Genomic DNA, 288,358 nt, shown 5'->3' with positions numbered 1-288,358 from the left:
CTAAAAGGTCCTCTACTGAATTTTTGCTAAGTTTCAAGCGCTGTTTGTGCTGAAGAGAGAGAGAGAGAGAAAAAGGGGGTACCCCTAGGGGGGCTAGTGAGCAGTGACAGGCAGCAGCAGAGACAATGTGAGTTTCAGTCAGTTTGATAGTTTGATTGTCCCTATAGGTGGAGCCTCCAAGATCCCTTTATTCCCCCCACTGCTACTTGAAGCTTCGTTTAGAGTTAAGTTCAATATTATAGGAATATAAATACATACCTTCATATATGTCTTTGTTTGTGTGCAGGGAAGCATTTGTATGTGAGCTTTAATGTGTTTTCGTACCTAAATTGTCATTTGTGTGTGTAGTTCAGCACTTTAGAGTCAAAATCCCCATATTAGATTAAAGGAAAAGTATACTCAAACATTCCAAAGTTTTGAGTATAAGGTTTGAGTTGAGATTTCTGGCAAAAATCGCAATTTGAAGGTATTGTAAAGATAAAACAGGGCTTGCCTTTGTTTGAGATGAACCAACCCTTGTATCACCCCCTTGCAGGCTAGTAGGGAATAACCCTCATCACCAGCTTCCAAGCTGACTGGGATTGATACATACAAGTTGGTATTCTAAAATTCTGAGGGAAAAGGAAGATTACCTGAAATTCAAAAGGATTCTAGGAAAACTAAAAGACATAAACATACGGTCTAGGTGGTTCCAATGGATAAAAAGAGGTTTCTTTTGAAGGGATGAATTAAATATTAAAGGAATTCCAACAGCACTGTAATTTGAATTTGGGACAATCTTGAGAAGTAAAGTGCAGTGTAATTTAACAGGTTACTTTGAATAACGAGGATGCTATCCAAAGATAAAGAATGTGTCGATAAACACATGGGACTTCTAATCTGGATACGAATCATTACATATGAAAAAGAGGTTGTTTTAATTTTGATAATGTAAATTACAGTTCTTAGAAAGTTTAAAATTTTGAGGTTTGGTTCTTGATAAAGTTCTCAAAAGAGAATTTTCATTTTAAAAGGTTTTTGACAACAATTGGCACTAATTCAAATGCTGCAAGCTTTTGTATTTGTAAGTCTGTTCCCAAAATGTGAAGTTAAGCTCAAGACCTTGACAAAGTTTAGCAGAAATCCAATTTTTGGCCGAATTAATGAATCTGGGATAATGTAAAAAAAAAAGTCAGACATAATTTAGTGGGTTACTTTTGAGACAATAAGATGTTGTTTGAGAAGAAGATAAGGAAGCAAAACATGTCAACGTTTGATTTCTGTTTTAAAACTGTTATGAGAATACTTTATTGGACTGTAAAGTCTCTCCAGACAACCTGAACAAGACAAGATGGTAGCTATTGCATGTGTAAAATGGTGTGAGGAATGTAGGGAAAGAGGAAATAATGCACAAACTGCTTTAAGGGAAATTAATTTGATAATCTGGCCATCAACTGAGACATTGGAACTGCACAGGGTGAGATAAGCAAAGATCTGGATACAAAGATCCCCATTGACATGGAATAGTTAATATGGCCTAAAGAGTAAGGAAACATTTTAAACGATCAAGACAATAGAGAAACTGACCTCAAGAGAATCTTAGGATGATCGTAGTCAGGAAAAAAAACTTAGAGGTAAAACTATTCGGAATATGTAGTTGAGGCAATTGAAGAGTAAGGAGAAATAATTCTTAACAACAATTTACCACAAGATGGATACAGGTAAAGGGAAAGCTGGGAAAAGACTAAATAGATGTATTACTGACTATATTAATGTGCCTGCGAACTACAAAGAGTAAAACCACAGGATTAACACCTTGATGACAGGCAGAGTTAAGCGGCTCCCTGGGAGAACTGCCGCTGGAAGTGAAGATAGTGAGCTGTTGAAAGATAGGATAAGAAAGTGCATTGTAGAGGTGTGTAGACAGCTTAAGGAATTGAGATAAAAACAAAAAGCTAAAAGCTACTGCGGATGCTCGAAGGGTCGTGAAGGCTCGAAACGTTAACTGATTTCTTCTCCACCGATGCTGCCAGACCTGCTGAGTTTTTCCAGGTAATTCTGTTTTTGTTAAGGAATTGAGGTCCGACATGAGACAGCAGCAGGAGGTAGTAAACTGGAAGGAGTGGGGGTGCCTGCCCAGATGGATTCAGATCAGGGAACTCATTTCATAGGGAGAGTCATTAAAGAAATGTGTAAACTTAAGGAGATTAAACAGAAATTCCAGATTCCTTACCACCCCCAGAGTTCAGGGATGGTGGAAAGGATGAACTGAACTTTAAAAACATCTATAGCCAAGGCAATTCAGGAGACAGGTAACAGCTGGGCCACTGTATTGCCCAGCATTCTGATGCGCCTTAGGGCACCAGATAGGACTACCAGGTTCACCCCATTGAATTGATAACAGGAGGGCCATGCAATTACCTGAAGGCATTATAGTAGGAGGAGGAGGTGTAGGGCCACTGAAAGGAAGAATACGGGACAATGTAAGGGAATTAAGTAAGCAATTATGAGTTGAGAGAGGAAGTTAGAGACTGACAGGTGATTAAGGATATGGAAACAGGCAAATCCAAAGAGCAACAACAGACCCCCCAAGTGGGGAATAAGGTGATGGTGAGCCCTGAGCAAACAGGGTTTGGCCCAGGTTGCATGAACCATACGAGGTAATTATGACAGTGCACACTTGTAGATATGAAAATGGGAAATAAATTGAGGCATTTCTCACTTTTAAAGATATATAATAAATCACCAAGCGGTAACCCGGACAACGGGAGCCAATGTTAATGTCTCCACAGGTCCGTGATTCTGGCTATGGGAGTGTCAGCGCTGGCATGGGAAGCACCAATGGTCAAAGTCAATAATGACACCTGCCTTCACCCTGGGCAGTACGTACCACTTCCCCAAGGAGGACATGGGGAATGGATAAGAAAGCCCAACACCTGGATAACGGATCAAGTCACAAAACAGACACATCAAACGAACAATTGGGAACAGGACCCCCACGTGTGATCACACAAAGAGTTGTAAGAGTACTTTACATTTAACAGCACCACAGCAGCCAGTTCGATTGACACCACTCGAGTGTAACAACGGGAACTCCGTGGCATGGTGGTACTTACCCAAGGGTAAGGACAATGATGAACATACACAGGTAATTCCAGGTAATTCTGTTTTTGTTTTGGATTTCCAGCATCCGCAGTAGCTTTTAGCTTTTTGTTTTTATATTAATGAACATACACATCCTTACAATAGAACTGGACTGGGCTGGTGGAATGGGAGACGTACCAGTTTTTCATCAACAAGCATTTGGATGTATCAAGATATTAATGTGACTGCCGGATGGACACACCTACATCCCTTTGTTTGGGAACTAGGTCCTGAGGGACAATATTGTCAAGAAACATGTAAATATGTAATGGATAGACATGATTGTTATGATACACAATGTTTTACTTTGACTATGTGTGGCTATCAAAGACCCACTCAATGTCCAGATCTAGTAAGTTCCCCCCACAGATGGGATAGTCAGGATAGGAAAGGCAAAACCACTATTACATGATGTAACTATGGTCTCTCTGGAAGTGACATACAATGGGCAGAATTTTCTGCCTACCAGGCGGGCGGGCCCGACCCAACCTCCTGTGAGCAGGGAGCCGATCCCTGCCGGAGAAGCGGGCCCCACCGCCATTTTAAGTGGGCGGGCCAATTAAGACCCGCCCAGTGTGATGTCCGCCGGGAAGCACTATGCGCTTCCAATGTGGGCGGGGGGGTTCCATAAAAGCCAGAGTGCGTTCCTTCGCGCATGCACACAAAAGATCACACATCTCCCTGAGGCTAAGTACTGCCTCAGAGAGATCGCTGACAGTTGTAAAAACATTAAAAATAGAAAAAAAAAAATTCCCTAACATCTCTCACCCATGTGACAATGTCACATGAGTTGGGACATGTTCAGAATTTACAGAATAAGTTTATTACAATTTTTAAAACCCTGCATGAAACCTCATCCCGCCGGTGGATGAGGTTTCATGTTTTCTCTATTTGCCACCAGGGCTCCTGTCCGACCCGTCAACCTTAAGGTTGGAAGGGCAGATCCTTTAATTGTTTTAATGATCCTGATTTTGCTGCGCCCCCACCTTCCTGAATATTTAAATGGGGCGGGATGACATCGGGGGTTCCTTACGACATCATCCCGCGTTATACGCATCAGGGAGCGGGCCCCGCCCCCTGCTCATCGATGGCAAAATTCAGCCCAATGTCTCAGGACTCCTGTCAGTATTGCACAGGACTTGTCACAGCCACCAGAATTCCATAAAATGGGCTAGAAGCCAACTGAAGAAGGTAATTAAGGACTATAAATTTCGAATCCTCCCAGGAATTAGATCAAAAGCACAGGCTAGGTTAAAAAGAGGTATACTAGGAGACAGCGGAGGGCTATTTGGGATAATAGACACAGCCGAATCACAAGCCACAGGGAGGGCATGCGATATGCTAGCACGAGATCTAATCGATGGGGTAAAATCCGACATTGAAGATATCAGGTTCGGGACAATTCCCAAACACATATTCGAGTCAGTTTACCAATTAAACCTCATAAATTTACTCAAGAAGCGGCAGGAATTGGTGGTTACACAACCTCAAGGTGGAGGAGAGGATGGAGTTATAAAATTTATCATGGCCATTCCCCAAGAACATCATCCAAACGGGGATTTCCTGAACAGCTATTGGTTCGAGTCCCTAGGAGTAGATAAAGGGGGGATGGTATTCCTCATAGGGCTACATGGATATATATCCTATGTAAAAGACATGGTACTGATGAGTACTAGAGACTGTTGTTCAGAATCAAGAAATTACATTGTGTGCTCATGTCAAACACTGGAGATATTTACAAACACGAGCAAAGTTACATTCACTGCTTTACCGATTCAGGAAGCATTTAGGGTGATTCAGATATCCTCAACTCAATGGTGCTTCATGACCAGCGAGGCTGAGTTCCTTTATGGGGACTTACTTAGTGCTAACAACTCGAGTTTCTGCCAACATGTGACCGATCCATTTACTATAGGAGACTTCCATTGGCCAGGCAGAACCACAGGATACTTGTTCAGCCCTTGGCGGGATGGCACATTGTTCATTGATCAAACTCCTGTCAGAATAGCATGCTTATTCATGCAGGAAGCCACAAGAATAGCTCAATCATATGTAGAAGCTTCTGGAGAACAAATCGAGAGGGGGCACCAGCAAATGGATTTAGCCACCCAATCGGCCAGGAGGTTAGCCCAATAAGCTACTTCCTATGCTACAGCCGGTAGATTGATGAATTGGTGAGAGATTGTTAGAGGAGGTATGACGATAGTCACAGGAATTATGCTCTTATGGGCTATCGGACTCTGCTGCTGCCAACATAAAGTCTGGAAAGGGACTCTCCAGGCACAGACAATAACAAACCAAAGGTGCACATCAGTTCTTCAACCGATGCATACTTCAAGGGAAAAGACAAGAGAAGGGAAGGTTATATTATACAACCAGGTGGTTTAGGATTCCTCTGGCGGTCTGGACGACTGGCCACCCGAAGGACCAGAAGAGGAATTCTCCACTTAAGGTGTGGCCAGCTTGGGCTTTGCCAAGGGCCAAGAGTGGGGCCTGTTAGGGAAAAATTAAAAATGCTAAAAGATAACACTATAAGAATTTACTGAAGAACACTTAACATCTTCAGGCAGACATGGCTGCTAAGCATACTAAGAGTTGACGATTACCAGATGAACATTGCACAGCCTTGAGAGTCAGACTAGAGATACAAGAAAGGACATAAATTAGATTAGGTGTACTCCCCTCTCACATAGGAAAGGGGCAGATGGTTTTAGCTTAGATATGGTAAGACATACAATGGACAAAGAGGGGGCTTTGATGAAACACAAACTGCCTTGAGCTGTGAGAACCAAGGTCTTTGCATATGTGTTTTAATTTTACTTGGATAATATAATTATGTATACATCCTTTAGAATAATTGGTTAGCAAAATCACATGTTTATGTACTCAATAGGATAGTGTTAACATGGGACCTGTGTGTTGGTTACCGATTGGATGTATTCAAATGTGCTCAAATGTATTATAATAAGAAAAAGTACAAAAGTAATGAAATGTACTCAATCTGGGAGCTGGATCTTCATTCTCAGGAATGATTGTGGCTCCCTTGCATATGCTTGAATAAAACCGGTTAAAGGAAGCCTGAGTCTCTGTGGTCGCTGTGTGATCGGGGATTGTAGCTTCTCCTCTTCAACTGGCCTAGGTGGTAGTTGCTGGATTGGAGGGGGTACCCTCTTCACATTATAAAGTGTACTTGTGGGAACATTGAGCAAAGACCATATGGGATGGGCTTTGATGGTCAATGAACAACAATGAACAATTTGAATTTGCAATAAATATATTTTAGATCAATGTAAATAATTTGGCTTGTCACAAATACACATTTTCCTTTAGCTTTTCATACAAAATGTAATACAAAAATACATTCCTCACTTGCATTCAAAAAAATAAATATTTCTGATATTTCATACAGAAGATAAATATTCAACAAGTATTTAATTGTTCCATTAAAAAGGTGAAGAAATGATAAGCATTTTCAGTTGACTGTGACTCAGTTGGTAGCACTCTTGTCTCTGAATCAGCAGGTTTTTGGGTTCAATTCCCGCACCAGGACTTGAGCACAAAAATCTAGGCTAACACTCTGGCGCAGCACTGAAGGAGTACTTCAATATTATAGGTGCTGTTTTTCAGATGAGACATTAAACCTGCTCTCTCAGTGAGTGTAAAATGTTCCATAGTGCTACGACGAAGAATGGCAGGAGAGTCATCCCCAGTGCCCTGGCCAATATTTATCCCTTGATCATCATCGATGAAATGAATTGATCATCTGATCATCACATTACTAATTGTAGGACCTTGTTGTGCACAAATCGGCTGTCATATTCCCTACGTTACAACAGTGGCTAAACTTGAAAAAGTACTTCATCGGTTGTAAAGTGCTTTTCAGCATCCTGAGGTCATAAAAGGCACTGTAAATGCACCTTTGTAATGCTACACAGTTCTGACAATACAACTTACATTCACAACATTTACCTCAATTTGAAACAATTCCAGCTATAATAAAAGTGCAATTTTTGACAAGGGTTAGGTTTTGACAACTGAAGCAGAAAATATTGTGGATTGCAACATTATTAAAGCAATCCTACGTTCTTGGTCTCCCACTCATTATCTTCTTAGCATCTATTTGTCCTGTCCAAAAATGCTTTTAATGCTTTCAGAAAGGCACCACTAGTCTTTTCATGCTTCTGTGATCTGCACTGTTTCTCCTGTCAATGCAATGCAAAAGTAGAGTTAGTGTTACATGCATATGTGCCTGTGTATGCATGTTTGTGCAAACATTAAGATTAAGATCATGCTTCAAACCACAATATCTCATCATGTAGGGTATTGAACATTTCTAGATCGTGGCAACATCATTTATAATCTGTGATTTACCAATGTTCCTTAGTCTCAATCTCAGAGAAGAAGCCTCACACCAAGGCTTACTTTTGTATTGTAGCAGTGTGACATTTTCTGTGTTCCCTAAAGTTCTACTTTTGAACAGAGGCTGCCAAAAGAAATAGGCTAATTAAGAGATTATCCAGGGAAACCCTATTCTAAATTCCTACAAAGGGGATATTTGCATAGATCGGGCAAAAACTGGGATCTGTAAGAGCACGTCAGCTTGAGCCAAACACCCTTATAAAGTGGGACAAAGTTTACAAGAAGCTAAAATAAACCAAAGAAAATCATTTCTTTTAGTTACCATGACCAGAGAAGGTAATCAATACTCTCCAGGATCCATCATTTAGTTTGTACCTTCAGAAGTCCGACAAGGAACTTTAAAGAGGATAAGGGGAGACCTTTCCAAAAACCCAGTTACTTCCCCCGCTGCATGCATTGCTGACATTGAGAGGGGGGGGGGAGGGGGGGGGGGAGGGGGGGAGGGGGGGGGGGGGAGGGGGGGGAGGGGGGGGGAGGGGGGGGGAGGGGGGGGGGAGGGGGGGGAGGGGGGGGAGGGGGGGAGGGGGGGGGAGGGGGGGGAGGGGGGGGTGGGGGGGGGAGGGGGGGAGGGGGGGGAGGGGGGGGAGGTGGGGGGGGTGGGGGGGGGAGGGGGGGGGTGGGGGGGGTGGGATCAAATGATCTGCCTACCCACTGCACCCCATGACCAAGATTTATCAGCCCAGTCTAAATGAAATGAAATTCCCTCACAGCAATTCACCCCACAAATGTGAGGATTTGAATTCAAATCGAAGGTTCTCAAAAGGGCTGTTTTTTTTTAAGCATGTTGTGCTATCATGGACATTAGGCTTGATGGTGCCACAGCCAGGCATCCACGGGCTTCTCCCAGTCGTTTACTATAAAACTGCAGAAACTCCAGATGTGGCACTTTTGAGAGACCAGTGGGAACACTCTCGCCACCCCAGCCACCCCTCACCAGAACCCACCCTGCAGATAGTCATCCTCTTGAACATTTATGTATTATTCATAGTCTTGAAATAAAACACATTTTGAAAATGTTCATTAAAGAAAAAGTCTTACTGGACAATTGGAAACATGCTCCTGTATTCTCTTCATGTTACTTATGGAAAGCTCAATGAAAGTTGAAAGTTCAGGAATGTTTGTGAGTTTACGCAGTTCATTGACGAAGATGGAATGTGCTTTTATTGGACAGCGTGACACCTAATCCAAGGAGTAAAAATAAACTGAATTAAACAACCTGGGTTAGACTAAATTGTTGTAAATTCAGCCTTAGACTTCCCAACCAGTGATACTACACTACTATCTACAATCTACTACACTCCACACTACTTGCAATAACACCTATTTTTATCATCAGCAAACTTAGACATATGGCTTTCCATCCCATCCTCTAAGTCGTCATAGTTTAGGCCTCAACACAGATCCTTACGGGACACCGCTCTATCTGGTCCAAGGTTTTTGGTCATAAAGTTGCAGAAAGACAGCCAGGGGGGGTCAATCCAAAATGTTAACAACCCACCTGACCTACCCATAGGGAAATTGTCACACGATGCTTGGCCAACACATTCAATATACACGAGCAAAATATAAATAAGTGAAGTACCGCCTGTACATCAAGTAAACTCACTGAACCTGATATTTTGGACAGAAACTAACTGGAAATCCTGCCACCCAAAGAATCATCAGGGACCGCATCCATTTAACATTCCATGCAGCGTTAACTGGCTGGAGGTGAGACTTTCACCTCTCACACAGGAGGAAATCCCATCCCAGAGAGTTGCCGACTAATCTTACTGGCTGGCAGCTCTGTAGCCCCAGTCCCATCAGCCTGACTGCCAGAGCCCACAGGATCAAACAAGTTTGAGGTCTCGGGGCAGGGGCAGTGACAGGAGAAAAGGACTGAGCTGTGGTGGGGGCGGGGTTAGGTGGGGGTGAGGGAGCTGATGACAAGGCCAGGCAGGAAGGCAGAACCAGGAGTGAGGGAGAGCAGATCTTGGTGGGGTGCCCGATCTGGAAAAGGAGCGATGAAGGTACCCCCCCTCCACCTCTCCTGCCTGAAGCCTGAGCCAGGTGACCTGCCGGGCTTCCCTCCCATCCGTGAACCCCTCTCACCAGCCTCAAAATTTGAGGCTGGGCAGGAAGCAGCTGATAAGTGGCCATTAATTGGCCACTTAAGGGCCTCAATTCGGACAACGGTGGGTGGGCTGCCCTAGGCCTCGCCCAATCCCAGGAATATTGTGGATAGGTTGGGGCAGACAGCAGGGTGGCAGGAAGGCCATCTGAGTTATTTTACGGGCTCCCCCCACCTGCAAGATCACCGGCAGGAGCCCATAAAATTCTGCCTAATAAAGTTAGCAACTAAAAATAAAGTTACCCCAAAGGCAATAATGAACTTGATGAATATTTCATCCCAAATTAATAATTTAATTAATCAAACGATTGACCTTACCATCAACACAGTTGGTGTATGAATCCACGTCGGGAGAGCCTTAAAGAGATGAGTTACATTGATGTTATAAATAATACAACTGACCCATTATGTCTCAAAAGCAAAACTATTGCAATATATTTAGGTGACAATTTAATGTACTTTCTTCTCAACCTTCACTGGGCCAAGTTCTATCTTCTGGAAAAAAAATAATTTCTCCCAGGATTTTTGCCAATTGACTTTGGAGCCAGATCAGAAATGATAAGTGAGAAATGACTCTCCTTCAATTATTCCTATTTCCATTCCTCTGAAGTGCTTGGTCTCTGCTTGCTAGCTCTGTGGTTAGTGGCTAAAACAAGTAGCTCATCATCTGGAGAACCTTGAATGCAAACACATACTTTGGCACGCTTTCTTTCAGAGGAATTAAAGAGGAATTAAGTATCCTACCCATACAAATTAAGAGAAGTGTTTTTTTTATTTTCGTTCATAGGATGTGGGCATCGTTGGCTAGGCTAGCATTTATTGCCCACCCCTAATAAGTGCAAGAAAAGACCATTAGTCCCATTAATGCTGTCTGTTAAGTGGTGCAATTCTGTGTCACTGTCTCCTAACCTCAACCCTAGTCACTCCTAATGAGGTAGATCAAAAAAAGTTATAAAATTATGACCAACTTCTGGAAAAGCTTTGAGAAATTCCTTCAATGATTCTGTAAGGCAATGAAACAAACTCCAAGTTTCCTCCTAAAATTTGGTCTTTTGGTACCTAGCTCTCAATTGCTTTTAGAAGAGGTTTCCCAGAACAAAAAAAAATTAAAAACTGGAAAATAAGAATACTGGTCCAAACTGGTCTTGTATGCCTTAAAATGGAACACCAGTAAAAACTGGTAAACCAGAGAAGTGTTCCGATGTGTTTTTTCCATCCGGGTTAGTAGCAAACAGGGCTACCAGCTACCAGGATTAATAATACAGGGAATTTCCATTCATGTCCCACCATGACAGCTTGAGAATTTGATTTTGTTTTAAATACTCATAGTGACCATGAATCTGTCAGATTGCTGTAAAAATGTTTATTCTCTGATACCCTTCAGCAAAGGGAACCTGTGATCCTTGACATTCTCACCAAATGTGAGTCCAATCACACACCAATGTGATTGACTTTTAACTACCCTCTGAAATCACCTAGCAAGCCAAGCATCAAACCCTGAGCAATAAATGCCAGACTTGCCAGGGCACCCAAATGAATAAATAAAGAAATACACTTCCTGGTTTATCTCAAGGACTTTTCTATTACTTTCACTACTGGCCATGCTTCTACTATAGGTAGAGCAAGCAGTTTGGCAATGGAGTGACATCCCACAAATCATTCCCATGAAAAGCTATACATTGGCTGCATAAATGTCCTAATTAAAGGTAAAATGCTTATTTCTGACCACTAACAAATCGCTAGCGCTAACTTCAAGGCGGAGACTTCACCTTCAGTTTAGGATAAATATATATTGGGATGACAATAATGCACATTTGTAGATAAGTGTGGAGTTTGTAAAGTTGTCTTCTATTTCTGTCTTGATAGTGGTCTCAAAATGTGCCACCTCCCCAACCCCACTATGGTGCCTTTAAATCTGTAACTACGATGGTTAACATTTAACTGTTCAACTTTTGCAGTGTGTTCAATCACAGATAACATCGCAGGACTATACTGTGCACATATGAGATAATTTAGTCTCCTAAACTCTTAATTACATTTCAAAAGAAAGTTAAAGCTTGGGGTGTGCACTTACCTGAACAATCTGAGTAAAATTTCCATCGATGTGACTCTGAATCTCTGCGCTAGGGATGAGGCTAGCAAGTTGCCCGGCAACACAGCTAAGAAAGAAGCAGAGGTAAAGGTTTACCATTCTGAGCTCTAAATTTACAGCAACTTTTTTCACTCCACTAAGTGCTGTATGTTAGATGCTTGTGTAAGATTTTAGACTGTTCAATTCTCTATATATATTTTCCAGAAGTGACGACTAATGAATTTAAGGAAATGCAAACGCGCTGTAGGAAAGGCCCCCCTAAGTCTCTGTTATGTCACTGTGTAGTGAGAAGTTCACACCCTCTAAAACCTAGATTGTTATCACAAAATAATCTCATGTACTCGAAAAGTGAAAAATATCATTCTTCACAAGTGTTATAGTGTAAAATCTCTTCCCAGGCAAGTTTTGACTCGATTCAACTTTTTAAGCTATAAAATGCCGAACGCTATCAAGTGGAAAACTTGACAAGCATTAACCAACAAGTGTGTTGCACTCAAGTATGAATCTTTATGGTGACAAACATGCTGCTTACATATTGGAACTGCTTAACTTCTGGCAATTTGATAGATTTCCTGTGATAGGGCTTACCAGTAAGTTCCAAATACAATTGCATATACTTAGTTCCTGTGATATGATTTACAGGGTTTCCAAATTGTGACATAAGCCATTGTATTCATAAATAGTATTGTTAGGTTTTCGATACACTCTGTCTCAATGGTAGAAGTCATCTCCTCCCAGAGTGGTATTGTCACTGGGTTAGCATTCCAGAGACCCAGGGTAGTTCTCTGGCGACCTGTGTTTGAACCCCATGGTTGGTGAAATTTGAATTCAATAAAAATCTGGAATTAAAAGTGCGATGATGACGATAAAACCATTGGTTCACTAATGCCCCTTTAGGGAAGGAAATCTGCTATCCATACCTGGTCTGACCTGGCCTACATGTGAGTCCAGACCCATAGCAACATGGTTGACTCTTAAATGCTCTCTGAATGAAGGCAATTAGGGATGAGTATAAAATTCTGACCTAGCCAGCAACACCCACACCCATAAATAAATTTAAAAATACCCAGAGTAATACTCTAGTGGATGGTGGAATTTGAATTCAATGCAATATCTGGAATTAAAAGTCTAATGATGGCCATGAAACCATGTCAATTGTTTAAACACCCACCATATGGTTCATTAATGCCCTTCCCTTTAGGGAAGGAAGCCTTCAGTCCTTACCTGGTCTGGCCTACATGTGACCCCAAGCCCACAACAATGTGGCTGACTCTTACATGCCCTCTGAAATGGCCTAGCAAGCCACTCAGTTTTATCAAACCGCTAAAAACAAGTCAGTAGGGAATGAAACCAAACGGACCAGCAGAAACGACAACCGCAAACTCAGCCCTGTCATTTCCAGTTAGTTCTCCTTGCTAACATCTGGGGGCTTGTCCAAAAATTGGGAGAGTTGTCTCACAGACAAGTCAAGCAACAGCCTGACATAGTCATCCTTATGGAATCATACCTTACAGATAATGTCCCAGGTACCATCCCTGGGTATGTACAGACACACCAAACCCAGCAGAAGTGGCAGCACAGTGGTATACAGTCAGGAGGGAGTTGCCCTGGGGGTTCTCAACATTGACTCTAGACCCCAGGAAATCTCATGGCAACAGGTCAAACATGGACAAGGAAACCTCCTACTGATTACCACGTACCATCCCCCCTCAGCTGATGAATCAGTGCTCCTCCAGGTTGAACACCGCTTGGGGGAAGCACTGAGGGTGGCAAGGGTGCAGAATGTATACTGGGTGGGGGACTTCAATGTCCAAGTGGACTCGGTTGCACCACCACAAACTGAGTTGGCTGAGTCCTAAAGGATATAGCTGATAGACTGAGTCTGTGGCAGGTGGTGAGGGGCCCAACAAGAGGGAAGAACATACTTGACCTCATCTTCACCAACCTGCCTGCTGCAGAGGCATCTGTCTATGACAGTATCAGTAGGAGTGACCACCACACAATCCTTGTGGAGAAGAAGTCCCACCTTCACAATGAGGATACCCTCCATCGTGTTGTTGGCACTACCACCATGCTAAATGGCATAGATTACGACAAGATCGAGCAACTCAAAACTGGGCAACTATGACACGCTGTAGGCCATCAGCAGCAGAAAGGTACTCAACCATAATGTGTAACCTCATGGCCTGCTATATCCCCCACTCTACCATTAATCAAGCCAGAAGATCAACCCTGGTTCAATGAAGAGTGCAGGAGGGCATGCCAGGAGCAGCACCAAGCATACTTAAAAATTAAGTGTGAACCTGGTGAAGCTACAACACAGGACTACTTGCATGCCAAGCAGCATAAGCAGCAAGCGTTAGACAGAGCTAAGCGATTCCACAACCAACGGTTCAGATCTAAGCTCTGTAGTCCTGCCACATCCATGGTAGACAATTAAACAACTCACTGGAGGAGGAGGCTCCACAAGTATTCCAAGCCTCAGTGATGGGGGAGCCTAGCAAATCAGTGCAAAAGATAAAGCTGAAAGATGGTACGTAGTAAGCATACAAGAATTTTTTTTTTTATTCATTCATGGGGCGGGGGTTCGTTGGTTGGGCCAGCATTCATTGTTCATCCCTAGTTGCCCTTGAGAAGGTGGTGGTGAGCTGCCTTCTTGAACTGCTGCAGTCCATGCGGTACACCCACAGTGCTGTTAGGAAGGGAGTTCCAGGATTTTGACCCAGCAACAGTGAAGGAATGGCGATATATTTCCAAGTCAGGCTGGTGAGTAACTTGGAGGGGAACTTCCAGGTGGTGGTGTTCCTATCTACCTGCTGCCCTTGTCCTTCTAGATGGTAGTGGTTGTGGGTTTGGAAGATGCTGTTGGAGAAGTCTGAGTGAATTCCAGCAGTGCATCTTGTAGATGGTACGCACTGCTGTTACTGTGCATCAGTAATGGAGGGAGTGAATGTTTGTGGATGTAGTGCCAATGAAGCGGGCTGCTTTGTCCTGGATGGTGTCAAGCTTCTTAATTGTTGTGGGACCTGCACTCAGCCAGGCAATTGGGGAGAATTCCATCACACTCCTGACCTCCTGACTTGTGGAATACTTCAGTCAGAAGTGCAAAGCGAATGATCCATCTCGGACTCCTCTGGAGGTCCATAACATCATAGATCCCAGTCTTTAGCCAATTTGATTCACTCCACATGATACCAAGAATTGGCTGAAGACACTGGATACTTCAAAGGCTGTGGGCCCTGACATATTCCAGCAATAGTACTGAAGGCTTGTGCTCCAGAACTTGCCACGGCCCTAGCCAAGCTGTTCCAGTACGGCTACAACACAGGCATCTACCCGGCAATGTGGAAAATTGCCCAGGTGTGTCCAGTACACAAAAAGCAGAACAAATCCAACCCAGGCAACTACGGCCCGATCAGTTTATTCTCGGTCATCAATAAAGTGACGGAAGGGGTCATCAACAGTGCTATCAAGCGGCACTTGCTTAGCAATAAACTGCTCACTGACATTCAGTTTGGTTTCCGCCAGGGTCACTCAACTCCTGACCTCATTAGAGCCTTGGTTTAAATGTGGACTAAACAGCTGAAAAGGTGAGGCGAGAGTGACTGCCCTTGACATCAAGGCCTCATTTGACAAAATGTGGCATCAAGGAGCACCAGCAAAACTGGAGTCAATGGGAATCTGGGGAAAAACTCTCCACTGGCTGGTGTCATACCTAGCACAAAGGAAGATAGTTGTGGTTGTTGGAGGTCAATTATCTCAGTTCCAGGACATCACTGCAGGTGTTCCTCAGGGTAGTGTCCAAGGCCTAGCCATCTTCAGCTGCTTCATCAATGACCTTCCTTCCATCATAAGGTCAGAAGTGGGGATGTTCGCTGATAATTGCACAATGTTCAGCACCATTCGCGACTCCTCAGATACTGAAGCAGTCCATGTCCAAATGCAGCAAGACCTGGGCAATTTCCAGGCTTGGGCTGACAAGTGGCAAGTAACATTCGCGCCACACAAGTGTCAGGCAATGACCATCTCCAACAAGAGAGAATTTAGCCATTGCCTCATGATATTCAATGGTATTACCATCGCTGAATCCCCCATTATCAACATCCTGAGGGTTACCATTGACCAGAAACTGAACTGGACTAACCATATAAATACTGTGGCTACAAGAGCAGGTTCAGAGGCTAGGAATCCTATGGTGAATAACTCACCTCCTGACTTCCCAAAGTCAATCCTCCATCTACAAGGCAAAAGTCAGGAGTGTGATGGAATACTCTCCAACAACACTCAAGAAGCTTGACACCATCCAGGACAAAGCAGCCCTCTTGTTTGGCAGCCTATCATAAACATTCAGTCCCTCCGCCATCGGCACACAGTGGCAGCAGTGTGTACCATCTACAAGGTGCTCTAAAGGAACTCACAAAGCCTCCTTTGACAGGATCTTCCAAACCCACAACCACTACCATCTAGTAGGCCAAGGGTAGCAGACACATGGTAACACCACCACCTGGAAGTTCCCCTCCAAGTCCCTCAGTATCCTGACTTGGAAATATATCGTTGTTTCTTCACTGTCGCTGGGTCAAAAGCCTGGAACTCCCTCCACACTGTGGGTGTACCAACACCACATAGACTGCAGTGGTTCAAAGAGGCAACTCACCACCACCTTATCAAGGGCAATTATGGATGGTCAATAAATGCTAGCCTAGCTGGCGATGCCTGCATCCCATGAATGAATAACAGAAACAAAAGAAAATCATTTTCAGATCCTAATGAGGGGCACCTCCAAAAAAAAGATTTGATAAAAGAGCCTGGAAGACGCTGTTAGGCAGGATTTTCTTACAAGCTTTGGAACACCAACAATGAGACCAATTGGGAATCCCGAGCCCACACTTGCTGGGCCAGAGGATCTACTTTCCCAGAGGATGCCCTCTAATTGCCTGCCTCCCCGCTAACCGTGGCATTAAGGATGGTGGCAAGCTCACAATATTTCCAACCCATTCAAAGGGCCAGCAGCTATAGAGCCTCAGCAGCATCCCTGTGAGAGGTAGGTGCTGCTAACAGGTTGGGGAACACAAAGGCCTCTCAAAACTCAAAGGCACCCTCAGTGGCATAAATTCAATCAATTAATTCAGAATGGTCAAGCAGCCAGGCCCTTGAGAGCGGAGGGGAAACCCCTCTGGCAGCAGCATTTGAGCTGCAGGTGCAGCTTTTGCTGCCATCGACTCCCTCTTTTGGGGGATAGAGCCAATGATGGTCCCAATCTCGGGGTTGGGGGGAGGTTGGGGGACGGAACTCCACCACCAGAAAAACGTTGGCAAGGGAGTACAGCACTTCAATTGGCTGCTCACCTTCATTCAACGGGCAGCCAATCCGTATCTCACCCCTAGAAACCTTTCCCCATGATGGGAATGTGTCAGGGAAGCCATCCCGATCCGGCTCCCAGCATTTTCAGAGCCCTTCCTGCCTCCAAGCCCACCGCCCTGGGGCTGGGAAAGTTACGTCTATTATTGCGGTATCAGTTCCATTTCTATTGCTATGTGCCTACAACCGAGAAGATGAACAGCTGTAACAAGTTACTTCCATGGATAACGTTTGGCAGCATGTTGATTTGCAAGAAGCATTTATGGTTGATGAGGTTTGACAATGCTCCAATCATCCTCATTCCTCCTGTGTTGGTCAAGCACATAAAGCGGTAATCAAATGATGTCATCCAATTCTATCCACAGTGTAGTACATATTGATAGGAATAATAAGAATATTTCATGGAAATTAAGTTTCTAAGCAGGGTAGAGGAAGATTGGGATCTGGGGGTACAGATGTATAAATGACTGAAATTAGTGACTCGTATTAATAAAGCCATTAAAAAAGAAAACAAAGCTATGGTGTTGATTTCCAGAGGGAGAGAATTGAGAAACAGAGAAGTTAGGTTAAACTTGCATAGAACTCCGGTTAGATTACATTTGAAGTACTGTGCATAACCCTGGTCTCCACGCAAAGCCACAAGAAATTTACCAGGCTGATACCAGAACTGAGAAGTTCTGCCCATCAGGCTGGGGTTCTTTTCTCTAGAAAAGAGAAGGCTGAGGGGTAACCTGACACAGATTTTTTAAATTAAAGAGGGTTTGATGGGGTAGACTTCAAGAAGGTGTTTCCACATGTGGGTAGTCCAAAACTGGGATCATATATATAAGATAATCACTAATAAAGTCGATAAGCAATTCAGGAGAAATTTCTTTACCCTGAGGGTAGGTAGATTGTGGAACTTGCTTCCACAAGTTTTAGATAAGATGACAAGCCTTGGTGCATTTAAGGGGAAGCTAGATAATCATATGTGAGAGAAAGGAATACAAGGTTATGTTGTTCTGGGGTTAGATGAAGAAGGATGGGAAGAGGCTTGTGTGGAACATAAATATTGGCATCGACCTTTTGGGCCAAATAGCCTGTTCCTGTGCTGTAAGCACTTTTATATAATATCTTCTGCTTTTGCCTCCAGCTTTCACCGTTGTACACACAGCTGCATCCATTGTCACTGTGTTGCAAAGTGTACCACTGGTTCTTTCCTCTCATGGTTTTCAATTCCATGCTTGCTTAGGGAACCTTGTGTCAGCATTCTTAGAATGCGACCAATGTAGGTCCATCTTCCCTCCTAGATTGTTACAGTCAGTGGTGGTATCTGTGCTCTCAGAAGTAGGCTTTCATTTGGCACCTTGCTAAAACATTTAATGTTAAGGAGCCGTTGCAGACTTCTAAACAGGACGTTATTAAACTTCCTTTCTGATTCACATCCCTGATCCATATAGAAGATCTTAAAAACTCTCAGCCTTGATTTCCAGATTGAGTGAAGCATTTGAAAAGCTCCTTAAGCTTTTCATACACAAGCTTGGCTATCTGATATACAGGGATAGAGTTTCCTCTTTGATAACAATTGGCAATTCAGGCTCTAGTTACCCTCAAAATTGAGCGATTTGTGAAAATTTGTTTTCTTTTCTTCAAGTTCCACTCAAACTCATTTGAAAACGACTGAATGTATAACAATGCAATTGAGCAGCATTTTAAAATGTAATTCTTTTCTAAAAACTCTTTGGCTTATAAAGACATTCCTTGATATATTTAAGAGTGGTATTTTGGCACATTTTGATAATATAGCTGAAAATGGATTTGTCACAAAACATAAGCATTATTATTCAAAGTAACCCAATTTTAAATAACTGAAAATGAATTTAAAAATGCCATGTTATATTGCTGCATAGTAGTCAACTTCTTAGCAAATTGAAAATAATACTCAAAATCTTTTAATGTGTGTCTCTTGCTGCCCATGTGCTAAAAGAACCAGCTTAATCTTAAAAGCCTTAATTTTGAGACACAAAGTCTCAATTGTGCTCATGACTTTCCAAGCTGACCCATGCATTTTAAAAATCTGCTGCAGTGAAATTCCATCAAATGTGTCCTGATAGTCAACAAAATTCAGCATCACTGGTAACTGCCATCCTTTGCTTTCCTCAATGATATTATTAAGAGTAAAGATCTAGTCGTTTCTTTCTTCATTACAACCATGTACCACAGGGATCAGTGCTTGGGCCCCAGCTATTCATAACACATAACAATGATTTGGATGAGGGAAACAAACGTAATATTTCCAAGTTTGCAGACAACATGAAGCTTGGTGGGAATGTGAGCGATGAGGAGGGTGTTAGAGGCTTCATGGCAATTTAGACAGGTTGAGTGAATGGTCAATACAAGGCAGGTGCAATATAATGTGGATACGTGTGAAGTTATCCACCTTGGTAGGAAAAAACAAAATGGCAGATATTAGTTAAACGGTGATTGATTGGGAAATGTTGATGTACAGAGGAGCCTGAGTGTCCTTGTACACCAATCACTGAAAGCAAGCATGCCAGTGCGGCAAGCAGTTAAGAAGGCAAATAGTATAAAAACAGAAAATGCTGGAAAAACTCAGCAGGGCTGACAGCATCTGTGGTGAGGGAAACAGAGTTAACATTTCGAGTCTCTTTGACTCTTCTTCAGAGCTAAAGAGAAGTAGAAAGTGACAGTTTAAGGACTGGACAAGGGAAGAGTGAATGGAGTCAAGATAGGAAGAAATGAGTTCCGTGGGGCAGGAACAGGTTGGCACAATTGATCTACTGGGACAGTCCTGTTTGTGGGTTTATAAGAAATGAGTTCCACGGCACTGTTCCATCACTTTCTACTTCTCTTTAGCTCTGAAGAAGGGTCATACGGACTCGGAACATTAACTCTGTTTCTCTCTCCACAGATGTTGTCAGAGCTGCTGAGCTTTTCCAGCATTTTCTGTTTTTATTTCAGATTTCCAGCATCTGCAGTATTTTGCTTTTATCTTAAGGCAAATAGCATGTTGGCCTTCATTGCGAGAGGACTTGAGTACAGGAGCTAGGATGTCTTACTGCAGTTGTATAAGGTCTTGGTGAGACCAGAATTGGAGTATTATGTGCAGTTTTGGTCTCCTTACCAAAGGAAACATATACTTGCCATAGAGGAAGTGCAGTGAAGGTTCACCCAGACTGATTTCTGGGATGGCAGGATTGTTGTATGAGGAGAGGTTTCTCCTGGAGTTTAGAAGAATGGGAGGGTATCTCATTGGAGCAAACAAAATTCTGACAGGGATGCTCAGACTGGATGCAGGGATGAAATTTCCTTTGGCTGGGGGATCTAGAACAAGGGGTCAGAGTCTCAGGATTCGGGGTGGACCATTTAGGACTGAGATGAGGAGAAACGTCTTCATAGGTGAACATATGGAATTCTCTACCACAGAAGGCTGTGGAGGCCAAGTTACTGAATATATTTAAGAAGGAAATAGATTTCTGCATTCTAAGGCATCAAGGGGTATGGGCAGAGTGGGAATATGGCGTTGAGATAGAGGATCAGCCATGATCATATTGAATGGTGGAGCAGGCTGGAAGGAATGACCTATTCCTGCGTCTTTTTTCTATGTTTCTATGTCTCCCTCTTGTTTGTCAATTTAAGTTTGTTCAACTTTACGTGCTGAGCTTAACCACCTTGTCTTATCCTGTGAATTCTTCTTTCTTCCATTTTCTAGCATCTCAGTCAGGTGTGTTGTGCTGGACCTTCCTCCGTTCAATGATTGCATGTCAAGTGTCAGTGCTAATTCACTTCTCATTTTTGCCTTTGGAATGACCCAGAACCAACTCAGCACTCTTGACTTACACTTTCTTAATGACAGCCCAGGTGTGCTTAGCATTTCTGCCAAAGTATCAAATCTGTTTGATGGCAGCAGTTTAAGTTCTGCATTGCACTTTGTGCTGCCTCTTCGTTTGGCTGATCATTGCATGCAGCCAAGTGCAACACATTCTGCTGATTGGCTGTGTGCTCATCAGGGAGCCTAAGCTGTGGCTCAGTTCATAGCACCTTCGCCTTTGAATCAGAGGGTTGTGGGTTCATGTCCCACTCCCGGAAAACCAAGAACTGTGAATGTACTCGAAAGAGTTACATGCGAACTGTTGATAACTCGAAAGAGTTAACAACATGCAAGCTCTTAAAAGCAATCTTTCCTCTTAATTGGGAGCTACACTGACACAAAGGAAGAGGAGGGAGGTCATTGACCAGGTGTAGAGGGCACATCCTTTGGATTTGGTGGCATCGTGATTATGTTTTTAGGTTAGCAATTTGGAAGCCCGGATTTATGAGGTATGAATTCAAATCCCACCTTGGTAGCTTGGAAATTTAAATAAAGCTGGAACTTTAAAAAATAAAAGGTGGCATCAGTAATGGTGATCTGGAACTGTTGTTTCAGTATTGAGTATTGTAAAAGTCCATCTGGTTCACTGATATCCTTTAGGGAAGGAAATCTGCTGTTCTTAACTGGTCTGGCCTATATGTGACTAGGGTTGCCAACTTGGGCCGGACATATTCCGAGAGATGTTAGCAGAAGTGATGTCACGGAAAGCCGGGGGCATGGTGCAGTAGGCTGTATGAAAGGAGACACATGAAGACCATTCCTTCCCAACTTCCTCTTACAGCTGTCAAATAACAGAGGTGGTGGGGGGGGGGTGTGGGTGGTGCAGGAGAGAGATACTGGAAACATCGGCAACAAGAAAATCTTAAGCCATACATAATAAAACCCTTTGCTAAGCCTTAGCCATGCTGTGAGTCAGTCCGCTTTCAATACAACTGCAGCTGCCAACTGGCAATTGACACAGGCGGAGACATTCCAAATTGGGATCCTGATACTCAAATGGAACTGGAATCAGAATGCCGCGTAACTATTCAACATTCCATTCAAGGCCAAGGCTGCCGCTACTGCCCCTGATGAATTTCATGCCATAAAAAATTGAAAATTTAAAATTTTACAGATCTATATCAACAATTTACTGCATTCAGGAATGAGATTTGAACAGTTTAAATTGTTCTCTTTCTGCTGGGGAGTTGCATTAGCAATTATGATGTCACAAAAAGAGTATTTGTGATCTAAGTATGAGCTGTAACTTTCTGCTGTGAGTTTAAAGAGCAGCTAGTGAGTAAATCCAGAATGCTCTGAAAATTAACAGGCAGGTTGAGAATGAGGTGCTGCTTATGCAGAATGGATCAAATTGCCCAGCAAGTCCTGATGATTAGCAACTCATGACATAGCTCTTTTTTGGCTGAACTTGCTGGCGGATTTGTGCATTGGTGGTGGCATGCAGCATGAGCTCATCATTATTTTCCCAGCAAGGTTTGAGATAACATGTTTAATTAATTGTAGCTAGGAAATTACTGTCCGTATAAGACCCTACGACTGCAGCAATACCCTGTGGCAGTCTGAGCTGCTACTTGCCCTCGGTCACAGCCATATCCAGCTGCTACTTTAACCTTTTACCTCAGCTTCTGGTGTTTCACCTGGGGCAAGTCATGTCACTGCCCTCCCCAACTCGCCCCCCAACAGCCGGCAGTGTCCTCTGGGAGCTGTTGTCAGGAGAGGCGGTGGTCTTGTCACTGAACTAGTAAATCCAGAGACCCAGGGTAATGCTCTGGGGGCCATGTTCAAATCCCGCTACAGCAGATGGTGAAATTTGAATTCAATAAAAATCTGGAATTAAAAGCCTGATGATGACCTTGAAACCATTGTCGATTGTTGTAAAAAACCCACCTGGTTCACTAATGTCCTTTTAGGGAAGGCAACCTGCCGTCCTTACCTGGTCTAGCCTACAATGTGATTCCAGACCTACAGCAATGTGGTTGACTCATAAAATGCCCTCTGAACAAGGGCAATTAAGGATGAGCAATAAATGCTGGCCTGGCCGGTGATGCCCACATCCAATCAATAAATAATTTTTTAAAAACTCCCCGCCCAGTTCCCTGCTCCCCACCATCCAGGGATGGGGAGAGGGCATTTCCTCTGTGTGTGAGGCCCTTCTTCCTGGTTTGGGGGTGATGATGCTTGTGGACCAAACTGGCCCAACTCACTCAATGGCATCAACATAAAATATTGTTTTAAAATCACCCAGAAGGCTTTCTTTGGCTACTGGGACATTGATGCCACTTCGAGGAGACCCCCAGCCATTCCGGGAGGGCTGGCGACCCTATATGTGACTCTAGACCCACAGCAATGTTGAGGTTGGCTCTTAACTGCCTGAGCAGCTACATTCTGGCTAAGGAGGCCTGAAGGCAGGGGGAAAGGCAGATTGTCTCAGGATGAATGCATCGTGGTGGGCATTAATTGATATTCTGGCCTGCCTGTGGTTGCACACCAACTGCACATCGATGGAATGGTAGCCCTTGCAGTTCCTATAAAAGTCCAAGTGCTTCACTGATATCCTTTAGGGGATGAAGCCTGTTATTCTTATCTAGTCTGATCTATACGTGACTCCAGACCCACAGCGATGTTGTGGTTGGCTCTTAACTGCCCCCTGAAATAGTTGAGCAAGCAGTCAATTGCATTCAAGAAGGTGGGTCACTACCATATTTTCAAAAACAATTAGGCATGAGAAATAAATGCCAGTCTTGTCAGTGATGCCCACAACCTCTGAACTTAAAAGAGTTTCTCACCATTTTCATTTCTCACACTAACTTCATGCTTTCTCATTTTCATTTCCGAATCCAGCTTTGACACTCAACTTCCCATCACAGCCAAGATATCATCTTGTGAAACTTAGCTTATTATGCCCAGAAGTGTGTTGTAGGAGATTCTGTTAACTTCATCACTGTTCAGAGCACCCTCTGATATTCATTTTAAAGTAACACACATGGAACCTTGCACATAGCAGCCTGTGGATGATCACCCCTTCCAAAACAGCATGTTTCACACTAGAGCTACTTTCTTCAACATAACCACCTCCCTATCCTGTTCACACTTGCTGCTTCTCCCTCTCAGTGTGCACCCTTAATGCAGCTATATGCAACTCTTTCCAAGAAGAACACAGCGGGTCACATCCATTCTGTCTGCAGGACCATTTGTTTCACAACATGGACCAGGGAACTATGGTTTTCAAAAGTATTGATAGAGTAGAGAGAAAGAAACCTCCTTCTATCGGTGGCGGGGGGGGCTTGGGAAATCATGAGTTCACACAACCTGAGCACCTCAATGTCCTGGGCTGCCAGTGGGCATCAGAACCCAAAGATAAATTAAAGCAGCTTTCTGCTGAATGTGGGGTTGTAATCTGTACACTGTGTAGGGGGCACAAGGCATGGGCATCTCCACAAATAAAGACGAGACACATTGCTTGAAAGTAAGAATGCAGCAAAGTCTGTAATGATCTGGAATATTCCTATCTGATCACTGGTGCTTTTGAGAAATAGTGCTGAGCTAATTAAGGAAAGATAACCATGGTGACGGATTCATTGAAAGGGATTGAAAATGACAAAACAAATTTTGGCTGTGTGCATGTATTTGTTTCACTGCAATTAATTGATTACACTGTTACCTGTATGTATCATTGCTTTGCTATAATTTATTGATAATGTACATGAAATGCAGTGATCAGAGGAGAAGATGGCACATAAGTGTGAGCAACTCAATGTATAGAGCCAATAATATCCAAATGATACAAGTCTGAATCAAGATTTGTTTCTTTTTTATTCGTTCATGGGATGTAGCCATTGCTGACTAGGCCAGCACTTATTGCCCATCCCTAATTGCCCTTGAGAAAGTGGTGGTGAGTTGCCTTTTGAACCGCTGTAGTCCATGTGGTGCAGAAGGGAATTCCAGGATTTGACTCAGAGACAATGAAGGAAAAGTGATAAAGTCCCAAGTCAGGACAATATGTGGCTTGGAGAGGAACTTGCATGTAGTGTTGTTCCCATGCACCTGCTGCCCTTGTCCTTCTAGGTTGGAGATGTCGCAAGTTCGGAAGATGCTGTTGAAGGAGCCTTTGTGAGTTGCTGCAGTGTACCTTGTAGATGATACACATTGCTGTCACTATGCGTTAGTGATGGAGGGAGTGAATGTTTAAGGTGGTGGATGGGGCGTCAATCAACGGGACTGCTTTGTCCTGGATGATGTCAAGCTCCTTAGGTGTAGTTGGAGCAGCACTCATCGAGGCAAGTGGAGGGTATTCAATCACACTCCTTGTGGCTTGTAGATGGTGAACAGGCTTTGGGGAGTCAGGAGGTGAGTTACTTGCCACAAAATTCCCAATGTCTGACCTGCTCTTGTAGCTACAGTATTTATATGGCTGGCCCAGTCCAGTTTCTGGTCAATGGTAACCCCCCAGGAAATTGATAGTGGGGGATTCAGCAATGGTAATTGGATGTCAAGGGGAAATGGTTAGATTCTCTCTTGTTGGAGGTGGTCTTTGCCTGGCACTTGTGTTTTTTTATTTTTTTTTTACCGGATGTGAGCGTCGCTAGCTAAGGCCAGCATTTATTGCCCATCTCTAATTACCCTTGAGAAGGTGGTGGTGAGCTGCCTTCTTGAACCATTGTAGTACCTGTGTTGTAAGGACACCCACAGTGCTGTTAGGAAGGGAGTTCCAGGATTTCGACCATGTGGCGCAAATGTTACTTGCCACTTATCATAAGCCTGAAAATTGTCCAGGTCTTTCTGCATATGGGTACAGACTGCTTCGGTATCTGAGGAGTCACAAATTGTGCTGAACATTGTGCAATCATCAGCGAACATGATCCTGCATTGTTACAACTGTACTAATGTAACAAGATGAATTCAAACAAAAAAGCACTCCAACAGGAAAGTTTAGATTAAGAGAACACAACCTTAAAATCAGAGTCAAGCCACCAAGAAAGAAGTTAGGAAACTGTAAGAAAAGTGTTTTTGCAGGCTTCCATTTTAGAATAAAGCTTCCATTTTAGCATCGGACTTCCATTTTAAAATAAGGAATCTATACAAAAATTGTTGTCTAATTAGACATGAAAAGATTGATATCTAGTCAAGCACACTCTTGGAGCATTTTTAGTTCAGAGGTGCCCATCCAACCTTTTCATCTTACGTTTGTTTATAGGTAGTTTTTAGCAAGGTTAGGTACTGCCTGTTAAACCAGAAGAGGTAATAGAACAGATAGCAGCTGGGCAATAGACAATGTATATTATTGATGGGAAGTGTTTGTGGGTATGTTTTTAATGTATATAAATCTGGGTTTGGAAAATAAATGTTAAAATATTTTCAGCGCAAAATGAGGCACAATCCAAGTGGTTGATATTTAGTGTTTTATATTTTAAGCTAAGGACCCTAGTGTGGATTTATTTCATCTAAACTTTCCTTGTTCAACTGTGGAAAGCACAGATCCCTTTTAAACAAAAGGTAAGAGATGCGGTTTTAAAGAATTGCAAATTACAGTTGCAAGAACGCTTGAGGTAATCAATTTGAGCTTCGTTGAAACACTGTCTTAATTGGATTTCGTCTAAAAATTTCCATTGCTTTATGCAGTTTAAACTGACGATGTATTGCCTCATTATAAAGTAAACATTTACGAAGCACTGTTTTCTTAATTTGGTTACCGTAAGTCTGAGACTTGCTATTGCAATGAATTCCTTCCCCACTCCAAAGGTTTTGATAAGTAGTAATTAATTTTGAATAAAAGAAGATTTACTGGTAAGGAAGGTAATGCAGAGGTAAGGCAGAGCTGATCCAGTGAGTTTTGGCAGAGGCTGAGCGAAGGCAACAGCCTTCAGCAGTGATCAGTGTCTGGGCCCATTCTAATAGTGTCCCCTGGGCGAGTGAGAATGGAAAACCAGATTGACTGGCTAAGTAATTTGAGATTCACCTTGAAAATGTGGGAGGCACCTTGCACAACGAGATAAACAAAGTTCCATGTGAGACATCCCCTTTAGACCTTGCAGATGTGCAGGATGGGAACCCTTAGACTTAATTCTTTTAATATTAGAATTACTCTTAGAATGGCATTGTTAATAAATCAATCCGGATGGCTATCAAAGGTGAGAGCTCAAGGCCCTGAAATGTCGTTAACATAAAGTCCAAGTTTACAGCCCAGGATAACTTGTTATTTTATCAGGGCAAATGGCTGGTGTTGCAGTCACCTCTAGTGGGCGTCAGAGGATGAGAAAAAAGGTTGTAAGATTTCAGTCCCTTTAAAAAGCCTGTGTGAATGCTTTGGTGCCACTGTTCTGTCCTCTTTTCATTTTGATGCAAGATTTTACAAAGGGTTTGTTTAACTGTGAAAGCTAACATTTTCTTCAGTTACCGTACAGTTATTGGGTAAGGCACCTTAAAGGACAAAAAAGATGGCATAATATACTCTCTTTTTTTGGAAACATACTATTTCGATAATTTTATCTATTCAGTATTGTGTTTAGTTCAAGATATTGTTCTGAATTAAAATGTATTAATTGGGGTTATTTAGCCTATTAAATTATAAAAGTAAACTTTTATTGTGGCCATGGAGAAATTCTGGTTATTTTGAATTATATGAAGGTCTGTAATTCCAGACACGAAACTATCACTTATAAAAAGTGACATTTTTGAATTTGTTAAATGGTCAATGATTTAAAATGGCTAAGGAGTTTGTGTTGACTGTAATTGCTCAGAGTTGTGTTGCAAATTGCAGAACATGAACACGTTTGTTTTCGGAGGAGGGGAGCTGGCCCAGTATTGAGCATCAATTTCAATGTGGTTTGTGCCTCAAAATGTTTGGACATTTGAGATGATTCTGCTTGTTTCATCATCTTGATTTACCTAACGGTAATCACCATTAGCAAACTGGCAACTCTGTTTAATCTTGTGATTGACTGTGATCAGACAAATGTGGCTGAAAGGAAAAAAAGGAAGATTAAAGATCTCCTATGGCAACAACCTGGGGAAAAAAGCCTTCTGAAATATAAGGGCAGAAAGGTGATGCTGAATTGTACCTTGCATTATTTGTGCTACAGCTACACACCATGCAGAGCTGCATACAGTTCTGATCACTACATTGTAGAAGGATGTGATCACTCTAAAGAGGGTACAAAGTAGTTTTACAAGAATATTGCCAGAATTGGAGAATTTTATCTATCAGGATTGGATTTTATTTTATTCACGGGATGTGGAAAGGCAATAATTTATTACTCATTCTTAATAGCCTTTGGGTGGTGGTGAGACACCTTCTCGATAACTCAATGGCTTCTTATGCAATTTCAGGGAGCAGTTGAGAGTCAATCACATTGTGTGGGTCTGGAATCATCCAAAGGTTGGATAGGCTAAGGATGGCAGATTTCCTTCCCTAAAGGACATTAGTGAAAGATATAGGTTTTTACAATAACCCACTCACAATTGCATTTTATTCCAAATTGAACTAACTGATTTTAATACTTAGATAAAAGCAAAATACTGCGGATGCTGGAAATCTGAAACAAAAACAGAAAATGCTTGAAAAATTCAGCATGTCTGACAGCATCTGTGGAGAGAGAAACAGAGTTGACATTTTGAGTCCGTATGACCCTTCTTCAGAGCTTTGTTTTTGCAACTGATTTTAATGCTAGGATAATGTCTGGGGAACATTAGGCAAGGCCTCTGGAGTGCTAGTCCAGTAACATAAAAACTGTTCTACCATTCCCACTGGCAGGTTGAGATTGTTTTCTTTGTAACAGGGTAGGCTTAGAGGTGTTTGAATTTATGAGGGGCCTAGATAGAGTGCATAGAGATCAATGACCAAGTGGCATAGATTTAAAGCAACTGGCAAAAAGATTAGAGGGGATCTGAGGAGAAATGTTGTCACCCAGAGGGTGGTGGGAGCGGGGGGTTGGAACCAACTTTCTAAAAGAGTTGCAGAGTCAGAAACAGTCGATGCAATGGATATACACCTCAGGTGTCATAACCCACAGGACTACAGACCTAGAGCTGGAAAGAGGGATCAGGCTGAATTTCATTTTTTTTTTGGCCAACAAAGGCATAATGTGTGGTAAATTTTTTATGTTTCTATGCCTCTGCTGAGAAGTTACCAGCAACTACTTTGAACCAGCAGCTGAGGTTTATCCCCTTTCTGGCATCAGATTAACTCTGCTTCAATATTCACTAATCAGCAGCTTTTACATTGCTGAATATAAACATATATCTGGGTTTTATGGTTATTTCCCCACGTTGACAAAATGAAACCATGAATTGCCGAATTAACCCCTTGGGCTTCTACATGTGCATGTATATGGCAGGATTACTGAGAGTAGTTCTTTGACATAAAAATGACTTCACAGAGCTACAAAACAACCTTTTCCAGAAAAAAATGGCAGTCCAGGAGGAGATGCAGTAGTGTTAAGAGTTTCAGATTTTATCTGCAAGCATTGTCAATGCATGGTGACAATTTTGACCAAAGACTTTGCCTTTCAGAGACTCAAATTTAACCCATTCAGGGTCATTTGTTACATCTGGAGGCAGGGTGCTACAGTAGAGAGAGAGAGAGGCAAATATACAAACATAGGAACGTACGAACATATAGAGGAATGCAGTCTAGCGAATCCTGCCCAGTGCTTTATATCGATAAATAAAATTGACTTGGATTTGGGATCATTTTGAAATGATAAAATTGATGCAGGTATAACACAGTGTGATATTTTGCAAAATAAAGGGCCGAAGAAATAATTTGGTTAAGTAAAACAAACAACAAAAATGTATAATAATTTGGAACAAGTTGAAAATATTTAGTCTACGCATTAAAGACATGTTGGGCAGGATGTAGCAGCGGTAGTGGTGGTGTAGGGATATTGTCACCAGACTCATGTTCCAGAGGGCCAGGATAATGTCCTGGGGCCCTGGGTTCAAATCCTACCATAGCAGATTGTGAAATTTGAATCCAATGAAAAAAAAATTTGGAATTAAAAATTGAAAGATGACCATGAAGCCGTTGTTGTGAAACCATCTGGTTCACTAATGTCCTTTAGGGATATGAAGGAAAGTTGGATGGGTATTTTCAGCAGAGTAGTGGGGAAAGAAAGAATGTTTCATGTGAGAAAACAGCAACTCCAATGATGTAGCACTCCTTCTGTTCTACACTAGAGTGTAGGATTGGAACCTGCCTGGAAGCTCTGGAGTAGGACTTGAATCCACTGAATTTTTGAGCCATTGAATCACAGCAGATACCAGGCACCAGTAAATGATATAAAGGAAACATCAATTTTTTTCAAATATTACTTTAAAGCAGACTTGTATGGGGACTGTGTGTGTGTGTGTCTGTATGTGTCTGTGTGTGTGTGTGTGTGCATCTAATTTTATTAAACTGTAGACAGTCAGACTGCAAGGTTGGAATCATGAAAAGGGATTAGGTGTTAAACAGGCATTTGAAATGGGGATGGGTAAGCCAGGATGAAGTCTTAGCAGATAAAGTGTGAATGGAATTTGCATTTTTAGATAAGCTGAGAGATTGTTTGATGTTCAAAGGGACATAAGGTGCTTACAGCTGGCAAGATAAATAAGGCAAAGTTATTAAGCTTATTTTCCCCGAAAGTGCTGGCCATAATGACAATATGAAAGATTTTTATATCTGGGAAAAGTAACTTCCAAAGACATATTGAAACAATGGGATTTGCCGATCAAAAGGGAGCAAATATGTTTAAAGAAAGATGGAAAGCTGTGTTGGTGTGGCTGTGTGAGATCTTGAAAGGTGCACTATGTGAAACACTCTTTTGGGAAAAAGCCTCTAGCTACCCTGTGGAAGTCTGCTGTTCCATTAACCAAGGTTTTGTTAAAAGCCTTTGGAGTTCCAGTGTTGATTGAGAGGGAGAGAGAAGCTGTGAAATACCTCCCTTGCAGCAACAGTTATGCTTGTGGTAATATTGCTTGATGTTTCACAGATTAAGAATCTATTTGGGCTGCTGCCTGGAAGGGGTGTGTAGTTGGGAGTTTAGTTAAGTAGAAATCTTGTGAGAACTGTTATAAAACTAAATATAACTGTGCAATAGTAGCCTTGTGTGTTTAAGTTTTCTTTTCTTTTGTTAACAAACATTTTAATTTAATCTTTAAAATCTCTAACAGTGGTAGTGGACTCATTACTTCCGACTTCAATGCATAAACCTTCTTGTAATAAATATAAATTGCAAAATCATTGTGGTAGCATGGCCAGGTTTCCCTTTGGGATATGGTCAGCCTGGCAAATACCACCTGTCACATCATAGCAGAGACTGGAGGAAGTAATTGATATGAGGAAGTAAACAGAGTGGGAAAGGTTTCAAAACTGTGAAGAATCTCCAGGTACATGAAAAAAGTCAGCAATGAACCATCAACCACAGGACAACTTAGCTATGAGCATTACTTCAGTGACTTCCAAAAAAGACTTAGTGCTTCAAAGCAATGACAAATGAATCATCAAGGTGTTGAAGAGTATAGAGTTACATAACATAAACAAAGAGGCAACCAATCAAACTACTTTTCCAAAATACATAGAAACATACATAGAAAAGAGGAGCAGGAGTAAACCATTTGGCCCTTCGAGCCTGCTCCGCCATTCATTATGATCATTGCTAATCATCCAACTCAATAGCCTGCTCCCGCTTTCCGCCCATATCCTTTAATCCCTTTCACCCCAAGAGCTATACCCAACTCCTTCTTGAATACATACAATGTTTTGGCCTCAACTAATTTCTGTAGTTGTGAATTCCACAGGCTCACCACTCTCTGGGTGAAGAAATTTCTCCTCATTTCAGTTTTTTCCAATCTTTTTGTGAAGTACACTATTTGAGAGCAAACTGTCATGCCTAACAGAAAGGAAGATGATTGTGGTTGTTGGAGGTCAATCATCTCAGTCCCAAGACTTCACTGCAGTAGTTCCTCAGGGTAGTGTCAGAGGCCCAACCATCTTCAGCAGCTTCATCAATGACCTTCCTTCCATCATAAGGTCAGAAGTGGAGATGTTTGCTGATGATTGTGCAACATTCAGCACCATTTGCGACTCCTCAGACACTGAAGCAGTCCATGTCCAAATGCAGCAAAACCTGGACCACATTCAGGCTTGGGCTGATAAGTGGCAATTAACATTTGCACCACATAAGTGCCAGGCAATGACCATCTCCAACAACAGTGAATCCAACTATTGTGCCTTGACATTCAATGGCATTACCATCGCTGAATGCCCTACTTTCACCAACCTGGGGGTTACCATTGACCAGAAACTGAACTGAACCAGCTTTCTAAATACTGTGTCTGAAAGAGCAGGTGAGAGACTAGGAATCCTGCAGCAGGTAACTCAACTCCTGACTCTCCAAAGCTCATCAACCATTTTAAAGGCATAAGTCAGAAGTGTGATGGAATACTCTCCACTTGCCTGGATGGGTACAGCTCCAGCAACACTCACGAAGCTTGACACCAACCAGGACAACAGCCACTTGATTGGCATCTCATCCTCCACATTAAACATTTACTACCTCCATCACCAACACTCAGTGGCAGCAGTGTGTATCATGCAGCAAATTGCCAAAACTCCTTCAATAGCACCTTCCAAACCCACAATCTCTACCACCTAGCAGGACGAGGGCGGCAGGTGCATGGGAACACCACAACATGCAAGTTCCCCTCCAAGTCACACACCATCCTGACTTGGAAATATATTGCCATTCCTTCACTATCACTGAATCAAAATCCTGGGACTCTCTTCCTAACAGCACTGTGGGTGTACCTACGCCACATGGACTACAGCGGTTCAAGAAGGCAGCTCACCACCACCTTCTCAAGGACAATTAGGGATGAGCAATAAACGCTGGCCTAGCCAGTGACACCCACATCCCATGAATGAATGAGTAAGTAAATAAATAAATAAATAAATAAAACAGCAACTTCAAGTAAAAGAAATGAGGTAAGATTGGAAGCATAAAAAGGATTAACTTCTTAATGAAGACGCAAACATTTCTAAGGAAAATGAAAGTGGACTGGCCCAATTAAGAAATGCGAGGAATTGGTGCAGAATAAGTTCAAAGGCACCAGATCAGGAATTGGAGCCCAGAGTAGATGGCCTGGCGTATGTATCAGGGATAAAAATTGATTTGGTGGAAATTTATTCAGTCCCAGTTCCAGGCCTGGAGTTGGCACTGCACAGGCTCTGACCAACACAGTAAGTGAGAAAAGGTTTTGTTGATGGAGCATTATGTGGGAAAATGTGAAATTAGCCACTTTGGCAAGAAGAATAGAAAAGCAAAATGTTATTTAAATGGAGAGAGTCTGAAGAATGCTACGGTACAAAGGCATCTTGGTGACTTCGTATGTAAATCATGTGGCGGGTGGTAACTGCCGGGCTGACCAAATCCCAAAGGGAAACTTGGCCAAGTTATCACAATGATTTACAATTTGTATTTTTATTACGAGCGTGTATGCGTACTGAACTCAGAAGTAAAGATTCCACTACCACTTTTGGAGATTTTAAACATTAAAATAATGGCATAGTGGCATTGTCACTGGGCTGGTATTCCAGAGACCCAGGGTAATGCTCTAGGGACCTGGGTTCAAATGTCACCGTGGTGGATGGTGAAATTTGAATTCAATAAAAATCTGGAATTAAAAGTCTGATGGTGACCACAAAACCATTGTCGATTGTTGTGAAAACCCATCTGGTTCACTAATGTCCTTTATGAAAGGAAATCTGCCACCCTCGCCTCGTCTGGCCTACATGTGACTCCAGACTCACAGCAATGTTGTTGATTCTTAGATGCTCTCTGAATGAGCGCAATTAGGGATGGACAATAATTGCTGGCCTAGCCAGCGATACCCATATCCCATGAACAAATAAAAAAAAACATTTATTAACAAAAAAAGAAAACAAACACGCAAGGTTACAGTTACACGGTTAAAGTTAGTCTTACAACATTTCACAAAAGTTTTCTACTTAGCTAGACTCACAAATAAACACCCTTTTCCAGACAACAGCCCCAATAGATTGTTAATCTATAAAACACCCAGTAATATTACTGCAAGGCACCCACTGTTGCTATAAGGGAGGTATTTCATGACCTTCTCTCTCCCTCTCACTCAACTATGGAAATCCAAGGCTTGTAATAAAACCTTGCTTTCTGGAACAAGCCAACATTTCTCTGGGGTGGCTAGAGGCTGCTTTTTCACAAGCCTGTCTTCGCACAGCCCATCCTTCAAGATCTCACATGGCCACCTCCTCACACAGTTTTCAATCCTTCCTTAAATATATTTTCTCCCCTTTTTTCTTTAAACCCATTGTTCCCACACCCCTTTGAAATTCAAACCCTTCTAAATATAAGATCTTTCATGTTTCCATCTTGCCTTTGCTTTTGGGTTAATAAAAATATGATATCCCCGCTATTTGTTTGCCTATGAACTCCTGCAAGGTGCAAACATTTTCATTGTCACCTTCTAATTCCCCTTTGAAATTCAAACAACCTCTCAGCTTATCTCTCTGTGGCAGGTTGCTCTAACCTACTTACTTGCACCCCAAACTTAACATCTTTAACCGTCTCATGTTTCCAAACCCCAGACACCCTGACTCCTATCAACTCTTGCCGAGATATAATTAAATCACACAAACACAGACATCCAGCCTTCTTTACAGAGTAGCACAAAATCCCCCAAAAATATTTTTTAAAAATCCATTCTCACAATCATAAAAGGTTAGCATGCAGGTACAGCAAGTAATTAGGAAGGGAAATGGAATGTTAACCTTTATTGCAAAGCAGATGGAATCAAGTATATGAAAGTCTTCCTACAACTGTACAGGGTGTTGGTGAGACCAAATCTAGAGTACTGGATACGGCCTTGATCTCCTTATACAAGGAAGGATATATTTGCATTGGAGGCAGTTGGGAGAAGGTTCACTGGACTGATTCCCGGGATGCAGAGATTGTCCTATGTGGAATTGTTGAGCATGCTTATTGGAGTTTAGAAGAATGAGAGGTGATATTATTGAAACACATAAGGTTCTAATGGGGCTTGACACATTAGATGCTAAGAAACTGTTTCCCCTAGAGGGGGAATCTACATCTAGGGTACACAGTTTCAGATTAAGGGGTCTCCCTTTTAAGACAGGGATGAGGAGGAATTCCTTCTCTCCAAAGGTCACCATGCTTTGGAATTCCCTACCCCTGAAGGCAGTGGAAGCTGGGCCCTTGAATATATTCAAGACTGAGATAGACAGGTTTTTGATTTACAAGGGAGTCAAGTGTTATTGGCAAGGTGGGGGTGGGGGGACAGCGTGGGCAGGAAAGTAGAGTTGAGGTCGATCCGCCATGATCTTATTAAACAGCAGAGCAGGCTGAAGCAGCGGAACAGCCTACTCCTGTTCCAATTTCTTAAGTTCTTATGTTCAGTCTTTTTAAATTTTAGGCCCTAAAGCACAGCCCAGAGTGGGCGTAGTAGGAAAGGGTGGCAGGAAGAGGAGATAATCGTGATAGTGTGGTGTCAGGCAGAGAATTTGTGATAGCCCCGGCTCCACAGAAATGACTTCTAAAGGTTTTTTTTAAAATACAACTTGTATCTTGTCAACAGGTGCTGTGGCCACTGACGAATTCTGAATCTCTCCCCAAAGTAATTTCTGCCAACTGGCCTAGAAAGGACATTAAGCCATTCATTTACATATGTGAGGAGCAAGTTTTAGGGTGATAGCTAAAAAATGAGTCCTGATCCAGTATTGGCCCCTGAAATCAGTTCTAGTTGCATCTGTTTTGCACATGGAAAATAGGCACAACCAGATTCAATTTGTACTCTCATGTCTATCATAGTGGGTAGAACAGAAAAAGAGAGAAGCTCCTTGATAAAATTGTAGTTGATAAAACATAGTCAAAAGAGTTTCGTTTTCTGTTTAAGGGAGATTGCAACTGCGCCTTAGGAGTGTAAAAGCAGAGGTAATGAGAATTTACACACTTTGTTTTGGTATATGCACTACTAGCGTGGGAGAAGGGCAGACTGGCTCGACTTTTCAATGAAGTTGCATTAAGCTAAATGATGGCAGGAATTGACTGGGAATTGTTAGGTTTGAATTGACTTATGAACATGGCATTACAGATGAAAAACATTAAAGAGTAAGGACCATTATGTTGATACATTTACTAAAATGCTTTATTTTTTAAATTGCCATAAATAGTATAAATAACATCCAATTGACATAAATATATTAGGTTTGAATTTTTAATGTAACAATTCATGTTTTTAAGTTATTCTTCATTAAAAATGTAAATAAATAAATACCATACAGATAATTTAGAATACTATGGTTAATATGCAATAAATATATAATTTAAAAAACATTTAACTATAAGTTATTTTGAAAAAAAATTGTCACAAATCTATATTGTTGCAATACAGCAATATCTCAAACATAGTTTGAAATTAATTTACCAATTTTCATCATTTCTACACAGTCTCTTAACTGAAAGCTAAATAACAAGCCCATCATGAAGGCTAATAGTGAGGCTAAAAACAATGAAAGAGATGGTAAATCAGTGAATTCGCTGGCACCAAGCTTGGCTTTTGAAATCCTGAAGGCTTTAAAATGGAAGTCTTCCACAGTTTTGAGGTCTTTGAGAGTTTGATTTACCATAAGAGACTGCAATAAATCTTGATTTTTAAAAGTGCAGGCACAAGCTGCATGAAGGTATCTTTGGTGTTTGGAAGGAATGGGGGGAACATTTAGAAAACCTCCAACCATTTTAATATCGATGAGATAAAAGGATGCTAAAAACATTACAATGGATTAATAGGTTATTGGAGACTTGAGTAGGGGCAAAGCCACCTGTCAGGCACCCAGCCTGCTCTTGTATCCTATTCTGCGAGAGGTGGTGGAAGATCCTTCCCAGAAATAAAAGAAGCAACAACAACAAGCACCTTAGTGTGTTTCCCTCCACTAAAGGGACTATAATAATGCAAGTTGGTGTTGGCCTTGTCCTTGTAGGGGAGCATTACTTAAATCTTACAAAACATGGGACTGAATTTGGCTCAACTATTCTTTTATGAAGGTAAAGCACCAGTTTCCTGTAAGTGCTTCATGTATGTTGGATAAAAGTAATAATTTATGCTTTAAGTAGTGAGATACACTCACAGAAGCTCCAAGCCAGGGATGGAGCTATGACTGTGCAACCTAATCTCCAACTCACTCTCAGTGTGCGCAGATCGATCCCTTTGCCCATCCGCTTGAGTTTTTTTTTACTCATTCATGGGATGTGGGCATTGCGGGCTATGGGCCAGCACTTATTGGCCATTCCTAGTTGCCCTTGAGAAGGTGTCGGTGAACTGCCTTCTTGAAGCGCTGCAGTCCATGTGGTGTAGGTACACTCACAGTGCTGTTAGGGAGGGAGTTCCAGGATTTTGAGTGACACTGATTAATCATTTTTCACCTATTGTTAGTGGTAATAGTAACCACCTCCTTACAGGTTGGAGAGTCTGTATCAGGGCACTTGATAGTTTAATTGCTTTAATTTCCAACACTAAATTGAATTCAATACTAAAAAAAACCTGGCTTATTTTCAAAGGACAAAGACTCGGTTGGAAAGTCGTCTTCAAGTTCGTCCAAACATCTAAGAGGCAACAGAGGTGCCTGCAGCCTGTACCTTCATGTAAAACTTTCAAGAAAAAGTAAAAGGGGGGGACAAATTGCGAGAACGAAATGAAAATATTCTTTGGTTTGAAAATTTAGCACATTTTCCTTTTGAGCAGAGTTCACAAGAATCCATCCGTGCTCTTCCTTGTCGGAAGATTCGTTGCCACATCCATAACCGTGGGTCAGTTCAGCACGTGCTTCGTTTCCGTTGCATTTTTTTTAAAAAGTTTTCGAAGTCACCCAGGAACTTCATCAAATTTACTTCTTTTTCTCTTGGTCGGTGTGTGCGTTCCTTGAAACGTAAGAGGGAAAAGAAAAGGGTAGAAATTTGATTCAAAACCAAAATCCAGTGGGTTTTAAAGTAAATCAAGCAAATGTTCTTGGTTGGGGGCGGGGAGGGGGTGATTTCTAAGGAAACACTTACTGGACAATTTGTGGCGAGTTTTAACTTGTGGAGATTCCCCACGGCTTTTGGAAGAAGACCACAAAGCTCGGCGATGTAATTTGCTCTCTGAATAAAGAAAGTCAAGAAATTGTCTTCAAAAAAATGCAGAGATATAGTACTTTGTGCTATATTTAATACCATGAGTCTGTACCAATGGTAATGACTGATCAGATCCAGATTCACTGGCTCCTCCTTGTGGCTGAGTTAAAGCTAACCCATGTCCCGCTCGGCTATTTTACCGAGTCTGGATGGTGACGGCCTGCTCTTGCAGTGAGATCAACAGCATTGTTTTCTTTTGTTATTTCTACACACATATATGCAACGATTCAGATCGAATGTCCTGGGCCGTTGAAGCAACTCTTGTCGCAACCCCAAGATATATGCACGAAGGCAAAGATTGAGAGCCACTTCTAGCTCTTACCTCCCGTGCTGGGCTACACCAACAGCCAATTAGAAAATGAGTTCAGCGGCTTATTGTGCATAATAGGAGAGGTAACCTATTCTGACCATTTCTCTTCTCCATCCATGCAAACTCCTGCAGACCAACCATCCCAAGCAGTCAGATAAAAGCAAAATACTGCGGATGCTGGAAATCTGAAATAAAAACGGAAAATGCTGGCAAAGTTCAGCATCTGTGGAGAGAGAAACAGAGTTAACGTTTCGAGTCCGCGTGAGCTCTGAAAAAGGGTCATATGGACTCGAAACCATAACTCGTTGACTCTGTTTCTCTCTCCACAGATGCTGTAAGCTCTGAGGAGTTTCTCCAGCATTTTCTGTTTTTGTCCCAAACATTCAACCGTATCTCGAAGGATCGCAGAGGTTTTTTTTTAAAAATCCCCTTCTCTCTTTATCTTCCTAAAGACCATTCTGAAGACCATTCCAGGGATGAATCACCGTTTGCGACAATATCAGAGCTCTATCTCACTTTTCTCGGTGCGTCATTATTACTGGGCCCTTGCACCATCACCCTGCTGTCAGTTTTATTTACTAACTGGGCACAGCTGAAAAGCAAGAGAAGCCACAAAGGCTGGGAAGCTGACACAAGAGCAGGAAGTGCTGCGAACATGCCTCTGTGGAGAGAGATGGGATGGGATGGCCTGTGGCTTGGTTTTGGCATTTTGTTTTTTCTCTCTCTCTCCTTTCAACGCTGACTTGCTGGTTGTATTTGTTAGCAGGTTCTGTTTTAATTTTAGACCGGGTTTACGGCCTTACGCTTACAATGCTGCTGATCTCACTACAAGAGCTTTACTCTCAAGGACTGAGAAACAACAGATAAGCAAGTGTTTAAATAGAAGCAGAAAGAAGGGGGCAAATGAAGAGTGATAAAGAATAATAAGTATTTGAAGCAGGGATAGGAAGTTCTTTAGAGTGTGGCCGGTACCAGCTTTGAAAGAAAGAGCCGCCGGGTCGATGAAAATTGTTTCAGTCAATCACCGTTAAAGAATTTCAAGAAAGAAGAGATTTTGTGAAAAGCTATTAAAATGGGCAGACTGAAAACACTGAAAGGCTGCAAACCCGGTCTAAAATTAACACAGGAGCTGCTAACAAACACAACCAGCACGTCAGTGTCGAAAGGAGAGAGAGAAAAAAAATGCCAAAACCAAGCCACAGGCCATCCCATCCCCCACTAGCACTGTCTTTTGACGAGGAGTCCCTATCCCAAATATTACCTCCCTTTCCAAACCCCCACCCACCCAACACCTTGGCAGCAACACAGACAAATGCATCCCCCACCACTAGTATCTCCTGCTGCAAAGAAACTGAAGGATATAGCTAAGGGTTTGAAAGTACTTGTTCAGAGTCGAGGGTTGCAGAATGAGCCAGTGGATGTTATCTTTATCAGTGTGTTATCTTTCACCCGAGGGACCTTGCACGCCCTTGCTGTACTTTCTCTTGCTTTCCCAGCATTTTCTTATTATAAATAAGTGTGTACTATTAAAAGTCCTATTGACCAAATGTTCTCATTCAGTACCTTAATACATGTTTAGAGTTTATCACTTTTCTGATATTCATTGTAATGTTTTAGCACTGAGCAATTAAAATTTCCAACGCTCTCTTTATTAATCGTGTCCCTCCGATAACTATAAATTTTCAGAAATTCCTCTGTAAATTCCCTCTCGTTACCCCCCCCCCACCCCCCCCTCCCCCCCCACCCCCACTCCACCCCCCACCTCCCAATATCAATCTAGGGACTCAAATTAAATATAATTACTGTCATCCAACTAAGATCAACAAACCAAAGTTTCTTATGCTTATTTTAACTTGTCCAGTGTTGGCTTTACGATTGTCATTCGGAACCCTCCCCTCACTGTTTCAAACTTCATAGAAAAGTAAGCAAGATTTATTTAAAAACTTACACTGTTGCAGTGATTCTCCAGCGTCTTCAATGATTTAATATATATACTGAGAAGCTCAGAGGAAGCAGTATTCTATAATTTAACAAAGAGAAATGTTAAAATATATTTAGAAATTTAATTTCATCTAGAATACTTTCTAAAAAAAAACAAATGGTAAATTTTCAATGATATCAGTTTCTGCCAACTGGATATAAAACTGGCATTGTATATCAGCTGCCCAATGAAATTCATGAAAATGAAAATTCAGCAGTTTTATGTAACAGGTGTCTGATCCACAATGCCAATGTTAAAAACCTAGTTGGCAAGATGGAAATCTACCTCAAGATATTGTACTTTTAGCATTTTTGTTCTTAACTGCACTTTCCTCATTTTAACTTTAAAAATCACCACAGGGTCTATTGATGCTAGATATGTAAAAAGAAGCTTCAGGAACATTAGTGCAGCGAAGACTACAAAACCGACAGGATTTTTGCTATTAATTTCCTTTTAAAATTTCCCCCTCCCTCTCACCTTATATTTCTTACCATCCATCACTGACAGTGGGGGTGGGGAAATGTCACAAGAAACCTCAAATGGGGGCAACTTCACAATTTTCATCAACTGTATTCTACCTTCAATGCTTACATCCGCTACCATCCCTTGAGATGGAATCAACCTTTTTTGGAATCAACCTGAGAGTTGATAGAACTCACCCCAAGACAGTGTCAGCTCGGTTGGCTGCTAGGCAGCTGTCAAACTCTGCTTGCTTGAGTATGCAGTGCTCTAGAAATGAGCCTCTTTCTTTCAAACTCATTCACAGGATGTGGGCGTTACTGGACAAGCCAGCATTTATTGTCCATCCCCAATTACCCTTGAGAAGGTGGTGGTGAGCCATCCTTTTGACAACTGAGTTTGCTAGGCCATTTCACAGGGCAGTTAAGACTCAACCACATTGCTGTGGGTCTGGAGTCACATAAAGGCTGGTCCTGCTAAGAGCAGCAGCTTTACCATCCTTTCCAGCTTTCAGAAATGTGCTTACCAGTACATATCCAGTGGTAGCAATTTTCAGTAAACTTCTCAGTTACTAATCTTACGCCAGAGTAACAATAATACATGGAAGCAGCAAACATCTCTTGAATCTCAGTCATACTTGAATGATCTAAAAAAATTGACTACGTTGGTCACTTTTCAAAAAATTAATTTTAATTGGATACCCACTGCTGCAGTTCTTAAATAGTCACCACAGACTGAATTGTTTCAAGATGACTGACTATCCATATGATCAATTCCCTGACTAACTATGGTACCCATAGATTTTATCAGTTTGATATCTCACACTGTATGTTACACCTAACCTCTACTAATTGTCTACATGAACTCAAATGAGACTGTTCAAACAGGATGTAGATGAAAAATACCTAATAAAATAATAGTGTTGTGATGTCTTGTGAAAATACATCAGTCCAATTAACTTTCTTTTCAGGTAAATGTTACTTCATCACTCTAGGGGTTATTATTGTGATTTTTTTTTTCTTATTTACAGTTTAATGAAAAACCTTGCAACATTTTTAAGTCACTCCACTGATTCTGACTCCAAATCCAGTCTACACTGTGCAATACTCTATCTAGGCATCTGGGGCTCTTGCATATTAGAGTTTCTTACCTTACTTCTGTGGTTGAACTTATCTGTTCACTTCAGACCAGTGAGTGAGAAAATATAGACAACAACATCTCAAAAAAAATTCAGATGGTTTTGAAATATCTGTGAATGTGCAGCAGCACTGAATGGACTGAGTAAACTAAATAGTACAGCCATCATAAAAATCTTAAGAAATACGTAAATTCTTGCATGTCATCTATAGATATAATCATCGACTCCTGTTAATTTTCCTACAATCCCTTTAATAACATAGAGCAATAACTGGATTTGATGCTTCTATCTTGAACACAGGTTACTTCTATTTCTGATGATACTTTACAAAGCTTAGAAATGTAGTTATTGTAAATGATACCAAAAATCAATGCTCACCTTCATGGGCACTTTAAAATAGTCGTTAAGTATCTCCTGTGAGAGAAAGGAATGCTTAGTTTTATTTATCATGTATCACTACATATATTTACTCACATTATATGCATATACATATATAAGTACTTTTATACTGCGATAAAATACACTTCATTATCTTACCGGTGGTAGCGTTAGTCGTTTGATTGCATTGAAAGTCTCATTAGTTTCCCCAATGAGATTGTTAGCAAAACTGCCCAAAACACAGCAACTGAGCAAAAGTAAGCATAAGTGCATCATCTTTCTGCAAAAGATTTTCTTTCAGCTACTTAGTACAGTTTATGGATGATCTGATTGTAATTTGTTCTGGCATTACAGGCCCTTTATATCCTTCATTGCCACAGAGGATGTGAGGTAACAGGTGGAAAATAATGGTGGGAAATGTCACCCCCAGTGGTTAGCATGGAATCCACTCTAGCGTTCAGTCATATTCTGAGTCAGAGCGTAATAGTGAATAAACGTTACAGATAAAGCAGAAGTAATTAAAAGAATGTACCAAGGTTTACTAATGTTTACAACCTGTAAATCATGAAACACTCACAGACCCATTTGCGGGTCAGAAAGTTCAATAATCTTCAAAATCAGTATCTTGAAGGGAAAAAAAACTTGCCACAATCACCTTACGCTCAAGAAAGCCCAAGTTGAGATGTGTAGAATATTCATGACCACATTTCTCACTTCGTCATTCGTAACAGTGGCACTAAAGTACTTTATTTCCCTATATCAGCTTTAGACACATAATTTTCAGTGACGCACGGAGCCGGCAGGCAACCTGCCTCGAAGATAAATGCAACTCATACAATATTTTCTGCCAATCGTATGGTCAATAGGCAGAAATATTAGGGGATCAGTTGCTATTTTTGATTACCACAGTCCATGGCACTTGAGGACCTCCAGTCATTTATCATCAGCAAAAACAGACCATATGGTCATTATTTTAATTGTCTGTGGAGTCTTGCCATATGCAAGATAGTTATTTATAATGTTTGTTGCAGAGACACTTCAGCGTATGTGAAGGACTAAAGGCTTTGTGGTGTTTCTCAGAGGTGTGATGTAGATGCTATATTATCAAGCCTTTCTAGCATTTCTTTCTAAGATCTTGGAATGTATAGTGAGAGAAATAGAACATAAGCCCTACTGAGATCCAGTAAGATATTGATTTGACCCCACCTGTTGTACAATGTACAATTCTGGTCTGGTAATACAATTATATTACAGTTGGGGCATTCTAGCTCAGACAGAGTACAGATTAAAGATTTTTAAACTTTATACTGGGAAATAAACACCAGGGTCTGAATTTTTCAGATGGCGGGATCCCGCTTCCCACCATCTGAAGAGCCGGCAGGGAACACATCCCCACCGTCTCCAAGTGCCCCGCAGCCATATTCATGCTCAAATGAGCGTTAAGTGGCTGCTGGTGGGACTTCCGCCCCTCACTCGGGAATGAGGGCGGGTGCGGAATACACAATAATTGGCTACTTAAGGGCCTCAACTGGGGCAAGGGCAGGCTTCCAATCCAAGGCCTTGCCCGCCACAGCATAAAACCTCTATGTGGCAGGGGCGGGCGGGAACCCAGAAGGAATCCTGTCCTTTCAATTTCACCCTCCGCCAATTCCCTCCCCTCCTCTCCACCTTGCCTAAAAACCCGCCGGTGGGGGAGCGTAAAATTCTAACCCTAAACTGCAATAATGAGAGACTGAGGAATTCTCTGAGAGAGATAGAAGTTTTTACATCTCTTCAAAGAAGATCAAGGAAAGCACTATCAATGTTGTCGGGACTCTTGAGCGATTCAGATGAGCTAAATTTTTAACCTAGTTCACACTGAGGGTGGTGAATGTGGGGAACCAACTGCCCAGAAAAAGAATGGAGGAATTCTCCATTTAATACCAGCAAATTCACAAAGAAGCTGGCTAGCTATTTTCAATCATTGATTGAAGATTATAAAGGACAACCATTAAGCCAAGAGAAGCACCCAAATTGACATTGCCCTTTTACCATGTCTCATTGATTGTTTACTATGGCAGTGAAAGCTGAATAAAAATAGGCCCTGGCCTTCTGTGGGACTTCTATGGATCTCGCCATTGTAATTCAACCAGGGGCTTGCAAAACCCCCAGAGAAACAACATAAAGAGCCATTTGTATCTATTCCCTTTGGATTGCCCTGAATTTATGACAGGAGACCAGCTGAATCCTCACTGAATTTCAATGTCCTGGTGTCTAATGTTACAGCACTCTAAAGTTCAGATGTACCACACCTCAGAAAGTTCTCTATCTCAACTGTACATTTCTCCAGTGCATCGAGGGAACTCTAGGGTGAGAGCTAGCCTTCCTCTGTGAGGAATCTAATCAAGGCAGCATTAGCAAGTCTAACTTAATTCCACATCTTCTGATTTGCCTTTCTAAGCTAAGCCTACTATGCCAAGTGAAGATGAAATGCTTTCTCTACAGAGAAAGCGAATCAGACGGAAGGAAGACTTGGAATTTTCCAGTTCAACATTAGTAGCCATCTAAGAAGGTGAAGAAAGTAGTTTAGAAAATGATTGGAGGGATGCACAGAAAGATGCACTGTATATTTCCTGTCTTTGACTACAAGGAAGTGCTGAAATATCTTGTGGGTTTGAATAGGTATTGAATTATATTTTATCAAAGCAATCTTTGAAAGTTGGGTTCGCAGTTTGATATAAACTTCTGCAACATACATGCCGCAATTGTTTTTAAATTGCAACCTAAGCAGTATTTTTGCATAATGTTGAAGAATGTAACTGTTAGTAAAATGACAGTGGATACACAGTCATTGATACACAAGGCCATGATGTGGCTAAAATAGAAGAATGATACAGTTTTTTAAGACGTTGATTTGCAAAAAAACATTGGAACAGGAGTAAACCATGCAGCCCCTCGCGCCTGGCCTGCAATTCAATTAGCTCATGGTTAACCTGTATCTTAACTCCATCTACGCACCTTTGTTCCATAATTGGCTTGGTCATAGAAGACAGAGGGTAGCAGTGGAAGGGTGCTTTGCTGAATGGAGAGCTGTGACTAGTGGAGTTCCGCAGGGATCAGTGCTGGGACCTCTGCTGTTTGTAGTATACATAAATGATTTGGAGGACTGGGCTAATCAGTAAGTTTGCAGATGACACTAAGGTTGGAGGAGTTGCAGATAGTGAAGAGGATTGTCAAAGGATACAACGGGATATAGATCGGTTGGAGACTTGGGCGGAGAAATGGCAGATGGAGTTCAATCCAGACAAATGCGAGGTAATGCATTTTGGAAGGTCTAATACAGGCAGGAATTATACAGTAAATGGCAGAACCCTTAAGTGCATTGATGGGCAGAGGGATCTAGGTGTACAGGTCCATAGGTCAATGAAAGTGGCAACGCAGGTGGATAAGGTAGTCAGGAAGGCATATGGCATGCTTGCCTTCACTGGCAGGGGTATTGAGTATAAAAGCTGGGAAGTCATGCTGCAGCTGTATAGAACATTGGTTAGGCCACACTTGGAATATTGCGTGCAATTCTGGTCACCATATTACCAGAAGGATATGGAGGCATTGGAGAGGGTACAGAGGAGGTTTACCAGGATGCTGCCTGCTCTGGAGGTTATTAGCTATGAGGAGAGGTTGGAGAAACTTGGATTGTTCTCACTAGAGTGACGGAGATTGAGGGGCGACTTGATAGAAGTTTACAAAATTATGAGTGGCATGGAAAGAGTAGATAGTCAGAAGCTTTTTCCCAGGAGTAAATTATTAGGGGACATAGATTTAAGGTGAGAGGAGAAAACTATAGAGGAGATGTGCGGGGCAAGTTTTTTACGCAGAGGGTAGTGAGTGTCTGGAATTCGCTGCCAGAGGAAGTGGTGGAAGCAGGTACGATAGTAGTGTTTAAGAGGCAGCTTGACAAATATATGAATAGGATGGGAATAGAGGGATAGAGGGATACGGACCCCAGAAATGCAAAATGTTTTAGTTGACAGGCAATATGATCGGCGCAGGCTTGGAGGGCCGAAGGGCCTGTTCGTGTGCTGTACTTTTCTTTGTTCTTTGTCCCTACCACAAATTCTGTTCCCACTCTACCATTTCCATTACTGGCAACTGTCTTAAACTGAGAAAGACATTTTTGCAAATTTAGTGTTGTGTATGACCCTAAGTTATTTTTCCAACTACATATCTGTGCATTCACCAGGACTGCCATCTTAGTAACATCACTTGATCCTGACCCTCCTTCAGCTTATCTGCTGTTGAAACCCTTGCCTATGTCTTTGTTACCTCTAGACTTGACTATTCCAATGCTCAACTGGCTGAGCTTACATCTTCCATAAACCTATGCTTATCTGAAACTCTTTTGCCTGTATTCCTCAAAAACCACATTCATCCATAACCTTTATGCTTGCTGACCACTGGTTCCTTATCCAACAATGTCTCAATTTTAAAATCTTCATCCTTGTTTTCAATCCCTCTATGGCCTCACACCCCCCTACCACTGTAATCCCCTCCAGCCCTACAAGCCCATGAGATGTCTGATCTCCTGGGCAGCTCTGATTTTAATCGTTCCACCATTAGCATGCTTACTTTCAGCTGCCTTGGTCCTAAGCCCTGGAATTCTCTATTAAACCTCTCTGCCTCTCTCTCCTCTTTTCAGACCCTTCCTGAAGCCTACCTCTTGTGGACATCTGCTGTGATACCACCTTCTTTGGATGGATATCAAAAATGTCATAGTTCATACTGCTCTTGTCCGTTGCATTTAGTTGTTTTATTAGGTTAAATGTGCTATGTAAATGAAAGTTGTCATTCCTTTGTCATATGGTAAGTCATGTTTGGAGACGAGGTTGGATATATAATTTACAGAGTTACATTTACAACGGGTTGACGTTTCTGAGAGTAACACTTTCCCGCCCACTTAGCTTTGCTGTAGTAGGAGGTTCACAAAACACCGACCCCTGGAATGTTAGTAATTACAGGTTTAACCTTACTGGGACTTTCACAAAAGCATTTGCTATTTGATGATTCCATATATAGTCAAGATGTACCAAAATGTTTCAGTGAGATGATAAGCTGTGGGCGGTAATTTATCTGTGGCACATCGATCCCAACAGCAGAACCGGAAGCAGGTGGCACTTCTGCTCTCTTCATTTTTGCCAGTTCCCATGCGATTCTAATTAAAGTTTGAAGAGCTGGTGGTGGGCATGGGAGACACGTACGATCACACACTAGGGAAGCTTTTCATTGGTGAAACCCGCCACCGGCTGACAATGCAGCACGTACGGGCAGGCTATAAAAGAGGTTCCTGGACAAAAAGGGAGGCACTGCAACACAGCCACAACTTTGCTGCCAAGCACCAGTACCCATCTTCTATGATGCTTTCCCTGGGTGGCTGCATCTTGACCAACTTCCGCCTCTGGTGCTGCCTGCTGTAGACGTTGTGGCCTCTTTTGTTGATGGGCAAGAGCCCTCCTTTGTCGCACCATCTTCTCCTGCTCCTGAGGTTGCAGGAATACCGGGTGTACGAGACCCGCAGGCATCCCAGCAACTGAACTCTGTGAAGAGGGCAGAAAGTGAGATAAGAATATGTGGCCCCATGGATTTCACCCATAAGCAGTGAGATTTCCAACTCCTTCCATTGTCTACAACCAAACCTCCACCCACTCCACCCTAGGCTCCTCCCACTTTGATCCCCAATCCTGGCACTGCACGTGCTTTTGGAGATATACTGAAGATGGTCATGGTAAGGTTTACAAAGATTTAGAGCCCATTTCCCTCCAACCTCCTCCTGTCACCTTCACGTTTGTCCCCATCACCCCTGATCCTTCCAACATCATGTTGCACCTTCCCTCTTTAACCTTTCAACCTCCCCAAATTACCCTGGGCCTTGTCACCCTCCAATTGGAAATGGCATCACTCCCTGCCGAGCCTTCACCGTCCCCGTCCACATTCCCCCTCTAATCCTATCTAATTCTGCATCATCCTTAGAGCACTGTGAGACATTTAATTATCCCATCCTCAGGCTAGATTGTCCCATCCTTCTGAACTGACCTCCCTCCATGATTGTGAATGTTCCCCCCTCCCAGCCAGCACCCTGAGATTGACCCACATGTGGACAGCACTGACCCCACCCCCTGCCGCTTGAGGACCTTCGTTTTATTACTTAACTGACTGACTGCATCAACGCCCCTCCCACCACACTGGAGCCTTCCCACTTCATTCCTCCATGCCCTGACTACACCTTCTGTCCTTCCTTGGACCCCTTTTCATCTCCTCCATGCCCGACTCTACTCCTCACTACCTCCTCCGCTCACCCCTGACTTGTCCTTGCCAGTCCCAAGTCTCCATGCAAGCTGCCATTCCCCTGCTCCCCTCCCTTGTGCCACAGAGTCCAACAAAGAAAACCACTAACCTCAGACACAACTGCACAAAGCCAACTGTTCCCTTTAAACAAACATGAATCGCTTGCCACAAGATTCCTGTGCACCACTGACTTAAGCTAGAAGGTAAGGCTTAGTTACAAAAGGTTTTAAGATGATGGGTATTCATGGCACGCAAATGTATTACTTATAGGAACCCTCCACAGGACACATGAGGCCCGACCTGCCACTATCACAATTCCGACTTAATCTCTGCATCTCAACCCTCTGTTGGAAAAATAAAATTTTGGCTGTCATCTAATTAAGTCACCCAGCCCACCATGTTTTCCACTCTTGCAGGCTCCATAAAACTTCCCCCCTTGTTGTAAAATGATTAGTGACTGCTGCCTGAAGTTACTTTTGCTGTATTTTTCATTGAAACCATTTGGCTAATACACACAGCTTGTTTTCAGCCTGTGATATCTTCCACGTCACTTCCTTAGCTTGAGGAGACATTCACCTTATGGAGTGTGCCGTAAGTAGCCAGTATGTTATGGCCTAACTTAAAACCATTTGCCCCCATTGGAATGGTATTTTCTAATACTTAAACTTTGCATTTCCCTTTAATTATTGCTGTCCCTACTGCATCTCACACTACATAAACTCAGTACAACAATCACCATTTTATCGTGCCCTAAGTCACAAGCTCGTAGGTTCAACGTAAATTCCAGAAACGAATTCGTAATCTAATAAAAGCAAAAAACTGCGGATGCTGGAAATCCAAAACAAAAACAGAAACAGAAATACCTGGAAAAACTCAGCAGGTCTGGCAGCATCGGCGGAGGAGAGCACAGTTGACGTTTCAAGTCCTCACAACCCTTCAACAGAACTAAGTAAAAATAGGAAAGAGGTGAAATATAAGCTGGTTTAAGTTGGGGGGGAGGGTTGTTGGGACAAGCAGCCAGTAATAGGTGGAGATAACCAAAAGCTGTCACAGACATAAGAACAAAGAGGTGTTGAAGGTGGTGATATTATCTAAAGGAATGTGCTAATTAAGAGTAGAAGACAGGACAGATAAGGTAGCTGTAGTCGAGGTGGGGGAATACTAAAAGGTAGAAATAAACAATGGGTGGAAATACATTTAAAAATAATGGAAATAGGTGGGAAAAGAAAAATCTATATAAATTATTGGAAAAAACAAAAAGAAGGGGGAAGAAACGGGAAAGGGGTGGGGATGGAGGAGAGAGTTCAAGATCTAAAATTGTTGAACTTAATATTCAGTCCGGAAGGTTGTAAAGTGCCTAGTCGGAAGATGAGGTGCTGTTCCTCCAGTTTGCATTGAGCTTCACTGGAACAATGCATCTGTTCTGATGATGCCACTTTCAAAAACAGTTCCTCTGACATGTCCTCCTTCTTCCTTAACCGAGGTTTTCCACCCACGGAGGTTGACAGGGCCCTCAACCGTGTCCGACCCATCTCACGCGCATCCGTCCTCACGCCTTCTCCTCCCTCCCAGTCTATTGCATTCGCTGCTCCCAATGCGGTTTCCTCTACATTGGAGAGACCAAACGCAGACTGGGTGACCGCTTTGCAGAATACCTTCGGTCTGTCCGCAAGCATTACCCAGACCTCCCTGTCACTTGCCATTTCAACACTCCACCCTGCTCTCTTGCCCACATGTCTGTCCTTGGCCTGCTGCATTATTCCAGTGAAGCTCAACGCAAACTGGAGGAACAGCACCTCATCTTCCGACTAGACACTTTGCAGCCTTCCGGACTGAATATTGAGTTCAATAATTTTAGATCTTGAACTCTCTCCTCCATCCCCACCCCCTTCCCGTTTCTTCCCCCTCCTTTTTGTTTTTTCCAATAATTTATATAGATTTTTTCTTTTCCCACCTATTTCCATTATTTTTAAATGTATTTCCACCCATTGTTTATTTCTACCTTTTAGCATTCCCCCATCCCCACTAGAGCTATCTGTACCTTATCTGACTTGTCTTCTACTCTTAATTAGCACATTCCTTTAGATAATATCACCACCTTCAACAACTCTTTGTTCTTTTGTCTGTGACAGCTTTTGGTTATCTCCACCTATCACTGGATGCTTGTCCCAACAAACCCCCCACCCCTTAAACCAGCTTATATTTCACCCCTTTCCTATTTTTACTTAGTTCTGTTGAAGGGTCATGAGGACTCGAAATGTCAACTGTGCTCTCCTCCGCCGATGCTGCCAGACCTGCTGAATTCGTAATCTAGGCTGACACTCCAATGCAGTACGTAAGGAACAGCTGCACTGTTGGAGGGACCATATTTCAGCTGAGACATTAAATTCTATGGGCCAATGTGTTTCCCACATTACAACAGTGACGACATATCAAAACAGCTTTGGGACATGATAAAATGTAATTTAATTGATGGCTTCCACTTTCCTTATGCCCCATCTCAACCATATAGCTTGCTAATCCTTGTACCTGTTTTCTGCATTTTCTTAAATTCTATAATCATAATGCCAATTATCACCTAATATCATTTACAGTCAGGGCTCTTCTATTGCCATGGTGGCTAAATGTACTGTGTAATGTGTTACTGAACAACAGCAACCAGGAAGATCCTAAGTTTACTCTTTGATCTATGTTTTGTTACGAGGAGACAACAAGAGGGAAAACAGCTAAGGATCCTATGCCTGAACACCATCCATTAAACATTGTTGGAAAGTGCTTGTGAATATCTGTTGTTTTGTCACAAGTGCTGCTAATGCCACTGTCTAGTTTACACCCTGACCAAATACTAGAAAGTGGCAGGAATCATACCCCAGCTTGAGTCAACACTGCTAACAGAGAAACGAAAGAAAAATAATGGAAAACAAAGGTACGTTAACAAGCTAGCACCACCTGAATAGAATCAGATAGAAAATAGTAGGAGTAATTAGGAGCCAATGGGCAGGATTTTCCATTCTGGCGACTAAGTCTGGTGGCAGGCGGGAAAGTCGGCATGATTCCCGCTGGATGGCGGGGCGGGTGAACATGTGCAATCTTCCGCTTTTCAGCTCATTAATTATGCATCCGTGAGGAACTCAGCAAATCTCGTGGCGGGATGGGCAGCAAGCCGCCGACCCCACAGTTACCTCATGGGGTCGAAGGTCCTGACACCATATTGAAACAGCACCCAGACAGACATTCACTCACTGCAGGCCAGGAGTCGGCATTACTCCTCCCTTGCGGCCGCAGCTCGCACTGGAGAAACTGGCAGATGTGAGCAACTGCATTCCCAGGACATACAAGGGTGCCTCCTACATTGCCATTTGCTCATCTCGATATAAGAGCACCACCTGCAATAGATCCATGGTTGGGCCAATGCTCTCTCATGCAGTGGTTCATGTTCACCAGCATCTTGACCTTCTAGAGGCCCCTCTGCATCTTGCTGCTCAGGCCTTTGCTCCCCCTGGCTCTGTGCCAAACTGCATTAGGCCCTCCTTCTCCTCAGCTGGATAAAAGCCATTACCAAGGCAGGGTTGCCTGCAGCCTGCATCATCAACACCTCAGTGGATGTGGGAATGAACTGAAATGACAAACTTAGTGAGCATGTCCTTTACAGGTTTCCTTCCATCTCAAAGACAGCAGGCAACCGCTAAGCCCTTCACCTGGCCTCTGTCTTGACATGGAATCCCTACCCTACCCCTTCCAGGTAAAGGACAGCCTGGACGACCAGAGATGGGTGTTCCTCCTGTTCATACATGAATGTGAATGGAGAGATTGCTCTTTGATCGGGATAATAAGAGCCATATGCAAAAAGCCTCACATGGACATTTATCCAACTTGTCTCCGCAACACTCTAGCATCTATAGAGAGACCATTGCTTTGGCAGCATAGAAAGACTAACCACATGATCCCTTGTCAGCCATGACCATTCACCCAGGAGGATAGAGGTTTAGAGTCGCAAGTTGGCTGACCTCCAAAGTCCATGCCCCTTGGAGGCATTCTACCTCCCTCCTTTCCTTCATCCCTGCCTCTGACTGCAGCCGATAGCAGATGGCACAGAGTGAACAGCAGCTCCACACCTTGCTGAGATCTCGATGTTGAGACCCATGAGGCAGGAATAAAATCGGCTGCAATGTGGGGAGGGATCTGCAGTGGGCTTAACCATAAAGAGGAGAACACAAGTGAGCATCTTTGACAACCAGTTGCCTCATAATTATTAGGGTGTCCCTTTAGTCGACCACTTGTGCTGATGTTGAACTCTACTCAACCCAAAATACTCTTTCCACCTCGAGGGGTCCCATTGGCTGACTAACTGTGTGGTCAAGGTTAGTTTGGAAAAATGGTGCGTGCCACCTTTCAAACTCAGTCCACTACCTTCTACCTCCCTCTGTCACCCACCAACTTCCCCCCATCACCATAGACTCACACAGTATCCCCATTCCTCTCCCCTGTGTCACCCTTGAACCTGCCCCCATTACCCTATACTGATCCACATCCACATGCCCTTCCTCCAATCAGAGCAAACACCTGTTACTATCCCCATACCCATGCTGACCCTGCCCCCTCCCAATATCCAAGCCACCTGCCTCATCTCCCTCTGTGACACCTGGTGAGACCTCCACCTACCAGATTCTCACCCTGGACCTGCCACCCTACCATATCTCACTACCGTCTTCCCCTCCCCACTCCCCCACTGACTGTGGCTGTTCCCTCCTATCACCAGCATCCTGAGTTCTCCCCACAGGACCTCATCGGCACCACTAACCCCACTGTCTAAGACACTACCCCCCCATTCCCCCCCAACTCCCCCAGAAACTCTCACTCCCCTTTCCCTTGGCATTCTCCGCCCCTTCTCCTAACATTGCCCCTTCCTTCCCTGGGCAATCTCCCCACCCTTCCCAATAAGCCTGCCTCCCCTGTCCAGCCTTCGTTACACCCTTCCACCCAATCCCGCCCCAGCCTTCGCCTGCATCCCTTGTCCAGCCTTGGCGCAGCGCTTGCTACTGGCACTCAATATGAGTGAAGTTACATGAGGTCCCCAAGAAGGAGAAAGCAAGATCTACGGACCTCAAAGTTGTTGATGAAGTAAATCTCGCCCAGCGCGTGCCATTTGTATACAGTTGGGAAACTGACCATGCTAATTATCCGCTGGCAGGGCACTTAATTTGGAGGGGGAGTGTAATTCTGTTGAGTTGGCCTTTTAATGAACATTCATGAGGTGCAAATGAATGCACCAATCGCCCATCCCCAGCAACAAGCAAGCTCAGCATTCAGTAGGTTCACCAACAGGCTTGCCTGCCCTTCCTACATCGCCATCCAGTCTGTTAGAATTGTCTGTTCTTCCACACTGTCAGCCGATGAAGACTTTCCATTTGGCCCATAGCCAGAGTTTAAAATCAGGGTTTCCCTTCTCCAAGAAAGGCTGCCAGCCAAGGTAGATGAGCCAGAGGAGACCAGAACTATCTGGTTTTTGAGATGCCAGGCACTCACCTGCACACACCTCTGCCCACAGCTCTAAGCAGTGGTTATCACGTGAAACCAAGAGTAGGAATTCCTTAGGCGGGGCTTTTTAAGACACTGACCATATGGGGCTTTATCTGGATAAACAGCATCTTAATTTCAGCCTAGATCCCACCCCTCCCCACCCCCACCCCCCCATCCCCAAACCGTGGGTCAAGTGCACAAAGACAGGAGTCAGCATGGATTTACGAAAGGGAAATCATAAAAACAAAAAACTACTGCGGATGCTGGAAATCCAAAGCAAAAACAGAATTACCTGGAAAAACTCAGCAGGTCTGGCAGCATCGGTGGAGAAGCAGGTAATTCTGTTTATGAAAGGGAAATCATGCTTGACAAATCCACTGGAGTTTTTCGAGGATGTAACTAGTAGAGTTGATGAGGGGGAGCCAGTGGATGTGGTTTATTTGGACTTTCAGAAGGCTTTCGACAAAGTCCCACATAAGAGATTGGCGTGTAAAATTAAAGTGCATGGGATTGGGGGTAGTGTATTGAGATGGATAGAAAACTGGTTGGCAGACAGGAAACAAAGAATAGGAATAAACGGGTCTTTTACCGAATGGCAGGCAGTGACTAGTGGGGTACCGCAGGGATCGGTGCTGGGACCCCAGTTATTCACAATATATATTAATGATTTAGATGAGGGAATTTAATGTAATATCCCCAAATTTGCAGGTGACACAAAGCTGGGTGGGAGGGTGAGCTGTGAGGAGGATGCAGAGTTGCTTCAGTGTGATTTGGACAAGCTGAGTGAGTGGGGAAATGCATGGCAGATGCAGTATAATGTGGATAAATGTGAGGTTATCCATTTTGGTAGCAAAAACAGGAAGGCAGATTATTATCTGAATGACTATAAGTTGAGAGAGGGGAATGTGCAATGAGACCTGAGTGTCCTCAAACACCAGTCACTGAAGGTAAGCATGCAGGTGCAGCAGGCGGTAAAGAAGGCAAATGGTATGTTGGTCTTCATAGCCAGAGGATTTGAGTACAGGAACAGGGATGCCTTGCTGCAATTGTACAGGGTCTTGGTGAGACCACACCTGGAATATTGTCTGCAGTTTTGGTCTCCTTATCTGAGGAAGGATGTTCTTGCTATAGAGGGAGTGCAGCGAAGGTTTACCCAAATGATTCCTGGGATGGTGGGACTGACATATGAGGAGAGATTAAGTCAATTAGGATTATATTTGCTGGAGTTCAGAAGAATTAGGGGGGAACTCATAGAAACCATAGAATTCTAACAGGACTAAACAAGGTCATTTAAACAAGGTCATGTTCCCAATGGTGGGGGAGTCCAGAACCAGGGGTCACAGTCTGAGGATATGGGGTAGACCATTTAGGACTGAGATGAGAAGAAATTTCTTCACCCAGAGAGTGGTGAGCCTGTGGAATTCGTTACCACAGAAAGTAGTTGAGACCAAAACATTGTATGTTTTCAAGAAGGAGTTAGATAGAGCTCTTGGGGCGAAAGGGATCAAAGGGTATGGGGAGAAAGCGGAAGCAGGCTATTGAGTTGGATGATCAGCCATGATCAAAATGAATGACGAAGCAGGCTCAAAGGGCCGAATGGCCTACTCCTGCTCCTAGTTTCTAAATTTCTATGTTAATTCCCGGCTCTGCGAACCTGACCTTTAAAAATGGCAACCCACAGGTTGAGTTTTCCTTCCGGGGTGGATGGCCTGAATTAGGCGTCGAGCCTGCCATCCCTGGAATAAGTGTGGAGGCTGCTGGGTGCAGAGGTGGGCTGGGTGGAAGGCCTGCCTCAGTGCTCTGGCACTGTGCTGAATTAAATTTAAAAAAAACAAAGAACAGCTCTCCAACACTCACCCCTCACCTCCCCTCACCCCCACACACTCCCCATGCCCCATCCATGTCAACCCATAACAACCCATGCCCCCAATAACTCCTGTGACCCCTCATACCCCCATGACAATCCATGCCCCTCATCTCCCCATGCCATCCCATGCCCCTCTAGCCCCCATGGCCCTTCATACCCCTTAGTACATCCACATCCCCATGGCTCTTTAGAGTCACTATGCAAACTTAGTGCCAACCCATGCTAATCCATTCCCCCGCCCACCACCCTTTGCGCTTACCTCCTCCATGCAAATTCATCTAGTATCTTTTGACAGTTCCTTGACAGCTTGACAGTTCCAATGAGTTTATGCACTTTTTACACACAATCATGTTTACTTTTAACAATCCCAAAGAGCGCCTTACCTCTCCCAAAGGTGTCCCTGGGATCCTATCCAAAGGGGTACTTTAGTTCTTCAAAGGGGTACCCTCGCTATCCAAGCACACCCACCAAGCTCAGAGCTCCACCTGATCTAATATTCACACGTCAGGTTTCACACTCCTGGCCAACCAAAATCCCACATCAGTGGAGGCAGCTGATGATTTAAATGGCCAGTTGCCTCCTCGCATCGTGCATGCATGAACTCCAGCCCGACTCCAGTTCTGCCTCATGTTCGGGGACGGGACTTGGAATTTTCTGCCATTTCCAGGATTTTCAGCACAATGGAGAGGCTCTCCGTTGCGTTGAAAATCTGGGCCATCCTTCACATCCTGGTCCTTCCTGACCTTTTGACCCCTTTTGCTTGGAGCGAAGGCAACTCACATTAACCACCGTAAAAACATACAACATCAAAGCATCATTCATAGCAACCAACTTAGTAATTTATTTACGAAATATATTTATGTGTGTAAAATTATCAACATCAACGTAGTAAACGTAGCCAATGCACCTGTGATGGTTCTCTAATAGAGCTAAACCTTTAGTCCTATTTCCCTGTCCCTCCTCCATACCTTTTAACAAAAATTCTATTAATTATTTACTTTCTGTTGAAAAATTATTATGAATTCTGCTTCTGCCACTGCTTTGACAGGGTTTTAAGAACATCCTATGCAAGAAAATGTATTTATCCATTCCCTTTTTTTTTTCCTACCAATCTCAATTTTGTTATATCTCATTATTGACTCACAGAAAGGTGGAAATACGGGGCAGAATTTTACAACTTGGAGACAGGTTCTGCTGCCTTTGGAATGGAAAAGTCTCAGAAATTGCCGTCAGATTAGGACCTCAAAGTCATTTCGTCCACTTCTGACTTTCTCTGGGGCAAGATTGACGATGTGCGGGGGACCCTCTTGGATCTGCCTGATAAGTAATTCAGAAGTGATTGAGTCATTAAGAAGGCAATTATAACAAGTTATAATTCTTAATCCTGGATTTCCAAGCCAGGGGACCTTTCTCGCAAACTATAAGCACTTCCCCAGGGTCACCGAGGCGAGTGCACAGTGGGGAGAGGATCTTCAATAGAACTGACAAGCCGGAAGGCTTTGATAAGTAACACTGAAGAACTCCAGCCATGCCATGGAGAGACCCCCATTCAAAGCACGTCTTCTCTCGGGGAGCACTTTCACTGCTTGACACATGATCACCAGCTTCTTGGTAGGCACTTCACCTTCTCCCTGCTGCCAGCCTTCACCATGGCATGGGTGCAATTTATGCAGCTCCACCTTCCACCTCTGCTGAGGCCAAATACAGAAGCAACATCACTTTCATGAGCAGCAGCAGGAGCAATGCCAGCAGCAGCAGTTGTCTTCTCCTCAGCTAATTGTCACTGCAAGGGCAGAGGGGATGGCCACCGAGATCCAGTTTGGGGAGGCAAGGCTTGCCATACAAGTCAACAAGGAAAGGATCAGCTCTCTCAACATGCCTGAGCACCAGTGCCTCAGGAGGCCCAGGATCTCACGGCAGGGTCGTTGCTGACACCTGGAACTGCCTGAGATAATATCTTCTTTCCCGTGGAGCACGTGGACATGCATTGCCAGTGACGGCCAGGATGACTGTCACTGGAGGACCATGCCCAGCCCCCACTATCCTCACCCTCTTCCAACCAGGATTCCGCCTGTCACCAAGTTGTACACTCTCTTCTCCTGCAAGGAGAGAAAGCAAGGAGGTGTGAGTATGTGTAATTGTTCGTGTGAAGAAGAGGGAAGGACAACTGTAAAAAAGGATAGCAAGAGTTTCTACAGGTATTTCAAAAGGAAAAGAGTAAATAAAGTGAATGTTGGTCCAATAGAGAATGAGAATGAGGAATTAATAGTAGATAATAAGAAAATGGTGGATGAGATGGACAAATGTTTTGCTCTGTCTTCACTTTAGAGGGTACACAAAACATTCCAGTAATAGCTGGAAATCGGGAGGCGGAAGGGAGAGAGGAACTTGGTGAAATTACAATCACTAGGGAAGCAGTACTGAGCAAACTGATGGAGCTGCGGTCTGACAAGTCTCTGGGTCCAGATGGACATCATCCTAGGGTCTTAAAAGAGGTGGCTAATGAGGCAGTAGATGTGTTGGTGTTAATTTTCCAAAATTCAGTAGATTCTGGAAAGATTCCATCAGACTGGAAAGCAGCAAATATACCCCCTATATTCAAGAAGGGAAAGAGGCAGAAAACAGGAAACTATAGGCCAGTTAGCTTAATGCCTGTCTTGGGAAAGGAGTTAGAATTGATCATCAAAGAGGTTGTAGCTGGGCACTTAGAAAAGCTCAAGGTAATTGGGAAGAGTCAACATGGTTTTGTGAAAGGGAAATCATGTTTATCCAAGAAATTGGAACCCTTTGAAGAAGTAACATGCGCTGTGGACAAAGGGGAACCTGTAGACATGCTGTACTTGGATTTCCAGAAGGCATTTGATAAGGTGCCATAAAAAAAGTTATTGCAGAAAATAAAAGCTCATGGTGTAGGGGGTAACATATCAGCATGGAAAGAAGATTGGCTGCCTGGCAGAAAACAGAGAGTATGTATAAATGGGTCTTTTTCTGATTGGCAGGATGTGACGAGTGGAGTCCCGCAGGGTTCTGTGCTGGGACCTCAACTTTTTACAATTTATATCAATGACTTATATGAAGGGAGGGAAGGCATGGTAGCTAAATTTGCAGATGACACAAAAATAGGTAGGGAAATATGTTGTGAAGAGGACATAAGGAGTTTGCAGATGGATATAGATAGGTTGAATGAGTAGGCAAAAATCTGGCAGATGAAGTATAATGTGGAAAAATGTGAAATTGTTCACTTAGGCAGGAAGAATTGAAAAGCAGAGTAATACTTAAATGGAGAACAATTGCAGAATTCCCAGGTGCAGAGGGATCTAGGCGTTCTCATGCATGAATCACAAAAAGTTAGTATGCAAGTACAGAAAGTAATTGAGAAGGCTAATGGACTATTATCCTTTATTACAAGAGGAATTGAACGTAAAAGTAAGGATGTTATGCTACAGTTATACGGGGCATTGGTAAGATCACATCTCGAATACTGTGTGCAGTTTTGGTCTCCTTTTTTAAGGAAGGATGTAAATGCATTGGACACGGTTCAGAGGAGGTTTACTAGATTGATACCTGGAATGAACGGGTTGTCTTATGAGGAAAGGTTGGATAGACTTGGCTTGTATCCACTGGAGTTTAGAAGAGTGAGGGGTGGCTTGATTGAAGTATATAAGATCATGAACGGTCTTGACAAGGTGGATGTTTCCTCTTGTGGATGAGTCCAGAACCGGGGAGCACTGTTTTAAAATTAGGAGGTCACCCTTGTAGGACAGTGATGAAGGAAATTTTTTTTCTTTCAGAGGGTCGTGTGACATTAGAACTCTCTGCCTCAAAATGCGGTGGAAGTGGGGTCATTGGATATTTTTAAAGTAGAGGTAGATAGATTCTTGTTGGGCAAGAATCAAAGGCTACTGGGGATAGTTGGGAACGTGGAATTCAAAACACAAACAGATTAGCCATAATCGTATTGAATGGCAGAGTAGGCATAAGGGGCCAAATGGCCTATTTCTGCTCCAATTTTGTATGATCATATGTATGTATGTAACATTTGTGGAGGGTCCCTGTGAGGCAGGGGTCAAGAGGGCAATCCACTGAGGGTGAGTGCGAGTGTTGGTTTTTCAGGTAGGGATGTGAAGTTCTTCAGGTTGAGGGCTGATTGGAGCTGCAAGGTGTGTTGACCTAAGGCATCCTATGCTGGAGAATGCTGGACTGTGAGACTTGCCACTCACCTATCATGCCTTCCTGAGGCCCTCGATCCTCTTGATACACTACCTCCAGCTTGGGACCACACTTCTGCCACTGATATCCTTGGCCTATTCCATCCATGCCTGCTAGATTGGAGAGAGAGTCCACTTCCGTTCATCCTTGGGAGAGTTCACTTCATTGATCCTCCAGCACGACCTCCAGGTAACAGTGAGAGGCCTGTGGGCAATCTTCCCAGGGGCTGAATTTTTCGTTCGGTGTGCGGGCATGCGCCCGACATGCTCGAGCGTAAAACAGCGCACGATGACCTCGGGTGAGCGTCCCTACATCATTGTGCACTGACACAATATTTCGCTTGGCAGCGTGTGCGGGTACCGGAGCCGTGCCCACTATTAATTAAGAGGCCAGTTAAAGCCATTAAAAAGTCAATTGACGCATATTTTCCATTGTCCGTGCAATTTCGCGCTCATCGCGTGGGCAAAATGGGCAGGCAGCCAGCCGACAATTTCAAAAGCCTCATCCTCAGGCAGGATAAAAAAGGTCAGCAGCATTGCCAGTGTGAGTAGTGAGGAGTTTGGTGGATAGTTTGCTGCTAGTGACTTATTGATATACGGCAGTTTCATCTCTGTTCGAGGCTTCATTGGTGTCTCCAAGGACCCTGGAGAATTCAAACCGTGTGGACTCTTCCAGGTATCAGACAGCCTTCTGTTACCCTGGTAATGGGGATTGTGGTGTCCCCTGGAGGCACCTCCTCTGAGGTGGATGAGAGGGGAAGAAGGGAGAGGAGGTGAGGTGTTGCTACGCAGCTTCCAAGGGAGTGACCTGTGGCAGGAGAGGCGCAGGCACAGGGGACGCAGGGCCAGCTCGTAGTCCAAGGCGGAAGGGGCCGCAGAAGACACCACTATCCTGCTGCCAGAGTTTACAGGCGGCGAAGCAGCTACCTCAATATGTCCGAGGTGCAATGCCGAAGGAGGGTCCACCTCTCAAGGGAGACAGTGACCTCCACCTGTCAGATGATTGGATCTGAGATCAGCTCTGACTGTGTGGGTGGACACCCCATGCCAGTGGCTCTGAAGGTCACATTGGCCCTCAACTTCTATGCCTCTGGCTCTTTCCAGGGGTAAGTGGGGGACCTGTGTGGAGTGTCCCAATCAGCTGTCCACAGTTGCGTCAAGCTGGTGACAGAAGCTCTGTTCAGGCGGGTATTGACTTTCATTCATTTCCGTGCGGACGAGGCCAGCCAGGCTGAGTGAGCCAGAGGGTTTGCAGTGATTGCTGGGTTCCCCCGCGTCCAGGGTGCCATCGACTGCACACATGTGGCCATCAAGGCGCCAGTGGGTGAGCCGGGTGCCTTCGTCAACAGGAAGTGGCCTTTGGATTTTTTTTGCGAAACCTCATCCACGGATGGGTTTTGATCCATCATTAAAAAAAATTTTTTAATTGTCAAATTAATTTCTGACATGTCCCTGATCATTTGACAGAGTCACATGAGCCGGGGCATGTTTTTAACATTTTTAAATTTACTCTTCTTTATTTTTCAAAACCTTCATCTCCTTGAAGCAGCTTCAGGGAGCTTTTCCTGCGCGCACTCGTGCGCATGCGTGAACTTGCGCGCTTGCCCTCTTCCCCCCACCCCCCACCCCCCAAACAAAGGCAGCGCTGAGCTCCGCAGCGTGCGTTTCATGCTGGGCGGGCCTTAATTGGCTCGCCCAGCGTGAAATAACGGTCGGGCCCTGACCGCGGGCATCGGTTGGCTTCCTGACCTCTCCTGCTCACCCCCACCCAGCCGCCCAACAAGGGCAAAATCCTGGCCCAGGTGTGCAAATCAGTGAGTCAGGCTCCCAACCCAAAATTGGTCCCATCATTCCTGGAGGGACTAAGGTGCTTCATTTTGAAAAAAGCCCCCAAAATTTTGAACACCTCTATCAGTCCCCTCCTTATACCTTCTCTGTTCAAGTCTCAGTTTCACTTATCATTTGAAAGAATATTTCATGCTAACCAGGGATAAAGTCATTTGCTGACAAAATGCTGGTGCTTTTTGACAATTGTTATGTTCAATTTGAACAATTGAAATTCTTGTCTTGCTCTCATCATTTCCTAGTCATGGTAAATAAGATGAAAGGGTGAATGTGACTAAAGATGAGAAGAAATCATGAGAAACACACTGAGGACAGACACGTTGGCTGAGTCATCAAGGTTTTTTACCACAATTTGTTGTAACAAATGATGTGGCAAAGTCTGGTATTGTCAAAGGATACAGAAAAAAGATTAAGAAATTTCTAAGATTATTCATATTCAGTAAGCAAATACGGCAAATCCAAATATCTACAAAGCTTGTAAAGAGAGACACTTCTCAAAAGTGTTTTTGACCCAGAACAATTAATCCTTGATTTTCACAAGTACTTGTTGAGGTGCCTGTAAAACAGGTGATTTATTCACCCAGTCTGCATCAGATGCCACATTGGTTAGGACATTTTTTTAATTTATCAAAGACAACTGCCTGAAACATGCTTCAGGGTTCTTGAATATACAAGTGGCATTCTATGCTAGTTATAGAACATAAAATGTGAAATGCAGCTTGCACTACACAAGCTCCTCCTAGATTGTACCCGCTCTTGAGCAGCCTAATCAGGACTGCTTGGAGTTCCTCACAAAAAGACCTAAGAAACGATTGCCTAGAAATCCAATCGTAGCCAAAGCTGAACATGCAATGACGAGACTGTTATACTGACTCAGTCAGCACACAATATTCATGCTGCCCAATCATTGTAATGGCGCAGATGTGCACCCAGCTCTATCCTCACTGCTCACTGGCTGCACACCTATCTGGGGCCGAATATGGGTCATCTGTGATGCCACTTACAATATGCGGTGCTCCTTACAGGGGAGGCGAACTCTGGCTGCAGTCACCAGGGAAAGACTTGAAAGTAGAGATATGGCTATAGCAAGCAATGAGAGAGCATCAAACTTCTTATGTACTATACCTTGGGCACAATGGTGCAGGGATTGGACAGGAAGAGGGACATTCTCCTACCCCCTTGGGGCAGGAAACTCTCCGAGCATCAATGGGAAGAGGTCAGAGGATGTCAATGCCAAGAGTCGAGCCCGGGACATGGGTGCAATGCCGGAAGAAATTCGATGACATCACTAGAGTTGTCAATGTCAACCATCTTTGCTCACACCTCCACCTACAGCTTCACTACTTTGAAAATTCACCGCACCCACAAGGCTTCCCTCCCTAATTCCTTTCTCTGCTGCCCTGGAAGCTCAGACCACTGTTATGGCAGCTCACCCTGCTGCTCTGGAAGCCAATGTTGAAAGGAACCTCCAAGGCATCAGTGCAGTTCTGCACGCTATTCTGGCCTGGAGCCATATAAGTGCAAAGGCACAGTCCCAAGAATGTAGTCTGAGCTCCATAGGCTATCCTCTCTCAGGATAATGGCATGCCAAGTCCATCCGCTCCATAAGTGACATTGTTAGTGGACCCAGACTGCTGTGGCACACGTAGGTACTTAAAACTGCAGGCTGACCCTCAAAGCCTAGAGCTGCTTGATGTCATCCACCACAGTCATTAGATGTATCCTGGATGGATGTTCGGGATTGCCTTTCACCACATTTTCAAAGTTATTTTATTTATTAATATAGCAATTTAGTAATGTGAAGTATTTCACGAACAGGGTACAATGTTTCAATGGTTCTTTTGCTTGATGAGAAAGGTCCTACAGAACCTGACTGCAGCTTTTACATTGGGTGTGGCGGGAAAAATCTGAATCCCTTAACGTTGTTTCATTTAAAGATGCACTTTTCAGGAATGCAACTACAATGTTAGCGAGGCCTCATGTGGTGACTAATTTCAAAAATAAATAAGTGGCTGTTAGACACTTCGGCAGAATCACCCGTGCCCGCTAGCGTCAGGTGTGTTCGGTGGCGTGAGTGGACAATATGGCAAGAAGGCCAGAAATCAGTTTGCGATCGTCCACTCAACCTGTCTTTGGCAGGCCAAGTTTCTCGCCAATGAATGTCGGGAATCTCATTGTAATAGATAAGTATATAAGACTAGCCTGCCAGACTACTCCCCACCCCCCCATCCACCCCGCCACTGGATTGTCCGCCTGCCGACATGTTTCACAAGAGCACATAAAAGGCCTGCACTTGGCAGGCTGCACTTTGAGGTGAACTCGGGTGTGAGTGCACATTAAAGTTGGGGAGGGTTCATGAGGGATGCCTGTTGGACTTCAACATTGAGGATTGTTGAGGGGATGGGGGGTGTGGTACAAAGGCTGCCCTGCGGCTGAGGCAACGTTGGAGGGGGTTGCAAAGACTACCATGTGGTTGAGATGCCTTTGATGGGGGGAAAGGGCAAAGGCCAACCTGCAATTGAGGCAACTTTGGTGGGTTGGGGTGGGCAAAGGCTGTCCTGCAGTTGAAGGTAGCGCATAAGCATATGTGGGGTTGGGGCGGCGGTGGACAAGGGAAGTGGCCACGCATTTGGGACACTTTGTATAAGGTGACCATTCCTCTGCAGCTGAGACAGTTCAGGTGCAGCCACGTTGATATGATTGGAGTCGGGCCTCCGGCTTATCTGCCCACTCAAGCAATGCAGAGGCATTAAATTGCCACCAAGTGCTCCAGAGCTTTTCACCCCTCAGGCACAGACTGCAAACTAATGAGTGTTTCAGTGGGTTGCAGAACAGTTGGACAGCTGGGCATGTTGTAAATCCTTGCTAAAGCAGGGCATGGAGCAGTCACTGGTGGATGCGCTCACAGCCCCTTGCAACGTCATCATCCCAGTTTGGACCAGTCACCCCCATGGTTCAAGCTAACAGTGCAGCCTTGCAGTGTGGGTTAGGAGAATGCCTGCGCCTGAGCTGAGAGCACAGCATGCAGTCCAGTGGGCAAAGCTGCCACCAATTGGTCAGGTGGCATGGGGTGGAGGAAGGTAGCGTTTCGGGCAGCCATGCAGCGCAGTAATCTCTGGCCATTCAAGAGGTGGCCAGCACTTTCCTGGATGCATTAAGGGGCCTTCAGACTTACCCAAGAGAGGTCCTTAGTACACCCATGCTAACCCATGTGTTTATCTTTCATCCTCCAGGAGGAGTACATCAGGATCATGGAGCTTGATGGGCGAGCTGTATGCCTCGTGGTGTACAGAGAATGAAGACAACGGAGAAGAGAGTGACTGAGGCACCTGGCTGCACAGAGGGAGGAGCAACACCCTCTGGAAGAAGGGGCACCTGGGGCTCCCACACATGCTGCCGAAGAGCACATCGGTCTGTAGATGCCACCCTTCATTCCTGCAGATGACCGAAAACCAGTGTTGCTGAAGACTGCGCATGTCTAGGGAACTGGTCGATCACATCTGCCAGCTACTGCTGGATTTGGCACCACGTGGACATGGAGGGTGTCCACTACCAGTGGCCGTAAAAGTGACAGCGGCATTCAATTTCTAAGCCAGTGGCTCCTTTCAGGACTCCACAGGTGACCTCTGTGGGATATCAGAAGCCTCCACCCACAAATACTTCCAGAAGGTTATGGATGCCATCTTTGTGAGGGCACACAACTTTGTGTATTTCGCCCAGGACCAGGAGAGCCAGGATGCAAAAGTGATTGGATTTGCCCAGATCTTGGGTTTCCCACAGGTGCAGGGCGCCATCGACTGCACTCATGTGGCGCTCAGATCTCCGTTGCAACACACGGTCAACTATATCAACCGCAAGAGATTCCATTCACTGAATGTGCAGCTGGTGTGCGACCACCATAAACGCATCCTGCAGGTCTGCGCACAGTTTCTAGGGAGTGTGCATGACCCCTACATTCTCAGTTGGTCACAGATCCCTGATGTCTCCCAGGATCCACAGAGGTTGCAGGGTTGGTTCCTCGAGGACAAGGGCTACCCGCAGAGGATGTGGCTGATGACACCCGTGCAGCGGCCTCAGACTGCAGCAGAGAGAAGGTATAATGACACTCATAGTGCAACTTGCAACTTGGTGGAGCAAACCATTGGGATGCTGAAAATGAGGTTCCGGTGCCTGGGCTGGTCTGGTGGAGCCCTGCAATATTGGTCACAGAGGGTGTCGCGCATCATTATCACCTGCTGTGCCCTTTACAACCTGCCGCTGCAATGGGGAGAGAAGCTGGCTGGGGAGAAGATGCAGGAGCTGGAGATCTCTTCTGATAAGGAGAACGTCAACAGTGATGAGGGTGAGGAGGTCCTTGAAGGTGAAGATGACGGTGATGAGGCCCTCGCACTGGCTAGATGAGGCAGATGTACTTGGGAGCCCTCAACGCTGCTAGGTTTGTGGAGGATGATGACAATATGCAGTGAGGAGACACCATAAATCTTCGCATTTCATCTATGATCGTTTGACTCCGGTCTGGCTTATTGCAACGCACATTTCTTCTGTGAGAATGCTCCTGTCATGGAGATGCAGTGGAGGCCCTAATAGTCCCTCAATTGCCAGAGGATGATGATGACATGCAGTGAGGACACTCTATAGATCTTCATATAGCCTCTGAGAACGTCTGACTCCTGTCTGGCCGAAGGTAGTTCGCTTGCTCTCTGTGATCAGGGTCATATCGTACAGACGCAGCCATGAAACTTTAAAAGCATCTGATCCTTTATCCACCTTCAGCCCTTGACTCCTTCAGGAGCACAGCATCAGTGGTCACAGCTGCTGAAGAGATGGGGGTCAGCCCCACCTTAAAGGTGCTGAGAGCACACAGAGAGAATGATGGAACTCTGTGACGCCTGCCCACGACATTCTGGCAGCAATGATAAGCACCATTGAGATGCAGGCATCACTAATATGTCCAGGGAGTGTGAGGCCAGACCATCATTTTGGTTTGAAGGCTGCATAAAACACTGGGAAGAGGCCTTGGACTGAGACACCTGCCTTTAACTTGTGCAGAAATCTTTCACACCCGTGTGACACAAACACTGCTCATCAAAAAAGAAGCCATTGGCAGGGAGACATTCTTGGGAGTTTATTGACAATAGTGAACATCATGTACAAGTGATTAGCACCCGTGCTCAGGCTGTGCAATTACATCTTCTTAACTTTCCTAACCCTGCCACTACGTTTTGGTCCTCCCCCGACATCCACAGTGGAGGAGGAGGCAGCCTGCTGACTGCTACGCCCTGGAGGGCTGATAGCTGGAGAGCCCCAGCCTGCTTTTGGGGACCTGCTGTGTGGTAGTGACACCTTCCTTCAGCTGTGGAGCTGGAGCTGCAGGGGTCAAAGGAAGAGGGGATTTGGATGGGCCAGACATTCCCGAAGTCACCTGGGCGGATGGCCCCAGGGTGCGTACCTGCTGATCCTCCTCCCTATGGGTGCCCAAGGGCCCCCTGGCTGATTCCTTGAGGAGAAGGGGTAGCTGGAGTGAGATCAAGGGGTGCCCCACACCCCTCTCGTGTACACACTGTTGGAGGCCAACAATGGCATCAGCGATGGAGTCAGGAATGACATCCTGCACCAAGATCTCCATGGTGGCTACCATCATGCCAGTGTTGACCTCGGCGTGTAGGCATGCTGGTGCTATCACCTCAGCCTGAAGATGGACGGACTCCTCCATCGTGCCTCGCAATCTGAGGAGTGCAGCGGACATCCCTTCCTGATGTTCCCAAGCTTTCCTTTGCAGTTCCAGCAACTGTGACATGACCAAGTTCAGAGGCTCATCATCTGACTCGGACTCAGCAACATTCTGGCCTCCAGCAGCCCTCCACACGCTGGACACCTGGGAAGTCCCTTCCGCCACTTGCTGTGGATCAGACAGTGCGATGTGCTCACCAGATTGTGACCCCGAGGCTACTCTAAAGCTAGGTCCCACTGAGGTGTGTGTCTGCACTGGTGAAAGGTGTGGGTGAGCGCTGTGACAGGACTTCAAGGAGGGCGCCTTCAGATTCCTCTTCAGAGGTTTCTTCGGGGCTTGATCAGAGGTCCTGAGTCATGGACTTTGTCGGCTGTTGGGCAGAAGTGCCTGCGAAAGCAAGGGGAGATAATTAGTGAATGGCAGTGGCCTGTGATACAGGACATATCACTTACAGCATGGTTGTCTGATGGATATTGCACTGCTGGATCCTCACTTGGTAGAGCACCACTGACCTCACCATAAGCACAGGAACAGTCCAGATACTCTCTGGCCAGCTCTGGTCATGGCTCTGTTTTCAAGGTCCCTGAGGACCTTGATTTCAGGCATTCCTCCACCAGTAAACGACCTCTCCTTGTTGCTGTGTGCCAGCTTGTCCTGCATAAATAGGGATGGAGAGAGTGTAAGCAGGATGCCTGCCAGGCCAGGTGATAAGTATGCCTAGCCTATGTGGGTGGTGAGTGGTCCCAGAGACAGGATGAGGAGAATGAAGGTGTGTGTGAGACAGTGAATGGCTGATACAAAATAAAAACAGAATTACCTGGAAAAACTCAGCAAGTCTGGCAGCATCGGCGGAGAAGAAATCAGTCAACGTTTCGAGCCCTCATGGCCCTTCAGCAGAACTGAAGCATAGTTTCAACAAGGGAGAAATATAAATTGGTTTAAGGTGGGTGGGGGGGAAGAGATACATTGAGGGTGTGGTGTGAGCAGATAATCAAAAGATGTCAGAGACAAAAGGGTCAAAGAGGTGTTGAAGGTGGTGGTCTTTGTCTGAGAAAAGTGCTAATTAAGAATGCAAGACAGGATATTCAAAGTACAGCTGTAGTGGGGGTGGGGTGGAAAGACTAAAGGTTTTAGTTTTAGATTTAAAAATAATGGAAATAGGTGGGGAAAGAAGAATCTATATAAATTATTGAAAAAAAAGGCGGGTGGGGGGGGGAAAGAAACGGGGTGGGGATGGGGGGAGGGGGGTTTAAGATCTAAAGTTGTTGAATTCAATATTCAGCCCAGAAGGCTGTAAAGTGCCTAGTCGGAAGATGAGGTGCTGTTCCTCCAGTTTGCGTTGGGCTTCACTGGAACAATGCAGCAAGCCAAGGACAGACATGTGGGCAAGAGAGCAGGGTGGAGTGTTAAAATGGCAAGCGACAGGGAGGTTTGGGTCTTTCTTGCGGACAGACCGCAGGTGTTCCGCAAAACGGTCGCCCAGTTTGCGTTTGGTCTCTCCAATGTAGAGGAGACCGCATTGGGAGCAACGAATGCAGTAGACTAAGTTAGGGGAAATGCAAGTGAAATGCTGCTTCACTTGAAAGGAGTGTTTGGGCCCTTGGACGGTGAGGAGAGAGGAAGTGAAGGGGCAGGTGTTGCATCTTCTGCGTGGGCATGGGGAGGTGCCATAAGTGGGGGTTGAGGAGTAGGGGGTGATGGAGGAGTGGACCAGGGTGTCCCGGAGGGAACGATCCCTACGGAATGCCGTCAAGAGGGGTGAAGGGAAGATGTGTTTGGTGGTGGCATCATGCTGGAGTTGGCGGAAATGGCGGAGGATGATCCTTTGAATGCGGAGGCTGGTGGGGTGATAAGTGAGGACAAGGGGGACCCTATCATGTTTCTGGGAAGGAGGAGAAGGCGTGAGGGAGGATGCACGGGATATGGGCCGGACACGGTTGAGGGCCCTGTCAACGACCGTGGATGGAAAACCTCGGTTAAGGAAGAAGGAGGACATGTCAGAGGAGCTGTTTTTGAAGGTAGCGTCATCAGAACAGATGCGACGGAGGCGAAGGAACTGAGAGAATGGGATGGAGTCTTTACAGGAAGCGGGGTGTGAGGAGCTGTAGTCGAGGTAGCTGTGGGAGTCGGTAGGCTTGTAGTGGATATTGGTGGACAGTCTATCATCAGAAATTGAGACAGAGAGATCAAGGAAGGGAAGAGAAGTGTCAGAGATGGGCCATGTGAAGATGATGGAGGGGTGGAGATTGGAAGCAAAATTAATAAATTTTTTCAGGTCCCAACGAGAGCATGAAGCAGCACCGGAGTAATCATCGATGTACCGGAGAAAGAGTTGTGGGAGGGGGCCGGAGTAGGACTGGAACAAGGAATGTTCCACATACCCCATAAAGAGACAGGCATAGCTGGGGCCCATGCAGGTACCCATAGCCACACCTTTTATTTGGAGGAAGTGAGAGGAGTTAAAGGAGAGATTGTTCAGTGTGAGAACAAGTTCAGCCAAACGGAGGAGAGTAGTGGTGGATGGGGATTGTTGGGGCCTCTGTTCAAGGAAGAAGCTAAGGGCCCTCAGACCATCCTGGTGGGGGATGGAGGTGTAGAGGGATTGGACATCCATGGTGAAGAGGAAGCGGTTGGGGCCAGGGAACTGGAAATTGTTGATGTGACGTAAGGTGTCAGAGGAATCACGGATGTAGGTGGGAAGGGACTGGACAAGGGGAGAGAGAAGGGAGTCAAGATAACGAGAAATGAGTTCCGTGGGGCAGGAACAGGCTGACACGATCGGTCTGCCAGGACAGTTCTGTTTGTGGATTTTGGGTAGGAGGTAGAAGCAGGCCGTCCGAGGTTGGGCGACTATCAAGTTGGAAGCTGTGGGAGGAAGATCTCCAGAGGAGATGAGGTCAGTGACAGTCCTGGAAACAATGGCTTGATGTTCTGTGGTGGGGTCATGGTCCAGGGAGAGGTAGGAGGAAACGTCTGCTCACACCACACCCTCAATGTGTCTCTTCCCCCCCACCCACCTTAAACCAATTTATATTTCTCCCTTGTTGAAACTATGCTTCAGTTCTGCTGAAGGGCCATGAGGGCTCGAAACGTTGACTGATTTCTTCTCCGCCGATGCTGCCAGACTTGCTGAGTTTTTCCAGGTAATTCTGTTTTTATTTTGTTTTGGATTTCCAGCATCCGCAGTAGCTTTTAGCTTTTTGTTTTTATCTTTGTGTTTGATTGACTGCCACCTCTCTTCAAAAAAATGCCTTCTTGGAAGAAGTATGGTTCTGTCCTCCGACAGGATTTCCGACTGTCTCTTCTGCCCTGCTCACCTTCATTGCTTTCCATTTCTCTCCTGGTGTTTGACAAGGTGTTTACTAAAACCCGCTTTCACAGCCATATCTCCTTTCTCAGTGACTGTCTCCGTCTCCGACTCACCCCACGTGGATTTCAACTGAAATTCCATCCCTCTTGTTTCGAACCCACCCAGGATTACAGGTATCTCCGGGACATAAAACGTTTCTCGGACTGCTGTTCCCGTCGCATTCTGAAATCCACACTCAGTGCCATGCGCCGCCATATGAACACACTCGACCTCTCCCTCCAGCAGCACCGCCGCACCCTTTTTCAAAGCTGCGCGTGCCCCCAGTTTCATTTTATTCTTCGCCTCATCCGTCGCCTCAACAAGAAACTTTTTCTCTTTCTCAAGTGCTAAGGAACGCAAGCTCCAACAACTCATCGACTCCAACACCCATCGGGGACCCTCCATCTCTGCTTGTCCCTCCGTCCTCACCCCATCTTCCAATCCCAGCCCCAGCCGCGTATTCACTATACCCCCTGACCTTCCCCTCTCCGATGCTGAACGTTCAGTGCTCAGCAAAGGACTTAGTTTCATACCCTTACGCCCTCATCTCAATGAATTTCGGGCTCGGCATGATGCTGAACTCTTCTTCCGCCGTCTTCGTCTCCGTGCTCACTTCTTTGGGCAGGAGTCCTCTCCCCGTTCAACGGATCCTTTTACCCACCTCCAATATTCTCCCTCCACTTGGACCCCTCCCTCTGGATTCTTACCTTCTCTTGATCTTTTCATTGAGAACGGTCGGCGTGACATTAGCCGTCTCAATTTCTCTGCTCCTCTCACCCATTCTAATCTGTCTCTCTCTGAACTCACTGCACTCCGTTCTCTCAGGTCCAACCCCAACATTGTCATCAAACCCGCTGACAAGGGTGGTACTGTTGTTGTCTGGCGCATTGACCTCTACCTCGCGGAGGCTGAGCGTCAACTCGCAGACGTTTCCTCCTACCTCTCCCTGGACCATGACCCCACCACAGAACATCAAGCCATTGTTTCCAGGACTGTCACTGACCTCATCTCCTCTGGAGATCTTCCTCCCACAGCTTCCAACTTGATAGTCGCCCAACCTCGGACGGCCCGCTTCTACCTCCTACCCAAAATCCACAAACAGAACTGTCCTGGCAGACCGATCGTGTCAGCCTGTTCCTGCCCCACGGAACTCATTTCTCGTTATCTTGACTCCCTTCTCTCTCCCCTTGTCCAGTCCCTTCCCACCTACATCCGTGATTCCTCTGACACCTTACGTCACATCAACAATTTCCAGTTCCCTGGCCCCAACCGCTTCCTCTTCACCATGGATGTCCAATCCCTCTACACCTCCATCCCCCACCAGGATGGTCTGAGGGCCCTTAGCTTCTTCCTTGAACAGAGGCCCCAACAATCCCCATCCACCACTACTCTCCTCCGTTTGGCTGAACTTGTTCTCACACTGAACAATCTCTCCTTTAACTCCTCTCACTTCCTCCAAATAAAAGGTGTGGCTATGGGTACCTGCATGGGCCCCAGCTATGCCTGTCTCTTTATGGGGTATGTGGAACATTCCTTGTTCCAGTCCTACTCCGGCCCCCTCCCACAACTCTTTCTCCGGTACATCGATGATTACTCCGGTGCTGCTTCATGCTCTCGTTGGGACCTGAAAAAATTTATTAATTTTGCTTCCAATCTCCACCCCTCCATCATCTTCACATGGTCCATCTCTGACACTTCTCTTCCCTTCCTTGACCTCTCTGTCTCAATTTCTGATGATAGACTGTCCACCAATATCCATTACAAGCCTACCGACTCCCACAGCTACCTCGACTACAGCTCCTCACACCCCGCTTCCTGTAAAGACTCCATCCCATTCTCTCAGTTCCTTCGCCTCCGTCGCATCTGTTCTGATGACGCTACCTTCAAAAACAGCTCCTCTGACATGTCCTCCTTCTTCCTTAACCGAGGTTTTCCATCCACGGTCGTTGACAGGGCCCTCAACCGTGTCCGGCCCATATCCCGCGCATCCTCCCTCACGCCTTCTCCTCCTTCCCAGAAACATGATAGGGTCCCCCTTGTCCTCACTTATCACCCCACCAGCCTCCGCATTCAAAGGATCATCCTCCGCCATTTCTGCCAACTCCAGCATGATGCCACCACCAAACACATCTTCCCTTCACCCCTCTTGACGGCATTCCGTAGGGATCGTTCCCTCCGGGACACCCTGGTCCACTCCTCCATCACCCCCTACTCCTCAACCCCCACTTATGGCACCTCCCCATGCCCACGCAGAAGATGCAACACCTGCCCCTTCACTTCCTCTCTCCTCACCGTCCAAGGGCCCAAACACTCCTTTCAAGTGAAGCAGCATTTCACTTGCATTTCCCCTAACTTAGTCTACTGCATTCGTTGCTCCCAATGCGGTCTCCTCTACATTGGAGAGACCAAACGCAAACTGGGCGACCGTTTTGCGGAACACCTGCGGTCTGTCCGCAAGAAAGACCCAAACCTCCCTGTCGCTTGCCATTTTAACACTCCACCCTGTTCTCTTGCCCACATGTCTGTCCTTGGCTTGCTGCATTGTTCCAGTGAAGCCCAACGCAAACTGGAGGAACAGCACCTCATCTTCCGACTAGGCACTTTACAGCCTTCTGGGCTGAATATTGAATTCAACAACTTTAGATCTTAAACCCCCCTCCCCCCATCCCCACCCCGTTTCTTTTCCCCCCCCACCCGCCTTTTTTTTCAATAATTTATATAGATTCTTCTTTCCCCACCTATTTCCATTATTTTTAAATCTAAAACTAAAACCTTTAGTCTTTCCACCCCACCCCCACTAGAGCTGTACTTTGAATATCCTGTCTTGCATTCTTAATAAGCACTTTTCTCAGACAAAGACCACCACCTTCAACACCTCTTTGACCCTTTTGTCTCTGACATCTTTTGATTATCTGCTCACACCACACCCTCAATGTGTATCTTCCCCCCCACCCACCTTAAACCAATTTATATTTCTCCCTTGTTGAAACTATGCTTCAGTTCTGCTGAAGGGCCATGAGGGCTCGAAACGTTGACTGATTTCTTCTCCGCCGATGCTGCCAGACTTGCTGAGTTTTTCCAGGTAATTCTGTTTTTATTTTGTTTTGGATTTCCAGCATCCGCAGTAGCTTTTAGCTTTTTGTTTTTATCTTAGTGAATGGCTGATGTCTCTTTAACTGGCAGTGAGCGAGGGCCCTGTCCCTGTGGATGTGTGATGGGTTTGTGAGCATGCGAGTTGAGAGTGATGAGAAGAGTGACTTACCCTGGCGGAACAGAGGAGAACATCCATCCTCTTGCAGCACTGGATGGTCTTTTGCAGGGCGTTGGCACTGACCATCGTTGCCACCGCCTCCCAAGCTGGATGAGTGAGGTTGCTGCCCGTCCTGTGGCCAGAGTCGGGGTAGAGGACATCACAAGGGGGTAGAAGACTTCCACTGCATCCAAAAGGCGCCCAAGGGATGCATCATTGAACCTGAGGGCTGTAGTCTTTTTGCCTTTCACGGCCATCCTGTCTTCCACATAGCAGTTGTGGGCTGGATGCGCTGAGAGGTGTGCACGTGGCTGGACTTTATATATGGTGCCCGGCATGATGAAGCAACGAGGTGATGGCATGGCAGGAGAGCCCATCCGCCATGGAAATGGCATGCTTCCCGGTAATACAGAATTAATGCAGTGGCTTTGGGACAATAAGGTGTGAATAGCCATCATTGCGGCCAGTGGATAATATGTCGTTGCAAATCTGGGAGATTCCGCCCACAGTGTCCAACATTAGATGTGATTCCGTGATTGGACAACATTTGCTAAATAATCCTCAATGTGCTAAGAATTACACTGATAACCAATTTAAGATTGTCATTCGGGCTCGCAATATGGTGCATTTACGTGTACTGAAAGCTACATATATTAATACACAGGGCCCTGTTCTTTGCAGACAGAAAGAACATGTACATACCTGTTTTCGCTAAACATGCCTGTTTCAGCTAAACAAAATAAGTGACAGCCTTTCGCTGGTTCATTCCCCAGGGCAATGTCTTGACCAATCAGAGTCAAGCTGCCCAGTTTAAACTTCAAACGGTTCTTGGCAGTTAACTGTCAGTCAACTTTAACAGGTGCATTCTCCAAGGCAATGCCTCCACGAATCAGAGTCCACTTGCCAACCAATCAGCACCCTCTTCTCATACAATATAAATGTGTTGTTTCCCCTGATATTGGTACTTTCTTACAAATTATCCCGATGAGTGCAAAAAGAAAAGCCTCGACAAAAGATGTCTCTTTTTTTCAGCAATTCTCAAGTTCTGTACCACCAAACGGCTACGAGCGATAGTGACCGGAGATAGGTAAGTCCCAGGCTTTTAGAGCGGAGAGGGATCAGAGAGCCTAGTGAGTAAGGAGAAAAGGGTGGGCACCAGGTTTGGAGGGCAGGCAGCGAGGAACTAAGCAGGGGGGGAGGGCGCAGTGACAACTTTGAGGGGGGGTGTGTGGGGGGGGTGGGTGTTGGGGGGTGCCCCTGATGCCCAATCCCTCCTCCCCTTTTAAAAAAATGCCTTTGCACTCTGGCCTACCTGCCACTGCCCAGAGTTTTATGATATTGGAGGTGGATTGGGTCCCACTAGGGCCGTGAAGAGCCTCAATAGGTCTTTAAGGGCAGGCAGCCTAGAGGGTGACTTACCCCCCCCACCCCCCTCCCCTGCCAGCACCCCCTGTATTAAGGGGAACAGGTTAGGGATGGGCGGGAAGGAGGTGGGTTGGGCACCTGTCATATTTTACGTGTACCCCTGCAGAAAACACGCCCGGAAAATCCAGCCCCATACTATCTCTCATCTCTGTTCTTGCCTCAGCATATCTGCTGCTGAATCCCTCATTGATCCTTCTGTTCCCTCCAGACTTGACTATTCCGTTTCATTCCTGGCCAGCCTCTCACCTTCCACTCCCCAGAAATTTCAGCGCATATAAAACTTTGCGACCTGTATCCTAATTCATGCCAAATCCTATTCACCCATCATGCCTGTGCTCACTAACCAACACTGGTTGGAATCGTCCCAGATTTGCAACTAAGTGCAGTAGCAGGCGGGAAAAAGGACATTTTACCCACTGACCGCAGTGGCGGCTTTTCACGCCGTATTGTCCCAATCCCGCCTCATTAGTGAAGCATTCCCGGGAAACATGCCATTTCAATGGCGGGGGCAGGTTCTCATTTGCCCGCCATGCCGTCACCTCACCGCTCCCTCACACCGGGCACCATATTTAAAGTGCAGCCGTGCGCATACCTCTCAGTGCTCCCAGCCCAGGACTGCTGCACAGAAGACATGGCCCCGAAAGGCAAAAAGACTGCAGCCTCCAGATTCAGTGACACGTCCCTGGAACACCTTTCAGATGCCATGGAGACCCACAGTGATGTGCTCCACCCCCACTCTGGCTGCAGACAGGGCAGCAAATCTCACCACTCTGGCTTGGTAGGCGATGGCAGGGGTGATCAGTGCCAATACTGCACAGAAGAGGTTGGCTATCCAATGCAGAAAGAGGATGATTGATCTCATCCCTGCAGCCAGGGTATGGCAACAATCCCATCACTCTAAACTCACACACTCAAGCCCATCACACAATCACTGGCATCTCACTCACTGCCAGCTCAAGGGACATCACCACTCACTGTCGCACACACCCTCATATCTCCATCTGGCCTCATCTCCTCTGGAGACTGCTGCTCAGCCCTCAACATCTTGAGGCCACTTGCACAGATCAACTTGTGCCCCCACACACACCCTGGGATAACCCTCTTCCTCAAACAAGCCCTCACCCTGCAGCTATTAGAAAGCCACCCCCACCTTACAGCTGGTCTGGTAGGTAGAGACCTGCCCATGAGCCCCCTTAAAAGTGCTGTGGTGCTGCATGTGAAGCCTGGCGCTGATGACTGCGAGTGCTGCCCGAAGCAAGGTAGGCAAACTAACCTCGAAGTCCCGAGTGAAGTGCAGCTCACCAGGTGCACGTCGCCTATGGACAGCTGTGAAACACCGACATGCTCGGGTGATCCATCGTTCGAGGATGATTCCGGCAAGCTGGGATTATTCATATGTATTACAATGAAGTTCCCCATGTCCGATGGTCGGAAACACAGCCCACCATTGACGGGCAGAGCAGAAGATTACAAACTGATTTCACGACGTTGTGAGACCGATTTTTGGCCTTCTCAGCAAATTGTCCACTCACAGCACCTAATACGCCCGCTGCCAATGGGCAGGGAAAGTTCCGCCCTTTGGCTCCTGGTCTCTCAATGGTCCTCCGGCCCCTTTGCAATTCTCATCCTCATGTTCAAAATCCGTCAATAACCTCGCGCCCCTCCCTACACCTGTAACTCCCTTTAATTCTGGCCACTAGCGCATCCTTGATTTTCATTGCCTTACCATTGGTAGTTATGCTTTCAGCTGCCTAGGCCCCCCCATTCTGGGATTCCTACCTTAAACGTCTCTGTCTCTCCTCCTCTAAGACACTCTTTAATACTTACCTGTTTAACCAAGATTTGAATGACCTATCCTACTTTCTCTTCAAGTGTCAAACTTTGATAGTGCTCCTGTGAAGCACATTAGGACATTTGCTGTGGCCAGAATTGTTGGGAATAGAAGTATCAGCATTATTTAGGTTTGAGTGCAAAACAACAAAGAGGCAGCCATTATTGAGGAGATAGCCAACTGGCTCTCTCAAGCTACAGGCAATGTGGTGGTTAGTTGAAATGCATCTAATGTGGTTTTTAGCCACCATTCTAAAAATAAACTGTAGAGAACACATTCAAAGGCAACTAATAATTGCCTTGTAGACCAGTGTGTGAGTGGCTAGCTTGATAGCAACTCATGGAGATGTTTCTATTTTTCATACAAGGAGAGGTCATCGCAGCCACCACGACTCAGGAGGGAATCGAGGAGGACCCATTGTCAAAGAACGGAATAGCCCCAAACATTACATTGCTGTAGTGTTTCCATCCCTCCCTCCTCCTCAAACCTAAAAGAAAATGAGAGAGAGGAAGAGGCAGTGCCTTCAGGAGTGCACCAGACCTGCGAGGGACACTTCTGAAAGTGGATTTTAAGGAAAAAGCAGCTGATTGGTGAGTAAATCCTGGGAGCAGACTCAGAGGGAGGAGCACCGGAGCGGTGAGTATAAATCTAGCTTACCCCGGGGATTCACGGCCTTGTCTCCAGGGAGCAGACTCGGAGGGAGGAGCACCAGAACGGTGATCTCGGGGCACAGAGTAACTGAAGCCAAAACTGAAAAAGTGACATCACAGGAAAGCTGTGACCTGATTGGTTGGTTGGTAGGAAATCTGCACCAAATTTGAAAAAAAAGCCACTGCAAAGCTAATTAATAAATTAATTATCTAAGTAGAGATGGCTGGGTAGGTGATGTGCTGTAGCTGTATGATGTGGGAGCTGGCAGATCCCATTGCGAGCCGCAGTGACCACATCTGCAGCAAGTGTTGGTTGCTGGAGGAACTCCGGCTCAGAATTGATGAGCTGGAGTCCGAGCTCTGGATGCTGTGGCACATCCGGGAGGGGGAGAATTACCTGGACACTTTGTATCAGGAGGCGGTCACACCCGGTAGATTAAATACCTCAAGTCCGGTCAGTGGTCAGGGTCAGCAGGGTGTGACTGCAAGTGAGGCAGATAGAGGGATCCTGTGTTCAGGAACAGAGGAACCTCAGCTCTTGACCTTGTCCAACAGGTAAGAGGTATTTGCTCCCTGTGTGGATAAGGAAGAGGGCTGTATGAAGGATGAGCCAGCTGACCACGGCGCTGTGGCACAGGAGGCCATTCAAGAGGGGGGAGCCAAAAGACAAGTGGTAGTTGTAGGGGATTCTATAATTAGGGGAATTGATAGCTTCCTTTGTAAGCAGGAACGAGAGTTCCGCATGGTATGTTGCCTGCCCGGTGCCAGGGTGAGGGACATGTCTGACTGGCTTGAAAGGATACTGGAGAGGGAGGAGGATCCAGTTGTTGTGGTCCACATCGGGACAAATAACATAGGTAAGACTAGGAAAGAGGAGCTGTTTGGGGATTATCAGGAACTAGGAACTAAATTAAAGAACAGGTCCTCAAGGGTTATAATCTCCGGATTACTACCCGAGCTGCGTGCAAATTGGCATAGGGACGCGAGAATAAGGGAAGTAAACACGTGGCTAAAGGAGTGGTGCGGGAAAAAGGGGTTCCATTTCGTGGGGCACTGGCATCAGTATTGGAACAGGAGGGATCTGTACCGTTGGGACGGTCTCCACCTGAACCGACCTGGGACCAATGTTCTAGCGAAAAGGGTAAATAGGGTGGTCAACAGGACTTTAAACTAGAAAGTGAGATGGGAGGGAATGGTAAAACTCCAAGAAGTATGACTAATGGGAAACAAAGCAACAGATTAGCGTGTGGGGGGGTGGATTCAACTTCATGGAAAATTATGAAAAAACCGAAAAGAAAGGAGAGCCCAGGAGAGGCTATTAAAGTCTCCAAAACACAAAATGGGACAGAGTGTTTGGAAAGGGCTAGGAATCTAACTTCAAGCACATCAGATAAAGGGACGACAATGAGAAAGGGGACAGGAAATATAGGACTGAAGGTGTTGTATCTGAATGCACGCAGTATACGAAATAAGGTAAATGAGCTTGTGGTGCAGATTGAAATTGGCAGGTATGATGTGGTGGGCATCACGGAGACATGGCTGCAAGGGGATCAGGACTAGGAGCTAAATATCCAAGGATATACATCCTATCGAAAAGATAGACAGGTTGGCAGAGGGGGTGGGGTTGCTTTGTTTGTAAGAAATGAAATTAAATCAATAGCAAGAAATGATGTAGGGTCAGATGATGTAGAATCTGTGTGGGTAGAGTTGAGGAACTGCAAAGGTAAAAAAACCATAATGGGAGTTATGTACAGGCCTCTGAACAGTAGTCAGGATGTGGGGCACAAGATACACTAGGAGTTAGAAAAGGTGTGTAAGAAAGGCAAGGTTACAGTGATCATGGGGGATTTCAATGTGCAGGTAGATTGGGAAAATCAGGTTGGTGGTGGATCCCAAGAAAAGGAATTTGTGGAATGTCAACAAGATGGCTTTTTGGAGCAGCTTGTGATGGAACCCACTAGGGAACAGGCAATTCTATATTTAGTGATGTGTAATAAGGCAGATTTGATAAGGGAGCTTAAGGTGAAGGAACCCTTAGGAAGAAGTGACCATAATATGATAGAATTTACCCTGCAATTTGAGAGGAAAAAGCTGGAATCAGATGTAATGGTATTACAGTTGAATAAAGGCAACTACAGAGGCATGAGGGAGGAGCTGGCAAGAATTGACTGGGAGATGAGCCTAGCAGGAAAGACAGTGGAACAGCAATGGCAGGAGTTTCTGGGAGTAATTTGGGAGACACAGCAAAAAATCATCCCTAGGAAGAAGCAGCATACTAAAGGGAGGACGAGGCAACCATGGCTGACAAGGGAAGTCAGGGACAGCATAAAAGCTAAAGAGAAAGCATACAATGTGGCGAAGAGCAGTGGGAAACCAGGGGATTGGAAAGCCTACAAAGACCAACAGAGGACAACTAAAAAAGCAATAAGGAGGGAGAAGATTAAATATGAGGGTAAACTAGACAGTAATATAAAAGAAGATTGCAAGAGATTTTTTAGATATATAAAGGGTAAGAGAGAGGCAAAAGTGGACATTGGGCCACTGGAAAATGATGCTGGAGAAGTAGTAGTGGGGAACAAAGAAATGGCAGAGGAACTGAACAGGTACTTTGCATCAGACTTCACAGTGGATGACACGAGTGACATCCCCAAAGTTCAAGAGAGTCGGGGGGAAGAGGTGAGTATGGTGGCCATTACCAAGGAGAAGGTGCTAGGAAAACTGAAAGGTCTGAAGGTGGATAAACCACCTGGACCAGATGGATTACACCCCAGAGTTCTGAAGGAGATAGCTGAAGAGATAGTGGAGGCGTTAGTGGTGATCTTTCAGGAATCACTGGAGTCAGGGAGGGTCCCAGAGGACTGGAAAATTGCTAATGTAACCCCCCTGTTTAAGAAGGGAGTGAGGCAAAAGACGGGAAATTACAGGCCGATTAGCCTGACCTCGGTCGTTGGTAAGATTTTAGAGGATGAGATTTCAGAATACTTGGAAGTACATGGTAAAATCAGGCAAAGTCAGCATGGTTTCATCAAGGGGAGGTCATGCCTGACAAATCTGTTAGAATTCTTTGAAGAGGTAACGAGTAGGTTAGACAAAGGAGAGCCAATGGATGATAACTACTTGGACTTTCAGAAGGCCTTTGACAAGGTGCCGCACAGGAGGCTGCTCAGTAAGATAAGAGCCCATGGTGTTAGAGGCAAAGTACTAGCATGGATAGAAGATTGGCTGTCTGGCAGGAGGCAGAAAGTGGGGATAAGGGGGTCCTTCTCATGATGGCGGCCGGTGACTAGTGGAGTTCCGCAGGGGTCAGTGTTGGGACCACAACTTTTCACTTTGTGCATTAATGATCTAGATGAAAGAACTGAGGGCATCCTGGCTAAGTTTGCAGATGATACAAAGATAGGTGGAGGGACAGGTAGTATTGAGGAGGCGGGGAGGCTGCAGAAGGATTTGGACAGGTTAGGAGAATGGGCAAAGAAGTGGCAGACGGAATACAACATGGGGAAGTGTGAGGTCATTCACTTTGGTAGGAAGAATAGAGGCATAGATTATTTTCTAAATGGGGAGAGAATTCAGAAATCTAGAGTGCAAAGGGACTTGGGAGTCCTAGTCCAGGATTCTCTTAAGGTTAACTTGCAGGTTGAGTCGGTAGTTAGGAAGGCAAATGCAATGTTGGCATTTATTTCGAGAGGACTAGAATATAAAAGCAGGGATGTGCTGCTGAGGCTTTATAAGGCTCTGGTCAGACCACATTTAGAATATTGTGAGCAATTTTGGGCCCCGTATCTCAGGAAGGATGTTCTGGCCCTGGAGAGGGTCCAGAGGAGGTTCACGAGAATGATCCCAGGAATGAAAGGCTTAACATATGAGGAACGTTTGAGGACTCTGGGTCTATACTCGATGGAGTTTAGAAGGATGAGGGGGGATCTGATTGAAACTTACAGAATACTGAAAGGCCTGGATAGAGTGGACATGGGGAAGATGTTTCCATTAGTAGGAGAGACTAGGACCCGAGGGCACAGCCTCAGAGTAAAGGGAAGACCTTTTAGAACAGAGATGAGGAGAAACTTGTTTAGCCAGAGAGTGGTGAATCTATGGAATTCATTGCCACAGAAGGCTGTGGAGGCCAGGTCACTGAGTGTATTTAATACCAAGATAGATAGGTTCTTGATTGGTAAGGGGATTAAAAGTTACAGGGAGAAGGTGGGAGAATGGGGTTGAGAAACTTATCAGCCATGATTGAATGGCGGAGCAGACTCGATGGGCCGAATGGCCTAATTTCTGCTCCTATGTCTTACAGCTTATGGTCTGATCTTGGAAGCTGAATACTTTTGCCTGTTACTAACGATTCCACTCAGTGTGAGAAATTTTACTCATTAGTTCGCTGTGTCGGATCTCAATTCAGTTGGTTATCATGAAGCTCAGTGATAAAGAAAAATAACTTTCCCGCATTGCACGTTATCTGATTTGCATTAACTACTATGAGGGCAGCAGCAGATGATGCTTATAGGAGTCTGAGTTGCTTCACTCCTCTCATGATTTGACTTTCTCCCTGTGTTACGTTTTAATTAACAGGGGCACAAAAATACAGGGTTAAGTAATATATACTGGCGCGCCGTGCGGGCTACAGAGCTGGAAGTGACCGGCATTCAGACTTCCAGGCCCATGGCCCAAAGACGCCAAATAAAGCATCGATTGGGCCAATGAAGCGTGCTGGGCGGGTCCCAGGCTGCAGACTGAGACTATACAGCAGAGTGAGATATCTGAGGTTGGATAAAAGCAAAATACTGCGGATGCTGGAAATCTAGAACAAAAACAAAAATATCTGAAAAAACTCAACAGGACCAACAGCATCTGCGGAGAGGGATACAGTTAATGTTTCTAGTCCGTATGAAACTTCATCAGAACTAAGGAAAAATAGAAAAGAGGTGAAATATAAGCTGGTTTAAGGGGGGGTGGGGGGGGGTGGTGGGTGGGACAGGCAGAGCTGGATAGAGGGCCAGTGATAGGTGGAGTTTGCCAAAAGATGTCAGACAAAAGGACAAAGGGGTGTTGACGGTGGTGATATTAGCTAAGAAATGTGCTAATGGGGACATTAAGGGTAGAAAGCAGGACAAGCAAGGGACAGATAGCCCTAGTGGAGGTGGGGTGCGGAGGGATCGAAATAGGCTAAAAGGTAGAGATAAAACAATGGATGGAAATACATTTAAAAATAATGGATATAGGTGGGAAAAGAAAAATATATATAAATTATTGGAAAAGGGGGATCGGAAAGGGGGTGGGGTTGGAGGAGAGAGTTCATGATCTAAAGTTGTTGAACTCAATATTCAGTCCAGAAGGTTGTAAAGTACCTCGTCGGAAGATGAGGTGCTGTTCCTCCAGTTTGCATTGAGCTTCACTGGAACATTGCAGCAGGCCAAGGACAGACATGTGGGCATGAGAGCAGGGTGGAGTGTTGAAATGGCAAGCGACAGGGAGGTCTGGGTCATGCTTGCGGACAGACCGAAGGTGTTCCGCAAAGCGGTCACCCAGTCTGCGTTTGGTCTCTCCAATGTAGAGAAAACCGCATTGGGAGCAGCGAATGCAGTAGACTAAATTGAGGGAAGTGCCAGTGAAATGCTGCTTCACTTGAAAGGAGTGTTTGGGCCCTTGGACGGTAAGGAGGGGGAAGTAAAGGGGTAGGTGTTGCACCTTCTGCGGTTGCATGGGAAGGTGCCGTGGGAGGGGGTTGAGGTGTAGGGGGTGATGGAGGAGTGGACCAGGGTGTCCCGGAGGGAACGATTCCTGCGGAATGCTGCCAGGGGTGGTGAAGGGAAGATGTGTTTGGTGGTGGCATCATGCTGGAAATGGCGGAGGATGATTCTTTGAATGCGAAGGCTGGTGGGGTGATAAGTCAGGACAAGGGGGACCCTATCATGGTTCTGGTAGGGAGAGGAAGGTGTGAGGGCGGAAGCGCGGGAGATGGGCAGGACACGGTTGAGGGCCCCGTAGATGGAAAACCTCAGTTAAGGAAGAAGGAAGACATGTCAGAGGAACTGTTTTTGAAAGTGGCATCATCAGAACAGATGTGGCAGAGGTGAAGGAACTGAGAGAATGGGATGGAGTCCTTACATGAAGCGGGGTGTGAGGAGCTGTAGTCGAGGTTGCTGTGGGAGTCGGTCGGCTTGTAATGAATATTGGTGGACAGTCTATCACCAGAAATTGTGACTGAGAGGTCAAAGAAGGGAAGGGAAGTGTCAGTGATGGACCATGTGAAAATGATGGAGGGGTGGAAATTGGAAGCAAAATTAATAAATTTTTCCAGGTTGAGACGAGAGCAGGAAGCAGCACCGAAGCAGTCATCGATGTACTGGAGAAAGAGTTGTGGGAGGGGGCCTGAGTAGGACTGGAACAAAGAATGTTGCACATACCCCATAAAGAGATAACTGGGGCCCATGCGGATACCCATAGCCACACCTTTTATTTGGAGGAAGTGAGACGAGTTTAAGGAGAAATTGTTCAGTGAGAGAACAAGTTCAGCCAGACGGAGGAGAGTAGTGGTGGATGGGGATTGTTTGGGCCTCTGTTCGAGGAAGAAGCGGAGAGCCCTCAGACCATCCTGGTGGGGGATGGAGGTGTAGAGGGATTGGACATCCATGGTGAAGAGGAGGCGGTTGGGGCCAGGGAACTGGAAATTGTTGATATGATGTAGGGTGTCAGAGGAATCACGGATGTAGGTGGGAAGAGACTGGACAAGGGGAGAGAGAATGGAGTCAAGATAGTAAAAAATGAGTTCCGTGGGGCAGGAACAGGCTGACACAATCGGTCTGCCGGGACAGTCCTGTTTGTGGATTTTGGGTAGGAGGTAGAAGCGGGCCGTCTGAGGTTGGGAGACTATGAGGTTGGAAGCTGTGAAGGGAAGATCGCCAGAGGAGATGAGGTCAGTGACAGTCCTGGAAACAATGGCTTGATGTTCAGTGGTGGGGTCATGGTCCAGGGGAAGGTAGGAGGAAGTGTCTGCGAGTTGACGCTCAGCCTCAACGAGGTAGAGGTCAGTGCGCCAGACAACAACAGCACCACCCTTGTCAGCAGGTTTGATGACAATGTCAGGATTGGATCTGAGAGAACGGAGTGCAGCGAGTTCAGAAAGAGACAGGTTAGAATGGGTGAGAGGAGCAGAGAAATTGAGATGACCGATGTCACGCCAACAGTTCTCAATGAAAATATCGAGAGCAGGTAAAAATCCAGAGGGAGGGGTCCAGGTGGAGGAAGAATATTGGAGGCGGGTAAAAGGATCCGTTGAACGGGGAGAGGACTCCTGCCCAAAGAAGTGAGCACGGAGACAAAGGCGGCGGAAGAAGAGTTCAGCATCGTGACGAGTCCGAAATTCATTGAGGTGAGGGCGTAAGGGTATGAAACTGAGTCCTTTGCTGAGCACTGAACATTCAGCATCAGAGAGGGGAAGGTTAGGGGGTATAGTGAATACACGGCCGGGGCTGTGATTGGAAGACGGGATGGAGACAGAGGGTTTGGCAGGGGTGGAGGGTCCTGGATGGGCGTTGGTGTCGATGAGTTGTTGGAGCTTGCGTTCCTTTGCATCTGAAAGAAAGAGACAAAATTTCTTGTTGAGGCGTCGGATGAGACGAAGAATAAAATGAAACTGGGGGCAAGGACAGCTTAGAAATAGTTGGTGCTGCTGGAGGGAGAGGTCGAGTGTGTTCATATGGCGGCGCATGGCACTGAGTGTGGATCTCAGGATGCAACGAGAACAGCAGTCCGAGGAGCGTTGTATGTCCTGGAGATACCTGTAATCCTGGGTGGGTTCGAAACATGAGGGATGGAACTTCAGTTGGAATCCACGTGGGGTAAGTTGGAGACGGAGACAGATGGAACTTGCTGGCTGTGACCTGGATCGAAGTCATGGCCAGCAATTTAATGGGCCACCATGCACGGGGCAATGTCAGGTGACCCAGCAAATGTAGCAACTGTTCACTGATCTGCTTCATTTTGGAAGCCTAGGTATCTGCAGGCCCCCAAGGTAAATGTGCACTTTTTCAAGCTTGCCAAGAAATGTGCCCTAGCTTGTCACTGTTCAGAGTTGGCATTCTTTTTAAACCTTAGAGAAATTTCCCCAGACCTCAACAAAGAGGAATTTTCAAATTGTTGCCTATTTCCTTCCTGAGGAAATGTCTGAGGTCACTGAGTGAGGTGAAGGATATGAAACAGGTAACCCTAAACTGAAGGACATGAAACATTTAACCTCAACGCATAGGGAATGAACTAACTCCTGATTGATTTAGAAATTGGACAATGACACAGGTTAACTGTAATTATGAATTACGAGCAGTTCCTGTTTTGAGACTGAAAGGAGCATTTACACCTGAATAAGCTACGAGCTAAGCGCCCCTCACCATGGGAGGGAAATCGTAACATCCTTCTGTTGCATAAACAGCAGGAGGATTGTCTATGGCCTTGCAGTTCTGCATAGCTCAGGACACAAAGCAGACCAGGGTAAAGGGGTACAAAGAGCTGGACATTCCTGCGGAATGTTAACGGAATCTATGCCTGAGGCCCAGGTGTATGATGGTGTGACTTGAACACCATAAAGAAGAGACGACAGCAAAGCTTACTACAGTCAGGAGAAGAAGGATGGGGACTGGTCATCTCCAGATTCAGGCTGTCAATCAACACCGATAGCGACCAGCTGCGTGAGTGATTGTAAACTTCAGTCAAATCGTAAAGGGGTTTGTGCTGTGGTTTTGAGGGTTCAGTAAACAGACTAAGGTTGAGTCGAACCGTGTTTGCTGTGTGCAGTTTGTTCACATAATTCCAGGATCCAAGAACCACTGTAAAGAGGAAGGGAATGGAATCCCTAACACTTCTCAGGGCACTTCTGATGGGGGCAGCTTCTCCTGCATCCATTTGCTAATGACACAGTCCTCATCCATTGCCATGGTGACAGAAGCTCTTCCTGTCCCTCTGCAGGAGTCTTTCAATGTGGCGGAACCCTCAAGGTCTCAGCCACGCAAAGGACAACTGCCAAAGTCCTCAAGGGCAAGGGGGTGTGTCACATCAGGCACCTCTGTCTAGTGTAGCTACAAGCGATGGGGGAGGACTGTGCAGGAGCACTTGGAAACATGTGAAGAAATTTCCACAGTTGTCAGCAAGTGGGTCACCTGGGAGCTCGTTCTAAGATTGTTTCATAGATTTCCCACCCACATTCTGTAAATAAACCATGTCCTTGTTGTCCCTCATGCAGAGCTTGCCTCAATATTTTATTGCTGTTGAACTTCCTTAGCATCATTGACATTTGATTAAAGGGTTTGAGGTGGGCCAGGATGCATAGATGTGACTTAAATGGACAAGGTAAATGTGTTGGTTGGACGTTGATGTGGGTCTCAGATCCCACATGCCATGACACTTGGGACAGTTGCCATGCTCACATCTGAGTCCGGGTCTTCGGAACCTATTGGACCCTTAGCCTTGTCGAAGCATCCCTTGTGACACGGCCAACCATGCGAGCATGTCCAATCCTTTGCAACGTGAACAATGGGATGCTCGATATCCTCCTCACTGCAGGATGTGTCTCCCGCAGTGACAACTAGGGGAGAATAGACAGAAAACCTTAAGCATAACAAAAACAGAATTACCTGGAAAAACTCAGCAAGTCTGGCAGCATCGGCGGAGAAGAAATCAGTTAACGTTTCGAGCCTTCATGGCCCTTCGGCAGAACTGGAGCATAGTTAGAAGAAAGGAGAAATATAAATTGGTTTAAGGTGAGGGGGGGGGAGGTGGGGGGGAAGAGACACATTGAGGGTGTGGTGTGATGATTGTGGAGATGAGCAGATAATCAAAAGATGTCACAGACAAAATGGTCAAAGAGGTGTTGAAGGTGGTGGTCTTTGTCTGAGAAAAGTGCTAATTAAGAATGGAAGACAGGATATTCAAGATACAGCTCTAGTGGGGGTGGGGTGGAAAGTCTAGAGGTTTTAGTTTTAGATTTAAAAATAATGGAAATAGGTGGGGAAAGAAGAATCTATGTAAATTATTGAAAAAAAAGCGGGGGGGGTGGGAAAAGAAACGGGGTGGGGATGGGGGGAGGGGGAGTTTAAGATCTAAAGTTGTTGAATTCAATATTCAGCCCAGAGGGCTGTAAAGTGCCTAGTCGGAAGATGAGGTGCTGTTCCTCCAGTTTGCGTTGGGCTTCACTGGAACAATGCAGCAAGCCAAGGACAGACATGTTGGCAAGAGAACAGGGTGGAGTGTTAAAATGGCAAGCGACAGGGAGGTTTGGGTCTTTCTTGCGGACAGACCGCAGGTGTTCCGCAAAACGGTCGCCCAGTTTGCGTTTGGTCTCTCCAATGTAGAGGAGACCGCATTGGGAGCAACGAATGCAGTAGACTAAGTTAGGGGAAATGCAAGTGAAATGCTGCTTCACTTGAAAGGAGTGTTTGGGCCCTTGGACGGTGAGGAGAGAGGAAGTGAAGGGGCAGGTGTTGCATCTTCTGCGTGGGCATGGGGAGGTGCCATAAGTGGGGGTTGAGGAGTAGGGGGTGATGGAGGAGTGGACCAGGGTGTCCCGGAGGCAACGATCCCTACGGAATGCCGTCAAGGGGGGTGAAGGGAAGATGTGTTTGGTGGTGGCATCATGCTGGAGTTGGCGGAAATGGCGGAGGATGATCCTTTGAATGCGGAGGCTGGTGGGGTGATAAGTGAGGACAAGGGGGACCCTATCATGTTTCTGGGAAGGAGGAGAAGGCGTGAGGGAGGATGCGCGGGATATGGGCCAGACACGGTTGAGGGCCCTGTCAACGACCGTGGATGGAAAACCTCAGTTAAGGAAGAAGGAGGACATGTCAGAGGAGCTGTTTTTGAAGGTAGCGTCATCAGAACAGATGCGACGGAGGCGAAGGAACTGAGAGAATGGGATGGAGTCTTTACAGGAAGCGGGGTGTGAGGAGCTGTAGTCGAGGTAGCTGTGGAAGTCGGTAGGCTTGTAATGGATATTGGTGGACAGTCTATCATCAGAAATTGAGACAGAGAGGTTAAGGAAGGGAAGAGAAGTGTCAGAGATGGACCATGTGAAGATGATGGAGGGGTGGAGATTGGAAGCAAAATTAATAAATTTTTCCAGGTCCCGACGAGAGCATGAAGCAGCACCGAAGTAATCATCGATGTACCGGAGAAAGAGTTGTGGGAGAGGGCCGGAGTAGGACTGGAACAAGGAATGTTCCACATACCCCATAAAGAGACAGGCATAGCTGGGGCCCATGCAGGTACCCATAGCCACACCTTTTATTTGGAGGAAGTGAGAGGAGTTAAAGGAGAAATTGTTCAGTGTGAGAACAAGTTCAGCCAGACGGAGGAGAGTAGTGGTGGATGGGGATTGTTGGGGCCTCTGTTCAAGGAAGAAGCTAAGGGCCCTCAGACCATCCTGGTGGGGGATGGAGGTGTAGAGGGATTGGACATCCATGGTGAAGAGGAAGCGGTTGGGGCCAGGGAACTGGAAATTGTTGATGTGACGTAAGGTGTCAGAGGAATCACGGATGTAGGACCTCACCCCACCAGCCTCCGCATTCAAAGGATCATCCTCCGCCATTTCCGCCAACTCCAGCATGATGCCACCACCAAACACATCTTCCCTTCACCCCCCTTGACGGCATTCCGTAGGGATCGTTGCCTCCGGGACACCCTGGTCCACTCCTCCATCACCCCCTACTCCTCAACCCCCACTTATGGCACCTCCCCATGCCCACGCAGAAGATGCAACACCTGCCCCTTCACTTCCTCTCTCCTCACCGTCCAAGGGCCCAAACACTCCTTTCAAGTGAAGCAGCATTTCACTTGCATTTCCCCTAACTTAGTCTACTGCATTCGTTGCTCCCAATGCGGTCTCCTCTACATTGGAGAGACCAAACGCAAACTGGGCGACCGTTTTGCGGAACACCTGCGGTCTGTCCGCAAGAAAGACCCAAACCTCCCTGTCGCTTGCCATTTTAACACTCCACCCTGTTCTCTTGCCAACATGTCTGTCCTTGGCTTGCTGCATTGTTCCAGTGAAGCCCAACGCAAACTGGAGGAACAGCACCTCATCTTCCGACTAGGCACTTTACAGCCCTCTGGGCTGAATATTGAATTCAACAACTTTAGATCTTAAACTCCCCCTCCCCCCATCCCCACCCCGTTTCTTTTCCCACCCCCCCGCTTTTTTTTCAATAATTTATATAGATTCTTCTTTCCCCACCTATTTCCATTATTTTTAAATCTAAAACTAAAACCTCTAGACTTTCCACCCCACCCCCACTAGAGCTGTACTTTGAATATCCTGTCTTCCATTCTTAATTAGCACTTTTCTCAGACAAAGACCACCACCTTCAACACCTCTTTGACCATTTTGTCTGTGACATCTTTTGATTATCTGCTCATCTCCACAATCATCACACCACACCCTCAATGTGTCTCTTCCCTCCCCCCACCCACCCACCCACCTTAAACCAATTTATATTTCTCCCTTCTTCTAACTATGCTCCAGTTCTGCCGAAGGGCCATGAAGGCTCGAAACGTTAACTGATTTCTTCTCTGCCGATGCTGCCTGACCTGCTGAGTTTTTCCAGGTAATTCTGTTTTTGTTTTGGATTTCCAGCATCCGCAGTAGCTTTTAGCTTTTTGTTTTTAACCTTAAGCATACTTTTGTGTCTCCGGGCACATGTCTGGACTCTTTAGCAGTGCTAGGTCATGGTCAATGCAGAAATGGACCTCTCTGCATGAGCTCTCAGGTTTTGAGATCAGGAATTTTAGTCATTATCCATCTACTTCTTCCACAAGTGGCCACAGAACACTGAATAGCCAAGATTTAACTCTGCCCTTAGACTGACCCTATAAACCCACCATTACAGCCTGCCTGATTTAAAGAAAATACAGCCGACATGAATCCCACTCTGAAAGTGTTTCTTCCATTCTGAATGTTTTATGGTAGTCGGTTGCCTTTTTAACCAGCACAACTAGCCGATTAGCTTACATTTGCTTAGTGTGGGAGGGCTCCCGATTTTCAGACCCGCCCGCTAATGGTTTTATCCCAGACTGGCATGATGACGCCGGGAATGCGACTCAATGTCATTGCGCCCGATAATACATCAGCGCCTGTGTGTGTTTCACTCCCGTTTTATTCAGCCCATAGTCTGTAAGACAGCAATGTCATTTGATGAGGAAACTAGTCCAATTGGTTTACCATAAGATAATGCTAGAACAAATAATTATCTGCAGGATTTTCTGAAAGTATTTAAATGCTTGAGTGCTTCGTTAATGTGGGTGCAGTGGATGCTCGGTCTTTTGGTCGTGTTGTAAAATGCATTTCTACCTCTCTTCAGCTCTGAAGAAGAGTTATGTGGACTCGAAACATTAACTCTGTTTCTCTCTCCACAGATGCTGCCAGACTTGCTGCATTTTCCCAGCATTTTCTGTTTTTATTTCAGATTTCCAGCATCTGCAGTATTTTGCTTTTATCCCAGTTTCTACAGTCCCTGCACAAAACTGATGTTCCTCATCCTAGAAGGAATTTTAGTAAATCTCTTCCACCAGGTCTCTAACGCCTTGATATCCTTCCTGAAGTGTGATGCCTAGACTGAACACAGTACTTTACAAAGTTTTACCACAACTTCCTTGCTTTTGTACTCTATTCCTCTATTAGTAAATCAAGGATCCTCTATGCTTTGCTTAACAGACTTCTCAACCTGCCTGCCGCCTTCAAAAATGCATATGCATATGCCCCAAGGTCTCTCTTCTCCTGCATTCTTTTAAAACTGTACCATTTAGTTTATATTGCCTTTCAAAATGTATTACTTCACACTTCTCTTCATTATATTTCATCTGGCATATATCTGCTCATTTCACCACTCTCTATAACCTTTTGGGGTTGTTACTTTCTCATTCTCTTTATTCATTACATTTTCTAGTTTTGTGTCATCTGCAAACTTGGAAATTGTTTCCTATATACCCCAATCTAGGTCGTTAGTATATATCAAAAAGAGCAGTGGTCCTAATACCAATCCGTAGAGAACACCGCTCTATATTTAACTCTAGTCTAAAAATCTGCATTACTCTGTCATTAGTCCCTTAGCTAATTTTGTATCCACACTTCCCCTGTTGCTTTAATCCCATGGGCTTTAATTTTGTTAACAAACCTATAATGTGATATTTTATCAAACACCTTTTGAAAGTCCACAGCTTCAACTGTACTACCTCATCAACACCATACTTCATCAAGGAACTTGAGCAATTTGCCTTTATCAAATCCATGCTGACGTTCATTTATTAGCCCATGCTTTTCCAAGTGTTAGTTAATTTTGTTTAAAATCATTGTTTCAGAAAGTTGTCCCACCACTGACTTTAGTCTGTCCAGTAATTAGTACATTTATCCCTGTCCCCTATTTGAACAGGACTGTAACACTTGCAATCCTCGAGTGCTCTGGCCCCACTCCCATAATTAACAATTGTAAGTTTTGAGAATTGTAAGTTTGTGACCCAAGCCTCTATAATGTCTATCTTATTTTCCTCAGTAACCTAGGATAAATCCCACCTGGACTGGGTGGTATTTATTCTTTGAGTACTATCAATGTTTTAAGTACAACCTTTTAAGATGCACTGCGGCAACTTGTCAAGGCTCCTTTATAGTACCTTCCAAACCCACAATCTCTACCACTTAGAAGTACAAGGGCAACAGATGCATGGGTCAACCATGACCTGCAAGTTCTGCTCCAAGCCACACACCATCCTGACTCAGAACCATATTGACGTTTCTTCACTGTCATTAAGTCAAAATCCTGGAAGTCCCTCCGTAAAAGCACTGTGGGTGTACCTATTGTTCCTCAATTCTAACCAAATAGATTTTTTATTGCTCAGCGACATCATCTGTCTCCAGTGCTACGATAGTATCTTTGATCAATATTGCCACCCTGCCTCTTTCTTGTCTCCACTATCTCTCCTGAGTATCTTATAGCCAGGAGTATTAGGCTCCTAATCTTCTTCATTGAGCAAAGTCTCCGCTGTTGCCACTATATCATAGTCCCATGTGGCAAATGGCGTCTGCAGCTCACCAACCTTACTTACCATGTTATGTGCATTTGTGCATATGCACTCTAAACCCATCCTAGACTGCCCCATATTTGCCCCTGTCTTATCTCTCCCATTTCTGTACTATTTTTTATTCTGGTGCCACTTGCCTATCACAGTCTACCTCGCACTTTGCTTCTCCTCTCTGTTTCATCTCAGTGACCATCCCCTGTCAAGTTAGTTTAAACACTCTCTTGTGGCATGTTGTTAGCCTATATGTTTATTATCCAGCTCTTTAGTTTGAAAGGGTGCCCTCCACTGTTCCATTCCACAGACAATATCAATTCCATAGACACAGCAGTGTAATGGCTAAGATAATAGATTGACAATCTATAGGTCATAAGCTTGAGCCTTCTCAGGCTAATTATGATGCACCAGAAAAAAAATCACCCACACCACCCCCCATCCACAAGCTGTCACAAATAAAACACAACTGTCAAGACAAATCAAAACTATATATATTATGGAGCATGTAAGAAACCAGAAAGTTGTTAGAAACTTTCTAGAAACTGTATTGAAACAGCTCCCAGTCAAGGTACTCACTCAAAATACTTAGAACAGTCCTCAAAAGTTCTGAGAATCCACCCACTCTAAATAAGCTTTCAAACATTTAGGTATGCAAACTTCAAGACTGTTTCTAGGCCTTCCTATAAACCTCTCCAGATCTCAGAAGTAGGAGAAATTATTATTTTTAATCACACATCACCGCTCAGAAACTATTAATTTCTTTTCATGCAAAGGGTGGTAGTCATAGGAATCAGTTGCGCAGCACACAGTTAGCATACAAATTCACAGAAATTGTTGCAAATGATACATCATTACAAGTTAGTTTGTCTGAACTTTGAGACCAGTCTATAGACCAAGCTATACCGCTGAAAATAATCTGGTGTGAACAAACTTGAATTTTTGTTATCCTAATAAGTATATTATTACCAGATCGTCATGTAATTACTGAGGAGCAAGCACATTTTGTCCATCTTGGTTCACCCATGTAGAATGACCCTCAAATTCCCCTATGGTGGCATTCAATTTGTTCTTAAGTGACTCCAGGTTTTTTATCTCACTATTCCATAGACTCCAACCATGTGCCCTAAATTCTATGCTAAACTATGTAATCTGCCACTGTTCACTCTATTTAGACATTGTGTCCAACTCATTCTATGATGTTTTTCAGTGAGCTCCTCCATTCTGCTCCCTCCTAGTTTGGTTTTTAAATTAGAAATAGTAACATTGCAAATATTGATTGGGATATCCCACTCAACACTTTCCCCACCCTGAAGTAATCCCTTTAACAAGCATTCACCGCACAATTGGACAGGTCCGGAGATGGGCGTGGGGATCATGATGCAGGATTACCCTGCAAACATTACTTTTGATGGATGCAGCTCTCATCTTTGTCTAATCCTCTCCGGAATACCCCAGGGAACTGTGCTGTGATCTTTACTCCTCTTGACATATATAAACAACCTTCCCAACAAGTTAAAAAACAGGGTGCGACTATTTGCAGGTGACTGCGTGGTTTATGCATCAAGGAAAACACAAGATCATATCAAATCATGGCAAGTTGGGGGAGGAGGGGTCAATGGCATAGTGGTATTGTCACAGGACTAGTAATCCAGAGACACAGGGTAATACTCTGGGGACCGGAGTTCGAATCACAGCAGATGATGGAATTTGAATTCAGTTAAAAAATCTGGAATTAAAAGCCTAATCATGAACATGAAACCATTGTCAATTGTTGTAAAAACCCATCTGGTTTACTAATGCCTTTTAGGGAAGGAAATCTGCTGTTCTTATCTGGTCTGGCCTACATGTGCCATTTCAGCACCATTCGTGACTCCTCAGATACTGAAGCAGCCCACGTCCAAATGTAGCAAGACCTGGACAATATCCAGGCTTGGGTTTACAAGTGGCAAGTAACAATCGCACTGCACAAGTGTCAGGCAATGACCATCACCAGCAAGAGAGAATATAACCGTCGCTCCTTGACGTTTAATGTCATTACCATTACTAAATCCCCCCCTATCAACATCCTGGGGTTTACCATTGACCAGAAACTGAACTGGACTAGCCATATAAATACAGTGGCCACAAGAGCAGGTCAGAGGCTGGGAATCGTATGATGAGTAACTCACCTCCTGACTCCCCAAAACCTGTCCACCATCTACAACGCACAGGTCAGGAGTATGATGGAATACTCCCCATTTGCCTGGATGAGTGCAGCTCCCACAACACTGAAGAAGCTTGACACAGTCCAGGACATGGCAGTCCATTTGATTGGCACCACACCCACAAATATTCACTCCCTCCACCACCGATGCACAGTAGCAGCAACGTGTACCATCTACAGGGTGCACTGCAGTAATTCATCAAGGCTCCTTCAACAGCACCTTCCAAATGCATGACCACTACCATCTAGGAGGACAAGGGCAGCAGATACATGGGAACACCACCACCTTGAAGTTCCCCTCCAAGTCACTCATCTTTCTGACTTGGAAATATATCATCGTTCCTTCACTGTTGCTGGGTCAAAATCCTGGAACTCCCTTCCTAGCAGCACTGTGGGTGTACCTACACCACATGGATTGCAGTGGTCGAGAAAGGGCAACTAGGGATGGGCAATAGATGCTGGCCTAGCCAACAAGCCCACATCCCATGAATGTATTAAAAAAAAAGATCTACTGGAATTGCAGAAGTGGCCGGACCAATGGGAAATGGCATTCAATGTCAAAAGATGTTCTGTCATGTGCATCATCAACAAAAGGATCCACCAACAGATAGCTTTAAGTTCTGTAATCAAATACCCCAACAACTAGATACACAAACATGACTGGGGGTTCATTTTAAAAACAATTTTCAATGGGGATCCCCCATTCAGTAGCCAACATCCAAAGCAAACAGGGTCCTTGGATTTTTGAGAAGGAATCTTTGGTATTGCAAGAAAAATAGCAGAGTTATAGCTTTTCAAACAAATGTTTGTCTAATCCTGGCGTATGCAAATTGTGTGTGGGATCCTTCTATGGCGAGAGGTATAAATAAGATTGAAGCAATCCAAAGCCGTGCTACACGATTCTACACAAGTCAGTATGGGAAATACACCAATGTCAAATCCTTGATCAAAGATTTGGAATGGGAATCACAACAGCAAAGGAGGAGAAAAATAGAGTGACCGTGTTCTAAAAGATATGGAGTGACTGGTGAGAATCGACAGAGACAAGTACCTGATGCCCTCTGGCAATAACAATACACAAGGTAATTATTCACACAAACTACAAAGGCCATTTGCTCCAACTCCAGAACAGTGTATCTCCCCAAGGACTAGGGCCTGGGAGAGGAGGGTGCACACAGTGCTAGTAACTGGAACCCATGCCTTCATGCACCCTGGGCTCAGGCAGCTGCTCCCCCTCTCTTAAATGGCTGCCTACCCACCTCAATGTGTTTGCAGACAAGAGCGTGGTGAGTGCTCTGCTCTTAGACAAAGTTCTGTAACATAAAGGATTATTGGGGCGAGAGCCCGAGTCCGTGTGGCCGCTTTTTTTGACAGCTGAGGTGCATTCTGGATGATGTCGTCCACTCTTGACTGCACTCTTGCCCTCTTGCCCTCTTGCGCAGGCTGGCCCACTAATGGACTACATTGGACAAGATGGACAAGTGGACCAGGGAGGCCATTGGAAGCGGCAGTTGTCCTGGGGCAGTGGTGAGTCCTGAGGCAGCTGGAGGGTTAGACAGGGCTGAGAGGAAGCATGTCTTGCCACCTTCATAGCCATCCTGAACACCTGCTCAGTGAGAAAATTTCCAAACCTGCTGGTCCAGGGGTTGAGTGAATAAGTGGTGGTTGTGAAAGAAATAGCACATACACTGTAGTTTTGAGCACCTCCAAATAGAAAGGATATCCAAGTAATAGAAAAGGGGCATTGTGTGTCATCAGGATATTATGAAGGACGGGGAGGCAGAGTTAGGAAGAAAAACTTAAGAAGTTTGGGCTTTTTCACTAAAGCTGCAAAGAGTGAGTGTGTAGGTGATGCTAAGTTTGTGTGTGTGTGTGTGTGTGTGTGTGTGTGCGACTGTGTATGAGTGTGTGTGTGAATGTGAGAGAGTGAACCTGAGACTGAGGGTGAGCTGGACACACATATGCACACAGACAGAGGCTGCTCAGAGCGGGAACAGGTACACACATGCCTTCCCCCCTCCCCAAAAACCTATCCACACACCGGGCCGGTTGAGAAGGAAAACCCAGGCTGAAAGGTAACCTATTTCCGATCCCCACTTGCGTATGAATTCCACTGAGGCCAGCTTGGGGTATGTGCCACCAGTGGCAAGCGCAAGGTCAGTGTTAGTTAAACCCAACACCTTAGATCAACCCAGGTCCCCTCCCCATTCCTAGTCTTGGGGCCTAGTCTGTCTTTCTCTAGCTCTGCTTCTTAAGCAAAAAGGCAAAAGCAGGTTTTATTAGTTAGCTCTGTTGCTTGGCACTTTTTAATATTTGATTAATATTTTTTATTAATCACTATTTTTTTAAAAAATGATCAGTTTATTGCTTTGGCATTGTTATTTATGTTTTCCTCACACCTTAACTTTTTATTTGAAATTCATGTTTAACGCTGTACCAAACCAGAACTCAGGCAGCAGCTGCATCGCTTCTTGCTGAAGGGAATGAGAGGCTCACAAGAGGTCTGACTGCTTTTTGGAGAGCTGGCAAAAAGGGGCTTGTCTTGCCAATAGAAACGGGAAGCTTTGGAGATGCTCAACACGTCCGGTGGCCTCTGTACAGAGAGAAACAGAGATCAGTGAGCCTTTGTCAGAACTCATGCAGATCGTGGACCTGAAGCCATGGACTCTGTTTCTTTCTCCACAGATGTTGCCTGGTCTGCTGAGTATTTCCAGCATGTTCTGATCATATTACAGATTTCCAGCATCTGCAGTACTTTGCTCTCCTATTATATTCTCCATGCTGGCCATTTGTAAGTGTGGCTAGTCTCAGTTTAAAATGAGAAAATAGTTATCACTCAGTGCGAAGTGTCACTTTTCTGTTAACAAAGCCCTCTTCTGTAGATAGAAATAGCACATCATTGCTGGTGAATTGATTGCTGCTAGTTTACTGGAAGGTTTTACCATTTTGAAACCTGGAAGAGAAACCAGGAGTCATGTGTCAATAGGATATGTTACTGTTAGTTCAAGATATTCTCATTTGTACATAGGGTTGTTGCTATGCTTGAGGTTCAAGTCTTTTGAATGTTGCTGTCTGGATATTGCACAGGGCCAGGTTCAAAGAAGCAGAGCCGGTTGCATAATATGAAAAACCAAGTTGTGTGGAATTGTCTTTTTTTAATTTATTCACAGGATGTGGCCTTCACTGGCTGGGCCAACATTTATTGCCCATCCCTAGTTGCCCTTGAGAAGGTGGTGGTGAGTTGCCTCCTTGAACCTCTGCAGTCCATGTGGTGTAGGTACATCCACAGTGCTGTTAGGAAGGGAGTTCCAGGATTTTGACTGTGAAGGAACAGCGATATATTTCCAAGTCAGGATGGCGAGTGACTTGGAGGGGAACTTCCAGGTGGTGGTGTTCCCATGTATCTGCTGCCCTTGTCCTTCTAGATGGTAGTGGTCGTGGGTTTGGAAGGTACAGTCGAAGGAGCCTTGGTGAATTCCTGCAGTGCATCTTGTAGATGGTACACACTGTGCATCGGTGGTGGAGGGAGTGAATGTTTGTGGATGGGGTGCCAATCAAGCAGGCAGCTTTGTCCTGGACAGTGTCAAGCTTCTTCAGTGTTGAGGGAGCTGCACTCATCCAGGCAAGTGGAGCGTATTCCTGACCTTTTCTTGTAGCCGCTGTATTTATATGGCTTGTCCAGTTCAGTTTCTGAAAAGTATATCACACTACATCATTGATTGTAAAGTGTAGCACACTGAAGCTTGAGTTTTCAATGGGTTTTATAAATGTGGGGACAAGAGCAGGTCAGAGGCTAGGAATCCTGTGATGAGTAACTCACCTCCTGACTCCCCAAAGCCTGTCCAACATCTACAAGGCACAAATCAGGTGTGATATGGAAAACTCTCCATTTGCCTGGATGAGCGCAGCTCCAACAACACTCAAGAAGCTTGACACCATCCAGTACAAAGTAGCCTGCTTGTTTAGCATCCCATTCACAAACATTCACTCCCTCCACCGCCAACACACAGTAGCAGCAGTGTGTACCATCCACAAAATGCACAGCAGGGGGGAACTCACCAAGGCTCCTTATGCAGCACCTTCTAAACCCATGACCGCTAACAGTAAGAAAGACAAGGGCAGATAGATTGAAACACCGCCATCTGGAAGTTCCCCTCCATGCCACTCACCATCCTGACTTGGAAATACATTGCCGTTCCTTCACTGTCGCTGGGTCAATATCCTGGAACTCCCTCCCTAACAGCACTGTGGGTATATGTACACCACATGGACTGCAGCGGTTCAAGAAGGCAGCTCACCACCACCTTCTCAAGGGCAACTAGGGATGGGCAATAAATGCTGGCCAAGCTAATGCCCACATCCCATGAATGAATAAACAAAAATAGAGGCAGATATGTACAAAAGCCATGAAGTTTTGCTAAACCTATGAAGAACAGTTCCATAAATATAAAAGCAAAATACTGCGGATGCTAGAAATCTGAAACAAAAACAGAAAATGCTGGGAAAACTTAGCAGGTTTGACAGCATCTGTGGAAAGAAAAACAGAGTTAATGTTTCAAGTCCTTTATGACTCTTCTTCAGAGCTCTGAAGAAGGGTCATACGGATTCGAAACATTAACTCTGTTTTTCTCTAGAACAGTTCCATGCCACTGTGACTATGGTTCCCAAATCTGGGCACCAGAAGTCTATGAAGGGGAGGGTTAAAGACGGCTGGGGTGGGCCAGATAAGGGGGAAACAGGAGATGCACAAGGGCTCTGCCAAGGACAGTCCCACATTGGAACACGCTGCTAAAGGAAATAGCCACAGCCCCATCACTTGAAACCTTCAAGACCCATCTTTAAATCATTTCCATTTATAAGTTTTTCACTATCATGACTACCATTTCAACTAGTCACATCTGGTTCAGCTGGTGCTAACCACATAAATGTTGAAAGAGTATGGAGTGTGATGCTTAAACAGCCAAAGCAAAAGCACACAAACTTCATGCTTCCATGCCTGGCTCTGTTACGAATGCACCTTCCCTGCTTATCAAGTCCTAGGGTGTGAACTTGAACCTGGAGAGAGCAGGAGCGCAACAAAACCTCCACAAGTATATATATATATATATATATATATGAAAGGGGGCGGGACTTCCAGGCTGCACTGTCCCCTGTCAATCAACCGGCTGCTCCTTGCCGCCTCCGGTGAGTGAAAGGAACTGCAACATGAATCAATGGAAGCATTGGATGGAGAAGATGCTGCAACCTTAACCGGAGGCGGCAGGTTGATTGACAGGGACAGTGCAGCCTGGAAGTCCCGCCCCTTTTTCCCGGGGGGGGGCGGGGGAGAGAGGAGGCGGGGGCTGCGGCTGCGCCTGCGCAGTGAGGCAGGCTGAGTGTCGCAGTTTTGAGCGGGATCAGCTGGAACCAAGGTTCCATTGGAGTGAGTGTTGGGGGTTCGGGACGGGGCTCGCCTCTTGTAAGTTGTGGCCTTTGGTTTCCCCTCTCATATGTCTCACACCACCTGTTCCTCACTCCGCTTTATATCTCCCCCACCCCCTGATTTGCCTCGGACCCTTTTTTAAAAAAAAAATTATTTTGCTGCAGGGGTTGGGGGGGGGGTGCGGGGGCTGTTTTATAAGAACCCAAAGCTTCATCTTCCATGTGTCATGGTTTTAACATTCTTTTTTTTAAACTTTTACTTTCCCCGATCCGGGAGCCGCCAATTGACGCATGGGCCCCAACCCCTCTCCCAAAACATCTGCTGCAAAGTGAGTATCGACTTCCTGCAGGCAGGGTAGATACTTTAACAGATAAGCCTGAGCAGACCAGAGAGTTTTGTTAGCTCCACGGTTTCTGCACTGTCCCTGTCAATCAACCTGCTGCCTTGTCCGCATAGGGCATGAAGGGGCCCTGCTTTGTAAAGGACCATGACACTCCCGAGGGGGATGGATGAAGGATGAATGAATTTGAAATGATTTGGCGGCTTTCATACCCTCAAAATGTCCCAAAGTACACCCCCAGTCAATCCATGACTTAGGAACTCTAGGGGAATGTGACAGCCAGCTTGCACTTGGCAAGCAGTAGAGAGATAAACAGACTCTTTTTAAAAAAAAGTTGTTCATGGGATGTGGGCACTCCTGGTAAGGCCAGCATTTATTGTCCACCCCTAATTCCCCCTTCAGGAGGTGGTGATGAGCCGCCTTCTTGAACCACTGTAGCCTGTGTGGTGTAGGTATTTCCACCCATTCTCTAGAGAGGGAATTCCAGGGTTTTGACCCTGCAATGATGAAGTGGTAGCTGATATATCTCTTAAGACAGGATGGTGTGCGACTTGGAAGGGAACTTCCAAGTTAGTGGTGTTTCCATGCGTCTGCTGCCCTTGCTCTTCTAGGTGGTAGAGGTCATGGGTTTGCTCCTCCGTTACTCTTTGAATAACATAGTGGAATCTGGAGGGCAAAGATAACCTGTAATGTCTCAGTTCTCTCAGTAGTGTACTCGCGTGTCTTCTAAGATGACGTACACAAATCTCTGGAATGTGACTTAAACTACCAGTATGCAAAGCTGACCCAGCCTCGTCAGCTAATTATTGAGCAATTCAGTTATAGTTCCTGTGAGATAGGTGATTATTACAATGGAGATCAAATATGAACCATCTTTTGTATACTAAAAAATTCTGATCTTGTATCAGCTAATGTACCTTGTCAGAGGTTAAATTAACTTCTTTGTCGAAGGGGAACTAGATTTATACTTGAAAATGGCATTTACATGGCTAAGGGGAAACAACTCCTGTATATATACAGCACCACTAATGTAATAAAACTCCAAGATGATTGCAGGCATGATTAGCAAACAAAATTTGACACCAAGTCAGATGAGATATTGGGGCAGATGACCAGAAGCTTAGTCAAAGAGAGAGATTCTAAGGAACATCTTACAGGAAGAAAAAGAGGTAGCGAGATGGCTGGCGCAGACACAATGGCCTTTCTCTGTGCGGTAACTTTTCTATAGTTCTATGGTTTAGGAAGGAAATTCTGGATTTCAGGGCCATGACAGCCGAAGGCACAGCCACTGATAGTGAAATGATGGACTTAGGGGATGTGCAAGAGGCTAGAACTGGAGGAGCACAGAGATCTCAAAACGTTGTAGGGCTAGAGGAGGCTACAAAGATAGAGAACTGGATGTAGCTATGGAGGGATTTGCAAACAAGGATGAGCATTTTAAATTTGTGGTGTTGCTGGAACAGGAGACATTGTAGGGCAGCAAACACAGTGGTGATGGGTAAACTTGATGTGATTTAGGTCACAGGTTCTAATTAGGTAGCTCTTTTAAAAGATGGCAGAGACATAATGGACCAAACTACCTCCTTCAGTTTTGTAACATTATTATTGAAAAAAGAGAGAGACTGTTGAAGCTTTTCGTCTGACACTCATCAGGATAGATGCAAGAATACCAAATCTCAAAGGGAGCAACAATTTATACTGCATGAGGAAAGGGTGCTGATTGGTTGAGGCATTGCCATGGAGAATGCACCTGGGAACTATTGTCCCAGCTTGGAAAGGGTGCTGATTGGTTGAGGCATTGCCATGGAGAATGCACCTGGGAACTATTGTCCCACCAGCTTTTTAGTTCAAAAATGCCTGGACATGTTCCTTTTGTCGAGGACACTGCATTTCAATGTCGGTGCGCTGCCAGGTGTGTAGGCCATATGTCCCAACCATTGGCAGATCGTATCAAACAGCATGTCCCTTTGGCTGTTCGCAATAGGCAGAGTACTGACCGTACTCAACCAGTCCGTCGGTGCCAATTATGGGGCAATGATAGTGGGAACTGCAGTAGAAGGAAAATAGGGTTCCTGAGCATTGCAGAGCTGAAGGAGGTTCGAGATGGGAGTGGCAAGCCATGGTGGGATTTGAACGTGAGGGTGAGAATTTAAAAATTGAGTCATTAGCGGATAAATGAGCGCAGGGATAATAGGTAAATGGGAGCTTGTGTGGGTTAGGATGTGAGCAGTAGAGTTTTGCATGAGCTCAGATTTTCCAAATCCAGATTTTCCAAGATGGGAGGCAGTTGTTAATTGGAAATGTAACCCTATTATTAAAAAAGGAGGGGGAGAGAAAACAGGGAACTACAGACCTGTTAACCTGACATAAGTATCAGGGAAAATGCTAGAATTTATTATAAAGGATGTGATAACTGGACACTTAAAAACAATGGTAGGATTGGGCACAGTTAACATGGATTTATGGAAGGGAAATAATGTCTAACAAACTTTTTGGTGTTTTTTTTTGAGTATGTAATTAGCGGAATAGATAAGGGGGGTCCAGTGGATTTGGTGTATTTGGATTTTCAGAAGGTTTTCGATAAAGTCCCACACAAGATGTTAATAAACAAAATTAGAGCACATGGGACTGGGGATAAAATACCGGCATAAACCGAAACTTGGTTAAAGGACAGAAAACAGAGAGTAGGAATAAATGGGTCATTCTCAGGTTGGCAAGCTGTGACTAATGGGGCATTGCAAGAATCAGTGCTTGGACCCCAGCTGTTCAGTCCATATCAATGACTTGGATGTGGGGATTAAATGTAATATTTCCAAGTTTTCTGATTATACAAAACTAGGTGAGAATGAGGAGGATCAAGGAGGTTTCAAGGGGATTAGACAGACTAAGCGAATGGGCAAGAACTTGGCGGATGGAATATAATGTGGAAAAATGTGAAGTTATCCACTTTGATGGGAAAAACAGAAATGTGGAATATTTCTGAAATGGTGAGAGATTGGGAAGTGTTGATGCCCTAAAGGACTTGGGTGTTCTTGTTCATGAGTCACTGAAAGCTAACGTGCGGGTGCAACAGGCAACTAGGAAGGCACATGGCATGTTGACCTTTATTGCAAGAGGATTTGAGTAAAGGAGCAAAGATCACTTGCTGCAATTGTATAGAACCTTGGTGAGACAGCACCTGAAGTATTGTGTATGGCTTTGGTCTCCTTACCTAAGGAAGGATATACTTGCCATAGAGGGAGCGCAATGAAAGTTCACCATACTAATTCCTGCGATGGTGGGATTGTCCTATGAGGAGAGATAAGAGTCCTAAGAATGAGAGGTGATCGCAAAGAAACTAACAAAATTTTTACAGGGCTCGACAGAGTAAATGCAGGAAGGATGTTTCCTCTGGCTGGTGTGAGGGGGAAGACGGTGATCTAGAGCCAGGGGACAGGGTCTCAGAATAAGGAGTAGGCCATTTAGGACACAGATGAGGAGGAATTTCTTCACTCAGAGGGTGGTGAACCTTTGGAATTCTCTACCCCAGAGGGCTGTGGATTGAATATCTTCAAGACAGAGGTTGATTAAAATCATCAAGCAACATGGCGATAGTGTTGGAAAATGGCATTGAGGTAGAAGGTCAACCATGACCCAGTTGATTGTTGGAGCGGGCTTGAGTGGCCAAATAGACTATTGCTCCTATTTCCTACATTCCCATTAGAATAGCTGAGTGTAGAGGTGACAGGAGCGTGAATGTGGATTTCAGCAGCATCTGGGCTGGGACAGGGATGGAATGGCCATGCACTTTAAGAAGATGTCGACCCAGACGATAGAGACTTATAAAATCATGGAAGGAGGAACAGGCTGCCTTTTCGTGCAGTGAACGCTGATTCGCTGAATTCCTTCCAAACAGAGCTGTGCCCTTTACTGACTGGGACAGAAATCACCTTGCACAGGAGGAAGGTATTCCATAAAATAAATTAGGGTCTATTTATATAATGAGGTTGTTTCGATCACCAAAGGGGGTCAGAGAGGAATTTTCCCCTTATTTCCCTAGGTTTTTTCCCCTAATTGTCCTGTGGCTTTATTAGGTTTTTCAGCTCCATCAGGAGACTGTGGGGCTCTGGGTGTTTGTATTGTGAAGTGCTCGGCACCATAACAGTATAGGAGAGGCTTGATGGACCAGTGGCTCTTTTCCTGTCCTTCGTTTTCAGATGTGTAAACTGGGAGCATGTCTTACAATGTGTGTCAAGTTGAAGAAAAATTATTTTACTAAAAATGGGGAGCTTTTAAGGTGACAGGAAATAAAACTCTACCTTTAACAAACAGCAACATTGAGCCCTGGTTCTCTGCTTAACATAGTGAGAATCGCCATTTGGGAATCTGGATCAGTATGGCTCAATTGTCTCACATATTCGACATTTTCAATGCCTGTTAAGTTGTTGGAAAATAGTGAGGGTAAGATTTAGTTCAAAAGACGTTAGCTCATTAATGGCAGGTAGCATTAAACGTTACTGGTGTAATTAGAAACAAAAACAAAAAATGCTGGTAAAACTCAGCAGGCCTGACAGCATCTGGAGAGAGAAACAGATTCGACGTTTCGAGTCTATATGATCCTTCTTCAGAGCTACAGGGAAGTAGAAATGTGATGAAATTTATCCTGTTTAGGTGGGTGGGGCAGGTGAAGCTGGATAGAAGGCCAATGATAGGTGGGGGCAAAGGAGAGATTGACAAAGATGTCATGAACAAAAGGACAAAGGGAGGTTGATGGCAGTGGTTAAGGGCTAAAAAAGGTGCTGATAGTGGCATTAAGGTGAGAATGCAATAATAGCAGAACAAGGATAACCACTGAAAAGAACAACATGAACAAGTGACAGATGGCCCTTGTGGGGTGGGAGGGGATGTTGGTGGGGGAAAAAGGGATTGAAAATGGGAGAGAAAGGGGAGATTAAAAAGGGGGATAAAACAATGAATAAAAATAAAAATGAATGAAAATAAAAATAAGTGGATAAAAAATAAAAATGAATTTTGAAAAAAAGGGCCAAAAAGGGGTGAAGATAGAGGAGCGACTTCGTGGCCTGAAGTTGTTGAATTCAGCGTTAAGTCCGGAAGGCTGTAAAGTGCCTAATGGGGAGATGAGGTGCTGTTCCCTGAGTTTGCGTTGGGCTTCACTGGAGCATTGCCAAGGACGGACATGAGAGTGAAATGGCGAGCAACAGGAAGGTCTGGGTCATGCTTGCGGACAGACCGAAGGTGTTCTGCAAAACGGTCACCCAGTCTGCGTTTGGTCTCTCCAATGTAGAGGAGACCGCATTGGGAGCAGCGAATGCTGTAGACCAAATTTGAAGGAGGTGCAAGTGAACTGCTGCTTCACCTGAAAGGAGTGTTTGGACCCTTGAATGGTGAGGAAGGAGGAGGTAAAGGGGCAGGTGTTGCACCTTCAGCAATTGCATGGGAAGGGGGGTGAGGTGTTGGGGGTGATGGAGGAGTGGGCCAGGGTGTCCCGGAGGGAATGGTCCCTTCGGAATGCTGACGGAGGGGGTGAGGGGAAGGTGTGTTTGGTGGTGGCATCATGCTAGAGTTGGCGGAAATGGCGGAGGATGATCTTTTTGAAGGCGGAGGCTGGTGGGATGAAAAGTAAGGACAAGGGGGACCCTATCATGGTTCTGGGAGGGAGAGGAAGGTGTGAGGGCAGAGGTGCGGGAGATGGGTCGGACACGGTTGAGAGCCCTGACAACCACAGTGGGCGGGAAACCTCGGTTAAGGAAGAAGAAAGACATAATTAGTATAGTAAGGTACAATTAGTATCATTGCTGATCAATACTGGTTCTGCTGAAAATCATACATTTTTGATGTGCAGTTCCACCAATTGTAGAGTTAGTTCTGTATTCTGTTTTGCAATCTGTTGTGGTGAGACTTGCTGATGTCGATCTCTGGTTAAGCCTGGAGCTTGACTCGGTTAGCCAATTTAGAATACGCTACCCTAATGTTTTTAACAAAGACACTTGTACTTATTTTGTAGCACAGAACTTAGATATTGCTGAAAAAAGAGACCATGCTGTTGAAGTTTTTTGCCTTGCATTCGTCAGGACAGAATTGATATTCTTGCAAATTCTGTCCAGCTGAGTGCAAGATGAAAAGCTTTAACAGTATGTCTCTTTTTTTTTCAGTAAAATTACTTGTGACAATTGTTCTGCAGATAAACTTTGAGGCTCAACGTTTTTATAGGATTCATGCAGTATAAAGTGAAACAATCACTGTTGCATAACTACTCAATTCATGAATAGTTTGGATAAAGTAAGGGCAAACTATTGCAAGTATCAAAAGGGTCAATAACCAGAAAATGACTGATTTAAGGTGAGGGACCAGGGATGACTTGAGGAAACGTTTGTTTTACGCAGTGAGTTATGATTTGGAATGCACTGCTCAAAAAGGCTGCTGGAAGCAAATTCGGGAGTGACTTTCAAAAGGAGAATGGACAAATACTTGAAGGAAGAAAATATTACGATGCTATTGGGAAAGAGCAGAGCAGTGGAACTAGCCTGATAGCTCCAGCAAGAAGATGACAAAGACATGATGGACCGGATGACTGCCTTCTGAGCTGTGTCATTCTGTGATTTTCAGCGGTATAATGAAGCAAGTGACCTAGAATGTAGGATAGTAAGCTGATTGTATTAAAAGGCAGTAACAGAATCGTTGAATTCTCAACAGTCTATATTGCGGGAGGAAAGGCTTTACTAAACTAGAATGCAGAGGTAGTTGTTCAGTTAACAGATTTATGTTTCTCATTTTGGTTTAACAAACTTTGGGATGCAGGGCTTCCAGTAATGATGCCAACTGTTGCTGCTTGACTTAGCTTCTGGTGGCCAGGGCTGTACTTTTATGCTTTTGTTTCTTTTTGCGATTTTTCCATCCCTGCCTTTTGGCTAATACTCAGTAGCTGCTGATAGGAACGTGGCCTGGAAGATACGTCATAATATTCAGCTGGGGAAAGAAATCATCTTCATACCATTTCACCTGCCCTGCGATGATATACTTCTGACTCCTAAATCACCACCACACACAGTGAAAACAAGAATTGCTGTAAATACTCAGCAGGTTAGTCAGTATGTGCAGAGAGAAAAGACAAGTTACTGTTTCAAATGGAACTGAAGTGTCAGAAGGAGAAGGGAATGGGGGCTCCGGGAGGGAAACAGAAAAAGAAACCTATTGGGCCCGAATCTTCCGAGGAATGGCAGTCACCGTTGGATTGTCAGTCCGCTCCTACTTTTCTCTGCCATGCAGGAGTGCCGCATTTCTGGCTGGCACTTCTGATCCCAGCTCCTTCTTCGTAGCACTGGATCGTTGCGGGAGGACGAGTCATGCCCACTTTTTTACAGCACTGGCTCCTGTATATTTAGTCCTTGAGTATTTTTAAGGCAAAGGTAGATAGATTTATTTAGTAGGCAGGAACGTGGAGTTGAGCCATGATCTTATTGAATGGTGGAGCAGGCTCGAGGGGCTGGGTGGCCTATTCCTGCCCCTAATTGGTATGTTCGTATGTATTCCAGTAAGTAAATAGTTTAAATATCCCAAAGCTTCTTTGAAAAGCTATAAAGAGAAAGAAAGTGAGTAAGGTAGGTTGGTAAGGGGTCAGGGTGGGTGAGGTAAGTGAGTAAGGGGATAGGGTGGCAAGATGGCAGGTGAGCAGGGTGGTGGGATGGCAAGTGGGTGAGGTGGGTAGGGTGGCAGGTGGTGAATGGGTAGGTGGGTTGGGAGGAGTTTTCAGGTCAGGTGCTGGTCGGGTCGGGGGCTAGTCAGGTTGGGCCGGGGGGAATAGTGGGTGGTGGGGGCAAGTCAGATCGCATCGGGGTGGTGGGGGGAGTCGGAGGGTCGGGGTGTATTTGGGTGGTGAGAGCTAGTCAGGTTGAGTTGGGGGGGGTATTGGGGTGGAAGGCGGGAGCGGCGCTCAGTGTGAGTGATTGGTGGGGTGGGGTTCGGTTTTACAGTTACCCACGAGTTAGACTACGTTTTTTTTCCTGTCTTAACATTTCCTGGGTAACTACCCAAGTCAGTAAGTTAGAGCCGTCTGCAGCCTGCAACTCCAACTCAGAGTTGGAGACTTTTTCAGAGGGTCTGGGGAGCAGGAGAATTGCCCATTGGAAGTTCAAACTCCCCGAGCAATTCCCACGGCCTCAGTGCACTGGGACTTCTGAGCAGCTCATAGCCTCCAACCACCCGGAGACTGGACGATCTCCGCCATCATCTTTTCTTTCAAACAGGTTGCACAAAAATTGTTAGATGTGATAAGGCCAAGGCCCATCTTGTTCACCTTCTATCACCTTGTTGGCCCTGGGAAAATGATGACGAAGTCGTTGGCAACTCATAGTAATCGATCTCTATCAATTAATCTGCAACAAGCCCAAAAATAGCACATGGAAAACCCCAGCGTGAGAGAGCTTCAGAAACCAAAGATCCAAAGCCACCTTTTTTCCTCCCAAGCACTTGCCACATGTCATGTCTTACATTACTCATATATTGCACCCTCAAATGCTGTTTCCTGACAGAAATGTCCATTATTGATTCACTCAGATGTAAATTATAATTGCTTCTACGGTCTCCTTCAGGATTCTGTTTCATAGATTGAGCATTTGTTCACTAAAACAGGGTTTGCCCAGATCCAGCCTGTTCATCTTTTTCTGGCAGTTTTTCTTTTTTTTCCCTGTCCCATAGAAAATACTTGGTGCCCTCTCAGTGCGTTCCACCTAAGATAGTTCCTTTCCCGTTGAAAATCAGGCATGCAGTAATGGGTCTCTGGTAGCAACCTTAAGAAAATTGTTTAAATTTCGATTTTTCCAATATTTGATTGCTAGCGGAAGTGTGCACCTGGTATTCCTGTGTTCAGAACAACTCAACCGAGTTCTTACCTTGTACCTCACTTGAGACTATATCCACATTTTTAATTCAAGGCAAAACTGAATAAGGAAAGGCCGTTCAGGACTATTAAAGACTTCTCTTTCATGGAGAAGATTCTTCTTACGAAATCTTTATAGTGTTTCCTTTTGCATTAGTAATCGTTACTTTCTGTAATTTAACTTAAAGGTCTTAGATTGCAGAATCTCCAAGGCAGCTATGGTTCTTGTAGCGACAAAAATATCGGTCCTTTCGTCAGAACAAACACACAAGTAGTGATGTGGGAATAGTTAGTAGCTGGTGTAATTGATGTGCCACCTTCACTTTTGCATTGCCAAAATTGTTTCAGTATCTCCGTGGGTTACATTGGCAAATTGTCCCTCGGCAGCGAAGGATAGTTTATCATTGAGTTCATAGAAACCTTGTTTGTGGTCATTCACTCTCAAGTAAGTCACCCGTGCCAATGTCAATTCTGGAACATTTTCAGCGTAGCAGTGCAGCGGGTTGCAATGCAGGGATAAATTCAGTGGCGTATTTCTGCTTGTGTCGACCATTAAGCCGGCCTGTGGTGGGTTCATACCCATAATACATTTGCATTTCATGAATGCTCATTATCTTGAAATAGTTTTTAATAAGATCCTACGTTCAATATAAAGTCCATCGCACACAAGAATCTCATGGCACCCTGTTCACTACCGTTTAAAGGTGGCAGTCGCCTTTGTGTGCATTTGTGTGTAAGGACAGTAGTTTTCCATGTTTAGCTCTGTGGCGGAAGGGAGGGAAGGACAGTGGACTCTTGCATGGAGGCTTGGAACTGGCAAGGATGAGTCAGTGGTGAGGGGTGGATGTGAAGTAAGGTAGGGGGCATGGAGGAGTAGAAGAGGGATCCAAGGAAGGACAGAGGGTGGGGTTGGGGGGCATGGACGAGTGAAATAGGAAGGGTCTGGAGTTCTGGGTGTGGTGGGTGTTGCAGTTGGTGGGAAGTCAGTCAAGATAAAGGAATGAGGGGCCTAAAGGGTGGTGTCGGTACTGTTCAAATGTGTGTCCACCTCGGGGTGTTGACTGGCAGAGTCCTTATAGGGCTTTGAGTTCATCTACAGCGTTTCATTTACCGCCACTGAGAGTGATCTCGGACAATGTCCTTTACAATGTATCAAAGGGAGGGTCAGCTGAGCCTGCACATTCAGCCATGTCCTAACAGAGTGACAAGTACAACACTGGACACCAGCATGAACATTCAATAAAGGGTGAAATCAAAGATAACACGCTTTTTTTTTTAAAACAGTATGTCGCTAACTCCCCTGTAGCCATCGATGTGTACCAGCCACGAGATGAGCCAGTACATTTGGCTCTCTGACTAAGCTTTACTCAACAAATAACGATGATGCACACGTGAATAAACTGAACCAATGTGATGTGAAATGTGTACAAGTGAAATTTAAATTTGAAAAATATCCGTACCACCTTTGTGCTCTCACGTCGTGTGTTAACTGTAATGTAGTTGGGCTGGAAAGTTGTGGCCATGATGCGCAGCCTCCCTATTTGACCAGGAGACCCTTTTAAATGCAGCATGGTCAGCTGACAGTGGGTTTCACCAATGAAAAGTTTCCCCACCCACTAAATCCAACGTGTTTTGTGCATGCATGCCACTGGCACTTAAGATTTTAATTATAATCGCGTGGGAAATGGCAAAAAGAGAGTGGAAGTGGCAGAACAAAAACAAAAATACCTGGAAAAACATATCGGAAGGATATGTTATGGTTATTTGCAATAGGACGTCCATCCTATCACTTTAATAATGTGATTTCTAAGCCTGCCTTCACTTCACAAGTTCTGAGATCACTTTTTCTTAAGATTTTGATCTCCTGTAGTAAAATTTAACCCCTTCTCTCTCTTTCTCCACCTCCCCCCCGCCCAGCGCCCCAACTGATGAAAGCCTTAAAGATTGTAACTTGTTGATGAATTTCAGGTTCTCTAACCTATTAGTTGAGATTATAGAGTGCCCACTGGATGTGTTCGAGGTGTTGCAATTTTTGGACCCACATTGTAGTTTGAGAGTTTTGCACCCTGTAATTCAGTAACTTGAATGACAGGGGTGTGAGATGTGAAATTCCTGCTGTACGCTGATACATATTTTAACACTGGATTCCACAACCTGCGAAACAACGCAAGGCTTGACATATCTTACCAAAGTTTTTGCATGTTTTAGTACAGCAGTAGTGTGTGGCCTGTACATGGCTAAGAGTTCCTGGTGCTAAAAGGAAGTGAAGTATCTTTGAAATCAAAAAAAACCTTTCCTTGTGTCTACCACACAGTCACTATCTCACTGAGAAGGGAAGTGGCAAGTCACTTGAAGATCTTCCTTGGTTTGCAGGTGGGAAGTGAGCTGTGTATTTATTCTCCATGGTAGAAGTGTGTCACTTCTACTGTCCACTGCGGTTCTGAATTTCTCCTGTGGGGAATTTAAAACTATGACCGTACTCTTTCGTATTGATTCGTAATGGGTATTAATTATAATTATCTTGTTACTCACATTGGTAAAGAAAAGCGATGAAACAGACTTGAGTTGAGGGAGAAGGGATCTTGGATGAACCATAGAGGGGAAATAGAATAGTTCGATGTTATCCAAGGAGGTTTATTTTAAATAAAATTTGAATTAGACCCTAGCTTTACCTGATATGCACATAACTACGTATCTTCCAACACAGTCTGCTGGGTTGTAGTCAGAAGTGGGAACCCATGGGAAACCTTTTCTCCAATCTAGGGGCTCACTTTTACTGTTGCCCAACTGACATCAGGAGGATGCCATCTAGCCCCTGAAACCTGTACTGCCAGTCAATTAGATCATGACTGATCTGTTGTAATTCCATCTACTGCCTTGGTTTTGCATCCTTTAATACTCTTGCCAAACAAAAATTAATCTATGTTTTTAAATTTTCAAATGACCTAGTCTCCACAACATTTTTTTGTGGACGGGTGGGGGGGGGGAAGGAGTTCCAAGTTTTCACTCCCCATTGTTTGAAGAACTCTTTCCTGATATCACCCTTGAATGACCAAGCTCTAATGTTGAGGTCTTGCTTTGGTCTTGTTCATGTTTTGGCCTCCCTCACCCCCTAGCTCTTATTTACCCTATTCAATCCTTTAATCATCTTAAACAAGTCAATTAGATCGCTGCCTTAATCTTGTATTCCCTTGCCGATAGCAGTCTGGACCCTGGAACCTGTCCTCTTAAATGAACCCTTTCAGCAAAGATGGGGATCAACCCTGAGACTTTTCCTGGTCTGTGTGCCTCTTGATAACCCTATAAATTCACCAATAAATTAGTGAGTGAGGAGCTGGATTTTGTTTTCCTTCTAACTACTGCCTTGGAGAACAAGAATTAGAGCCACTGGTTTTCTGCACTGAGATGTTGTAATAGGTTTGCAAGGGTCACATTTGGTCAAATGCCTGTGAATGTTGCTAACAGCTTTTGCCCAAAATGGGAAAATATGGTATTTTAGATGATTATATGCAATCAAGTCCATTTGGTACTTTTATTTCTTGTCTCATGACTTTACATTATTGATATAGATAGAAGGATTTAAAATATAAGGGAGGTTAGGGAACTGTAGCATGATTTCATAATTGGGAGTGCAGGCTCAGTTGATGCTTGACTTAAAGATTCTTGGTTAAACAAATATACGCATAGAATTGAGATGGTTCTTCAATCAAATAAATTATTTCATATTCCAGGTTCTGCATCATTTGATTACAAGATCAGAAGTGCTTGAAATTTACAGACCAGCAAGATGTCCAAAATTGAGAAGATGAGTATCCAGGGTGTGAGGAGTTTTGGGATAGATGACAAAAACAAGCAGATTATCACCTTCTATACTCCATTAACTGTTCTGGTGGGACCAAATGGCGCTGGAAAAACGGTGAGTTCTACTGGAATATCAGAGGCTGACTTTGGTCCACAATTGTGGTGTACCTTTAAGGAGTTTATCTTAAACTGCTGTCCATCATGAGACACAATGTGATGTGCTCTGTAGTATGGTACGTTTGAGCTAAGCAGAAGAATGCAACACGTGAAATAAATGCAGAAACTTAATCCAATATGGATTAAAAGGACACAAACTGAAAGAGGGGCAGGCTAAATCAGTAAACCAAGTCATCTCACATAGAATAAATTAAAATCTAGCCTAGGTTTCTAGATTAAGGTATGGATCAGTTTAATTCTACTTCCCACTCATTGCCTTCCCCCTTGGCTTTCAGGATCTTGCTTGAAATGAGTTTGGGTAGTCATGTTGTGGCACCAACCACCAGCAAATTGGTAATCTCATGTAGGCTACAAGAATGATGGATGTGGGAATAGAAAAATTCACTGCAATCTGTTTTTCATCCTCAGTATTACCCTGTTTATTGAAGTGGGATATCACTGTGGGGAGGATTAAACTTAAGTTTGAATTCTTCTACATTATGAACAGGAAATTTATGTTTGAAATGTTCTGCTTTGGAACTAGACTATAGAATATGAAATCTTTGCTTTTAAAATAATCGTCTAATGGCCAATGTAGATTTCCAACATTGTCTCCTGTAAATGGGCTTCTTAACTATTTACCACAATAATTAAAATTATTCACATGGTAGTACAGAATTTCAGAAACACTGAACCATAAGATCAAAAGACATAGGAGCAGAAATGACCCAGCCTCTACAGCCCTCTGCGGTAGAAAGTTCCACAGATTCACTACCCTCTGAGAGAGGAAATTCTTCCTCATCTCTGTCTTAAATGGACGACTCCTTACTCTGAGATTATGCCCTCTGGCCCTAGACTCTCCCACAAGGGGAAACAACCTCTCAGCATCTACCATGTTAAGCCCCCTAAGAATCTGATATGTTTCAATAAGGTTGTCTCTCATTTCTCTAAATTCCAATGAGTACAGGCCCAACCTACTCAACTTCTCCCCATAAGAAAATCCCTCCATACCCGGGATGAACCTAGTGAACCTTCTCTGGACTGCCTCCAATGCCAGTATATCTTTCCTTAGATAAGGGGACCAAAACTGTTCACAATATTCTAGGTGTGGTCTAACCAGTGCCTGGTATAGTTTTAGCAAGACTTCCCTATTTTTACACTCCATTCACTTTAAAATATAGATCAACATTCCATTTGCTTTCCCTATTACCTGTTGAACTTGTGCATGAATCCCAAAAAGCTAACATACAGGGACTCCCAAATACCTTTGTGCTGCAGCCTTCTGCAGTTTTGCTCCTCTATTCTTCTTACCAAAGTGCATAACCTCACATTTTCCCACATTATATTCCATCTGCCAAGGTTTTTCCCACTCACTTAACCTGTTTATATCCTTCCATAGACTCCTTGTGTCATCCTCATCACTTTCCTTCCCACCTATTTTTGTGTCATTTGCAAACTTGGCAATAGTACATTCACTTCCCTCATCTAAGTCATTAATATATATTGTAAATAATTGAGGCCCCAGCACTGATCCCTGTGGCACTCCTCTAGTTACAAGTTACCATCCTGAAAATGCCCCCCTTATCCCAACTCTCTGTCTTCTAATAGTTAGCCAATCCTCTATCTATGCTAATATACCACCCCCAATACCGTGGGCAGTTATCGTATTAAGCAGCCTTATGTGTGGTACCTTATCGAACACATTTTTGAAATCCAAATATATTACATCTACTGGTTCCCATTTATCTATCCTGCTCGTTAACCTCCTCAAAAGCATGATTTCCCCTTCATGAAACAATGCTGACTTTGCTTGATTAGATTATGTATTTCTAAATGATCTGCTATTACATCCTTTATAGTAGACTCCAACATTTTCCCAATGACAGATGTTAAGCTAACTGGCCGATAGTTACCTGTTATTTGTCTCCATCCCTTATTGAATAAGGGTGTTACGTTGGCCGTTCTGCAATCCTCTGGGACTTTTCCAGAATCTAAGGATTCTTGGAAGATTACTACCAGTGTATCCATTATCTCTGTAACTACTTCCTTTAATACCCTAGGATGCAACTCATCAGGTCCAGGGGAATTATCGGCCTTTAGCCCCATTAGTTTCCCTAGTACTTTTTCTCTAGTGATAGTTATTGCATTTAATTCCTCCCCCGCTTTTGCCCCTTGATTATTTAGTATTTTTGGAATGCTATTAGTATCTTCTACTGTGAAGACTGAAGCAAAGTATTTATTCAGCTCCTCTGCCACTTCCTGGTTCCTCATTATTATTTTCCCAGCCTCATTCTCTAAGGGGCCTATATTGACTTTGGCCTTTCTCTTCCTTTTTATATATTTAAAGAAGCTCTTACACTCCATTTTTATATTACTTGCTAGTTTACCTTCAAAGTTTATTTTCTCCCTGAAGAGGAGATGTTACGCTCTCCGATCCCGCAACGACCACACGAGACTCAGGCTTCCTTTTAACCGGTTTTATTCAAGCATATGCAAGGGAGCCACAATCATTCCTGAGAATGAAGATCCAGCTCCCTGATTGATTACTTTTCACTACTTTTGTACCTTTTCTTATCATAACACATTTGAGTACATTTGAATATATCCAATTGGTAACCAACACACCGGCTCCATACTATCTCTATCCTATTGAGTACATAAACATGTAATTTTGCCAACCAGTTATTCTAAAGGATGTATATTATCCAAACATAGTTAAGACACATATACAAAGACCTTGGTTCTTACAACTCAAGACTGTTTGTGTTTCATCAAAGCCCCCTCTTTGTCCATTGTTCAGCTTTCCATATCTAAGCTAAAACCATTTTGTCCCTTCCCTTGTCTGAGAGAGGAGCACACTTAATCTAACTTATGTCCTTGCTTGTGTCTCTAGTCTGACTCTCAAGGCTATGCAATGTCCATCTGGTTTTCTTCAACTGTTAATAAGTTTAGCATCAATGGCTGCCTGGAGATTTAAGTGTGATCAGCAACGCCTTACTGTGTTTTCTTTTAATATATTTAATTTCCCCCTGACACTCCGTTTATTTTTTTGGTCATCTTTGTTGGTTTTTAAAACTTTCCCAACCCTCTGGCTTACCACGAATTTTTGCCACATTATGTTTTTTCTTTCAATTTGATACTGTCCTTAACTTCCAACAATGGTTGGTTTATCCCCTTCCTTGAACCCTTCTTCCTCACTGGGATATATCATTGTTTAGAGTCATGACCAATTTTCTTTAAACGTCTGCCATTGTTCATCAACTGTCTTTTCTGTTAAACTGCTTTCCCAGTCCACTCCAGCCAACTCTGCCCTCATTCCATTGTAATTACCCTTATTTAAGTTTAGCACAATTGTTTCCGACCCAAGTTTCTCACTCTCAAACTGAATGCTAAATTCTACATGTTATGGTCATTGTTTCCTAGGGGATCATTTATTAAACCTGCCCCATTATACATTACAAGATCCAAAACAGCCTGAACCATGGTTGGGTTCACAACATATTGTTCGAAGAAACTGTCCTGAATACACTCTGAATTCTTGCTCATGTCTACCTCTGCCAATTTGATTTTCCAAGTCTACATGAAGATTAAAGTCACCCATTATTAATGTACTGCCTTTTTTACATGCCTTCATTATCCCTTGATTTATTCTCTGTCCTACAATGTTGCTACTGTCAGGGGGCCTATAGACTACTCCCACCAGTGTCGTCTTCCCCATGTTATTTCTTACCTCCACCCATATGGATTCTACATCTTCCGATCCAAGATCCTTTCTTGCTGTCGTACTTATTCCATCTCGTACTAACAAAACTACCCCACCACCCTTTCCTTCCTGCCTGTCCTTTTGAAAAGTCACATACCCCTGAATATTTAGTTCCCAGCTTTGATCTCCTGTAACCACGTACCCATAATGGCTATAAGATCATACCCATTAACCTCTATTTGTGCCGTTAATTCATTAATTTTGTTCCGAATATTATGTGTGTTTAAGTAAACAGCCATTAATTTTGTCTTTTTACTGTTTTTTTCCCCTTTTGACCCTATTTGCTACTTTTTTTGTTGTTTGTACACTTTGCCCTTCCTGTCACACTCTGGGTATCATTACCTAAACAACTGCCCTGCAAGGCTGCCATGTCCTTTTACTTTGCAAGTCTACGTACCTCTTTTCCAGAATCCTCCCCCACCTCTATTTAGTTGAAAGCACTTTCTACAGCCCTAGTTATTTGCTTCGCCAGGACACTGGTCCTAGCACACTGAAGAGACATGCTCTGGAAGCTTTTTGTCTTGCACTCATCAGGACAGTTGCAAGAATGCCAAATTTCCAAGAGAGCAACAGTTTGCACTGCCTGGGATGCTGATTAGTTGGAAAGTCGACTCTGGTCAGGGCATTGCCATGGAGAATGTGCCAGGGAACTATGGACTCCAATGTTTTTGTTTAATTCAAAAAAGATGCAATGCCTGACATGTTCCTTTTGCCTATAGAGGAGAGGTCCCTCTGTGTGAGTATATGTAGCTTCTAGCAAGTAAAAGTGAGCCACATTTAAAATTAAATTAGAACTGGGAGCACCTGGACCTGAAGGCATATCACAAAAATGGGAGCCAACTTGAGGGGCGGGAAAGGAGATGGCAGCTGTAGCTACTGGGAGGTTGCAATGCATAGAGGCAGAAGCAACTGGGAGGATTTGAGAGGGTGAGAACTGATTTTAGGAAGGGAGGCAGAAGAGCCTGGTTGTGTTGGGGCACTTAATCACTTAACCATAGGAAATGCAGGATCGGACCTGATTCAAGGTAGCAACAGAGGCTCCCTTTGACCACAATTTGTCTTGTATAGCGAGTGGCATACTTATTTTTATTCATTCATGGGATGTGGGCGTCGCTGGCTGGGCCAGCATTTATTGCCCATCCCTAATGGCCCTTGTTCAGAGGGCATTTAAGAATCAACTGTGGGTCAGCAGATTTCCTTCCCATTAGTGAGCCGGATCCGGTTTTTACAACAATCGACAATTAGACTTTTAATTCCAGATTTTTATTGAACTCAAATTCCGCCAGATTTGAACCCGGGTCCCCAGGGTATTACCCTGGGTCTCTGGATTACTCGTCCAGTGACAATACCACTACGCCATTGCCTCCCCAGTGGCATCATGCCTGAGTTAAAGATATTATGGCGTTAAACTGTTACCTGTAAAGGAAGAATGTGCAGGGTTATGGGGAGAAGGCGGGTCAATGGCACTAGGTGAATTAATCATTTGGAGAGCTGATGCAGACACATTGGGCCAAATGGCCGCCTCCCCTGCACCGTAACAACCCTGTGATGACTAGCATAGCAGTGATAATTGAGGAAGAAGACGGTGCAGTAAATTGGTTTCAACACAATTTAAAGGCTTTTGTTTCCTATGGGGAAATGAACCATTTATAGTTATTCTATACTTAACTCTATCTAGTTATCATTGGTTTTAACTATTTGTTTTATGCCAATTTATTAAAAAATATATTGTGGAGTTTTTGAACAATTTTCATCTTCGAACGACTTGCCAAATTTACTGGAAGGGAATCAAACATTTACTTCTTTGGCATATGTTTTACCTCTTTTTTCCTATTGCAGACAATAATCGAGTGCTTGAAGTACATTTGTACAGGTGACTTCCCTCCTGGAACTAAAGGACAAACATTTGTACATGACCCAAAGGTAGGACAGATTTATGAAAGTGCACATGATACCTTTAACTCATTTGAAGCGATTTAACCTTTTTTGCTTAAAATTATTTTTGATTCAAAAGGTGAGCAAGCAAATTATACCTTTCTGTCAAATTCCAGACACTCCCTTCTCTAATAACTAACTACAATTTTCAGCTGTTAAACCTGTTAATCTTATAGGAAACGACTTGTCTTCAAGGTAATAAACTTTTAAAAATGTTCACCCTGTGATACCACACTGGCAGTTTTAAATGCTCGCGTTGCCGATTTGAAATTGTGGTATTACCTGCTTATAAGCTGGATTTTGTTCTTATTTGTTCAAGTTTAAATAACGCAGATTTAGTCTTGCTTCTGATTGACAGAAGATCTGTAGTTTGGGAATCCTGAAGACAAAGGCTTGCATTTGATGCCGCTTTCCCTGTATCATCAACCACAGTCCAACCGGATGCTGATAACAAGGGAGGCAAAAAGATGATGTACTCATTCTTTGATGATGCCCTAAGTTTCATTTGTCCGAAAAACTGATTCTGCAAGACATGCTTTACATTATTGTAGGGAAACGGGACGACTTATAATGTAACCTGGAAAAGGAAAACCGTACTTTTTAACTGTCCTCGTTGTAAACCTGTTGGTTTAAAGTTGTAATGCTCCGAGCTGTTAAGTGTTATTCATATTATTGAACAACTAAAATAATCCAACTTCAGTTGGAAGTGGACAGATAGGTTGTGACTGGCCTATGTTAGCATTTTGCCAATGCGTTTTTGCTACCCACATTCAGCTTGACTTATTCTCAGCCTGAGGTACAATGGGCTTGCTGTTGCATGTCAATGCAGTGACATGGACATATAAACATACAAATTAGGAGCAGATGTAGGCCATTCTGGCCCTTGAGTCTGCTCTGCCATTTGATATGATCATGGCTGATCTGATTGTGGCTTCAACTCTACTTTCTTGTCTACCCCCTTATACCCTTAGATTCTTGATTGACAAAGGAGTCAATCTAACTCAGCCTTAAAAATATTCAATTACCCTGCCTCCACTGGCGAACAGAATTCCACAGACTAACAATGTTCTGAGAGAAAAAAATTCTCCTTCTTAACTCCTTCTTAAATGGGAGACCCCTTATTTTTAAACAGTGTCCCTTAGTCCTAGTCTCCCCCATAAGGGAAAACATCCTTTCAGTATCCACCCTGTCAAATCCCCTGAGAAGCTTATAAGTTTCAATAAGATAACTTCTCTTTCTTCTAAACTCCAATAGATGCAGGCCCAACTGTCCAACCTTTCCTCATAAGATAACCACCTTGCCTCCAGAATCAGTCAAATGAACTTCTGTGAACAGCTTCTAAAGTAGTTACGCCCTTCCTTAAGTACAGAAACCAAAACTGTGCACAGTGCTCCAGATGTGGTTTCACCAATGTCCTGTACAACTGGAACAAAACTTCCCCACTTTTATCACAAGAATCACAGAATTTTAATGGCACAGAAGGAGGCCATTCAGCCCATTGTGTCTGCACTGGCTCTCCAAATGAGCATTATGACCTAGTGCCAGAGAGCTCTCAAGGCCACGTGTGCCCTGCGCTTACGGGAAACCCGAGATTGCTGCAAATCCCAATGCTCCTGCAGCCTGGCTTTCGGGATCCAGGCAGAATTGGACAAATTAGTGTGCTTTCCTGAACAAGGCACCTGTCACCTCCCGGTTGCCCTTGTGCGTCTCTCACTGGGAGATGCTGCATCGGTCCCCAGTGAAGCCCTGAACGGAGCCACTAGCAAAGACGTTTAAGGCGGTGATGACCTTCCATGTCACCAGCATGGGATTGCCTCCAAGTCCTTGTGGCCACAGGTCATCATTGGAGAAGCTGGCAGATCAATAAACTTCAACATCCCATTTGCCTTCCCAATAACTTGCTGTACCCGCATACTAACTTCTTGTAAGTCATGTACTAGGATACCCAGATCACTCTGTACTGCAGAGTTCTGCAATCTTTCTCCATGTAAATAATATACTGCTTTTCTGTCCTTCCTTCCAAAGTGGACAAGTTCACATTTTCCCACATTATATTCTGCCAAATCTTTGTCTACTCACTTAACCTATCTATGCCCCTCTGCATATTCCTTATGTCCTCTTCACAACTTGCTCTCTTATTTCTCTCTGTGTCGTCAGCAAATTTAGCAACCATACATTTGGTCCCTTCACCTTTGTCATTGATATAAATTGGAAACAGTTGAGGCCTCAGTACCAACCCCTATGGCCTGTAGTTTCCTGCTTTCTGCCTCCCTCATTTATTGAATGGAGGAGTTAGATTTGCTATTTTCCAATCTGATGGGATCTTTCCAGGGTCTTGGGAATTTTGGAAGGTCACAACCAATGCATCTACTATCTCTGCAGCCACTTTTAAGACTCTAGGATGAAATTCACTAGGACCTGAGGACTTGTCAGCCTTTAGTTCTAATAGTTTTCTCAACGGCCTTTCCCCGGTGATTGAAATTGTCCTAAGACCCTCCCTCCCTCCCTTTTACCTTCAGATTTACATATATTTTTAGGATGTTATCTGTGCTTTCTACAGTGAAGACAGACACAAAATATCAACAGAAGAAACAATGGGGAAAGAATGATGTGTGAAAGTAGAAACAAACTTCCTTTCATATTGCATTAATTATGTCAAGTGATACCTGAAAATGTCCAGAGCAAATCAATTGCTTTTGGAGTGTAGTTGTTCTTGATAATATGGGTGAACACAGTAGCTAATTTTGTAAAATGGCAAGATCCCACATACACAGCAAAGGAGATAACTGAGCAGTTAATCTGTTCTGATGTTGGTTCAGCCAGCATTGTGGAAGAATTTGCTCTTTGAGAGACAGACAGGAGCTTGGTTTAGCATTGTAGCTGAAAGACTGACAATGCATCAGCCTACTCATACTGCACTGACATACCAGCCTAGGTCACCTGCTCTAATCCTGGAAAGATGATTGAAGCCACAAACCTCTGACTGGTGAGAGTGCTACCAATGATCAACCTGACAGTGATGGAGAAGAGAGTTTACCTAAGAGTTCTCTTCATATGGTGCCAAAGCAAGTTAGACATGTTAATGGCTTGAACTATTTTCCAACAGTTTCTTCATGTCTTTATAGCAGAAAGGTGGTTTCCATAAACAGGTTGGGCTTCCATGCTTTGACCCCTGCACCCTTATCGGTAACATATATTAATAGTTACCCATAAAATTGTAGTATTGAATTTGCTAGAGTCACAGTACATTTAACAACAACAACCTGCATTTATATAGGACCTTTTAACTTTGTAAGACATTGCAAGGCACTTCACAGGAGCGTTATCAAACATAATTTGACACCAAGCCATATAAGGAGACATTAGCATAGATGAACAAAGTTTTGTCCAGGGAAGTGGATTTTAAGAAGCACCTTAAAGGAGGAGAGAGAAGTAGAGATGTTTAGGGAGGGACTTCCAGAGCATACAGCCTCAGCAACGGAAGGCACAGCCACCAGTGGCCGGGCAACTAAAATCAGAACGCACAAGGCCAAAATTGGCCGAGCACAGAGATATCGGAGCATTGTAGGGCTGGAGGGGATTGCAAAGGTCAAAAGGGCAATACCATGGTGGGATTTGAAAACAATAATGCAAGTTTTAAAATTACCCAGGAACCATGTAGGTCAGTGAACGTAGGGGCGATGGATGAATGGGATTTGGTGCGTTTTAGGGATATGGGCAGCAGTGTTTTGGATGAGTTGAAATTTATGGAGCATGGAAGATGAGTAGCCGGCTGGGATGGCATTAGAATTGTTACCACGAGGTGAGAAGGGGTGGACTGGCTCTCCTCTATTCAACCTCCTCGGTTGGTCACCACAAAAGTATAAGTTTCTTTTTCATGAGGATATTCTTTTTCCAAATCAGAATGCATTTTACTTAACCTGTGAGCAATAGGAGCCAATCAAACAAGGTTTTCTTGAGTCAAAGAACAAATTTATTAACCACTAAACCCAAGAAAAATAATAAAAATACAACATCAAGCATTCGGCCCTCATGCAGTCATTCGAGCGTGTATCAGAGTGTGCGCAAACGCACACACCTATCAGAAATAAGGGGAGTTCGAGTCCGAAATAAAAGGTACAATATATACGGTCAATATATATTGTCCTTGAGGCATAGATTTTAAATGCTGTGGCTGATTTAAGTTAGCTGGTTTCTTGGATGCGGTCAGATGTGGTTGCATCTATTACGAGATCTCAGTTCACTGGTAGGTTTTTGGTAGAGCTGGTTTCTTGAACCAGGAGACATGCTTATTCTAAAAGAAAGAGGGAGAGAGTGCAGACCTCAGCTTGTTTTCTCCGCTGATGGCTTTTTTGACACCGACTGTGGCACTTGCAATCTCTCACTAGTGGCTGGCAGCCTTGCCTTGAGATACTTCAGCCTTTGTACATTTCCAAGAGGTTTTGGGTGTGTCTTTCTGTGGCAGCCATTGTTTCAATATCCAGTACATTGCATTTTTAATGTCTCTTTCTTAGACAGCTATAAATTTCGATGGGTATCTGCATTATAGGAAATCCCTCTCTTCACTCTCCCCTGAGGGTGACATTTTTTAAGCAGTTTGCCCTGTCTCAATTCAAATTGCAAAATTCCCAGTCTGAATGTTGAAAAACCATATTTTCAAAAATAAACAGGGTATAGCCTCATGACACCTCCCCATCACAAAGAAATGAAATGAGATTCACTCTCATTTCATTACAAGGTATGAAAAAAATACAAAACAAAAAAACCACATTCACTCCCATGCACTCTGTTAGCCTTGGTATGGATTATCCCATCAGTTCTAACTGGGTCTCTAAGTTCTGGACAGGGTGCCCACAATCACATTCAATTCCTCTGCAATGTGGGTGATTTTTGGGTGATATGGTTAGAGAAACAAATCCCAACAGAATACCTTGCATTTTGATTTTTGAATTTCTCCACAGAGATCAAAGGGTTGTGGTTGGTATAGACTGTGGTGTTTTTTTAAAAATTCATTCACGGGATGTGGGCTTCACTGGCTGGGCCAGGATTTATTGCCCATCCCTAGTTGCCCTTGAGAAGGTGGTGGTGAGCTGCCTTCTTGAACCGCTGCAGTCCATGTGGTGTAGGTACACCCGCAGTGCTGTTAGGGAGGGAGCTTCAGGATTTTGACCCAGTGACAGTGAAGGAATGGCGATATATTTCCAAGTCAGGATGGTGGGTGAGTTGGAGGGGAACTACCCGGTGGTGGTGTTCCCGCCTATCTGCATCCTTCTAGATGGTTGTGGTTGTTGGTTTGGATGATGCTGTCTAAGGAGCCTTGATGAAATCCTGCAGTGAATCTTGTAGATGGTACACACTGCTACTGTACATGGAGGGAGTGAACGTTTGTGGATGTGGTGCCAATCAAGTGGGCGACTTTGTTCTTGGCAGTGTCAAGCTTCTTGAGTGTTTTAGGAGCTGCACACCTCCAGGAAAGTGGGGAGTATCCCATCACATTTCTGATTTGTGCCTTGTAGATGGTGGACAGGCTTTAGGGACTCGGGAGGCAAGTTACTCGTCACAGGATTCCTAGTCTCTGACCTGCTCTTGTAGCCACATTATTTATATGGTTAGTCCAGTTCAGTTTCTGGTCAATGGTCAACCCTTGGGTGTTGATAGTAGGAGATTCAGTGATGGTAATGCCATTGAACGTCAAGGGGCGATGGTTAGATTCTCTCTTGTTGGAGATGGTCATTGCTTGGCACTTGTGTGGGGTGAATGTTACTTGCCACTTGTCAGCCCAAGTCTGGATATTGTCCAGATCTTGTTGCATTTAGACATGGACTGCTTCAGTATCTGGGGAGTTATGAATGGTGCTGAACATTGTGCAATCATCAGCGAACATCCCAACTTCTGACCTTACGATGGAAGGAGATTCATTGATGAAGCAGGTGAAGATGGTTGGGCCAAGGACACTACCCTGAGGAACTCCTGCGGTGATGTCTTGGAGTCGAGATGATTGACCTCCAACAGCCACAACCATCTTCCTTTGTGCTAGGTATAACACCAACCAGTGGAGAATTTTCCCCCGATTCCCATCAACTCCATTTTTGCTAGGGCTCCTTGATACCACACTCAGTCAAAAATGTCCTTGATGTCGAGGGCAGTCACTCTCTGTATCCATTTCAGACAGCCATCTCAAAGTGTTTGTGAGCCAGTTATAAGCCTAGGGATTCTTCTTCTACTGCGGAATACTGTTTCTGATTTTTGATCAGTTTTTTGGAGAAGTACCCGATTGGCGTGTCTATTCCTGATTCGTCCTTCTGGAGGAGGACGGCCCCATCCTGAGGTCACTAGCATCGATGGCTACTTTAAATAGTTGCTTAAAGTCTGGAGCTGCGAGCAGTGGTTTATTTATTAAGATGGCTTTCAGCTTCTTGAAAGCTGTCTGACGTTTCTCGATCCATACTACTTTTGCTTTTTTCTCCTGTCAGTGGGGCAGCTACAGGGCTGCAGTTTGGGATAAACTTGTGGTAGAGCTTACAGAGATGGGAGAGCAACTAGTTGCAAGTTCAGGGCTAGGGCAGGGGGAACCCTTAGAAGAACACCGATGAGCTAGGGGAAGGGGGAGATGTGGCTCGAGGCAGCTGAATAGATGGTCTCTCCCTTTGGTGGTAAAGAAGTCCATGAGTTTCTCGCACTTATTGTTGGAGGGGGCAGAGGAGAGCAGTTTAAGATGGTTTGCAAAAGGGGAAAGAAGATGGGGGTTATCTTTGCGTTCCAGGTTGGTCCCAGTGAGCAGTTTTGGTCGAGGCCAGCAGCACTCAATAATGTTTTATGTGGTCCGGCCAGATCTGGTGGTGAATGGTTAAACCAGTTGTCCACCACATCCATTCAAGTCTGTGTCCTGTGGGCTTAAGGGGGTGGAGATTAGGACTGTCCCAGGGGAAGCAGCCAGGGTGAGGGAGAGTAATGGTTTTATTTCAGACAAGAGCATCAATGGTGGAAGTGAGGACACAGTTGAGTAAATCAGTAGCTGGTAGTGGTGAATGGAGGGCCAAAGGCTAGACAGTTGGGATTTTGAAAGTACAGTTGTAAGTGAATTGGGAGAGAGTTTTTACATGGAGGGTCAAGAAGGGAATAGATTGGGAGGGAAAAGGAGGATGTGAAAAGGAGGACTAATACAAGGAAGTAATCAGTGATAGCCTTATCTATGACGCAATGGGAGTAACAAGGCTACATGAGATGTCAGAGTCAAGTGGATGGCCATGAATATGGATTGGGGAATTTATATGGAGCGAGATTGAGAGACTAGGAGGGCAGTGAACTCAGAAAAGAGAGAGGGAGAGTACGAGGAATCCAAGCACGTTTTATTATCTCTTCTTAAAAGTAGAAAATAATGCATTGCTGTACCAATGTGTATTGGCTAAACGTTCTTCGTCAGATTTATTTGCAAATTAATGAATATACAGATGTTAAATAGTGCAGTTACTGAACAATACCTAATAATTGAAATTAGCCCAGAAAGGCTCAAAGTATCTTTTTAAAATAAAGAGTTTGGAGTGTACTTTCAGAAGACTTTTGGATGACTGTGATTGCGAAAGAAAGTGAGTGTGGAGTTTGGACTAATGTTACATCTCACAATTTGAGATGCATGAAGTGGCATATAGCATCCATGAGTCTCTGCTTCAGCTTTGGCTGTGTCAGCATCACAGACTAACATCCGTATTCTGCCAACATTTACAAATGTGGTTAACAATGTGATAATGAGCAGACAATCTGTTTTGTTCTGTTGCTTGAGGGATAGATTTTGGCCAAGACACCAGGGATAACTTCCTTGCTTTTCTTCAAAATAGTGCCATAGGATCTTCTACATCAGCTGAACAGGCAGATGGGACCTTGGTTTAACATCCCATTTGAAAGTCCCTGTGGATGCCTACGAACTCTATGAACCCTGATAGTGCAGTGCTCCCTCAGTACTCCACTGGTGTGTCAGCCTTGATTTTCATGCGCTCAAGCCCTGGAGTGGGACTTCAACCTAGAGCCGAATGGACCTAGGCGAGAGTGCTGCCAACTAATCCATAGCTGAGTTCAGAGACCAGGCAAGTCCAGAATGTGCAACAAGTTAGAGACATAAGCCAGGTGGGGAGCAGGGATGGGATGGTTTGACACCTTGTGAAAGTTCCTTGCACCTTTTTCATTGTTTCAGCTTCTAGTAAAGCCATGTCTGTTCTTGATTGCAGTCAGAATATTCATGATATTTCAAAAAAACCCTGGCCATCGACATTAAGTCGCCATGCAAATTCGGTTTGAGTTCATTAATCTTTGCTGGGGCCATTATGATGATCTTGGTTATTTTCGACATTGAAAATTTTTCCTCACTTTTATTTGCAAGCTATCTACTTGGGTGCAGCTCTCATCAGATTCATCTCCTGGATGAAAAATAGTTTAATCAACTATGGCCTCTTTAGAACCAGGGGGTCACAGTCTGAAGATATGGCGTAGACCATTTAGGACTGAGATGAGGAGAAATCTCTTCACCCAGAGAGTGATGAGCCTGTGGAATTCGTTACCACAGAAAGTAGTTGAGACCAAAACATTGTCTGTTTTCAAGAAGGAGTTAGATATAGCTCTCGGGGCGAAAGGGATCAAAGGGTATGGGGAGAAAGCGGGAGCAGGCTATTGAGTTGGATGATCAGCCATGATCATAATGAATGGCGGAGCAGGCTTGAAGGGCCGAATGGCCTAAACCTCCTAGTTTCTATGTTTTGCCTTTAAGCTGTCTATGGAAGTGAGAACCTGCGGCTGAGAGACTCGACCAGACTACATCAAAGATTAAATATAGAAAATTCCTGTTAAAATAAAAAGGCCAGATTTGCACGTGTATTTGGAGACTAATGCTCAGAGCAGTTCAGTCACTGTCAACTTTTATAAAGCTTTGAAATTTGTAAACAGGACAGGAAAGTGAATGTGTGATGTTGTAAGATTATCCTCCCATCCCAGGGAGGTAACCAATTTCAAAATAGCACAGAGATCTAGTAATGCTCAAAATGAACAGTCATCTTTAAGAAGCAAGGTAAGGGGTGTGAACCTGATAGTCTTGCTCATGTTTTTCACCAGAAATTTGGTGTTAATGGACTTTTCCCCATAATATCTTTAAGTCGGGTTCACAACAAAAGCATGCCAAGTCTCTTTTGAGTCATCTATGTGTGTGCTGTGAATGTGATAATATGCAGGAGGGCTCTTTACTGTACCAGATGGGATTTCCCCACTGTCATTCGGTTTATTTTCAGGTACAATGTCTTGTCTGGCTGTCTGAGAGCCATTTTTCAAATGAGCTATGCAGCAATTTTAATTGAGTAAAATAAAAAAAATAATTACCAGGACAATTCGGCTAGGTGCTGCATTGGCACGGTGTGCTGCATTGGCACGGTGTGCTGCGTTGGCACGGTGTGCTGCGTTGGCACGGTGTGCTGCATTGGCAGCTTGTGCGCCTGTCTATTTCTAAACTCCAAGCGACCCTTGAACCCAACCAATTTGGTTTGGCGCGAACTGCCCGACCTGGAATCTGGCAAGACCTGTAAACCAGCAAAGCTTCGGTCCTGTGGTTACTGATTTTGAGACACTGGACCTGCAATTGCACATAAACAGAAGAGCACTTGGAAATATCCAAGTAATTGAATCAATTTACAAGCCTTTTCTTCAGGGTGCATTTGCTGCAGTTCAGCAATCGGCAAGATTTTCGTGTACAAGTGAGGTGATATTTCTGGCCACTGTAGATATCAGCCTTGGTTCGGTGTTCACAGTCTCTCGTAAGAGTGAGAAAGCTACGGGTTCAAGTTCCACTTCAGAGACCTGAGCCACAAAATCTAGGCTGACACGCCGATGGTGTGCTGAGAAGGTGCTGCACTCTCACAGGTGCCATCTTTGGGATGAGAGGTTAAACTGAGGCTCGTCTGTCCTCCCAAGGTGGATGGGAAAGGTCTCATGGCACTGTATTGAAGAAGAGCAGGGGCGTTCTGCCCAGACTCCGAGACAATATTTATCGTTCAACCAACATCATGTAAGCTGATTATCTGGACATTATCCCAATGCTTTTTGTTGACCTGCCTGTGTGCAAATTGCTTGTTGCATTTGGAATTGAAAACATTTATAATTATACGACTGGATATTTAAATTAGCACAAGATATTTTGCATATCCGACATTGAACTTTATTGAAAACCTAGTAATAACATTAATATCTCCTCAATATAAATGACTTGTAAAGAGCTTGATTTGGAGTGTTGTTTTGTATGGACGTGTGACATGGACCTTACGGAAAGATGAGACCAGTTAGCTGAATGGTTTTGAAATGTGTGTTTGGAGGAGAATGGAAAGGATCAACTGGACAGAAAAAGCGACAAATGGAACGCTGTGGAGAGTTTAATGAACAAAAAATTTGTTGAACATAGTTAGCAAAAGGCAGAGAGACTGGGCAGGGTGCACCTTAAGAGGAAGCAGACTTGTAAAAGAAGTTATGGAGGGGAAATTACAAGGAAAAAGAGGAAGAGGAAGGAAGAGAATATAAATGTTAAATGGCTTGAAAATTGAAGGAAAGTTATTGGCAAATGAAAAGACTGGCACAGGATAGAGAGATAGGAAAAGACTACCAGGAGCCAAGGACTGTCCTTCGGGCAGATAAGTGGTGAAATTAATAACTGAAATTTAAACTGTGAACAAAATTTGTGCATTTAAAATGTGCATGGGAAGGAAAGTTGAAGGCTTTGTTTAATTGATTTAAATCTGTCAACCATAAGCAGTGCTATATGGTTACTATTTCCTACACTGTAGGCACCTTTAAATATCAGACCAAGTTACTTTGGCCTGAATTTTTACTCTTGCGTTGGGTGCACACAGTCAGCGGAAGTCCCAGCTGCGCAAATCTGATTTCTGAAAATGTTCTGAGGTTGGGTGGAGGGAGAAGGAGGGGGAATGGGCTTTACTGGAGTCATGGCCGCCAGCCCCCAGAAAGAGACCGTAGGCATCCACAGGAACTGCCGGGGCTCCCAGCTGTGGGGGGAAAATAGAATGAAACAAAAAATACCCGCCAGCACTCACTTCACATTCCCAGATGCTCCCCATAGTCATCCATGCCATCTTTATGCACCCCATGGCCCTTCATACCCTGGATGCCAATTTATGCCCCTCCACACACACACACACACACACACCCCCCACCCCACCCCCCCATGGTCACTCATACCCTCCATCTCCCCCTCCCATAGCCTTTTATAGCCTGTACCCCAACTCATGCCAACCGTGTCCCCCACCCACCACCTTGCCCTTGCATCCTCCATGCCATGTCACCCCAGTATCCACCATGGGCAGATCTCAGGATCCGTGCTGAGGTGAAATAAAGTTTTTAAGTATAAATTGATGAAATTCACAATTTGAAAAAACCCCCTCATTAATAAAAATCCATTTACTACATTTAAAATCCTTTAATCCCTTCTGAGAGCAAGCATTTGTATTCATCGTCCCAGATCAAAGACTTTATAAGCACTTAGAGCTATCAATCAAACCGTGAACTGGCAGGAACCCTAACGTGACAATGATAGGTTGGGAAATCAGTCATGGAGCACTAATCGTGTATTGGTGGCCCTCAGGTTATGTCAACAGATAGAGTGAATTAGCAAGCGCTGATTTTCTTCAACACTGCAAGATAGAGCAAAATTTTGCCCTCGTCGGGCGGGCGGGAATGGTCAGGAATCCGACCGCTCGCGTTCGGGGTCCGACCGCAATTTAACACAGGCAGGCTAATTAAGGCCCGCTCAGTGTGATAGGCGTATTGCAGCGCTCAGCACCGCCTGTATGTATGGGCGGGGGGAGGGCGAGCTGGGAACTTTGCCCATGTGCACAGGTGCATGCAGGAAAAGCTCCCTGAGGCACAGAGCTGCCTCAGGGAGATGAAGACGCGAAAAATTAAAAATAACGCATTTTAAGATGTTAAGAAACATGTCCCCTCATGTGAGTCACATGAGCAGGGACGTGTTAGAAATTAGTATGAACATTTAAAATTTTTTTTTAATGACGGATCGAAACCTCATCCCGCTCATGGGTGAGGTTTCGCAAAAAGTGCAAAGGCTGCTTCAATATAATTCAGTTAGATCGCTAATGGCCTTAATAGGCCTTTTAATTGTCGGCGGGCACGCTGCCAACTCCCGCGCGCTAACCAAAATATCGCGCGAGTGTGCGATGACATCAGGACACTCGCCCGATGTCAATGCGTGGCATTTTATGCCCGTTTGGGTCAGACGTGCGCCCGAATGCCGGGTGAAAAATTCTGCCCATAGTGTTTTTTTCCCCAAATATTTAAAGGGCAGGAGATTTAAAATCCTTAATAGCTTGAAAGCTTGCTTTGACAGCCCCCTTGACAGTTCTGATGAGCTTGACAATTCCAATGAGTTTATCCACTTTTTACACACATTCATATCTAATTTTAACAATCCCAAAGGGCACTTGGCCTCTCCTAAAGGGCACCTTACCTCTCCTAAAGGTGTCCCAGGACCATATCTAAAAGGGTACCTTACCTCTCCAAATAACTCCGGTAAATTTAGATCTTCTCCTACCAGGTCTAAAGTGCGCGAGTTGTATTTCCCACTCCTTGTGAAAATTCAATCAGACTGAATGCAGCTGCACTTTAACATGTGTAGCTGACTCCATGAACCATGCATGCCTAAAGTTTGACCCGCCCTGTTTCCCCCACCTGTGAAAATGATGGGGGCTGGGTTTTGGGGGCAAGACCTAAGGATTTAGGCCTACATAAGAATATAAGAAATAAGAGTGGGGTGGATCACACAGTCCATCGAGCCTGCTCCAACATTCAATACGATCATAGCTGATCTTGGGCTTCAACTACATTTTCCGCCCCCCCCCCCACTCCCCATATCCCTTAATTTCCTGAGAGACCAAAAATCTGTCTATCCCGGCCTTAAATGCATTCAATGATGGAGCATCCACAACCCTCTGCGGTAGAGACTTCCACAGGTTCACAACAGTTTGAGTGAAGTAATTCCTCCTCATCTCAGCCCTAAATGATCGGCTGTTTATCCTGAGACTACGCCCCCATGTTTTAGATTCCCTGACCAGCAGGAACAATCTCTGTGTTCACTCTATCGAGCCCCTTCAGAATTTTGTAGGTTTCAATGAGATTGCCTCTTAATCTTTTAACTCCAGGGACTATAAGCCCAGTTTACTCAGCCTGCCATCATAGGACAACCTCCTCATTCCAGGGACCAATTTAGTGAACCTTTGCTGTACTGCCTCCAATAGAAGTATATCCTTTCTTAACGTTTCGAGTCTGTATGACTTCTTCAGAGCTAAAGAGAAGTAAAATCATGATCCATCATAAAATCCACCTCTTAGCTCTGAAGGAGGAGCATACGGACTCAAAACGTTAACTCTGTTTCTCTCTCTCCACGGATGCTGCTGAGTTTTTCCAGCATTTTCTGTTTTACTTTCAGATTTCCAGCATCTGCAGTATTTTGTTTTTATACCTTTTTTTTTAAATGTAGAGACCGAAACTGCGCGCACTGCTCCAGATGTGATCTTACCAAAACCCTGTACAATCGTAGCAAGCCTCCTTTATCCCTGTACTCCAATCCTCTTGCAATAAAGGCCAACATCCCATTTGCCTTCCTAACTGCTTTGCTGCACCTGCATTTTAATTTTGCGTCCCTTGTATGAGCACACCCAAGTCTCTTTGAACATCAATTCTTACAAGTTTCACACCTGTTAATATTCTGCTTTTTTTATTCTTACCAAATAACTTCACACTTCCCTAAATTGTACTCCATTTGCCATCTTGTTGCCCACTCACTTAACCTGTCTATATCTCTTAGCAGCCTCTCTATGTCCTCCCCACTGTTTGCCTTTCCACCTAGTTTGATATAATCCACAAATTTAGATACAATGTTCTCAGTCTCTTCAGGCTATATTAACAGACAGGTCATTAACATAGATTGTAAATAGCAGAGACCCCAGCACTGATCCTTGCGGCACTCCACTATTCACTGCCTGCCGGCTTGAAAATGCCCTTTTATACCCACTCTGTTTTCTATCCGTTAACCAATCCTCTATCCCTGTTAATATATTACCCCGAACGCCATGAGCCCATATCTGGCCTATTAATCTTTTGTGCAGCTCCTTATCGAATACCTTTTGGAAATCCAGGTATGCTACATCCAATGGCTCCCCTTTATCTACCCTACTAGTTACATCCTCAAAAAACTCTAATAAACTTGTCAAACAAGGCTTCCCTTTAGTAAAACCATGTTGACTTGTTTTAATCGCCTGGTGCTATTTTCACAAAGGCAGAGAGCCTCTTTGCGTGAAAATTCAGGCTTTAGTTTTTGTGCGCTAGTATAGTGAAGATGCTTGCTATGTTAAGGTATAAAAAAATTTAAACCTCTACTTCTAGCATTTAAACCTCAGTTTGGAAATCAGAATATTTGTGTTTTGGTTTCAATTGCTGCTACAAGTTTTGATTTGTAAAGCACTATATAAAAATGCAAGCCTTTCTTTACAAGTAATATATTGCATGTCTGCATTGGTGCTGCGTTAGAGTCTTTCAGTCCCAAGATTAGAGTGCTATAGGGCTTATTGTTGATATAAGATGATAGAACATCCAGGCGCTGTATCCATACTTCCACGTTAAAGCTACTTTTGGTACTTAACTAACAACCAATTGCCACATGTTGATCACCTAACTGACTGTCTGGCGAGACTACTTTCTTGCCCATTTTATTTCTGTGCCCCTTCTGAATTTTTTGAACATTAGGGGGCGCACTTCAGTATCTTTAGCATCAGCTGTGGCTCAATTGATAGCACACTCACCTCTGATTCAAAAGGTTGTTGGTTCAAGTCAAGTTTCAGGACTTGAGGACAACAGCCTAGTCTGACAGCCCAGTGCAGTACTGAGTGAGTGCTGCCGGTGGAAATTATTGTCTTAAAGAGGATATCAAAGATCTGTTTCCAAGAACCACATGCAAGTTATCTCCAGTGGTCAATATTTATCAATCAACATCACAAAGACAGGTTATCTGATCATTCTCTCATTGCTGTTTTTTGGAGTTTGCTGTGCACAAATTAGCTGCTGCATTTTTCACATTACAACAGTGCCCATGTTTCAAAAGGAATTTAACTGGCTGTAAAGCGCTTTGGGACGTCCAGTGTTCGTGAAAGGCTTCAAGTCTTTTTTGGGTCTTTTTGCTTGAGAGCCAAAAGCCTTTGCAGCCTTTTTCACAGTCTTCACAGTTCAGTTTTCCTATTTTGTTTGCAAGTCTTTGCAATGGCATAAATCTAAAGGATGAAGCTGATAGAGGCTTAATTTATCAATAGCTTTTGTATGTGATTTTTTTATTGGCGTTGCTCATAGCTATTACTGTAAAATGAACATCCTTTATTTTTAATAAAGGTTGCCCATGAAACTGATGTGCGAGCGCAAATCCGTCTACAGTTTCGAGATGTGAATGGAGGAGTAGTGGCTGTGCAGAGGTCAATGCTTTGCACACAGAAAGGAAAAAAGACTGAATTCAAAACGCTGGAGGGGGTGATCACACGAATGAAGTGAGTGCAACGGAACATGAAAAATTGTGTATTATATAGTTGTCTTAACCAGACAACTGTCCCCCCTCAATTTATTGTGGTTACTATTCAATTTTTTGTGACATTCCTCAAGGCGCTTAAGAACATGACAAGCATTATTATTCGTTGACCAAGCTCTTGGATATTGTGACAGCGGCAGCAGTGGAGAGAAAGAACCTCCACTTCCCCCTGTGCTGTTAGGAGTTTGGGAATCAACACTTGTAAGTTTTGGCTGCCACTTCTTCAGTCAGGTTGGGAACATGCGTCAGGTGGCGTCATCTGTCCCTATTTCGGGGGCCAATGCCTTACAAGGTGTGAATGTTTTGCATTAGATCAGTGTTAAATTAGTGAAATGTGGAAGGAAAAAAACTTCTTGCAGAGCAAACAGTGAGTGACCCTCACTGTCCAGCCGGCAGTAAGGAGCGAGTGTCCCTCACTGTCCAGCTGGCAGTAAGGAGCGAGTGTCCCTCACTGTCCAGCCGGCAGTAAGGAGCGAGTGTCCCTCACTGTCCAGCCGGCAGTAAGGAGCGAGTGTCCCTCACTGTCCAGCCGGCAGTAAGGAGCGAGTGTCCCTCACTGTCCAGCCGGCAGTAAGGAGCGAGTGTCCCTCACTGTCCAGCCGGCAGTAAGGAGCGAGTGTCCCTCACTGTCCAGCCGGCAGTAAGGAGCGAGTGTCCCTCACTGTCCAGCCGGCAGTAAGGAGCGAGTGTCCCTCACTGTCCAGCCGGCAGTAAGGAGCGAGTGTCCTTCACTGTCCAGCCGGCAGTAAGGAGCGAGTGTCCCTCACTGTCCAGCCGGCAGTAAGGAGCGAGTGTCCCTCACTGTCCAGCCGGCAGTAAGGAGCGAGTGTCCCTCACTGTCCAGCCGGCAGTAAGGAGCGAGTGTCCCTCACTGTCCAGCCGGCAGTAAGGAGCGAGTGTCCCTCACTGTCCAGCCGGCAGTAAGGAGCGAGTGTCCCTCACTGTCCAGCCGGCAGTAAGGAGCGAGTGTCCCTCACTGTCCGGCCGGCAGTAAGGAGCGAGTGTCCCTCACTGTCCGGCCGGCAGTAAGGAGCGAGTGTCCCTCACTGTCCGGCCGGCAGTAAGGAGCGAGTGTCCCTCACTGTCCGGCCGGCAGTAAGGAGCGAGTGTCCCTCACTGTCCAGCCGGCAGTAAGGAGCGAGTGTCCCTCACTGTCCAGCCGGCAGTAAGGAGCGAGTGTCCCTCACTGTCCAGCCGGCAGTAAGGAGCGAGTGTCCTTCACTGTCCAGCCGGCAGTAAGGAGCGAGTGTCCCTCACTGTCCAGCCGGCAGTAAGGAGCGAGTGTCCCTCACTGTCCAGCCGGCAGTAAGGAGCGAGTGTCCCTCACTGTCCAGCCGGCAGTAAGGAGCGAGTGTCCCTCACTGTCCAGCCGGCAGTAAGGAGCGAGTGTCCCTCACTGTCCAGCCGGCAGTAAGGAGCGAGTGTCCCTCACTGTCCAGCCGGCAGTAAGGAGCGAGTGTCCCTCACTGTCCAGCCGGCAGTAAGGAGTGAGTGTCCCTCACTGTCTAGCTGGAAGTCTCTTTCTATCCAGTTTGGAGTAAGTAGTGAGGACTCCTGTCCATTTGTGGTGTTGCTGTCATGGTGGTCATACTAGTTTGTGTCTCAGATGATCCCACCTCGGAGAGAGAATGTGGATTTAGGTGCCTCTTTTGGGGCAGGGTGGGGGAAGGATGATGTTCAGAAAAGGAAGAGAAATTATGAAAAACCCTTCTACATTTTTTAAAGGCACGGGGAGAAGGTCAGCTTGAGTTCGAAATGTGCAGAGTTGGACCGGGAGATGATCAGCGCATTAGGTGTATCGAAAGCCGTGTTAAACAACGTAATTTTCTGTCATCAAGAAGATTCAAACTGGCCTTTGAGTGAAGGAAAAGCTCTGAAACAGAAATTTGATGAGATTTTCTCAGCTACAAGGTAAGTTATTTCCCTTTTTAAAGGACTTGCCTTTATCTGGATGAGTGAAGTTGAGTGCAGTTTTCCTGCAACGACTTGGGTGTAAGTGAACGTCTTAATTATAGAAGTCATTTTTCACAAGGCTGGGTTTACCTTCTGTTTCTTGATTTGGCATTTACAGACCTACGAACATCAGGGAAGAGCCGTTGGACTTTATATCTTCTGATCTATGTATGCCAGTGGGTCACGATGGTGTAAATTTTGCCCAATGTACAATCTATGATCTAGTCTTGTTTTTTATGCAAGATTTCATTGACAAGCCTGTGTGGCCCTTGACCTTAACATTCAAAGTATTCAGGATGTAGTGGGGCAGGGGAAACAATGACCCATTTTATTTCTAGCAAATAGTCCATATGAATCAATAGGCCTCATTATCACTCTTCCGCATTAACATTCAGGCGCTTTTCTTAATGTTATTGCGACTAACCAGGTTTCTTTGTGAATACCAAAGCAAAATAGTTGTTTGGTAGTACAGAACTTGAGTATTGCTGGAAAAACTACTTTTTTTTGCTGAAGCTTTTCGTCTTGCACTCATCAGGACAATTCACATGAAAATACCAATGCCGTGGGGAAAGAACATTTTTATACAGAATGGGGAAAGAGTGCTGATTAGTTGGCAAGTGCACTCTGAATTGGTAGAGGCATTGCCATTGAGGATGCACCAGTTGATGTTGACTGACAGTTAACTGTCAAGCATGGTTTGAAATTTGTCTCTTTTCACAGAAAATACTTTGCACCAAGGCTGACCCTGTATTGAAAATGCATCCTTGGTGACTATCTGTTTGAAAATGCAAAAGTGAATGTGCAATCGGAATATTACCATGTTAGGGGTGTCTTCAGAGGTTTACTGTGAACAGTCAGGTTGAATGAATGCATAATCTCTATTTTGCCCTTTTATTGCAGATATATTAAAGCTCTGGAAACATTGCGCCAGGTTCGTCTGAAGCAGTCACAGTCAGTCCGAGAGTACCAAGTGGAGCTCAAGTACCTGAAGCAGAACAAAGAAAAAGCCCACGACATTCAGGGTCAGCTCGCTGACAAAGAGACCCAGCTGTCTGCTTCAAAGGAGAATGTCCAATCGATTGAAAATCAGATTGCTCCCTTAGAGGTAACGCTTTTTTTATTCATTCAAGAGATGTGGGCTTCGCTGGCTAGGCGAAATAAATTTCCATGCAAATGCAGGAGATGTAGCATTTGATCTTTTATCTCCTCTCTCCTCATTGTCCAAGGCCCCAAGCACACTTCCCTGGTGAAGCAGTGATTTACGTGCACTACTTTCAGTCAGGTTGCTGTATTCACTGATCACAATATGGGTCTCCTCTACATCAGGGAGACCAAATGCAGAGTGGGTGACCACTTTGCAGAACTCCTCCTCTCAGTCTGCAAGCATGACCCCAAGCTTCCAGTGGCCTGTCATTTTAATTACTTTGCTCTCACGCTGACATCTCTGACCTCGGTCTGCTACATCATTCCAGTGAAGCTCAGTGTAAGCGTGAGGAACAGCACCTCATCTTTCGATTAAGCACTTTACAGCCTCCCAGACTGAACAGTAATTTCAGACCATGAACTCTGACTCCCCCATTTTGTTTCCTTTTCTTTGCATGTCTCGATTTTTCTCTCATTTTTGCTTTCAGACAGTAGCACATCTGTTGTAGGCATGTATTTTCTTTCTTTGTTTCTTTTCTTACCCAATCGCCATTCCCTTTGGCCATGTAAGACTAACTCTTCTGTCATTGCCTGTCCTGTCATCCACCCTACCATAGACCTTCCTTTTATACTTGTCCCATGCACCCCTTGCTCAAAACCTATTACATTTCTAATATTTCCTAGTTCTGATTAAAATTCTTCAACCTGAAACATTGAGAAGCTTCCAGAGTGGGCAACGAAATGTGCCTTCAGATTCATAACTGGTTAACAATGGCGTACAGCAGGCGAGGTAGTCTTCCTGGTGGATTTGGACTGAGTAGGAGCTGCTTTTCTTGTATGGGGAGCTTTGTTGAGCCAGGGGAGAGGTGGCAATTATGCATTGAGTTTGGGTGGAGGCTGTGAAAGTAGAAGTGGGGGGCATGTCTGACCAAGGGAGTTGGCAGCCCCACCCAAAGGCCCGTTGGGGACAGAGGAAGGAAGCTATAGAATCAGAGAAAAGTTACGGCATAGAAAGAGGCCATTCAGCCCACTGTGTCTGCACTGGCCATAAAAAGAGAAAAAAAACTAGCCGCTCACTTTTATTCCTACCTTCCAGCACCTGGTCCGTAGCCTTGCAGGTTACAGCACTTCAGGTGCATATCCAGGTACCTTTTAAATGAGTTGAACATTTCAGCCTCAACCACCAATTTAGACAGTGAATTCCAGATGCCCACCACCCTCTGGGTGAAAAACTTTTTCCTCATGTCCCCTCTAATCCTTCTACCAATCACCTTAAATCTATGGCTCCTGGTAATTGACCCCTCAGCTAGGGCAAACAGGTCTTTCCTGTCTACCCTATCTAGATCCCTCATAATTTTGTACACCTCAATTAGGTCACCCTTCAGCCTCCCCTGTTCTATGGATAAAAAACCCTTGCCTATCCAATCTTTCGCCATAGCTGCAAATCTGGACTACACAGAAATGATCAGGAAAGATAGTGGGTCAAGCATGATTGTAGAGAAATCAAGAGTTATACAGGGAAGGTCAATGGTGAGGCCCTGAGAGTCGAGGATAACAGAATGTGGGTAATTGGTTGCATGAGGCCAGCCTCTCCGCCACTGAGCAGAAACCCTGCACACTTCTGGTCCTGACATTGGGACTCTCGATGTGAGAAGGAGATTCTGCCCATTAACTGTGTTCCTCCACACAATCTGCCTGACTTGCCAAATATTTTCAGCATTTTATTTTTTCATGCTTTTGGATGCACTTGGTTAGGAGATGACGTGCAGATAGGCTGAATGGAAGAAGAGTGAGTGTGTAGTCAATGGGAGGCTGTGGCATATTGCTAATGTCACTGGACTACTAATCCAGGCACCCAGGCTAATGCTGTTGATATGGGTTCAAGTCCCACCACGGCAGCTGGTGGAACTTAAGTTCAACTAATAAAATCTGAAATTGAAAGCTAGACCATGAAGCAATCATTTGATAGTGGTTCATTAGTACCCTTTATGAAAAGAAATCTGCCAGATGGTCTGGCCTACATGTTACTCTAGATCCACAGCAATGTGGTTGACTCAGTTCAAAGGTAGTTAGGGATGGGCAATATCCAGTGACACCCACATCTTAGCAAAAAATTGAAAAAAGATTCCCAGTTATACATCTATACCTTGCTTGAGAGCACAACTGATGCTATGTACCTGAATTGAGGAGGCAGGTATGTTCCATTACCTGATACCTAGAGAACAAGGCAAATATAAATTAAATTGGCTTTCTTTTAGGAGAAATTATGGCCTCAGGAAATGCTGTGTGCTATGATTATATTATTTTGTGATAATTCACAGCCAATTATCACTCAGCAGCAGTGATTACATCAGGATAATGAATGCTTCCATATGGACCTTGACTTTGGAGCTTCTTCATTACTTTGACGATAGAAGGACAGAGCATTGAGTGAATCTGCCCCCTGATGCCATCTACTTTATAGAATACGTTGAATTGAAGCTTCCAAGGACACTAAGGACATTCAAAATGTATGTTCCTGCCTGGTTGGATGTGAAAAGGATGGAATTTGATGAGCCAAGTGGCCACTTGTCACTCTTTATTTGTCTAGATACCTAAGTAAGCTGAACGTATTTATTGGATTGTCATGTCGAAGGAACCAAAATGAAGTTTTGAGGAAGTGACTGATGTAGTAGACTGGGACTGTCAATGATTGTCGTTTGTATGGATATCCAGAAGGCATTCAATAAGGTTCCACATAAGAGACGGTTGGCTAAAATAAAGGCTTATTGAATTGAAGTTGAATTATTAGTCTGCTTGGGAGATTGGTTAGGCAGTAGAAGACAAGGCAAAGATAATGGCTATGTACTCAATTGGAAGGAGGCGACTAGTGGTGTCCCACAAGGATCTGAGCTAGAGCCTCAACAATTTAATATGTATTGGCTAACACAATAGACAACCTTATATCCAAATTTGTTGATGACACAAAAACTGATGTCATGGTAAGTAATGTAGTTGCAAGTAGAAAAATTACAAAGGGGCATTGATATTAAATGATTGGGCAGATGGATTTCAGTACAGATAAATGTGAAGTCATCCTTATGGGCCAAGAAATGATAAATATAAGTTGGTTTTAAATGGTGAAACTCAAGGTCCAAAGAGATTTAGGGACACACATCAATAAAATATAGTGGCTGGGTACAAAAAATAAACAATAAGCTAGTGGAATGTTAACCCTTACACCTTGGAGGCCTAGAACATAAATGGGAGGAAGTTTTGCTAAAGCTACACAAAGCCCTGGATTGACTACATATGAAATATTGTGAGAAGTTCTGGGCACCGCACCTTAGGAAGATATAGTGGCTTTGGAAGGAGTGCAGCACAGATTCCCTGAATGTTACCAGGTTTTCAAGGGTTAGATTATGTGGAAAGGTTACAAAATCTAGGCTTGTATTCCCTGGAATATAGAAGATTAAGGAGTGATTTTTTTTTTAGGGTATTGAAAGGAATCGATTGGGTAGATGGAGAAACTTTTTCCATTGGCGGGAGAGTCTATGACAAGGATTTATTATTTCAAAATAAGAGCTAGGCTATTTAGGAGAGAAGTTAAGGAACACTTCCTCCTGCTATGGGCGGTAGAAGAGTGGACAACTCACGCAAAAATCTAGATTCCAAATCTAGGTAGGTAGGGTGTAGGATCCCATCATTGCTATTCCAATAGATGGAATCTGGAGAACTGGGAATGGGAGGTTCCAGTGGCATCTGCATCCACCCAATCACCCACCCCAGTCACTCCCTCAGCTGACCAGGTGGGAAGAACTGGCGATGCCCAGTTTGCAGTGTCTGTTTGGATGTGGGGGCAGGTAACCTTTTTGGCCTAAACTCTGGTTGAATGCTACGACTTGTCCAGATACTCCTGGGAAGCTTTTCTTCAGTTGGGAAAGCAAGACGCACTAGGGGGGCGACTCAGTAGCTTCGTGAGGTTCACGTTGGCATCAGGTTGTACCCTGACGTCAGACCACAAACTCAACAGCTACTGGATGCTATTGCTACCCAGCCCGCAAGAACCGAAACATTACAGGATGACCCATTTTGAAGAACAGTGGGGCAACTTTAAAGGTATGCTATATCGGTGTCTTTCGAGATGTTGCAGCATCCGAGTATCTATGCATATAAATAAACCATTGCCACAACTTTAGAGTAGTTTGATCATCAAACTTGCTTTAAACTGCACCCACCACAACTTCACACCTTTTGAAGAGATTGAAATCAAATTTAACTGAAAATTGCAAAAGTCCCACAGAAAACAAGCTTGTCAGACCATTTTATGCTGGAAGTTGCAAGTTAAATGCAGCGAGCTTGATGTTTATCAGGGAGCGAGGGGGCTTAAAATATTTTCAATATTTTTGCATACTTTGAACTTTGATCTAATCTAAGGGTGTTAGCACACTTAAATATTCACCTCTTAAGACATGCTTTTTAAAGTGTGGTCAAATTCTTCATGACAAAACACCTCTTCTAACTTATCAGTACAGTGTCTTTTTCCAGTAGCCTGATGGTTCTGGTAGTTGGGGACTGATAAAGCCAAGCCTGGCCAGTTGGAGCCATGTTTTATCAATGTTATACTATTTCTCCCGAGCAATTATGATACTGATCTAGCAACCCCAGTGATCATGAGTTCAGATCCCTCCATGTTAAGGAGCAAAAATGCGGGCATAGAGCAGTTGGGCAAAAAGACATGTTTCTGTGCCATGGATTCTGTATCCTACTTTGGTTGGGTTTTGCTCGTTTTGGATTGAGCCTTTAGCTGGAGCTAGAGTAGCAGTGGGAGGGAATTTTCTTAGTTACATTCAAAGAAAAAGCAGATGGCTAGCTCAACTTGTGGCATGAGAGAGGAGGACTCCAAACCAGGCAGTCAGGCACACCGAGAGGAGAGTGAGAGGAGGACGACCCTGGGACAGGCAGTCAGCAGCACTGAGAGGAGAGTGCGAGAGGAGGATCCTAAGCCAGGCAGTCAGCAGCACCTAGAGGAGAGTGCGAGAGGAGGATCCTAAGCCAGGCAGTCAGCAGCACCTAGAGGAGAGTGCGAGAGGAGAACCCTGGGACAGGCAGTCAGCAGCACCAAGAGGAGAGCAGAAGAGCTATAAAAACAGCGCGAGAAGCGGTGAGAATTTGAGAGCAGAGATCACTGAGGGAGTTTGGTGAAGAGAGAGAAGGTGCCCCTTTCCTTTTCTACCTTTCCTCAGAAAGAAGAGTGGCTGCCTTGGTAAATAGGATCTGGTGAGCAAATTAGGAAAATGTAATATTCTTAAACAAGTAGCTATACTTGGATTTAACTGAGAAGCGCCAGGAATAAGGGAAATTTAGGGCCAACATAATAAAGTAATATAAATAATCCAAAGTAGAATAAGTTAATTTACGGGAAGTAGAGTTAAGACATGGCAGGGCAGCTCAGTTGATTGCAACGTGTGGCCTATGATATGTGCAAAGTCATGGACGCTACCAGTGTCCTAGACGACCACGTGTGCAGGAAGAACTGCCAGCTGCAGAAACTTGAGCTCCAGGTTTCAGAGCTTGAGCGGCAGCTGGAGTCACTGTGGTGCATCCACGAGGCTGAGAGCTACGTGGATAACAGGTTCAGAGAGGAGGTCACACCGCAGCTTAAGGGCCTGGAGACAGGGAGGGAATGGGTGACCACCAGGCAGTCCATGAGAAGTAGGCAGGTAGTGCAGGAGTCCCCTGGAGTCCTGCTCACAAATTAGTTTTCCATCTTGGAAGCTGATGAGGGGACTGGTTCTTCGGAGGAGTGCAGTCAGAGCCAAGTTTATGGCACTGTGTGTGGCTCGGCTGTATAGTTGGGAAGGAAGAAGAAAGAAAGAGCAATAGCAATAGGGGATTCATTGGTTAGGGGAGCAGACAGGCGTTCCTGAGACTGTAGGCGTGACTCCAGGATGGTATGTTGCCTCCCTGGTGCCAGGGTCAAGGATGTCACAGAGCAGCTGCAGGACATTCTTCTGGGGGAGGGTGTACAGCCAGAGGTTGTGGTCCACATTGGTACCAATGACTTAGGTCGGATGTGGTCCTGCAATCAGAATTTAGGGAGCTAGGTAGAAATTTGGAAAGCAGGACCTCAAATGTAGTAATCTCTGGATTGCTCCCAGTGCCACGTGCCAGTGAGTACAGAAATAAGAGGATAAGGCAGATGAATGCGTGGCTGGAAAGATGGTGCGGGGGTGGGGGGAGAGCTTTAGATTTCTGGGACATTGGGACTGGCTCGAGGGGAGATGACACCTGTACAAGCCGGACGGGTTGCACCTGAACAGAGCTGGGACTGAGTTCCTTGCGGGCGTTTGGCTTGTGTTGTTGTGAGAGCTTTAAACTAACTCAGCAGAGATGTGGGAACCAAGAGAAATATTAGAGAGGAGTACCAGGGTGCACAAAATGCTGGGAGAGACAGATAGCACTAGGATAGAGAATAGTACGTTAATAGGTGAAGGAGGAAGTAAAAAAATCTAAATTGTGGTTACCATGCATGTATGTGAATGCATGGAGTATATTAAATTAGATTGGGGAGTTACAGGCACAGATTGCCATGTGGAAATATGATGTGGCAATAAGAGAGACCTGGCTCAAGGGAGGGCAGAACTGGGTGTTAAATATTCCTGGGTACAAGGTGTTCAGAAGGGATAGGAAAAGAGGAGGGGTGGCGGTATTAGACCATAAGACCATAAGACATAGGAGCAGAAATTAGGCCATTTGGCCCATCGAGTCTGCTCCGCCATTCAATCATGGCTGATAAGTTTCTCAACCCCATTCTCCCGCCTTCTCCCCATAACCTTTGATCCCCTTACCAATCAAGAACCTATCTATCTCGGTCTTAAATACACTCAATGACCTGGCCTCCACAGCCTTCTGTGGCAATGAATTCCTCTGGCTAAAGAAGTTTCTCCTCATCTCTGTTCTAAAAGGTCTTCCCTTTACTCTGAGGCTGTGCCCTCGGGTCCTAGTTGGTTAAGGAGAGCATTGCAGTTCTGGAGAAAGATGACGTCCCAGAGGGTTCAAGGACAATATCAATTTGGCTAGAACTAAGGAACAAAAAGGGTGCAATTACATTGCTCGGTGTAGTCTATAGATGACCAACTAATGGGAAAGACATAGAAGAGCAAATCTGCAAGGAAATTACAGAGAGATGCAAGCATTATAGAGTAGTTATGATGGGTGACTTAAATTACTTGAATGTCGACTGGGACAGTGGTAGTGTGAAGGGTGGAGAGGGGACAAAGTTCCTAGATTGTGTTCAGGAAAATTTTCTACAGCAATATGTGTCCAATCCAACAAGAAAAGATGCACTGTTGGACCAGGTTCTTGGAAATGAGTTGGGCCTAAGTAGATCAAGTGTCAGTGGGGGAGCATTTAAGAGACAGTGATCATTGTATTGTACATTTTAGGATGATGATAGAAAAGGACAAAAGACAATCCAGAGTAAGAATAATTAACTGAATGAGAGCCAACTGCGATGGGGCAAGAGCGGAGCTGGGCCAGATAGACTGGGACGAAAGATTAGTGGGAAAAACTGTAGCTGAACAATGGGCTACCTTCAAAAAAGAATTGGTTCAGGCACAGTCAAGGTATATTCCATCGAAAGGGAAAGGTAGGGCAAACAAATCCTGACCTCCCTGGATGAAAAAAATAGAAATTAAGATTAATAAGTGTGCTTACGACAGGTGTCAGGTAGAAAATATAATTGAGAACCAAGAGAAGTTTAGAGGGGAGGTGAAAAAACATACTAGAGAAGGGATTATGAGAGAAGGCTGGCATAAAGGGGAATCCCAAAGTCTTCTATAGGCATATAAATAGTAAAAGGGTGGTAAAAGGAGGAGTAGGGCCGATTAGGGACCTAAAAGTGAATTTACACATGGACGAAGGGGCCATGGATGAGGTATTAAATGAATATTTTGCATCCGTCTCTACCAAGCAGGTAGATGCTACCCAGGCCATGATGACAGATGAGGAAACTCTCACTAGAAGGGTTCAAAATTGATAAGGAGGAAGTGTTGAATAGACTGTTGGTACTTAAAATTGACAAGGCACCTGGACCGCATGAGATGCATCCAATGCATTGAAGGAAATGAGAGGAGAAATTGCAGGACACTGGCCATAATTTTTCAGTCTTCCCTAGACTCAGGAGAGGTGCCAGAGGACTGGAGAATTGCAAACATTACACCCTTGTTCAAAAAACGTTCTAAGGATAACCCAGCAATTACAGACCAGTCAGTTTAACTTCAGTGGTGGGCAAGATTCTAGAAACAATTATTCAGGATAGAATTAGTAGTCATATGGAAAAATATGGGTTGATAAGGAAGAGCCAGCACAGATTGCTAAAGGGGAAATGAATTAACTAACTTGCTAGAGTATTTTGAAGAGGTAACAGAAAAGGTCGATGAGAGTAATGCTGTTGATGTGGTGTACATGGACTTTCAAAGGGCATTTGATACAGTGCCACATAACAAACTTGTGAGAAACGTTATTGCTCATGGAATAAAAGGGATAGTAGCAACGTGGATACAAAATTGGTTGAAAAATGGGAAGCAGACAATAATGGTCAATGGATATTTTTCTGGAGGAAGGTTTGAGGTGGAGTTCCCCAGGGGTCGATATTGGGACCCTTGCTTTTCCTGATATTTATTAATGATCTAGACCTTGGTGTGCAGGGGACAGTTTTAAAGTTTGCATATGACACGAAGCTTGGGAGTGTTGTGAACTGCGAGGGGGACGGTGTGGAACTTCAAGAGGACATAGACAAGTTGGTGGAGTGGGCAGATAGGTGGCAGATGAAGTTCAATGCGGAGAAGTGTGAGGTGATGCATTTTGGTAGGAAGAACATGGACAGACAATATAAAATAAGGGGTGAAATTTTGAAGGGGTTGCAGGAACAGAAAGACCTGGGTGTATATGTGCATAGATCTTTGAAGGTGGCAGGACAGGTGGAGAGAGCAGTTAATAAAGCATATAGTATCCTCGGCTTTATTAATAGGGACATTGAGTACAAGAGCAAGGAGGTTAAGCTGAATTTATATAAGACCCTCGTTAGACCACAGGTAGGATATTATGTACAATTCTGGGCACCACATTATAGGAAGGATGTGAACACATTGGAGAGAGTGCAAAAGAGGTTTACAAGAATGGTTCCAGGGATGAGAAACTTCAGTTACAAAGGTAGATTGCAGAGGTTGGGACTGTTCTCCTTGGAGAGGACATTTGATAGAAAGAGTAGATAGGGAGAAGCTGTTCCCACTCGTAAAAGGATCAAGAACGACAGGGCACAGATATAAATTGATTTGCAAAGTAAGCAAATGTGACGTGAGGAAAAACTTTTTCTCATGACGAGTGGTTCGGGTCTGGAATGCACTGACTGGAAGTGTGGTGGAGGCAAGTTCAATCGAGGCATTCAAGTGGAATTAGATGATTATTTGAATAGAAGCAATGTCCAGGAGTACGGGGAAAAGGCAGGGCAATGGCACTAGGTCATAATGCTCGTTTGGAGAGCCGGTGCAGACACGATGGGCCGAATGGCCTCCTGTGCCATTAAAATCCTGATGATGACGTTTGGACTTTTAAAAATTCTTTCATGGGATGTGGGCATTGCCGGCAAGGCCAGCATTTGTAATTGTCCTTGAACCAAGTGGCTTGCTAGGCCATTTCAGAGAGCGGTTAAAATCCCAACCACATTGCTGTGGATCTGGAGTCACATGTAGGCCAGACCAGATAAGGATGGCGGATTTCCTTCCCTAAAGGACATTAGTGAGCCTGATGGTTTTTTTAAACAACAATCGGCAATAATTTCATGGTCACCATTACTGAGACTAGCCGTATTTTCCAATTCATTAATTGAATTTAAAATCCACCAGCTACCATGGTGGGATTTGAACCCGTCTCCAGAACAGCCTGGGCCTCTGGATTAGTAGTCCAGTGACATTACCGCTTGGTTACACATGCGACGGTGAAGGTACTGAGTAGGTGGGTGTATCTTGTCCTTCCGGTTGAAGAAAATAACTGCATTCGGACGATATTGTCCAGTAGACATTACTGACTGGCCACAGGTGCATCTAGGAATACACATGTAATAATCTTAATGTAAAATTCCTTGATACATGCACACAATACAAGTAAATTCTCTTTGCACATGTATATTTATTTAACATCTACCATCATTCAGTAACCAAGGAAGTAAAGAGTCCACGGTGGTCAAATAAATGCTTGCGCACTGCTTTTCGTCTTAACATTTTCCCAACAACCATACAGAAAAGTTGAAGTCCACGTGCATTCCCCTTGTGAATGTATTGAGTTCATTGCCAAGGAAAGTGCCCATCACTCACTTTCTATTTGCTCATCAGAAATATAATTAGCCACATCTGAATTTCCAGTTAACAACATGGACAACATTGCATTAGGGCATGTTTAAAAAATGTGCCATGTTATTCTACTTGAGCTCGCACCGCAAAGAGCAAAGTGGTAACCATTATTAGAGTGGAATGGGTGCAGTGTGGCAAATGGTGTGCTGCAGTGGGATTGGCACTGTACCATTTCACTTCCCAGGGTGGGCTTGAACATGAGTTTGGTGGGATGGAAGCATCCTTTCTTAATTCTCCTCTCAAGGGTCCTGCTTAAAATGAGTTTGAATAATTCAGTTTAGTTCTCTGAAGATAAAATCTATGAGCCCGCTGTATTAAAACTACTGACATCTTGTCATGAGTTGGCAGTTTTATTCACGCCCCAAAGATGGCCAGCTGTGGGAATGCCTTCGTGAGAATGCATTTAAGACGTACTGTTAGGTTGAGTGGAAGGAGATGCACAATCCATATATTCCTCACCCGGGAACGCTTAAGTGCTGCTACTGGATATCAAAAGTGGAGAAGAAGAAGAATCATTTTCTATTTCTAATATTTAGATAAAGAAGTCATTAGCTTGACGCATTTTTCTGCTCTGAAATATAAATTTATGTTTCTTTGGGGAGAATTGTGGCCATAAGGGTACTCTGTGCCACGATGATTATTTTTTGATAATTCAGGGCTCTGATGGTGATTGCGTCTGGATGATGAACCCTTCCACAAGGCTGCCAATTGTAGCTTTACTGTTTCAGCAAAGAAAAACATGACAAGAGCATAGAATAAACCTGCCTCTTATATACTTAACTAAAGATTCCAAAGGCACTAAGAATATTCAAAATATCTGTTTATGCCAGGCTGGTTAGTTATCGTACTCAAAGGACAGAATTCAATGGGCCAAATGGCTAGTTTTCAATATCTTTTCTGGTGTAATCACACTGTTCCTGTTCCCTTTCTAATGCTGGTGCAGAAATGTGACCTTGATGATGCCTGCAGCCCTCTATTTTGTGAGCCTAGGTGAGATTCAGCAGGCTTTTTGACAATGGTGAGATGGGGGAGGGGGTGGTGGTCCTACGGCTGACTGACCCCCTCCTTGCCCGATGTCAGTGTCCTTGATGCTACCCTGGCTGAGATTAGTTAATTTAGCAGAAGGAAAGGATCAAACCTAACACCTCTGTGCTCCGTGTGGCTGTAGAGAGTGTCCTCTGTGTCAGGTGGTGAATTGCACGCTAAGCCATCAATGCTGCAAAGCTCCTATCAGTAGTGTTCTGACCGGCTGCCCTGGCATTTAAGAGTGACCCAGGGTCACCTGCCCTTGCAAGTGACTTTAAAATGTTTTTAAGGGGAAGCCTGATAAGTACACGCGGGAGAAAGAAATGGAAGTATATGCTGGTTAGATGGGAGTATAAACACCAGCATGGATCATTTGGGTCAAATGGCCTATTACTGCACTGTACATTCTATGCAGTATAAATATTTGGGAGTAATGTTAAAGTATTTATTTGCCTTTACAGTTTTAGTTGACGATTATAATCTGCTTGAATTTTGCCTTTGCAAATCCTCTGTCTGGATGAGATTGCTGCTGTGTGATTACACTCATTGGCCGGGATTTTCCAGTCCTGCCCGTGGTGGGGATTGTCGTGGGGTGCAGAAAATTCGGCAAACCAGCCAAAGGTCCAGTGACCTTGGGTGGATTTTCGCGGGACCAGAAATTCCTGCCCATTGTTTCTGTTACGAGATTAATAACTGGGCGGATTATTATTCTTACTTAATTCCTATTTCTACAAACGGCAGATTTTGTAACACATTTTTCTTGTTAGAAGAATCTATGTGTAAATTCCATCTGTCTATAATCTGCTTTTGTGATTTGTTTTGATGGTATGTCCCATGTTTTACTGTTTGCTTCCCATCTGTAGCACCCTGTTGAAATAGAAATAACAGATTATTTGAATAATTGTATTCTCCGATGAGGAACTATTATTTAAACCAAAAGAGTCAAAGACTGGTGGGCTTTCCCAACCTCAGAAGATGGAACAATTCAACACGTCATGTTCCCTTTGGCAGCTTCCATTGAGCATCTAGAAGGACGTTAGTGAACCAGTTGGATTTTGCCAACAATCCATTAGCTTCATGGTCACTGTTACTGATATTAGCTTTTTATTCTAGATTTGTTTATTTAACTGAATTCAAACTCGCAAGTTGCCATGGTGGGATTTGAGCTCGTGTCTCTGGCTTATTAGTCCAAGCCTCTAGGTTATAGATAGAACTATGTGGCTTTAAACTAAGAAATGGGAGGGAAGGGTGCGGGAGGGGTTCAGGTGAGGGGAAATTTATAAATCTAAAGCAGAAATGGTGACGCGATAATCGTGAGAAATTGGACAAATTATAATGGTGAAGGTAGCTTGGAGGGCAAGTTCGTGGAATGCGTTTGAGGCGGTTCCTGAGAATGTTTCGTGGAAAGAGAGAGGGAAGAGGGCTAATTTAGATCTTGTCTTAGATAATGGGACAGAATTAATTTGTGTGGGGAGTGATGCAGGTGCTTATGGTTGCGTACGACGTATCTTTGTTACATCGACTATTTAAAGCGAAATGTACTTTTTTTAATCTGAATTCGTGTGTAATTTGTGTTGGTTCTGAATCGTGTTAAAGTAAAAGCTGCAAAAAGTGGAATCTTGTCAGTAGTTACTTCATTTGGGGGCCATTCAGTAAACTTGGCGGGGGGAGATGATGGCTTAATGGTAATGTCACTGGACTAGTAATCCAGACACCCAGGCTAATGCGCTGGGGACATGGGCTCAAATCTTGAAATACTAAAGTCATAGCAGCTGCTGGAATTTAAATTCAATTAAAATGTGGAATTGAAAGCTAGCCTCAGAAGTGAAGTGCCATGAAGCTATCATTGATTGTCATAAAAACCCATCTGGTCCACTAATGTCCTTTTTTTTTGGGGTGGGGTGGGGGGGGGAGGGAACCTGCTGTCCTTACCCAGTCCGGCCTACATGTGATTGCTGCAGATCTTAACTGCCCTCTGAAATGGCTGAGCAAGCCTCTCAGTTCAAGGGCAATTAGGAATGGGCAATAAATGCTGGCCTTTCCAGCGAAGCCTACATCCCATGAAAGAATAAAAAAAAACTCCTGCTTCTACGATTACTACACTACCATAGCCTTTGAAGCTCTGGTGTATTATTTGCATCCCTTGTACATTATTGCATTGGCTGGGTATAATGCCTGGTTGGGTTTTTTCAATTGGTCTGTTGCAAACTGGATTGTTTGTTTTTACAGGAGCGTTTGATGCAAATTGACCAAAACTTGACTAAAGTGATGAAGCTTGACAATGACGTCAAAGCTCTTGAAAGCAGGAAAAAGCAAATGGAGGCGGACAATCAAGAACTGGAGGAGAAAATGGAGCAGGTTAGTTTCTGTTGTCTGTAGGGGGAAGCCAGTGCTGATAACCCATTTTGTTTTTTTTTTAAAATAACATCAAAAGTATGTTTAAATTCACTGATCTCCTTGGCTTGTTCTTCAAAACACAATGAATTTTGCTTGACAGTGGTTTCATGGAGCTGAAATTCCTCCAGTATTACACCCATGTGATTTTAGGGAAAAGTAAGCAGATTGTACAACTGTGGAAAGCATGACAGTTGTGTCCATCTTGTGTCACACAAGGTCCCCACTACACTTTCCAACAAGGCTCACTGTTTAGGAGTGAAGAGCAGAAATTTATATCTTAAGCTTGTCATTTACATAGAAGCAGAGGCAGCCTCCATTGGGAAAAAAAAACACCAGCAGCACCATGCTCTTGTGAGTTCTGGAGATTCTGTAATTGTGTTTCTGGCTGAGGTCATCCAACCATGTATTGACCAGCGATCAATTCAGAAATTCTGGTCTGAAAGACTCTTATGTTGTACTGGGTGATTCAAATATCAATAAAGCCATCCTATATCCAATTTGCTGATGACACATTCTTGGGACTGAGATGAGGAGGAATTTTTTTCACTCAGAAGCTGGTGAATCTCTGGAATTCTCTACCCAAGAGGGTTCAATCATTGAGCATGTTCAAGACAGAGATCGATAGATTTCTAGATATTAAAGATATCGAAGGATATGGGGGTAGTGCAGGAAAGTGGCGTCGAGGTAGGAGATCAGCCGTAATGCAGTTGAATGGTGGGGCAGACTCGAGGAGCTGAATGGCCTACCCCTCCTATTTCCAATGTGCAAAGAGGGGAAAATAAATTCGAGGTTGAAAGTTTTACAGGCTCCTGAAAGCTCACTAAGTTTCCCAAAGGAACTCTGGTTTGTTGAAGAAAAATCTCCTTTACTTCTAAGTCTATTCTCAATCACGATGAATAGTATTTGACAAAGCACAACACTTCTTCTGCTAATTGGAAAGAAAATGGCTTAAGAAATTTGCTGTATCTGAAAATACATGCAGTTATAGCAAAAAAAACCCCTGTCTTGAGGGACCAAAGTTTATTTTTTAACATTCGTCTCTATTGTGGTTAATGAGGGGCAGTTGAAGTGACTGAGTAGCACACGAACTAATGTTGGAAAAGAGTAGAACAGACTCCTTGCATGCAGTAAGTGAAAGTAGATAAATGATGTGCGTGCAGTGGGACTTGCTGTACATTCACCTATCTATGTAAGGAGGATAATTGACACTTACTGAAGGATGCTGGCACTGTACTTGTTTTAAGATTGTATACACAAGTGTTTGGTTATGTTGTTTGCAGTGCATGCAGCCCACAGGTAACATTCTGTTTCCTTGCAGTGGAATAGTACTGTTACATGACTTAAAAAAAACTAATTTGATCTATATCTGGTGTGAATAATTGCATTGCTAATTACTTTTACATAATCAGCACTGTTGGGTGTAAAAGGAGAGTGGTATTATTCATTTAGTTAGAAGCTTAAGGCAGTTTAAAAATAATTGCTAAGTACTATCTTTGTGGTTGTAATACATAGGTCGTATCTGTTGGAATTGGTGGGTTAAATTGCACAAAAGACAGATTGATATAATTGATTAAAGGATCATGTTGGTTCATTTCCTTCACATAATTAGCTAAATTGCTTTTTTTTTGATTGAAAAGGACTGGTTTGTCTCATCTTGGAGATCTGTATGTTTGATCAACATGCTGCAGCTTCCCTTGGTTTCCACCATTGTTAAGCAGATAAATATATGACAGATGATGATTTCTCCCTGCGGTCGGGGTGCCCCTCTCAGCCTGACTGCCTTTTTAACCTGCTGATTTTGGAAAATACTTAGAGAAGACTGAAACAAAGATCAAGGAGAAACAAAGAAGAAACCGGGCTGTTGGCTGTGATATTTAATGGGGACTACTGAATTAAATTAGAAGAACACATTAGGAAGAGCGACTAACTAAATCTACACTTTCTCACTCTCATTGTGTCACCAGGAGTTGAGGCGACTTGCATAGATATACTTAAAGGGGAAGCTAGGTAACCATGTGGAAGAAAAGATTAGAGTTATGCTGATACAGTTAGATTGGGGGTGGGGGAGGCTTTTTTATTAGTTCATTCACGGGACGTGGGCACCACTGGCAAGGTCAGAATTTGGTGCCCATCTCTAATTGCCCTTAAAAGGGTAAGCTACCTTCTTAAACCATTGCAGTCCCTGTGGTGAAGGTACTCTTGTGTGGAGCTAACATAGACAATTTGGGCTGAATGGCCTTTGTTTTCTTTTGTACATTCTGTGTAATGTAATCCAATAATTATCTCTCAGCATTGTTCTTGCCAATTATTGTGCTTTATGCATTTAACATTTATATGCGAATAAAGAGTAAAACCTTTAAATTCTAAGCGTCTGCACTGTGTAGTAGCAATAATGCAATTTTTAATAATAGCATTGTGTCAGATGATGTAAGATCCAGTAAGATTGGAGTGTATAAAATGTATGGATTCCGATTTGAAGAAATCAAGGTCCGTTTATAGAAATCCATATCAGAGCACAGAGGGTCAGAGAAACTTAGGAGCAGGAGTAGGCCATTCGGCCCCTTGAGCCTGCTCTGCCATTCAACTAGATCATGGCTGATCTTTTACCTCAATGCCATCTTCCCACACTATCCCCATATCCCTCAACGTCATTGATATCTAGAAATCTGTCGACCTCTGCTTTGAACATACTCAGTGACTGAGCCTCCACAGCTCTCTGGGGTAGAGAATTCTAAAGATTCACCACCCTCGAAAGAAATTCCTCCTCATCTTGATCCTAAATGGCCTACCTCTTATTCGGAGACTCTGCCCCCTGGTTCTAGACCCCCCCACAACCCCAGCACATGCGCGCACCTATTATCTTTTTTGGCAATGAATACATTCATCAATGATGCAGACCCAAGTTTTCCACTGTCAATATCAGATAACTTGCACCACCCCTCTAACTGAACAATATTCGCTTTTGTCAATGACATATTCGCACCTGCTTTGGAATTCAGCTTTTCCAAGGGACCAATGAGCAGCTTCAAGACAAGTACCACAATCACCAGAGGACAGTGAATGAAAAAGAGAGACTGCTGAATGATCGTCAGCGTGAGCTTGATCGGGTAAACCAGAGGAGCCAGAAACTCAACCGACAAAAGTCAGAGATGCTGGTTGAACAAGGTACTACAAAAGAATTTCTAGCTGACATTTTAATTTTCACTATCTCTACACCATGACTCAATTTTAGAACATCTACATTAAACCTGTTCTGGTATATATGCAACTTAAATGATTTGCTCCATTAATTAGTTTGAAAAAAATGTTTCTTTATTGTTTGTACGGTCTGATGTTTCACTTTAGCATCTTTGGCATAAGCCCATTAGTGAGTTGCAAACTACTCCCACCCGTGTGTCCTTATGAGCGGCATGTAGGAGAGACCATTACCAAAATTGAGAGAGAGAGCATAAAATTGAAAGTAATCTTGTGATGGGGGTTGGTAATTAGTTGAGAGGTTGGAGATAGAGTAGGGATAATGTGACAAGTGGTGTTCTCCAAGGATCTGCATTCATACACTGACTGGAGTACTGCATTTGGTTTTGGCTCCCAACCTCAGGAAGTCTATATTGGCCTTGGAGAAGGCTGCAGTACGGATTCACGAGCATATTATCAGAGTTTAAGGAGTTAAATTACAAGGAGAAGCTCTGTAAACTTGGCCTGTATTTACTACAGATTACGAGGGTGATGGGTGATCTATTTGAGTTGTTCAAAATAATAAAGGTACCCTTTAGGATAGATGCAGAGAAACTGTTCCTTTCGGTAGGGAATTGAGAACAAGAGTGCATTAGCTTAAAATTAGAGCTAAACCAATTAGGAGTGAAATTATATAATTTGGTTAGCAGTCTCACTGGAAATCTACTGTGCTCTGCTTAATATTTTGGAGGAAAAAAGGTTAACGTTTAGAACCTGAGGTAAGTGACCCATTTGCAGTATTGCAGCTTTGACCAAGTGTAGAGTGGATCTTAAGATTACTGGTTGAAAGACTCTGGGGCATCTGATGGTCCTGATAGATGCCAACGTTAATCTGGACACACTTCAGGACATTAAGAAGTGAAAGTGCTCTGCTGCCTTTGAAGAAGGGCTAACATAGGCTAAAGTTGTGTCGTGCAAGGTTCATCCAAGTAGTTCTTTGTGGAGCAGTACTTGTAACCATCCAACCCATTTAAAAGATTCAAACTGTAGCTGGGAGGAATACCTCTGGCCAATATTCACCTGGCATGTAATATATTGGAAGAGTATGAGGGTTGTAGCAAAAGCACTTTAAATGGTCACCTGGATTAAACAACAGTAGGGAGACGAAGCCAGGATACATGTTGTGGGACTTGATGTCCGGAACATCTTAGTAAGACCATAAGACGTAAGAGCAGAAGTATGCCATTTGGCCCATCGAGTCTGCTCCGCATCAGATCATGGCTGAACTGATAATCCTCAACTCCACTTTCCTGCCTTTTCCCCATAACCGTTGATTCCCTTACTGATTCAAGGCTGAGATAGATAGATTTTTAAAATAATTAACGACCCAGCCTCTGCAGCCCTCTGCGGTAAAGAATTCCACAGATTGACTACTCTCTGAGAAAAGAAATTCCTCCTCATCTCTGTTTTAAATGGGCATCCCCTTACTCTGAGATTATGCCCTCTGGTTTTACACAGTCCCACAAGGGGAAACAACCTCTCAGCATCTACCCTGTCAAGCCCCCTAAGAATCTTATATATTTCAATAAGGTTGCCTCTCATTCTTCTAAACTCCAATGAGTACAGGCCCAACCTACTCAAACTCTCCTCATAAGAAAACCCCTCCATTCCTAGAATCAACCTAGTGAACCTTCTCTGGACTGCATCCAATGCCAGTATAGCTTTCCTTAGATAAGGGAACCAAAATTGTTCAAAGTATTCTAGGTGTGGTCTAACTAGTGCCTTGTGTAGTTTTAGCAAGATTTCCCTTTGAAATAAAAGCCAACATTCCATTTGCCTTCCCTATTATCTGTTGAACTTGTATGTTAGCTTTTTGGGATTCATGCACAAGGACCTTCAAATCCCTCTGTGCTGCAGCCTTCTGCAGTCTTTCTCCATTTAAATAATATTGAGCTCCTCTATTCTTCCTGCCAAAGTGCATAACCTCACATTTTCCCACATTATACTCCACCTGCCAAGTTTTTGCCCACTCACTTAACCTGTCTATATCCCTCTGTAGGCTACTTGTGTCTTCCTCACCACTTGCCTTCCCACCTATTTTTGTGTTATTTGCAAACTTGGCGATAATACATTTACTTTCCTCATCTAAGTCATTAATATATATTGTAAATAATTGAGGCCCCAGTACTGATCCCTGTCGCACTCCACTCATTACAAATTGCCATCCCGAAAATGCCCCCCTTATCCCAACTCTCTGTCTTCTATTAATTAGCCAATCCTCTATCCACACTAGTATACTACCCCCAACACCATGGGCTCTTATCTTATTAAGTAGCCTTATATAAGGTACCTTACTGAAAGCCTTTTGGAAATCCAAATATATTACATCTACTGGCTCCCCTTTATCTATCCTGCTTGTTACCTCCTTAAAGAATTCTAATAAATTTGTTTGGCATGATTTTTCCTTCATGAAGCCATGCTGACCCTGCTTGATTAGACTATGTATTTCTAAATGTTCTGCTATTACATCCTTTATAATAGACTGCAACATTTTCCCAGTGACAGATGTTAAGCTAACTGGCCTATAGGTACCTGTTTTTTGTCTCTCTCCCTTTTTGAATAATGTTACATTGGCTGTTCTCAAATCCCCTGGGACTTTTCCAGAATCTAAGGATTCTTGGAAGATTACTACCAGTGCATCCACTATCTCTGTAGCTACTTCCTTTACTATCCTAGGATGCAACCCATCAGGTCCAGGGGACTTATCGGCCTTTAACCCAATTAGTTTCCCTAGTACTTTTTCTCTAGTGATAGTTATTGTATTTATTTCCTCCCCTCCCTTGCATTTGCCCCTTGATTATTTAGTATTTTTGCAATGCTATTAGTAGCATTGAAGACTGAAGCAAAGTATTTATTCAACTCCTCTGTCATTTCCTGGTTCCCCATTATTATTTACTAAGATATTGTGCAAGCCCTTCCAACATGCTGAAAGCTAATGTCTGGTGAATAGCTTCTGAGGAAGCTTGGGATAACAGCTACTAAAGGTTTTGCACATGTAAACCCATTAAAGGTTTAAAGGGACAGTGGAAGAGCGGATATGAAATTGGCTTATGAACAGAGAGTTGTTCTTCAGACTAGAGGGAGGTATAGAGTGGTATTCCCAAGGAGTTGGTATTAGGACCACTGCTCTTTTTGATGTACGTTAATGACCTAGACTTAGGAATACCGGGCATAATTTCAAAGTTTGCCCATGGCATGAGATTTCTATGTAGTAAAACGTGAAGAGGAGGAGGATGACAGTGAAAATAGAAGACACATGGCAGATGAAATTTAATACCGATAATTGTGAAGTGATACATTTTGGTAGGATGAGACGTAATATAAACAAAATGGAACAATTTTAAAACTGGTGGAGAAATGCAGAGACTTTGGTGTGTATATAGAAACCTTTGCGTTGTTCCAGGACAAGTTGAGAAGACTGATTTTTTTTTAAAAATGAGATCCTTGGCTATATTAATGCAAGCATTGAGTACGAAAGCAAGGAAGCCACCCTCGATCCCCATAAACCACTGGTTAGGTTTCAGCTGGAGCATTGTGTCAATTCTAGGCATCACATCTTAGGAAGGATGTTGAGGCCTGGGAGAGACTGCAAAAGAGATTTATGAGAAAGGTACCAGGGATGAGGGACTTCAGTTATGTGGAAAGATTGAAGAAGTTTGTTCCGAAGAAGAGTCATATTGGACACGAAACGTTAACTCTGTTTCTCTCTGCACAGATGCTACCAGACCTGATGAGTTTTTCCAGCACTTACCATTTTTATTCCAGATCTCCAGCATGCACAGCATTTTGCTTTCAATTGAGCGGTGGATTGTCTAAGTGAAGCAAGTAATTAGTTACAATTGTTGTGTATGTGAATGTAAAAGTGGTGGTTAGTTGCTATATTACCTTGAGCAATGTTACAAGAGGAAGGAAATCTAGAATTGACGGTACTAATTCACCAGATCTTACCCATTCGCTATTATGATTGCTATTTATTTTGGGAACTGATGCTTCTAAATGAGGAAATTTGAAAAGCGTGTCTACAAATTTGAGCGCTCAATCAATACAGTGAATTGGAAAGAGAGTTGTATAATTTAGCTTACGGAAGTAATTGATCTTTGAATCAGTTTGTCTGCTCCCCCGCACTTTCCTTGTGTTTAGGGCGACTTCAGCTCCAAGCAGACCGGCAGCAGGAAAACATTAAAAAACGAGACACGCTGGTCCACTCTCTTGCAATGCAGCTTGAACTGGCTGGTTATGAGCGAGCGCCATTCAGTGATCGCCAGTTCGATAGTTTTCGGCAACAGCTGACGGCTCGGTTGGAGATTGAGAACGAATCGGCCAACCAACTACTGGTAAGAACTTCTTTTTTCCCCCGAAAGCGTATTATTTTCCTGCCTGGTTCTCTGTTTTGGGTCTGTGGCATTGTACTTCTCTGCCACATTCAGACCACCCGATGGGGGAAATGTGGACCATCCTGCTTGGCAATCCTATCCTGTAGTTGGCTGATCGATGTGCTTTTGCAAGGCAGGGAGCGGGCCCAATCTTACCAAATGCATCAAATGCATTGTTTTGTGGTCTGCAAATAAGACCCCCAATTTTTTAGTATGTCGGTAGCTAAGAAAGAATACTGTAAGATTTTAATTTGCATTTCTAGTTATTCCTCTTTGGAACAACCAGGAGCACAAATTTGTAATGTGAACTTTATTTAAGCTGAGTGTCCTGGAGAGTGTTGACCCTTCGACAGACATCACTAAAGCAGATTATCTGGCTCATTATTGCAATTCTGTTTGTGAGACTATGCTGTGCCCTTTTTGGCTGCCACTATTCCTACATTACAGCAGTGATTACGTTTCACAAAAAATAAATTGGCTGTAAAGCATTTTGGAATTAAAAACAGCTCTGGCAGCATGTGTGGAGAGAGAAGCAGAGTTGATGTTTTGACTCAAAACATTAACTCTATTTCTCTCCCCACAGATGCTGCCAGACCAGCTGAGCTTTTCCAGGATCTCCTGTTTTTATTTCAGATCTCCAGTATCTGTGGTATTTGCTTTGATTTAAGCATTTTGGAATGCCCTGAGACTGTGAAAGATATGTAAGACTTTCCGTTCTTTAACATATATAAACGGTCTGAATTTTATGCAGGCAGTAAAGGAAAATTTACCTCAGGATGGAATGTGGATTGAAAGATGGGGCAGGGTTTTCCCCTCTTCGGTGGGGGGTTGGGGGAACGGCCCTGAGATGGACCGCCGCCCGCGATCGAGCTCCGACCACGATCTGGCCGGCCAACGAACAACCGGCCAGCGTGAAACGCGCGCTGAGAGCCTCAGCGCTGCCGGGGTTGGGGGGGTGAGGAGCGCGAGTACTGAAAGCGCCCTGAAGGTGCAGGGAGCTGCCTTAGGGAGCTGAAGAATTTCAAATAAACGTTTTACAAATGATATAAACATGTCCCCACATTTGACTCAGTCACATGAAGAGGGACATGTTAGAAATTATGTTAAAGAATTTTTATTGTTTTTTTTATAGTTACGGTTGGAAACCTCAGCCTGTAAATAAAAAAAAAATGCAAAAGGCCACCTGGCCTATTCACCCGCCCGTCAACCAAATGGCTGAGCGGGCGGCGATAAATACTAATTAATTACTTGTTTAAGGGCCTTAGTAGGCCTCTTAATGGTCGGTGGGCACGCTGCTTTAGCAGCTTTAAATGAATTCCAATAAACCTCCCTAGGTATAGTAAGGAGGCATAAGTATTGATCTGTATGAACTATAGCCTAAGATTTGGATTGAACTTGTACAGATAGGCTACCCAGGCAAGTAATATTCCCAGGTTAATCTAAAATATATTTGTGTGTTTCATTCCTTGTTGAATGATTTAAATGTGCTGTTCATACTAACAAATGGATTTGTGATAAGTGGACACTAATGAATGTTTGCTCAGATTAATTATAGTTCTTCTTGATGTGTGATTATTTTTGACATTTCTGACATTTGACAAAGCCTTTCGTGCGCGCCCGCCGGCCGATAGATCGCGAGTGTGTGTGATGACGACGGGACGCTCGCCCCATGTCATCGCACACTATTTCACACTCATCTGGACCGGGCGCCTGCCCATCCGTGGGACAGAAAATTCTACCCATGATTTTCAGTGATAATCAGGACTCTGGTTTTGCAAATATGATGTGAAGTTTTAGTCTCCTCGGGTTAATATCTATCCCTGAGTTGTCCGGAGTCTCCGTATGCCCAGCATCAACTGCTGTAATCATTCAACAATGGTTTGCTTTAACAGGGTGAATATGCAGAGAAAGAGGCAACCAAGCAACGACAGATTGATGAGATCAGAGATAAGAAGACGGGATTGGAGCGAACAATCGAACTGAAGCTGGACATTCAGAGCAAGAGACAAGTTGAGCTGAAGCATGTCAAATTGGATCTCCAGCAGCTGGAAGGGTCATCCACTAGACTGCAAGAACTGGATCAAGAGCTCAGTAAAGTGGTAAGGCAGCAAAGGGACTCCGCTCTCCAGCTATTATGTTTCTCATTCTGCCTTATGCACTCCAACTCGATCTAGAGAACTGTTGTTGTACATTAGATTTCTGAATTTAGAAACGTTTGAGGCAGCACTGAGGGAGTGCTGCACAGCCGAGGTGCTATCTTTCAGATGAGACTTTAAACCGAGTTCCCGTCTGCCCCCTAAGGTGGCATGTAAAAGATTCCGTGAAATAGCTCCATGGTACTATTTCAAAGAAGGGCAGGGGAGTTATTCCCAGTGCACTGGGCTGTATTTAGCCCTGAATCAGATCACAAAAACAGATTACCTAGTCATTATTACATCGCTATTTATGTAACAGTGCTGTCAGCAACTCGGTTGCATTACAACATTATGCTTGCAAAAGTACATAACTGGCTGCAAAATGATTTGAGACATCCGTAGAAAGGTGCTAAATAAAGCTGCTTTCTATTTAGAACACAAATGTGGCTATGAATCACTTGTCAGTAGAAAAAATATGCAAACAGTAGCTTAATGATTTGGTTGAGAGGCAGTTCAAATCCTGAAAAGAACAGCCAAAAGATTCTGTGAACAGACCTTGTGCAACCAGTTTTGGCAAGAAACGTAATGACATGAGGGTTAATTTGACCCAATTATTATCAGTTTTTTAATCTTGTAGTTCAAACTTGAGCACCAAGCGCTTAGTACGTAACATGGTAACAATTTTCTAATAATGAACGTTATAAAATTAATTAATGAAAATGTTTTCAGGATTTAGAGTAATAATCACTCCCTCAGTACTGCCTCAAATGTTTCTAAATTCAGAAGCCTGTGGTGCTCCTGGTGTCGAGATGCATTATTTCCTCATGGTGCATATCTTCCAAAGTTGTTAAGCGTGTTGCACATTAACAGGAGAACTTTATACAACTGTCTCTGGTCAGAGTCTGTCTTGGAAGCAAGAAGATCCAAAATCAATTCTGATATGCTCCAACATCTCCAATGATATTTTGGTCAGGGGATCAATTAGAAACAAGGTTCGTTAAACCTCAGATGTACTGGCTGAGACTTGCTGTGTGGACCAAACTTCCAGAAGCTATCAAGGTCCTTGGTGTCTAGATCAGCATCAGAATGGACAAATGTAAGAGTTCATCTTGAAGCCTGACATTGACTGACCTTCACAACAGTTGTGTGACTAGGACTGTCGACTAATGGCTGTCGTGACATTTGTCAACCTTTCAGGTGTTGACTTTGAGCCTGGCCAAGTCAAACGCTCCCACTTTGAAACTAATCTGAGGTTTGACTTCCAATTGGCTCTCTTTGGGGAAGGTTGACTGGAGGCCTGTGTCATTGCTCACATGGGATGAGGCAGCTGCTGAGGACCTGCTGATCAGAAATTCCACGCAGTTTCTTGGATCTATGATCATGAATACCGTAACACCCAAAGCAAATGGCTGTCACCCTTCTGCTTTCAATGATAGCCAACTTCAATACTCATGCAGTGATTGAAGCAATGCAAAAGCCTGTATTAGTATGTTGGGAGGAAAATATCAGGAAATTGACTGTTTCAACTTCAAATGCTGTAAATAAATCTAGATTTGCAGGGTGGTGTCATACCATTAATTCTTTTTTCCCCTTGCAAGATTGTTCTCATTCCTGAGACTAGCAGCCCTCCTATTCATTAAACCAGGGAATGGTTTTCTTATTTATTCTTGGATTAGTTAGTGATGGAGGCCATCGCCACTGAGCCAAATCCTGTCCCCTCCTTTTCCAGATGAGCTAATTTGATAGTGACTAAGAGGAGGAACTTCATAGTTCTCTCCGAGCAACAGCAGCAATGCCCTATATTTATGTAGCGCCTTTAATGCGGTGAAACATCCCAAGGCTGCTCTTAAGAGCGTTATAAAGAAAAATTAAACACCGAACTGCATAGAGCAGATAACCGAAAGCTTGGCCAAAGAGGTAGGTTTTAAAGGAGAAAGGAGAGGTAGAGAGGCAGTGAACTTGAGGGAGGGGCCTAGGCAGCTGAAAGTCAACACCTTCCCCCCCCCCCAACTCTCCACAGGTCAAGAGATCGAATGTAGCATCCATCACTGCCTCTCCTATCAGTTAACCTATTATAGACCAGAGTTGGATTCCGAAATCTTCCCGGTTAAGTATGACTTACAATGGACCAGCCTTATACTTGTTGGCATTGAGGGAACTGGCACATGTAGTTTTGGAGCAGCTTTGGGATAATCCTGGTTGTCATATGTGGCAGCTTCAAAAAAAATTGTCTTTTTTTTTGTGGCTTGTTACGTGCTGGAATTTCCGGGCTATTTCTCCGTAGCAAAATACCATCGTCAGAAAGGTCAAAGGTGCCAAGTAGTTTGAGGTGGCCTTTGGGGAGCCAGTGAGACTATTAATACGAAAACAAAATTACCTCGGATGCTGGAAATCTGAAATTAAAACAGAAAATGCCGGAAACACTCCTCAGGTCAGGCAGCATCTGTAGAAAGAAAAATAGTTAGTGTTTCAGCCCTGTGACCTTTCATCAGCGCCAAATTAGAATATTCGGTTGCGCCATTTATTCCTGATCAGTCGTATTGTGGCATCATTAGAGAGAACTAATTTTTAACGAGTTGTGATTTCAGCAATGTAAATGTTCTGGAGGAGGAGCATGTGAAGCACTATTTTGGAAAAATCAAAGTTCAGGAGAATACTGGTTGTAATAGTTTGATGAAAAAAAGAGTGGGTATGGAAAAGATTTCCCATTGGGTTAAAACCCTTGAATGTGTGCTTTGAGCTGTGATTGGGTTTCAGATGAAAATTTGAATGTAACAGTGATCAGTGAGATCCATATTTGAATCCAGCTGTCATTTGGGATGGGGATCCATGTCGGAATCAAGCTGTGGAGAGGCCTGTGATTGAGATTTGTGTTTGAATGTAGCTGTGAATGTTTAATTGGGATCTTCATAGGGGTCCAGTTGTGATAGATGAGACTAAAGTCCCTGAGCTCTGTTCACTGTAAGTGAAATGGTTTTGAACATTGTGGGCATAAAGCCACGGCACAAAACTCCCCATAGTCTGGCATTTGAGTTAAGTGAACCTGAGAGGCCTAAGGTCGGCTGGTGGAAATGTCACATCTTTCTACAGTAGGTGGCGTTCTCATCGATGGGGGTGGGGAGGGTTTCACTGTTGTCGCATCACAAAAGCTTTGCTTCTGATCCATTCTAGTTGCACCCATGTGGGAACGTTTCACACTGAAGCTGGTGACATCGCTCCAATTTCTCATCTACGTGCTGCCTCTCAGCAGCATCATCCAGAAGCAGTGTCAGTCTTTGCATGTACACCGACGCCATCCAACTCTACCTCACCATCACCTTTCTGGACCCCTCCACTGTCTCTAAGTTATCAGACTGCTCATCAGACATCCAGTACTGCATGAGCAGAAGTTTCCTCCAATTAAATATTGAGACGAATGAAGCAATTGTCTTTGGTCCCTGCTACAAACTCTGCTCCCCAACTACTGACTCCATCCCTCTCCCTGTCAACTGTTTGAGGCTGAAGCAAGCTGTTCACAACCATGAATCATATTTGACCCTGGGGGGAGCTTCTGACCACATATCCACGTCATCACTACGACCGTAACATCTCCTAACTCCGTCCCTGTCTCAGCTCATCTGCTGCTGAAACTCTTATCCATGCCTTTGTTACCTCTAGACTTGACTGTCCCAATTCACTCCTGGCCAGCCTCCCATGTTCTACCCTCCATAACCTTCAGGACATTAAAAACTCTGTATTTTAACTTGCTTCAAATCCCGTTTACTGATCACCCCTTAACCTCACTGACTTACATTGGCTCCGGGTTAAGTATCATCTCGATTTTCAAATTTTTCACCCCTGTTTTCAAATCCTTTCATGGTGTCATCGCTGCCCCACAACCCTCTAAGATATTGTGCTCCTCTAGTGCTGGCTTCTTGAAGTTATAATTGCCCTTCAACATTGGTGGCTGTGCCTTCAGCTACTAAGCCCCTAAGCTCTGGAATTCCTTCTCTAAACCTCTCCACCCCTCTTTCCTTTAATCCTTAGAACCTAACTCTTTGGTCAAACTTTTGGTTTATTGCCTTATGTGACTTTATGTCAGATTTTACTGTACAGTGCTCCTGTGAAGCACTTTGGGATGTTTTATTACCATAAAGGTGCTATATAAATGCATGTCGTTGTAAACATTTAGCCCTGCCCACCTCTGTCCACAGATGCTGCCTGACCTCAGTGTTTCCAACATTTTCTGTTTTCATTACATTGTGCCGTATTAGCAAGGTTCCTTTTATCATAAATAGGGATTTTATTGTCTGCCCCTCCGCCTGCCTGTCTACAGCTTGGACTTGTGGGCAGGAGGCACAATTTCAAAATTTGCAGACGTCACAAAACTTGAAATTGTGACCAACAATGAACAAAATAGTGCTAAACTTAAAGAGGACATAGGCAGGTCGGTGGAATGGCGGCAGCAGCAACAATGACCACTTTATAATGGCAAATGAAGTTCAATGGAGAAAAGCGTGAGGTGATGCATATTGGTAGGAAGAATGAGGAAAGACAATACAAACTAAATGGCACAATTTTAAATGAGGTGGAAGAAGTGAGAGGTCTGGGGGTGCTTGTGCACAAATCTTGGAGGGTGCCCTGACAGTTTAACAAAGCAGTTAATAAAGCATAGGAATCCGGGGCTTTATAAATAGAGACAAACAGTACAAAAGCTGGAAGGTTATGCATATAAGATTAGTTCAGTCCCAGCTGGAGTTATCGTGTCCAGTTCTGGACTCCACACTCTAGAAAGGGTACAGAAGAGATTTACTGGAGTGGTTCCAGAGTCGAGGGATTACAATTACATAGTTAGGCTGAAGAAGCTGGTGTTGCTCTCCTTAGAGCAGGGAAGGCCAGGAGAAAAGTTTAAAATCATGGGAGGGTTTAGATCTGGGTGGGGAACCTATGACCTGTGGGCCGGATCCAGCCCTTTGCTTAATTTCACCCAGCCCGCAGCAAGATTTCTAAAAATATAGACCTACGACGGTAGCACCTTCAAAATAGCATTTATCATCGTCATTATGAATTTGTTTTGGATAAAAGCATCAGCTGAATTACAATAATAATATTTAACAATGTAATATTCAAATTCAGCCATCATATTAAAACAGCGGATGAGTTGAATATTTCTGTATTCTCTAAAAGAAAACCAAATCTAGTTGATTTTTGTGTGTGTGGTCCGCCACTGATTTTTTTTCTGCATGTGAATGGCCCATGATGATAAAAAGGTTCCTCACTGCTGGTTTAAATAGATTAAATAAAAATAAACTGTTTCCAGTGGCTGAAGAGTTGATAAGCAGAGGCTTACAGAGTAGATTTAAGGATAAAAGCAAAAAACTGCAGATGCTGGAAATCCAAAACAAAAATAAAAATACCTGGAAAAACTCAGCAGGTCTGGCAGCATCGGTGGAGAAGAAATCAGTTAACGTTTCGAGTCCGTATGACTCTTCAACAGAACTAAGGAAAAATAGAAGAGAGGTGAAATATAAGCTGGTTTAAGGGGAAGAGGTATTGAAGGTGGTGATGTTATCTAAGGAATGTGCTAATTACCTTGCTTGTCCTGCTTTCTACCCTTAATTAGCACATTTTTTTTCTTTTCTGTCTCCTGTTCTGCCATCTGTAATGATTTTCTTGTTTGTGCAACCAAAGTCATCATTAGATTTGGTTAGTACTGAACTTTCTACTGGACTGGATCCTATTAAATATTGGAGAAAAGGTGAACTGTTTGAGAATGCGTGGGCCCGTTAAAGCCTTCTCGGAGCAGTTAGGTGTTGCCCCACCATTGGCAGCTATGCCTTCAGCTGCCTAGGTCCTAAACTTTGGAATGTCTCTCGCTAATCCTCTCCTCCCTTGAAAGGCTCTTAAAGCCTACCCTTTTGACTGAGCTTTTGATCATCTCGCCTTAACATTTCCTTATGTGGTTTGATGCATTCCTGTGATGCACCATGGGACATTTTGCTGCATTAAAGGTACTGTTTAAAAGCACATTGATAGGGGGGTAGGTCATGATGTAGTTAGTAAGTTGTAAAGGAACAAATGTGATTAAGGCAAAGATGTGGGTTTAGTGTCTTCATCCATAAGAACTTACATCACATAAAAATGATGCTGAATAATTTTTCCTTTGTATCAAGCCTGTCAGAAATAGCCCTTTGGGATAATGCCAATGACTGATGTATATAGTGTTTGAGTATATGCCTGTGAATGAATCCTCTGTCCAACACGAGCATTATATTGAGCTAAGCATCCATCTCAACAGTGTGTCGTGGGAACCCATCTGCATGAAGGCTAGAGGGTAAGAGTTGGAGCTTCTCAATTGAAGCATTACAACATGGTAGTGTACACTGGGAATGACCAATGAAAGTGCACTTGGTAAAGGGGTTAAAAATTTGGAGTGAAAAATGCAAAACGGCAGGGAAATAGTTGGGACCAAAGAATTAAGTATCTTGGTTGCTCCTGTCTCACATCTATCCATGGAATACAAATAATCCATTTATGGGAACTGAGATGTATAGAGTCATAGAGGTCTACAGCATAGAAAGAGGCCCTTCGGCCCATCGAGTCTGCGCCAGTCAAACAAGTACCTAACTATTCTAACCCCATTTTCCAGCACAAGGCCCATCATAGCCTTGTGTGCCACACGTGCACATCCAAATACTACTTAAATGTTTTGAGGGTATCTGACTCTCCCACCCATTCAGGCAGTGAGTTCCAGATTTCCACCACCCTCTGGGTGAAAAATTTCTTCCTCACATTCCCTCTAAACCTCCTGCCCCTTACCTTAAATCTATGCTCCCTGGTTATTGATCCCTCCACCAAGGGGAAAAATTCCTTCCTGCCTACCCTATCTGTGCCCCTCATAATTTTATACACCTCAATCATGTCCCCCCTCAATCTCCTCTGCTCCAGGGAAAATAACCCCTGTCTATCCAACCTCTCCTCATAACTAAAACTCTCCAGCCCAGGCAACATCCTGGTAAACCTTCTTTGCACTCACTCTAGTGCAATCATATCCTGCCTCTAATGCAGATTCCAGAACTGTTTGCAATACTCTAGCTGTGGCCTAACCAGCGTTTTATACAGTTCCAGCATAACCTCCCTGCTCTTATATTCTATGCCTCAGCTAGTAAAGGCAAATGTCCCATATGACTTCTTAACCACCTTATCTACCTGTCCCGCTACCTTAAGGGATCTGTGGACATGCATCAAGGTCCCTCCGATCCTCGGTACTTCCCAGGGTCCTACCATTCATTGTGTATTCCCGTGCCTTGTTTGTCCTGCCCAAGTGCATCACCTCACGCTTATCCGGATTAAATTCCATTTGCCACTGATCAGCCCATCTGACCAGCCCATCTATATCCTCCTGTAATCTAAGGCTATCCTCCTCACTATTTACCACGCCTCCAATATTCGTGTCATCCGTGAACTTACTGATCAACCCTCCTACATTCAAGTCTAAATCGTTTATATATACGACAAACAGCAAGGGACCCAACACCAATCCCTGTGGAACGCAATGGACACAGACATCCAGTCACAAAAACATCCCTCGACCATCACCCTCTGCTTCCTTCCACTCAGCCAATTCCAGATCCAATTTGTCGAATTTCCTTGGATCCCATGGGCTCTTAACTTCGTTATCAGTCTCCCATACAGGACCTTATCAAAAGCCTTGCTGAAGTCCAAGTAGACTACGTCAAATGCATTGCCCTCATCTACACACCTGGTCACCTTTTCGAAAAATTCAATCAAATTGGTCAGACATGACCTCCCCTTAAAACAATGCTGACTGTCCTTGATTAATCCCTGCCTCTCCAAGTGTAGATTAATTCTGTCCCTCAGAATCGCTTCCAATAGTTTCCCCACCACTGAGGCTAGACTGACTGGCCCATAGTTCCCTGGTTTATCCCTTCCTCCCTTCTTGTATAACGGTACCACATTGGCTGTCCTCCAGTCCTCTGGCACCTCTCCTGTGGCCAGAGAGATATTGAAAATTATTGCCAACTCCCCTGCTATCTCCTCCCTTGCTTCATTCAACAGCCTAGGATACATTTCATCCGGGCCTGGAGATTTATCTACTTTTAAGCCTGCAAGACCACTTAGAACCTCCTCCCTTTCTATGCTAATTTCTTTAATTATATCACAGCCCTTCTGCCTGATTTCCATATTCACATCGTCCGTCTCACTTGTGAACACAGACACAAAGTATTCATTTAGAACCCTACCTACGACTTCCGGCCCCTCTCTTGTAGGACCTTCTACGTACTGGTTTAAAAAGACCTCCTGGATGCATTTTAAGAATTCTGCTCCCTCTAAACCTATCACACTATGACTAACCCAGTTAATGTTGGGGAAGTTGAAATCCGCCACTATTACTACCCTATTATTTTTACACTTGTCTGAAATTTGCCTACATATCTGCTCTTCTATTTTTCTCTTATTGTTTGGGGGCCTATAGTAAACTCCCAGACATGTGATTGCTCCTTTTTTGTTTTTAAGTTCTACCCATATGGCTTCATTTGAGGAGTGTTCTAAGATGTCATCCCCCCTTACTGCTGTAATTGATTCCTTAATCAATATTGTGATACCCCCTCCTCTTTTACCTCCTTCCCTGTCTTGCCTGAAGACCCTGTATCCTGGAATATCGAGCTGCCAATCCTGCCCCTCTCTCAACCATGTCTCCGTGACAGCAATAACATTGTACTTCCATGTGTTAACTTGTGCCCTCAACTCATCTGTCTTATTTGTCAGACTCCTTGCATTAAAACAAATATCATCCAACCTTGCCAAACTCCCTTGTGCCTTAACTGGCCTATGATTTATATGCCTTCCAGACTCACTTGCGCTCTCTTCTAATTTTGGCTGTGCATCTCCTCCTGCTGAACCTCCTCTCAGGATCCCATCCCCCTGCCAAGTTAGTTTAAACCCTCCCCAACAGCACTAGCAAGCCTCCCCGTAAGGATGTTGGTCCCATTCAGGTTCAGGTGCAACCCATCCACCTTGTACAGGTCCCACCACCCCCAGAAACCTAAAGCCCTCCCTCCTGCATCATCTCTCCAGTCACATTCATCTGGACTAACCTCCTATTTCTATACTCACTAGTGCGTGGCACCGGAAGTAATCCAGAGATTACTACCTTTTGAGGTCCTGTTTTTTTAATCTGCTCCCTAAATTCTGCTTGCAGGACCTCAACCCTCTTTCTACCTATGTCATTGATACCAATATGTACCACGACCTCTCTCCGCACCCCCCCTTTAGAATGCCCTGCAGCCGTTCAGTGACATCCTTGACCCTGGCACCAGGGAGGCAACATACCATCCTGGAGTCATGTCCGCAGAAACGCCTGTCTGTTCCCCTTATTATCGAGCCTCCTACCACTCTTGCTCTTCCCCTCTTTTTCCTCCCACCCTGTGCAGCTGAGCCACTCACAGTACCATGAGCATGGCTGCACTCCCCAGAGGAACCATCACGCTCTCAGTTTTCCAACACAGAAAAAAGGTTCTCGAGCGAGATGCACCCTGGGGATTTCCTGACTACCTGCCTGACATCTTTCTTCTGACTGATGGTCACCCATTCCCTCTGTCTGCACTTCCGTAAGCTGTGGGGTGACCGCGTCTAAAAACGTGCTATCCATGAAACTCTCAGCCTCACGGATGCACCTCAGTGCCTCCAACTGCCGCTCAAGCTCTGAAACACAGAGCTCAAGTAGCTGCAGCTGGTGGCATTTCCTGCACACCTGGTCGGTCAGAGTGCAAGGAGCGTCTAGGGCTTCCCACATGTTGCAGGCGGTACATAACACCGGACTGAGCTACCCTGCCATGCCTCTAGTTGAAAAAAACCCTTTAAGTTAAATATGGTAAAAAAAAGTTAAACTATTTATGTACTTTAAATAAAAACTAGAACTCTTACCTTTCCTTAGCTTAATCTATCTTAAACTGAAGAAAAACACTTACCCACTACTCACTAATCAGTTCTCACCTTTGTGCTGACGTCACCTTTTGAAGCTTCCCCGCACTCACGCTGGCTCTGATCTCTCCGCCACTCTCTCGCGCTGTCTTGTGATGTCACTCTTCTTATTTTCAACAAGAACTGACTGCAGGACACACTTCCCAGACTGCTTCACCACAATGCTGACTGCAGGGCACTCTTCCCAGACTGCTTCACCACAATGCTGACTGCAGGACACTCTTCCCAGACTGCTTCACCGCGATGTTGACTGCAGGACACTCTCTTCCCAGCCCAGTATGGTTGAATGGTGACACTGAAGTTGCAAATACTTATTTGCTTTCCAGTGTTCTTTTCCTTCTGTGGTGAAAATACCCCTGATTCAGGTATCTTTGTGGCATCTCACTTGTTCCTGAATTTATTGGCTTTTTAGGAGCATGACCTTGAACGTGCAGAAACCAGCAGCAATGTGGAGGGCCTGAAGGCTGAATCGGTGGACCTGAAGAAAGAGAAGGATGAGCTAGACAGGTCCTTGCGGAGACTGGATCAGGAAATGGAGATATTGAACTTGCACAATACGGCCAGAACTCAGATGGAAATGCTGAAAAAAGACAAGGTAAATGTGTGCGTTTGTGTCTGTCTATCTCTTTTTCTCGCTCCTGCTGTATATGGCAGTCAGTTTATTTGCTCTGTAATTAACAACATGGTACAGCATGATGATGCTAAATAATGACATCTGTCGTCTTGTGAAGCATTTGAAACGTTTGTGACAGACAGTTAACAAAATGTCTTTGACCTTTACTCATCGTTTGAAGCCTGATGTATCATTGTTTGGCACCTTTTATATCATTCAGATGACTCCATTTATATCGAGTAAAAAGAGTTCCTCAGCTGTACACCAAGCAGGGTATAGTTACCGGGTTTTTAAGGCTTAGAAGTTTAAGGAGTCATTTGGTTAATTTTTTCAAGATTTAAAGAGGGTAGATTGGGAGAAACTATTTCTCCTCATTTGGGGATCTAGGACTAAGGAAGATGGTCTAAAAATTAGAGGCAGACCTTTTGGGAGTGAAATTGGGAAGCATCACCACACAAAAGCTGGTAGAAGTTTGGAACTCTCTCTGCAGACAGCAATTGATGCAAGCTCAATAGCTAATTTTAAAACTGATAGATTTTTTGTTAGTCAAAGGCATTAAGGAAAGGCAAGTATTTGGAGTTGGGTCAAAGATCAGCCATGATCTCATTGAATGGTGGAGCAGGCTCAAGAGACTAGATGGCTGACTTGTGTTCCTATGACAAGTTTATTGAACGTTAAGCTAAATGATCAGCAGTTCCAAGTATAAACAGTATATTTGCAGTAATTATAAAGTTTACCATTATCGTCAATGCCTAAACAACAAATGCAGATTCTTCAAAAATGAATCTTTCAAACTGAGTCACTCTCTGGTCTGATGATAGGTTCACCGCAAAACTTCCTGATTAGCCTCATTACCACTGACGGCCTCAGGTTGACTTGTGAGCTGAGTGCAAGCAGCCAAGTATTATCCCGTGACCTGAAAGTGTCCATCAAAGGGACTGCAAAGGGTCATGCTTCTTCCCTGTTCATGGCTCCAATTCCTGTCTTCACCTCAGATCTGGCTGTCAATGAAGCAGGTTATTTTAATAGGTTACCCGAGATATCGGTCACTGATCGACAGAACTGATAGAACTCTCAAAAGGCGAGAAGTTAATTTACTTCGTCGACATTGCTTTTTTTTTCATCCCGCCAAACACTTGCTGTTTCTTAGCTTCAGCTCATTGAGACCTGCTTTGGTCAACTCATTTTCAGCCTTCAACCCGAGTCAGCTCCTTGTTACACAATATTTCCCAGTGGCCAAGCATTTACTCCACCCTAAGTTGACAGGTGTGGATGCTATTTTGAATTCAGCACCAGAGCCGAGTTATTTTTCCCTAGAATGATACCCAAGTCTGGGATGGATTCAGACAAAAGTAGTGACATTGATCAAAAAAAAGAGTTGGACAGAAAATTTTATTGAGAATTGAAGATTTGTTACTTGCATTGATGAAACTTGATGTTATGACCGATGTTGGTAAAGCGGAGTTATTTAAAAATCCCAGAGGGAAACTTTTAAACAATTGTCATAATCAATAAGTTTCAGTGTTATGTTTGAGATGCGACCCTAAACTCAGGAATCAGACCACTAGTTCTCGAGGTTTTACATTAAACTAAATGAAACATTTTATTAATTTACACAGGTTAAAATATTTACACATGGCTACAAATTACTGCCATCATAACTTTTAACAAATTCCCAAACTAATCTCCATTAAGGCAACAGCAACCCATAGACTTAACCAAAATACCAGGCAAAGCATTTTCACCTTACGGATTCAAAATGAGGTTCTTTCCATTGTAGAGCCAGTTGGAGTCTTACATTTTTGATCTTACATTGCCTCTGCCTGCACACCCGAAAACCACTGAAGTTATACCTACCAGCCCCATTGTATGTTAATTCTCATTGTATCACCAGTATCTTTGAACTTTACTTTTTAACAATGAAGCCCCATTCATTGGACCAATTTTATTAGTAATATAAACATATTTGCTTGGTAGCTGTCAGAAAGGTGTCAAGTTTTCACCCCCACCTCTCGAATGCTCTATTCAAGAAATGCAAATAGACTCTACCTCCTTGTTTACATCTCAAACTAGCACATATCAAAGCATCCAGACTAGCTGGCTTTAATCCAGTTAAGACATGCCCGCAGACTAAAACAAAAAGCTAAAAGCTACTGCGGATGCTGGAAATCCAAAACAAAAACAGAATTACCTGGAAAAACTCGGCAGGTCTGGCAGCATCGGTGGAGAAGAAAACAGTTGACGTTTCGAGTCCTCACGACCCTTCTGTCGTGAGGACTCGAAATGTCAACTGTTTTCTTCTCCACCGATGCTGCCAGACCTGCTGAGTTTTTCCAGGTAATTCTGTTTTTGTCCCGCAGACCAAACCTCTATTTTAAAAGAAAAATATTTTCCAAAATATGATATACATTAATAGCTTCGTGATACCTGACTCCAGATTTTTTGATTGCACCTTTTCTCCTTGTTTAGGAGGTGAACTGGTTTCTGAATCTCCAAAGCTGTGAGTCGTTAGCTATTCCCTCTGCTTTATGTTTGCACAAATCACCACCACTGACGCCTTATATTTTTCATAGCTAATCAGACCTTAAATCAACTCTTTGTTAGGCTGACAAAGAGGAACAGATCAGGAAGATCAAGTCAAGACACAATGAGGAACTGGTAGCACTGCTGGGGCATTTCCCAAACAAGAAACAACTGGAAGATTGGCTTCATACAAAAGTTGCAGAGATCAATCAGTCCAGGGATAAAGTATTCAAGATGAAGTAAGTACAGAACCTAAAACCTGCAGTTTAGATGGGGCAATCCTGTATGAAATAGTGTATTTTATATATAAACACAGTGTTTATAGCTGGCTGCAAGATGCTTAGGTGCAGTGTACTGGGCACATCCGTATATTTGCTTTGTCTGTGACTTTGATGGGATTGAGGTCTGACTCGATCTTTCATTGAAGTTGACTTCAATTTGACAGCTCTTCAGTGTCAGAACACCCTGGTTCTGACATTGGCAAAATGCTACCATCCAGTTAAGGCTTCTTCCAGAATAATTATTCAAACTTGCTTGCAACGAAAGGTGATTCTTTTAGGATCATATGGATGAGATGCTGGACCTTTATGTAAAGACATTAAATTTCATGCAAACTCTGGGGTATGGCTGGAGAAGGTTCCCCATATTCTCGTAGTAATTCGTTATCATTCTGACATAATCAGGCCCTTTCACAATGACATTCAAGCATCTTAAGTAATGGGACCAGTAACAAAGCGTTAAAAACCTCAACCAGTAGCAATATCAAATCTTTGCTTCATAAGAAAATTAGCAGCCTCCCAGTAGAAGACGGGGGAGGAAGGCTTCAGAATTTTTAGCACCTGACATCAAATTGTGCTCTAGGTAAGAGAGAGTAATCACCTGGAAACATTAATCCCATCTCTTCTTAATTTGCGTTTTCTTGATTTTCCCGGCTCAGCGCTTCTGTCGTGTATGTTGCGTTGTCACGAGTGGTTGTGTTCCTTCAACTGAAATACCACAGTTTCTACCCTTAAACAGTCAGGTGGGTTATTTGAACTCTTCCCAGGCTCTCCAATGAGCTTTACACTTTTTTTTAATTGTGAAATTGAAATTCTTAACCAATCTTGAAAACATCCCAATTTGCAGCCGCTGTCGAACTTAGTTTCATTGGTGACACATTCTTGACCTCTGACACTTTCAAATAAATTGAAACATTATTCTTTAATTGTACAGTATGATTCACCATGTTGTGATAAAAAGGGACTGATGCATGGCAGAATTGCCTGGATGTTGTGGTAAATGCCAAGGAAAATAAACAGGCAGGGAAGCATTGCCTAGGCTATTGTTACAACTGGGATGGGAGGAGGACGCAGGTGATCTAGCACCGCTACCCCACAGGTCGCACTATTAGTTTAAAACCTTGATTCACTCACCAAAATGGCCAATTGTTTACCTTCGTGACTGTTACCCAGAATAAAAGAAACTTTAACCAGGTTTCTTTCAATAAACAACAAACTTATTATTTTATTATAAAGCCAGTCTTGTCAAATAGAAAGGTAAAGCTTATTAACACACAGTATGCAATATGAAAGGATACCAATTATTCTTTCAAGATACCCTAAGCGTGCATGCCTCTCTCTCGCGCGCGCGCGCGCACGCACACGCTACACGCACCCCAAAAATAAAAGAAGAATTCTGCCAAAGGTTAAAAGTCAATGGTTCAAGGGAAAAGGAAAGATGATGGAGTCCTTGAAATGGTGTCCGGGTTATGCAGTTGCTGTCTCAGCGCTGATCTGCGAAACAATCAATGATTCTTGCACTACTTTTCAGGCGGACTTGAGGAACGCCTGCAGGTACTCAGCTCCAGCACGTAGAGCAACTTAAAAGCAGCTTATATTCACTTCCGGCTGTGGACTGGCCCTGGACTGCAAAAAGGCTGCTGTCTTCATTCACAAGCAGTTGGTCCTTCTTCTCAAAGCAAAACCAACTTTTAAACACAGTTCCAGGCATGTTTTATTTTTCCAAGAGCCATAAACTTCTGTGTGACGCCTTTTGTACACAGTCCACCAGGGTCAAGAGGTTTCCAGTTTCTTTACACCTGCTTAACTACCTTTTCTTGTAAATGGATGTCTCTTCCAAGAAAAACAGAGTCCTTGCCTTTAAGGAACAGTGTCTTTTAAAAAGCAAATTCTTCCAGAATGTTCTTAGTCCTTGAAGATGAACCATTTCCTGTGATTGAACACTATTATACTTGAAAGGACCCTGTGGACTGGTTACTCTCCCTCTCCCAAGGCCACAGCCTCTGCTAGAAGCTTGGACTGTGGAGGAAATATATATTCAGAGGTTCAGATCCAGTGATGTGAACTGTTCATTTGATAATTCAGAAAATCGCTCTGTCCTTACTTCCATTACACAGACAGCTGTAAATGTCAATATCCTGTACGATCTGTTCCATTGAGTAATTCCTGCATTAGTGCATCAGCAAAGTTCCAATGATAGTACTGTGCGAAATGGGGACAGGAGCACCTCTGGGTTGCCACCTGGAGGAATATGGTAGTATTGAAGTCCTTTGTAATAAAATAGACAAAATATAACCGTTGCAAAGATACTTCAGTTCTTCGTGAAAAACTAGAGAATCGTCTGTGGTATAGTGAGCCAGGTTACAATGTTTTGTAATCTTAAAGGTCTAAAGTCATGTAATATGTACTATTTTATTGGGGACACCAATTTACAGTGACTTAAGTAGATTTTTACCTTGTGACGTGGGATTTTGAGGATCATACTGTAGATTTTGGGAATATTTATGAGCTGCAGCGGTACTGCAGAGAGGGTGAAATGCTGGATTTGTTTGATGGATGGCTCCACGGGTTTGGTAGCACTGGGATGGTCAGTATGGTAGTCCACAGTCTGACAATGCTGTGGGAGAGGAGGAGGAGAACAAGAGTCTGGGAGCATTTAAAAATGTACCAGAGGTGTGTCAGCACTGGGTGCAGGCCGAGAATATCCCAGCACTGGGTGGGGTGGAGGAGTGAGGGGAAGGGCAGGTGTCCAGTCTTAATCTTCCCTTCCCTCAGATTCAGGAGTGGGAGGGATCTGGCAAGCCTGCAAGCCCTTGGTTTTAAGTAGTGGAAGGGATGTGGCTTGGGTTGCAGGCTGAAGATTGCATGGAGTGGAATTGAGTGCATCTCAGCACTGTGGCACCAGGAGAACGCTCCACAATGTCCTTTGCGGCTCTTGGCTACTTTTTAATTTGAAAACAAAACCTCTAATTAAAAAATAAAATTAGAAAGCACATCATTCTAGAAGATGCCGCTGAGTGGCCTGATTTTAGTAAGGTTCGAGCAGATGACCCTGCGGAGCACAACACCACTAACATTTAGAAGAGTAAGGTAAGACCTGGGAGGAGTCACTCAAAGGCACTTCTTTTTTATTTGTTCATGGGGTGTGGGCATCACTGGCTGGGCCAGCATTTATTTCCCATCCCTAACTGCCCTTGAGAAGGTGGTGGTGAGCCGCCTTCTTGAACCACTGCAGTCCATGCGGGGTAGGTACACCCACGGTGCAATTTGGGATTGAGTTCTAGGATTTTGATTCAGCGACCGTGAAGGAACGGCGGTATAGTTCCAAGCCAGGATGGTGCAAGACTTGGAGGGGAACTTACAGATGGTGGTGTTCCCATGCATCTGGTGCCCTTGCCTGAGCTGGTAGAGATTACAGGTTTGATTATATGTGCCAAGCAAGTGTGATGAAAGTACCATAACTTTAAGGTGTTATAGGATTTATTTGTTATACACAATGATTTTAATGTATTGCAGTAAATGATTACATGCACACAAGTTAGCAATAATGGTCAAATGTCAGTAATACTGAATCCTGATCTCTCTCATTCGTGTGATTTTTGAGTAAAGAGGAATGTGGATTTAAGAATGTTAGCTATGTCCTTTTAGCCTGTGAGTTAGGGGCATAATCTCAGTCAATTTACCTAAAATACATGGTCATTGATTTTACGTGTTCTGATTGAAGGAGCAGAAAAGTAGGTACAATGGGCCTAATTATAACCTAACTAGTCAGGTGAGAAGCCTAAAGCATTGTGAAGGAAGCTGGATTTTACACATTTATGTTAATAAAAAGGAAATCACGATGAAGGCGCTAAAAGCAATGTTGCACCCGATCCGGTTTGTTTTCCAATGGACAGGTTTGGTTAAAATCGCCACAGTAAAATGTAATTCTCCTCCCTCGCAAACACAATAGTTCTTTCTCTAACAAAGATTTTTTTTTTTCCTTATCCTTAACTAATTTTGCCTTTGTCTTTTTTTTTAATTGGGATGTATATTGCTGGCTACAAGATTTAGGTTTCCCAGTGTGAAAATCCAGCCACTGAAAACTCAAACTGAGATTAGATGCTCCTGATTGATCAAATGGTGCTTAGAAATTCTTCCATAGATAGATGCTGGATCGTTTTAAATCCTTTGAAGACTTGCTTTCCTTCTCTCAAACATGATGACAATTACTCAGTTTACACAGAGTCAGGTCTGTGACACATTTGTGTGGCTTTACATTAGTAGTTAATGATTTTCATGGAATCTTGTGATTAAACAGGAAAGAAACCCTTCATTTTAATTTTAAATGATTTACAAGCTGCAGTAGAGAATCTTCAACAAGTGGATCATGAGTGGAAGGCTATAAAGTTAAGGGTAGGGAAAGGTCAGCTGTTTCATCTAGCCTGCCCCACACCATGATGGCAGAAGGATCATGACTAGACACTTCTCCATTCCCATCCATAATTCCACCATTGGATACATCCAATAGCCACTGGCAGCCAGCTCATCACCTGGGGGAGGTGAAATAACTTAGGTGGCTGGGGAAGGTGGGGAAATACCCTGGAAAGTCCCCCTCTGACCCCCTCAGGCAACTGAAACCAGCCCAAGAGGTCGCATTGACCAGGTGTAATCTATGAAGATGCTAATCTTCTATATGATGTGATCTCTGTCTCATTCATAAGCTGCACCTGATGCTTTTTGAAGACATACAATGAGTCTGTATTCACCACATCAGCCGGCAATGTATTCCGGAGCTCGTTACTCTCTGCGAAAAGACAAACCACCAAACATCCAGTCTGTTTCTATTCTTGCACGGTTTAAACTCATGCCCCCCTGTTCCTCTCTAATCTGTTAACTTGGACTAGAAATACAGCTCTTCAATTATTTTATAGACCTCCATCAGGTTACCTTGGTCGTACGCTACTCCAAAGTAAATAGACCTAGGTCCTTGAGCCTAACTGAGAAGCTGGGGTTGTTCAATCTAAGAATCATTTCTGTAGCTCTCTCCTGGAATTTTTCCAAGGTCTTATTTCAGCCATAATGAAGCTTAACTAAAATCTAGGCACTTGGAGTGGAGAGTGAGAACTTGATGAAGAATCTCAGTCTGCATTGCAAGGGTTTCATAAACCCACCCAAATGAAGTCAACATGGATTAGCTAAAGGCAAATCATGCCTGACTAATATAATCGTGTTCTTTGAAGTAATGGAGTGGGATGATGAGGGTAGTACTGTCTCTTTGGACTTTCAAAAGGCTTTTAATACAGTGCCGCATAATGGGCATGTTTGCAAAGTTAAAGCTGTGGATTATAGGAACTGTGGCAACGTGAATACGAAATTGGTTAAGAGACGGAGAGCAGTGGTGAAAAATTGTTTTTCAGACTGGAGGGAAATATGCAGTGGTGTTAACCAGGGGTCAGTATTAGGTCCGCTGCTCTTTTTGATGTACAATGATGACCTGGAGTTGGGTATGCAGAGGGCAGGGGCATGATTTCGAAGTTTTGTAAACGATACAAAAATCGGAGATGTTGTATACAATAACGTAAATAAAAGAGACTTCAGGGGAATACAGCCTAGTGAAATGGGCAGACCCATGTCAGATGAAATGTAATGCCTAGATGTCTGAAGTTATACATTTTGGTTATATTACAACCACATGAGGGGGACGAAATGACTTCCCTATTTTCCCACTCCAGATCTGACCGTCACAGGATTTTCTGTGAATTTAGAGAGGATGTGCTTTGCCAATACTGTAGGAGTCCCACTATTTACGCTTTCAGATTGTAAAGAATTATTCAGACAGGCTTTCTGAATTTAAACAAAGAACAAGATAAGTTTATTGAAACTGTTTCCCCGATTAAAAATAAACCAGGTAAATCGCAACCACTACTCATACGTCGCACACATTCCCTGAACCCACCCCTCACACACTAGGCTAGGTTGCAGAATAATAAGATAGCTTAAGTTTTTTTTTTGCAGTTCATGAAGAAGATAAAACAAATGAGTATATGGTTAGCTGTTCTTTGGCTGTTCTCAGTGCAGCCATTCCTCGTTGCAGCCATATTGTTCAGTTGCCTTCCTGGGTGTAGTTGTATGGAGCAGATTTCCACGTTTTATTCCCAAAAGATCTCGGTTTGCAGTAGATTTCTGTTCTCAGGGTGGTTACTTTCCAAATCCAGGCAAAATACTTGAGAGAGAGAGACCAAATAGCTTCTGCAGCCTGTTTGAGTACAACATTCTGATCTCCCTCTGCTTGTTAACCAGACTCTTAAAGTGCCTAAACAAAAATAAAAATACCTGGAAAAACTGATCTGACAGCGTCTGTGGAGAGGAACACAGTTAACGTTTCGAGTCCGTGTGACTCTTCATACTTCTTCTGTTGAAGAGTCACACGGACTCGAAACGTTATCTGTGTTCCTCTCCGCAGACGCTGTCAGACCTGCTGAGTTTTTCCAGGTATTTTTATTTTTGTTTTGGATTTCCAGCAGTTTTTTTGCTTTTATCTTAAAGTACCTTGCTGGCTTGTATATTCCAGATAAATTCCATTAACCCATGCCTGCTGCAGTCATTGTTTTAGAATAGGTAATTGCGTTTTGACGCCCCATCTCCGGAACATTTTCAACGTTTCAGGATAGCGTAAAACCAGCAGGAGATGGGGTCTTTCACGCACCCCAGGAGGTTGAGTGTCTTTTTTTGTCACCATCCCATTCTGGGGAATGCAAGCTGTATATTGTAGCTGTCTGGGTTTCAGGTTTTTTTTAAAAAAAATCCAGGCAGAAGAGAAAAATTAGAAGTTGTATCTTTAAAAAAAAAACACACCCTTGTCACAGTGGGAAGAATGAGGAAAGGCAATATGAGCTAGTTGGTGCAGTTTTAAAGGGGGATGCAGGAATAGGGAGAGTTGGCGGTGTATTTACACAAGTATTTGAAGGTGGCAGACCAAGTTGAGAAAGCTTTTTTGAAAAAAAAATAATGTATGGGGACCCTTGGTTTCATTAAGCATGGAATAGAGCGCACAAACGAGGATGTTATGCTAAACCGTTACAAAACCTTGTTTGGCCTCAGCTGCAGCATTGCGTTCAATTCTGGGCATCACGCTTTTAGAAGGATGCCGAGGCCATAGAGAGGGTGCAGAAGAGATCGACTAGAATGGGACCGGGGTGAGGGAGTTCAGCTTTGTCAAGAGACTGGAGAAGCTGGGGTTGTTCTCTGTAGGTAGAGGTGTTCAAAATGGCGAAGGGTTTAGGTAACCGGCAAACCCCAATTTATGGTGATTGGCAGAAGAACCAGAGGCGAGTAAAGGGAAACATTGCTCTACACAGCAAGTGGTCGTGACCTCGAATGTGCTGCCTGAAAGAGGGGTGGGCATAGATTCAATAATAACTTCAAAGAAAAAGGATTGGATAAATGCTTGAAGAAAAATAAATCACAGGGCTATGGGGAATGAGCAGGGGGGAGGGGGATTAATTGGATAGCTGCACTAAAAAGAGCTGGGACATGCACAATGGGCTGAATGGCCTCCTATACGGCATCGTTCTATGATTCTAAGTTGCAGACTTTGTTTTATTAACAAGTTTAAAGGTGAAGGATTTTGAGAGGTGTGCAACTTTGAACCTACATGCTTCTGCGTGCAGGCTTCTGGAAAAGTTCAGTGAGTAACTATAAAATTTTTTTGGCGAGACGGTTATCAGCCTCTTGTGAAATTCAAAATAACACGTACGTTTCAGTAAATGGAGACTTTTCTTCGCATTTTAAGTTGGGGCGATTCCCTTCTGTTACCACTGAGCTGACAGATCTTCTACACGAGCTCTTGGGAACCATCTGAGTCTTATCAGGTGAGAAATGGAAAGGAGTGCAGTACATAATAATAGGGGTGCCAACCACAAAATGGCAGCAGAGTTCAAGAGCTCACTAGCTGCAAAGATTGCATGATAATTGCTGCTCTGTGCTTTACCCTGATGTGTGTTACAGGAATCGGACGGGGAGGGGGTTGGAAACAGCGATGACTGTATATCCAGTTATGGTATTTTTTTTTCTCTGATATTATCGAGCCTTATTAGAATGGCGTAATGAACTAATTTTGGTCAGCGTAAAGTGTAACTCTTTCCAGTTTATTTTCTACCGTAAGGAAGCCGGAGTTATTTTGGGGTATTTCCGTTTTGGATGAATCCATTTGCACGGAAATGTAAAATTTCGGCATGAGGGAAGGAAAAGGGACAACAAGTGCATAAAGGTGTGAACAGCAATTAAAGGCATTTTCACGTTGGATTGGTTGCTTTTTTAAAAAAAAAATACTTTCTTAAAATTACAGGTTATATCTACTACATATATATTTGCATTTCATGTCAAACATTCCCAAGGGGACTTAGATGGCTCCCATCCTCTCTGTGTATTATGGCAGGAGGGCCTTTGAATGTGGCCTTTCCTCATTGAGCCTTTGCAGCGGTTGCTACAAGCTTTAATACATGCCTCAGCACTGGATCTCGGGACTGATGCCTCAGCGCTGGATCTCGGGACTGATGCCTCAGCGCTGGATCTCGGGACTGATGCCTCGGCGCTGGATCTCGGGACTGATGCCTCGGCGCTGGATCTCGGGACTGATGCCTCGGCGCTGGATCTCGGGACTGATGCCTCGGCGCTGGATCTCGGGACTGATGCCTCGGCGCTGGATCTCGGGACTGATGCCTCGGCGCTGGATCTCGGGACTGATGCCTCGGCGCTGGATCTCGGGACTGATGCCTCGGCGCTGGATCTCGGGACTGATGCCTCGGCGCTGGATCTCGGGACTGATGCCTCGGCGCTGGATCTCGGGACTGATGCCTCGGCGCTGGATTTCGGGACTGATGCCTCGGCGCTGGATCTCGGGACTGATGCCTCGGCGCTGGATCTCGGGACTGATGCCTCGGCGCTGGATCTCGGGACTGATGCCTCGGCACTGGATCTCGGGACTGATGCCTCGGCACTGGATCTCGGGGCGTGCCAGTCCATAACACACAGTTGTGCACAGCTCTTTGCACTGGAAGACCAGCAAGTTTTGAGCAGACCAAAGAGTTGATGATCCTCCAGGAGTAGTTGATGTTTGTCTCCGAGTGCATCCCTGGGAACAGCTGCAGAGCACTGAGTCCAGCGTCAAGGAGCTCTACGGGATGAACCTTGATCAGAAGCACTGCATCTTGCATCATATTTGCAATACATATTCATATTGAATTGATTGCTGCCGTAGAAAGTGACGTTGACATCAGTTGATGCAAGCTTCTCTCCAATGAACCCATTCCTGGAACTGACCTTCATTGGTTGCATTGCCCATGTCTGTTCTGTACTGTTTCCTAATAACTAAAATGGTGCAGCATTTTATGCATGATGTTGCATTAAACTGGTGACATGCCATTGACAATGCTCTTTAGGTTGCAGTCAGGATGTCAGCCTTGACTCGGTGGTAGCATTCCCATCTCTGAGCCAGGGTTGTGAGTTTAACCCTCACTCTGGAGACTTGAGCACAAAATCTAAGCTGGCACTTTAGTGTACTGCTGAGGGAGTACTACACTGTAGGGAAAAACTGAAGGAAGTTCTTACCGCGCACACTCAGACAAGCTTGAGGAAGACTATTCTTACCAATGGAACATAATTAATCTGCTGGGCATGATGGGAGGTATTGGAAAAGCAGTATCACAGTTAATAAAGTGGACGGCGTGAGTCATCATTTGAACAAAATACTATATTGTGAGACTCATGTCATTTTCTACACAATTACTCAGTGGCCGAGGTGGCCCCAGAGGGAGATTTTTCAGTTTGTTGAGTCAGTCCGATGGACGGATGACCGTGGAGTGTTTTAGTCCCGGGAAAATTCGGAAGGTCAGTCAAAAGCTGTGGGGTGAGCAGGCTAGTTAATGCTTCTGACTTCGTCAGATCACCAGCCTGATTACATCCAAGATGTTAGCCTGCGAGAATAGTGGGTGGTCTGAGAGCACATGGAGGTTAAAGCAGTGGTGATGAAAGGGAGGGAGAGGGGGTGATCCAAGAGCATTGCGGGATAAAACAGTGGGGTAGAAAGAGAGCACTGCAAGAACAGTGGGAGGTCCAAGTGCGGAAAGAAAGCCGTAATAAAGCAATGGCAAAGAGCGAGAAAGCAGCGGGAGAGAGCACTGTGAGAACAGGGAGAGGTTGCGGAGAACAGCGGCAATAAAGTGGCGGCAGAGAGAGCGGGAGAACGCTGCAAGAACAGCGGGACGAGAGGGAGAGAGAACTGCAAGAACAAAGAATAAATGAATGAGAAAAAAATCCAGGTGTGACATCACAGGATGACAAGTAGATCATTGGTTGGTGAATATTATGGTTATTTTCCTTTAAACTTGGACAGTGGTTTAAACTAGGATGGGAAAACTATGAAGTACTATGTATTGTTGATGAAAGAAACATTTTGTCAAAGCTTTTGGTCTTGCACTTATCAGGACAATTTACAGAATACAACGTAAGGGAAAGCAACAAATTTATACTGTACGAGAAGGGTGTGCTGATTGGTTGGCAAGTGGATTCTAAGGTGTTGCCATGTAGAATGCACCAGTTGATGGTGACTGACATTTAACTGCCAAGCATTGTTTGAAATTTAAACCAGGTTGCTTGACTCTGAGAAATGATTGGTCCAAGGCATTGCCCTGAGGAATGAGTCAGCGAATGGCTGTCACTTATTTTGTTTAGTTGAAACAGGTACAATGTGTGTACTTGTTCTTCCTGTCTGCAAAGAACAGGGCCCTGTGTATTAATATAATGTAGCTTCCAGTACACACAAGTGCACCACACTGACAATCTTAAATTGGTTTTCAGTGTAATTCTTAGCACACTGAGGATTATTTAGCAAATGTTGTCCAATCGCGGAATCACATCTAATGTTGGACACTGTGTTTTGAATTTTGCGAGCACAGGCTAATTCGGTACAGTCTGTACCTTGTCCATTGTGAACAACGGAAATGACATGTTGTTTGATACGCTCCGCCATTCTCTGGGATGTACAGCCTACATAACTAGCATCACACTGGCACTGAAAATCATCTACCACATTACTCATTTGTGCGGTAGGCAGTACGTCTTTTTGGCTTGACGGCAGCATCCTGTTAGTGGCGAATACCACTCGTGCTACTACTGCACAGTACCCGTATAAAACGGCTAGCTTCACCTGTTGCTCAAGTTTTTGAGATACCTTGCCCTTCCAGGGTAGTCTGAGGTAGACTGGGCACTCTTCAGGGGCAAAAGTGACGGCCTTAGGCCCGTTCCTGAGTTTGCACGATATACAGCGCAAAATGATCTGATCAGGGTAGCCATTATCCTGCAGGATGCCTTTGATGCCCTATTTCAGCATCAAGCTTGCATGGCGAGCAAATGGCTCAGGCCCGATTTACGAAGTTGCCACTAAAACCAACCTTATAACGCATGGAACTATAAGAACCCCAACGCGTATATTGACCAGTGAAGGTAGGCTTGCGGTAGACCATGGTAGAGAACCCCCTGGCAGATTCAATAGTAAGGGGAACAGACAGGCATTTCTGTGGACACAGATGTGAACCCAGGATGGTATGATGTCTTTTTGGTGCCAGAGTCAAGGATGTCACTGAACGGCTGCAGAGCACCCTGAGGGGAGTGGGTAAACAATCAATGGTCATGACCCATATTAGTACCAACGACCTACATTGAAAAGGGATGAGGTATTGCAGGCAGATTTTAGGGATGTGGAAGGAAGCTAACAAGCAGGTTCCCAAAGATAGCAATCTCCGGATTACTCCTGGTGCCATGAGCTCGTGAGTATAGAAGTAGGATAGAGCAGATAAATGCATGGTTGGAGAGATGGTGCAGGAAGGAGAGCTTTAGATCCCTGAAACATTGATGCACGTTTTGGGGGAGATGGGATCTTTACAGGGTGGACAGGTTGCACCTGAACAGAGCTAAGACTGATGGCCTTGATGGGCAGTTTGCTAGTGCTATTGAGGAGGGTTTAAACTTGGCGGGGCAATGAGAACCAGGACGTAACATTGGAGAGGAAAAACAAGGTGCACAAAGAATTGAGAGACTGCTAGATTGCACTAGAGTAAGAAATAGTAAGGCATTAGGTGCGGTCAGTGTAAGAGGAAATGCAATCGGCCTAAATTCAGTTTACTGCGCATGTATGTGAATGCAGAGAGTGTGGTAAATATAGTTGGTGAGCTTCAGATAGTTACATGGAAATATGATGTCGTTGTGATAAAGGAGACCTGACTCAAAGGAGAACAAGACTGATACTAAATTTTCCTGGAAGCCGAATGTTCAGGAAAGATAAGGAAGGAAAGAAAGGAGGAGGAGGGGTGGTGGTTTCAGTTAAAGGAGGTTACTGGACTGCTGGAGAGAGAGGATGCTGGAGAGAGTGGAGAGAGAGGATGCTGGAGAGAGAGGATGCCCTAGAGGCGTCAAGGACAAAATCTGTTTGAATAGAGTTAAGATACAATAGAGCTACCATTCTACTGCTAGGTGTAATCCATTGGCCACCAGCTAGTGGGAATAATATAAGAAAACAAGTTTGCAAGTAAATAAGAGAGATGCAAGAACTATAGAATGTTATAATGGGGGACTTTAATTACCCTAATATAGACTGCAATAGTAATAGTGCAGAGGACAAAAAGGGAGCTGAGTTTATTCAGGACCGTCGTCACTGCCTGTCCCTCAATTTGAGGGTGATGTCGACATAAGGTTGTGAGTTTCTGCTAAGGGTCTTCATGAGACTGAACAGGCTGATTCTCGACTCGTGTCCCACGTGCCCAGAGATCCACAATGTCCCACGAGGCAGTGGGATCTGGAGTGTAGGATTTGTTTCCTCCTTTTTCCTTCTCTGCTGCCACTCTGCCTCATCACTAAGGCATTGTGACCCAAAGCTTGATGCAGCTCAATGGACAAGTCGCATTTTGATCAATTGATAGCGAACTCCTCCCATTCATTAATGCCAATGCTGCCGCACTTCAGGGAGAACCTTCATCGTATCTTTGAAGCATTTTCGTTGTCCTCTCCTGGAACGCTGGCCATTTGAGAATTGAGAAAACAGGACCTGGCGGGGGAAGACACATCTCGGCTATCCTGACCGTGCCTCGTCCATTGAAGCTGATTTTGCAAGGGTTTTGCTTGAATGTTTTGGAGCCGGCTTCAAGAAGGACACTAGCAATGAAGCTGGAATTTCTTTAGTGCTCTTGTGTGTCACTGATACAAGAAGGGAGATGAATCATGCTGTGGAAACTATCAAGGTGTCTCCTTTTTGTCCATTGGGAAAATCCTGACACGCATTCTCCTTAGGACAATTCTCCTAAATTGTCTACTTGCTGTGGCTGAGGAATTCCTTCCGGAGACAGTGTGAGACCTTTTAGAGGAACCTCCGACATGCTCTTTGTTGCCAGACAAATCCTAGGCAAATGCCAAGAACAACAACAGGAACACTTCATTACATTCATCGACCTGACCAAAGCAATTTCACTCAGGAAATCGCAAGCTTCTCTGGATTTGGGTGCACAAGAAACATCTCCACAATCCTGCCATTACTTCACGACAATAGGACTGCAACTTGAGTGGGAGATCTGAAACAGACACCTTCAAACTCCAGGCCGGGGTCAAGCGCAGCTGTGTGATATCCCCCATACTATTTATAATCTGCCTGACGTTGGTTATTCAGGATAATTTTCTGGAATAGAATGTTTCCAGTCCAACAAGGAAGGAGACATCACTGGATCTGATTCTGGGGAATAAGGTGTGACAAGTGGTCAAGTGTCATAAGGCAACAGTGATCATTGTATCATTAGGCTTGGGTTGGCTATGGTGTTACGATCCCCACTGGGAAACCGTAAACCAAAATAACCATATTTACCAAATGAGCCCCCAAAGAAGGAATTGCCAACAAGATTTTGTCTTTTGTAACGTCTACTGCAACACAATCAGAATCAATGTAAATTTATCATGAATTAACAGATGAATGATACTTGAAATAAAAATGTAAATTTCACTTTAAATAATCGATACAATAAGGATACGTCTTACAGGACAAGGACCCGCACCCCTCCCCGTTAAACTGTGGCCATATGTAGCTGCACATCCACAACATGCTGTTCTTTATTCATGCAGAGTAGGTCAGGAGTCATATCTGACAAAAGCTTTCACCTTTTGAATTTCACAGGTACAATTATCAGCAAGGCACGCTTCTGTGAATCCTCTCTTCCTTGGGTCACGACAGTCCTGATGGTGTAGCTTACCAGAGTTCCTTTTCAACCGACCAGCCAATGATGCCCCGGTTCATGGTTTGGCCTCTTTCAGGAAAAGCTAGGGTCTCTGCTATTCACACTGCTTTCCATGTTTTTGACCTTTTTAGCCAGCTTGCACAGTGCCTACAAGAGTTCCTGTCCCCTCTTCTGCCAAACAGAAAAACTGACCTCTTCCTGAAAGCGATTTGCTTATTCTTCTCAAGAACTCTGTGTTGTTCTGTCTGTCTCTCCCTGCTTTCTCTTTGTGTCTATGTGTGTGTGCTGAGTGCCTTCACTCACCAGCTTTCCTGCTTGGAGTTCTTTATGTCTGCCAGCTACATGGCTTTTGGCTTTAACTTCCTTCCTGTTGGTACTGCTTCCAGGCAAAAATATAACTGAACAATGGACTGCTTTTAAAGGAGCAGCTGAGGTACATTTCCATCTGGTTGTTGGGTAAGGAACAAAGCTAGAACTCCTTGGACGATGAAAGAGACAGTGAGATGAAGCAGAAAAAAGGTGCCTGTGTCAGATGTCAGGCCGTTAATATAATTGCAAATCAGGCTCAATATAGAAGGTTCAGAGGGGAATTGAAAAATCAAATAAGAGAAGCAAAGAGAGGGTATGAGAAGAGACTGACAGCTAACGAAGAGAATCCAAAAGTTTCCTGTCGGCATATAAATAGTAAAACGGCGCTAACAGAAGAAGTGGGACCAATTAGGGAGCAAGCAGGGGATTTAAGCTTGGAGGCAGCAATATAGCTGAGGTACTAAATGAATGCTTGGCATCTGCCTTTACCAAGAGAGAAGATATTGCCAAAGACACAGTAAAAGCGGAGGTAGTTGAGACACTGGACACACTAAAAATTAACAAAGAGAAGGCATTAGAAAGGCTGGCTGTACTTAAAAATTGATAAGTCATTCGGCTGAATCAGATGCATCAGGGACACTGAGGGAATTGAGGATGGAAATTGTGGAGGCACTGGCCATAATCTTCCAGTTCTCCTTAGATACAGGGATGGTGCCAGAGGACTGGAGAGTTGCAAATGTTTACACCCAATTCAAAAAAACAAAGTGGCGAAGGATAAACCCAGCAGCTAAAGGCCAGTCAGTTTTACCTCGATGGTGGGGAAGCTTTGAGAAGTGATAACCCAGGACAAAATTTAACAGTAATTTGGACAAATGTGCACTAATCAACGAAAGCCAGCACAGATTTGTTCAGGTGAAATCATGTTTACCTAACGTGAGCTTTTTGATGAGTTAACAGGAATGGGTGATCTGGTGTACATGGACTTCCGAAAAGCATTTGATAAAATGCCACACAACAGATTTGTCAGCAAAGTTGAAGCCCGTGGGTATGAAATTGGTTGAGTGACAGTAAACATAGGGTGGCGGTGAATGGTTGTCTTTCAGACTGGTGGAAGGTATGTAGTCGGATTCCCCAGGGATGGGAGCACTGCTTCTCATAATCTACGTAAATAACCTAGACATGGCACAATTTCGGTATTGACAGATGACATACAGGTATTGTGAAGTGTGAGGTGACTAGTGATAGACTTCAAGAGGACATAGACAGGCTAGTGGAATGGGCAGACACACGGCAGATGAAATTCAGTACAAAGAAGTGTGAAGTTTTTAAAAAGGCTCCAATCCCTAATGGCGGTGCAGGATCTGACAGACCTGGAGGTACATGTGTACAAATCATTGAAGGTGGCAAGATAGGTTGAGACAGGCATATGGCATATGGGATTATAAATACAGGCACAGAGCACAAAAGCAGAGGAAGCTGTTCTGAACCTTCATAAAACACTGGCTCGGCCTCAACTGCAATATTGTGATCAGTCCTGGACACCACATTTTAGGAAGGGTATGAAGTCTTGAGAGAGGGTGCAAAAAAGGAATTCTAAGAATGATCCCAGGAATGAGGGACTTCGGTTATGTAGGTAAATTGGAAAAGCTGGGGATCTCCTTGGGAGAAGATTGAGAGGAGATTTGATAGAGGTGCTCAAAATCATGGGAGGCCCGGACAGAGGAGATTGGGAGGAACTGTTCCCATTGCCGGAAAGGTCAAGAAGCGGAGCACACCGATTCAAGGTGAATGGCAAAAAGAAGTGGCAGCGGCATGAGGGAAATTTCTTTTGCGCAGCAAGCGATCAGAATGTGGAATGCACTGCCCAAGAGTGCGATGGACACATTCAGTGTGGAATACACTGCCTGAGAGTGCGATGGAGACAAATTCAATGTGGAATACACTGCCTGAGAGTGTGTTGGAGACAGATTCAGTGTGGAATACACTGCCTGAGAGTGCGATGGAGATAAATTCAGTGTGGAATACACTGCCTGAGAGTGTGTTGGAGACAGATTCAGTGTGGAATACACTGCCTGAGAGTGCGATGGAGATAAATTCAGTGTGGAATACACTGCCTGAGAGTGCGATGGAGGCAGCTTCAGTGTGGAATACACTGCCTGAGAGTGCGATGGAGGCAGATTCAGTGTGGAATACACTGCCTGAGAGTGTGTTGGAGACAGATTCAGTGTGGAATACACTGCCTGAGAGTGCGATGGAGACAGATTCAGTGTGGAATACACTGCCTGAGAGTGTGTTGGAGACAGATTCAGTGTGGAATACACTGCCTGAGAGTGAGTTGGAGACAGATTCAGTGTGGAATACACTGCCTGAGAGTGCGATGGAGGCAGATTCAGTGTGGAATACACTGCCTGAGAGTGCGATAGAGACAGATTCAGTGTGGAATACACTGCCTGAGAGTGCGATGGAGGCAGCTTCAGTGTGAATACACTGCCTGCTGCCTGAGAGTGTGTTGGAGACAGATTCAGTGTGAATACACTGCCTGCTGCCTGAGAGTGTGTTGGAGACAGATTCAATGTGAATACACTCCCTGAGTGTGTGTTGGAGACAGATTCAGTGTGAATACACTGCCTGCTGCCTGAGAGTGTGTTGGAGACAGATTCAGTGTGAATACACTGCCTGCTGCCTGAGAGTGTGTTGGAGACAGATTCAGTGTGAATACACTGCCTGAGTGTGTGTTGGAGACAGATTCAGTGTGAATACACTGCCTGAGAGTGTGTTGGAGACAGATTCAGTGTGGAATGCACTGCCTGAGAGTGCGATGGAGACAGATTCAGTGTGAATACACTGCCTGAGAGTGCGATGGAGACAGATTCAGTGTGGAATACACTGCCTGAGAGTGTGTTGGAGGCAGATTCAGTGTGGAATACACTGCCTGAGAGTGTGTTGGAGACAGATTCAGTGTGGAATGCACTGCCTGAGAGTGTGTTGGAGACAGATTCAGTGTGGAATACACTGCCTGAGAGTGTGTTGGAGACAGATTCAGTGTGGAATACACTGCCTGAGAGTGTGTTGGAGACAGATTCAGTGTGGAATACACTGCCTGAGAGTGTGTTGGAGACAGATCCAGTGTGAATACACTGCCTGAGAGTGTGTTGGAGACAGATTCAGTGTGGAATGCACTGCCTGAGAGTGTGATGGAGACAGATTCAGTGTGAATACACTGCCTGAGAGTGTGTTGGAAACAGATTCAGTGTGGAATACACTGCCTGAGAGTGCGATAGAGGCAGATTCAGTGTGAATACACTGCCTGCTGCCTGAGAGTGCGATGGAGACAGATTCAGTGTGGAATACACTGCCTGAGAGTGTGTTGGAGACAGATTCAGTGTGGAATACACTGCCTGAGAGTGTGTTGGAGACAGATTCAGTGTGAATACACTGCCTGCTGCCTGAGAGTGTGTTGGAGACAGATTCAGTGTGGAATACACTGCCTGAGAGTGAGTTGGAGACAGATTCAGTGTGAATACACTGCCTGAGAGTGTGTTGGAGACAGATTCAGTGTGGAATACACTGCCTGAGAGTGCGATGGAGACAGATTCAGTGTGGAATACACTGCCTGAGAGTGTGTTGGAGACAGATTCAGTGTGGAATACACTGCCTGAGAGTGTGTTGGAGACAGATTCAGTGTGAATACACTGCCTGAGAGTGCGATAGAGGCAGATTCAGTGTGGAATACACTGCCCGAGAGTGTGTTGGAGACAGATTCAGTGTGAATACACTGCCTGAGAGTGTGTTGGAGACAGATTCAGTGTGGAATGCACTGCCTGAGAGTGCGATGGAGACAGATTCAGTGTGGAATACACTGCCTGAGAGTGTGTTGGAGACAGATTCAGTGTGGAATGCACTGCCTGAGAGTGTGTTGGAGACAGATTCAGTGTGGAATACACTGCCTGAGAGTGCGTTGGAGACAGATTCAGTGTGGAATACACTGCCTGAGAGTGTGTTGGAGACAGATTCAGTGTGGAATACACTGCCTGAGAGTGTGTTGGAGACAGATTCAGTGTGGAATACACTGCCTGAGAGTGTGTTGGAGACAGATTCAGTGTGGAATACACTGCCTGAGAGTGCGATAGAGGCAGATTCAGTGTGAATACACTGCCTGAGAGTGCGATAGAGGCAGCTTCAGTGTGAATACACTGCCTGCTGCCTGAGAGTGTGTTGGAGACAGATTCAGTGTGGAATACACTGCCTGAGAGTGCGATAGAGGCAGATTCAGTGTGAATACACTGCCTGCTGCCTGAGAGTGTGTTGGAGACAGATTCAGTGTGGAATACACTGCCTGAGAGTGAGTTGGAGACAGATTCAGTGAGAATACACTGCCTGAGAGTGTGTTGGAGACAGATTCAGTGTGGAATACACTGCCTGAGAGTGCGATAGAGGCAGATTCAGTGTGGAATACACTGCCTGAGAGTGTGTTGGAGACAGATTCAGTGTGGAATACACTGCCTGAGAGTGTGTTGGAGACAGATTCAGTGTGGAATACACTGCCTGAGAGTGTGTTGGAGACAGATTCAGTGTGGAATACACTGCCTGAGAGTGTGTTGGAGACAGATTCAGTGTGGAATACACTGCCTGAGAGTGCGATGGAGACAGATTCAGTGTGGAATACACTGCCTGAGAGTGTGTTGGAGACAGATTCAGTGTGGAATGCACTGCCTGAGAGTGCGTTGGAGACAGATTCAGTGTGGAATACACTGCCTGAGAGTGCGATGGAGACAGATTCAGTGTGGAATACACTGCCTGAGAGTGCGATGGGGCAGATTCCGTGTGGAATACACTGCCTGCAAGTGCGATGGAGGCAGATTCAGTGTGGAATACACTGCCTGAGAGTGTGTTGGAGACAGATTCAGTGTGGAATGCACTGCCTGAGAGTGTGATGGAGGCAGATTCAGTGTGGAATACACTGCCTGAGAGTGTGTTGGAGACAGATTCAGTGTGGAATTCACTGCCTGAGAGTGTGTTGGAGACAGATTCAGTGTGGAATACACTGCCTGAGAGTGTGTTGGAGACAGATTCAGTGTGGAATACACTGCCTGAGAGTGTGTTGGAGACAGATTCAGTGTGGAATACACTGCCTGAGAGTGCGATGGAGGCAGATTCAGTGTGGAATACACTGCCTGAGAGTGTGTTGGAGTCAGATTCAGTGTGGAATACACTGCCTGAGAGTGTGTTGGAGACAGATTCAGTGTGGAATACACTGCCTGAGAGTGTGTTGGAGACAGATTCAGTGTGGAATACACTGCCTGAGAGTGTGTTGGAGACAGACTCAATTGCTTTCAAAAGGGAATTGGATAATTGTCTGAAGAGAAAAAGTACTTGCAGGGTGACAGGGAAACAGGATAGGGGAGTGGGAATAGGTGAGTTGCAATGTGAGTTGCACAGGCATGCTGGGCTGAATGGCCTCTTTCTGTAATGTCACAATTCTATAATGCTATGATCTGCTCTGTTCCACAGATGCTGACTGACTTGCTGTACTTTTGTTCCGGATTTCTGGAATTTGTACTTTTCCTTTCTTTTTGTACAGTCTCAGCATTCAGTGAACAAACATACCGAGGAAAAATGTTTCCTGCCTAAAGGATTTGAGCTGTAGTGCCATTAAAGTGAACCATACACTACTCTCGTTTGCAGCAGCATGTACCTTCCTGCTAAAGCTGTATCTGCAACATATCGCCCTGCCAGCTAATGACAGCAGCTAGCTTGGGATCTTGCTGTGCACAAATTGCTTGCCAGGTTTCCTACGTTACAACAGTGACTACGCTTCCAAAGGAAATGACTTCATTAATGACAAAGAGCTTTGGGACATGCTGAAGTTGTGAAAGGTCCCACCTAATGCAAGTTCTTTTTGCTTGTTCATCAGAGGCAATACAAATGGGAAATCTCCTATTTAAACCCTTGTGCGTCCCACACAGAAAAACAATTAGTTCCATGTTTTCAAGTAATTAAATCACTGACAGGAACAAAAGTTGTACTGCTCAGGTAATACATCTATCCCTTGGTGCAGTTGAAGTCACATAGCATTAACTTTCCACGTTCTGTGAAATTAGATATTTCTAGAGCAGATTGGAAATCAGAAATCTCCATTTTTCATTCATGGGACGTGGGCTTCACTGGCCAGGCCAGCATTTATTGCCCGTCCCTAATTGCCCTTGAGAAGGTGGTGGTGAGCTGCCTTCTTGAACCGCTGCAGTCCATGCGTAGTACACTCACAGCGCTTTTAGGTAGGGAGTTCCAGGATGTTGACCCAGTGACAGTGAAGGAATGACAATATAGTTCCAAGTCAGGATGGTGTGTAACTTTGAGGGGAACTTGTAGGTGGTGGTGTTCCCATGTGTCTGCCCTTGTCTTTCTAGCTGGTAGAGGTCGCAGGTTTGAAAGGTGCTGGCAAAGGAGCCTTGGTGAGTTACTGCAGTGCATCTTGTAGATGGTACACACTGCTGCCACTGTGCGTCAGTGGTGGAGGAGTGAATGTTTATTGTAGGATGCCAATCAACCTTTGTCCTAGAAGGAGTCGAGCTTCTTGAGTGATGTTGGAGCTGCACTCCTCCAGGCAAAGCGGGGAGTATTCCATCACACTCCTGACTTGTGCCTTGTAGATGGTAGACAGGCTTTTGGTGAGATACTTGCCGCAGGATTCCAAGTCTCTGACCTGCTCTTGTAGCCACCATACTTATATTGCTAGTCCAGTTCAGTTTCTGGTCAATGGATATTGTAAATTTTTGCAAAAGTCTGAGGTGTGCTTTACCTAAAGTGAACACCAAAAATGAAGTACTCTGCAGCTCGGTCTCTGGGATATATGACCAGGAACTGCACTGTTGAAACATTGAGTTATCTGCTTGCCGCACCATGGTTGTTGGTACGTGCATGCGTTCTCTGGAAAATCTTTGCTGGTGTGTCGTAGACTTTCCAGATCGCCTCCACTTTGCATAATCACCAGGGTCAGTTTCAGAAGACTTCTGCCCACATGGCATAGTGCCTATATCTGTCATAGATGATATAGCTGAATGTCCTGCCACCCTCTGTGCAGGAACAAAGAGGGCCAGCTGGTGGCAGTGTTGAGCAATATGCAACATGAGGTTCTCACTGGTTCTACCTGCTGGCATCTGGGGTTCCCTGCGTTATGAGATTAAATAGGAAGTTCAAGTGACAAACCCTCTGTAATGTTTTATACAGGTGTGTCTATTGGGAGAGAATGTATTTGTGTTCTCTACCATTCTGTGAAACCTGCCCAATGGAATTTCTAGGTTATTAATTCATAGATGTTTCAATAACAGGGACTGGGTGGTTTACTGGAATAAACAACACTTGTTAAAGCTGGGTTCAAATCCCCCTTCCCAGACTAATGGGGTGAACATCTTTGCTGATTATGAGGGTTTTATGCAAAAATAGTTTGTTTCGCCTCAATCTAGTTCCGAGTAGGCATGAACCTGTGGCGCAAAACCATCGGCACACATTGACAATGTCACTTTAGGCAGACATCGTGTTGGCTATTGTGGGAAACGGGAAAGATGAAATTCCTCTATCTTTGCTGCCACTTCACACTTAATATCATGGTGTTTAATCTTAATAAGTCGCCCATGTACTGTTTTATCCAAGCTTTTAAAAGGCTAAAAAAATCAAACCCACAGCTTCTCTCTGTCTACATGTTCAGTATTTGCTTGAAGAGCGGTCACATTAACCACATGTGAACTCTACTCCGATAAACCCATATTGATGAGCCTTGATTCGTGTCATTTTGTCATGCAACTTCCTCCTTATTTCATCACGGTGCCTCCTGCAAATCGCTGAAATTGTCGACAAATCTTAGAATGATCAAAGTTTACTCTACAGAGAGAGACCAGTGATATTCAGTATTCAAGAACATTCTCCCAATATACGCAGACAGACTCTCCAAACATTATCAATTAAAATAGTTTTTCTCTGTTTGGCAACAATTGCGTCTTTAATCAATAAAGCCTCCACCATACCTCTCTCTCGGATTTTTATAGACAGGAATATTTTGCGTGGATTCTCGCCCTGAGAAACTAAGCTTCTGCCACACTTACCTTATGTCTCTTTAATGTCTGTAGTTTCCCAACTTTATTTCTAATGGTCTAACAATTCATTATCCTCTGAATGCCTTGTCAATTTTTTTTTTAAATTCTTTGCTCTCCTACTGCTTAATAACTCTCTCGTCTGCTCTGGTGTTTGTGTCTATACACAGCAGCCCCTTTCCTGAGCTTACTAGTTTAAATTGTTTTGCCCTTTCATTTTCTTTACTCTTTGCCCCTTACACACACACTCCAACATTTGCCTGAGACTTCAACCTTTAAATACCCCCAACTGCTGTTCTTACCTCCTGCAAGGATATTGGTGCTTTACAGATTAGCTCGGTTGAAGTCCATTCTGCCTTTAGAGCTTCTTGCTACCCCAGAGCTCATCCCAATGCTCCAGGAATCTGAAACCCTTCTTTCAACCCCATCAATCAAGCCTCACATTATTGTGTCTAATCTTCCCCCAACTGGCCTTAAATGGGGAGCAATCCTGAAATTATTGCTCTAAATGATTAGGTCCTGCAACTTTATTCTAATGCCTAACTCGTCCAAATTTCAGCTTGATTGTTTCCAATGCAAGTGATTCCCACATGAATTAGGACTTGAGACAGTTCACTCTGCTTGTGCCTGCTCTGTTATACTTCTTACCTGCCCACTAGGAGATAACAGGGTCATTTAGGACTCCTATCGTAGAAAAGATTTGTCTATCCCTTGCTTTTTTTTCTCCTTTCATTTTTTTTGCTTGGACCATGGTGCCTTTGGGATTCACCTGATATATCTCTGTTGTGGTCCGTGTCATAGGTAACCAGCGTTGTCATAGGTAACCAGCATTGTCATAGGTAACCAGCGTTGACATAGGTAACCAGCGTTGTCACAGGTAACCAGCGTTGTGTATCTATTACATCGCTTCAGACGTTCCCACACACCACTATTTTCGGCTGCTGTGCATAATAAATGGATTCAGAAATTTGGTTTCAAGCCAACCACACTACAGTGGAAAACCTTCTACTGCCTTCTCCCTTTGCTTTGCTCTTGCAATTAAATTCACTCCTAACAAGAGTAGCACAAATAGGCAATTCAATCACTTTTAAATTGTCAGTGAAAAATCACACTGCACCATTTGAAATATTATACCCAAATAATAAGTAGCTGCTAATCAAAACAGACCAGTCAGTACTTGTTTAAAAAAAATAACTACTTATTTAACAACCAATGGAAAAAAGATAGTTTATTGCTTGGGATTACATAGGATACACAGCACAGGAGGAGGCCATTCAGCCCAACTAGTCCATGCCAGTGTTTATGCTGCACTCAAGTCTCCTTCCATCTTTCCTCAACTAAATCTACCAATCTCCCTTCCGTCTCCCTGAAATGCTTGTCTGGTTTCTCCTTAAATGCGTCTATGCTGTTCATTCCCTGTGGTAGCGAGTTTCAAATCCTTACCACTCTTTGGGGAAGGAAGTTTCTTCTGAACCGCCTTATTGGATTTCTTCTTGACCATCTTATATTGATGGTCTCTAATTATGCTTTTCCCGTCCAGAGGAAACATTCTCTCTCCATCCACTCTGTCAAAACGTTTCATAATTTTAAAGACCTCTATTAGGTCACCCCTCAGCCGCCTCAGAAGAGGCTCAGCTGTTGATCCTTTCCTGATATGTATACCCACCTGTTTCCGCTATCACCCCTTTTAAATCTTATTTACCCATTCACTCTATTTCAGGCCGAGTACCCTTGACAGAATTGGCAAACTTCTCACCCCGAAGGCCTCTTAGTACTTGATTCATAGCCAGGATTCCCAATTTAAATGGAGGAAAGAGATGAAGGTTGAGACCACTGTGCTACTACATAAATTCCTGTTAGATTTTACATTAATTATTTTTTCTGAAATTTTTAGTAAGGAGTTGGCTTCAGCAGACCAGAACAAAAATCACACAACTGATGGACTGAGAAGAAAAGAACGGCAACTCTCTGACTCTGAGGAAAAGCTCTTTGATGTGTGTGGAGGCCAGGATTTTGAGAGTGACCTGTATAAACTTCAGGATGACATCGAAAAGACCTCAAAGCAAAGAGGTGAGGATAGGAACTGATTCCTTGTCACCCGTGACTTTGTTGAGCGTGACTCTCTATTGACTTCCTGCATCGGACTGAAATTTGGTGACTGGATGGTGAAACCATGCCTCTTATTAATACCTGCCCATTTTTTCATAGTTTCCACCATCTTTTTGGCTCAGACCACCACAAGGGTCACATGGCCTTTCTCACCAAGCTTCCCCTTTGCTTCTCTCCCTCCTTGGCTGGCATCTTCTTCTCCATCAAGCACTGAGCCCTGTTCCATGTCTCTCCCCTTTGCTTCAAAATATTTACTAACTACCAATCTCCTTACCCATATCTTAGCCCAAGGTTCTTGCTAAGATAGCTATCCTTTCCTCCCTCAGCCTCTACAGTGAATGACTCTCCTGACCATAACAGTGGCCACCCCCTGACTTCACCATCTCTCTTACTCTCTTTACTCCCGTGGTTCCAATCTCTGACTGTGTCTTCTCCAGCTACCTCCTCCAATTTTTCATCACCCACCTATTCTGATCCCTCTACACTTTACCTCCCTCTGCATTTGCCTCGGGTTTAAAAATGCTTGCTCAGTCAACTTCAAGCTGTTTAGGCTTTATTAACTGCAATTCCTCTGCAACTATTACTTTTTTTTCAACTTCCCATTGCCACCGCCTTAGCCCTTATTCTCAGTAGAACCTTTTACTGTCTTCTGTCTCAGTTGTACTCCCTGATCTGCCACATTGCCAATGCCTCTGGTCTAAGGGATGCAGATTTGAGCATATTTATTGCACAATTGGCATAGTAGCCCATCACCAGATCTGAATAGACCATATCAATCTTAGCAAGCCTTACTCTCCTCTGACACAGCTGTCTACCATCCTAAATCATTCATGAGACTCACCCTTTCCTTCCTCAAGCCTATTTCCATTGACCTCCTGACTTGAAACTCCTATCCTCAGACTCCACGCTGGTTGAGGTTATAAATAGCTCCCTCTCCTCAAATTCTACCCCTCCCCCCTTCAAAACTCCATCATCACCCCTCTCGAAAAGTAAACGGCTTAGCTGTCCTGTCCTTGTCAATTACTGACCCATTTCCAAAGCTTTTGTTTTCTTCAAAGTCTTTGGACATGTTCTCACCTACCAGATCTCTCCAGCAGTTCCCGGTTTGAGTCCCTCTAATGTGATGTTCCCCTTTAGCACCACATAGGAACACCAGAGCCACAAACAGCATTCCCTGTGACCTGACTCTGTTTTATCCCTTCTCAACTTCTTTGCCCCCTCTGAGATGGCCAAGCCACCCATTCCCTTTTCTGTGTTTTTCTTCAGATCTTCACCTTCGTGGAGCTGACCTTGTTTGGTTCCATTCTTACCTACCCAATGAGGAGCTGGATCATCTCAACCAATAGTTCTCTTCCAATCCACGCCATCACCTTGAGAGACCGCTTCCACCCCTTCCAGCACCCATGGACCCATCCTTGACCCAATCTTCTCTTTGGTATGCGCCCTTCCTCTTGCCAGCATTGTCCACAGACATGGGGTCAACTTCATATTTATGCTGCTGACACCCAGCTCCATTCAATACCTTACAATCTCTCGGCTGTCTCTGTATTGTCAGACTGATGCCTGTCAACTAGTAATTTGGCTCCAATTCCCTCCAACTCTGTGCTGGGAAGAACAAAGGGATCATCCACTGCCTTAACACAATCTTTGTATCCTGGCCACCTTCGCCGTCCTCTGCTTGGCCACTGCCACAGATAGTCTCGTGCATTCAGATGTTCAATCCTTTGACCTTCCATACACCACCCTCTGTAAACTTTAGTTCCCTTTCCCAAAACCCTTGTTCTTGCTGACCTACGTTAGTTCCTGGCTCCTCATTGGTTCAAATTCAAAGTGCTGACCTTGTGTTTAAATCACTGCAGGATTTTGCTACTCCCCAACTCTGCAGCCTCCTCTAGCATTACACATCTCGTGTATTCCATATCTGATGCTTGTTTGTCCATACTGAGTTCAGAAGATATTGGATAAGAAGCTGAAGTCAAAGCTCTCCGCTGATGTTTTGCCACTCTCTATCACATTACATTACATTGCCTCATGTGTTTTGCTGTTCCACCTTCAGGGAAGTTGATGAAGTGGACAAAAGACACAAGTGTGCAGTTCCAATTGCAAGGAGATGGTGTGGCCGCTGGGTTTAAACCACTACATTGTCAGATATTGGGTAATGGGAATCAACTCCTATTTGGAAAAAAAAGACACACATCCTGTAGGCAGGCAATTAATTATATCACTTTTTTTTTCTATGCTTCGTCCTGTATTTTTGGAGACAATGTAACAGGTAACTGCTGCGTAGAAACATAACTTTGCATAGCATTGGCAAACTGCTGCTGTGTGAGTTACATGTCGGTCAGACCAGGTAGAGGATGGCAGATCTCCTTCCCTCAAGGAAGGAGAGAAAGGACATGAGTGAATCGGGTGGGTTTTTACAACAATCGATTACAGCTTCACTGAGGCTAACTATTCCAGATTTGTTAATTGAATTTAAATTCCACGTGTCCCCAGGGCATTAGCCTGGGCCTCTGGATTACCAGCGCAGCGGCATTGGCCCTACACCACCATCTCGCCCTAGAGGCAGTGAAAAAGAGAGGTCAGACTTTACGGTGTCAAAGTGAGCAAGAGGCGCGAAGCTTCTTTTCACAGTCAACTTTCGTTGTGGCAGAAATTTAATGTTTTAAATCAAACCTTTACTTCAGCCTATTAAAGCCTATCGCTCACACAATGGCAATAGTTTAAACCCAGAGGCACCAGCATCAACCACAACAATGTGGTTAACTCTTAACTACCCCCTGAAATGGCTGGCGAGCCACTCAGTTCAAGGGCAGCTAGGCATAGGCCACAAATGCTGTCCTAGCCAGTGACGCCCACATCTCATGGAGGAATAAGGGGGGTAAAAGAACCCTCCTGCCTGATACGGGGAATTAAATTCCCCTCTGCTCCGCTGACCACCCCCCGCCCCCTCCAGTCAGCATCTCTACCTGAAAACTAAAATCCGGGTTTTGTTCCTTTTATCTCTTGATCCTTCTGTTTTTCCAGCTATGCTCTCCGGAGCGACGGCCGTCTACAGAGAGTTTATCAACCAGCTAACTGAGGAAAACGAGCCCTGCTGCCCCGTCTGCCAGCGCATTTTCCCCTCGGAGGCCGAGTTACAGGACATCATCGATGACCTGCAGTCGAAGCTGCGGCTTGTCCCGGATAAACTTAAATCAGCCGAGTCGGAACTGAAGAAGAAGGAGAAACGCCGCGACGCGATGATGGCGCTGAAACCCATCAGGTAAACAAAAAAATAGCGCCACAGCCGCCTGTCCTGTTGGAACCTATTTCCGTCTCACTTCCCCTGTTTTATTAATTCACTGTTTGCTCTTCGATTTCCAGTTTCTTTAGCTTTTTTACACTTGCGTAATATCCCTTTCCCTTTCGTGATAATCACTGATCTCTAATAATCCCTTCTAGCGACTTGCCTGCCGACGAAGTCAAATCAGTGGCCCTCCTGTTTCTAATGCTCGGACTGACGGCCCTTTTTGTATACCCTATATCCAGCTATTAATAACCCATCCTCACCATTGCTAGTAAAGCCTGATCCGAAACCACCATTTCAAATATTCTGCCGTATCCTAGATCACTGCTTCCCAAACTATTTTCCAATGTGTTCCCTTTTTAACGTTTGAAAATTAATGTGACCCCAGCCACCAGCAAAAACAAAACAGCAATAAAGCAGCATAGTAATATTCAGTGTATAATTATTAAAGTTTGAACATTATAGATCATCATATAAATATGAAAATCTGCATTTTAATCTACTTTGTAAAATGTTATTTTTTCATGTACTTATGTAGGTTTCAGTAAAGCTCCCCATTTTCCCCAGTGATGGAAGACTTGGTGAAGCCCCTCTCCTACTTCCTGGCACAGGATGGCTACACATGCACCCTGCTGCACTTTGCCCCCTATAAAGATGGTAGCTACACATGCACCCTGCTGCACTTTGCCCCCTATAAAGATGGTAGCTACACATGCACCCTGCTGCATTTTGCCCCCTATAAAGATGGTGGCTAGACATGCACCCTGCCGCACTTTTCCCCCTATAAAGATGGCGGCTACACATGCACCCTGCTGCACTTTTCCCCCTATAAAGATGGTGGCTAGACATGCACCCTGCTGCACTTTGCCCCCTTTAAAGATGGTGGCTAGACATGCACCCTGCTGCACTTTGCCCCCTATAAAGATGGTGGCTAGACATGCACCCTGCCGCACTTTTCCCCCTATAAAGATGGCGGCTACACATGCACCCTGCTGCACTTTGCCCCCTATAAAGATGGTGGCTAGACATGCACCCTGCTGCACTTTGCCCCCTTTAAAGATGGTGGCTAGACATGCACCCTGCTGCACTTTGCCACCTATAAAGATGGTGGCTAGACATGCACCCTGCTGCGGTTTGCCCCCTATAAAGATGGCGGCCGTTAATCTGGGCCTGTAACTGAGAGAAGCCCCACAGCTGCGGCTCCGCTCGGTGCAAATGCAGGACCAATAGCTGCTTATTCTGGGTTTGCAGCCTATGCAAAACGTTTATGAAGTCACCCTGCTGACCTGCCAGGTCCATCACTCTCCTCTGCAATGCCTTGGAGAGACACTAGGAAAGGAGCAGGGCAGGGACATGGCCAGACCCTGCCTGGGCCTAAGTGCCCAAGCAGGGAGTAGTCTCAGAGGAGGGGGAGCTCGGGACCCTATCTGCTGTTTCTGCGACCCCAACAGAGTTTGCGACCCATAGTTTGGGAAGCACTGTCCTAGATTTTCACCTAAACCTATTCTTTCAATGGCTCTGTATGTTCCTGGAACACCCTCTGACTTGTAAAACCACCGAGTTGTCCTTTCTATTGCTAACATTGTCCTCTTCATCATTGTCCTTGTGAGGACTGGAGGAGACCGTTCACAGCTCCTCAGGTCTGTTTTACCATTCACTTAGATCATGGCTGATCTGTACCTCAACTCCAGTTAACAACCTTTAATCCATATGCCTTGATATTCTTACCTTGTAAAGATTATTAGGTGGGAGAGAATGCTACTTTGTGTGAAAATGTGCTTTCTGATTCCAAAGCTGAATTCTCGTGGTGGTCTTTTGTCTTCTAAGATGGTGGTTTGTTCCGTGGCGGTCGGCTCTGTGTTGAGCATTGCCTGGGGTGGCTCAGGCCCCACACTCAGAGCCCCACACTCAGGCCCCACACTCGGAGCCCCACACTCTGGCATGGCAGTCTCTAACGCCTTTGCTGCAGCGGAAGACAGTGGGCTGGGAAGGTGCATGATTCGCTGGCCTTTGTTTTCTCTAGCCCTCTTTTTGGCCAGCTGAGCTTTTCGTTTCTGTTTGCCACGTCCAATGCCTTTCCAAACAGTCAGCCTCTAGAAGTCATGGCAGCCAGTGACTGTCTCCCAGTTGTCACTGTCAATGTTTGCCATCTTCGCATCTCGCTCGCAGAGGTGTCCCTTGTAGTGGAGGTATTTACACAGCTCTCTCTTCCTCAGAATTTGCTTCCATCTGCAAACTTGGATATGTAACTATTCCTTTATCCAAACTATTGATATAGATAGTGAAAAGCCGAGGCTCCAGTGTAAATAACTAGGGAGCACCATTTGTCACATTCCGCCAATCAGAGCACATTCCCAATATCCCTGTTCCATACCTCCCAGCTCCCAACCAATCATCAATCTGTGATCTAAGGTTACATCCCATGTGCTGTTTGATAAGTCACCAGGACCACGTGAGATGCATCCGAGGATACTGAGGGAGGTAAAAGAGGAAATTGCGAAGGCACTGGCTGTAATTTTGCAATCCCCTTTAGATACAGGGGTGGGCGCCAGAGGACTGGAGAATTGCAAATATGACACCCTTGTTCGAAAAAGGGTGCAAGAATAATCCCAGCAGCCACAAGCCAGTTAGTTTAACTTCAGTGGAGAGAAAGCTCTAAAAACAATAACTTGGGACAAAATTAACGGTCACTTGGACAGACGTGGATTAATTAAGGAAAGCCAGCACAGATTTGTTGAGGGTAAATTGTGTTTAGCTAACTAGTTGAGGTTTTTGATGATAATGCGGTTGATGTACATGGACTTTCTAGACTTGGGCGTATAGGACACAACTTCAGGATTTACAGATGACTCAAAAGTTGCAAGTGTTGAGAGCCAGGAGGAGGATAGCGATACATTTCAAGAGGGATAGATTGGTAGAATGGACGGACGAGTGGCAGATGAAATTTCATGCAGAGAAGTGTACAGTGATTGATTTTGGTGGGAAAAACAAGGAAAGGCAATATAAAATAAAGGATACAAGGAGGAAGCAAGAGCAGAGGGACCTGGGGGGTGTATGTACAGAAACCATTGAAGGTGGCAGGGCAGGTTGACAAAAGTGGTTAATAAAGCATAAAGTGTGCTGGATTTATAAATAATATAAAAGCAATGAAGCTGTGATAAACCTATATAAAACACTGGTTCAGCCTCAACTGGAGTATCGTGTCCAGTTCTGGAGCCCACACTTTAGGAAGCATGTGATGGCATTAGAGGAGGGTGCAGAAAAGGTTCAGGAAAATGGGAAATACAGGAGGGATGAGGAACTGCAGGCGTGTGGATAGATTGACCAAGCTGGGGCTGTTCTCCTTTTGGAAGAGAAGACTGAAGGGGAGATTTGATAAGAGGCATTTAAAATGATGAGGGTGTCTGGACAGAGTAGATTGGAAAAAAATGTTCCCGTTGGCAGAAGGATCCAGAATCAGAGGACGCCAATCTAAGCTGAATACGAACTAGGAGCAGGAGTAGGCCACTCGGCCTTTTGAGCCCCTTCCACCATTCACTCCGATCATGGGTGATCTAATTTGAACCTCAACTCCACATCCCTGCCTACCTCCAATAACCTTTCACCCCCTTGCTTATCAAGAACCTACCCAGCTCTGCCTTAAAAATATTCAAAGATTCTGCCTCCACCGCCTTTTGAGGAAGAGAGTTTCAAAGATTCATGACCCCCTGAGAGGAAAAATTTCTCGCCACCTCCGCCTTGAAAGAGCAACCCTTTGGGCAGGATTTTTACCTCGTCGGGCAGCTGCAAAACTGACTGCTGCCCCTGATAGGGCACGTCCGCGATTTCTCACTAACTGGCCAATTAACAGCAAGTCAGCATGAATCGCACAGAAACGTTCAGCGCTGCCTTGGTGGGGGGTGGGGGGGAGGAGGGCAATTGCAGCAGTTAGCGTTTGTGTGCGAGTATACTCACTGAAAGCTCCCTGAAGGCACAGAGCTGCCCCAGGGAGCTGAAGATTTTTGACGTGGAAAAACTAGGAAAACGTGTCCCCCTCATGTGACTCTGTTGCAGGAGCCGGGACATGTTAAAAATGAGCCTCAAAAGTTTTTTTTAAATCAGTGGCTGAAACCTCATCCCGCCTGTGGGTGAGGATTCGCAAAAAACGCAAAGGCCGCTTGGCCTATTCGCCCTCCCACCAGCCATAAGGTTGGACGGGCAGCGAATATTTATTTATTTTTTTTATTCTCTCATGGGGTGTGGGCGTCGCTGGCTAGGCCAGTATTTATTGCCCGTCCCTAATTGCCCTCATTGAGAGGGCATTTAACAGTCAACCACACTGCCATGGGTCTGGAGTCACATGTAGGCCAGACCAGGTAATGACGGCAGATTTCCTTCCCTAAAGGACATCAGTGAACCAGCTGGGTTTTTAGAGCCGTCGACAATGGTTTCATGGTCATCATCAGACTTTTAATTCCAGATTTTTATTGAATTCAAATTTTGCCATCTGCCAATTCAATTCAGTGAATTGATTAAAGGCCTTTTAATTGTCAGCGGGAACGCTGACATTTCTTGCGAGCCGCAGACCGAAATATTGTGCAAGTGCCCGATGACGTCGGGACACTCGCCTGACATCATCCCACGTCATTTTACAGTCATTCGGGTTGGGCGCGTGCCCGAGTGGAAAATTCTGCCCCTTATTTTTAAACAGTGATCCCTAGTTCTAGATTGTTCCATAAGAGGAAACATCCTTTCCACATCTACCATGTCAAGACCCCTCAGGATCTTAAATGTTTAAATCAAGTCACCTCTTACTCTTCTAAACTCCAGTGGCTACAAGCCTGGCCTGTACAGCCTTTCCTCATTCGACAACCTGCCCATACCAGTTATTAGTCTGGTAAACCTTCTCTGAACTGCTTCCAGTGCATTTATATCCTTCCTTAAATAAGGAGACCAATACCGTACACAGTACTCCAGATGTGGCCTCACTGATGCACTGTATAAATGAAGCATAACCTCCCTGCTTTTGTATTCAATTCTCCTCGCAATAAACAATAACATTCCATTAGCTTTCCTAAGTACTTGCTGTACCTGCATACTAACTTTTTTGCGATACATGCATTAGGACACCCAGATCACTCTGTGTCTCAGAGCTCTGCAATCGTTATCCACTTAGATAATGTGCTTTTTTATTCTTCCTGCCAAAATAGACAATTTCATATTTTCCCACATTATGCTTCATTTGCCAGATCTTTGCCTTCTCACCTAACTTATCTATATAATTTTGTAGACTCCTTATTCCCTCTTCACAACTTACTTTCCTACCTATCTTTGTGTCATCAACAAATCCATCCCTTCATCCAAATCATTTATATTAATTGTAAAGAGTTGAGGCTCCAGCACTGATCCCTGTGGCAAACCACTCGTTACATCTTACCAACCAGAAAATGACCCATTGATGCCGACTGTTGGCTGTTAACTAGCCAATCTTCTATCCATGCCAACATGTTACCCCCTACACCATGAGCTTTTATGTTCTGCAATAATCTTTGATGTGGCGCCTTATCAAATGCCTTCTGAAATCTTAACTACAGTACATCTACTGGTTCCCCTTTATCCACAGTACAAGTTACTTTTAGAAACATAAATAATAGGAGCAGGAGTAGGCCATTCAGCCTCTCGAGCCTGCTCCGCCATTCAATATGATCATGGCTGAACCTCTATTTCAATGCCATACTCCTGCTTTCTCCCCGTACCACTTGACCCCTTTAGAGCCTAGAAATCTATTTATTTCCTTCTTAAATATATTCAGTGATTTGGCCTCCACAGCCTTCTGTGGTAGAGAATTCCACAGGTCCACCACCGTCTGAGTGAAGAAATTTCTCCTCATCTCAGTCTTAAATGGCGTAGTCCGTATCCTGAGACTGTGACCCCTTGTTCTGGAACCCCTCCCACCCCTCAAGCTAGGGTAAACATCATCCCTACATCCAATCTGTCCAGCCAGACTACATGTTTCAATGAGATCGCCTCTCATTCTTCTAAACTCCAATGAATACAGGCCTAGTTGACCTAATCTCTCCTCATATGATAATCCTGCCATCCCAGGAATCAATCTGGTGAAGTATTCAACTGGTGGAGACAAATCATTAAACCTAATAGCTTGAATAATGGCACCCTGGCGGAGTGGAAGGAAATCAAACCGACACTATTGTCTCCAGAAGAACAGTTATATCAGCCACCTCCATCTTTAAATTTCATTGATGAGGGAAAGAGCAGGATTGCCGAACTCATCTTAAGCCAGCCAAGTAACCAATCTCCGCACGCTGTATACCTTTTATCTCCATGAACTCTAACTTACTGAATCAATCCTCCCCACCCTGTAATCTGTGTGTGTATGTGGGTTAAGTGTAATAAAGCTAACCTCTTTCTGTGTTAAAACTCAAGAAAACCTGCCTGATTGTGTCTCTTATGATCACAGCACATAAACAGTTTAAACACTGAATTGGCAAGTATATCCTTTTCACAAAAATCCCTGTTACAGTCAAACGAGAAGTGGGAAGCGAGGGTCGCCATTCAACAACAACTCATCTGATCATAATAGTGTGTCGGAGGCAGATTCAATCATGGCTTTTTAAAGGGAAGTGGTTAATTATCTGAAGAAAAAAGTTTGCAGGCTTGCAGGAAAAGACAGTGGAGTGGGACTAGCTGAATTGCGCTTGCAGAGAGCCAGCACGCGCACAAGGGGATGAATGGTCTCCTTCTGTGCTGTAATCAGTCAATAATAGTGCACACAAGCATCAGGATACATATTATAGATTAAACAAGTAAAATCTTTGTTTCTAGAGGGGTAATTGGATTTAATGCTGTTTGTCAGACTATTTTCTTGTGTCTGAAATAGTGAAATAATCCTCGGGGCTTTTTTGTTCTGTAGGGAAACGGTGATCGAACTTAAGGAAAAGGATTTACCCGAGTTGCGGAATAAACTTCAAAGCATCAATCGAGATATCCAACGCCTGAAATGTGACATTGAGGAACAGGAGACTCTTCTTGCTGCCTTCATATCTGAGGAAGGCACCGCAAAATCGTGTCTGCAAGACATATCGCTTATGGAGAGATACCAGGTAACAATAGGCAGACACCCTTTGAAATCTTGCTGATAATCTCTCTCGCTGTAGCTGAGGCTTCCTGCTTGTCTGCCGTGCTTTTAGGAATTCTGAATTTTTTGTTCTTTTGCTGACTTTACCAGCATTACCAGTCTTTTGCATGATAATGAAAAATTTCTGTTGTGGGAGCACTGATGTTCTTTTGGTAGCTGGCGCTGTCTTTTGGAAGTTTGAGGACTGAGAGTTTGAAGGAAATTTCCACATACCTGGGAACATCTGCAGCACTCATATCTGCAGAGAAAATTGAGGTGTGTGTGTGTTTGCCAAACACTCCAAGCAAGATCTAAAGAAAGACCAAAATCAACATTATTCACCCTTTGTGTAATTCACTGTAATGTACTATATATTATTTCATCGTATTTCCCATTTTTTTTTTGCGATTACATCAGCGTAAAGAACATCTCAGTACTGAGCACAGAGGCTTAAGGGTCTGTAATGACTGCCACTGTTGGCAAAAATAGACGCAAATGAAATAAAGCTCTCACCACACACATTGCAAAATGTGGGCTGTGGAGTTATTTGACTCCAAGCCGAATTTCTGACCCCATACTCCTCCTACTTCTAGCTCCATAAAATTACCTGATTCAGACCGACTCAGCCAACCGCTACCAAAACCCTCAACCATGCCTTTGTCACCTCCAGATTTTACTATTCCAATGACTGGCCTCCCAGCCTGTCTCCTGCATAATCTTCAGCTGATGCAAAACCCTGCTGCCCATGTACTTTTACTGCATCATGTATCCCATTTATCCATCAGCCTTATGCTTGCTGACCTTCACTGTCCCCCAGCGTCTCCGATTTAATATTTTCATCCTGACGTCCTAGTGCATTTGTGGTCTCGCCTCTCTCCCCGCAGCATTCTCCAGGAACCCTGTGTTCCTTCAACTCTGGATTCTTGTGCATCTCAAAATCCCTTTACACCACCATCGACAGCTGTGCCTTCAGCCAACGAGGTCCCGATTTCTGGAATTCATTCTGTAAACCTTTCTGCCTCCTCACCTCTCTTCGAAAATCGCCTTGTTGACCGGCCTTTTAACCACATCTCCTGACGTCACTTTCTTTGGCCTGGATTTGATGTTTGTGACAATACTTCTGTGAAGAGCCTGGACTCAATTTTATTCCCTATGTTAAAGGAGCTGTACAAAAGTGAGTTGTCATAGATTTGTAGCCACTTCAAGACCGTGGTCGAATTTGGAAATTTATATCAGTGTAACGCTACTGATCCTCATGCTTGTGATTCCTCATTGCAGCTCCTCTTGAATTATTGCTTCATCATGACTCTCATTCACTATTTTCATTTGCAGTGGGCACTGTTAGTAAATGATAGGGACAGACTCCCATGCAGCGTGTACTGAAGAGTCACTGTTATCGTGGAATAATGCATTGATGAAAGCCGTGCACCACCTCACTCTGAGGCTGTTCTTTGCACGTGTTGGCAATGGTCATTGACACAGCTTTTTGGAGCAGGTCAGCTGCCTTTCCCTTCGGCTAATGTGTGGTATGTAACACTGGGAGAGTGCCTGAAGGGAAAGAAGGTAATGGGGGTGAAAACCTCCCTTCTGTTTTTTTAAAACAGGGAGCATGTGATTTTTCTCCATCATTAACGACTGATGTTATGTTGTTTGGTTTTGTCAGGTTTGGATGCTTTTTCACAGTAAGGACCGGGGAAGTGTTTGTGTTTTAATGTTGATATTTAAAGTGTACTTGCACTTTTTTAAAAGAAACACTGAACCAGCAGGCCGTAACGTGCTAAGAGACTAGATTATTGAAACTGCTCCAAAATTATAAACAATCAATAAACTTGGTAACCTTATTATTCTGGGAGATCCCAGGCCCTGGGTGCTCAGTTGCCTGGTACTGGCCCTTGAGTTGTGAACGCAAGATAGTTTTCTTTTTTAAAAAAAAAACAGAGGTAAAAATACTTGCTGATAGTTTTGTTTAAAAATCTGAGAGGGCAAGTTTTCACCAGCCTCGAATTTAGAATCCGGTGGGGCAGAAAGATTTATTTTAAGTGAAACAAGATGGCCCCACTAATATGGGAGAATGTGACACACTATTCTTTTGTACTATTGTGTGAAGGCAGGTGCTGAATAAATTAAAGCATTTCAATTGCAATGATGTTTGCCTGCTGTGGAGTAAAGCAGCTTAACCATTCTGATATTGGCTTGTTTTGCAAAGTGTTTTCTCAGTCATCCTTCAAAAAGACTGGAAAGGTTTGTGTGTGGAGGATACATATCCAGTTAAGATTAAAGGGAGTGTTGTTATTGGGCCCTCGGATTGCCTTTCATACAGTTAGATATTCAGCACACTCCTAAACTTAAACCTAAGATGCACGATTAGGATTGATCACCACCTGTAAACGCAAAAAAAACTTAAGGGCGGGCCCAGATTTTGTAACAGTCTCATGACGTGCATTGTGGCAATTCATTCACTCGTTCTTCAGTTATGTGAAGTAACAGGTATTTAGCCGTTTTCATCAGAAGAGGCATCTTGGGCTGATGATACTCAACAAAATATGTTTTCTTAATGCTTTCTCAAAGAGGGAGGCACTCTCCATCAATGCCCCTTTCAAAAGTCAACATTTTGACAGGAAGCAGGATTAGCTTTAACTTGTTTTAATCTTTCCCATCCAAATTCCCCCCTGCCTTTTCTGTTGAGTTGTTTTTCACACGCTTTGTTTAAACTGAGTCGTGTTGATATCTGGACTGACTTTGTTGACTTACTGAGCATGACCATGTGAGGGAGCTAAATTAACAAGTATCGTTACATTGGCATGCTCCCAGCCTCTTTCTTCGTTATGGTGTCTCTTTCATAACTCTGCTACCTTGCACAGTTGTGCTCAAAAAATCTTCCCAACATGGCTCACTCAATAAACTCAAAATGTAACTGTATTCATCTTTTTTAAAAGTCAAATCAAGATGTTGTCAATTTGTTAGTTTATAGTGAGATGTTAACTTAGCGCTCGTGTAATTTCTAAAAACAGCATCAGCATTGAGTTCTGAAGGGATCCTTACCCTAATAGCCTACATTATTCATTTCCTTATCTGTTGGCCCAATATTATGAAGAGACCAAAACCAAGGCCATAAATATAATGGCCCAAATCTTCCAATCTCTGGGATGTCAGAGACCAGACTACAACTGAAGATGCACATTGGGGCCCTGTGGAAGTCCTGACCCATTGACCTCCATGGGAACTGCCTGGGAAGTTTCAACTTCCAGTGGGCAATTCCATTGCTCCCCGGATCCTCACTGAGCTGGAGCCAAAGACTTTGGACAGTTCTGATTTACTTACTTGAATGGTTACCCAGGAAATGTTAAACAGAAGAAACCTAATCTAACTCCTGGGTAACTCCAGAACTGACCCACAACCCATCCCCAAAGACCTCCAACTACCTTCCCTGAAGTGTCTGTCCTCTCCCCAACGACCCCGAGTGCTGACTTGACTACCACCCTGCCCATCTACCTCAACCACCTTACCGCCCTACCCATTTACTCATTCATCCACTCACCCATTCACTAACATCCATGCGCTAACATTCAAACTGGACCTTTTAAACTGTGGTTGGTGCCATAAAAAGGGGACATGTCCCGTCTTCCACCCCCCTCCCACCCCCACCGGCCTGGATTCTGCTTTGCTGCTACAGAGCTGTCTGAGGGATTGCATTTCCAGTAAACCCCGGGCTCAGAAGATCCGACAACAAATGCGGAGAAGCATTAAGTCGGGAGAAAGTTCAAGCAGAGCGACAACCCCGAAGATGATTGCTCCTCTTCAGAAGACTCGGGCCTGTTTTCATTAACGCTATGAGCAACTATGCACAATTCAATTCTTTCACAAAAGCGAAATACTGGTAATGCAGGAAATATGAAATAAAACAGAAAATGCTGGAAATACTCAGGTAAGGCAGCATTTGTGGAGCGAAAACAATAAATGTCGCAGGTTGATCCGGGATTGATTTTTTTTTTCCAATTCATTCACAGGACGTGGGCTTTGCTGGCTAGGCCAGCATTTATTGCCCATCCTTAGTTGCCCTTGAGAAAGTGGTGGTGAGCTGCCGCCTTGAACCGCTGCAGTCCATGTGGTGTAGGTACACCCACAGTGCTGTTAGGGAGGGAGTCCCAGGATTTTGACCCACTGTGATGAAAGGTCATCGACCTTTTAAGTATTTCCAGCATTTTCCGTTGTATTTCAGCTGTTTTACTTTCGACTGAGCTAATTACTCCCAACTGGCTCCAGATTGTTATGGAACTAAATCTAGAAAGCAAAAATCAATAGTTAAAATTTTGTTTTTTAAACTGGTGATTTTTAAATTTAGTAAGAGCGAGTTTGAGGAAGCTTTCTGGATGGTTCAGTTGTGTGGGACAAAATAATACAGACCGGGGTGGTTCCTGGTTTAAACGCTGATTTTGTTGGGGCAGTGGTGGGAATCCTACGATTATTTTCCATATTTTCCCGCTAGGAAGGGTGACAACCAGTCAATGTTTCCATCCCGATTACTGTCAGTAACCCTTGATGGAAAAGCTAATGTTTTTTGTCAGGTGAAGAGAGGGGGCACGTGAATACCCCATGTCAAATGGCTTATTGAATCACCATCTAGGCTAATACATGAAGAATTGGTACTCGTGGAAGCAAAGGGTGCCAGTCCTCCACACAGTTATGTCCCAACGTAAGTCGTCACATCAGAATGGAGAAGAGAAAATTGGAAGAGGGGGGCTGGGAAACAGGTATGAACAAGAATTCATGTGCCTAAAAGGCAGCTGCCTTATTACTCCAGCCTTTCTCGTCTATGCATTTGATAAATGACGGATGCAAAACCTCGATAAATCATGTCGGTTAGGCCTGAGCTGGAGTAGCGTGTTTGATTTTGAGGACCACGCTTTTGGAAAGATGTCAAGAACTGGGAGGGAGTGCCGAAGGAGATTGGCGAGAATGGTACCAGGGATGATGGAATTCAGTTATGTGTAGAGACCCAGTGAAGTTACGGTTGTTTTTAAGAGCAGGGCAGGTTAGCAGGGGGATTTAGTAGAGGTGTTCAAAATGGGGGTTTGATAGATTTGGAGAAACTACTCCCAATGGCAGTAGGTCAATGACCAGAGGGGACAGATTTAGGGTCATTGTGAAAAGAACCAAAGGGTAAGTAAGAAGTTTTTTTCTGCAGCTAACTAAGGTCTAGGTGAAAGAATGGTAGAAGCAGATTCAGTAATAACTTTCAAATGGAGATTTAATACAAACTTGCAGAGCTATGGAGAAAGAGTAGGGGAATAGGACTAATTGGATAGCTCTTTCAACGTGTCAGCAAAGGCTGACTGGGCTGAATGGTCTCCCATGATTCATGATTCGACTCTGTTGTGACTGTTGACCGTGGGCTCTTTGTCACTCTATCAGATGGAGTTGAGGGATGTTGAACGCAAGATTGCACAGCAGGCTGCCAAGCTTCAGGGAGTAGATGTGAACAGAACAATGCAGCAGGTCAACCAGGAGAAGCAAGAGAAGCAACTTCAGGTAGAGACAGGTAAGAAAAAAATGAAGGTAATTGTGAATTGCGCAAATGCTTGGATTTCCCTACATGTGGCCCATGCCAGCCAGTCAGCTCAGGTTATTTACAAGTGGCATGGAGCCTCACCGTGCTTGAGATTCTCCAGGCAAACCTGCTGAGAAACCTGCCTGAAATGGAGTTCATACACAACTCCTAATATGGGCATGCACACTTACCCAAGTCCAAAGGGATTGTTTGTGGATTGGCAGTAGCCCAAGCTTAGGCACCTTCTAGCGTGTAGGATTACTGATTAGGTTTAACTAGCTAAAACCATGTACTTCCCAGCACACAACATTGGTAAGCTTTCTGTTGGCGTCCTTCAGATCACCATTAGGTCATTAGCTTCAATGAGCATCTGCCCCTAAATGGCATAAATTCCAGCCCAGTAACAAGTTGATCATCCAGGTCACCAATGAGCAACCAACCTGACTCAGTCAATAATAATAATAAAAACAGAAAATGCTGAAAAAACTCGGGTCTGGCAGCACCTGTAGAGATAGAAACAGAGTTAACATTTCAAGTCTGTACGACCCTTCCTCAGAGCTACTGCTTTTATCTCAAGTCAATAATAATATTGCCCTGGAGTCGTGCAGCCTTAAATCGAAGCAGCGATACAGTCTTTAAGCAGCAGTGCAGCCTTAAATTGAAGCCGCGGTGCAGCGTTAAAGCAGCAGTGCAGCCTTAAATCGAAGCCGCAGTGCAGTCTTGCCTGGCTCAGCTTTCAGACTACAGTCTGTCGTTTAGTTAGGACTTTATTCCAAACAGCCATCATCATCGTGCTGTCCTGGAGCCAACTCTCCCAGAGACAGCGCACTTACTTTCTTCCCCACTCTCCGTAACTCGATGAGGAACCTCACTAGTTAAATTTGATCACTGGGTTTTCGTCCTTATAAGCAGATTCCAGGATTTCCCCACAAGTGGCAGGAGTGAATAGCACCAGTCGCTTAGAATTTGATTTTAATTGGCACCAATGTGAAATATGGATCAGCAATTTACAATTGGAATAAGGCAGCCAGTCTTGCACATTTGCTATCTTTTGAGCCTTGTATAAAAACAGAGCCTGGCGCGCCTATGGTAAAAATGGGAGTGTCGGCTGTAGCGGTCCTGAGAATGGTTTGAGTTCAATTCTGAAATTCAAGGGTGGTTTGAGTGCAGCCACCAATCAGCAAAATCTTCCTGACCGGAAAGTTGAACTTTCTTCAACAATCATAAATTGGACTAGTAACTAGTGATTGTTAATTTCCCAGCATTAATTCATGTGGCAAGTTTTGCCGCACAGCATTTAGTAATGAGATTGTATTGCTGTTTTATAAAGCTGCACTGAAGTTGGATTTCGAGAAGCCTTGGTGCACAGCAATTGCATACCCAGAGACAACCATAATGTGAATTTACTGAGAGCTGCTACTGGGGAACCCTCTTTCTATTGAAAGGCAAATATAAAAACGGCTCACCAGACTGAGCTAATGTGTGACCGGACAAATATTATTGGAAAGCATTTTAACTCAGTTCGTTGTTTGTTGTGATGTTTAATAACTTGCACAGCCCTCGATATTAAGGGCACACAGAGTGATGGATTTTAATCAGTTTTGTTTTAAAAATGTATCCCAAGTATCAGCTTCTTCAGGTGGTAGCACTCATGCCAAGCATACTTGTCTTCAAGTCCCACTTCAGGAATTGAGCGCATGATCTATACTGGCACTGACCATCATTAGAGATCTTATCTTTTGAAAGCGATGTTAAACAAGGGTGGGGGCATAAGACATCCCATGGCATTATTCGAGGAAAAGGAGGGAATGCTCCCAGAGCCTAAACATCACCAAAACTCTTTGTTTATCTCATTTTCTGATTGCCCTGAGTCCTTTGAGGGAGATAGCGGGGTAGTGGTAATGTCGCTGGACTAGTAATCCAGAGGCCCAGGCTAATGCTCTGGGGACATGGGTTCAAATCCCGCCATGGCAGCTGGTGGAATTTGAATTCAATTAATAAAACATCTGGAATTAAAAGCTAGTCTCAGTAATAGTGACCGTGAAACCATTGTCAATTGTCGTAAAAACCCATCTGGTTCACTAATGTCTTTTAGGGAAGGAAATCTGCCGTCCTTACCTGGTCTGGCCTGTCTGTGACTCCAGACCCACAACAATGTGGTTGACTCTTAACTGCCCTCTGAAATGGCCCGGCAAGCCGCTTGGTTCAAGGGCAAATAGGGATGGATGGGCAACAAATGCTGGCCTTGCCAGCGACACCCACATCCCATGGAAGAACAAACAAATAAACCATTATGAAACAAGTGACTAGTTACTCATCTCTGGGATTCCCTGCGGATTCAAAAGATTGTGCTACAGTGCAATTTATTTCTTTATTAGATGAAGATTAGATGAAACTGCGTTGAACCACACTGCATTTTGATTCAAACTAATGTTTTCGATAGCCCAGATTGTTTAGCCCCTGGAACCTAACGCTCTTGGCAGGCAGGAGTATCATAAATTGTCAAATATTTGACTTTGCTTGCTAATGCATGATCTATTGCACAGTCATTGGGATTATGCATGTAAGTTCGAGTTTTTTTTTGCATGTGTTGGAATTTAAGGCTAAATAGAGAACTTAAAGAATCTCATCATCTGTAGATCAGCAAAGATTGAGCCTGCAGTGGAAATACTGTCAGTAGATGTTATGACTGGGATGATGCGTTGTGGCGATACTTTCCAGTAATGAGATATCTCTGATCGTGGCTTTGTGCATCAATGAAGGAAAATGCTACCACAAGGGCTAAAATTATTTCATTTTTAAACTGAAACTTTGATCCTTCAGCTCCCTTTGAAAATCAAATGTTTTTTTTTTCTTTACAAATGTTGGATATCCTTTACCGAAGCGAGGAATAGCAGTTGTAATCGCTGAGGGGCAGTGGTCAAAGTGGAATGTCTTTGTGCGTAGTTCCACGATCCCTCGTCTGCTTTTGTTCGCACAGTCCAACTTCTTTCCCCCGATGGCCACTGAAATTCTCTTCCTGATGGGAAGCAAGTTTTAATGAGCTGGATTTAACAGGGGCCGCTGGTCGTGGGGTGGGGTGGGGAGCGCATAAAACATGAGGGTTCCCAGCTCACCATCTTCCCGCCCACCCCAAACATCCCCTATAATAAGTTAGGTGGGCAGACTCCAAAATCGGCAGCCCACCTGCCGCATTTAAATAAATAATTAAAGGCCAATTGAGCTTGTGACCAATCCAGTTGATAGGGATAGTACACTGCGCACGTCATAACACGGTTGGCAAGGGCAGACAGGTGAGAGTGAGCTGTCTTTTATTTTGAGGCCAAGTTGAAAAAGAGGTAGGATTGAGTGGGGGTGGGGGGGACACATCACTCCAGAGGTGCCCTGTGCGCATTGGAGACACCACCACCAACATGCCATTGCCCCCACTTCGTTCCTCGCTACACGCTCTCCAAAACTGCCCCACCCTCCCCCCCCACCTCCCTTTTACCCCTCCTCGGGCTCTCGGTTCCTTCCCTGCCCCAAAAGCCAGCAACTTCCCTGGGCCCAGCAGCCATCGCTCTTCTTCCTGCTCCTCCTTGTGGTCCTGGCAGCACCCGTCGCTGAGCTCCGCTGCTGCTTGGGACAGGGAAGGAACCGAGAGTCCGAGAAGGGGTAAAAGGGAGGCGGGGGGGAGGGTGGGGCAGTTTTGGAGAGCGTGTAGCGAGGAACGAAGTGGGGGCAGTGGCATGTTGGTGGTGGTGGTGTCTCCAGCTGCTTGGGACTGCTAGCTCTCGAGGGAGGGGTGGAAGTCCCACTGTGAGCTTGCTTTAGCCTGCTGGGGTGGGCTTCATCTAGATGTGCTGCTGTCAGGGTTGGTTTGGGGGTGGGGAAGTGTGAGCAGTCTGCCCACCCCTCCTGTAAAAATCCAGCCCAGTATTTTTGAAAACTTGTATTTTGTATTTTTTTTTTCGGAGACCTTGAACGTAAAATAGGGATTTGGCTTCATGGAATCATAGATAGTTACAGCACATCAGGAGGCCGTTTGGCCAATCATGTGCATGCCAGTTTTCTGCCCAAGCAACTCAGCAATCCTACTCCCTTGCCCATTCCTTGTAGCCCTGCAAATATGTTCTCTTCAGTAAATTATCCAAGTCCCTTTTGAAAGCGATGATTGAGCCGCTCATTATGTGTTGAAAAAAAGCTATTTCCTCATGTCGTCATTGATTCTTTTGCCATTTGCCTGAAATGGTGTCCTCGTCCTGACCCTTCTGCTAATGGTGACGGCTATGTAAATACACGTTGTTGTCTTCGCATTATAACTGAAACAGTAATGCAGACTAGTTTCAGAGTGAAACTATTATTTGAATATTAGTAAAGAACTGACAAAGTCTGCAACTCTTTGCAGAGACTCGACTTTTGATGTGCGTGTGCTGTGATAACACTCTTTCCATTGTAGTGTCTAATAAAATCGAACTGAAGCGGAAAATGATTCAAGAACAGCAAGAGCAGATCCAGCTACTGAAGAGTAACGTCAACGAGGTCCGAGCTGAAAAACTGCAGATTGCCAGCAATATGCAGCGACGTCAGCAGCTGGAGGATCAGAGCGCAGAATTTTCCACAGAGATTCAGTCCCTGCAGAGGGAAATAAGAGTATGTTGCTTTTGGTACTGTTCATATCCTTCAAGAGCAAACTATTGCAGCCTTTAGGACCACGTGTTTCATTTAGTTATCCTGCTATTTCCACTGCATGTTCATTTACAATGCAGTCACTTGTCTGGTGCTCAGACACTATCCCACAGTGTCTTAACTATCATAATTCTTACACTTGAGATGGAATATTTATTCCTTTGTGGGTTCTAACCATGAACATTTAGAGCTGCAGCGCAATAGCAGGTTACATTTTTATTTATGCACTTGAAAATTATGATGGGAATAATCTGGGGAACTGGACCTGTTGGAGCTGCTACTTGTGTAACAGGGATACAACACTGAGAGGTCCACTGCCCACATCTATAACATCATGGGAATTCAAACATCCCGTAATCTATCTCCTCTGGTTGTGTGAGGCTGCTTTTGGAGGCTCTCATACTTGTTACTTTATTCCAGCCCATCTTCCTCTCATTTCCCCTGATGGCATTGTCAACCTCTTTACTGAAAGCAGGAGAAATTGCCTAAATTGCTATCGCACAGCTAGGGTAAGTTTTAATGAGACAGACCAGGAAAGTCAGCAGTTTTGATCCCTTGCTGGTGTTGGTGACTTCACCATGCTGGGCAGGAAAGAAAAAGTCAACTTACGTTTCATAGTCCTGATCACCACAGAGTGACCCCCTCGTTCCCCCAGCAGTTAAAAGTGCACACGTACAAGACGAAGTGAGCTTGGCTTGTGATGCTCTTCATTTCCCCCCTTCACCTCCCTGCCTTCCCCTCCCCACTTCCCCTCTGCAGTACCCCAAGTACAATATCCAGGCTTGGGCTGACTGGTGGCAAGTAACATCCGTGCCAGGCAATGACCATCTCCAACAAGAAAGAGTCTAACCATCGCCACTTGACATTCAATGGCATTGCCATTGCTGAAACCCCCACTATCAACATCGTGGGGGTTACCATTGACCAGAAACTGAGCTGGACCAGCCATATAAATACTGTGGCTACAAGAACAGGTCAGAGGCTAGGAAAGGAGAGGCGAGTAATTTGCTCCCTGACTCCACCACCTACAAGGCACGAGTCAAGAGTGTGTGGAATACTCTCCACTTGCCTGGATGTGTGTAACTTCAACACCCAAGGAGCTTGACACCATCCAGGACAAACAGCCTGCTTGATTGGCACCCCATCCATCACAAACTTGCACTCCACCACTGACACACAGTGGCAGCAGTGTGCCGGAACTCACCAAGGCTTTGGACAGCACCTTCCAAACTCATGACCTCTATCATCTAGAAGGACAAGGGCAGCAGACACATGGGAACACCACCACCTGGAAGTTCCCCCCCACCACCGGCAAGCCACCCACCATTGTGACTTGGAAATATATCGCCGTTCCTTCATTGTCGCTGGGTCAAAGTCCTGGAACTCCCTCCCTAACAGCACTGTGGGTGTGCCTACACCACATGGACTGCAGGGTTCAAGAAGGCAGCTCACCACCACCTTAAGGGCAATTAGGGATGGGCAATTAGGGATGGGCAATAAATACTGGCCTAGCCAGTGAAGCCCACATCCCGTGAATGAATAAAAAAAAGTGGTCTATCATCATTCACTGTAAAGACTTACATGAAGCTTGACCAGTGAAGCAGGATACATGAGGACTGGTGGGGGCTGTAGAGCTGCAACTTATCCTGTGTAAACTGCCTTTAGGAGGTAAAATTGGAGCTAGGTGTCAAACACACCCTTCGACTGAGAAACCACTTAGTCAATGTTGTTAGAACAATGAGCCCCATTAAATGCATGAGCCCAAAGTAAAACTGGAATAACTGCACGTGGTGTACAATTTTATCGTAACATATTTGTCAAGAATGAATGAAATGGATGTCCATTAAAATGAGTTTGCTCTCTTGCAGGAATCTAAGGAACAGTTATCTCCACTAGCGGCAGCTGTCGATAAACTACAACAAGAAAAACAGGACCTGATAGAGAGAAAAAATAGAAGCTTCAGGGAGAGGCAAGAGAAGGTCAGGCATAACGTACTTTGCTTGAAACCCAATCAAAAGGTTTTGAATTGCAGCCAAGGGCTGCTGGGCTCAAATGTGCATGTCTCAGTTTGGTGGTTTATTACGAAGAACATATGACACAGAAACAGGCCATTCGGCCCAATGACCCATGCTCCTCCTGAGCCTCCAACCCCCCTCCTCTTCTAAACCCGAATCATGACAATCTTCTATTCCTTTCTCCCTATATGTTGATCAAGCTTCCACCTAAATGCACCCTTGCTATTCACCTCCATGCCATGCTACACCTTGTGGTAGTGAGTTCCACACCAATTTTTTCATTTCACCTGGGTGCAAGGGGACAAATCTTGACCAATTTTAATTGTACCTTCCACCAGCGGATTGCAGATCCCCTCTTTCTTTTTAAAAACAACGCACAAATATCCCTTTGGGCACTTAATATAGATAAGAACAATCATTTTATAAATGGATTCTAATTCTAAGACTGTGGCTTTCATTTTCTGGCAATTAGGCCAAGCTTCTTTTATGATCCCAGTTTTCAGGGAAGCAAGTTGCAGGGTTCCCATAATGAATGGGCGAGAGGAAAACGTAAATTAGAAAGCAGAGGTTGTGACGGCCAAACTTGTACTTTAAAAGCCTGAAGATGGCATGAGGAAGGAATAATAGAGGGAAGGGAGGAATACGACAGTTTTGAGACCCTGAAAAATGGATGAGGTGAGCCTTGGTGTAGCGAAGAGGAGCAGCTTGTAGAATTAGAACTAAAAAAGGGGGAGTTGAAAAAAATCGCTGAACGCTACCATTTTTTCTGATTTTTTTTAATATTACAAAAAGAGAGATTTAGATTAGGTGCGGAGAAAGGAATTGCCTATCAGGTGACCAGTTTCTTTTAATTGTAACCTACCGAGTAGTGTGGGAGAGCTCTTGGAAGAAACTCCTCAGACACTGGGATATTATTCGCTTTGCCATGAAGTTGTGCTTTATAAAGCATCAAGAGTGCAGATGCACAGAAGGGTTTTGTGTGGAAGAAAAGCAGAATTTATAAATTAAAGGCGTATTCTTCAATTGTGACTTTTTTTTCTAGATAAATGAAATAAGAGAAAAAGTAAAAAATATTGATGCTTATGCAAGAGAAATTGAGAGATACATTAAGGACAGAAGGGATGAACACAAAGAGGTAAGCTGAGTTATTGACAGGTGAGCAGTCGTTACCTGGAATGTTCTTGATTTGTTTTAATGCCTGCGTATTTCTTTTATTTTCTAAGCAAAAAGAGTCCGAGCTTCAGGATACCATAACTCAACTAAATGAAGCTGAACAAGAACGAGATAAAATACACAAAATAATGGAGGCTACTAGAAAGGACATCGATACACAGAAAGTAAGGAAAGAGTTTCACTTTAACAAACTAATGCACGTTCAAACTGCATCGGAAACAATATTGACCAGTGTAACTTGGACTTGTATCCAAAAGCAACAAAACGCTGCGGATCTAGAAAGTCTGAAATAAAAACGGAAAGTGCGGGAAACACTCAGCAGGTCTAGCAGCACCTGTGGATAGAGAAAGTTAACATTTCAGGTCAACGACCCTTCATCAGAGCTGTACAGTTTCTTTAGTGTACCAAAACATCCCAAAGTGATGAGATGTGGAACTGAGCAGAAATGAGGAAAAGAGCCTGGGGAAAAGATACCCAGACAGCTAACCAAAGGATGTGGTCAGTGGCACATGTTTTAAGTAAGTGTTTGAAGATGAGAGATGTAGCAAGGCAGAACAGCCTGGGAATATTGTAGGAACAAGATGGCTGAGGCAGAGGATAGCGTAAAGTGCACAAAATTCAGATATTGCGAGCTAGAACATAGGGCTGGAAGAGTTGCAGTAATAAGGTGATAGAAAGCTTACAGAACAGTTTGTAAAGGAGGACTATGATCGAATCAATGAGCTGGGCATAGAGAGTTATGAAAGTTAATGAGGACAGGTATGAGCCAGACGTAATATAAAATTGGATGTAGGGAGCGGAATCCTAGATCTTAAAAAAAAAGACAGACTTGCATTTATGTAACACCATTCAGGAGCGTTTTACAGCCAATGAAGGATTTATCTGCTTCCATTGATGTGGATTTGATCATGTTCATTTGCCATGTTTTCTATGCAATTGATGGACGCATTTACTCAATGTGCTGTGCATAGATGTAGTTAACTGCCTCATTTAACGTCAAGGTCCTTCATGAGGAGGCCTTTGACATTTTACACCGCCTTTTGTTCAGTTCACACTGCTCCCCCACTCCCCCCGCTCACCAACCCTCAGTTGCAATCTCTACTTCAGTTAAAATAGAAAAGGTGGCCTTTGTATGGTGATTTTCACAAGCTCAGGATGAACAAAAGGGCATGATTATTTGGGCAGATAAACTAGTATTAGCATTAGTGTGCAAAACCAGAATATTGGAGATAGGTTAGGAAAATCAGCACATTGACCTGGTATTTGCTTATTGTTAGGTCATACAGAGAAAATATTATTCAGCCTGATAGCTCTGTGCTGATATTGAAAGGTAGGAATTTCCAGCAGTAAAACTTAAAACAGTTAGAAGATCCTACGTATTTGTTTCAAGGAAAGACTTAGTTTGGATTTATACAGTGTCTTCTATGTTCACCATTGCCAGATATCCAACAAAAGTGGTTAAGATGCTGTTTCGAAATGAGCGGTGGGACTGTGTTGTGTAGTTGACCCGTGTTGGCATGGGGTGTTTGTTCCCTTTTTCACTCCAACAGTTCTTAGCTCAACCTGTAAAGTTCATATAATCTCTTTCTGTTTGGATGAAAGATAAGTGAAGCAATTAATGTTCTATATCTAGACTTGTGCTGATTTGCCTGTTCCCAATAGCTGAGGTGAATGATATTTGCATGATTTATGTTTCATTGGTTGTTATGTGCTTTGTGGAGTCATGAGGCCCTTAACAGTGCTCTATAAACACAAATCCTCCTTTACGACAAAATCCAACTGTTAATTTTTTTTAAAAACTAACACATTCCTGTTTCTGAAAAAAATCTGACTTAAAGATCATCAATGACTCCTGCTCCCTAAATAACCTGAAGTGCAAACTGGATCCAATTTAATAGCGGCAAATTAATTCAAGACATCACGAGAAACTCCTTTATTCAGAGAGTGGTCAGAATGTAGAATTCACTACCGCAAGGAGTAGCTGAGGTGAGTGGCATGGATACATTTAAGGGGAAGTTTGATGATTACGTGAGGGAGAAAGGAATCGAAAGATATGTTGATGGGGTTAGGTGAAAAAGGATGGGAGGAGACTCTGGTGGAACGTAAACACTGGTGAAGACCACCAGGGCCAAATGGCCTGTCTATGTCCTGTAAATACTGCTACGTAAAATGCAGTTGGAAGGTATGGTCACAACGTCTTTAAGGAACTTAAAAGTAGATGGAAATTTCTCAGTTGCAACCTCATTCTTCTAAATTCATTCCCATGTGGGTTTTTATCTTACAGGGAGAAATGAGGTTACAAAATAAATAAGGTAGAAATTCTGCAACCATATGAAGGTGGCAAAGCGCTGGCGTGGTTGTCACTGGGAACTAGAACTGCGGGCCTGGTGGTAGGCAGACTGTGGCTTTCCCTCGTGGCGTTGGATGTTTGAGAATACCACGCCATTTGAAATCATTTTGGATGCCTATGCTTTAGTTATGTTGTGCAATCTTCACCGCATACTGTGGTTATAAACTAGGCAATGAGAAATTGGGTTGGCGTATGAGCTGCTTTGCAATGATGTTGATGTGCAACACGGCATCTGTTTGCTAGGAATGGGACAATGGGTGGAAGGTGACCCGTGGCCGTACGCTGCGGACATGCTGTGCACAGCTAATGCACATCCTACATTTTGCAGTGACGTTAATTTGAAGTAGGATGGTCAGCCTGCTCATTGTGAAACTGCTTTAGAAACGAGTGTTATCAACAACATCCACTTAGTAATGGTAATGAGAGCAGAGCGAAGAAGCAATTTTATAGTGGGCTGGAACTCCCCATCACTGAACAAACCATTAATTAGTTTGAATGTTAAACTCCCAGGGCTGATTTTCACCTGTTTGGAGGGGGGGGGGTAGCGTTGGGAGGGGTGGGAGTTTGGGGGGGTTGCGGGGGTGGGGGGGGGGCGGGGTGCAGAGTGCCTATTCGCCCGCACATTGCAAAAGTCTGTTGGAAGCCTACGGGCTGAAAAAAAAGCCTCCCTCCCCTCTCAGCGATTTCACACTGAGGGTGGGCTAAACAGGCTGAGAGTGGGACTTTCACCCCTCCAGTGGGAACAAGCCCTGCCCTCGAAAGCTGCCAGCCAACCTGATTGGCCAGCCATGTCAGACCTGAGTGGCGAGCACTACTGGGTCTGCAAGCAGTCCCGTGAAGAACTTCAATGGATTCCAGAGCCTGGTAAGCCCAGGCTTTTAGGACGGGGGTGGGGGGAGGATCAGGGAATTCGGGGGAGGGGGTGGAGTGGCGTTGGCAAGGTTGGTGGGCAGGTTTTGGAGGTCAGGATGGGAGGAATAAAGAGGGAGTAACATTTGGCAGGAGAGGGGATGTCCCCGATATGCAAAAGGCAGCCCTCGAATGCGGTGCCCGCTACCCCCCCAACTCCCTTTCCAAAATTATTTTTCAAAAGCGGGCTCCTTACTCCCACCAACCGGCCTACACCAACCGCTTCATGGCATGGGCAGCATGAAACATGGGTCAATTGGCCAACTTTGGAGCCCGCCCGCCAAGCCACCATATTATAGGGACTGGGTCAGGATGGGCAGGAAGGCATGGGCTTGCCACCCATCTAATTTTAGGGGCCTCCTTGCTTCCCGACAAATATACACCCTGTGATAGGGGAGCACATAAAATCCAGCCCCTGGGTTTTGGAGATATCATCCCTGTCACCGGCAAAGCTGAGAAACTGCAGTGATCGAGTGAGAACATTGATGAACCATTGAATAGACCATCCCATCATTATGGGCAAAGCCTTCAGCAGAGGACCGATGAGTTGATAAGTAGGTCACTCAAGTGTGTACTCACCGCATAGATGCTGTGAAGAGGAGGCATCATGGGAGATGCATAAAAGCTACAACCTATATTTATAGAGCACTTAGGAAAGTGTTTCAAAGGGGCATTATAAGACCAAGCATGATACTAAGGCATGAAAGGAGACATTAGGTGGGAGAACCAAAAATTTGGTCAAAGGGGTAGGTTTTCCTTCGAGGTGGAAAGTGAGATAGGAAGGTGGATTAGTGTAGGGAGGGTATTCCGGAGCTTGGGGCCTAGACAGCTAAAGGCATGGCCACCAGTTGTAGAAATATTAAAATTAGGGAAGTACAAGAGGCCAGAAGTAGATGAGCTCAGATATCTCAGAATTGCGAGGCTGGAGATTTCCTTATTACTGGGAAATAATGTAGGTCAGTGAGCACAGGGGCGATAAGGAAATGGGACTTGCTGCGAGTTATGACTTATGCAGCAGAATTTTCGATGACCTCAAGTTTGCAGAGTGTAATATATGGGCGAACCAGCCAGGAGTGTGTTGGAATAATTGAATGTAAAGGCAGGAATGAGGCATGAGCAACAGCAAATGGCTAACCTCAAAGGGGCTCTTTGGTTCTGTGAAAGGTGTAGAAGAAGCATCATGTCTCATATGGGTCCTCTTAATCATTTAGTCAGTCTTCAAGACCCTAGTATAAAGAACAACTACCACCTGGCCGCCTTAAATCTATATTTCAGGTTATGACCTTTTAAAGTATGGAACAAACCATTTTAGAACTTCTTAAAAAGAAATCTGAATTTAAGAAGCAGTGATAAGTTACTCCATGCAGTCCTCCACCTTTACAAGAGACTGCCATAGTAGTTTAGAAAATGTTTTACTGTTGCAAAAATGGAAATTACATTTATTTGCCGAGCTTCACTTTCAGTAAGCAGATTCATGGGACTTTTGAAGATTCATTGAACTGCATCTGTGTGGCTAGATAGATGCTGCTGATAAGTGTTTCTTTATGACACTTTTATTTAACTTAGAATGGCAGTACTCGAAGGTTTTATCAACAAAACTAATCCTTAAGATGCAAGATAAAGGTTTTTATAAGTGTAAAAAATATTTAAGGGGTTTTGGGGTTGGGAGGGGAGGCAAAACATAAACTAATTGCAGGAATGTACAATCTATTATCGGTATCCAAAATAGACAGGAAATTATTAATTGTAATTGAAAGTAGTTAATTTCTTTGAAAAGAATGTTGTGCAGGATTTCGTATTTATTTGAGGAGGGGGCGAGTAGTAGAATTTTTATGCTACTCAAAAGTGAGGAATTTTTAAAATGTTTCTTTCATATCTGGTTAAAAACCTGCACTTCCTGCCAAGAGTCGGGATTAAACCTCAATTACCCAGCAAGACAGCTAAAATCAAGCTTGAAGTGTGGGTGCCCTCTTTGCCCTGTGGCTGCACCACTGTGATAACTCCATTTCTCATACCACCTGCCCTTGTCGTCTTTTTGAACACCACCATTAATTGATGGGCAAAGTTCTAGTCGTGAACTGTTATCCATTTGGGGGTGGATTCAAGTGAATTGATTGGAATGCTTGCACCTGACCAAAGTGACCAGAACCCCATTTGACTAGGTTCAAACCTAGATTACAGACAGAGCGCGTCATGGTGCTATAATTTACTACTGCCCAGCCAGCCAAAAGCAGCTTTGACTGAGTTTGTGGCATCATTTCAGAGTGTGGAGTTTATTTAATATTGTAGTGTCTTTTTTTCTTACAAACACTGATTTGGTACATGTATTAAAATTGAGCAAGTGCCCAATGCCTTTGCTCACCTGCTTCTCCACTCCAGAAGGTACTGATTGACATTAGCGCATTATAGTTGTGGCCACGCTTGATGAGTCAGCCAACGTACAACTGAGCTCAACTCTGGCTTTGCCCATTACGTACAGCTACCAACAGAAGCCACAGGTAATGAGTGAGTGCTGACATTTTCTCTAGTGCAGTGATGCCTGCGGACTCTTGTGCTGCTATCATCAATCCAGGTCACGTTCGCTTACTTGTTCGAAACTTGGGATCGTTCTGTGTTGCCATCAGTGTATGACTCAGTTCCACACTAGGCAGTGAAAATACCAATTGAACCTTCATATAAATTCAGTTAATCTAGATGCTGATTCCTTCTTGCATGAGAGTAAGTGTTGTCTATTCTTGGGTGTACATTGAAGTGTGTTTAGCTAACAAAACCATTACACTTCACACAAAAGAAAGGGTCTGAACTCAATGTTAACCCATCTGTCCTCTTTACAGCTCTGAAGAAGTGTCATACAGATTCGAAACGTTAACTCTGTTTCCCTCTCCACAGATGCTGCCAGAGTTTTTCCAGCATTCTCTGCTTTTGTTTCAGATTTCCAGCATCTGCAGTATTTTGCTTTTATTTTCCTCTTTACAAATACAAATGATGTATCTTAAGATCATTAGAAATAGGGGCAGGAGTAGGCTATTCGGCCCATCAAGCCTGCTCCGCCATTCAATAAGATCATGGCTGATTTGACTGTGGCCTTAACTCCACTTTCCTGCCTGTCGACCATAACCTTTGGCTCCCTTCTCAATCAAAAGTCTGTCAGCTCGACCTTGAATATGCTCAATGACCCAGCTTCCACTGCTAGCTGTGGGGAAGAGAATTCCAAAAACCAACAACACTCCCTAGCATTTTCCTGTTTGATTTCAGTTTCCCAGAAAATGCTTTGTAGTTTTCATTCCTTTTGTATGGCAGATGAATGCTATTCAAAATATGCATGATTGTATTCTGCTTTTTCCTTCTCCCAACCACCCTTCCAGCTTGAGGAGCGCTGGTTACAAGATAACTTGACATTGCGGAAGAGGATGGAAGAATTGAAAGTTGTAGAGACCGAGAGGTTGGAGCGACTGAAGGAGATGGGAGAGATGAAAGTAATGCACCTCAGGAAGTACGCGAAAACCTAAAATACACAGTAGAGTTAACCCGAAATGCTGAATTGTTGCTGCTTATTTGTATTGCCAGCGACATTCAAAGCTACATTTGAAGCAATGGCGAGATCTAGATTTTAACAGACTGCTCCTTGGCTGAAGGAAACCTGTGTTTGTTTGGAGAGCTTGTAGGGTGGAAATGACACATTTTAAGATATCTAGCATCAACAAGATGAGTTTCTATTTTTGCAATAGCTTCATCCTGACAGTGATTCCGAGTGGGTAAATCACCGTCACTGAAGCTATGCCACGGTTGTGAAACCAAAAAAAATGTAAAATTAAATGTGTCATGGCTTTTCCTTTCAAGTGACCATGCAAAATTTTCCTCCATTGTGGAGGCTTTCTAGTTTGCTCAACATTCCACGGCAGACAATCAGTCAGGAAGTCTGAAATTATCCTCCCCCCCCCCGCCCAATACCCTGAGGCAATCGTGACCAGAAAATGGAAGAAACTGTAGGGGCAGAATTTTTTGGTTGGCGGGGCGGGCAGGATCAGCAGGTCCGGGAGTGGCTGGAGAACGGACTGCCGACCGCGATTTCACACTGGCTGGCCAATTAACGGCCAGCCAACGTGAAGCGCGAGGCGCTGAGAAGCTCAGCGCTGCCGGGGGGGCGGGGGGCGGTGGGGGGGGGGCGGGAGGAGGGCGAGCGCTGAATGAAAGCTCCCTGAAGGCTGAGAGCTGCCTCAGGGAGCCGAAGACGTCGAGAGTATTAAATAAAGATTTTAAAATCAGAACAAAAATGTCCGAGCATCACCAACAGTCACCTGAACATATACGTTACAAAAAATTCCGTCCATCGATTTTTATTTATTTTTTTTCTATTTAATAACGGAAAGCTCGCCCCGCCCTCGGATGAGGTTTCATGAAAAATCCAAAGGCCACCTGGCTGATTCGCCCGCCCGCCAACCGTGAGGTTGGACAGACCACGAGAAATCGGGGACAGTTACAACTTTAATGGGCTTAATTGCCCTCTTAATTGCTGGTGAACACGCTTCCGACTTTTGTGCGTGCCCGCTGACCAACTAAAATATTGCGTGAGCGCATGCTAACGTCGGGGCGTTCACCCAACATCATCCCATGCTCATTTACGCTCTAGCAGGTCGGGTACACGCCCACATGTCAACCTGAAAATTCTGCCCTCAGGTTTTTTTTGGGGGGGGTGGGGGGATGTGCCTTTGAGGTTTTTTTTTGCAAATGAGCAGGATGGAATTGCTTAATGCATATTACAGTTAAAGAGTGATGAAGAACAAATAGAAAAAGATTTAGTTTTGTATATTCTTTTGGTGAGTGATCACAGCTGAGTCATTAAATAGAGTGCAGTTTATTCCCTGGAGTGCTCAGGATTAGGGTGGAATTGCTCCAAAATTAAGGCCTGAATTTTCAATCTTGCGCTGGGTGTGCAGAGACGGGTTAATTCCCAGCTCTTTGTACCTGACACCCATAAAAGTGGCTCCAAATTTTGGATTTTTGGTTTGCTGGGGGGAGGGGGTGGGCAGGTGAAAAGGGGAGTTGTAGTGGGCAACTCCAGAAGCAGTGTGGAAACTGTCTGGTGCAGAGGCGGACTGGGCAGAAGGCCTGCCTCAGTGCACCGGCATTTTATCCTCAAGTTCTGCATTACCAAACGATTATTTACATTAACTACATAATCCCTTATAAAATTAACATTTCTTTCAAGTGCTTAATCCTTAGCTCCAATCAAACTCTGAAATGCCAGGCATCCCACTGTAATAATGGAAAGTTGTGAAATCAGTCATGCAGCAATAATCCAGTCATGATAACCCTCGGGTATGTCAATAGATAGAGTGAAATAGCAAGCAATGACTTTTTTTTAATACTCCATATGGTTTTTTTTCAAAGATTTAAAAGACAGGAGTTTGAAATTCCTTGACAGCTTGACAGTTGCTTTTGACAGTTGATTGTTGCTTTTGACAACTCTCTTAACAGTTCCAATGAGTTTATGCGCACACATTTTGCGCACACTCATGTACACTTTTAACAATCTAAAAGGGCCCTGACCTCCAGCAAAGGTGCCCCAGGACCATATCCAAAGGGGCACGCCACCTCTCCAAAAGAGTACCACACCTCTCCAAAGGGTTCCGCAAGGTTTAGGCCTACTCCTACCAGGTCCAATCTCCATACGTCGTGTTTCCCACCCCTGGCTAACAAAAATCAAACATGATCAGAGGCGGCTGCTGTTTTAAGTAGGCAGCTACCTCCACAAACGTGCATGCACAAATCCCGGTCCCATTCCGGCCTGTGAAAATGGTAGATGCTGTGTTTGGGGCGGGGCTTCCAGATTTCGGCCTCCTGTACCATTTTTGCAACGATTGAGAGGCTCTGCATCATTGCAAAATCCAGGTCTAAGTGTCAGTATGGAATCTATCTAAGTTCATTGTAATGTAAGTATACCATTGTTATTTTACGATGCTGTGCGAGTTAAGAAGGTGCATTAGTGCAAGTTTGTACTGTAGAACAGACTGTGGAGACAGCTGGGTATTTTAATTATTTCTGCAGGGGTATTCACTGTTGATATTTAGTTAACAAAATCAAAACTTAATCCATCACGTTCCCCTCTAACAATTTTCCTGAACGTATCTTACCTCCCTCAATCTCACCTTTCCTCCCTCAATCTCACCTTTCCTCCCTCAATCTCACCTTTCCTCCCTCAATCTCACCTTTCCTCCCTCAATCTCACCTTTCCTCCCTCAATCTCACCTTTCTAGCATAACTTGCAATTTAAAAGACAAGTTTGGTGTTGTCTTGCCAGTGTTTCTTGGTTTGTCTTGCTTGCTCCCCTCTTTACTACATTGGTATTTTTACACTGTGGATCTTAGTCCTTTACAAACCTTTCTCACTCTTGAATGGTCAATAGACTCAATTCTTACGGTCAATTAATTTTCTGCCACTTAATGTGCACTGAATAAGAATTTCCTTTGACAGGAAAAAACTGAAGGAAGAAGGTCATTTTGAAGTTATTTGTATGAATGTGGCACAGGTAGATTGTCAGTAATGTGCTGCTGCAGTATAAACTGTCATGTTCAACAACTGGATTTAGTGCTCGCTATTTAGAAAGGGCAGGAAAAAAGGAAAAGGAGGTGGTATGGTATTGTTAGTTAAGGATGAAATCAGTGAGATAGTGAGAGAGGATATTGGCTCAGAAACTTTAGATGTAGAATCAGTCTGGGTAGAGCTAAGAAGCAACAAGAGGCGGAAAACATTAGTGGGAGTTGTCTATAGGCCTCCAAACAGTAGTGGTAAGGTAGGGGATGGCATTCAACAGAAAATTAGAGGTGCTTGTATGAAGGATGCTACAGTAATCATGGGTGACTTCAATCTACATGTAGACTGGGCAAACCAAATTAGCAATAATACTGTGGCGTATGAATTCCTGGAGTGTGTACGAAGATGGTTTTTTTAGATCAGTATGTTGAGGAACCAACTAGGGAACAAGCTATCCTAGATTTGGGATTGTGCAATGAGAAGAGGTTAATTAATGGTCTTACTGCGCAGGGTCCTTTAGGGAACAGTGACCATAACAAGATACAATTCTTCATTAGGATGGAAAGTGAAGTAGTCCAATCCAAAACTAAGGTCCTATATCTAAACAAAGGAAACTACGAAGGTATGAAGTGTGAGTGGCTATGATAGATTAGGGAACTTCATGAAAAGGCATGACGGTGGATAGGCAATGGCTAATGTTTAAGGAACGAATGTATGCATTGCAACCATTATAATTCCTTTCGGGCACAAACACACAACAGGAAAGTAGCCCAACCATGGCTAACAAAAGAAATTAAGGATAGTATTAGATCCAATGAGGAATCATATAAAGTTGCTAGAAAAAGTAGCAAGCCTGAGGATTGGGAGCTGTTTAGAATTCAGCAAAGGAGGACCAAGAGATTGATTAAGAGGGGAAAATAGAGTATGAGAGTAAACTTGCAAGGATCACAAAAGTGGACTGTAAAAGCTTCTATAAGTATGTAAAAAGAAAAAGATTAATGAAGACAAATGGAGGTCCCTTACAGTCTGAAATGGGAGAATTTATAATAGAGAACAAGGAATGGTACAGCAATTAATTAACTACTTTGGTCTGTCTTCACAGAGGAAGACACAAATAACTTCCCAGAAATACTAGGGAACCCAGTGAGAAGGAGGAATTGAAGGAATACTAGTTCCTTTAATTAGTATTAGTAAAAAAAGTAGTGCTGAAAAAATTAATGGGACTGAAAGCCAATAAATCCACATCCCAGGGTACTAAAGGAGGTGGTCATGGAAATGATGGGCAGTGATGGGCAATTCCTTAAAATAACTGGGATTGAAATTACAATTTCATTTCCCTAGAACCAATATGAAAAAGTATTGTGCAAAAATGCAGTAGTCTGTGACTTGAAGTACATCTATTGTAAAGGAGTGCAAGAGACTGTCTCACTGACTAGAATATAAAACAAATTTTATTTGAAGTGGATGTGTTGGTTGTCATCTTCCAAAAGTCTGTAGATTCTGGAACAGCCCCAACAGATTGGAGGGTGGCAAATGTGACCCTGCTATTTAAAAAAGGAGGGAGGGAGGAAACAGGGAAATATAGACCGGTTAGCCTAACATCAGTAGTAGGGAAAATGCTAGAGTTATTATAAAGGATGTGATAACAGGACACTTAGAAAATCAACAAGGATCTAATAGACAAAGTCAACATGGATTTATGAAAGGTTAATCATGTTTGACAAACCCACTGGAGTTTTTTTGATGATGTAACTTGCAGAATAGACAAGGGAGAACCAGCTGTTGTGTATTTGGATTTTTAGAAAGCTTTTGATGAAGTCCCACATAAGAGGTTGGTGGTGCAAAGTTAAAGCACATGGGATTGGAGGTAATATATTGGCGTGGATTGACAATTGGTTAACAGACAGGAAACAAAGAGGAAGGTAACTTGTGGGATATTGCAGGATTCAGTGCTTGGGCCCCAGCTGTTCACCATGTATATCAATGATTTGGATGAAGCAATAAATGTAATATTTCCAAGTTTGCTAATGACAGGAAGCTTGGTGGGAATGTGAATGGTGAGGAGGCGGTGGTATAGTGATATTGTCACTGGACTAGTATCCCAGTGACCCAGGGTAATCCTCTGGGGACCCGGGTTCGAATCCCAATAAAATTCAATAAAAACCCGGAGTTAAAAGTCTGAAATTACGATTGTCGTAAAAAACCATCCGCTTCACTGATATCCTTTAGGGAAGGAAATCTGCTGTCCTTACCTGGTCTGGCCTACATGTGACTCCAGACTCTCAGCAATGTGGTTGACTCTTAAATTCCCTCTGAACAAGGGCAATTAGGGATGGGCAATAAATGCTGGTCTAGCCAGTGATGCCCACATCCCATGAACGAATAATTTAAAAAAGGAAGATGTTAAGAGGCTTCAAGGCGACTTAGACAAGTTGAGTGAGTGGACAAATATATGGCAGATGCAGTATAACATGGTTAACAGTGAAGATATCCACTTCAGTAAGAAAAACAGAATGGCAGAGTATTATTTAAATGGTATTATTTAAATGGATAGACTGGGAAATGCTGATGAAAACAAGCATGCAGGAGCAAGGATGTCTTACCACAGCTTGGTGAGACCATACCCGGAGTATTGTGTGCAGCTTTAGCCTTTTTAAGAAAGGAGATACTTGCCATAGAGGGAATGCAGCGAACATTCACCAGACTGATTCCTGGGATGGCAGGATTGCCATATCAGGAAAGATTGGGTCGACTAGGGCTGTATTCATTGGAATTTAGAAGGATGAGAGGGGATCTCATTGGAACGTATACAATTCTGACAAGGCTGGATGCCGAGATGATATTTCCCCTGGCTGGGGGGGTCTGGAACAAGGGGTCACAGTTTCAAGATACCGGGTAGGCCGCTTAGGACTGAGATGAGGAGAAACCTCTTCACTCAGAGGGTGGTGACCCTGTGGAATTCTCTATTGCGGAAGGCTGGGGAGACCAAGTCACTGAATATATCTAAGAAGGAAATAGATTTCTAGCCTGTCAAGGGGAATGAGGAGAGACCCAGTGCATGGTGTTCAGATAGAGGATCAGCCATGATCATATTAAATGGCAGAGCAGGCACAAGGGGCCAAATGGCCTGCTCCTGCTCCTAAGTTTCTTTGTTTCTAATTGCATAATAAGATCAGAGATATGTAATGGGAACAGAATACTCTGCCTTCAGACTTATCCCCCCCCACTCATGCACAAGTTCCATAATCCTGGACTCTGTCCAACCTAGTGAATTCCGTGAGGATCCTTTGACCGCTAGCAAAGCTTCCAAAAAAAAATTAAAGCAAGTTGTGAAATTTTCCAATGACCCTCAGAAGTCATTAAGCAAGAAGGAGCGTGCATTTATATAGCAACTTTAACATCCTTGGGACAACCCAGAGCACGGTGCAGCCGATTGAGTTTTGAAGTGTAGTTATTGCTGTTGGGTAGGCAGACGTGGCAGCTAATTTGTGCACAGCAAGCTCACACAAACATCGGTGAGATGAGGAACCAGTTAATCTGTTTAGATGGTGAGCTTTTTTCGAGAAACAATTATTGACCAGGAGATAAAGAGAACTCCCCTGGTGTACTGTAAATGGAGCCATTGGATTTTGCACTTGTGCCTGAGAGCACACGCAGGCGCTGAGGTTAACATCCCATTGAAAATTGGGCACCTCTTAACAGCGCACCACTCCTCCAGCACTGCACTGAACTGTCGCCTAGATTGCGCGCTGAAATCTAAGACTGGTGTTTCAATCGACTACTTTTGATTCAGAGATGTGAGCGCTACCTCTAAGCAAAGGCTGACTCCTAACAAGACTAATTCTATTTTCTGCTCGCCTGTGTGTACACGCACATATATTGCACTGGAGCAAACCCCCTCATGAAACTGAATTCAGAATAGGAGAGAAAGGATGCCCTTCCCTATATCACCGCAGGCTTATTAACCAATAAAAGGCCACGTTTTCCGTTTCTTCTGGTTACAGCTGAGGTGCATTTATTTCAGAAATCTGATGTATGAAGCCATTTGATACTTGAAGCATTGCTGCCCACTCTGATTTATGAAATTGTTATCCACGTCTTCGATGCGTACAACACGTGTTTTGTTTTTGACCGGCAGTGAGCGGAAACAGCTGGAAGAACGGCTGGATAATTTGAAGAAAAATCGCAACCTGGCGCAAGGGCGGCAGAAAGGCTTTGAGGAGGAAATACTTCATTTCAGAAAAGAACTGAGGGACTCTCAGTATAAAGACGCCGAGGAAAAGTTCAGAGAAATGATGATCGTAATGAGAACCACTGAACTGGCTAACAAGGATCTCGATATTTATTACAAGGCACTAGACCAGTAAGTGGAAAGCTGCATTCCAGATGTCATAAATGTTCTCGTTCCGTCATGTGAAAAAAGCGGAACCTTTTTACCCTGTATTATAGCCTCAAGCCGTAGTTTATGTACTGTTATCATATTAGAAGATGCTTTCATTGCTTTTTTTTCTCATTATTCTTTTATGGGATGTGAGTGTCGCTGGCAAGACCAGCATTTGTTGCCCATCCCTAATTGCTGTTTGTACTGAGTGCCTTGCTAAGGCCATTTCAAAGGGAAGTTAAGAGTCAGCCACATTGCTGTGGGCTTGGAGTCACATGTAGGCCAGACCAGATAAGGATAGCAGATTTCCTTCCCTAAAGGGCACGAGTGAACCAGATGGGTTTTTACGACAATCAATGATAGTTTCATGGTCACCATCATTGAGACTAGTTTTATATTCCAGATTTATTAATTCAATTTAATTTGATTTAAACACATGTCCCCAGAGCATTAGCCTGGGCCTCTGGATTACTAGTCCAAGTTACATTACCACTGCACCACTATCCCCCCCACCCTCCAGTAGCATAACATATGAAAGAAACCTTAGAGAAGTCCCTGAAATTCTTATAAACTTCAGAAAGAGTGTGATTGCACCATGGTTTCAATACCAATTTCAACAGCAACTTCCATTTATATAGCACCTTCCAGTGTAGTGAAAAGTCCCAGATCATTATCAGGCGGAGCTATTTCTGTGCAGTAGCCTGAAACTGCATCTTTTGTGGTGCATACTAATTGGGGGTAAATAGTAAATCACGCTAGTCCTTATTACAACAATGTTTGTAATGCACTTTAGTTACTCCCGCAAGGTATGCAACTTTATGCCAATAATGCTGTGTTCAGCTTCCAAAGTTCTCCAGTATCGATTTTGCCTTCAGAATAATTCTGACGAAAGGTCATTGCCCTGAAATGTTAACTCTGTTTCTCTCTCCATCAATGCTGCCAGACTTGCTGAACATTTCCAGCATTTTCTGTTTTTAAGGATAGGGTACGTTGGGTTTAAGAAGCAGCTTAAAGGAAGAGCGGAAGACAAGGAGGTTTAGGGAGGGAATTCCAGATCTTTAGGGGCTCGGCAACTGAAGACATGGTCATCAGCTATCAGTGCTGGAATTATTAAAATCGGGGGGTGCTCCAGGAGTCAAAATTGGAGGAGTACAGAGTTCTTGTAGGGCTGAAGGAGGTAGCAGATGAGGAAGGATTTGAAATCAAGGGTGAGAATTTTAACGTCAAATTTTTAAAAAGAACAGCTTTATTTTGCGAGCCATCCTTCTTAAATATTGCCTTTGGTTGACAGGCTGTCATTGACCGATGCTATAGAAATAAATCTTATCATCCAGATCAACAGGATAAACTATGGCCAGAATTTTCCTGTTGGCGATTTAGGGGCGGGGCCAGATCGCCGAGGGGAAAATGACGCCGGATGACGTCGGGAGGAATCCCTGACGTCATCCCGGGCCATTTAAATTTTTAGGAAGGTGGGCGGATAGTGAAATCAGCTGTCCGCCTGCCGACCTGTCAATGGCCAATTAAAGCCATTGACAGGCTAGTTAAATACTTAAAGACCTGCCTGGCCAACCTTAAGGCTGGCGGGCAGGCCACGAGCCCCAGCGGGCTTCTGATAACACATGAAACCTCACCCACTGGCGGGATGAGGTTTCGTGTTCCTTTTTAAAAACTTTAATAAATCTAATGTGATATTTATTAACATGTCCCATCTCGTGTGACATTGTCACATGAGGGGGACATGTTAATAATATTTTTATTTCTCTATTTTTTAACTTTTGTACACTGTCAGTAATCTCCCAGAGATAGCATTAGTCTCAGGGAGCAGTGCGCTCTTTCACGTGCATGCACGGAAGAACGCACTTTGACAGATGGGGAATCCCTCCACCCCCACCGCACAGGAAGCGCATAGCGCTTCCCGCTGGGCGGGCCTTAATTGGCCTGCCCTCTCAAAATGGCGGCAGGCCCCGTTTCGGTGGCAGGGGTCAGCTGTCTGCCCGCCGCCGAGCCGGTGGGGCCCGCACGCCCACCAAGGGCAAAATTCTGCCCACTATATCAGTGTGGTCCAAGTCACGTTTGCCCAATAATTTTAAAATCCAATTTAACTTAGATCGGACATGAAAATTGTTGGTATTCCTATTTTTTTTTAATGTAAGTTCCATTCAATGTTCCAGCATGATTATCTTGCATCATTATGGAGAGGCTTAAAGACTTCAGATCAGAAAAGGCATTTTTTTTTTTCTCTCGAAGTTATATCGTAAATCAAATATTGTGGGCAACAGCGTGAACGTAACTTTGAGGCAGAAAACCTGGGCGTTCTCACCTTGGCTGAAAGCGCAGTGGGAGGTTCATGCAGCCAATGAGCATTGAGCTTTTGCTTCATGGTATTGGAGATGGTGATGGATTTGTGTGCAGAGTGGAAATGCTTCGTCACTGATGCCACTTACGTCACTGCATTTTGGTTCGGTATACGTGGAGGAGTTGTGGAAGGAAAAAAAAATGAATTGTGGTGAATTCAAGATCTAAGAGGAAGAAATGAACATTTTTTTTTACAGAATACGTTTAGGAATGAAAGATTTTTATGAAATACATTTGTTACTGGGTCTTTGTCAGAATGATAATCGTTTGTAAATTCAGCATATTTCATAGGAAAATGACAAGAGATGACTAGATGTCAGTTGCTGCTGCTCCACATCTAACCTGTGTAGGTAACTACATAGAATCATCAAATGATCCAACACAGGAGGAGGCCGTATGCGTTGTGCCGGCTCTTAGATAAAGCTGACCAATTAGTCCCACTCTCTTGCTCTTCCCCTCCCCATCCGCCGATCCTCATCACGCGTCCCAGTTCCTTCAGCAAGCAATCACATGAGTCGAACGTGATTGCTTTCATCAATTCTGTGTTGCCTATCTTTTATTTAACACACGCTTTTCCGGGTGCCCCTTAATTCTGCCCCGGATTATTTAAACGCTTTTCCACCACCGGCGTTAGGCTGACTGACCTATAATTGCAGGTTTATGCCTCTCCCCGTTTCTTAAACAGGATTTGTAGCATTTGCAATCCTCCAGACATCTGGCACCGCCTCTACACATGAGGATCGGAAGATTGTGACCAGAGCCACTGCAATCTCCACCCTGACTTCACTTAGTAAACAAGGATGCGCCGCACCAGACGAGGTGATCTCTCTATTTTGGGCACTGCCAAACTTTAGGTGCATCCTCTTTATTTTTATCCCGTCTAACATTGCTGCTACCTCTTCCTTTACTGTTACATTGGCAGCTGCTCATCTCTAGTGAAGATAGATTGCAAAGTATCCACTTAGTATCTTAGCCATGCTCTCTACCTCAAGAATATCTCTCTTGGCCCCTAATCAATCCCACTCTTCCTTAGACGACCATTTTAATATTTATATGTTTCTAAAAGATTTTTGAATTCCCTTTTTGTTAGCTGCTAATCTATTATCGTACCCCCTCTTTATCCCCTTATTCCCCTTTTTTGGATCACCTCTATGCACTCTATATTCAACTTGGTTCTCTAAATGTAAGGTTCATAATATAGTATCATAAGTCTCTCTTTTTTTCTATTTCATTGTGATCCCTATAGTGTTAGTCATCCAGGGAACTGTAGCTTTGGATGCCCGTTCTTTTGGCCCCTCATGGAAAAGTATCCCCTCTCCGCCCAAGCCATCACTTCTTTGAAGGCCTTCCATTGTTTAATTGCCATCTTGCCTGCCAATTTTTGATTCCATTCTGCCTGGCCCAGATCCCTTCTCAACTCACTGAAATTACCTTGCTTGCATTTAAGCAATTTTATGCTTGATTGCACCTTGTCCTTTTCCATAGCTATTGTAAGCTTGATATTATGATCACTGTTCCCCAAATGCTTCCCCACTGAGATATGGTCTCCTTTATTTCCAAGAACTAGATCCAGCACTGCTCCAGTCCTATTTAGACTGGAAACATAACTATCAAGAAAGTTCTCTTGTACATACTTCAGGAATTCCTCCTCTTTGTTCTCTACACTGTTAGCATTACAGCCTATATTTGGATAATTGAAGTCATCCATTGGCACTACACTATAGTTCTTGCATCTTACTGTAATTTGCCTTCAATTTGCTCCTCCATCTCCTTCGCATTATTTGGTGGCCTGTAGTGTACAGCCAGCAGCATAACCACTCCACTAATTTCCCCTAATCCTGACCAAATAGATTCTATCTTTGACCCCTCAGCTACATCATCCTTCTCCAGTGCTATAATAGTGTCTTTATCAATACTGCCACCAGCACCCTGCCACTGAATTTCTTTAACCTTAAGCTTTGGGGTCAGCCATTCCCTGGTTCATTCCCCATGGCAATACCTTGAACAATCAGTCAACTTACATGTTTTAAATTTAAACAAAAACTTTGCAGTTAACTGTTCCCTGGTGCATTCTCCATGGCAATGTTTCTACCAATCAGAGTCCACTTGCCAGCCAATCAGCACTCCCTTCTCATACAGTATAAATTGTTGTCCTTTACAATTGGTAATCTTGTGAATCTATCCTGATGAGTGCAAGATGAAAAGCTTCAACAGCATGTCTCTTTTTTCAGCAATACTCATGTTCTGTACTACCAAATGACTATTTTTTAACCTTTCCTGATGATCTTGTAGCTGCAAGTATCAAGTTCCCAACCCTCCCTTTCTCTAAACCCAGTCAGTTATTGCCTCTGGCTGGGATTTTCCGTTCCCGCCAGCACTGGGCGTGCTCGGTGGCTTGGGCAAACAATATGGCGAGAAGGCCAAAAATCAGTTTCACGATGTTGTGACATCAGTTTGCGATCATCCACTCCGCCCGCCAATGATGGGCCTCGTTCCCCACCATCGGACGTCAGGAACCTCATTGTGATACTTCAGCACATCATTTATAAGGCCAGCCCACCGGGCTCATCCCCCCCAACCCCCGTCCACCCCCAGTACTGGATCGTCCCCCCACGTCAGTGGGAAAACACGCCAACATGTTTCACAACCGCATATATAAGGCGTGCACTTGGCAGGCTGCACTCCGCTCGGGACTTCAAGGTTTGTTTGCCTACCTTGCTTTAGTCAGCACTCGCAGTCATCAATGCCAAGGCTTCACACACACCACCACATCACGTTTAGGGGGGCTCACGGGCAGGGGTCCACCTATGAGATCAGCCATATTTGGGGGGGCTTTTCAATGGCTGCAGGGCAAGATCTTGCTTGGCGAAGGTGGAGAAGTGGCCTCAGGCAAGGGAAGAGGCTGCAGGACGAGGGCTGTACTGGGGATGGAGGGTAACCCAGGGTGTGTGTGGGGGCACATGTTGATCTGTGCAAGTGGCCTCAAGACGGTGAGGGCTGAGGAGGCAGCCTCCGGAGGAGATGAGGCCAGATGGACATGTAAGGGTTTGTGTGTGAGAATGGGTGGTGATGTCTGTTGAGCTGGCAGGGAGCGAGATGTCAGTGAAGGTCTGATGGGCTTGAGTGCGAGAGTTTAGAGTGAGAAGATGGTTGCCATACCCTGGCTGCACGGATGAGATCATTCATCCTCTATCTGCATTGGATGACCAACCTCTTCTGTGCAGCATTGGCATTGATCACCACTGCCTTCTGCCAAGCTGGAGTGCTAATGTAGCTGCCCCTCCTGCGGTAGAGGGCACCACAGGGGACCACCACAGCATCCAAAGGCACTCGAGGGCTGCAGCCTTCTTGACTTTCGGGGCCATGGCTTCTTTGCTGCTGTCCTGGGCTGCACTTTTTAAGTGTGGCACCCGGCGTGATGAAGCGCCAATGTGATGGAGTGGTGGGCAAATGAGAGCCCATCCGCCATGAAAACGGCATGTTTCCCGGGAATGAGAGTGATGCGGCAGGTTTGGGACAGTACAGCGTGAAAACTCGCCATCATGGCCGGCGGGTAAAATGCCGTTTTTCCTGCCTGCTGCCGCACTTAGTGCAAACCTGGGACGATCCCGCCCTCCATATTATAGCCACATGTGGCGACTCCCCAACCTTAGTTACCATGTTGTGTAAATGTGCATTTACACACATGTACCCCAAACCCATCTTAGACTGGTTCATGTTTGTCCACTGTGGTGATCCCTCCTGTTTTCAAACCACTACCCTTTATTCCAGTGCTCTTTGTCCCACCTGGTCTCTGTGCACCTTGTTTCATTCCTGGTGCCCACCCTCCTGACACATTAGCTCAGACCAGTCCCTACACCACTTGTTAACCTCCCTGAGCAGATGTTCTCCAGTTATGCTGAGGTGCAACTTGCCCATCTTGAAAAGGCTCCTCCTGTCCCAGAAGCAACCCCAATCCCCCCAGGGTCTGAAGCCCACCCTCCCGCACCATTTCTGTAGTCACATGTTTTATGCTACTATTCCGATGCTCACAAGCTTATGGCACTTGGAGTAATCTGCTGATCATTGCATTTGAGGTCTTATGCTACTGGCTACAGGATCCCAACTCCTTTTGCCATCAGTTCCTACATGGACTTCACCTTCTGGATGCCCTACTTCTGCCCCCCACCCCCACATGCTCTGCACCCTGTCAAAGATGTACTTGCACATGTCTCCACAGCTCCCTATAAATTTATTAACCGGGCCTTTGCTGTGTGCAAATTGGTTACCGTGTTTCCTACATTACAACAGTGTGGCTATTCTTCAAAAGAAATTCATTGGCTGTAAAGCATTTTGGGATGTCAGAGGTCATGAAAGGCGCTTTATAAATATAAAAGCGCCACAGAAATGCAAATCTTTCTGGCTGCCTTTCTAATGGGGCGTAGTTCATGTAACCTGTTAAAGTGCTGCTTTTGAGCCCTAACACAAAAGCAAATTACTGCAGATGCTGGAAATCTGAAATAACAATATAAAATGCTGGAAATACTCAGCAGGCCAGGCAGTATGTGTGGAGAGGGAGAAAGAGTTTCAGCTCAATGACCGTTCCTTATCTGATGAAAACTATTGACTGAATTGAGACTCCCGAGGTAATTTAATGCACTGATATCACAAATGGAGCCACTGGTGTTGAGTCATCTGATTCTTAGACGTAAGCGGATTTTTCATTTCATTCTTGTATTTTCTGAACTTTGTTTTCACGTTCATCTTGCGTGCAAAGAAATAAACTCTGTACCACGAGTCTGCACAGATTTTTCTCTGGTGGTGTTTAGAATCAGGCTAATTTATACAACTATGACGCTGGATTTACCAGTGGAAAGTACTTGCAAGTCAGTGAAGTGTTCATAAAAACAGATTTGCTGTTTGCCTCTTCTTGGAAACTCTGGCATAAATATTGAACTGCCATTAACTTAAGTATTCAGACAGCGGCATAGAGGGTAAACGTTCCAGTAAAGCAGCAGACACTCTTGTTCAAATCATAAAAGCAAAATACTGTGGATGCTGGAAATCTGAAACAAAAACAAAAATAGCTGGAAAAGCTCAGCAGGTCTGACAGCATCTGTGGAGAGGAAGGCAGAGTCAATGTTTCAAATCCATATGACTCTTCAGAGCTAAAGAGAAGTGAAAATGAGATGGATTTTATACTGTTTAAGAGGGGTGGAGCAGTTGGAGCATGTTAGAAGCTCAGGGATAGGTGGGAGCTTAAGGAGAGATTGACAAAAATGTCATGGACACAAGACAAAGGGAGAATTGATGGTAGTGGTAAAGACTAAAGAAGGTGCTGATAATGACATAAAGGTAAGAGCAGAATGTGTTAATAGCAGAACAAGGGTCAGCGCTCTGTGAAAGCACTACATAGAAACAAGTGACAGATGGCCCGGCAGGGGAGGGGTTTGTTGGTGAAAAAGTTGTTTAATTAAATAAATAATTAAAATTTAAGACCAATTGGATTAAAAAAGGGGTAAAGGTGGAGGAGAGAGTTCATGGTCTGAAGTTGTTGGACTCAATGTTAAGTCCTGAAGGCCAGGGTGTCACGGATGGAACGGGGGCGTACGGGGTGTGGTGAGGGGAAGATGTGTTTGGTGGTGGCACCCTGCTGGAGTTGGCGGAAATGGTGGAGGATGATCCTTTGAATGCTGAGGCTGATGGGGTGAAAAGTGAGGACAAGGTGGACCCTATCACGGTTCTGGGAGAAGGGGAAGGAGTGAGGGCAGAGGTGTGGGAAATGGGTCGGACGAGGTTGAGGGCCCCGTCAACCACAATGGGGGGGACTCCTCAGGGAAAAAGGAAGACATGTCAGAATACTCTCCACTTGCCTGGATGAGGGCAGCTGCAACAACATTCAAGAAGCTCAGTGCCATCCAGGACAAAGCAACCCCCTTGATTGGCATCCCATCCACTTAAACATTCACTCTCTCCGCCACCGACGCACAGTGGCAGCAGTGTGTACCTTCTGTAAGAGGCACAGCAACAACTTGACAAAGCTGCTTCAACAGCACTTTCCAAACTCACCACATCTACCACCTAGAAGAATAAAGCAACAAGCATCCAAATTAGGAGTAGGCCATTCAGCCCTTTGAACCTGCCCCACCATTCAATAAGATCACGACTGATCTGATTGTGGCCTCAAATCCACAATTCACCTACCCCAGTAATCTTAGGTTCTTGGCTAACAAGGGAGTCAGTCTACCTCTGCCTTAAAAATATTCAATGACCCTGCCTCCACCGCTCTCCGAGGAAGAGAGTTCTAAAGACTCGGGACCCTCTGAGAGAAACATTTTCTCCTCATCTCTGTCTTAATTGGGAGAGCCCTTATTTTTATACTGTGTCCCCTAGTTCTAGTCTCTCCCACAAGGGGAAACATCCTTTCAGCATCCACCCTGTCAAGTCCCCTCAGGATCTTCTATGTTTTAATAAGATCGCCTCTCATTCTTCTGAACTCCAAGGGATACAGGCCCAGCCTGCCCAACCTTTCCTCATAAGATAACCGCCCCCCCCTCATCCCAGGTATCAGTTGAGTGAATCTTCTCTGAACTTCTAGCGCATTTAAAACTGTACGCAGCACTCCAGACGTACTCTTGCCAATGCCCTGTATATCTGTAGCAAAACATCCTCACTTTTATATTCCATTTCCCTTGCAATAAACAACAACATTCCATTTGCCTTCCTAATACTAGCATACTAACTTTTTGTGATACATGTGCCAGGGCCTCCCTCCCTAACAGCTCTGTGGGTGTTACTACACCACATGGGCTGCAGCGGTTCAAGAAGGTAGCTCACCCCACCACCTTCTCAAGGGCAATTGGAGATGGGCAGTAAATGCTGACCTAGCCAGCAATGCCCACATCCTATGATTGAATACAAATGTTTTAAAAAAACACCCTCTGTACCTCAGAGTTCAAATAAATAGGAACACCACCAACTGCAAATTCCCCTCCAAGTCGCACATCATCTTAACTTGGAACCATGTTGCTATTCCTTCACTGTCGCTGGGTAAAAATCCTACAACTCCCTTATACCCCCAAACCCCAAAAACAGCACTTTGGGGTTACCCACACCACATGGACTGCAGCAGTTCAAGAAGGTGGCTTACCACCACCTTCTCAAGGGCAGTTGGGGATGGGCATTAAATGCCTGCCTTGCCAGCAATGCCCACAGCCCATGAATAAGTTAAAAAATTTATATAGAGCACAGAAACAAGCTATTTGATGCAAACAGTCCATGTCAGCATTTATGCTCCACATGATCTAACCCTTCATTCTCATCCCCCTCGTGACTATCTAGCTCCCCTTAAATGTATCAATACTCTTCATTTCAACCGCTTCCTCGGGTAGTGAGTTCCACGTTCTCACTATTCTCTGGGTAAATAAGTTTTTTCTGAATTCCCTATTTGCTTTCTTGGTGTCTAACATGTATTAGTGGCTGCTAGTTTTGCTCTTTCCCACAAGTGAAGATGTTTGCTCTGCATCTACTCTAAGAAAACCTTTCATATTTTTAAAGAACTCTTTTATTATGTTATCTCTCAGGCTTCTCGTTTTAAGACACCCAGCCTGTCCATCCTCACCTTTTAGGTGTGGCCTTGCAGTTCTCATATCATTCTTGTGAATCTTTTCTGCCTCTTCTACATACTTCTTTAAGCTTTTTATAATATGGCTGCCAGAACTGTACATAGTACTCTTTAAGTTCAACCATTGGAGCATCACATATTAGTTTGACGATTTGTTTACTCCACATCCCCTCCCACATGCATTTTCTACAAAGAAAGAGTAGAATCAGGAGGAGAAATAAAGGTTAATGTTTCTCATTTCCCTGGCCACATGCAACTGAGGCTAATTGTGGCACCTCAGATGGATCTTGGCTAAAATCACCTCACTGATCACAACCTAAGCTTTACATCTGCTGCTACTTTTATGGGTTATAAAGTTCAGGACTGCATAAGATGTTGTACTTTCCTCTAAGCCAGCATTGTCCAGTAGAAATCACTGACCAGCCACAGGTATGGCTGTGGTGGCACTGTTATAGTCCCATGTATCCAGCAAATGCCCAAAAGGCCAAAACCTGTTCATCCTCACCTTTTAGGTGTAGCCTTGCAGTTCCTCTTATCATTCTTATGAATCTTTTCTGCATCTTCTACATACTACTTTAAGCTTTTTATAATATGGCTACTAGAACTGTACATAGCACTCTTTAAGTTTAACCGTAGGAGCATCACATATTACGCCAGCATACGCCAAGTCAGTGAGTATTGCGATCACATGCCCAAATGATTGTGTCAAATACTTTATAATTTACTAGTCAGAAATACAGTTAGCCACATGCAAATTTGCAATTAGTCACATGTGGCTGGTGGCTAAACCATAGGGAAATTATGTAAGTGCATTCTATTGTACAATTTATATTTTATTACATTATATTGAGTATAGTGACTTTTTTATTCATTCGTGGGATGTGGGCATCACTGGCTGGGCCAGCATTTATTGCCCATCCCTAATTGCCTTTGTTCAGAGGGCATTGCTGTGGGTCTGGAGTCATATGTAGGCAAGACCGGATAGGGACGGCAGATTTCCTTCCCTATAGGACATTAGTGAGCCAGGTGGCTTTTTTATGTCAATTGGCAATGGTTTAATTCCAGATTTTTATCGAATTCAAATTTTACCATCTGCTGTGGCAGGCTTTGAACCTGGGTCCCCAGAGCATTACACTGGGTCTCTGGAATAGAAGTAACAATATGCCTCCCCTGTCTACCATTGGGAACGAGAGAGATTCTGAAGATAGTGAATTTGTATTCTTAAAGCTCAGTAAAGATCATTTGAAGAAAATTTTTTCCAAGTTTTCTAACAGAGGAACCGTGTTTAAAATGGACTTGCTTTATTGTTGAAAATTTAGTTGACCATTGAAACAGCAGTTTTGAATCAAGGTTTGATCGAGCAGTGAGATCTATCAAGGCAGGAAGTGATAGCTGTTATATAATTTTTTTTTAAAGATGATGATCTCTGATTATTAATCTTATTTTAAAATCAACACTTAAACAATTATAAAATGCTGAATGACCAGAAATGACCTGTTGCATCCATTGATTCATGGCAGGGAAAGTCCTAGATTCAAATACAAGAAGCTTCCTTTTACTTTTGTGACCTGAGTCTCTAGGCGTTTTAAACAGTTCATGTGTGCTTTGTTCTTAAAAGTATATACCAAGCATGCAATGTGTGCTTCAATTCTTTTTAAATTGTATGCCGTGTTTAAGACATTAAACATTCTCTTTAAATATATATTAATATCATTAAATTTATCTGTGTCATGGAGTCCTTAAGGTGATTGAAATGGGAATATCACACTGGAGCACAGTGAGTGTTCTTCTCAAATTGCGGCTGAGGCAGGTTTTTGGGTTGGAACTTTACTCTGCGTCTAGTGTATCACAACTGACTCAGGAGCCTTTAATGCCAGCTATGGTCCCTGAAAGGGTTAAGTGATCTCTGGTATTGGCACCTCTTGCCTTGTATTCAAAAGCTCACTTCAAATATTTTAATTTGCCTCACGAGCAGGTCTCATTAAGGCATAAAAACAAAAAACTACTGCGGATGCTGGAAATCCAAAACAAAAACAGAATTACCTGGAAAAACTCAGCAGGTCTGGCAGCATCGGCGGAGAAGAAAAGAGTCGACGTTTCGAGTCCACATGACCCTTCAACAGAACTGAGTATAGTTAGGAGAGGGGTGAAATATAAGCTGGTTTAAGGTGGGGGGCGGGGGGAGAGAAGTTGAGGGTGGGGTGGTTGTAGGGACAAGCAAGCAGTGATAGGAGCAGATAATCAAAAGATGTCACAGACAAAAGGATCAAAGAGGTGTTGAAGGTGGTGATATTATCTAAGAAAAGTGCTAATTAAGAATGGATGGCAGGACACTCAAGGTACAGCTCTAGGGGGGTGGGGTGGAAAGACTGACATGGTATTAGTTGTAGATTTAAAAATAATGGAAATAGGTGGGAAAAGAAAAATCTATATAAATTATTGAAAAAAACAAAAGGGAGGGGGAAGAAACGGGGTGGGGATGGAGGGAGGGAGTTTAAGATCTAAAGTTGTTGAATTCAGTATTCAGCCCGGAAGGCTGTAAAGTGCCTAGTCGGAAGATGAGGTGCTGTTCCTCCAGTTTACCCAACACTCCTTTCAAGTGAAGTAGCATTTCACTTGCATTTCCCCTAACTTAGTCTACTGCATTCGTTGCTCCCAATGCGGTCTCCTCTACATTGGAGAGACCAAACACAAACTGGGCGACCGCTTTGCAGAACACCTGCGGTCTGTCCGCAAGAAAGACCCAAACCTCTCTGTCGCTTGCCATTTTAACACTCTACCCTGCTCTCTTGCCCACATGTCTGTCCTTGGCTTGCTGCATTGTTCCAGTGAAGCCCAACGCAAACTGGAGGAACAGGTAATTCTGTTTTTGTTTTCTCATTAAGGCATCATCAATTTTAAGACCACAGCACATCAGTCCAACCTGTTTCTTCACTGTTAACAGTCCAGACCTCATCAATTATTGACTGTTAATTTCACCTGACTGTACTAGATGGTGTTTGTCTCTCAGAAATGAATCCTGCAGCTTGAGCATCTCTTGCATTATAAGCCTGATCTAGAGGACAGTTCCTTTTTAAACAATGTTGTTTCAGCTGCTTTGCATTTTAAGCACTTCGGTTCTTATCTTAACACGATGTAACAATCAATATGTGATTTAGGACAATGGGGTTTACAGATAAGCTGGCATCTAGTCTAAAAGACTCATAGGGGGAGAAAGTGACTCTATGCAGAATCACCTCAGTTCCCTCACATTCAGCCCCTCAAGCCTGTTCTAGTTAGATCATGGCTGACCGGTAGCTCCAGTCCATTAACCCTATTCCTAATTATCCTTACCTAACAAAAAAAACTTTTGATCTCTTTTTTTTAAATTTCCAATTGAACCCCAGCCTCAACAAGCTTTTCAGCTGTGAATTTCCAATACCAATGTGTGCAAAATGCTTCCATCATCCCTGTTATGTCTGAGCCCTAATTTTAAGGTTGTGCCTCCTTGTTCTGGATTTCCCCCCACCAGAGAAAAACAGTTTCTTACCAAATCCTTGGTATTGCTGCTATTGCCCTTGAGTGAGAAGCCATGTAATAACTCATTTTAAGTGATTGGAACTGGTCAACAAGACGAGTCATTCAGTTCAAATATAAACCTCCTGTGAGGCCGTTTCATTGGCAGCTATATTTGTGTGGACACACATTGTTTCGAAAACCTTATTTGGCAAATTAGCATTTTAATGGTCATCTGCAGTATCTCCGAAGGAAGTAGTAGCTGTATCTAGGATGAGATTACACGAATGCAAGAGGACGTCTTGATTAATTGGCATATCTGAAGATTCCATGGTGGTGGCTAGTTAATTGCAACGTAATTTTAGTGTTTCAAGGATCAGTTTGATTTTGAGTGTTCGCCCAAGAAAAGTGTATTTTGTTGTTTTTTTGTTTGGCGTTTAAGTAGATATACCGTTTGTACTGAATACTGTTTGCTTTTTTAAGATGCAATACATTTGTGTAGTGATTCATACGTGAATCATAGTTTACAAAGGATGAGATCATCATTCCAGCAACGTGTACCAGTAAACTAGAGAACATTAGCAAGGGTTCCCTGTCTAATCTCTCGTGCGTCACTGCATTTACTTCAATGCAAGGCAGGTTTTCAGAGGATACAAGGTCCTCTTACAGATCTTGTTGGTGATGCTTTTCTTTTATTCGTTCTTGGGCTGCGAGTGTGCTGGCAAGGCCAGCATTTGTTCCCCATCCTTGATTGCCCCCGAGAAAGGTGCCAATGAGCTGCCACCTTGAACTGCTGCAGTCTCCATGTCGTGTAGGAACACCCACAGTGAAGTCAGGGAGGAAGTTCCAGGATTCTGACCCAGTGACAGTGAAGGAACGGCGATATTGCTCCAAGGAAATACATAACCTGAGGATCATAGCTGAGTGATTTAGAATCATCGAATAGTACAACATAGAAATAGGCTATTTGGCCCATTGAGTGAGAGGGTGTAAGGGGGCACCAGGACCTGGAGTTTTAATTAATATCTGCTGATCGAATGAAGGTCTCTGCTGGCTATAAGATTAAGTGGATTTGAACATGCAAAATTACTCATAATTCAAGGAATCCCAGTAATGTCCCATGATCGGCTAAACTCTTGCACTGATTATGAAACAGTGGTGCCATCCTGACCTCAAGAATAGAGGTCAGGATAAGGCTCTTGGTGCTCAAGGATATTTGCACTATTTACCTTGTTGTATGAACATTTAGTGTTAATGGTGTGTTCATTGTGTTATCAAGGTTAAGGATACACAAGTGAAGGGCATTGATTGATTAAGTACCTTGAGTACTGCAGCTACGTTCGCATGAAGGTGTCCCTGGAGATGGAGCACATGGTATCCATCTTGGATACCTGAAGGCTTGAGGCCTTCTGCAACCGGTGGGCACCACAGGGGCTGGAGTGCACCATCAGCCCCCGAAACAACATTTTAATTTGGTCTGTTGTTTTCTTTGAAGTTTTGCCCTTTAGTTACAGTGCTCTTTTAAGGGCCTGCCAATTAGTTTATTTATTTGTTTTAAAAGAGTACAAAAGACTGCTGAGACACTGGGTGTCGGCTGGGAGGGGGAAGACATATGCAATGTTGCATTCTGTAAATAAATCCAGCATTAGGTAAAGAGATTGGTGTCTGGTTTCCTACTTCTGACTTCAGTATGAATGAATATTTTCTTAAACAGACTGTAGCTAAACTTAATGATCAGGCATCTCTACCTTTTATACTCTCTTCCCCTGCTGTGTGTATGAACCCAGTATGAATGCAAATCTGTTACTAGAATTAAGCATGATCTGCTAGTACACTCCCCAGTTCGATCAGACACACAGAAAATCAGAAATTCAACATGTTTTAAAAAAAAATCTTCACACAGCTGGGATGAATTATGAAACTCAGGAAATTAGGAAAATGGAAGGCAACTGTGATTTATAACATACATCTCCTGCAACCTTATCAGCCTTTGTCCAATGTTTAGAGCAGCCTCTTGGAATAAAAGTCATGAAAAACTGGCACTTTCAATGTAAATATTCTAATGATACCTTGTCCCTTGTTATGAGAATGTATCAAGAGATGTGGCTTGATATTTCCTCAAGTATTTGAAAGCCAGATTCTCATCAAGAGCTTTATCATGGACATGCTTCAGAATCGAGCAAGAGTTCACTAATCCTCAGTCTGGGTTTTAATTTCTGTGGCATAGTCTGTGATTTACCTGTGGTTATTTTATAAAATGACACGCTCTTTTATATTTAAAAAAATTGCGTTTATTTGAAACATTCGTGACCAATGGATGTCCCAAAGTGCTGCGTAACAAAGGGAGTACTTTTGAAGTGTAGTCACTGTTGTAATGTAGAAAGAATAGTAACCAATTTGCACACAGCAAGCCCTCACAAATAGCAATGTGGTGATGATCTGATAATCTAGTTTTGTGGTGTTGATTGAGGAATACCTAGTGGCCAGGGCATCAGGGATAACGCCCCTGCTCTTCTTCAAAATAAATGCCATGGGATCTTTGACATCCACGTTGGTTTAGTGTCTCATCCAGAAGACAGTGCAGCACTGGAGTGTCAACTTTAATTTTTGTGTTCCATCCTGGAGTGGAACTTGAACCAGCAATCTTCTGACTCAGAAGTGAATGTGCTATTAACTGAGCCATATGGCCGACACCAAGGAGTTGTTATGCCATGAAATTCAGTGTATTATTCTGGTGCAAAGGTATGGTTCTATTTATCTTGGCTTGTTCTTTTGTAATGACAAATAAAAAATTGTAAATAGGCATATTCCTGAGATGATTGCAAATTAATTTCTATTGGCAGTAAAATTTGCAGTTGACAGGTTCTTTTTCTTTACTCTTTCACGGGTTGTGGGCATCGCTGGAAAAGTCGGCATTTGTTGCCCATCCCTAATTACCCTTGAGAAAGGTGGTGGTGAGCCACCTTCTTGAAGCACTGCAATCCATCTGGTATCCAGCAGTTTGGTACAACTGAGTGGCTTGCTAGGCCATTTCAGAGGGCAGTTAAGAGTCAATCATATTGCTGTGGGTCTGGAGTCCCTTGTAGGCCAGACCAGGTAAGGACGATGGATTTCCTTCCCTAAAGAACATTAGTGAACCAGATGAGTGTTTATGACAATCGATGATCAGCATTACTGAGATGAGCTTTCAATTCCTGATTTATTAATTCATTGAATTTAAATGCTGCCGGCCTAAACACGGGCCTCTAGATTACTAGTCCAGTGATATTACCACTGGGTCACCATCTCCCCATTCTTGTAAATATGCAGCTCCAGTTTATGAGAAGCAAGCATGCAATGCCTCTCCTATTTATACATCTTTTACACCCTATATTGTGACACCTGAAGCGTGAGAGATGCACAATAGATACAAGACTGGTAATAGAATAACACTTTGTCGATCAAGGCCAGTTCAGATTCCCAAATGAGTGTCTGACATTGCACACAAATGAAATTCAGGAAGTAATCCTTGGTTCCAAATTGAATAGCTAAGACCAATTCGGAGACCCAAAGATCTGTAAAGTACATGATCTGACATTTGCTGAATTAAATAGGCTAGTTTTATTATACATAATGTTGTTTCCCTGACGACCAACACAAGCATTTTCTTTTGAAATGGAAAAAAAAAACCTATCCAACTTCTGAATCCTTATTTGGAAAGGACACAGCTGGCACCTTACATTTATCTACGTTAAAATTGATGTATATGTTGTATATTCTTATTTGACACTGCAGCGCCATTCTGTCAAGCCTCCAGTTGGCTCCAGCATAGAATATCCGATTGTTAAATTAGTTGCTACTCCTGTCATAGTCACACCATCACACCACCATGGCATAGAGCATCAAAAGTTCTGGTGGCCAGGTTTCAGGAGCAAAATACTACAGATGCTGGAAATCAGAAATAAAAGCAGAAAATCTTGGAAATGCTCAGCAGATCTGGCATGGTCTGTGGACAGAAGAAAAGAGTTTTTCTCTTCACAGATGCTGCCAGACCTGCTGAGTGTTTCCGACATTTTCTATTTTATTGCTGAAAAGAGAGACATGTTGCTGAAGCTTTTTGTCACGCACTCATCAGGACAAATGCAAGAATTCCAAATTTCAAGCAATCATACCAATTTATACCACAGGAGAAAAGGGTGCTGATTTGTTGGCAGGTCAGCTCTGGCCGCCAGGCAACGCCTTGGCCAATCAGAGTCGACTTGCCAACCAATCGGCACCCTTCCACAGTGTAAACCGTTGTGATTGTTTGAAATTTGGCATTCTTGCATTTGTCCTGACGAGTGCAAGACGAAAAGCTTCAGCAAAATGCCTCTCTTGTCAGCAATATTCAAGTTCTGTACTACCAATATTTATAGTCAGTAACTCCTGGTACTCTTGCAAGTAACGAGCCATCTGAACTGTCAAGCAATATTTTCTATTTTCATTTACTCCTGGTTTCAGATACTGATAGCACAGTTCTCTGGTTTTGCACTGTGTTTGCTGCCTTGAATTTTGTTTCTATGTGAATTTAAACATTAGTTTTAATTTAAAATTTATTTCCATAACCACCTTTTGAATTTCAGATTCGTTATTTTTAATTTTGTCCTCTTTAGCTTTGGATATAAATTTATCCCTACACCTAATTTGATCTCCAGCTATGCTCCGTGGCCTGGAATATACAGGACCACTCATAAAGATCCTGCTCTTCTTCTGAGGCAGTCCCTCAGGATTGAGAATGATGTGCTTCCACTCCAGTTTGATGTGTTTTGAGATGACTGATATGTTCAATGCACAACCTGCAGACTGTGCCACATGTAGGGCAGGTTGAGCTTGGAGGGTAAGGTAGATGGATTGTTTGGAGGTTTGTGCGCTCCCTTCAACGCCTCAATTTCACCTCTGCGCATTCCCGCGAAGTCTCTTGATGTGTTGGGTGCCCTCCCGAATTAACTTTCCCCATTTTGGCCAGTCACAAGCCAAGGTCTCCCAAGAGTCGGCGGGGATGTTTGATTTCTTCAAGGATGCTGTGAGGACACCCCTGAAGTGTTTCGGCTGCCCTCCTGGGAGTCTTCCTGCCAAGACTGAGTTCCCAGTAAAGCAGTCGCTTCAGGAGTCTGGTGTCAGGCATGCGAACAACATGTCGAGGCCAGCGAAGCTGGTTTTGAGTGATTCACGCCTCGATACCGGTCATGTTGTCTTAGGAGAGGAAAATGCTGTTGGACAACCTTTATTGCCATCGGATATGGGGAGGATCCTGCGAAGGCACTGCTGGTGATACTTCTCCAGCGCTTTGAGGTGCCTGCTGTAGGTTTTCCAAGTCTCCGCAGCTAATAGGAGTGCAGGGATCAGGAAGTGTCTGAGGAAGGCTGGGAGCGCAGTGGAGAGTTTTGTAGAGGGAGCAAGTACTTTGCAGGGATCACTGCTACTGCGTCCATGGCCGTTCTTGGCGAAATCTGCTGGCATAATTGTGGAATATCACTCTTCAGCAGCCGTTCTCGGGGTACTGGCCCAGTTCTGTACAAAAATACACTCATTGAATTCTCCAAGGCCCCCTTCAATAAACCGTGCAATCTGCCCAAGACCTCTTGGGCCAAAGTACTTGCTCCCTCTACAAAACTCTCCACTGCACTTCCAGCCTTCCTCGGACACTTCCTGTCAGCAGTGTGAAAGGAGATCCTACTAGTACAGGCTAAATATAAAAGCAGAATTTTACAATTGTGCCAGTCCCACAATGTTTTAATCACCTTGGGTAAACTCTGGTATGAGCCTAATTACATTATAAAAGCAGACCTGGCATCAGCACTAATCTACTAGTTACACTTCCCTAGCCACTTGCTGAAGTTTAATTGTTTTTTAGCAAGTCCAACCTATGTCCTGCTTTATTTTTATATAATTAATTGGTAGTTTTTACGAGGAGCTCCCCTTCTTCTAAGTAAAGAAAAATATAGGTACACAGCGTGCCTTCAAGGAATTATGGTAAGTAATTTTTTTTTAAATTGCAATGTCAAAGATTCTTTGCATAGTTAAGTTTGGAAAAGTTATATGACTCATTTCTGTCAGCTTTCAAAAACTACTCAACTTTGGTTAAGAAAAGAAATTGATTGCATCTTTGTGTTTTTTAAATCAGATAAATATTGTGTCAACCATGTCAGGTTATTATGATCAGTCTTTGAAATTGAGTCATCTCACAACTTGTAGAGAGCTGAACAGTAAATGCAGGAAGTGTTACGCCTTTTTTGATTATGCGAGTTGCCTCTGTTAAAAGTTGGTCTTTGCACCACGTTCATTTTTTTTGAATAAAAGTAACCTATGAAATGGCAAGCCCTGATCTTTTTGTTATTGCTAAACCAAAAGTGTATTGGTCTCCAAAACCGCTGGTGAACTCTGCAGCTAGTAATACGAAGTAAGTCGGAATTTACAGGATAGAAAAATACCCGTGCTAGCTATGGTGTCTTGAGGATTATATTCCATGCTGGCCCTCATAATCCTCAATCATGTTTTTTAACCAGTTTCTTATCAAATGCTCCCTTTAACTTCCCAATGCAATCAGCACCATTGCACTCCCATCCATGTCTGAAGTACCATATCATGTGTACGTTACATTCTGCATGAATGAAATGATTAAATCTAAATGATATTAGCACACACCTCCTTAAGTTGTAAATGACACCCACCATTCCAAGCTATCTCAGAACTTCCACTCTAATTTGAAGTGTAGCTGTTTCTGTCAGTCTGCAGGTGATCTGGCATGCTCCGAGGTTAGAGAAACCATCAGGGCATGAATTTTTTTTATTAGCCATTCATGCGTTGCTGGCTAGGCTGCATTTATTGCCCATCCCTAATTGCCCTTGACACCTGAGTGTCTTGCTAGGCCATGTCAGAGGGCATTTAAGAGTCAACTACATCACTGTGGGTCTGGAGTCACATGTAGGCCAGACCAAGTAAGGATGGTTTTATGACAATTGACAATGGCTTCATGTTTTAATTCCAGATTTTTATTGAATTCAAATTTCACCATCTGCTGTGGTGGGATTTGAACCTGGATCCCCAGAGCATTACCCTGGGTCCCTATATTATTAGTCCAGTGACAATACCACTACGCCACCCTCTCCCTTATACTTGCATTACGATGTGCATTGCCGGTTGGTATTAATGGTAATCTTCACGGAAACAGAAATTTCTATCACTCTTTTAGGAGTTCTTCTTTTGAAAATATGATCTACACCAGATAAATCAAATTTATCTTTTGCTATTAAAATGCTTGAATGAGTCATTTGGTCAGTGAGCCCTGCTAAGCACAATTTACAGCATCACGAAAACAACCCAAGTCCATCCAATCTCTCTTCATAAATTAAACGTTTCATCCCAGGCAACATTCTAGTGAATCTCCTCTGCACCCTCTCCAGTACAATCACATCCTTCCTATAATGTGGCGACCAGAACTGCACACACTACTGCAGCTGTGGCCTCACTAAGGTTCTATACAACTCCAACATGACCTCCCTACTTTTGTAATCTAAGCCTCGATTGATAAAGGCAAGTGTCCCATATGCCTTTTTCACCACCCCACTAACATGCCCCTCCGCCTTCAGAGATCTATGGACACACACGCCAAAGTCCCTTTGTTCCTCAGAACTTCCTCGTGTCATGCCGTTCATTAAATACTTCCTTGTCAAATTACCCCTTCCAGAGTGTATCACCTCTCACTTTTCAGGGTTAAATTCCATCTGCCACTTATCTGCCCATTTGACCATCGCATCTATATCTTCCTGTAGCCCAGGACACTCAACCTCACTGTTAACCACCCGGCCAATCTTTGAGTCATCCGCAAACTTACTAATCCCACCACCCACGTAAGTCATCTATGTCGGTTATATAAATGATGAATAACAGAGGGCCCAGCACAGATCCCTGTGGTATGCCACTGGACACGGGCTTCCTGTCACTAAAGCAGCCTTCTGTCATCACCCTCTGTCTCCTACAACTAAGCCAATTTTGAATCCACCTTATCAAATTACCCTGTATCCCATGTACATTTGCCTTCTTTGTAAGTCTCCTATGTGGGAACTTGTCAAAGGCTTTGCTGAAATCCATATAAACTACATCAACTGCACTACCCTCATCTATACACCTGGTCACCTCCTCAAAAAATTCAATGAAATTTGTTAGGCATGACCTCCCTCTGACAAAGCCATGCTGACTATACCTGATCAAACCTTGCCTCTCCAAGTAGCGAGAGATTCTCTCCTTCAGAATTTTCTCCAATAGTTTGCCTACCACTGACGTGAGACTCACTGGTCTGTAGTTCCCTGGCTTATCTCTACGACCCTTCTTAAATAGCGGAACCACATTAGCTGTTCTCCAGTCCTCTGGCACCTCCCCTGTGGCCAGAGAGGAATTAAAAATTTGGGTCAGAGCCCCTGCGATCTCCTCCCTTGCCTCCCTCAGCAGTCTGGGACTCGAAATATCTGGACCTGGAGATTTGTCCACTTTTAAGCCTGCCAACACCTCCAATACCTTGTCACTCCCTATATCAATTTGCTCAATAACCTCACAGTCTCTCTCACCGAGTTCCATACCTTCATCCTCATTCTCTTGGGTGAAGACGGATGTGTAGTATTCATTCAACACTCTACCGATGTCCTCTGGCTCCACCAATAGACCATAAGACATAGGAGCAGAAATTAGGCCATTCGGCCCATTGAGTCTGCTCCACCATTCAATCATGGCTGATAATTTTCTCAACCCCATTCTCCCGACTTCTCCCCGTAACCTTTGATCCCCTTACCAATCAAGAACCTATCTATCTCGGTCTTAAATACACTCAATGACCTGGCCTCCACAGCCTTCTGTGGCAATGAATTCCATAGATTCACCACTCTCTGGCTAAAGAAGTTTCTCCTCATCTCTGTTCTAAAAGGTCTTCCCTTTACTCTGAGGCTGTGCCCTCAGGTCCTAGTCTCTCCTACTAATGGAAACATCTTCCCCACGTCCATTCTATCCAGGCCTCTCAGTATTCTGTAAGTTTCAATCAGATCCCCCCTCATCCTTCTAAACTCCATAGAGTATAGACCCAGAGTCCTCAAACGTTCCTCAAATGTTAAGCCTTTCATTCCTGGGATCATTCTCGTGGACTTCCTCTGGACCCTCTCCAGGGCCAGAACATCCTTCCTGAGATACAGGGCCCAAAATTGCTCACAATATTCTAAATGTGGTCTGACCAGAGCCTTATAAAGCCTCACAGCTTTATAAGCAGCACATCCCTGCTTTTATATTCTAGTCCTCTCGAAATAAATGCCAACATTGCATTTGCCTTCCTAACTACCGACTGAACCTGCAAGTTAACCTTAAGAGAATCCTGGACTAGAACTCCCAAGTCCCTTTGCACTCCAGACTTCTGAATTCTCTCCCCATTTAGAAAATAGTCTATGCCTCTATTCTTCCTACCAAAGTGCATGACTTCACACTTCCCCACGTTGTATTCCATCTGCCACTTCTTTGCCCATACTCCTAGCCTGTCCAAATCCTTCTGCAGCCTCCCCGCCTCCTCAATACTACCTGTCCCTCCACCTATCTTTGTATCATCTGCAAACTTAGCCAGGATGCCCTCAGTTCCTTCATCTAGATCACTAATGTATAAAGTGAAAAGTTGTGGTCCCAACATTGACCCCTGCGGAACTCCACTAGTCACCGGCCGCCATCCTGAGAAGGACCCCCTTATCCCCACTCTCTGCCTCCTGCCAGACAGCCAAACTTCTATCCATGCCAGTACCTTGCCTCTAACACCATGGGCTCTTATCTTACATAGATTGCTCCCTTGGTCCCTAACGGGCCCTACTCTTTCCCTGGTTATCCTCTTCCCATTGATATACTTGTAGAATATCTTGGGATTTTCCCTACTTTTACCAGCCAGAGCTTCCTCATGTCCCCTCTTTGCTCTCTTGATTGTTTTCTTAAGCTCCACCCTGCACTTTCTGTACTCCACTAATGCCTCCGCTGATTTGCTCCCCTTGTACCTGCTAAAAGCCCCTCTTTTCCTTCTCATCGTATCCTGAATACCTCTGGTCATCCATGGTTCCCTGGGCCTGTTACTCCTTCCTATCACCTAGATAGTTGATCCTGTACCCTCCCCATTTCCTTTTTGAACACCCCCCACTGCTCTTCTGTAGATTTCCCCATAAGTAGCTGTTCCCTGTCTACCTTGGCCAGATCCTGCCTTATTTTACTAAAATCCACTCTCCCCCAACCCAAAACATTTAAAGTCCAGTTATTCAGTAATTTGAATGTCTGATGCATGGAGCATATGTCACTATTCAGTTATGACTCTAACCATGTTTGTGTACATAACAAACTGCTGCATTTCAAAAACGAATTCAGTGGAAGTGAATTGTTTTGTGTTATCAGAGATCATGAAATTCAAATAAATATCTATAATTATATACATATGTCCATCCTTTGTATGCAAAAGCTTCAAACTTGGATTAGTTTAGAGGGAGTACAGAGGAACTTACATCTGTCGGACCTTTATCTGCCTTCATATTTGGAAACTGTAGTCACACATTCACTCATTGAAATTGTAAAGAAAGGTTACACCAATTGATTGAACATTCATTAGGAAAGAGGATACTTCAGGGTGACCTATTAGAAGTTTCGGGGCCAGTTTGATACTGTTTGCAGTTTTTGGGGAGGTGCTAATCAGCTACTTTTATGCAGACATTGTTAAATTGCTCAGATAACATTTAACGAGCTGATGCACTGCAATAGAATGTTCAGTCCAAATATATATATATATATTGGACAGTATCTCTGAAATGATGTTGAAACTCAGCTGGAGTTGGAAAGTGCTAGTTTTGGCGTGAGTTTTTCAGTGTAATAACTGATTTGCTATATATCAGGGCCACTGCAGTCTGTGCGGGGTCCTTAACATTTTACACCAATGACTTGGATGAGGGAAGTGAAGACATGGTAGCTAAATTTGCAGACGACACAAAGATAGGTAAGCTCATAACATTCTAGGAAGAAAACATAAGGCGTTTCCAGACGGGTGTAGATAAGTTGAGTGAGCGGGCAAAAATCTGGCAGATGTGGTATAATGTGGGAGAATGTGAAGTTGTTCACTTTGGCAGGAAGGATAAAAAAGCTAAGTATCACTTAAACGGAAAATGACTGCAGAATTCCGAGGTGCAGAATGTTTGAAAGTACTCGTTTCACCTTGTGGCGATTGTGACAGACGGACATGCTGAATAGACACAAACGGTTGAGGCTTAATTTTTTTTTCCCTCCTGTCGTTTGTTTTTGTTTAGAGCCATCATGAAATTCCACAGTATGAAGATGGAGGAAATCAACAAAATTATTCGTGACCTGTGGCGGAGCACATACAGAGGTCAAGGTACAACATAAGATACAATGAGGGCGGTGCTCGTGGTTTCTGTTTCCAGCATGGAAGCCCATGAGGGTCTGCAGAGGAAAACAAAACATGATTTTAGGTGTCAGTTGTTAATAGAACCCATGCCAGCTGATGAAGTCAAAACCAACTTTTCTTTTCTGAGAGAGTTTATTGACTTTGTTCAGCCCCGTAGCTCTCCTTTCACACACCCAGTGTAACTCTTTCAAGTTATCAACAGTCACAGATTGTAACTCTTTCGGGTACATTCACAGTTCTTGGTTTCCGGGAGTGGGACATGAACCCACAACCCTCTGATTCAAAGGCGAGGGTGCTATGAACTGAGCCACAGCTGACACCTCAACACACACCCAATGTATGTGCTTAATGTACTTAATTAAACAATGCCCTTCACCTGTGTATCTTAACAATATGATTAACGTAGTGTTAACATCCCCCTTTCTTTAAACTTCAGCGACTAAAGTTGTGAGGAGAAACTTAAGAGGTTGGGCCCCTTTGGGTTGATAGGGAGAGTTCAACGCATTTCACTTCAAGTCAGATCACTTCCAGCCAGAAGGAATATTTATGGTTTCTATAGAAGTTTTGATCAGGTGCAAAATATATTGGGCCGTAACCTCCGACTAGCGTCGGCAAGTGCTGGCCCACAGGAATTAGAAGAAATAAATAGCTACTTACCTGGTCTTGAAAATGACGTTGCCACTTCCATTTGCTGGCGCTGCTTGGGGCCTGCATCGAAATACTCCGAGCAGGCCCCAGCAAAGTGTGGCTCCAGCGTGTTCAAGGAGGCAATGCCTCCTTTTTTACAGCCGTTAAGCAGGTAGGTTTAAAAGGTCAGGGAAATTGACAGGCCAGGGAGAAGGTAAGTGCATAGAATTTGTGGGGTTGGGGTGTCTGGGGCTCTGTGGGGGGTGGTCAGAGGTCCGGGGCTCAGTTGAGGGTGAGTGGGTGGGTTGGAGGTCACGGGGCATCAGAGGCCGTGAGGGTGGGGGTGTCAGTGGTCACGGGTGCGAGGGGTGTGGTGGAGTCCCGACTAGGTCTCTGCAATAGTTGCTTAGAAGTTAGAAGAGGTTTTAATTTTTCTAACCTTCTCTTAATAACTATTGGTTAAAAACTCTGGCAGAATGGTTCCCAGCGCCAGGAAATTTTCCAGAGGAAATGTGCACTTTTGGGCAATTGCCATGCCAGCCCTTACCTGGGAGCTCCCCAGCGCATCTTTGGGGTAGTCAAATTCAACGCTGGAGAGCTTGGAAGTTATCTAAAAAAAAAAAAATCCATGAAAGCATATTTCAAAATAAATATATATCTGATTGGATAATAAAATTCCAGTGTACCATACTGCTTCCCAGCTTTAAATTTAAAAAGATGTTGATCCAAGCAGTGTCCCTGCTAATCCACGAATGAATTGTCTTCTCTATTTTGTGCTTACTACACTAAATAGAATGGATCTGCATTTTACCTCCTGGCAACAGCACATTCCAGAAGTCTGAACTTTTTAGACTAACTAATTTTTATTTAAACTAATAACTGAAGAAATTCCGGAAGAAAAGACTGCCAACAACAACAACATTCTTGATCTTTTCCTATGAACTAACAAACTTCATGGTGCAAACTGAAACCTCTGTCAACAAATCATTTTGACTTTTTAGTTTTCCAATGGATGTTTTGCATATTGGAATGACTTGCAATGTTGCTGGAGTTTCCAAAAGCCAACATTACTCTCAGTCAAGACAAGACCTTTGAGCCATCTGTACTACCTGGTGCACCTGCATCCCAATTGTTGACGAGAATCCGTCTAGTTCCTTATTGAAACCCATTAAGATTTTTTGTTCCACCATCCATGTTACCAATCTGTTCCACATATTTTGCCATCCTTTTTAGTCAAAATGTTCCTCCTGCATTTTGCTGCCTTGATTTGTAAATGACTTTATTCATAAACTCAAAGAAAAGCTTACTTTGGATTCAATTTGTCCGAACCATTGACAATTTCAATAACTTCCATCATATCACTACACTGTCTTTACTTCTCAATCTTTCCACCATCAACTACATGCCCTCCAAATAACTAGATGGGTTGAAGACCCTGCCCTGCCTGAAACTCTTAGCATGTTAATAAATAAGGTGAAGAGTGTAATATTGGATTTTGGGCACTCTGGCATTAATGCAAGTCATTCCATTATGCAAAACTACTGGTGGAAAGCAAAAAAAGTCAATGATTTATTGGTAGCGGTTGGAAATAGGAAGACTAAAACTGTTCAACGGCTGCAGGGCTAGTGCTTGGAGAAGGGGGAGGAGGGGCCTCAGGCAAGTGAAGAGCCTGCAGGGCGAGGGCTATACTGGGGAAGAGGGGTATCCCAGGGTGTGGGTGGAAGCACACGTTGATTTGTGAAAGTGGCCTCAAGATGATGAGGGCTGAGGAGGCAGTCTCCAGAGGAGATAAGGCCAGATGGAGATGTGAGGGTGTGTGTGAGAGAATGAGTCGTGATGCCCCTTGAGCTGGCAGTGAGTGTGTGATGGCCTTGTGAGTGCCTGAGTTTAGAGTGATGAGATTGTTGCCATACCCTGGCGGCACGGATGAGATCATTCATCTTCTTTCTGCACTGGATGGCCAACCTTTTCTGTGCAGTGTTGGCACTGACCACCACTGCCACTGCCTTCCAAGCTGGAGTGGTGAGATTGCTGGACCTCCTGTGGCCAGAGTGGGGGTGGAGGATTTCCTGGCAGGCCTCCAAAAGGCATTCCAGTGATGGGTCACAACATTTTTTTTATTCATTCACGGGATGTGAGCTTCGCTGGCTGGGCCAGCATTTATTGCCCATCCCTAGTTGCCCTTGAGAAGGTGATGATGAGCTGCCTTCTTGAACCGCAGCAATCCATGTGGTGCAGGTACACCCACAGTGTTGTTAGGAAGGGAGTTCCACTATTTTGACCCAGCGACGATGAAGGAACGGTGACATATTTCCAATTCAGGATGGTGAGTGACTTGGAGGGGAACTTCTAGGTGGTGGTGTTCCCATCTATCTGCTGCCCTTGTCCTTCTAGGTGGTAGTGGTCATGGGTTTGGAAGGTGCTGTCGAAGGAGCCTTGGTGAATTCCTACAGTGCATCTTGTAGATGGTACACATTGCTGCTGCTGTGCATCAGTAGTGGAGGGAGTGAATGTTTGTGGATGTGGTGCCACTCCTCTTGGCTTTCAGGACCATGTCTTTACTGGAGCAGTCCTGGGCTGCAAGCATTGAGAACTGCGTGCACAGCTGCAGTTTAGATATGGCACCCAGAGTGAGGAAATGATGAGGTAACAAAGTGGCGGGTGATTCAGAGCTCCCACTAGGCGTGTTTCTATATTACTAATAAGGTGGGAAGTGGGCAACATGATATGAAAACACATCATTATGGCCAGTGGGTAAAATGTCGTTTTTCACGCCCGCTACCACAATTAGTGCAATTCTGGGACAATTCTGCCCTTAGGGTGGGATTTTCCAGTCCTGCCTGCCGCCGGGATTATCTGTCTGGTCTGAATGTCAATGGACCTTTGGCTGGGCACCCGCATCGCTGGTGGCAGGACCCACCATGCCAGGGCCGCAAAATCCTGACATTTGCTGACCGCACATCTGTTTCAATGCTACATCCTGTACCAGCTACAATTTCTCACCTCACAACCTAATCTCAACAGATCAGGAGAAGGCACTGGCAAGGGCAGCATTTATTGCCCATCCTTAATTGTGCTTCAGAAGGCGGTGGTAAGCCGCTGCCTTGAGCCATTGCAGTTGTATGTAAGAAACCGCCATATAAATGCAGGTTTTTCATTTAAGGTGCACGTTCTACTGTACACTAATTTGACAAGTCCCTGATACCAGGACCAAGCATTCTGCAATAGAATAGGTACCTTTGCATAACACTTTTTTTTAAGTCACGTTTCCTTTTTCTGTTCCCCGCCCCACTCCACTTTCACATCACTGTCCTCATCCATGACCCCACACACTGCTCTGAATGTTAAGTAACAATGGCACAATATGATCTGTGGCTCTCCTTCGGATAATTAAGATGAACCTCGTGGTTTCTTTCATTAGATATCGAGTACATTGAGATCCGTTCTGATGCTGATGAAAATGTGTCAGCCAGTGACAAAAGGAGGAATTATAATTACCGTGTTGTAATGGTGAAGGGGGACACAGCACTGGACATGAGGGGAAGGTACAGCGCTGGACAGAAGGTATGTCATAGACCTCATCTGTTTCAGTGCTTCGTTGTGTTTCAGGTCTGTCAGTATGTGTAAGTCACACCATGAAGCAAAAGGTAATGATCTTACTTTTCTGATCTGAGGCATTAAATAAAAATCACCTGCCTAATCGTGTAGGTGATACATTGGCTCACCCAGTTTTCCCTCAGCACCTGCCAGTTCCTCCACCTTAAGAAATTCAATGAGAAAGTTATGACATTTTCATTATTTAAGTTTTCCTGTTTTGTTTTCATTATTCAAGTTTTCCTGTTTTATTTTGGATGTTTCTAATTGTACAATTCTTTTGAGCACCAGTTTCTTTCCTTCGTTTACACTTTTGCCTTTGTCTTTCAAATGATATTTGTTTCCTTCAAATGATCTCTCTCCCTCTTATTGGCCAGCTTCTATTCTGGCTTGATTAACATTTTGAAATGGTCTGAACTCTTCCCTTTGACTAATCTGTTTTCTTTAATCAGAGGCAAAGGTGTCTTTTCTCTCGAGCAAGGCAGGATAACTATGAACTTTAAGCATCGTTTACTTACCCCGTCATCTAAGGGTTCTTTACATAACACTCCTACCCAATGTTATCAGGCCAATGATTAGCTTCTTTTAGACTCATATTGGCATTTCTCAAACACTATCTTAAATTAGCAAGGACCCAGCCATTTCATTAAAATTGACAGGATCCCCTCCTGTTGTGATGAATGCGGAATACTGTGGGTGCTGGAAACCTGAAATAAAAACAAAACACACTGGAAAATCTCAGCAGGCCTGGCAGCATCTGTGGAGAGAGAAACAGAGTTAACGTTTCGAGTCCACATGAAGAAGAAGAAGAAGCCTCCGGACTCGAAACGTTAGCTCTGGTGTTTATGCTCCACACGAGCCTAGAAAAACGTGTTCAAGTCTCCGAGGTGCGATTTGAACCCACAGTCTGACTCAGAGATAAGAGTGCGACTTTTCTTTTAATCTTTCAAGGGATGTGAGCCACCCCAGCATTGGATGCTCTTACCTAATTGTCCTCAAGAAGGTGCTGGTGAACTGCCTTCTTGAACAGCCACAATACGTCTTGTGTAGGTGCACCACACAGTTGTGAGGAAGGGGGCTTCTGGCAGGGTGACCAAATGCCCGGTATTTTACAATATTGTTTTGTAATTTAGCTAATTGTTCCGTGTCTTGTAGAGTTTCCACCACCCCCACCCCGAACACTATTTGTCCCCTCTTTCAGGTATTCTTGTGTTTCCTGTATCTTGGCAGCACATGTGCAGTAAGCAGCAATGACCTCAACCTATGCCTGCCTGGAGCATGGGGAAGGAGTGCTGGAATTGCAGCCTGCAAGAGGAGTTAAAGTAAGGGGAATTCTGAGTCCGAACTGGCAGCCCCAAGCCAGGTGGGTAGGGGAGTAACTGCGCAGCCCCAAGGCTCGGCCAGGGAACAAAGGCCCAGGTCCCCCTATCCCCCGGCCTCAGAGGCCCCACTCCCCTGCTCTAAGGACACGCCCTGCCCCCTTCCCCCCCACACCCCCAGCAAAGTGTCCCTTATTTTATTTCCTCGGAGTTGGTCACCCTGGTTTCAGGATTACTACTTAATGAGCCACAGCCGACAGCCAGGTTGACGATTGGCGATTACCTCATTGTATAGACTCTACAGCCAAATAAATCTCTCAAAAGAAAAGTTACTTCAAACACAAAACTGAGGATGTTAACTTAACCATTTGTTAAAGTCTTAGTTAGATAAATTTGCCCAGTATTCCAGGTTTGATGTAAATTGCCAATAGTTTTGCATTGTTTCAGGTATTCACAGCATGGAAGGAAGCCATTCGGTCCATTGTCGCTGTACTGGCCAACTCATTGATTTATTGTTGTATTCCATTTCAGGTCCTTGCTTCACTCATTATCCGGCTGGCACTGGCGGAGACCTTCTGCCTGAACTGTGGAATCCTGGCACTGGATGAACCAACCACAAACTTGGACCGGGAGAACATCGAATCCCTGGCCCACGCCTTGGTGGAGTAAGTATCCCAAATCCTGAGCCCTCCTAGGAAATATTTGATTTTTAGGAATGTGAGCACTCTGTTAGATTCTGAACAAATTCCCAGTATATCTCGATAAAAGCAAAAAACTGCGGATCTTGGAAACCCAAAACAAAAACAAAAATACCTGGAAAAGCTCAGCAGGTCTGGCAGCATCTGCGGAGAGGAGCAGAGTTAACGTTTCGAGTTCTGATGAAGAGTCACACGGACTCAAAATGTTAACTGTGTTCCTCTCCACAGATGCTGCCAGACCTGCTGAGTTTTTCCAGGTATTTTTATTTTTGTCCCAGTATATCTCGTTGTCAATCCATGATCCAAGGCCAAGAAATGGGTTTCAACCGACAACCTTCTGGCTCAGAGGCAAGAGTGTCACCTCCACAATTGTCCTAATGTTTACATATTTTCTTTTCCAAATTTCATGCATGTGGGTTGTTGGATCTGTTTCTAAAAAGTTATAACCTTTTTAAAGCACATCATCTGTGTTAAAAAATATCTGATTCATTTATAAGTCTCTGCCAAGTCTCAGATGAGTGAGCTGAGTACTTCCAACATTTGCTGAGTACTTCCAACATTTTATTTCAGTTTTCTAGCATTCACAATACTTTGCTTTATTAGACCTGTACTGTAATTGCTTTTAACATGGGAAATGGGAGATATTCAGACAACAGGGGTACAAGACTTGAGTGCTGCCTTCTGGCTCCGTGTCAGTAAATACACTGACACTGAAGCAAAGGCAGAAGTAATTAACCAAACACGGCCACCGGCAACCCTGTCTCTTACACCTTTCCTCGCCAGAATCCTTGCACATCTTTTCACCTCCCAAACTCCTGCCCATTTTCCTCATCATTTGCTGGCTGAATCATGTACCCACCACACCACAGTGTTAAATGCCCCAAACCAATGTTGCAAATAACATTCTCTGTGACTGAGAGATTCACTTTTGGGAGCAACATATTTTCCACCTGGAGTTAACATAACCCCCAAAGTTTCTTCTGCCCCCTGACCCCCGCCATCCTTCCTTGTTCACCACCCCTGCCTTGCTCACCAACCGCTTTGTTCATGCCTCCCGACCCCATCCACTACCATCCCCTCCATTCGCCATACCTCTTCCACATTTGTCACCCCTGCCATTGTTCACATCCCCCTCTCACTTTCACATGCCATTCCCTTGTTGATGCCCCCCCATACACACTCTCCCACAGTTCATACTCCGTCTCAGTACACCACCCTCCCAATTCCTGATTCTCCCCCCATTCCCTATCTGTTCCCACCCTACACTCCCCCAACCCCTCGGTTCCCCCCTTGCTCCTCTTACCTCCCCGCGCCCCTCTTTTTCCATTCCTCCTTCCCTCTTATTTCCCTCCTCAACCCCAGCAATGACCATAACCCGTTTTGCACATCGTAGGCTGGCCCCCAGCACTACCAAGGAGGAAGTCTATCTAGTGCTCCAGCAGGGTACTCACTGCAGCACCAAGAATAGGTGGAACCTGAAATAGCGCTAGATATTTACTCCGGCCCTATCCCACACCTCCCCATCATTGTCAGTGGACCAGACAAGGCTGGATGGCTGAGATCCACATCAACGATTGGGGAGAAGTGTTCAGTCTAATGTGGGCCCAAGAAAATGGACAAATGATGACAAAAGTTCAGACCATACACACCTCCACACACAAATCTCTCAAACAACAACTAAACCTGCAGCAACACTTCAGCAGCCTTTTGTTCTTAAAGTTGGTCACGAGGTTTGTTTGAAACTAGCTATATATGTTGAAGACTTTATCAGCTGGCCTTTTTTTTGGCACAGTGCAGTTGCCTAGTTGAACAGACAATTATTCAAGTTGTCAATTGGCACGTCACTTTCATTCCTGACTTAACCTGGCATCTCCTTAACTTTTACTTTTTAAATACTTATAAACTCTCTTGATATTTCCTCTCCTATTATCTGTTAGCTTTTCCCGTCTTTTTATTGTTGCACTTCCGATCTATGTTAACTGCCCCCATTACGCTTTCTTTAGTTCTCAAGGCTCCCTAACCTAGGAACTCCCTCCCTAACGGCACAGTGGGTGCACCTACAGCTCAAGGAGTGCAATAGTTCCGGAAGGCAGCTCACCATCACCTTCGTAAGAAACACTGAGATGGGCAAAAAATGCTGACCTTTGCCCGTGACGCTTGCATCCCATGAACAAATTTTTTTTTTTAAAACTTATGCTTTCTTCGTTCCATATGTGGTTCACCAGCTTTGGCTCTTTCGATGTGACTGCGAACAACTTCCTAATTCTGAAGCACTTTTTTTAGCCAAGCTCTCAATCAGAGTAACCCCTCTGAATTCCCCATCGACCCCCCCAACAGCTGATCGAGACATGGCCGGTAAAGCTCACTGTGGAATATTGCCTGGCCACGGTACAGGAAAACATAGTATGCTTGTGTTCGAGCGACACTACAGTGTCCACTACCTCATCAAGCTCTGGGAGAATTGCTCTTGCTGTTTTTTTGTCAGGATGCAGTCTGGCTGTTTTAGTGGTGCAAGAGTCACGAAGACCTCAAAGCCAGAAAACCAGCTAAAGGCGCACCCTCATTCTGCCAAAACGGAATAACTGGGCCGTTATCTTTTCATCTTATTTGATGGAGCAGGCCCAAGGGGGCCATAAAACCTCCTGCTTCTATTGCTTATGTTCTTATGACAGCCTCAATAGCTATTGTGTTTCTTATGGCACAAAGCAAATTGTAGCCAAATGGATGATTAAGTGCATCCTGCACTGCTACCATCTTCCAGGGAAGCCCAGAAGCTGGAAATCTGAAATAAAAACAGAAAATGCTGGAAAAACTTTTCCAACATTTTCTGTTTTTAAGTCCAGAAGCAGATTATTCTCCTTCACCTTTCTGTGGTATGTTACTCTAGGCTCCTAGTCAGTGACGTGGGCGCTCATACAGTTACCAAACAGTTACTAGGCAGATTTAATTCCAGACAATTCCCTTACAAAGTGTCACTTTGAATGATTCTAAGGTGTGCGAAGGATGCCCGTGGAGAAACGAGCTTATATGGTAATCTTCATTCTTTAAAATGGTGTGAATCCTCCCATCCTGGGAGAATCCATCCTATACGCTAAGAGTGTGATGTTAAATTGTTAGGTTCAATTTATCTTCAGATCAGGACAAAATTGGCCTGGGCTTTGTACGATGAGGGAGTAGAAAGGTTGTGTACGGTCTCACCTTTTAGCAATAGTAAGATGATATGTTTATATCGGTACAGTTTATACCAGAACTGATCTCACTAGACTGCACTCCTGTAGTGTGCAAAGAATAATTATCATTCAAAAGTGAAATCCCTGCAGGATACATGTTTGTACATTGACAGCAAACTACATCCTTGGTCATGGTATTTCTCCCAGTTGAGAGCTGTTTTGTTAGTTTCCTGTACTGTACAGTTTGTTTCATCCTATGGTGGATATCTTGGATTTTTATTTCCTAACCAAAATTGAGAATTAAATCTGAATTCAAGATATTCAACCATTAAACTAATAATTATGATTTTGCAGGTGGAATGCACGTTTTAGTACTCCTACTAAAGATCCATAACAGCCCTCATGCGCAAAGTTTTGGGTTACAAATTTTCAGGCCACCTTATAATCCCGCTATTTTCCGATCCGCAGCCTATAAGATGAATCTTCTGAACAAATTGCACTGCTAAAACTAATCCTAAATGATCAGGCTTCACTTTATGAAACTGTGAAGGAAGCGAGCACCCTCATCAGGGGAGAGAAAAGGCAATTTACTCTTCTCTGGCTTGGTGACAGCTAATAGAACAAATTACACTGTTGGTGAATTCTTCCATTCATTCACTGATTAGTTTAGCTGTGGAACTATAGCACCATGTAGGAGGATTTATCACAAGGTAATTATGAACAAGGAAGACCATTCAGTCCATTCTTCCACAAAAGACCTAAAGTCTCCTGTTGGAAGATCCAGTCGGCTCTCACTAATTCCAAGGCTTCCATTTCCACCACTCCAGCCACAAGTCTGTTCTATCTCTGTGATATGAGTCCTAAATTTGCTTTTTACTAGTCTGAGTCTTTATCCCTTACTGGCGGGGGATCCTTCAGGAAGAGGACTTGTGTTTCCTTTAAACATACATGAGGAAGGCAACAGGACACCACCCCATGTATTCTTTTCCTTAGTCATATTGATCATTGAAGTTGAAAATGGGAGGCTGTTAAGAGCAACTAAAGAGGAAAGCGCAGGACAGCAAGATGTGGAGAAATGAGCAGAGGACCTGCCTTTAAGCTGATTGCCTTGACACATAATAAATTTTCCCTTTAGTATACTTTAAAATGCCTCTCAGAAGCCTCCCTCAAAGATTGAAAAGCTCAAGTCCTCCAGTCTTTCAATGAGGCATCTCAACACTAGAGACTAGTCTTACGGTTCTTCTCTAAACTACCTCCAATGCTTAAATGTTTTCTTTGTGTCTTCCATGACCAAACCTGGATATGTAGTCTGATCAGAGGGCCATATAATTTGGTTATGACTGCCTCTGACTTGAAGTATACAAAATAGTAAAATATAACATTCCATTGGCTTTAAATGCTGATTTGCACTTGTTGGCAGTGGTGAGCATCAAGTCTACTGCAACGCCTACACCTCATCCAGATTCCTGTTTTACTGTTTCAACACAACCTGTGGACTATGAGGCCCATTTTTCCTTCCTATGTGCTGTTCTTTACACTTGTCCTCCTCAAATTTCGTCTGCTATTCTTCTGCTGACTTTCAAATTTTGTCGAAGTCATTTTGTAATTTCTGATTTGCTGAATTCTACTGCCTGACCTAGTTTCCCACCCTCTGCAAATTTGTTAAATGTGCATTAGGTTTGTGACTCTGTAAGGCAGCAGCAGTAGTACTCCCAACATCCATCACTTCCGGGCATCCCATTTAATACTATCCCTGCATCATCAACTGCTGAATGAATAATTTACTCCCACACGCAACTGCTAATTCTTTTCCCAGCTGCATGGCAGCAGAATGCAACACGAGAGACAAGAAAATCTACATCAGCTGCCAAAAGGCCAAACCAAACACTTTTATATCTCCAAAGCAATAACTAAATTTATTACCTGTTCTTGATCTGCCTTTAAAATCTATTTTGAGTGGCAAATTTCAGCCACTCAAGAGCTTCATTAGAATTGGGAGAAGCCAGTTAGATGTCCATGAGTTATATATTTCAGTTCAGTGCATTTTGTTTCTGTTTATCATATTTTTGAAAACCATGCAAGCTCTGTTATACACTCAGAAGGTAATCTTCACTGGTGAGGGATAGAAAGAGAGAACTTCCATTTATAAATAGCACCTTTACAGTCTCAGGATCTCCCAAAATACTTTCCAGCCAATGAATTAGTGTTGTTTTGCAGAAAACCTGTCAGTGATAGCAAATGAATAACTAGTCAGTCTGTTTCTGCAGTGTTGGTGAGGGAATAATGTTAGCCAGTATACCTGGAAGCACTCCACGTTTGAACTGGTGGTTTAGAATCTTTTTGCGTCCATCTGAAAATAGTAACAGAAGCAGCAGTTCAACATTTATCTGAAAGGTGGCAGCTGCATTGTAATGCCAACCTAGATTATACACTGGAGTGTGCAGTGGAGCTTGAACACACAACCTAGAGTGGAGACTGTTCCCACTGAGCCAGACTTTGCATTATGCGACAACCTGGCCTTATAAGAAGCACGAGTGGAGGACAGCAGATCTGTTAACTGACAAGCTCCTCCATTTTTATTTTAATTTTCACAAGTAAAACAGTATTTGTTGTTAAAGCTGTGTTACTGTCCTGCAGGATAATAAAGAGTCGCTCAAACCAAAGCAACTTCCAGCTTCTGGTGATCACTCACGACGAGGATTTTGTGGAGCTGCTGAGTCGTTCACAATATATCGAAAGCTTCTACCGAATCAAAAAGAACATTGACCAGTGTTCGGAGATCGTGAAATGTAATGTCAACTCCCTAAACTCCCATGCTCAGTGAATGTCTGCATCTATTCTTATCTCAGTAACATTTCAAGGTGACCTACTATAACTGAAACTGTTTTGTAAATTGATCACTCCACACAGCATTCTGCATGATCAAAAGATTAGTTTTGTACTTTGTGACGGAAATTCAACGTGCTGTTGACACATAATCTACAGTAGTTAAACTGGTGCAGAAATAAACTTTTTTCATCCCACCCCATCACATTCCTGCCTTTACAATATGGAGGTCAATCTGCATGGGTGTGCTGCCTGGACAGGCGAACAGGGGCAAGCACATGTCCAGTTGTTCGAATCATAAGTGGTTTACAATGCCTTAAATGTTAAGATGTTTTTTTTTAAAATGAAGGAGGATTGGAGTAAACAGCATAGTGTATTCTGAGATAAAAGCAATAGTGTATTCAGAGGTTGTCCTTGGTCGGCCAAACTCTAGCAGATGAAGACTCAAGATGAAACTACATCAGGAAAGAACCCTGTTTTGCATTCACTGCAAAGTACACAAGCATCCCGCTAGCATTCCAGACGGTGCTAGGCTTTATCTCCTGGATAAAATGAGGGTGAAGTACAACCTCAACTATTAAGTTCAATTGGTACTCAAGTACTGCTTGTAAACCACAAACAAGGAGTCACAAAACAGGTTTAGCAACAAATTCTTGGTAAAATCTTACAACTGTACTCAAAGGGTTAAATCCACCCATTCCTAGATGCTCAAAGATTCGGACAGCAAGCTTTCAACGCAATCTTTACCTTTGTTACTAACATATTTACAGTTTGAAAATCATTTCTGGATCCCTTCTGGATCCATGCCAATCTTAAATGACCAAACTTTTAGTTCAGGCTAGTTTGAAAAAAATGGGCGAACCACAGAGCGCAGAAGAGGCCCTTTGGTTCATCAAGTCTGCACCGACACGTGAGAAACATCTGACCTACCTACCTAATCCCATTTACCAGCACTTGGCCCATAGCCTTGAATGTTATGACGTGCCAAGTGCTCACCCAGGTACTTTTTAAAGGATGTGAGGCAACCCACCTCCACCACCCTCCCAGGCAGCACATTCCAGACCGACACCACCCTCTGGGTAAAAAAAGTTTTTCCTCACACCCCCCCCTAAACCTCCTGCCCCTCACCTTGAACTTATGTCCCCTCATGATTGACCCTTCAACTAAGGGGAACAGCTGCTCCCTATCCACCCTGTTCACGCCCCTCATAATCTTGTACACCTCGATCAGGTCGCCCCTCAGTCTGTCTTCCAGCGAAAACAACCCAAGTCTATCCAAACTCTCTTCATAAATTAAATGTTTCATCCTAGGCAACATCCTGCTAAATCTCTTCTGCACCCTCTCCATTGCAATCACATCCTTCCTATAATGTGGCGACCAGAACTGCACACAGTACTCCAGCTGTGACCTCACCAAGGTTCTATACAATTCCAACATGACCTCCCTACTTTTGTAATCTATGCCTCGATTGATGAAGGCAAGTGTCCCATATGCCTTTTTCACCACCCCACTAACATGCCCCTCCGCCTTCAGAGATCTATGGACATTTTGTTCCTCAGAACTTCCTAGTGTCATGCCGTTCATTGAATACTTCCTTACTAAATTGCTCCTTCCAAAGTGTATCACCTCTCACTTTTCAGGGTTAAATTCCATCTGCCCATTTGACCATCCCATCTATATCTTCCTGTAGCCCAAGACGCTCAACCTCACTGTTAACCACCCGGCCAATCTTTGTGTCATCCACAAACTTACTAATCCTACCCCCCACATAGTCATCTATGTAGTTTATATAAATGACGAATAATAGGGGACCCAGCACAGACCCCTGTGGTATGCCACTGGACACTGGCTTCCAGTCACTAAAGCAGCCTTCTGTCATCACACTCTGCCTCCTACAACTAAGCCAATTTTGAATCCACCTTATCAAATTACCCTGTATCCCATGTACATTTGCCTTCTTTATAAGTCTCCCATGTGGGACCTTGACAAAGACTTTGCTGAAATCCATATAAACTACATCAATTGCACTACCCTCATCTACACACCTGGTCATCTCAAAAAATGTAATCAAATTTGTTAGGTATGACCTCCCTCTGACAAAGCCACGCTGACTATCCCTGATCAAGCCTTGCCTCCCCAAGTGAAGATAGATTCTCTCCTTCAGAACTTTCTCCAATAGTTTCCCTACCACTGACGTGAGACTCACTGGTCTGCGGTTCCCTGGCTTATCTCTACAACCCTTCTTAAATAGTGGAACCACATTAGCTGTTCTCCAGTCCTCTGGCACCTCCCCCGTGGCCAGAAAGGAATTAAAAATTTGGGTCAGAGCCCCTGCGATCTCCTCCCTCGCCTCCCTCAGCAGTCTGGGACACAAATCATCCGGACCTGGAGATTTGTCCACTTTTAAGCCTGCCAACACCTCCAATACCTTGTCACTCCCTATATCAATTTGCTTAAGAACCTCGCAGTCTCTCTCCCCGAGTTCCATACCTTCATCCTCATTCTCTTGGGTGAAGACGGATATGAAGTATTTGTTCAACACTCTAGCGATGTCCTCTGGCTCCACCCATAGATTGCCCCCTTGGATCCTAATGGGCCCTACTTTTTCCCTGGTTTCCCTCTTCCCATTGATATACTTACAGAATAGCTTGGGATTTTCCCTACTTTTACCAGCCAGAGCTTTCTCATATCCCCTCTTTGCTCTCCTAATTGCTTTCTTAAGCTCCACCCTGCACTGTCTGTACTCCACTAATGCCTCTGCTGATTTGCTCCCCTTGTACCTGCCAAAAGCCTCTCTTTTCCTTCTCATCGTAACCTGAATATCTCTGGTCATCCATGGCTCTCTGGGCTTGTTACTCCTTCCTATCACCCTAGAGGGAACATGTGCGGGTTAGTTTGATATCGTAGGAAAAATAGAATGTACCATTTTGCTGTAGTTTTCTTTTGCAAAAAAGAGAAAAAAGGCTTAAATGGACTAGTAATATAAATGTATAAAATAAATTATGATTTTTAAGCAGAATTTATACATTTTGAATGTAAATGATCAAGAAACGAGAATCCATTTTGTTCATCGTAAATTACTATATTTGAGACTAGGTCATTCTAAAACTGATGACCCTCTTCAGACAAGATTCAAAGACAAGTTGGAAAAAGTAAGCATCGATGCAAAGCCATGAAATATTTAAAGTGGACCAACCATCTGTTCTGATATCACAATGTTTGACATCACCCATTTCATTTTCAGCCCCAGAGTTGCTTATGAATAGATTATAGATTTGACTTGATGAGGATAAGCTGGACTCTTCGAATATCTGCAGTGTCACCCTGGACATGACCAGACTGATTGCCCCCGCGCTCCACTTCAGATTCTTTAAGGCATTCTGAATTTCATTCTCGTTTCCCTGTAATCTAGTAGTTGAGTCACTGAAACTTGGGTTTAGCTTCTGCTGTGTTCAAACGAGGATGTGGCTGGAATTATAGCCCCATCCTCTGATTCAAATACTGTGTTTCAAGATTTAACTTCAAACTGTACTTGGGCCACTCATAGGTGGAGGAAGGTTTGTTGGAGTGATATTGCAGGTCCTGTTGGAGAAACATTATTAAAATTATTTAAAGGCCAACCATTTCTGTGAATTATTGCTGATACCATTTTAATGTTGCTTCCTTGCACAGTGGGAGGTGTAGCTGGCTCAGTATCTTATAATTTTGTTGCTCTACGTTACAAGCATGGGTTCAGTGGAAAGACTGGAGTCTAGCCTGCAAGGATTTAGGAAGGAAAAAATCGGAAGAATGATTTACTCTGTGCAAGTGATATTACTGAGGACTACAGGAAGCATTCTGTCAACTCTTAGCTCTTTGAGCAGTGCTGAACCTGATTAACATTTCAAAGATGAAAATTTGCATTTATATAGTGCTTTTCACAACCACCTGATCTCTGAAAGCACTTTACAGCGATAGAGACTGATCATTTTTAAAAAATAAATGTATTTCCCATCGACCAGCGGAAATAACTGTAGGACAAGATTTCATGTTAGATGTGATTCCGCGATTAGACAAAATTTGCCAAGTAATCAGTATACTAAGAATTACGCTGACAACCAATTTAAGATAGTCAGTTCTGCTCACAATGTGTTCCATTTGTATGTACTGGAAGCTACATATTATTAGACAGGGTCATGTTCTTTGCAGACAGAATATGTACATACGCTTTGTCTGTTTCAGCTAAACAAAATAAGTGATAGCCATTTGTTGACTCATCTCTCAGGGCAATGTCTTAGCCAATCAGGGCCAAGCTGCCTGGTTTAAATTTCAATTAATGCTTGGCAGTTAACTGTCAATCACTATCACCAAGACTCCTCAGACAGCACCTTCCAAACCCATGACTGCTACCATCTAGAAGGACAAGGGCAACAGCTACATGGGAACACCACCGCCTGGAAGTTCCCCTCCAAGCCTCTCACCATTCTGACTTGGAAATATATCGCCATTCCTTCACCTGCTGGGTCAAAATCCTGGAAACGCTAACAGTAGTATGGCTGTACCTACACCACAGGGACTGCAATAGTTCATGAAGGCAGCTCACCAGCACCTTCTCAAGGGCAACTAGGGATAGGCAATAAATGCTGACCCAGCCAACTATGCCCACATCTCATGAATGAATATAATTTTAAAAATTTCTTCCTCCCAAAATCACCTTAAATTTCACCCCACAAAATTTTACCTTGCGTTCTCCATTGGCTGTGTGCTGCCACGCCCTTTTTTAGCACTGTGTATTTCAACCTCAAGCAGTATATGCAGCATTTCATCAACACCTGAATATTCGTATAAGCAACATCAATTGCTTTCCTTAATCAGTAATTATTTCTTCCCTTCAATTGATCAGGCATAACTGGCTTTCTACAGTTTAGTGCTGACTGCCCTCTACTGTGATTTGGAACTCCATTCCGTGAATCCTTAAGTTTAAAAAACAGAAGTATGTAACTATTTCATCAGCTGTCATTACTTGTAAACATATCATCTTGTGCTTATTGCAATAGCTCAGAAACCCTAAACCATTTCTCCTTAGCAGACCACAAAACATTAATTGCATTACTAAAATTGAGCTTTTTTTCAGTATTATCCTTCTTTTCTCCTTATTTTAATAGTGGAATGATTACTTCAAGTGGTACCTGTTACCAACTGAAACCTCTGTCTTTTTCTCTGCTGTAAGTTAAAGTTAGTTAAGCCTAACAGTTAGCCCTGATGGTGAATTACTGGAGATTACATAAGATGCCAATTATATCTCCTGTCAATTAAGTTCTTGGAAAATAATTAAATATTTTTAACAAATGCCCGATCAAGATAGATTTAGCCTTTTCTGTTTTCAGCCTGGCTTGTATGTCTTTTATTTTGAGATTTATGATGCTATTGATTTAAACATACGAGCTTACCAAGACAATTTTTGTCACATTTAAATCAAATATATGATAGAGGTCTTTAAGATTATGAAAAGGTTTGATTGTGTCGATGTAGAGGAGGCGCTTTTGTACATTTCTTCTATTTCCTGCTCCTGATCACTCTCCACTCCTGTTGAAATCTCAGAGCCTCTCTCGGGTAATAAACTTGTCATGAACACTTTAATCGCAAAAAAACGGTTCATTTTCAAGGACTTAAAACACAAATTCTTCCAGAATGTCCTAAAAGACACCTTCCCTTAAAGGGTTAATGCAGGACTCTGATTGCTATTGCTTTTACAAGAAAGGGTAATTAAGAAGTGGGGAGAAACACTGTCAACCTCTTCTTGACCCTAGTGAACTGTGCACTAAGAGTTTTATGGCTCTGAAAAAAACATACCTGGAAGACACTGTTTTAAAAGTGGGTTTTGGTTTTGCTTTGAGATTAGAAGGGCCAACTGCTTGAGAAGGAATTGTAGCCCAGAGCTGGCCTACAGCCAGTAGTGAATATAAGCTACTCCTGATATGCTCTACACGCTGGAATAGAGTACCCTCGAGTATTCCATGAGTCCGCCTGGAAAGCAGTGTCAGAGTCAGTGATTGTTTCACGGATCAGTGCTGAGAGGCCAACCGTATAACCCAGACACCATTTCAAGAACTCCACTGTCTATCCTTTGACTTTGAACCATAGACTTTTAACCTTTGGATGAATTCCTCCATTTCTATATTTCATTGTGTGTGTGTGAGACCTAAGGTATCTTGAAAGAGTAATTAGTATAATTTCATATTCCATACTGTATGTTGATAAACTTTGCCTTTTTATAATAAACTAATAAGTCTGATGTTTATTAAAAGAAGGCTGTTTGTGGCACTGTATTATCCTTTTTAGGTCCAAGATGAATGGCCTTATATTTGACATAGTTTTGCCAATTCACATTATCAATCGATATCTCAGTGTAATTTTATGCTTCTATCTATACTGCTAGCGAAACCACCACATCTATTGTGTTACCATAACTTGGCTATATGGTTTTCTATCTCATCTAAGTTGTTAATAAATACAGCGAATTGTTGAGGCCCCAATACAGGCTGAGTATCTTTTATCTGTAAATTTGAAAACCAAACACATGCAAAAACCACTTCTTTTGAACCTCATCAATCATTAGCGCTGGAGTTTCCTGACCCAAGCCAACATGACCTGAGCCAACACGAACCTGACCTTTAGCATAGGAAGTCTAGCTGTTTGTCTGCACTGTTTACCCTATGATTTTTGTTGTGAACATGTCAAAAAGATCATCAGATCCTTTATGGCTAATAATGAGAAACGAAAAAGAAAACATCATTCGTTACCAATTGCTAAGAGGGTTGTTGCAGAAAGTTGACCATGGTGCATCTGTGAGGCAATTGAGTGAGGAATATGGGGTGGGTATCACCACCTTATCTGATTTAAAGGAGCAGAAAGGCAAATTGTTGAAATTTTATATTGAAAGTGATTCACAAAAGTAATGGAATAATAGGAAAACTTTGCAGAGGTCAAAAAACGATGAACATGATCGTGTTGTGATGGAATGGATTCACCAGCACAGAAGCAAAAGGTTTCTGCTGACTGGTCCATTGATCATGCAGCAAGCCATGGTCTACCACAAAGAACCGAGGCTTGAAGGTGCATGTGAACAGACAGGCTAGTTGCAGAAATTCATGAAGCGTCATGGTATCAAGTTTTTGAAAGTTTGTGGTGAAAAAGCATTTTTTAAATTCATTCAAGGGATGTGGGCTTCGCTGGCTAGGTCAGCATTTATTGCCCACCTCTAATTGCCCATGAGAAGGTGGTGGTGAGCTGTCCTCTTGAACCGCTGCAGTCCATGTGGTGTAGGTACTCCCACATGCTGTTAGGGAGGGAGTTCCAGGATTTTGACCCAGCAACAGTGAAGGAAGTGATATATTTCCAAGTCAGGATGGTGAGTGGCTTGGAGGGAACTTCAAGGTGGTGGTGTTCCCATGTGTCTACTGCCCTTGTCCTTCTAGATGGCAGTGGTTGTGGGTTTGGAAGGTGCTGTTGAAGGAGCCTTGGTGTGTTCCTACAGTGCATCTTGTAGATGATACACACTGCTGCTATTGTGCATCAGTGGTGGAGGGAGTGAATGTTTGTGGATGGGGTGCCAATCAAGCAGGCTGCTTTGGCCTGGATGGTGTCAAGCTTCTTAAGTGTTGTTGGAGCTTCACTCATCCAGGCAAGTGGAGAGTATTCATCACACTCCTAACTTGAGCCTTATAAGTTGTGGACAGGCTTTGCGGAGTGAGGAGGTGAGTTACTCACCACAGGATGCCTAGCTTCTGACCGGCTCTTGTAGCCACAGTATTTATATGGCTAGTCCAGTTCTGTTTTTGGTCAATGGTAATGCCCAGGATGTTGATAGTGGGAGATTCAGCAATGGTAATACCATTGAATGTCAAGGAGCAATGGTTAGATTCTGTCTTGTTGGAGATGGTCATTGCCTGACACTTGTGTGGCCAGAATGTTACTTGCCACTTGTCGGCCCAAACCTGGATAGTGTCCAGGTCTTACTGCATTTAGACATGGACTGCTTCAGTATCTGAGGAGTTCATATACACACACAGACCTGGGTGTATATGTACATAAGTCATTAAAAGTGGAAGGACAGGTAGAGAGAGCTGTTTCTAAAGCATAGTGTTCTAGGCTTCATTAATAGGGTCCTAGAGTACAAGAGCAGGGAGGTTATGATTAACTTATCTAAGACACTGGTTAGACCTCAGCTGGAGTATTGTGCACAGTATAGGAAGGATGTGAATGCATTGGAGAGAGTGCAAAAGAGGTTTATGAGAATGCTTCCAGGGATGAGAGACTTCAGTTATGAGGAAAGATTGGGGAAGATGGGACTATTTTCCTTGGCAAGGAGAAGGCGGAGAGGAGACTTAATAGAAGTTTTCAAAATAACGAGGGGCCTGGACAGAGTAGATAGGGAGAAACTGTTCCCGCTCATAAGTGGATCGAGAACCAGAGGGCACAGTTTTAAAGTGATTTGCGAAAGAAACAAATGGGAGATGAGAAAAAACTTATTCACACAAAGAGTAGTTATGGTTTGGAATGCACTGCCTGGAAGTGTGGTGGAGGCAGGTTCAATTGAGGCATTCAAGAGGGCATTGGATTATTATCTAAATAGAAACAATGTGCAGGATTACAGGGGAAAGGCAGGAGATTGGTACTAACTTAAAATGCTCGGAGAGCAGGTCCAGTCATGATGGGCTGAATGGCATCCTTCTACACCATAACATTTCTGTGATTCTGAGAGTTGCAAATGATGCTGAACATTGTGCAATCATCAGTGAACATCCCTACTTCTGACCTTATGATGGAAGAAAGGTCATTGGTGAAGCAGCTGAAGATGTTTGGGCCTAGGACACTACCTTGAGGAACTCCTACAGTGATGTCCTGGAGCTGAGATGACTGACCTCCAACAACCACAACCATCTTCCTTTGTGCTAGTTATGACTCCAATCTGCAGACCATGATGCAGCTGAAAAATTTATTGAAGAGTTTGCTATGGTAATTTCAGATGGAAACCTTTCCCCTGAAAAAGTTTACAATGCTGATGAAATGAGTCAGTTCCGGCATTAGGAAAATGCTAGCAACAGCTGCGGAGAGTGTACCAACAGGTATTATGGATGCTAAGGATAGGTTGACTGTACCTGGTTGTGCCAATGCGGCTGGCGCACACAAATGTAAATTGGCTGTAACTGGGAAGAGCAAATGTCCCAGGTGCTTCAGGGGTATTCGGACATTACCTGTTAACTGTTATCCCATTAAGACAGCCTGGGTAACCAGGGTCATGTTTTCTGATTGGATTCACAACCACTTTGTGCCAGGGGCACGTGCACATTGTCGGGTAGCTGGACTTAAAGAAAACTGTAAAATCAAGTTGCTCCTGGGCAGTTGTTCTGCACATCCCCCTGCTGAAATGCTGAAGGACAATGTTTTCACTGTTTACTCGCACCCCCCCCCACCAAACCCGGACCATGAAATGTAACTATAAAGGCTCCTTCTTTAATAGTATGCTTGGTGCTGTGAACAGAGGCCTGAAGGTGGAAGGCTTCCAAAAGGAGTTTACGGTTAAGGATGCCATCTGTGCATCTGCTAATGCCTGGTGCCTTATTGATAAAGACACCTTGACCAATAGCTGGCGCAACCTTTGGCCCACAACAATGTTCACTGAAGACGATAACATTGATGAAGACTTTGAAGGTTTTTGTGTGAACAAGGAAAAAAAATCTGGTTAACCTTGAGTATGCAAAAAATATATCAATGGAATGTGTGAATACATTGGAGGCCGAGGATTTCAAGCAAGTGTTTAACATTGATAACAATGCTCCCATTGTGCATTCTTTGACTGAGGGGGAGACTGCAGGAATAATGTTACACCAAGATCAACTTGATAAAAACAGTGATGACAAGGATGACATCGTGAATCAGGTAGAGAAAGTGCCCATAGACGATATTATTAAGATGTGTGACGGGTTGATACATGCACTCTAAAACAACTTGCATTTCTAAGTGAACAAGAAATAATGTCAATCTATAAAATTAAAGACAAACTTATGAAACAATGTTCGCCCCCCTCCCCCCCCCCCCCAAACCAGCTTATATTTCACCTCTTCTATTTTTCCTTAGTTCTGTTGAAGAGTCATACAGACTCGAAATGTTAACTGTGTTCCTCTCCGCAGATGCTGTCAGACCTGCTGAGTTTTTCTAGGTATTTTTATCTTTGTTTTTGTTGTGAAACAAAAACCAATGTTGATCAGGCAGATGAAGCTGGAAGAATTATTTAAGAATGCCTCCCAGCAGAATACATTGTCACTCTGAACCCTCTCCTACAAGTAGTATCGTAGATGGCACCAAAGGTGGGAACTTATTACAGATACCCTGTATTTATCATTCAGTGATACATCTTACATTTCTAGCCATTTTATTTACTTTGGACAATAGCTAGCTGAGGCTTAGCTATTGTAAGTAGGCTTAGTCCTATCTATATGCGGTATCTGAAAACCGAAATTATCCGAAATGTGATTGATCCCTAGGATTTCGGATAACGGATAGTAGTAATATCCTGCCAGTTAAAATATTTGCCCATTATCCCTACTCCCTGTCTCCTGCTTCTCAGCCAATTTCCTAACCAGGCTTATGATTTACCTTTAATTCCATAAGATTAAACTCCAGCTAACTGTATCTGATGAGGGACTTTATCAGATGCCTTCTGGAAGTCCACGTCTGCAGCACCAATAGGCATTCCCTCTCTATTACTTTAGCCACCTCTTTGAAAAATTCATTCAGATTTGTCAGGCATAACCTACTCTTTACAAATTCTCTTATTGATCTATTGATCACTGCTTGAGCAGTCACATGAACACTTTCACCTTGGTGAACACAACTATGAATTCATCCACTGGCGTATATCTGTGAGCATCAAACTAAAATGACTATGGGCGGAATTTTCTGAGCCCGCTGGTGGTGGGCGTGATAGGTGGCGTGTGCGAAAAATATGGTGCGGCCTGCTTCACGATGGCATGAAGGCAGGTCGCCATTGTCCGTTCAGCCTGCCGACGGTGGGCTGCATTTCCCGCCATTGGTCAGTGGGGAGCTAATTGTAACACATCAGTATATAATTAAAAGGCCATCCTACCAGGCTATTGGAACCCACCGTATCGTCTTACCGCGTCAGCAGGAAAGCACGCCGACGTGTTTCACAACAACACGCAGGTGGCACGCACTTTGGGGGAACTGAGGTAAGTGAGCAGCAGCTTTCTCCACAGCTCACCCGTTGTTTACAGGCCCCAGGGTGCTGGGGGACGGGGGCAACTGATGCCTGGCCTTGGAGGCGACTGCTGAGCAGGGGGGGGTGTCCAGGGACAAGTGCTGGCCAGCCTTGGAGGCCACTATTGTCAGTGGGTTGAGCAGAGTTGGGGGGGAGGGGTAAAGTGCTGCCCTGGCGATGCATCCCGTGCATAGACAATCGAGGTGGAGGGCAAGGTAAGCGAGGGAAGTAGCCACAAATTTGGGACACCTGTATAAACTGACCATGTCTCTGCAACTAAGACAGATCAGGCGCAGCCACAGTGATATGATTGGGGTCGGGCTCCTAGCCTGCCCTCCCATGCAAGCAATGCAGAGGCACCAAAGGGCCACCAAGCGCTCCATACCTTACCCCCCACCCCCACCCCCACCCCTGGGCACAGACTTTGTGTCTGTGGACCGCAGAGCAGTTGGACTGCACACGTACAATCTCCTCGCCAACACTGGCCATGTAGCAGTCACTGCTGGAGGCGCTCAGCATCCTGGTTCAGACCAGTATCCCCCATGTTGCAGGTTGGCAGGACAGCCATGCAGTGCACTCATCTCTGGCCATCCAAGGGGTGACCAGCACTCTCCGGGAAGCATTAAGGGGTAGTCACACAGGGCTATGAAACGTGCTAAGTACAGCCATGATAGTCATGTCTCTCTCTGTCATGTTGCAGGAGGACCACGTCAGGATCATGGATCCTGGTGACCTAGCTGTATGCCTGATGGCCTACAGAGACTGTAGAAGACGGAGGGTAGAGAGACTGAGGCTCCTGGCTGCGCAAAGGCAGGAGCAGAACCTCATGAAGAAGGGGCAGCAGGAGCGACAGCGAGCTGTGGCTGATCAGCACCTAGGTCTATAGATGCCGCCTGCCATTCCTGCAGAGACTGAGAACCAGTGTTGCCGATGACTGCACATGTCTAGGGACCTGGTGGCTCACATCTGCCACTTACTGCAGGACTTGGCACTAGGGGACCTGGAGGGCATCCACTGCCAGTGGCTGTGAAAGTGACGCGATGCTCAATTTCTATGCCAGTGGCTCCTTTTTAGGGCTCCTCAGGTGACCCCACAATCCACCACCCACAAAAGCATCCACGAGGTCACAGATGCCATCTTCTCCATGGTACACAACTTTGTGCATTTCGCCCAGGACTGGGACAGCCAGGACGCCAGGGCCATTGGATTCGCCCTGATCTCGGGATTCCCACAAGTGCAGGGTGCAATTGACTGCACTCATGTGGTGCTCAGGTCTCCATCGCTGCACTCAGTGGACTTCATCAACCGCAAGGGCTTCCAGCCACTGAACGTGCAGCTGGTATACGACCACCAGAAACGCATCCTGCAGGTGTGGGCACAGATCCCAGGCACTGTGCACAACGCCTACACCCTGAGTCACTCGCTGATCCCTGCAGTCTTCCAGGGTCTACACAGGGTTAGCTCCTTGGTGCACAGCTGGTGCGCAGATGCTGGTGTGATGGGGGCCAGCCCCACCTTAAAGGTGCTGATAGTACACAAAGAGAATGAGAGAACTCTGTGGTGCCCATTCTGGTA

General features: G+C 44.1%; 1 protein-coding gene across 3 annotated transcripts; it reads left to right on the top strand.

Moving 5' to 3' along the window:
* Positions 1–101,019: 101,019 nt before the first annotated feature.
* Positions 101,020–276,687, top strand: rad50 (RAD50 homolog, double strand break repair protein). Of its 3 annotated transcripts, none has more exons than XM_078551113.1 (26): positions 101,020–101,146; positions 114,057–114,241; positions 119,885–119,968; positions 135,416–135,567; positions 137,331–137,516; positions 138,459–138,663; positions 152,348–152,476; positions 155,515–155,680; positions 159,890–160,083; positions 162,015–162,221; positions 172,654–172,836; positions 175,459–175,616; positions 200,201–200,376; positions 203,443–203,680; positions 210,615–210,804; positions 216,231–216,357; positions 220,805–220,998; positions 222,903–223,013; positions 224,092–224,184; positions 224,273–224,386; positions 230,847–230,974; positions 238,154–238,378; positions 263,171–263,256; positions 267,338–267,480; positions 269,361–269,494; positions 275,335–276,687. In XM_078551113.1, the coding sequence occupies exons 2-26, from the start codon at positions 114,113–114,115 to the stop codon at positions 275,519–275,521; spliced, it is 3,939 nt and encodes a 1,312-aa protein (XP_078407239.1). In that variant the 5' UTR covers positions 101,020–101,146; positions 114,057–114,112; the 3' UTR covers positions 275,522–276,687. The 3 variants fall into 3 exon arrangements, with proteins under 3 accessions (XP_078407239.1, XP_078407240.1, XP_078407241.1); XM_078551114.1 differs by lacking the exon at positions 101,020–101,146 and adding an exon at positions 101,387–101,438; XM_078551115.1 differs by lacking the exon at positions 101,020–101,146 and adding an exon at positions 101,408–101,464.
* The last annotated feature ends 11,671 nt before the right edge of the window (positions 276,688–288,358 follow it).

The sequence above is a fragment of the Cetorhinus maximus genome, chromosome 10 (genome assembly GCF_964194155.1).
Source record: "Cetorhinus maximus chromosome 10, sCetMax3.hap1.1, whole genome shotgun sequence".
In the NCBI taxonomy this organism is placed as follows: Eukaryota; Metazoa; Chordata; class Chondrichthyes; order Lamniformes; family Cetorhinidae; genus Cetorhinus; species Cetorhinus maximus.
Note: the sequence above shows the minus strand (reverse complement) of the source record. Positions and strands in the feature narration are given on the sequence as shown.

Coding starts and splice junctions, on each gene's coding strand:
- rad50 (XM_078551113.1), top strand. CDS start 114,113: ATGTCCAAAATTGAGAAGATGAGTATCCAGGGTGTGAGGAGTTTTGGG. Junction 263,257..267,337: donor GAGCACATACAGAGGTCAAG/GTACAACATAAG, acceptor TTCTTTCATTAG/ATATCGAGTACATTGAGATC. Junction 269,495..275,334: donor CTGGCCCACGCCTTGGTGGA/GTAAGTATCCCA, acceptor ACTGTCCTGCAG/GATAATAAAGAGTCGCTCAA.